Source organism: Epargyreus clarus, unplaced genomic scaffold (genome assembly GCF_041222505.1).
Source record: "Epargyreus clarus isolate Ecla_fem2 unplaced genomic scaffold, WU_Ecla_fem_2.2 ptg000007l, whole genome shotgun sequence".
Lineage (NCBI taxonomy): Eukaryota > Metazoa > Arthropoda > Insecta > Lepidoptera > Hesperiidae > Epargyreus > Epargyreus clarus.
The window spans coordinates 14,820,505-15,108,862 of NW_027332215.1; the positions used below are offsets into that span (position 1 = coordinate 14,820,505).

General features: G+C 37.6%; 10 protein-coding genes across 25 annotated transcripts; 5 read left to right on the forward strand and 5 right to left on the reverse strand.

Annotated features, from left to right (window-relative positions):
* The first annotated feature begins 2,268 nt into the window (after positions 1–2,268).
* On the forward strand, positions 2,269–9,204 carry LOC140743501 (mitogen-activated protein kinase kinase kinase 12). The gene is made up of 6 exons (XM_073074816.1): positions 2,269–2,704; positions 4,068–4,244; positions 4,469–4,670; positions 4,768–5,106; positions 5,182–5,505; positions 5,619–9,204. Exons 1-6 carry the CDS (start codon positions 2,527–2,529, stop codon positions 6,034–6,036), a joined length of 1,638 nt encoding a protein of 545 aa, XP_072930917.1. The 5' UTR covers positions 2,269–2,526; the 3' UTR covers positions 6,037–9,204.
* Positions 9,205–10,542: 1,338 nt separating this feature from the next.
* On the forward strand, positions 10,543–66,531 carry LOC140743498 (uncharacterized). 5 transcript variants are annotated; one of them, XR_012102469.1, is made up of 30 exons: positions 10,543–10,689; positions 20,805–20,919; positions 21,899–22,075; positions 24,076–24,256; positions 26,258–26,382; positions 27,643–27,821; positions 29,528–29,689; positions 30,702–30,844; positions 32,642–33,022; positions 33,238–38,874; positions 38,964–39,350; positions 40,048–40,821; positions 41,529–42,152; positions 42,801–51,299; positions 52,069–52,320; positions 52,410–52,886; positions 53,029–53,201; positions 53,288–53,381; positions 53,963–54,596; positions 55,099–55,265; positions 56,949–57,158; positions 57,664–57,955; positions 58,378–58,510; positions 59,115–59,283; positions 60,502–60,541; positions 61,475–61,607; positions 63,222–63,378; positions 64,136–64,255; positions 64,856–65,360; positions 65,634–66,531. XR_012102469.1 is itself a non-coding variant. In XM_073074812.1 (30 exons), the coding sequence occupies exons 1-30, from the start codon at positions 10,574–10,576 to the stop codon at positions 65,275–65,277; spliced, it is 20,919 nt and encodes a 6,972-aa protein (XP_072930913.1). In that variant the 5' UTR covers positions 10,543–10,573; the 3' UTR covers positions 65,278–66,531. The 5 variants fall into 5 exon arrangements, 4 of the variants coding, with proteins under 4 accessions (XP_072930913.1, XP_072930912.1, XP_072930914.1 ...); XM_073074812.1 differs by having other exon boundaries at positions 42,801–48,042; positions 48,097–51,299; positions 64,856–66,531; XM_073074811.1 differs by having other exon boundaries at positions 64,856–66,531.
* Positions 66,532–66,834: 303 nt separating this feature from the next.
* Positions 66,835–68,763, forward strand: LOC140743500 (KIF-binding protein). Its single transcript, XM_073074815.1, has one exon. The coding sequence runs from the start codon at positions 66,984–66,986 to the stop codon at positions 68,649–68,651; it is 1,668 nt and encodes a 555-aa protein (XP_072930916.1). The 5' UTR covers positions 66,835–66,983; the 3' UTR covers positions 68,652–68,763.
* Positions 68,764–69,411: 648 nt separating this feature from the next.
* On the reverse strand, positions 69,412–84,018 carry LOC140743502 (solute carrier family 35 member C2). The gene is made up of 5 exons (XM_073074817.1): positions 83,633–84,018; positions 81,994–82,281; positions 77,552–77,804; positions 74,443–74,609; positions 69,412–74,106 (listed from the first exon to the last, which is right to left on the reverse strand). Exons 1-5 carry the CDS (start codon positions 83,816–83,818, stop codon positions 73,786–73,788), a joined length of 1,215 nt encoding a protein of 404 aa, XP_072930918.1. The 5' UTR covers positions 83,819–84,018; the 3' UTR covers positions 69,412–73,785.
* A 1,127-nt stretch (positions 84,019–85,145) lies between these two features.
* On the forward strand, positions 85,146–129,911 carry Mical (Molecule interacting with CasL). Of its 5 annotated transcripts, none has more exons than XM_073074819.1 (27): positions 85,146–85,247; positions 91,820–92,004; positions 96,068–96,244; positions 96,892–97,059; positions 98,533–98,617; positions 99,274–99,461; positions 100,044–100,214; positions 100,699–100,896; positions 102,467–102,671; positions 103,526–103,702; positions 104,080–104,253; positions 105,284–105,420; positions 106,437–106,506; positions 106,677–107,956; positions 109,165–109,428; positions 109,678–109,809; positions 109,906–109,977; positions 110,644–110,798; positions 112,428–112,655; positions 113,774–113,937; positions 121,261–121,367; positions 123,650–125,845; positions 126,290–126,319; positions 127,392–127,515; positions 128,166–128,405; positions 129,380–129,464; positions 129,613–129,911. In XM_073074819.1, the coding sequence occupies exons 2-27, from the start codon at positions 91,828–91,830 to the stop codon at positions 129,641–129,643; spliced, it is 7,035 nt and encodes a 2,344-aa protein (XP_072930920.1). In that variant the 5' UTR covers positions 85,146–85,247; positions 91,820–91,827; the 3' UTR covers positions 129,644–129,911. The 5 variants fall into 5 exon arrangements, with proteins under 5 accessions (XP_072930920.1, XP_072930923.1, XP_072930922.1 ...); XM_073074822.1 differs by having other exon boundaries at positions 106,677–106,744; XM_073074820.1 differs by lacking the exon at positions 85,146–85,247 and adding an exon at positions 85,269–85,492.
* Positions 129,912–134,600: 4,689 nt separating this feature from the next.
* On the reverse strand, positions 134,601–185,756 carry LOC140743504 (CUB and sushi domain-containing protein 3). Of its 2 annotated transcripts, none has more exons than XM_073074825.1 (11): positions 185,580–185,756; positions 173,925–174,113; positions 150,228–150,440; positions 147,080–147,512; positions 142,398–142,606; positions 141,863–142,039; positions 141,350–141,529; positions 140,664–140,843; positions 140,048–140,391; positions 139,250–139,434; positions 134,601–136,520 (listed from the first exon to the last, which is right to left on the reverse strand). In XM_073074825.1, exons 1-11 carry the CDS (start codon positions 185,620–185,622, stop codon positions 136,178–136,180), a joined length of 2,496 nt encoding a protein of 831 aa, XP_072930926.1. In that variant the 5' UTR covers positions 185,623–185,756; the 3' UTR covers positions 134,601–136,177. The 2 variants fall into 2 exon arrangements, with proteins under 2 accessions (XP_072930926.1, XP_072930925.1); XM_073074824.1 differs by having other exon boundaries at positions 134,601–136,523.
* An 8,665-nt stretch (positions 185,757–194,421) lies between these two features.
* LOC140743505 (SET and MYND domain-containing protein 4) lies at positions 194,422–235,330 on the forward strand. The gene is made up of 15 exons (XM_073074826.1): positions 194,422–194,751; positions 195,601–195,859; positions 195,973–196,153; positions 197,288–197,435; positions 198,371–198,523; positions 199,544–199,681; positions 200,275–200,482; positions 201,070–201,271; positions 201,722–201,818; positions 203,278–203,464; positions 232,153–232,300; positions 232,865–233,002; positions 233,863–233,942; positions 234,586–234,662; positions 235,111–235,330. The coding sequence occupies exons 1-15, from the start codon at positions 194,606–194,608 to the stop codon at positions 235,304–235,306; spliced, it is 2,358 nt and encodes a 785-aa protein (XP_072930927.1). The 5' UTR covers positions 194,422–194,605; the 3' UTR covers positions 235,307–235,330.
* Positions 235,331–243,603: 8,273 nt separating this feature from the next.
* On the reverse strand, positions 243,604–280,513 carry LOC140743509 (uncharacterized). Of its 7 annotated transcripts, none has more exons than XM_073074837.1 (26): positions 280,373–280,513; positions 279,875–279,961; positions 276,981–277,094; positions 276,378–276,514; positions 274,417–274,566; positions 273,595–273,690; positions 273,012–273,103; positions 272,429–272,598; positions 271,670–271,806; positions 258,592–258,742; positions 257,840–258,006; positions 257,343–257,479; positions 256,684–256,924; positions 253,888–254,095; positions 253,498–253,628; positions 252,881–252,928; positions 248,448–248,492; positions 248,088–248,123; positions 247,849–247,893; positions 247,221–247,262; positions 247,051–247,104; positions 246,709–246,759; positions 246,324–246,434; positions 246,026–246,061; positions 245,807–245,906; positions 243,604–245,720 (listed from the first exon to the last, which is right to left on the reverse strand). In XM_073074837.1, the coding sequence occupies exons 3-25, from the start codon at positions 277,090–277,092 to the stop codon at positions 245,811–245,813; spliced, it is 2,493 nt and encodes an 830-aa protein (XP_072930938.1). In that variant the 5' UTR covers positions 277,093–277,094; positions 279,875–279,961; positions 280,373–280,513; the 3' UTR covers positions 243,604–245,720; positions 245,807–245,810. The 7 variants fall into 7 exon arrangements, with proteins under 7 accessions (XP_072930938.1, XP_072930936.1, XP_072930937.1 ...); XM_073074835.1 differs by having other exon boundaries at positions 274,408–274,566; XM_073074836.1 differs by lacking the exon at positions 280,373–280,513 and adding an exon at positions 280,161–280,366 and having other exon boundaries at positions 274,408–274,566.
* LOC140743169 (uncharacterized) lies at positions 259,976–263,669 on the reverse strand. Its single transcript, XM_073074223.1, has one exon. It carries the CDS (start codon positions 263,642–263,644, stop codon positions 259,976–259,978), a length of 3,669 nt encoding a protein of 1,222 aa, XP_072930324.1. The 5' UTR covers positions 263,645–263,669.
* Positions 265,344–269,037, reverse strand: LOC140743170 (uncharacterized). The gene has a single exon (XM_073074224.1). The coding sequence runs from the start codon at positions 269,010–269,012 to the stop codon at positions 265,344–265,346; it is 3,669 nt and encodes a 1,222-aa protein (XP_072930325.1). The 5' UTR covers positions 269,013–269,037.
* Positions 280,514–288,358: the final 7,845 nt, after the last annotated feature.

Genomic DNA, 288,358 nt, shown 5'->3' on the forward strand with positions numbered 1-288,358 from the left:
ACAGGTGATCCTTCAACAATTACTTTATAATTCAGCCTACACATATTTATAACTTCCCCACAACCAATTGGTACAGATATATTCGACTTAATTTCTTCAGACCATTCCGAGGGAACACCTTTAACTATGCCAACTCTCGTAACATTAAATGATGAAATAAAAGAGCTTTCAACTTGTTTTATTTTAAAAGAGGGCTCAAAACAAATTTATTAGCATCTTCATAGTTGGTAAATGCCATACTTATTCTATTGCGACCTATTCTTTAAGACTGCCATTGACAATATTTTTAATAACATTTTTTTTGAGGAAATTACCAAATGTAATAGGGTGGAGTGTGGCGCCGTCAAGACAAAGATTGTGTTAGTTTTTGGACATGTACAAGGAAGGGAGCATTATCTGTTTCAATATAATAACGAATGCGCCTGGTTGGTTATGTACTAATTGTATCCTGGGTATCAGATACTTCCAAATTTGAGGTGTTACATATATCTGCGGGTGATGATTCCAATGGAGGAGAGCTAATATCAACTTTTTGTGGGCTTTATGTTTTTATTTTCATTTCCACTGGATTCCTCACTAAAGCACATGCAGCTACGATTTGAATTATTATGGTGTTTTGATTTATCGGTCCTTTTCTTTTTATTGCAGTTTTTACAAAATTTGCGCGCAGCTTTAACACGTTTCCTTTCAGACCTGATAGAACTATCAGTGTCCATACTGGATTCGTTCTGTATTACAATATTAGCTCCGACCTAGGGAATTTCATGTCCCCCAGGATCGAAGGTACCATCCTCCGCCATAAAATAGTTAAAAAGACATATCCAAGTGAGATATTACAAAACTGTATCTAATAAGATAAACTAATAAAAATATATTTACAATACACTACTTAACTGATCTTTAAATTACTAAAAAATAAATTTAAATGAAAAGTCTCAAAAAAAGGCGCCCGCCAAGTTGAACGTTTCCCGCGCTTCGAAGTGACACTTGACTGCATATTTTAGCGCGTCGTGTCGTTCCGTTCACCGTAAAGAAATTATGTTTTTTAATTAATAAATAGCCCTTTTTTAAAAAAAATATCAATGAAAGGCATATATAATACGTATATGAAGTCATAACAGTTTCCCAAAAAGTGTCAAGTAGCCAATTTGTTGATCATATTTAGATGACTATTATTGGATTGAATAGTTCTATTGTATACAGAATATTATATATTTAGAAAACCCCTAAAAATACCCCTAGACATATAAAACCCCTAAGTTGTAGAGATGTTATATTAGGGTTATCTTAGGTAATCCTATTATTGAATATATTAGCTATATTATATTATGGTACCATACCTATTACTGGGTATTAGTCAAATATTAGTGAACCGATCATTATTATCTACTCAATGTAATATTTATACCTGCGTAGGCAATATTATCTACAATAATTAATATGAAATACAAGATCTCGAGAATATTCACGATATTAATCACGTAGGTATGCCTATTACAGAAGTAAACCGGTGAAGGTGATTAAATTTTCCTTCATGCTTCAACAGGCTTAGTTGTTTTCAGGCGCATGTTTGTGTAACCGGCCGTTTCGAACGCTTGTACCAGTTTTTGTACTGGTTCATATTTCTGCTGTGGCCGCTCGGCGAGTGAGGAGATGACCGTGGCCGGCAAATAATATTGTCATAACGAGGCGACTCGCCTGCTCGCCTCGCTATTGCGCCAGTATAACAATGCGTTCAGGGTGCTGATGAAGCTGCCCCGATTTTGTAGCGCATCAGGGATGTTCGCAGAGGCGCGAGTCGACTGCTTTTATGCGACTATGCGTAAAAGATGTGGATCCCTTGTGCGCAGGCTGCGGGGCGATACCAACAGCATCCTGAACCTGATTAAAAGCAGATTAGACTGCCGATACGTGGGTCATTGCTGTGCCATTTCTAATGGAATGGCATAGCAATGATTTACAATATGTTAAGTCATAACTTTTAGATTAAGTACTAACATAGGATAAGTCTATAATGTAATACTAACACATATGAGTCTTGTGGCTTGAAATAAAAAAGTTATTATTATTATTAAGCGTCGCTATTATTTGACTAATACCTGGTAACCTATTACTCTATATTCACCTATCCTAATATGATACATGGCTTGTACTATAATACCTGTACCTATTACTAATATATTAGTCACACCTCTACTAAGTTGGGAACCGCTGTAGGCTGCGCGGATGGTATGATTTAGTATAGTATTCTTTTTCACTCTAACATGTATATATATCCTTGTTCCTCGTCGGCCTAGATCGTGAGAAATCGGTTATTCTTCGGCCTCCTGCGGCGTCCCCGACCCCCATGCGTCCCTCCCTTACTTCATTTCCCTTCTTGCCTGGTTCGTGTTTGCGTCGCGAGCGTCAACAGCGTCGTCTAGGTTCCGTTTCTGGATGTGGAACAGGAAGAGTCCACTGCGTGAATTTTGTGAAAATATTTTGTAATGCGCTTTGTGATTATCGTGGAGTGCTAATTTGTTTACGATGTATGAAGATCAAGCTATCGAGAACGAATACGCCCGCAGCGGCATAGGAGACGCCTTTGAAGAGTATGAAGAAGAGATCGAACTGGACAAGAAGAATTTATGGATCGGTGGGGTGATGCATTGCTTTTCGATATTGTCGTCGGTCTGCGGTTGCAAGGATGGCAATAAACAAATCGGTAAGTAATCCTTTGTGTACATATTTAGGTACGAGTTGCGTCCATATTCCCGGGGGTCGATCGATCCGATGCACCACCGCCCGCATCCAAGGTCGCTGCGCTACGCATCGTCGCGACATGATAATTTATGACAAAGCGATTTAATTGCGATATTTTCAGTACTATTTCTGTTTTCATTATGATTTATTTGCTAATACCCGTGCGATTTGTTATTGGAAATGATATTTTCTCACTGGAGTATTCAATTTATGCTATGCTATGTAACCTATATAAGCTTTGCCCTATGACCTTTGCGGAGGCGGCGGGGTGGCGGTGGCTCGGAGCTAAAAATAGACATAGATTCCCGATAGTTATTGATTATCTGCAGCGTGAGATGCGGCGGGGGCGTTGCGTATGGTGCAATGTGTGGGCGTACATTGTACATGTATATTTAACCTTTACCATGCTTATTTATAACTTGTTGCTTAATTTATAACAATATTTATGAGGACATTTCAAGTAATGTAAACACAGACATAGTAGGGACAGTCAAATAGGACATAATTCACAGCTGAAGGAAAATGAATACAACATCTAAGATTTATTAGTAGGTCAAACAGTCATTTACTGGAGATGGGCTCATATATTTTATTTGAAAATATAACCACAATCAAACAATCACTTGATTTTAGATACATTACTTTTTTTGTTTTAAGTCCATTAACTACTTACAAAAAAAAATTAACTAGTAAGCTTGATGTCAGGCACAAGGTGTTATTTATAACAAACATTAAAAGCATTTTCATTGTTTTTGCAATTCATATTATGGTTATGTAGGAGAATCGGAAACGGCAAATTGGACTTTATTTCGGCAGTTTGTCAATAAAATAACCATTCCAATAAGAAATCCCTTCCATTCCAAATGAAGTTTGAACATTTAATCAGAAATATAGAAAAGCTCTTACTTGCGTCTTTGCTCCTGGTCTGCAGTTTTTATCTATCCCTCCGATCGAGAGAGTTTAGCAAACATTCAGATTTATGTCATAGTAAAGATTTGGAATAGTTCGTATAGATGAGCCGTGTCTGCATCTTTGTTTGCGTGTATTCAGATTATTAAGTTCATTAAATTATTCAGTACATTCTTTGCATGATGTGCTCATGTGATATTAGAAAAATAACTTCTCAACTTTAAAAAACCTTTCAAAATGTGTACCCAAGATATGGACTATGATTATATTATTAATGCATTGATGTGGGTTTGGGTCGCAGTCCTCCTAGCTACTTCTTTTTACAAATAAATACACAACACGAAGGTTACATTTATGATAACATTGCTGTTATTGCAAGTTATCCAAAAAAATATAAAAGTATGTCTTTCTTGCAGAGGAAAAATGGGAGGTGCCTGTTGATTCCATCAAGGATCTGGTGTACTTAGGAGCTGGAGCTCAAGGAGTAGTTTTTGGTGGGACTTTGAACGGCAGGTGGGTGGCCGTTAAGAAGCTGCGAGATAAGAGTGAAACCAACATCAAACACCTGAGGAAGCTGAATCATACCAACATAGGTATGTATTGATGCAAAAATTTTTGTACAGTATTTTGTTTGTTATGTGTAATGTTATAACTTGGTATTTCGACAAAAACACATTTATTCGCAGGATTAACAACATTTATTACGAGTGACATATTAGTACAAAAGTAAATCAATGTACCCACACTACATTAATTCATTGCTACCAACATACATAACATGTAATATTATTAAAATGATATTTTCTTAAATTTCCAGTCCGCTTCCGTGGGGTATGCACTGTCCCCCCGACATACTGCATCATAATGGAATACTGTCAGTATGGACCTCTGTTTGATTTCCTCCATAGTGGGGCTACATTTTCCACGAAACAAATATTAAAGTGGGCCAAACAAATTGCCAATGGGATGAGCTACCTCCATAGCCATAAAATTATCCACCGTGACCTAAAAAGCCCAAAGTAAGTTGTTTTATTATATTCTAATGATAGTGTGAAAACTGTCTTAAAAACATTATCCTGATTATCTTGTGTCTTAAAAACATTTTTATGCTTTTAGTGTGCTTATCTCTGATGACTTGGTGCTGAAGGTGAGCGACTTTGGAACTAGTCGCGAATGGAACGATGTCAGTGCCATAATGAGTTTTACTGGTACAGTGGCTTGGATGGCTCCTGAAGTGATCCGCCATGAACTTTGTTCAGAAAAAGTCGACGTATGGTCCTATGGAGTGGTACTATGGGAGTTACTTACTCAAGAAGTACCATACAGAACTATGGAGACTCATGCTATTATGTGGGGAGTTGGGACTGATTCCATTTCACTTCCCATTCCCAGCTCTTGCCCTGGAAGTCTTCGTGCTCTACTTACCCAATGTTGGCACAGGATTCCAAGGAACCGGTAAATAAAATTAATATATGATACAATTATTTATAAATGTTAGTTATAATACTAATTAGTAAACTTTATCTGCAGCCCTCCATTTAAAATAATTGCCGCTCATCTGGAAATAGCCGGCAATGAACTCAACGCTATCCGTGCTGATAACTTTAGCGCCACTCAAGCTCTTTGGCGTGAGGAGATCGAAACAGACATGGAGAGGATACTTAACAGAAATAATGAGTCATTGGAGGCTGTGGAGACCAACAACTGTGGAGACCAACAGCGCAACGAGGAAGTGAAAACGGCTCGCTCTGCTCGCAATGTCTATAAACAACAGTTGAAGAGAGCCAATGATCTCTACCTGGAGGTGTGCGCTGTGCGTCTACAACTGGAACAGAGGGAGAAAGCCGTTGCTGAGTTAGTGAACTTTTAAATGTCTTTCTTTCTTAATAACAATTTCTTGTTTATCTATTTTTATAAAACTTGATGACACATTGTTTATTGTTTAAAATATATTTTTAATGTTTCAGACGTGAAAAAGCTGTAGGAGAATGTCCCAGCTGCTTCCATAAGAAGATACCCTTCCACCGCCAGATATCTTCCTCATCTGATGGATTCAAAGGTACTGTGGTTATGAATTTGGCCTTGGACAATGCGTCTCGTCGTCGCAGGAAGAAAGTGGACCAAATTAAGCCTGCTAATCTGATTGTCAACTATCAGCCGAAGCGCTCTAATCCCAATAATGTCGTCACCCGCAAGGTGACCAATTGCCTTGGTACAGCTTGCACTTGCGGTAAAAAGACTGCAAAAAATAATAAAATGGAGGCCAAAAGCCTAGAAGATGGGAAAGTTGACACAGTCGTGGAGAACAATGGCAACATTGTGGTGAAGGATAAAATCTACAAGAATGATAACGAGAAATTTCTGGCTGAACTTGCTCAAGTCTAAATCTCATTCTTCTCATTTTTGATGCTATCTTTTTCGTTTTGTTTACAATTCTTCTAGTAGAATTATTGATGTTACAATGGAATTTTCAGAATGCGACCAGGATAATAAATGAATACACGTATGTGTAGGTATGTTACGTTAAGAGTATGGAAGGGAAGGATCTCATTAAAATTTTAGCTTATGTTTTGGCTATTTAGACTTTTTACTGTTACTTGTATAGATGACTATAAAATAAAGTATTATTGGCCTAAATGTCATCATTTATATCAAAAGAATATCTCATTGAAAGGAATAATAAGTGTTTACTTTATGTGTTGTATACTTAGAGGTATACAGTAGAGATTGATGTTCAAATATTAATAACATAATCTTGATCCCTTTTCATTATTATTGAATGTAGTCATATGTGTCTTAATTCACTTAATTATGATACACAGATTTAGAAAGGCGCATCAGTTAATATTTAATTGTAGGTTTAAAACAATATTTGATGTTTAGATACAGCTTTATGTCAATGTTTGTTTAGCCATAGTTGTTCTCATTATTATATTAATGTACTGACATCTCCTAACATTCCATAATTGTAAACCAAATACTTTCGTACATTTTAATTATTAAGTGAAAATGTGTCTTGTAGGACATTTTGATGTCGACGTTTTAAAGGATACAGGTACTATATTACACAGGGAATCAAAGGAATTTACGTATGTCATGTGACCGGGGAAGAAAGTATTCGGAAAGTGCATGTCTAGTATACTAATGGGTGGTCTAGTCTAATACACGACAAAAACATCAATAAAATAAGCGAACATACGAAAGGTGGTTCTAAAATCTAGTTTACAGAATAAATAAATACTTGTAGTGTATTTATCATTGCGGAATTTATAATACTTTGGTCATGTATTGAGTGGTAAAAATTATTGTTAATTGATTAAAAGATAAAATGAGCCACATCAATTGATCTTCATGGTCACATTTCTTCTAAAATTATATACTTTCGGTAAAATTATGGAACGAATTAATGAAGTCATAGTCATTTTAAAAAAAGAAAGTAATTTGATGAGGGGGTAGGGAAATATATCTGAGTTTTGACTTGCAGTAGTTATCTAACTAGCCGTATTGAAACCAGGTTATTGTGTTGGGAAATCCGGCCTAAGTACTTAATACTCAATCATTTACTAATGGGTTGTTTGATGGGAATACCTGTATCTTCTGACATTAAACGTAATTTTGGCTGCATTTCTACTTTGTACTGTATTTCGAGCTATTAAAGGCATTCACGCGTTTCTATGTGCGGTATGCATTCTTGCCACCTTCCTCGGTCTGCTACTATTACTACTGTGCTGCGGATACTCCTTCCTGTTTCTACTCATTGCAGATCTTTCGTCGGCTAAAGTTTCCAATCGAATAATCTTCACGGCGCGGTTTCCGCCAATCCGCGCAAATCTTAATTCATTCCAATCAAGGTTGTCTGTTTTGTAACTCCGTAATAATTAAATTTACAAAATATAAGTCATATTTGTTGTATATGTATTTTTATGTTAAATATCAATTTAAACTAATGCAAACTATGGGATCAACATAGATCTTTTTTATTTGAAAATTACATTTATTTATGTAGACATTATACATCACATGCTTTGGAACGAAACACATGTTGGCGTATAAACCGAATTTAAAAATTATAACATCTGTCTTTACAAGAATCCTGCAGTCCTGCTCCTTCTGCTTTAAAGAAATGATATCAATGAATTGCGGTACAACATACGTAGATGTTAGAAATAATATGGCTCGTACTTACTGCCATGCTAACTTCACTAGAAGCTCACCCGACATGTCTTTCGAAAGAAAGAGCCGAAGCACGAAGCGTAAAAATGTATAATTATTTATTTTTATTGAAATATATCCTTATAAAGGCAGTTTTATTTTGTGGAAAATGTATACTAGCAGCATTTAGTAAATTAATATTTTTATAAATATATTTTTTGCTGCTAGTTGCATGTACTTTACTAATTTACGTTTTTATGTTTTTGTTTTAATGAAGATGTGTAGCGATTGTGATATCTGAGATTAGAAATGTTCTCAATTTGGGAAAGATAATGGTGGATAGAAATCCCTTCAGGCGAAGGGAAGTAAAAGTATTGTGTAAGGTTAGGCATCTTCAAATATGTCTATATGTATAATTATTATATATTTATACTTAATTACTTTTATTTTACGTTTGTTCTGAACATTCCTAGTTACCATTTTATACTTTTATTTAATTTAATTTAATCTGCACAAATGGTGTATACGTTATGTTAACTTTTATATTAATTTATGGTATTCAATTTTTATAATTATTTTATATTTTTTACACAAATATTTAAATCTACTATTTTCAAATGTAACTATACATGTCGCTGTAATTTTTACTATTTATTTATAAGCGGTAAACTATAGACTGCACTTAGTCTAAATTTTTGATGTAATTTACTATTTCTATGAAAATTCTATCACTACCAACGTAGGTTCTTTTCCATCGTACATTTCGGACAGTGACGTTTCCTCTCTAAAGTAGGCGCAATTGGCAGTTAATGTTATTTTAATTTACTTTTAGAACATTTCTTAAATGTTGATATCAAATTATTTTCTCGGATATAATGTGTAGTATAAGCAAGTATATTTTCTTCGCGAGCCCTATAGCTTGGTGTTCCGGTTGTGGAAACGGAATCTCTTTTAAAACTTTCCCTTATATAGTTGCTATTTAATATAAGTATAAATATTGGATGTTGAAACACTCTGACGATATTGCAAAGGAAGGACGCCGAATATTAACATAACACAATTAAACGAACAGTGTAATTAGCGACTTAAACGGGAAGACGCTCAAGCGAACACATTCGGTATCCTTTCAGCATATACGTCTTAGATCTATAAGTATTTTAGATAATTTCTCGATGTCTCTTTACGAGGGCTCCATAGAATTAGTTTATAGTCCATTTATCGAGATTTAATGTTTTAAAAATATATGTCTTCGTTTCAAATAAAATGTACCTCCACCCTTTTTGGCTCCGTAATAAAATAATTATTAAGCCTAATTTATGGTCTAGTCGAAATTGAGTCCATCTGAAATGTTTCTGTAGTGTTAAACGATGTAAACTGAATAAATGAAATAAATAAAGGTAATTTCTGTTTTATTTTTATACAACTCCATCAATATTATTAGTGGTCACTGCAAAAAAAACAAATATTGTTGTTTTTTCTTATCACTATATAACAGAATAAATTCTGAGCCTGGGCATGTAGTCAAAAGTTTTATTTATGTTATGTCCACACGATTATGTAGAGGCGGTCAGTTTGTCTCATAAGTTTTACTTGACTATTTTGACATAGAAAAGTAATAAGTACATACTTACATTTTAGTAAAATTACCGTCTTTCAAAATGCTCATAATACAGATGAGTTCACATACAATTTATAATTTAATTAAAAGATAGCGGCATAGAGTACTTACCATTAATGTTTAAACTATAGCCCGGTCAAGTTAGACATAAAAATAGTGGTCAAATAGCTAAAATTCCGGGAAAGCCAAATTTTTGTAGAGACCTTGGGTTTACCATACCAAATTCAGCTTTCCCGGATTTTTTGCTATTTCAATGCCTAACTTGACCGGACTACTAGCTGAGAATCAATTGCTTCACAATAAGGTTTTCATTGGAGTATAAATATGTCCGATATTGATAATCAATGTGACATGTTAGTAATAATAGATCTATCTTTTGCCTACTAAAGACTGAAATTTGACAAGTTCTAGTAGGCAAAAGTTAAAGATAGATCTTTAGTTTGAATAAATCTTTGGTTGGCAAAAGTTGGATAGATTTATTATTACCTATTGATAACGGGCATATATCCAATATTTTTCGACACAATGAATCCAAAGATCGATATTTAACCTACCCTGGAATATATTTCATATATTCCCATACCTTTTTTTTTTTTGCCGCCGTGGGAGCGGCACGGGATTATGTGGGATTCTTACCGCACTAAAACCCCCCCGGTGGCCGTCCTCGGCGCTGCGTAGAGGACTCCGGGATCTCCAACGGAACGCAACCGGAGTCCACTTGGCGCGTTGCCCCGTCGGGCTCCGCCCAGGTGAGCTTGAAACTCACCACACCATCTGGTGTTCACGACGGTATGCGACCACACATACCGCCGTCCATCCCGGGGTTGCTGGCCAGGTATTATATACTATGAATGTAAGTAAAAGTAAAATTTATAATTTTAGAGTAAGTTGATATTATGGGGATATCGTTATATACTATACCTAAGTGATTTTTTGTTTTTGTTTATTTAAGTAAATTTACGTGAGTTGTTTGTTTAATAACCAATCAGCTGTGTAATACTGGCGACTTGGGTGATATTAGCGAAATATTCGCGTCGTACAAAAGTTGCTCCGCGCGTGTTACATTTTTTCGTATTATTTATAGAAAGTCGGCGGACGGGAGTCGGCGCGCGCACACGGTGTGGCGCGCGCGGGCCGAGAACACTGGAGCCCATGGAGCCCCCATTGTTCCCCACCACCGGCCCCCAAATCGTCAGAGCGGCCCCCGGCACCGTCGCCAGCCTTCTACTGCCTCTACCCTTCGGCTCGCCACCCTTCCTCTACAAATGGTATGTTCTATTTCTAGCTCATGCTTTCATATTCGTTAATATTCGGTAGTAGATCCAGCTTTTCGAGTCGAAGATGCATTTGTAAATATTAGTATTTTAAAACGGCAGGGAGTGCAGGGTGCATTACGTAGTCCTTTAATTAGGCTTGCTCCCGGGCAGTGTCAATCGAATGCAACATTTATTGCTAGAGACATAAAGTGCACTGTGGGACCGCCGGGCCGTCGGTTGCGTCGCGCCGGCAGCGTTGTTTGTTTTTCACGTGTCGAGTGTTAAATTCAGACCAGGAAGCAGTTCGCAGAAGACATCTGACACTAAGTACATAAATACTTGGTTTTCAGATAGCTGGCTGGTATATTATCAATTAAAAGTATATGTAATTTTTCAAAAACCTAATCGCAAGAGCACTTGTAAAAGCAATCGCCGAAAACAATTATATTTATGTCGGTCAAATTGTTGTAATCAAAAGGTTATTCTATGCACTCACAAAATTTTATTGGCATCTGGTAATAATAATATATCTGCCTACACATTTCGTGTATCCTAAATACATACCTTAGGTACATAGATATGTATTTAATACATTCATGTTATACCTAAAATTCCCATAGAGTATGGGGTAGCAAATGCGTTCGGGATTTTGTATCTACCTATGGAAAATATAAAAATCGACATGGTAATTCGTTCGGGATTTTGTATCTACCTATGGAAAATATAAAAATCGACATGGTAATTTCGTAAGAAATTATTATTATTATCGGTATTGTAATTGATAGTTGTATGATCATTATAAGTCATGTATTTCACAAACTACTTACAAGAATATAATTAACTATATATACCTATATTTCACGATTAGGTACGTTTAGAATGTTTTCAATTCATAAAGTGACTAAATACTACAAATTATTTATCTATAGAGAATTTAACTAATTTATTTTTATCTTTGTTCCCATCTTATCTTTGGGTAATAATTATATAACATAAAAAACCATATTATATCTGTAAATTTAGATAGTTTACTCACTTCGTTCTTTAAATACTACTTTTATTCAGATATAATTTGTATGAGTAATTTATTTAATAAACCATAATTATGTACATTATTTTATTTACCTTCAATTATGTACGTTCAATTTGACTTAATATTAAGTATTTCGTTTGCATATCAATCGATTATTTTGGTATGGTTTTTTCGAAAATGTATATATAGGTAGAGCCAAATAAAATTCAATAAATATATACACTAGCAGTTATAATCTATATCAAATAAAATGTAAAACAGCGCGAAATGATGTCAGACATGGTTTACCTTTTACCGACCAAAAATAAATATGAGGTTAACGAGAATGTACGTTACCATCAACGCCATCTAGTTTTGTTTACATGTAGTAACACCATTTACTAGTTAGATCATGAGTGAACTCTTGCGATCTCGTAAGCCCGGTAAATCTCTATTTCCTTTTCTTACATTCACTTGTGATTTCATTGCAATTGCTTAGAATATATTAATCTATGAAGCCTCGTAAAAATCTTACTCATTAACGTGGACAATATATTTTTACGGAATGTATTAAGTTTACATATAAATCAACCAGCTGAAGCATGAGGTAAATTAAACGGTTCCAAAATAGCTTTCGGTTTTTAGTCACATAATTATATCATCTTTGCCAATATCAATACACCAAATTAGACTAAACGCATACATATAGGAATGTTCTTGTAAAGCTTTAGACGCTTACTTATCTTTACATTATTTTCTCGGTTTTCTTTTACGAGTACATAGACAGGTCACTAGAAAAAATGTTCCGAAGATGTAAAATTGTAGGTTATAGTAATAAATTATAGTATTTGAAAATATGAACTCTATAAACCTTTGACTTACAATAGAATTGAGCCGTAAACAAATAGTGGCGCTGGCGTCGCTCTCACAAAAATATCTCGTAGTTCGCGCAGTCCGCGCCTGGCCATCGCGAACTCGATTCGAAACGAGATGCGCTCCCGCCATGGGCAGCAATTGTTGCAAAGGTGATGCAGCAGGGAGACCCGTCGTCAGGTCGAACTCCTCGATCTACACCAGGTATTTGTGGCTGGCACTCGTCATCGTGCAAGAGTTTCGCGGTGTGCCTTGGGTGCTGCGTCCGCTAGCTCCCTTTCCGTACGTAGAGTGGCAACGGTGATCAGTGCTTGGTTCTGGTGTAATGGTTCCGTAAATGTGACTCGGTAGCCAATTAGTCTAGGTGACGTATATGTGATAACCAGTGATGTAATTTCGTTGAATGTTAATACTTATATTGCCTAAGTATCTACATAGGTATATTGCTAATATTGTATCCTTAAACTTTACATACCCCTATTTATTTGACGATTTAGTGCGGGCCTTTATTATTTGAAAACAAGTCAATCATTTACATCCTGTTTCCTATATACATTTATTTAGAAGTTGAAGCTACTCAAGAATTACATTAATTAATATATGAAGTTAGCGAATAATCAAAATTAAATAAAATGCATGTTAAATAGTATTTAATTTAATCGTGAGAATATCTCAAAGTATTATATGAACAATGTTTTGACATCCCGAAGGAGGTAATTAATTTTAAAATAATTTTATTAGATAAACATTTAATTTTATAGATAACTTGTTAGGTTAGTTTTTATTAGAGAAGCGACGATATAAATAAATTGTATTGAACATTTTAAGGCAGTTAGAAATATAGTCACATTGTAGAATTTTTATAATAAATCCTAATAAGCCCTGCGGTTCTATTAATGAAACAAAAATATCTTGTCGATGGAATGTGAAGAGAGGGTAATAAGGATTAGTAGGGTACACGATTGATATTTTTTTTTATGTGAGCAAAGGAAATAAAGAAACATCATACCTACCTAGCCCAGGTAGGTATGATGTTTCTTTATTTCTATCGTAATAAGATGTGAGCATTGAACTTGTATGGTGTGACATCGTCTTTAGAAGTGAACGTAACCAAGGCGAACTTACCTGAAAAATTGTACGTTAAAACAATAATTTATTCATTCGGAATTAGAACTCAACTTATATACAAATAGTAATTAAAATTTAGACATCGTCATTTAAATCTAAAAAAGATGATACTTTATTAATACGCTTACATAGACATAAGATGGATTTTAAGGTAGCGGTGTTTTCGAACTATGAAGTACCAACTGTAGGGATTCTACCAAAAAGCTTTATTCACCATATATCATTAAATCCGAAGAAACTTTTTTTTATACTATTATTTATTTTGTCCGCAAATATTTAATCGATTTAAACCTACCGTCACTTCCTGTTATAATTGACTAGCTTTCGCTTTGTCGTATTTTTAATGTTTTGGCACCACATTGGTACAAGTACACTTTTGTGTGGCTTTGTTCATGGTAAAACTGTTTATTTACAAAAGGCACTTTTTTAACTTTAAAGCAGTGTCCGTCGGCCATAAATGACGACTTTACCAAAAATGTTCTTATCGTTTACGAACCATTGTACAACAATGAGCATTGTACAACAATCAGTTAATTTACGAATTAAACAGTTAAATTACGAATTAACAATCAGTTAATTCGTAAATTAACAATCAGTTAATTTACGAATTTAAGATTACAATTAAACAATAAAGTTTCATGTTAAACAATGCAAAATTAGACATTAGATATATGTAATCTTCACGCCAATAGGATTGATACAAATTCAAAAATATGCTTAACCCTGAAATGTATCGTATTTAGGTCAATGTGGATTTTATTTAAAAGTTTCTTCAACGGCAAGTTTCTAACTACTTATACTTGTATTTTTTTAAGTCTAACTATTAAACCAATTCTAATTAAATTTTTAATGGAAAACTAATCAAAGTTTTGTTATAATCACGTAAATACAATTAAATAAAGAGAAAGAAGATTGATTAATAAATTAATTTAGTTATTAAAGTGACAGCGCTATAAATATGTAGGTAAAATGTGTATTTGTTGTTGTAACGAAACATTTTCATAATCTTTTATGAATGATTTTGGTAGTAGCAAGTGATATGTGTGTAAAAGTAGGGAACTGATATTGTATGCAAACACAACCAGCGTGTCTGTGCTGTTTAAGATCCAAAGTATCTACACAAGTTTGGCAGCACTGACAAATTACCTAACAGTTACAATAAAATCTTTTTAAACAACGGGCTTAAAAGCAATCGTAAAACAGCGTCTGCCGAAAAACCATTAGGGCTTATGTTGAAATTTAAATGTTTTACACATACGTTTTCTTGATCATTGTTAAAATATATCTGCAATCTTCGTTATCATCACATAGTCATATATTTTTTGCTAGACGGTATAGGGGACATTTAGAAAGAAAACAAATCCATTTTCTCTGTAGACCATAACACGATTATTTTAAAATTTTGTTTCGGATTTGAAAGCGGTAAAACATACGAAGTATCACGTTTTGGTAAAGTGTGCCCGTTGAGTAGATTCCTTGGATTATCGGGAGAAAATATATAGGACACGATTTATAAAGTAGAGGCATGAATAAAAATTGTAGTTGTTCTCTGTAGATCGTGTTTGATAATACGCAACTTGGCGCATTTCCAGGCGTTTTGCGAATCTTGCGTAAGTCGCACGTACAGCCAGCTTACAAGCTTGCACTATGTACTTTGATTCATGCGTACATATACGAGTAGGTGAGTAACATTTTATTTCTCTTGTCCAAATAGTTTTTACAGTACCTATAACTATTGACGCCAGGTACTATTATAAACCGATCCAATTTTTACCTACCGATCGGTCGGTCTTTCAGAGGCTAAACATAATGGGTATCAAATACGCTGAAAGTATTTGTCATGCTCATGTGCTATTGCATCATAACATAAGTAATCGACTTTTTTCGTATATCTGCAAATGTACGGGGTATTTTTTTGTAATGGGCCAAGTGCGAGTCTGACTCGCTCATGGAGGGTTCAAAATTTTCATAAAATCTTTATTTTTAGTTTTTGTTATCATAGCAGCCATACAAGTTATTTATAGTGAAAATTTTAACTGTCTACCTATTATAGTATACCGAATAGTATAGTATACCATAACTGTTTATCGAAAATGGCAACGCCCATTTATTTATTAGGTTACTATTTATTATTATACCGGCGGCCGTTATACATTTTTTATTTTAGCGGCTACCACTATACATAATCTGGAAAACGTTTTATGTCTCTATACACAGTTTCAAGAGATAGAGGCCTGTGACAGACGAATAGACAATAGAGCTTCTTTACCCTTTGCATAAAAATAACCACATAAAAATACACCCTTTAAAGTATGCCACTATCTAATAGTGTCGCTTAAAAGCAAAATTTTGAAGAAAATAGATATTTTTTTCATACTTTGGCATAACATTCTTAAGGATTATACAAAACATATGACTTTATTTAATCCTTTAGGAATGTACATAAGTCATAACATCGAAGAATTTGTTGGTTAATCAACTAATAATTCACTCTGTATATTAAAACTTATGTTGATTAGTCGCTAAAAGGGCGTTTTTGCTGTCACGCGCGTCCCATCCGCACATACGCTACTTGCATTCTATCATTTCTATCGTCTCAAACACACACACAGGGTCGAGAAGCAACTACAGCGAGTTGATTTATATGCGTAAACGCGCGATAGGAAAAGCTCCGATAAAAGCGGTTCTGCGTATCCACCCGCTTACGCTTTCCCAGTTTCCCATCTATAGATGAAAATAAAAACATAAGACAGAGCAATGATGTATTCAGGTTTCCACTATGTAGGCTGGATCAGCTGAATTCCTGTTACATTAAACTGCGTTTTACGATCTCTTTTATTACTTGCGCAACTTCCGCAAGTCAAGCAACATGTTCAATTCTTCTCAGTTCTTAGAAACCAAAACAACTGGGTCGCACAATGCAGTCGCTTTCCTGCGGCTATCACTATTTTCGGTTATATTTATATTACGTGCTAATTAGGTATTACATTGTGAGAAATAATTAACAATCTAGTTAGGTTTAGTTAGGTTTGTGGAAGTATGCGAAACGTATAAGTAATTATATATGTTGGAGTATTAATAACAATAAGTGATTCCATGTTTGCAAGTAATCGAATATTACCTTACTGGCAAGCCGGTTAACCGCAACTAAGTTGTACTTAACTTTATTAGATTTATCGTCCTTGTAATATCAAATTTATTTTTATCACTTTTGTAATTAATCGTTTCGCTAATAATATTACTATTTTGTTATAGGAATAGCATTTTTAGGACTCTATAGTAAAATTACTCAAAATTGAATCGATATTTATTCTATATTCATCATATTTTTAATATAAAAATGTCTTGTTATATTTTTTATTTAATTTAGATGAGAACCGGATGGAGGAGTCTGACTACCGACACTAACTGTAGTATCGGGTAGTGCATGGTCATTTGGTACCACTGCACATAGAGTAGTAAAGATACTTCGCCGCCTTGAAATTGAATGAAGCCACAAACGGCTTATTTTAGTAAGTTCTTTTTTTGAATCCTTGACAAATAAAAACATTTTTAGATAAAATTTACGAATAAATAACTAATTTACGTAATAATTACGTAATTTACGTAATAAATAAATAATTATTTCAAATATTTTAGGGACATTTTAGCGCGGAGACGTGGAAAAACTTTTTACGCAACTATTTCAATTCTCAAAATTGGGTACATTTTCTTGTTAGGAGTGAGTGATCTTTACTAATCTATGCCACTGCATTATACAAAATCAGTCCATAGAAGATTCTTTATCATGAATTATGGATATTTTAAATGGTATATCAGAAAGAAAAGTATATATCATCGATGAAATTGGGCCAGGACCTAATTCGGGAAGCCAGTTGCAGCTGACATGACTAATTCGTCCGGATCATAGCGGAGACAAATTGTCAATGGAAAAATAAACAAGTTTATTTTTGGTTTCATTCTCGCCCCAAAAAACTTTTTCAGAACAGTTGGGCAAGTGTTAATAAATCTTCTTATCCCATAAATGTTCCCAATACTAACTCCAGTTCTTTGAAATCTATTCGCGGCTAGTTCGATGAACTTTTAATCCCAATAGATGACTATATTTGATGAAGCGGGATATACATTATTGATCATTAAAGCAAAATACTTCCACAGTATTTTCCTTTCAAATGTGCTTGTAATCATTTACAAGTTGTTTGAGAAAGTTATAGAGTTACCAATAACAACATTGTTGAAGAACGCTGCACGTACGGCTTTGTTTTGTTACGCGTTTTTGGAGCGAATTAACTGAAGCAGTTAGTTTAGTAATTTTGTATTTATAAGCTTTTAGAAAACAATCACTCGTGAACGTGAACAAAGTAATTGGGCTACGCGTTTGGCCGCGGCATTGGCGTCTCGCAACTCGATTATTTTTAGCCGGGGAACTTCAGGGGCCAGCGGAGTGCTGCGAAAATTTTGCAATCGGGGGACGCAAGGTCAAAGCTTTCCCTTACTCCGATACCACCCTTTCCATGTTGCAGCACTTCCATGGATGCTTGCAGAAATTCCTAATGTTTTTAAGCCCGCGCCTCTACCCAGATTTGAACATAAACATTGAAAATGTTTGAATTCGCATATTTTACGATTTGATGCTCCCATTACGATTTATTAAATTGTAAATGCTCCGTCCAGTGAATCACAAAGTTTTTCTGTAGCCTATATTTTATTTGGGTTAAGTAGTTTAAAAATCCGATAGGCTCACACATATAAATTGCTTACTATGGGACTATCACTATTCATCTAACACTTCAAGATGACCCATTAGATGCAATGTTCTGGATACGCACGCATAATATTTAAGATGGATTTAATTATATGTCTTTTATATTAATTATTGTCTTTGCTAGCAATCTAGCGACGTGTTTGTTATATGACTTCAATTAGTAATTTAATTGTATTGGGTATCGAAAATACATACAAATGTCGGTCTACATTTCAAGGGGACTTACATACAAAAACTTTTATTCCGCATCACACGAACACCTTCTAGACTGATTGGTTGAAGTAGGTAGGTATAAGACAGACCAACTTATTGGTAATAAGTCGTCGATGATACATTCCTACCCACGGTCTGCTGGTACTATGTATTTGAATTTCTTAATTTGGATTACTTATTATTTGTATAAAATGTGTAATTTGCTTTAAAAATTCTAGGCCATGGCTATTTTTATTGGTGAAAAATTTTAAAAATATGGCAATCTTGCTTTACGATTTGATTAATTGATGTACAAATAGATAATGAAATAAACTGAAATGCGGCTCATGTCAGGTTATTTCATGCGACATTATTTTTCATACCATATTATATAGGTGCTCCAATATGCTAGTAGATATAACACTTAAATATTTAACATCAAACATTAATAAAGAGTGATTGCGGAATCATAAAAGCAATCGCTCTTTATTGATGTTTTGCTTTTATGTTTCCGCAATCACCCAACGCGTATCCTAGTTAGATCTTGCAGAGTGGTCACAATAGCAGCATTAGTCTCATGCCAACTGCTTCCATTCATCACTAGTCTTTACATCATCTGTATTTAGAGTAACGATAAAACTTTGCGTAACCCGATGTCTGATCTATCGCGCTTGACTGACGAGTCAGTTGAACATGGGCCAAACGGAAAACGGAATTAACCTTCTACTCAAATTTAACTAGCGCCTTTCTAAATCACGTTAATGCTTTTATGGATCACTTTCTACTAGTTTATATCTTTATTGATTCGAATTAAAAATATTAATAAAAGTCTTTTTTATAATATAAGTACTATGATATAGTTCTTGCAGACGAGCATGCAGTCCATCTAATGGTAAGTGGCTACTGCCGCCCATGGGCATCTGTAATCAACCCAGATAGGATTAGATATTCCTACCTGAGGTCGGCCACAGCTGCGCCGCTATTCCTGAGGTATAATCTGGAATGCCTCGGAATAGTATCGGACGTGCCCTTACCACACCCTTCAACCAGAACATAGCAGCGCTTAACGCTGCTGTTATGAGGTAGAAATAGGTGTGGCGGTGGTGCCGCCGGAGTCGAAACACAAAGGGTTCTACCACCTTCAAATGATTATATTATGCTTACTGGAGAAACTTTCTCTTAGATATATCGTAGTTTCAAACATGATAGACCAGATAATATTTAGAATCCGATGGCATTTTTGTTTGCCAAAAATATGCTCTAACAGTAAACAAACAATTTATAGGAAGTGCTCTCGCGTGGGATAATATCGTGTAATATTTTTGTCTGCAATAATTTTTATTTCTTCTTTCGACGATTCAAATAATAGCTACTATTTGTATAAATGAGGCTTAAGTTAGAATACTTATTATTTTGAATTAAAAGAAAATATGCTGATTTGTATGACCGCTGGCTGATATTGTAAGAGTATATTATTTTGAAATTTGTACCTGTCTATCTGTGCCGTCTTAGCCAACGGTTGAACCATTTACACGGGGCTTCTTGGAAAAGATGTAGAGCTATCCGAAAAAACAATTATTATAGGTGATTCTGATTCGGTCCTCTACTACGTATTTATTGTCGTGCCTATCAAATTTTTTATTGGGCTTTAGGGTGCGTAAAAGTGCGGTCATAAGCTGGTTAATTTATCAGTGCACAGCACAGACAGTAATTGTTAGGTAACAGGTAGGTAGTTGTAGTGCACCGGGCGCTAGCGAGTGACCCGTGTGTAAAGTGATACGCACAACATCCATTGTCTTGGTTCGCATGCTTGCCTGCACCTCTAAGCATATGTCACTGATTCCCCTTAGTTGCTATGTACTTGGGCTAATCTTGATTGCAAAACCAACTACGCGTCAGACTTATGGCACAGCGAAATTTAAAACATTATATAAATAAATCAAAAAATATTTCGTAACGCTACTTATTTAATCTTAATCTAGCTGCTTATATCAGGTAATCTGTATTTATGATTTAAATATATTTAAATAATAATCAAGTATGTTTGCTATTTTTCAGTTTATTACAGTTAGGTGCGACGTATTTTTGTAAACCCTATTTTAATATGTAGTCAAGTCACATCAGGGCTAAGTAATTATGGTGTATGTATTGACGCAGGAGCCGCGCGGGAGCGTCACTAGATGAGCGTTTCATAGTATCGGACGATGCAGGGGGCGTTCGTCTTACAGTATCTGCTGCTCGGACCGGCGACAGCGGTGTCTACACGCTACAAGTAAGTTCTTTTTAACATACTTCTGTATATTGAAAAGAAATACTAAGGGCGCCAACTCCCACTAAACAGGTGATGCGTACATTTCACGAATGGTGCCAGAAAAGTAAACCACCGAACAGCATACATGAGTCACATAATGTATTTTATAGATATAACATATATTATGAAGGTATTTCTGTCTTATTACAGCAGTGTTAAGCGCTGCTGTGTTCGGGTTTGAAGGGGTAAGGGAGACATACTATTATTACGAGTCGTTCCAGCTTAGTCCTCAGGGGTAGCGGCGCATCTGTGGTCGATCTCAGGTAGGAATACCAAATCTTATCAGGGGTTGATTACAGATGTCCACGGGCAGCAATAGCCAGTTACCAACAGGTGGATTGCATGCTCGTCTGCTACCCCTATATTATAAAAAAAGATAAAAAACAACACATTGATTTAATGTCCGTTGTATAAAATTTACATTAAGAAAGTAATTTTACACAATGTGCCTTAAATATCAGTGTAAAGGGCTGCCGTGTTTTCGTTTGAAGGGTGTGGTAAAGATTGATTACAGAATTACTCAGTCTTCATTTAAGCTGTTTAGTTTGGATGCGTGTTTTTGGCTTATTAGTTAATTCGATAGAATTTCACGCTAATAACAAGCAGACCACAGACTGCCGCGGTCTATAGTTGTCGCAGTCAGTAGCAGTTTGAACGACGTAAATATAGGTACCTTATTTTTTTTTTTGTTTACGAGGGGGAACCTTCAAAAGGTACCCGACGACGTGGGAGCGACGCCGGGTTATGTGGGACTTTTACCGCACTAAAACCCCCCTGGTAGCCGTCCTCAGCGCTTGGCGGAGAACTCCGGGATCTCCGATGGAACACAACCGGAGTCCTCGGAGCGCGATGCCCCTATCGGGCTCTGCCCTTGGGAGAGCAGACGTAAATATACCTAGGATTATTTAAAGATGTCTAATAGAAATTCGCGTGGTTCCAGGCAAGCAATGCTGCCGGGAAGGACACGACGCGGGTGCGGTTGGAGGTGTCCCCGCCGGACGAGGCGCCGGTGGGCGACGACCCCCCGAACTTCCTCCGTCGCCTGCAGGACCTCACCGTCAAAGTTGGCACTCGAACGAGATTCTTAGTCGAAATAGTCAGCTCTACGGAGTGCAAGGTAAGTCTCTATTCTGTTGGCTGATACTCAAACATTGATTTAGTAGTTTAACGAAAACCAGTGCCGGTGTGAAAATAATATATAAAATCTACAACTGATTCAGTTTATATTACGCTGTAATGAATGGGATCAACGAAGCGCATTTGCGTGATGAAATAGGTGTAATATCTTATGAAATAGGCGCCAAGTTCTATTAAAATCGCCTCACACGCACGAAAGTAAATGAAAAAAGTCAAACTTGCAGTCGATCAACTGAAGTCTTCATTAAATAAACAACCTGGCTCAGCGATCACCGTCCGGTTTGACAATGAACACTTAAATAGTTTCAGGTTCGATCCCGGGCATGTAGATATATAAATAATCAATTTAGATGTCTACTCATCTTTGTGTGTGTTAACGATACTAACGACACGTCACGTAGACCAATTAGTGAAGAAAGCGTAATAAAAAATAATTTAAAAAACAATTCACACAAAAATATTGTTTGGCGGGTTAACAGGTTACTCGGCCATCAACGTAATAACAACCTATTCAAGGTTTCAACTCTGTCCCATTCATTAAAGCGGTCGTGATTCTGGAAGGTAAAAGAACCTTGAAACAAGAGGAATGCGTACGTCAGCCCAATGACATAATTCTTCTATTTTAAATCTGTACGTCCGCTGTCGTATTTATAACGATTTTTCGCCTGCGACTCCGTCCGCGTGTATGTCTTTTATAATAAGGTAAATTTATTGAGCCAGACAATTACTCTTACGGCTACAAATTTCTAGAAAAATCTTTGAATAATTTCGTGGTAAGGTTTAGAAGGGTATGTAGTCCCCTATAATTTCTTTGTTTCGCTGTACATATTTGTAATTTATGTAATATTAATGTAGTATAATGAATTTAGAGCACGCACATATAAGGAATAACCATAATTTTGAAGTTATACTTCATTTTTTTTTCAAAACCGATTTTGACGCTTTACCTACTGGTAAATGTTGGAAGTTTCGCATAAAAGCTACAAGTAATTTTAAATATTTTTTTTAGGCATGATATGATATGAGCTGACAAATTACGATACGTACGTCGTACATATCATTTTTGTACTTTTTGGTTTTCTAATAGTTTCCCTTCTTGGACTTTTTTAAATACGCCTAGAAAGTCTTATAAACACTTACTTTTATATAGATATAGTCTGTCTTTCGACGTAGGTCACTTGTAGTACTATGCCAAATGAACAGCTAACGCCGGCTGGTCCCGCTGTCGGGCGCACAGAGCTTCATTGGCACTCGATACCATGTCAGACATTGTAGGGACATTATTTGTACTAATAGTTATTACTAAAATTACACTTTGAGTTTATTTAGAATGGAGAATGCGTGTTGGCGCTGGCGTGTGGCCACTTAAACGTAAAAGCCACATAAAAGGGTCAGGTTCGATTTCTATGGCAGAAATATACATTCTACTTTCGCTATTCATTGGAAACTAGTTCAAGTATATGGGTTGAAATCCATTCGGCATTCAAGTTTGAAGCACGTATTTGTATCGACGTACTGGTAGGTTGTTAAATACATGGGCAAATGATTTTTATGTTCACTGTGTTCATCTATAAAACACACGAAAAGGACTACTGAGATCCCGTAGCTTCTGATGAATTACTTCCAAGGGCTTGCCATAGTATTTCTTCCGTTTGGTGTCACTAAAAGGGGCAATCCTCTCCTCACTTCTTCTAGATATGCAAACCGACCGTTCCATACACCATATTGACCGCTTGACCTGTATGTATGTATGTAACGGAATTATTAAACTCGATTTTTACCCACTTTGAACGGTCCGATTAATTTAAAATTTTGAACGCTTATAAAGAACCGATGACAATACACGATTTTAATAACTTTATCACATTCACCTCATTAGGATCGTCAGGAATCATGTTTAAAGATTTTCTTTGTGCGATTTTAGCGTGGTTTTTAGTTTTTAAACTATAAGTATTATAATTTGTTCTTCTCCGTTTCCAGGTAACATGGTACCGCAACGAGCGGCGGTTGCTGGAGACGGAGCGGGTGGCGCTGGTGCGCGACGGGAACTTCTGGTGCGCGGACGTGGCGACCGTGAGCGTGGACGACGCGGGCCGCTGGACCTGCACCGCGGAGAACGTCGGCGGACGCGCCAGCTGCTCCGCGCATCTTAATGTACTTGGTGAGTTTGGGGAAACGTTGGAATGTGTGCTGCCGAGAGATAGTTCGGAAGGTGCTGAAGAAGGGAGTCTCTCTCTTACCACAATATTTAAATCGAAACACAACACCGCCCGACATTAATGATGTACGGCGGAAATGATGGTGATGATAATGATGATGGTGGTGCTTCCGAAGTCGAACTACGAAGTTTACCACCACTTTTGAAGTTTAAAGGACTGATGAATTGAGACAATTACTTCTATACAGGGGGTCAAAAATTGGCCGAATTGCTTCGAGAAAAGAATGCTACGGCCGTGCCGCTTTTTTTGGCTCGACTTGGCGGAGGCACTGCCGTGCTTCCAGATAATGAATTGTATTTATATTACTAGTAAATGAGCATTTCGATTCTTAATTACGACGATGTACTAGATCATCAACGACATTACATTAGTAACATTGAAATTGAAGATCGGTGTGGTGTGGTAAGGGAGACATACTTTTTTAAGGCGTTCCAGCTTAGTCCATAGAGGTAGCGGCGCATCCGAGGTCGGATAGGGATCTAATCCTATCTGAGGTTGATTACAGATCACCATGGGCAGTAGCCACTTACCATCAGGTGGAGGTACAAATTTACAATTAAAGTTATTTGTTTGTCATATCATATTTTTTACGCGAGTGAAGCCGCGGGTTCTGCTAGTTACAAATAAACAAACAAAGTTTTCCTCTTTATAATATTAGTATAGATAACTACGAGTATATAGGGTATCGAATAAATAACTAACGTTTGGTTTGCCGTCAAAAAAGTCGAAACTTAGTACTGCAGTGTCTTTCGAAATTTTATATTTAGATATCATTTTCGACTTTATTATGTTTATTTTTTTAGAAGATTGAAATGGAATGTAAAGTTAATATAACAGATAGTCTAATGAAGCTAATTGATTTGAAATTTGAAATAGAGATTTGAAATTTGTTGAATGACTCTTTCATGTCGAATCTCAGTGATTTATAATAAAAATACCTATATATTAAGAATCCAGCCAAAGAAGTTAGGAAATATCAAGAGAGAACTCAATAATAATTGGTTGTTAATTTTGAATTATTAACAAAATTGGTTATTTAAAAACTGTGACCTAGACATGACCATCACAATTCAAGAATAGACCAGCCTGACAATACGACGAAGTAAACAAATGTAGTTACAGAATACAGATTTGTGTATGTTTTCTGTTAAAATTGTTAATGTGATACAGAAAATAATTAGCAGATTTAATGATTTGGTTAAGTAGGTCAATTTTAAATGAAATAAATAATTATAAGATATATAAGTCAAGATACGGTCTGCGAATATGGCAAAAGCAAGTTCGTAGTTTTGGTTTGATGCGATTTCAGATACACAGACGAACCGACACACAAAAATTTCTAAAAACGATACATATTGCCTTAAATTCTATGTACAGACACGCGAAGCTTTCTTGTTATATGTACAATTAAAAATCCAATGACCAAATATCCCTTGCTCCTGGCATCCCTTGCATATTTTGATTGTGATAACGAACTATTTTTAAACAAACGCTATGTAAAACGTACTATAAATTAAGTGAATATTTGACTAATAAAACGATGTGGTCTGAAGTACCTCCAGCTCCACATATAAAAACATTTTTTTTAAAACATGTGTGTTATTGAGTGTCTTTCGCTGCTTTTTCTTCTAACGAAACACCTTGTGAAGTGGCGGTAGGTGTCTATGACATTCAAAAAATTCTCTGTAAAGAAACTATTAGAAGAAAAAAAAAAGATTTTATTTAATTGATCAGCTTCCTCCTGAAGTATTCCCTGAGCGTTATGGCATGAGGCTCTTCAAAAAAGGTGCAAAAGAGCGCTCATCCAAAGCCGGCGATGCATTGGCAACTTCTCTAGTGTTGTAAATGTCCATAGGCGACGTTGACTACTTTTCATCAGGTCGCACGTTTGCTTAATCGTTAGGTTAATAATAAAAAAATGATTTATTCGGGAACGTTTTCAGTGCCGCGAGCGTACAAGCGGCCGGAGTTCGTGGAGGAGCTGCGCGCGTTGCTGACGGAGCAGGGCACGGTGTCGCTCGAGTGCAAGGTGGTGGGGGTGCCCACGCCCGTGCTTCGCTGGTTCAAGGTACATTACACAATTATGTATTTCCAACCCCAGTGTATGTAAATTATTCGCACAGTATATTACGATGCGGCAACAGTCTAGTGGTTTGGAACTAACTCTCCCATTCAGGAGCTCCTAGTGACTATACCAAATTCTTTATACATTATATCTGAATTTTAAATTATCTGATTATCAACTGCTTAAACAGTGACGGAAAATAGCTTGTTAAAGCCTATATACGTGACAATGTTTTAAAATATAAGTTCACAAAGTGATGAGTGTGATATTAATCTGCACTTAGCCAGTGCGGTGGATTATTGCCTAAACCCCGCTCACTCTGAGCGGAGGCCCGTGTCCAGTGAGAAAAAAATGTGTCAATAACGACGGTGATGTACATGCTATTCATATCTTCTTGATAACCAACATTAACCCTCATATTTTTCTGCTGCTTCACTAACATTAACACCCCTCTTTCTGGGTGGGATATAGACATAATAACTGACTTTTACGTACTTCCAGAATGATTCAACCAGGGAGATTTATTTTGAAAATGAGGCAGAATTTGCGTTTCGGTGAAAGGTTATGAATGCCTCCTGGCATATATATACAGAGACCATCTTAACCCTCAAGAGTGGAAATGTATCTGTGAAATGGTTCTGGTAGACTCTCTCTATACTCTTTACTAACCAACTCTTGTTCTATATGTCAACTACATATTATGTCCTTGGGCAGCAACGACTTCTTACCATCCGGTGCATTGCATGCGCGTTTTTGACCTTCAATGTTATTAAAATAATTAATTTAATTAAAATAATAATGATTACATTTTTTATATTATAACATAGACGTGCATGCAAACCACTAGATGGTAATGGCTACTGCCCCTCATGAACATCTGTAATCAACCCCAGATACTATTACGTATTCCTATCGGTGTGCAGCCATAGATACGCCGCTACACCTGAGGACTACGCTGGAATGCCTCGGTAAAGTATGTCTCCCGTACAACACCCTTCAAACCTGAACACAGCAGCGCTTAACACTGCTGTTATTTGGCAGAAATAGGTGTAGCGGTGGTGCCGCTGAAGTCGAACCACAAAGAGTTCTACAATCTTTAACAAAAAAATAGGTATGGCGGTGGAAACCAATACTACGACTGTGAAGACATGGAACCAATACTACCATTTTGATTTAATACTTGGCTGTGTGATTTCATAATATAACTTGCTAAATCCAAAGAAAAATATACTTATACTAATAAAATCCATGTACGTCCCGCAGGACAGTCGTGAGATCAAAGCCGGGGATGTGTTCGCGCTGACCGCGAACGCGGAGGACCCGACCTCGCTGGGCACGTACACGTGCGAGGCCGTCAACTGCATGGGCCGCGCGTACTCCTCCTCCAAGGTGCACGTGGTCGGCCGAGCCAGCAGGGAGGGCTCCATTCGCCCCAGCTCAGGGTAACTCATAGATTAGTAAACATTACTCACTCCTAAAATATCGTGAGGAAAACTGCATATCTGCAAATTCTTAAAAAATAATCTTTCTCATTATGAGATGAGACCCGTGCCCAGCAGTGGGACAATGATGACTCACTCCTAACAAGAAAATGTAACCAGTTTGACAATTGAAATTGTCACTGTCATCAAATTTTGTGTTTGAAAAATATTTAAAAAATGTAGTTTTTAGATCATTTACGAATGAAACGATATTACCTCGCACTTTTTCTTCGATTTCGTGTTTTTGCACCACTTACCTGCACATACCAGTAAATATAGTACGTACAGTAAATTACATCATGACAGCCATTAAATGGCTGACACACTTGTCATCGGTTTAAGTCATTTAATGGCTTCCTTCTATTACAAGGTGGTGAGATATGTATACTTATGTGCGAGGTAACTACGGGCTTAACCATACTAACTATGGGGTTGGCAATTTTATAAGCATTTGTCAACTCGTTTGGTCGACGTTTCTGGTGACCTAAGAGCAGGCATTTTGCTCAAAGAATCGCTCTGTTGCTCTGTTCAAAAACCTTGCCCAAAGACAATGATGTCAAAGATTTTTTTATGGTAGCGTTTCCGTTATTTTTCCGGAACGTACAATTTCCTTGTTGCGTTCGGTTGAATTGGGTCTTCTGATTGGAATCATTAGTCCTACCACATCTCATTACGTAGGTTATTTAATATATTATCAGGTTATTTAACATATTAGAGGGTAGGTGGCGTACCGCTAGTTAAGTACAGTATTGTCCTTTGACATTCCAATCTAAAGGGGGCTTTAAATTCCTAAAGTCATCGAGTTTTATGTAGTTACATGCGAGCATGGCGTGAAACTATTTCGCACCTGTTTATTTATTTATAATCTTTTACCTAATAGCCAGCCGTTAGCGTGGTCACGTGATATATTTCTAATATAGAGGAATTCCGAGCGACCTAGTACACATCATTAGTTGGCAAGCTGTCATGCCTGCCTGTTTGTTTTGGAACAAGCATGTATTATGTTATTTTTATTTTTACTTTGTGTAGGTCATTTTATATTAATTGAATTTGTTTACAGTTCTACTTGACTGCAATGTTAGGCCAAAGCCCGTCATATCTTTGAGCCTTTGAAATAGATTAAAAATATAATTATGCACTTTTAGAGTTATCCAAATTGGCCTCGTTACACCATTCAGAATTTTTCGCTATCTCTTAGAGTGTAGAATTTAGCCATCCACACAATCTTGAAAAAATCACTGTGTATACCGTCTATGATTGCAGTAGTAGGTATTTTGTTTTATATCTGTAATTCAATATTATTTAATAATTATACTTTACACACACAACACACACTTTATACACACATAAATAGCCAATCAAATAACGTAGTCAATAACTACCAAATAAAACAAAAAAATGTAATACTTTTGTTTTTGTCTATTTTTGTATATCTATACTAATATTATATAGAGGTAAAGTTTATACCTTTGATTATCTGTTTGTTTGCAAGGGCTAATCTTCGGAAATACCGAACCCATCATGAAAATTCTTTCACAATCAGATAGCTACACTATTCAGGAGTGCTAGAGGCTATATTTTATTATAATTGAACAAAAAGCGGCCGAATCCCCGGGTACTGCTAGTATGTAATGTAGTGATAATGATGATAAATGTTAATATTCCAGCGGTTTAACACCAGACCCGCCGCCCATCTTCACGAAGGAGCTGGAGGACCAGTTCGTGAGGATCTGCGAGCCGCTGACGCTGAGCTGCCACATCGTGGTGCCGCCCTGGCCTCGCAGCGTCGCCTGGTACAACAAGGAGGGGAAGATTGAACCCAGTGAACGGTATGATTATATTTGGAGTAAAAAATAATTTTCGTTGAAACTGCTGTCGATGTAAAACTTAAGTTGTATATTTGTTTCTGTTTAATTAATTGTGGTATAAAAGCAGTGATAGCCTAGTGGTTAAGAAACTCGCCTTCTTGATCGAGGAGTTCGAGATTCAAATCCCAGGCACCTCTGGTTTTAAAAAAGTTATTTGCGTATTAGAAATTTATTATCACTTGCTTAAACGGCGAAGGAAAACGTTCTATCGGCACAACGTAGCATATAAAACATGTTCTTTGAGTAAACCATCCACTCTATCCACTCAAATATTCTAGATGACATATGTGTCATGTACCTGCGCTCGTAGACACGCGACGAGCCTAAAGCAGAGGCTTTTGGATCAATTCTAAAAATTAACAATATGTGACATAAGCTCTACACCTCTTTGAAAATAATGGCGCAAGAAATAAATATTTCCGTCATATTGGAGTAGCAGCCGAACATGCAATCCACCGAATCTAAGTGGCTACTGCCGCCCATGGACATATGTAATCAACCCCACATAAGATTAGTTTTCAATCTGATGTCGCCCCCAGATGCGCCGCTACACCAGAGGACTAAGCTGGAACGCCTCGGAAAGGTCACCCTTACCACACCCTTCAAACCAGAATACAGCAGCGCTCTGTCGTTATTAAGCAGAAATAGGAGCAGCGGTGGTGCCGCCGGAGTCGAGGGTTTTACCACCCTGAAAATTACTTCAGAGCAGCAAAATGAAATTGCATATATCACAGCATTAATGGCTCATGTGTGGATGATATGCGTATGCGGCCCATGTTATAGAAGACCTGCGTGGCAGAGCAGTCAGCATACCGGTCTGACGCGCGGAGATCCCGGGATCGATTCGCGGACAGACACATATGTATATAAATGATGAATTTAGATTTCTGCTTTGTGTGTGTCCATGGCTGATGGCACTTACGACATGGAATCCTTGGGCTGTGAGTTTATAAAAGTTTTTTCTTTTTTACAGTTACCACGTGTTGGAGGACGGCGTGGGCGGGTACCTGGTGGAGGTGAGCTCGGCGGAGTGGGCGGACGAGGGCGAGTGGAAGTGCGCCGCCACCACGCCCGGCGGCCGCGTCGGCATGTCCGCATGCTATGTCTCCATGGATGGTAATTATAATGTATTATCATATATATAAAGGTGGTAGAACCCTTTGTGGTCGACTCCGGCGGCACCACCGCCAAACCTATTTCTACCTAATAACAGCAGTGTTAGGCGCTGCTGTGTTCCGGTTTGAAGGGTGTGGTAAGGGAGACAGACTTTTCCGAGGCGTTCCAGCTTAGACCTCAGGGGTAGCGGCGCATCTGTGGCCGACCTCAGGTAGGAATATCTAAACCTATCTGGTTGATGGCAGATGTCCATGGGCGGCAGTAGCCACTTACCATCAGGTGGAAAGCATGCTCGTCTACTACTCTTATATTATAAAAAAATCTCCTGTCACAATGTTAGTTACCGTACTCCTCCGAACCGGCTTTACCGATTTTCACATTTTCAAATTTTATATGCATATTCAGTAGGTCTGAGAATCGGCTACTATCTATTTTTCATACCCCTAAGAGATAAGGGTTATTCACCCTTAACATTTTTTATGTATATGGCAACACTACGTTTGCCGAGTCAACTGTGTGGTACAATAAGCTTTCAAATGACCAAAACCCTTCCATGGATTGGCGATCTACCAATTACCAAGGAAATCCAACTACCTCCACTCGTCCACTTTCCTGTTCCCTTTCCTCTCTTCAATTATAAAATGTTTGAATGTTATAAACTTATAATATCTTCAAAAATCGCTTCAAAAACAGTATGTTTTAAAGAACGGCTGAATTAGCAAAACGCCATCTTCACAAGTTTTCCATGTTTCTATGTTCACGTGTTAAAATATCGCTCAGTCAAGTAATTCTTGTCGTAATAACTTTTAAAATAACCGTCTAAATTATTTAGTGTAAAAGACAAAGTTTATCTACTTTAAACTCTAAAAAGTAATATAAGTATTTACTTATTTTAATAAGAGTTAATTTAATACTATAAAATAAGTAGGATAATATTCCTAATGATATGCGTGGAAAGCAACCCTTTCAATGCTGAGAGGAAATCTCTGTAAATATAATTTGAGATAGCTCTTTGATATACATGTCAAATTTCATGGAATTAAATAATTTTCGGTAAAATATTATTTCTACAAATAAGCTTTGATTGTTGAATATTTTATTATTATATGCAAAATGATATAAAGACGAAAATGAAAGTTAAAAAAGGTAAAAATTACAAAAATAAGAAGGTAAGAAAAAAACATAAATATAAATATCAAAATTATGTACAACAAATTCAGAAAAGAAAACAGGCCCGACAATAGTCAATGCTCTCGGGTGGGATCGAACCACCGCCTATCAATTTAGCAGCGAGCACGCTACCATTGCGCCACATTGAGAGCTATGATATTAGAGGGCGAAAGCCCTACAGTTAACACTCTGCAACTGTCTTTGGAAAATATTGTGTGATTCGCTGTAGTCTCGAATTTTTATGATTCGACGATGCCGGTATTATCAGTATTTAGCTTAGGTATATTGGACATTATTCAGATTAATATGGACATTTTGAAAATACGGCCAACATGCTACGGACTACTAATCTATGCTATCATCCTAATCCGATTAGCCATTTTTTCTAAACGAAACGGAAACTTTCGGCTTTGTAATATTAGTAGGATAGAATTTTATTTATTTTTAAAAGGGTTACTTACTACAATTATTTTATGTTTCAATTTATTAATACAAATCATATAATTAATGAATGAATAATAATGAAATATTATATTATGTAATTATCATGTATAAACCACAAAGTTCTAAATGTAAAGTATTTTCATCATTTGGTAAATGTTTCTTTGTGTTTTGTCCGTATTACAGTACCTAAGAACTATCGCAAGCCGCGCTTTATGGAAAATCTGCAAGCTGTGCTGACAGAAGAAGGGCTTGTCTCATTCGAGTGCAAGGTGGTCGGGTTCCCCACGCCTGTGCTCAGCTGGTTCAAGGATGGCCAGGAATTGAAGCCCGGAGACGTGTACCAACTCACCGGCACTAACTCCCTCGGCTCGTACTGTTGCATTGCGAGGAACTGCATGGGCCAGGCCAGCAGCTCCGCCGAACTTACTGTCGAAGACATACAAAATCAACTGAACGAAGAGGAAAAACACCAGTTGTTCTCCAAAAACCAAGCGCCTAAATTCCTGCAAGGATTGAAAAGTGTTGAAGCGAAAATTGATGAACCATTCCGTTTTACTATTAAAGGTAATTAATGTTTCGATTGTTTCTATAGAATTCAGATGGATTCTAAGATATACAGAAATGATACGTAGATATTTTTTGATGTATATTAGATGTATATTGATAAATAACTAAAAGTGAAAAATTACTATGTCAAAATGTATTTTTGAATAATTATAGCATTAATCAAATAATTCATAATGGCCAACATATGAATTCATTTTTCTTTGGTGTTTCAGTTGCTATTCCGCCTGAACCGTCGTTGCTGTGGTACAGAGACGACCAGCCCGTGGACGAGTCGCCCCGCTGCCATCATGGCAAGGAAGACCGTGGAGTTTTCTACTTAGATATACAAAACTTAGAATTCCTTGACCAGGCTGAGTGGAAATGTGTTGCAATTAATGACTTTGGACAAAGTGTAACTTCGTGCTTCTTAAAACTAATTATACCACGGCATTACAAAAAACCTCGATTTTTAGAGAACCTTCAAGCTATTTTGTCGGACGAGGGCGCTGTAAATCTAGAATGTAAAGTGATTGGAGTACCTCAACCTGTTCTTAAATGGTATAAGGATGGAGAAGAGCTAAAACCAGGTGATATACATAGAATAATTTCTGGACAAGATGGAACATGCTGTCTTGGAACGTACACATGTGAAGCACAAAACTGCATGGGAATTGCAGCTAGTTCCGCATCTCTTCTTGGATTTGACGATTCAATGAAAGTCAAAAGTAAAAAAAAATCAGAAGAACAAACTTTGCAGAGGAATCTTTCTCTAAGTACAATACACGAAGAACGGACGTCCCAAATGTACGATACTCCTATTGGAGACAGAACTTTGGACGACAAGGGTGAAATATCATTTTCATTTGATGGTAAAGAAGTTTCTGTCTCCTTGTATGAAACACCTGACTTGACAGAAGAAGAAGCACTACAAATTGTTGAAATGTATGCAGATCAACTATCAGAAAACGTTACTGAGCACAATGTCGTTGAACTTCCTCCTTTAAGATTTGTAAAAGAAACATCTACTTCTGGAAACCTTCTTATGGAAGCGATAATAATTGATGTTTCTCCTGAATATTTTACTTCTCCAGAAGAAGACCTTAGAACTGAAGCGGATATCGAAGATATATCAATTGCTGACGAAAACGGCCCTCCACAGTTATCTTTAGATCAAGATCAAGATATTCTTGGTGAAGATTATTTAGAGAAAACTATGGCGCTTCTGTCCGATGAAAAAGCTGATCTTCCTAAGAAAATAAGCAGAAAAAAATCTGATTCACAAAAAAGTGTCGATGATTACTTTAGTTTATCACGTGATCAGTCTCTTTCAGAAGAGAAAAAAGATGATGATACTCATGTGCCATCAGAAAGTGAGTTACAAAGTTTCGCAAGCGCGAGAAGTTCTGGTAAACCGAAATCTAAGTCGTCTAAACCTTCGCTTGAAGAGCCTATCCTCCAATCCCAAGAGTCTTCGGAGGTTACGAAAACTATGTTGTTTAAAGAGGATATCCAAACTAGTACCATCAAGCCTGACGTTGCAACCCCTAAACCAAAACGCGAACGTCGTAGTAGTCGAAGTTCAAGAAGATCTAGTTCTGGCAGTGAAAAATCTCTGGGAAAACTGAAAGACGAAATAAGTCAATTCAAAGTAGAACAACCACCTAAAAAGTTAATAGCTGATGAAGAATACAAAACGAGAATAAGCAATGTCGCTAATTCTCTTTCTAAAATTATAAATGATATACAGATTATAGAGAGGGATATCATACTGCAATCTGAACTAATGTCTTCTGCTGCGACTGCATCAAAAAGTTTGGAAATTATTAGTAGTCTTATATCGCCTATTTCAGAAATACACAGTATAGCCGAAGCAGCTAAAGAAGATGCATTTGTAAGCCCTGAAATTAATAGCGCTTTATTTAATAATCTCCCTCAACCATTTAAAGTACTTTATCAATCATTGACAATTATTGAAAAATGTATTGATGTGGAAAGTGACAGCAAAACCTTAGTTAAAAAGACATGCATATCTCTGATTGAAAAGTGTGGCAATGATATACAAAATGTTGTAACTGAAATTAACTCCTTATTAACAAAAAAGAATCTTGATGTCGAAGCCAAAATGGTTTCTGAAATCGATTCATTAAGTGCCGAAATGATTACTTTAATAAGATTCTCAGCTGATACTATAAAAGCTAGGAGTTTGTTACATGAAGCGAGAGAAATTAAGTCCGACGAGCCTTCCTTAGAATCACAACATTCAAAAGATACACAAAAGGCTATTTTTGAATTGAAAAGTCCAGTGCGATCTTTACTTCGTATTGTCGAAAGTGCGGAGAGAGACAATTCGATAGAGGCATCTAAAATAAAAAATAGCGAATTTATTTTAGATGATATGTCCGCTTCAATTCAAGATCTTCAAGAAGCTTTAGAACAAATCGAGTCTCTTTCAGTAAAGGAGTCAACTTCAACTCTGATGAAGTACAATACTGAGATTATTGAAACAGTTATGGATTCCGTATTAAAATTAAGAAGTTCCATTGAGCAACTTTCTAATGAGGGTAAAAAAGCAGAAAATGAAAATATTTTACAAGATGTTTTGTCAACAGTAAAATTAAATCTAAATGAAATATCTTCACATATTGATGAATTTGAAAATAATGTTGGGAAATTTGACGTACTACAAAGCGAGAATAAATTAGAAATTCTCCAAAAAATGGCCCAAACTCTCATTTCCTTCGAAAACAGTTTGCCAACTCTGGACGTAGTGCCTGGTGTTAAGGATCACATGGTTGCGTTCCACAAAAATTTGACTAAAGTATTGGAAAATGTGATTGAAAGCAACGATGCTACAAAATATTTTGGTTTTATGGAAATATGTGATTCTATTAGTAGAGTGAACAATTTAGTAAAAAACATTGAAACACATGATTTATTCTCTCTTACATGTTTAAGTAATACGCTTAAAATAATTCAAGATCAGTTTATTAATAACGTTTTTGAACCTGAATTAAACTGTTCTGTTTTAAATAACATCGAAGATATTCAAATAAATTTGCTTAAAAATATCAATTTGGCAGAAGAAGTTAGCATAAAAACAGATTCTGATCGCATTTATGAACTGGATGTAACAAAACACGAAGAATCTAAGCCTAATGTAGTTATAGAGAGTATAGAACAATCAATTGTTTCAATAAATAGTATAATAGCTGAAGAATGTCCCAAAGACTTCAAATCAATTTTGATGCCTATATTAGAAAACATTAAGCCCAACTTAGAAGAACTAAAACAAAATATTGCATTAATGGCTGCAGTAAATACGGAACAAGATGAGCATACTTCTGAGATATCAGAAAATTCTATTACGCAATTTCTTGCTAATCCTCTATGTAAATTGTACGAAAATGTCGTTGTTTTAAATCAAACTATTATGGAAAATGTTGATAGCTTCAAAGAAAATTCTGCTATGGCTGCTACATATGCTCAACCTCTTCATGAATTGCATACAACATTAGAAGTATTGCAACAAGAAGTTCTGTCTCAGCAAGGCGAAGATGTTTTATCTTATGAAAATGTAGAAAATATAGCAAATGTTGTACAAAACCTACAAAGCTGTATAGTACTGATTCAGGAACAATCTGCTGTTGAAACAGCAGATGAAATGTCAACGTTAGAAGATGTATCAGGTATTAAAACAACGGCTGATATTATGCCTCCAGATCATTTGGTTTTACCAACAACGGAAGTGATTGTAACTGAACAGGTCACAGGTATTCTAAAACAAATGCAACCTGATTCGACGACAGCACAAACATTACAAACATTAAACGAGCATTTAGCAGTTTTGCAAAATCCAGACATAATAGAGTTCTTAGATACTCTATCTGAAGTAAGTGATTACACTAATCTGAAATCAATCGATTATAGTTTAGGGGAGCTAAATGAAGGCATACAACAAATTTTACATCCCATATTAATAGAAAATACGAGTGAACTTCTTGACTCACTGGATATTTCGAAGTTTATAGAAATAGCAGAACCTATGCAAGATCTCCACCAGAGTTTGTCTGTTATAGACGCGAGTAACATTCCAATATATGAAAATATTCTTAAAATGCCTTCGGAAAAAATACATTCCGTTATTGAAAAACTTTCTGAATTCAAACATCAATTAGAAAAGTGTTTAAACGTTATAATACCTGCAATAGAAGCTGCTGACAATACGCTAGAAATATCTAGTAATATTAATTTACTTAAAAAGAGTTGCGTTGGTTTAAAAAATACGATTATAGATGCAGAAGATTCTACAGTTTCTACGAAACCAGAAGTTTGTGCTTTTAGTCAAACACTAAACAGGTTTCTGGAAGCAACAAATATTAAAGAGGGTATTGATGCAACTGTTGTTAAAAGTTTAACTGAAGATTTATATGAACAATTGTTGTTAGTTCAAGATGAATTAATTCAGTATACGCCACAGCCTGGCAATAAAATAGCCCAAGAAGTTAAATTAATTGAGACGGTGCACGAACTAGAGAGTAAGATTGCAGTTTTAGAACAATATAATTTCGTTGACTTATCACGTGCTTCTGATATAGATTCGCATATTTCACCACAAGTTGCGATTGAATTACAAACTGACTCGCTTGCTCAAGTAGACGATTTAGTCGATCAAGCTGTACATGTAGTTCAAGATATAAGCCATGAAACTTACACAGCGGACTTAATGATATTAGAAGACTTCTTTAAAACATGCAAACATGAATTTTCTATATTACGGTGCTTAATATCGAAACGCCCTTCACATAAAAAAATAATAAGATTGCTTCAAGAATTCAGCGTTTTGAAAAGTATTGTAAATGATTTTAAGCTGAAACGATTCGAATTGTCTTTGACTGAAGATATAAATCAACTATTAAATAATTTCATTTTAAGCCTTGATATATCTATGAAAGATATTGAGGAATCGCTGACTAGAGTAGTTGATTCACAGTCAGTATTATTATTTGAGATGCCTGTAAAAAATCTTGATTCTAACACAGATATTATAATGCATGTAACAGAAAATAATAAAACTGTTCGTTTTGAAGAGTTAGTAAGCAAATTTGCAGAACTTGTTGATAGTATTCGACCGCATTTCATAAATATAAAGTCTGACATTATGGAAGAGTTACAGTCATCTTCTACATCGTATCAATTATCAACAGAGAAAAGTATTGTTAATGAATGTATGGATTCATTTCATAATTACTTGGAGGAGCAAATGATCAATGTAATTGATGATGATCACAAACGAGCTATTGAAAGTTTATTGCATTGTTTACAAAAATATCAAGATTATAAGGATGTCGTTGGAAATAGTAAAATGTTGATGCTTCTAAAATGTTTATCAGAATGTTCAACCTCCTTAAAAGAAATGTTAACTGACGAAGTCGAGCAAAATAAACAACCTGTAATCAAATCCGAAGATATTGCTTTAAAATCTATATTGAATGCAATGGTAGAACCACTTCAAAGCCTTCGCAGCCAGTTATTATGTGTCCAAGAGCAAATTACCTCTGGCGCCGATGAGGAATCTATTTCGATTGATTTGACTTCTACCGAATCATATGTGCAAGCATTGGCAGAGATTAATGCGGACGTATTAAAAGTTTTGCAATCAGATAAAACGGTTGTTGATGAAGAGGATCTATCACTTATCGAGAGTTTAGATAAAGAAATTAATACGCTCCACGAAAATATACAAACAGTAGATAACACTGGAGTCGTTAATGTAGCTAAACAAATTGCTTTACCCCTGGAAGACTTAGAAAAATCATTACATTTAGCTAAAGGAAAAGTGAATATTGAAAATAAAACTAAAATATCAAAAGGTAAGTTTTTTAATTTTGCTATTAAGTAATTTATCTTCCCACTCTTTTATACATTATATTTGTTTACAATTTTGGCATTTTTGTTGTAGATATCAATTCCAATATTAGTTCCTTCGAATATTGTCTAAACCGTTTTATAGAACTTGAAACAGATATATTGGACATCTCCGAATTATTTGTCGACATTGATTTTAAAAAATGCTTACATGTTGCGTTTGAAATTACCACATTAATGAAGACAATGGATAATTTAGACAAAATTGATTCCGTACAAGAATTTAAAAAGGACAAAATTGAAGAACTTACATCTATGTTACTGAAATTTGATTGGCTTAATACAGATTATTTAAATGAGACCCGAGATGAGGTAGTTATAGAAAAAATGAAACGTGTTTTTTTGGCGTCTTATCAATTATTCGCAGAACTAAACCGTTTCAGTAGTAATTTTAGCGAACGTGATGAAAAAATCCCGGAAGGTAAAAGCAGTTTTATTAGCAGATATGTACAAAATTCAAAATGTGTTGGTTTATTTTTAACAATTCAATCATATTCAATTTGAAAGCATTCGTTAGACCACATCATATAAGATTATTGGAGCTCTGATAGTTGGGTATCTTATTTCGGCATACTTACATTCATAAAAGTAACAGAACCAGCACTGGTTCTACCTTTGAATATTTTCAGTAACACTTTATAAATAATATAGCCTTAACAAAGCTACGCGCACCCTTTGTAAAAATGCATCACCATTTGATATTAATTACATTATATGTAATCGTTTTATATAACATTAAACCTAAACAAAGAATTATATTAAAACATGAATATCTGTAGGTTATTAAACTTTAACGAACGAACGAACTTTTTACCATTCTATGTACCACGTACCACATAATATCATTTTTTTCATTGACATTGTAATGATTATGTATTAAACAATTATCTTCAGTATTGTATTGTACTTCAGTACATATCAATGTTTGAATTTTTTATTTAAATAACCATGTCATATTTGTGTTTTGTACTTTAACAAAAGTATTTCTAGCTTTTACAAATTTAATATATGAGTGAAAATCATTACAACAACAACATATTTACGTACCTTTAATATATATTATTGTTGGAACAAAGTCATCCTTTATAATATTATAAAAGATTTTATTATTTTTTTAGATAAAGCTGAAGCTCTGTTGCAACATATAGAACAATATATCGAATTCGTTGAGATAGTAGAAGAAGTCTCTGCAATAATTAAAGTAGAAGATTTATTAGAAACTGCAAATCTTGCCAGGGAGTTACGTGAAAGTATTGATGATGTTGATATGGAACAGAAAGAAATCAATGTTGAAATAGGCTCTGAGCAAGAATTATTGATGCAAAAGCTACAAAGAGCTTTATCTGCACTTCAAGTACAGGCATCGGACAGTGTACATGAAATTGCACCAGCATTCAATGACGATATACGACAACACGTGCTTGAAGTGGTCGCGTTATTAGAGGCAGATATAAGGGCTATTACTGGCATACAAATAGCTGTAGTAGCTCCGTCTGAAAATGGATATGAAGAAATAAAACCAACCGAAGACCTTATATCGACCACTAACATAATGGAATCTGAGAAGAAAACAATAATTATAGATGAGGAAAAAGAAGACATTAAATCTGATACATTGTTTGTCAGTGACGTATCAAATGTTGAATTAGAATCAAAATCACTACCTGAAGAGATCCAGGTGATAAAATCTCAGGAGGTACCTGAAATTTCGGGTATTGCAGATTTAGCAGAGGATTTAACTGCAACTGAAGCAATAAAATATGAAGACATTACTGCAGATGAAGAAACTTTACCATTGACTGGTAAAAGTGAACCGTCAAAAGCTGAGCAAATTGAATCCCAAGATATAATAACTTTAGATGAAGGTGGTGCTCTGAAAATTTCGACTATTGGTAACTATTTTATTACTACATCTTATCATTAAAACAAGTGTATAAACGTATATTTTTACGAATGAAACTGACATACTTCTCAGAAAATTTCAAGTGTCAGTTACAGTTATAACACTTATAATTTATTACGTGCATTCATGGAACAGAATAGTGAAGAAATCAATAAAGTTACTCATATATATTTATCATATTTTCTTTTAAAATACGTGTTATATACATTTGCCTTAACGCGTATCAATTTAATTTTATAGGTAAACAGCAAATATAAAACTTTTCGCATTTAAATGAAACGATTCTGTTACTTTGTATTTCTTATATATCATCGCTCTTATTTATCTTGTCTCTCTTGTTTGTAACCTAAGTACTATTCTCTATTGCATTAACTTACACATTGCTAGTAAAAAGGTATTTTCAAAATGTTAGAACTACCATGATTTGACCGAGGAGGTAACATAGAGTGGGAAGCAATTGTTTAAGTTGTGCCCTCGGGAGTCGTAACGTTGTAATCGATTTCAGATGAAAATGTCGTTCGATATGGAGTTCATATCCATATCCATGGGCGGTAGTGATTACATACTATCAGATGTACTGCAATGTATGATTTGTAGTATTTTTTTTATTTTTTTAAATCTAGATGAATAATGTGCGTAACATAAATTATAATTATTAGTTATTTATAGTTTTTAGTATCATTTCATATTTTTCAGGTACGTTTGTGCAACATATCGACGAATACATAAGCGAAGATGTAATCGAAACGATAAATAAGTTAGCAGAAATTGTAGGTAACAAAGAGCTTGAAACATCTGTTCAAGTGGCAAAAGAATTACGGGAGAGTATTGTTGCCTTAGAAGTATCACCTCTAGAAGCTGTTGCACTCTTGCAAAATGATGATCATAGGGAGCAACAAGGAAAGATTTTGAAGTTACAAGAAGCATTAGATATACTCAACGTGTTGACAGTACATAATGCTGAAGAATTAAAATCTTCACTTGATGAAAGATCACTTGAACGGCTTACCGAGGTTGTTAATAATCTTAACACTGACGTGGTTATCATTTCCCCTCCACCGATTTTGGAAATCAAAGAGCTAGATGAAGGTGCCCAAGATGTACAAACACAAGATTCTGCGCAGACAACGGAACAAATAGAAATTATTGAAGATTTTAAAACCGAAGTAGATACTACAACGGCAGATATGCAGGAAAGCAGAACGGAAGATTTAGAATTACATGAACGTGATGTTGGCAGACCTTCTGAAAAAGACGTTGAAGTTGCCGATGATAAAGAAATACTCGTTGAAGACGCGCTCCGTGTTGAGGAAGTAACTGGTAAGAAATTTTTGTTCCCTATATCTTATATATAAAATTCTCGTGTCACAATTTTAGTTACCGTACTCCTCCGAAACGGCTTTACCGATTTTCACCAAAATTTATATACATATTCAGTAGGTCTGAGAATCGGCTACTATCTATTTTTCATACCCCTAAGTGATAAGGGATGTTCATCCTTAACATTTTTTTATTTATATGGGAACACAACGTTTGCCGGGTCAACTAGTACATATTGCTTGCTTGGGTATTTTGTCCTGCTGCGATTTACAAATCGTATATATTTATTTTTTGTACTTTGAGACTGTTATTTATCTCTAAATTACAAGGCTGTCCCGACCAACAAACAATACAAAAAATGTGTTTTATTTTTTGTTTATTAACTCCTTGTCTTAAAACATTCAATTTATGACAATGTCTTTTAAGCTGCTTTTAATGAGTCCTCAAATTACGAAAAACCGCCCTATATTATATTTGTAGCCCAGTTTCAATATTTTCTTTTTGTATTTATGTCTAAGTAGTGACGTTAGAATCCTCTAGGATGAATCCGATGACAAAATAAGTAAACTATATGAAATATTTAAATCATTTTACTTACGAGTTTATACAAAATATAAACTTATTTCTGAAAATATGAATTTTTTTCAGATGGTGCCCTCGGTGTAGAAGATATTGACTCTATGAAAAAACTGCAAATGCTCTTAAGTGAAGTCAACAATCAAGTTGATTTAGCTTCAAGTAATGAAACGATGGATGATACAGAATTGTTAAGAAATATACTTGACGAAGTACAAACAGTTATAATAAAGTTAAAGCGTGATTTTAATGGAAGCGCTAATGACACTCTCAATGAAACTCTAGAAGATTTAGAGTGCAGTGTGAGAAGTGTTCAACTTCAAATAGATGAAAACAGTGCACCAGAGCTTTTAAAAGATGCTTGTGCTACCTTGCAGTTGTTAGTAACTAACATGACTGATATTAAAGATCATGCAGCTCACCCAGTCGTAGAAAACACTGAGAACCTTATGCAAAGATGTTCTGAAAATACAGAACTTACTATACGGTTATTAGATGATGCATCTAAAGCCGACACTGAAGGTGAGCTAAAAGATATCATATCAAAACTTAATTTTGTGAAAGATACTTTGAAAACATTATGGTCGACATTCAGAGGTGATTCACACACCTTAATAAATAATGGCATCGATGTAATTCAAAGCCTTGATCAAATGGAAGAGCAAATATTTTCTTTGGAAAAGGATATCGATTCATCGGCTTGTAAACCAGACATTAAAGACAGCATAGTTCTCGCTGTTCATACAGTTTACGAAAATATTTCAAATATGAGAAGTACGATAACGAGTATTCAGAAAGACTATATGTATGAGAATTATGGTAAACCATCAGAAAAGTTTTTACATTCTTTAAAAAACCTTACTGTTATATCCAAATGTGATAATAAAAATAATTGGAAACATTTTGGAAAAGTTCTTCGGCAGGTTCTAAACCATTTTGAAGATATCAAGTTCTACGTAAATTTTGACAAAACTGCTAGAATACCAAGTGATGCAGCATTTACTAAAATAGTTCTTAATGAACTGAGCAAAGAATTAAAAGAAGTGGTTCTAACGAATGTTCTTGAGTTATATCCAGAAATTGTCGATCAAGTGTGTAATATTTTGAAAAATTTAGAGGAAAATTATTTAAGTGTAGAGTCGCGTACTACATTAGAAGTTAAGGAAAAGATTCCAATTTTCAAAAATATTTCGGAACAAATTTTTAATTTGACCGACATTATAAGAAAACATACAAAGAACTTATCAAAGAAAGAAATAAAATTAGAAGAAAGAGATCAAGAAAACGGAGAAAAACTTCTACATAAAGAATCTTTAGCTGAGGTATTTGTGGAACAGAAGCAAGCTCTCTTAGAAGTTAAAGATGCAAATGTTCAAGAGGCTGCAACGGCTATAATTGAGGATAGCGAATCATTCGATGTACAAGACGTTAATCAAATTTTGGATGAGTCTTTAGCTTTAATTAAAAAGGAAGATGAAGGCCGTCTGGATGAAGAAATTCAATATGCGGATGCTATAGACGAAACCATCGGTGAAAAGTTGGACGTTATTCAAAGCAAACAAGAAACATTACTGGAAAGTGAAACAATGAGTGTAGAGGTGGCAAAAGAACAAAGTGAAGAAAGTAGATTACTTACTGAGAGTAGTGAGGATACGAAAGCTAGGCAGGAAGAACTTCCGAGTTGTTCCTTTAAACGTGATGAAGAGGTCACCGAGTCACATGAGGAGATACAAAAGAAAGAAGAAGATGCAAAAATTAAAGATCAAATCACTTCTGAAATGGAAATAACAGAATCTGAACGACAATACATGGAAAAGGAAGAAGAAATATCGGAAGAAAAAGATATAAAAGAAAAAGTTATAGATGAGGTATTGGAAATAGAAACGAGTAAATTAGAAAGTGAAATACATGAAAAAATGCCAAACGTGCAGCAAACAGATTTTGAAGCAGATAATAAAACACTTCAAGAAAATGTTGATATAGTAGGACAAAAAGAAGAGAAAGAGGAAGTTAAGGATATGGTGCAAGAAGCAGAAAAACAGGAAGCAGAACGGAAAGGCCAAGATGAGGAAGTAATGTTACATGAACAAAAAGATGAGGAAGAGAAAAAACAAAAAGAAGAATTTGATCGCCTTGAACAGGAGATAGAAGTTGATATTCAGCAAGCAACACAATATAAAGACGTAGAACAAAAACAAGAGGACAGAGCAGAAAAGCAACTTCAAGAAAAAGAAGATAAACTAAGTGCTGATAAGGAAAAGCAAGAAATTGAAAAAGAAGAAAAAGTAAGCTTGCCAGAGCAAGAAGAAGTAGAAGAAGATGAAGAAAAGCTTCGATTAGAAAAGGCAAAACAAGAAAGTGAAGGAAAACTTGAAGAGGAAGAAGAAAAACAGGAAATAGAGGAAGATGTAAAACACAAAGAGGCCGAAGAGAAACTTCGCGCTAAAAGCGAAAAGGAAGAAATTGAAGAAAAGCTGAAAGATGAGGAAGCAGCACTACAAACACAAAAGGATGAAGAAGAACCAAAACCTAAAGAGGAAGAACATAAGCAACTTACAGAAAAGGAAAAGCAAGAAAGTAAAAAGAAAGGCCAAGAGGAGATAGAGGACCTATTAAAAAAGAAAAAAGAGGCGGACTCAAAAGAAACAGCAGAGGAAGAGAAACTTACCACTGTCGAGGAAAAACAGGAATTCGAAAAGAAGCGACAAGATGAAGAAGCTGCATTACAAAAAGAAATAGATGAAGCAGAGTTAAAACGCGAGGAAGAGGAAGGGAAACCTTCTATCGAAAAACAAGAACAGGAAATTGAGGAACGCAAACCGGACGATGAAGTAGCATTAGAAAAGCAACAAGAAGAGGCAGAGGTTAAACGCGAAAACGAAGGACAAAAGGTCATCATGGAAATAGAAAAGCAAGTAAGTGAAAAGGGACTTCAAGAGGTGACAGATAACTTACAAAAACAGGAAAAAGAGGCAGAGATAAAACACAAAGAAAAAGAAGAACATAAAGTTCGCACTGAAAAAGGTGAACATGGAACTGAGAAAAAACAAGATGAAGACGGTGCATTGCAAAAACAAGAAGCAAAATTAAAACGCAAAGAAGAGGAAGAGATACTTCGTACAGATGAGGAAGAACAAAAAATGGAGAAAAATCTACATGACGAAGAAGCAGTGTTACAATCACAAAAAGAGGAGGAAGAGATAAAACGCAAGGATGAGGGAGAGCAACCTTACACGGAGGAAGAACAACAGGAAATAGAGAAAAAACAACAAGATGAAGAAGCAGTGTTACAAACACAAAAAAAAGGGGAAGAGTTAAAACGCAAGGAAGAACAAGAGAAACTTAGTAAGGATGAAGAAAAGGAAGAACATGAAGTGGAAAAATTGCGACAAGATAAGGAAGTAGCATTACAAACACAAAAAGATGAAGCAGAATTAAAGTGTAAGGAAGAGGAAGAGAAACTTCATGATGATAAAGAAAAACAGGATGTGGAGAAACAACGACAAGATGAAGAAGTAGTATTGCTAAGACAAAAAGAGGAATTGGAATTAAAATGTAAAGAAGAGGAAGGCAGAGTACGCGAGGATAAAGAACAAACAGAAATTGAGAAAAAGCGAAAAGATGAAGAAGTAGTATTAGAAACACAAGAAGAAGAACTAGATTCAAAACGCAAGAACCAGGATGAGGGCAGAAGTTCAGTGGTTGAACAAAAAGAAATGGAGGAAAAGCAACAAGACCAAGAAACTGCATTATGTACACAAAAAGAAGAGCCAGAAATAATACGCAAGGAAGACGAGAAACATCGTAGTGAAAAAGAAAAACAAGAAGCAGAGAAAAAGGCACAAGATGAAAAAGCAGCGCTACAAACACAGAAAGAAGACGCTGAGGGAAAAGAGGAAGAGGAACAGAAACTTCGCAAGGATAGGGAACAAGCAGTGGAGAAAAAGCTGCAGGATGAAAATACATCATTACAAGAACAAAAAGGAAAAGCAGTGTTACAAACGGAAAAAGAAGATACTGTGATAGAAACCAAGGATGAAGAAGTGAAATGTCATGCTGGAATAGAGCAAGAAGACATCGAAAAGGAGGGACAAGACCAAGAAGCTATACTACAAAAACAAATAGAAGAAGAAGATAAAGGGGTACAAAGGGAGGAAGAGAATAAGAAACGTGGCAAGGAAAAAGAACATCTTGAAGTCAAGAAAAAAGAACAAGAAGAAAAACCTGTACTGCAATCACAAAAGGAAGAGCCAAAGATACAACAAAAGGAAGAAAAAGAGGAACTTCTTACTGAAAAAGAACAAGAACCGGATAAAAAGAAAAGAGACGAGGAATCAACAGAAGAAGAAAAACATCGTACGGAAAAAGAACAACAAGAAGTGGAGAAAAAACAAGACGATGGATCAGCGTTACAACCACAAGACGAAGACAAAGAGGAACGAGAGAAACCTCACATTAAAAAAGAACAAGAGATGGAAGAAAAGTGGCAAGATCAAGAAGAAGAACAGTTAAAAGAAGAAGCAATGCTTAAACGCGAAAAAGGAGAGCAAAAGCTTCGCCTGGAAAAGGAAGCGCAAGAAAGTGATAAGAACGATAAAGAGGAAGCAGATATCTCGATAAAACAGAAAAGGGAGGCAGAAATAGAACTCAAGGAAGAAGAGAAACTACCGTCCGAAAAGGAACAAACCGACATTAAGAAAAAGCGTCAAGAAGAAGAAACTTTACTGCAACAAAAGGAAGACACAGAAATAAAATGTAAAGAAGTGGAACAAAAGCTTCTCCTTGATAAAGAACATCAAGAAAGTGAAAGAAAACGCAAAGAAGAAGAAGAGAAACTTCGATCTGAAATAGAAAAACAGGAAATTGAGAAAAAGCGACAAGATGAAGAACAAGCATTACTAAAACAAAAAGAGGAAATAGACCGTTTCCAGGAAGACGAAAACCAAGAAAGTAAAAGGAGACGCAAAGAAGAAGAGAAAAACCGCTCTGAAAAAGAAAAACAGGAAATTGAGGAAAAGCGAAAAGAAGAAGAAGAATGTGCGTTACAAAAACAAACAGAAGAAGCAGAAATAAAACGCAAAGAGGAGGAACAAGACCTTTTCCTGAAACAAGAAAATCAAGAAAGTGAAAGGAAACGGCAAGAGGAGGCAGAACGCTTACAAACACTGGAAAAAGAGGCAGAAATGAAACGCAAAGAAAAAGAAGAAGAAGAGAAACTACGCTTAGATAAAGAAAAACAGGAAATTGAGGAAAAGCGAAAAGAAGAAGAAGAGCGCTTACAGAGACTAGAAAAAGAGACAGAAATGAAACGCAAAAAAGAAGAGAAACTTCGCTCCGAAAAAGAAGAACAGGAAATTGAGAAAAAGCGAAAAGAAGAAGAAAAAATGCAAAAAGAAAAAGAAGAAGCAGATATAAAACATAAAGAAGAAGAACAAAAGCTCCTGGAACAGGAAACACAAGAAAATGAAAGGAAACGCCAAGAGGAGGCAGAGCGTTTACAAACACTGGAAAAAGAGGCAGAAATTAAACGCAAAGAAGAAGAAGAGAAACTTCGTATAGAAAAAGAAAAACAGGAAATTGAGAAAAGGCAACAACAAGAAGAAAATGCGTTACAAAAACAAAAGGAAGAAGCGGAAATTAAACGTAAAGAGGAGGAACAGGAAAAACAAGAAAATGAAAGGAAACGCCAAGAGGAGGCTGAGCGCTTACAGAAACTAGAAAAAGAAGCAGCAATGAAACGCACAGAAGAAGAAGAGAAACTTCGCTCCGAAAAAGAAGAAGCAGATATAAAACGTAAAGAGGAAGAACAAAAGCTCCTCCTGGAACAGGAAACGAAAGACAAAGAACGGAAACGCCTAGAGGAGGCAGAGCGTTTACAAAAACTGGAAATAGAGGCAGAAATGAAACGCAAAGATGAAGAAGAGAAACTTCGTTTAGAAAAAGAAAAACAGGAAATTGAGAAAAAGCGACAAGAAGAAGAAGAGCGCTTACAGAAACTGGAAGAAGAGGCAGAAATAAAACGTAAAGAAGAAGAAGAGAAACTTCGTTTAGAAAAAGAAAAACAGGAAATTGTGAAAAAGCGACAAGAAGAAGAAGAGCGCTTACAGAAACTGGAAAAAGAGGCAGAAATGAAACGTGAAGAAGAAGAAGAGAAACTTCGTTTAGAAAAAGAAAAACAGGAAATTGAGAAAAAGCGACAAGAAGAAGAAAATGCGCTACTAAAACAAAAGAAAGAAGCTGAAATAAAACGAAAAGAGGAGGAACAGGAAAAACAAGAAAGTGAAAGGAAACGCCAAGAGGAGGCAGAGCGCTTACAGAAATTGGAAAAGGAAAAGGAAATGAAACGCAAAGAAGAAGAAGAAGAGAAACTTCGCTCCGAAAAAGAAAGACAGGAAATAGAGAAAAAGCGAAAAGAAGAAGAAGCTTTACAAAAACAAAAAGAAGAGGCAGAAATAAAACGTAAAGAGGAGGAACAAAGGCTTGCCCTGGAACGGGAAAAGCAAGAAAGTGAAAGGAAAAGAGAAGAGGAAGCGGAACGCTTACAAAAACTGGAAAAAGCGGCAGAAATTAAACGCAAAGAAGAAGAAGAGAATCTTCGTTTAGAAAAAGAAAAACAGGAAATTGAGAAAAAGCGACAAGAAGAAGAAAATGCGCTACTAAAACAAAAGGAAGAAGCTGAAATAAAACGAAAAGAGGAGGAACAGGAAAAACAAGAAAGTGAAAGGAAACGCCAAGAGGAGGCAGAGCGCTTACAGAAATTGGAAAAAGAAAAGGAAAATGAAATGAAACGAAAAGAAGAAGAAGAAGAGAAACTTCGCTCCGAAAAAGAAAGACAGGAAAAAGAGAAAAAGCGAAAAGAAGAAGAAGCTTTACAAAAACAAAAAGAAGAGGCAGAAATAAAACGTAAAGAGGAGGAACAAAGGCTTGCCCTGGAACGGGAAAAGCAAGAAAGTGAAAGGAAACGAGAAGAGGAAGCGGAACGCTTACAAAAACTGGAAAAAGCGGCAGAAATTAAACGCAAAGAAGAAGAAGAGAATCTTCGTTTAGAAAAAGAAAAACAGGAAATTGACAAAAAGCGAAAAGAAGAAGAAGAGCGCTTACAAAAACTGGAAAAAGAGACAGAAATGAAACGTAAAGAAGAAGAAGAGAAACTTCGTTTAAAAAAAGAAAAACAGGAAAATGAGAAAAAGCGACAAGAAGAAGAAAATGCGCTACTAAAACAAAAGGAAGAAGCAGAAATGAAACGTAAAGAGGAGGAACAGGAAAAACAAGAAAATGAAAGGAAACGCCAAGAGGAGGCTGAGCGCCTGCAGAAATTGGAAAAAGAGAAGGAAATTATACGCAAAGAAGAGGGAGAGAAACTTCGCTCTGAACAAGAAAAACAGAAAATTGAGAAAGAACGAAAAGATGAAGAAGCAGAAATAAAACGCAAAGAGGTGGAACAAAAAATTCTAATAGAGGAGGAAAAGCAAGAAAGTGAAAGGAAACGCCAAGAGGAGGCAGAGCGCGTACAAAAATTGGAAAAAGAAGCAGAGGAGAAACTTCGCTCTGAGAAAGAAAAACAAGAAATTGAGAAAAAGCGACGAGGTGAAGAAGCACAAAAACAAGACAAAGTGGTAGAGTTAAAAGACAAGAAAGAGAAAAAGAAGCTTCGACTGGAAAAAGATAAGGAAAAAAGACGTCAACAACAGGCAGACGAAATAAAAATGCAAAAAGGTATTGAAGAAAAACTGGAACAGAAAAGCACAGGAATTGAAAAGAAATCTGAAATTATAGAAGATACTGAGATGCAGGCTTCTGATGAAGCACCCAAAGAGTCATCTAAGTTTAACGGTTCAATCGATAATTACAGGGTTGGCGAAATAGATGTCTCCTCTCTAAGTGAACGAAAGTATGAGGGTAAAGAAAAACCAGCTTTTATTAATTACAATAACAATAATGATATTGGGTTGGAAATGTATAGGCCGCCTGGATATATTGAGAAAAGAAATGACCAAAATATTCGTATTGGAGCAGTAGATCTTGAAACACCAAGCATAACTCCCATAACATATAAAGCCCAAACTTTGCTAAATCAGGCCCAATTACGATCTTCAACGCCACAGTATTACGAGATGGGTCGAAGCTCTGAGTCAATTGAAAAACGGGATGTGAGGCACATACCTAAAGTACTCAGTGAAACTAGTTTTACTAGTAGAAGTACTTTAATAGAAAAGCGTATAGCTCCACGAGATCACAAACGAAAACCTGTATTTTCGACATATTTGACGGATAGGACAGCAGTGGAAGGTTCAAGAGTAAAACTCACATGTAGTGTGTTGTCGTCAACTGATCCAACAATTACGTGGTTTAAGAATGGTGTCTTACTGGACAATAAGTTAAAATATCGAACAAAATTTGTAGATGGCCTAATTACACTTGAAGTACTCAATGCGGTTCCAAGTGATTCCGCAGAGTATACTTGTACTATAAAAAATGAGAGTGGAACAGTAAGCAGTTCAGCAAACCTAAAAGTATATCCTAGTTTTGAAGCATCACCTATACCACCAACATTTACCAGATCTATCCGAGGTTAGTATATTTGTTTATAACATAATTTTAAAGACGAAATAAACCAATAGCTGAAATTAACGTAAATTATAATAAAGAAATGTTACATTTCTATAGATACTCGTAGATTGTTGAGTTGTTAAACAAATTATAATAAATGTTATTCACACAACTGTAATTTTATAGATTCTTGTAATTTTAATAACGATAATGATATTACCAGCTGCAATTTGCCATTATAATCGAATATCTTATTGCAAAGTAATAATGACAGAATAATGAAATCACCAATAATTATTTTGCAATATCAATTTTCAAAAAGCTATCACTCTTCAAAAAGCTAACAATCCCTTTTCCTTAGTAATTTTTAAATATTTAAAATATTATTTCACTCATAGGGATTCAAAAATATATATCATAATGTAGGAAATTCGAATTTATTATTTTACATCTTTTAACTAAAATAAAATTAAAAAGTTAACCGAGTACCACGAATTATAAAACTGATTAAACACTAATGCCGTCTAGAAGTTATTTAAAAAATGTGGTGATTACATTATGCATCGTAAGTCAGTAATAATAATGACTGCAAATAGTAGAGCAAATATTTTTCAGACAGATTATATAGGAAACTAAAGTAGAAATATCAAATAAGTTTGCCTGCCGTTGTGTGGCATTTTCAGATTCCAGATTCCGGTACACGATAAAAAATTGTAATCTATTTTTTAATTACTTAATCTGTATACAGATATTTCAATAACATAATTTAACAATGTTGATCTTTTTACAGATACATATCATTTAGCTGAAAACGAACTAGTATTAGAATGTCGAATCCGTGGCCAACCATTGCCGAACATAACCTGGCTAAAAGATGATCTGCCCATTAGTTCTGATGACCGGTATCAAGCCTATTATCTCGCTGACGGTGTATGCAGATTAGCTATTAGCGCACCTACAACTGCAGACAGCGGAAAATACACATGCAAAGCAGAAAATTCCATGTGGTCAGACCAAATCACACATGTTGTCAACTTTACAGGTAAGTTATAACAACTTATTACACTTACTTAATTTTATGTTACTTTACATACTTAATTTTATGTAAAATGTACGTATTTTTTGTTGCAGGCAAAGAAAGTCGTTTAGGGCCTAATTTAGCCACTATAGAGAGGTCACGATTTAATCGACAAGTTCTAGAATCAAGGCGTCCTCACTTCACTAATGTGTTAACAGATTATAAGGTGACCAGAGGTGGTACTATTGGTTTACAAGTAGAAATTAAGGGCTCCCCTACTAGAGTTGAATGGTTGAGGGAAGGTCATTCTGTAACTGATATTTACAGAAATGCGCATACCTTTGTCGAACATGGTTTGTATACATTAGCTCTTACCGACGTGACAGAAAAAGAAACTGGACTATATACATGTAGAGCTTGGGGTGTACATGGAAATGTGGACATGAATGCAGCTATTACAGTCGTTCAGCCTAATGAATTGGGAGGAAAACCAGCTATGATCGTGAGTCGACCCGAAAAAGACGTTCTCATTTCCGTCGGCGAAGATTTGAATATATCCTTCAGAGTACAAGGGGAACCAAAACCGAAAGGTATGCCAATTAGACAAATAAAATGTGTATAATACCTGTAGATGTAGATGCGTTGAAATCTTGGAAATAACATAATTATTTTTTTAACAAGTATGTTGTTCATTAATTAGTAAAGATTTTGTATTTTATTATGTTTTTTCAGTCATTTTCATGAAAGGTATCCGAGATATTACTACTAGTCAACGTGTTTGCAAAATGACCTCAGATGATTACGTTAAATTTACATTGAAACGATCTGTAGTATCAGACGCCGGCACCTATTGTATATTGGCGAGAAATGCATACGGCTGTGACAGAGCATTTGTTACGGTTGTGGTACGTAATGATTTGGCAATATATAAACAAATACATGCTATAAATGATTTGTTATTTGTATCAATTATATAATTATCGAATTGCAGGTGAGACAGCGAGCTTCTTCCGAAAATCTTATATCTGATTGGACATATCCGCTAGACGATATAGCAGTATCCATCGCAGAGAGGAAATATAAATGTAAGTTCAAATATAAATTCAGTGAAACATAACAGTGCAAAGTGTAAAACAGAATTTCAACGTGAAGTTCAAGGGACGCTCCAACTTAGTCCTCGTAATATCGAGTAATAAAGCATTTAACGCACGCGTTTATTACAAGTGGGCTTGATTTATGCGAAGTTCGATATATTTTACGTGAAAAATCTTTACCTACTTCATTCATCTTGCATTAAATAAGATCTTCTCTACCTGAAGATACATCTGTATGAAGTGTTACCAATTAGTAACCTTGCAAAAAGTCTATGAAGACTTTTTAGTCAGTGTAATATTTGTTTACCATGGCATAGTTAATATTGCTGGTGGTATAACTACATGGCGGTTGGTTGAAAAGTCGAAACTGTTTAAATACTTGAACGTCATATAAAAATCGCTTCAAATAATATTTATGTTGTAAATCGTAGTCATTACTTTCAGATTACTCTTCTTATAGATATTTGACAAGAGGTCATTGCAAGTTGCGTTGGCTCATTGTATCTTGGCAATATATCAAACATATTTGAGGTCATAGCCGAAGCGATAACGATATTTATTTTGTTTTGTAGCTGTGCCCGACCGCATCCCGGGCGAACCGAGCGTAGTGGACGGTGGAAATAATTGGGTATCCCTCGCGTGGTCTAAACCTGATCATCAAGAATCAGCTCCAGTGTTGGCCTATAAAGTTGAAAGTTGGCTTATAGGCAAGGAGGGTGGTGCTCGTTGGGTAGAATTGGGAATAACTCCGCTCAATTCATTCGATGCCTTCAACCTAAAACAAGGCGAAGAATATCACTTTAGAGTCACACCTAGAAATAGGTACGGTTGGGGCGAAGCGGTACAAACGTCGAATGCGATCGGAATCGGCTTAGCAGGAGACAGGCCAGAGTTTACGGAAATACTACCCGGACAGTTGAAGGTACTCCTAGGACAGACTGCGAACTTAAATTGTAGTTTTAAAGGAAAACCGATCCCGGAGATCGTATGGATGAAAAATGGTCACGAAATCGAGGACAACGACGACCGTATAAAGACATTGCTGAGTGGATTTGATTGCTGCCTCACAATTAAAAATGTCCAGATAGAGGATGAAGCTCGATACAGCTGCGAAGCCTCTAACGTTCATGGTCGTGCTTCAACGTATGCGAGAATGGCTGTTATCACAGACCGACTCGTATGGGAAGCGGATGCCAAATTAAAAAGGTAATTAAATTCTACTGTATTTAACAACGTTCATAATATTATACTGTATCTAACAATACTTCATATGAGTGGTTTTTGTTTTATCAAAAATACCATAACTTACTATCGTAATGCTGGCATAAGATCTTCCTTCTTAATTTGTACCTACTTAGTACCTACAGTACTCCATATTTACTGCAGAGATCAAAACTGTTCACATGGCTTTTAAATTATTTTCGATGTTTTGTTCACTATACATATAATTACATACATATACTATACATATAATTAATTTCTAATAAATAAATTAAACGTAAAAAATAAAACCTCTTGAAAAATTAATCTGGCCATATATTTAATTTTAGTGGAATTATAGTGGGTAGTAATTTTAGTTAGATGGTACTATGTATGGAGGTCTTGCAATATACACATATATTGCAAATAACTGGCAGGATTCAACTTTGTCATTGGAGGTACCCACCCTGTTAGAGTTTTGAATAGAACAGAGGATGTGATTTTGCAGGGAGAGATCAGCGGGCGTGGAGGGCGAGTTTCCCCCGCAGTTCACGATGCGGCTGCGCGACCGCCGCGTGCAGGCCACGTACCCGGTGCGCCTCACATGCCAGGTCATCGGCAGCCCGCCGCCCCTCGTCACTTGGTTCAAGGACGGCATGGAAGTTTGTTATGATAGTGAGTTATAATTATGTTTCTTTCGTTATCTATTGTACGTCCTAATATAGTTTTAGATTTTTTTTTGTAATATAGACGTAGCAGGCAAGCATGCAGTTCGTCTGATGGTAAGTGAAAGTAAATAAAAGTAATAAATAAATAAATAAATAATAAATAAGCGGCTACTGCGGCCCATGGACATCTGTAAACAATGCCCAGATAGAATTAGATATTCCTACTGGGGTCGGCCACAGATGCGCCTCTACCCCTGAGGACTAAGCTGAAACGCCTCGAAAAAGTATGTCTGCCTTACCACAGCCTTCAAACCAGAATACAGCAGCGTTTTACACTGCTATTATGAGACAGAAATAGGTGCGGTGGTGGTTCCGTCGGAGTCGAACCTCAGAGGCTTCTACCAAAGATCCTTATGTTCCAGCGTAAAAGAAGATAAATTTATTTGTTTAAAATATAATACGTCCAGGTGTTTCTTTCGTCGCTTCTTTTCCATAAACGAATTACTTCGCGAGGAGCTGATGCAGCGTAGCAATTTGTCAGATATAAATGAGATCTTGTCGAGAAATATAAATAATCTTTAATTAATTTCATTGTCCTTATGCATATTTACTTAAATGTCAGTAATGAAAATACACGGCGCGCGGTGCCAAGACTCGCCGCAATCGATTTATATTTATCGGCATCGTGTTGCCAATTCGATACATATGGCAACAGCTGTAGTATCGAAATGAACTCTATAGTGCCTTCAACTCTAAACTTTGTTAGTGTTGTGTTGTTTGGTAAAAATGGTAAATATATACCTACTATATTATAAACAAAATTAACTTATTTAGCGACTGTAGTGTCTTCGAATAGTGGTTATATTAGAATAGGTTTCCGACTTCTTAATCGTTTTTACTCATCTGGTAAACCGTCATCTGAAGTACGCATAGCCTCGTAGCTTGTGAAGACATTGTTTTATTTATGGTGTTGTTCCAGATAGTAGACGTTAAACCTTATAGGAATCCTTATCGGGTGGTTTGTGTCACGAATTGGTCACTAACCTGTAACGACCTTCAGCATTCCATTTACTCCCACTGTTTTGGGGAGGTCAGCAAATATAAAAAGGTATAGGTACCTATCGTCTGTCGGGACCGCGGATTAATGCTATTAGCATAACCGTAGTCCCAGCAAAGGTCGCCACAGGAACATCGTGTAGTTCTAGACGGTACGCCATATCCTCTCGCTGCTTCACGGTTGACAAGAACCCATGCAGGATTTCTCCAAGCAAAAAAGGTATAGCGCTAAACTTCAAGTCCGCTCTGAAGTTAATTCGCGTAGGTGTAGTCAGAGAGCTAATGGAGTCGAACACAACTACAAGCATATAGTATCCGTAGCAACAGTAAGGGCACACTAACGCAGCTATCTACCCGCAAGCGAGAGCAGGCAGCGGACTGGTGTCAGAGGGGATCCTGCACTGTATTCCACTGTATTCCTCCCGCTAATATTACAATTTATTGTTGCGACGTGACTAGATTCTATATTCAGAGCGAACTAGAAGTTTGGTGCGGACTCTACCTAGTTTAAGCCGGTGCGGCATATAGTTTCCGCACTCGTGGTTGATAAAAATCCATGCAGAGTGTCCTCACGTAAAAAAAGATATAGTTCTAATGTGAACCTATACGTCTAATGTGAACGGTGTGTCCCCAGACCGTCGCAGCCAGTCGCAGGACGAGCACTTCCACACGCTGGAGATCGCGCCCACGTCGCTGGAGGACGGCGGCGTGTACGAGGCGATGGCGCGGAACAGCAGCGGCGCGGTCAGCTGCCGCTGCAGCCTCGTCGTCGACAAGGGCATCCGCGCGTACATCGCTCCGGAGTTCTGCTGCGGACTGGAACCCCTCTATCGGCTGTTTGAAGGTTTTTATCTTACTCAATTTTATGAATTCGTAAAACATATGAATAACTGGCAACATAATACAATATATGCAATATTTGAAAGTGTATATCCTTGGCATTTTTTACTTCTCGTGATGAGGATTTTATAATTATCAATTATTAACATTATGAAACCGGTGCTTTATGCCGTAAAAAATCAAATTTTTATCAATGTATCCTTGAAGTTTATTTTAAATTTGGAGATTCAAAATGAAAAACATCATCGTACAAAATCATATATTTAAGTAGTGTATTTGCAATTTTACAAATTCATTCCATGGTACTTGCACTTGTACGTATGTATTACAGACTATTACAAAGGGTGCATAACTGTATTCAATGCTACGTGCATTGAATAGAGTTATGACATTGATCTCAATCTTTCCCCCACCTTTACAACTTACGGTAAATGTAGCGTTACGTTAAATGCAACGATAAACAACTATACAGTAAACGTAACGACTTAATGCTGTATTTGTGTTCCCAGGCGAAGAACTGCGAATCTCAGCGATGGTGGAGGCGTATCCATCAGTGGGTGTGACGTGGTACCGCGACGGCGTGCGGCTGCGGCCGAGCCGGCGCGCCGTCATGACGCTGGACCACGACGGGCAGATCGAGCTGGCGCTGGCGGCCGTGACGTCACGCGACGCCGGCGTCTACACCTGCGCCGCCTCCAACGAGGTCGGCCGCGCCTCCACCTCGGGGAAGGTCGAGGTCGTCGGCGGAGACCATGTGGAGGAGGCCGGGATACCGCCGGTCGTCATCAGTCCGGATGTGCCGTGAGTTGATTTTTTTTTGTTAAAGTTAACTATAACGCTTTCGTTTCGCTGGCTAACATGAAACATGTTGCCTTTTCACTTAGATATTTTAATAGGTTGTCACATTTCCTGGGACTTTATGGTGTTAAGGTTGCGGACCAAATTCTTCACAGAATATACAGAATATAGATGTCCATGAAGTATGTGATATGTAGTGTAGAAGCCTCAAGAGTTTAGTATGTTTTATTATTTTGCTTAAAAAGAATTATGATATCCACACGTTAATTCAGGTTATCTAAACGTTGAATTAATGGAAGAACAGATTGTTGCAGGCAGATGCCTGGCCGAAAAATAAGCACACTCTTCAAGGTTTGAGCTGATATGTAATCAATAACATTATTGTTACTAGCACTACCTTATTTTATAAGTAACGTTTTTTACAGGTACTCCAAAGAGCCCATGTTTATAAGAAAGCCACGGTCGAGTGAAGCGCGAGAGGGCGACACTGTGATCATAGAATGCGAGGTGATCGGCGACCCCAAGCCTGACGTTTATTGGCTTAGGGATTTCTTGAAGGTAATTTAGTTATTTATACTTAAAAGTTATCATATATTTATTAATAAAATGAAATTATTGATTAAAAAGCTGATGCTTATATTTACCTAGTCGTTTGACTGATATTTCGTGGTCATAGATCAAGATGGGAATATGATCATAGTAAGATTGGTGAAGATTAAGATGTGTCCCCACAAATGGGAGACCTGTTGGACCTTAACCATGGTGTTTACACTAGGTGTAATTTTTAAGCCGCTAGTAATAGGATTTCAACAAAGTTTAAAGGCCGGAATATACCATTGAGACGCCATGCTATACGATGACGCGTGACTTGGTGTTGTGTCAAAAGGACTATATTATAATATTTTTTATGACCAAAATGATATTTTAAACATTTTAAGCTGCACACACTTAAGGCGGAAAGAACATCCCTGCCTGGCGTTTACGATCTACACAAACGATTGACAGATTTTGTAAAATAATAAAGAATTTTGTATAGTCCGCGTAAAGCAAGTCCGCTCTGAATATAGTCGCATAGCAAATTTGTATGACTACTGTACGCAACAACGTTCAGAGCGGACTAGCTTGGCGCGGACTATATTACTGTTTGTATAACGTTCGTCAGCCGGACTACTACCGCGACGCGAACCACTTCAAGCGTGTGGGCGCGGGCCCCGAGTACCGCTTCGAGATCCCGCACGCGAAGCTCGACTACACCGGCACGTACTCCGTGGTGGCTCGCAACGCGCACGGCGAGGCCAAGGCCATCATATCCCTCCAGATACTAGCCAAAGGTTACTTGTTTTTAATATCGACGTAGCAGACGAGCATGCGGTCCACCAGATGGTAAGCTACTGTCACCTGTCACCAACCCCAGATAGGATTAGATACTTATCTGAGATAAGCTACAGATGTGCCTTTACTCCTGAGGTGGAGCTGGAACGCATTTAAAAAAATGGCATTTAATTGGAATGGCATTTAAAAAAAAATTAAAAAGAGAATAATTATTTTTAAAATTAAAAAAGACAAACCCACTGAGTTTCTTACCGGATCTTCTCAGTAGAGGTCGCGTTCCGATCCGGTAGTAGTTTAAGAAAATATTGTAACTGACAATTTGTAAGTGCCGCCGTTGGCCTATACAAAATAAATATATTTCATTTCATTTCATTTCACGCCTCGGAAAAGTAAATCTCCCTTATCACACCCTTTAAACCAGAGCACAGCAGCGTTTAATACTGCTGTTATGAGGCAGCAATAGGTGTGGCGGTGGTTCCGCCGAAGTCAAACCACAAAAAAATCTAACACCTTCCAAAACTCACGTCCTACCGTACTTATGAAGGTGATAGAATCATTGGTTCGACTCCGGCAGTACCACTACTACACCTATTTCTACATCATAACAGCAGTGTTAAGCGCTGCTGTGTTCTAGTTTAAAGACAGATTTATTTTTATAATATAAGCAGACCAACTTAGTGCTCTGGAGTAGCGGCACACCTGTAGCCGACCTCAGGTAGGAATATCTAATGTTATCTGGGGTTGCTGGCAGATGTCCATGGACGGTAGTAGACACTTACCATCAGGTGGACGGCGTGCTCATCTGCTACTCCTATATTATAAAAAAAACCTAAAAAGCTTATACAATCGATATCGTAATTAAGGCTAGGTTGCACGGTTAGCCTATGTGCTTGGCTCGTGTACGTAAAAATTCTGCTTAAGGCTTTGGAACATCCGTAAAAGCAAATAGCAGGTAAGTGGGGCATTTTGAATATGATAATACTCTCTGTGGTCCGAGGTTTATAATGAGTGCAACACTAGAATTATTTTTTATGACTATGGATCATTGCTTCTGGAAAACGGTTTCTGATCTGGTTTTCAAAAAACCTTTTTAATAACAAGATGAACAGTTTGGTAATATTGAGCCGTTTTTTAATTTAAGCCATTGTTCCAAGTATAACTACATTCGTTTCCAGATATACTTACGAGTAATGATTTAATATGACTGTTTCTTACAGATATCACTGCCCCCGACGACGCTCACAATATAAGATACGGGTAAGTAACTAAGTTAAAGTTATTAAGTATTAAGTTAACGACAATTTGAGTCATCTTTAGGACATGATGACACAAAAATACATATACATATATTGTTCTTCGTAATATTTTTACAAAAATCGTCAGTATTGTATATATGTCAGCAGAAAGTCTATCCGATAACTACTTTTATAATGATAAATAAGTATGGATGTTAATAACTTTAATAATGTTATAATGAAAATTAAATATGTTTAAATTGATTTTGTCATCAACCAATTATTATTGTCCCAGTGCTGTGCACAGATCATCTTTCATACTAAGATTAGGCCATAGTCTACGGCGCTGGCAAATTGCTAGACACCATACACCTTTGTCAACTTTTTGTATTTTAAAAACCTCTTAGGCGTGTAAATTTCCCTACTAAGTTTTCCTCAACTTTCCTTTATTAAATTAATTATCACTTGCTTTGACGGTGAAGAATAACGTCGTGAGGAAGTCTGCATACCTGAGAGATTTATAAAAAAAAATCTCAAGGTGTGTAAAGATTACCAATATCACTGGCTAGCGTGTTGGACTTTCTCGTAATTTTTCTCATTCTGAGAGAAGACCCGTGCCCAGAAGTAGCATAGTAACGTGTTGACGATGACGCATATAACTTTTTAAAAGTAGCGGTAAGTGCGGGCTCGCACGTTATGAAGCCTAGTGACATCATCATCAGCATCAACCCATTACTGTCCCAATGCTGGGCACGTATCTCCTCTCAAAATGAGAAGGATTAGGCCATAGTCCACTGCGCTGGCCAAGTGTGTATTGGTAGACTTCACATACCTTTGAAAACTTTTTCCTAAGATTTCTCAGGTATGAAGGTTTCCTCACGATGTTTTCCTTCAAAGCCTAGTGACACTAATATAACTGCTTATTGATTTACGTGTTATTAACATTGTTTTTCAGACGAGTAGACGTGATCCCGCGGTTCGACAAGGAGCTGACAGACCTGCTGTGTTACGACGGGGACGCGGTGGAGTTCGAGTGCCGGGTGTCCGGCAACCCCGAGCCGTACATCAAGTGGTTGCACTATAATGAGGTATTTATCTATACTAATATTATAAAGAGGAAAACTTTGTTTGTTTGTTTGATTGTAATGAATAGGCTCAAAAACTACTGGACCAATTTTAAAAATTCTTTCATCATTGGTAAGCTACAGTATCCACGAGTAACATAGGCTATATTTTATAAGAAATATATTTGATAAATAGATTTTGAGGCGGTACAAAGTTTGCCGGGTCAGCTAGTTTATTATATAGGAGTAGCAAGCATGCAGACCACCTGATGCTAAGTGGCAACTGCCACCCATGGACATCTATAATCAACTCCAGATAAGATTAGATTCATAACTTTGGGTACGCATTCCTAGTCTTTTTTTATGAAGTTTCTTCTATTGTAATTAATTTGGACCAAAAATATTTTTCTCAGTTATTATCAGTTAATGCTAACAATATTAACTGGTATTTGCTCTTAAAGCAATGATGATAATTGACCAATTGCGAGTCAACCTCGCACACGGAGGGTTCCGTATTACCATTTTTTCAATTATTTTTTTATTTTTTGTATTCGCTATCGTAGCAGCCATAAAAGTAAATGCATTGTGAAAATTTTAACTGTACGCCTATTACGGTGACTCAACTCAAAACATACAGTGAAAAACTCCGTAAAATAGAGGTTTTGTTGTATGGGTACCCCCTTTTATATTCTACTCTTTATTATTTTTACTTAGTATTTGTTTTTATAGCGGCCACCATTGTACATACAATGTGAACATTTCGAGTGTCTGTATATTGCGGTTCAAGAGAAAGAGCCCTGTGACGTCTCAGGACTGAGTCCGTGACAGACAGCGAAGGCTTAATGATAGGGTTCCGTTTTTACAATTTGAGTACGGAAGTAAAATACGTTATTTGTGAAATTTTGCCGCTCTAAAAAGCCAGACGAGCACTCTATTAATTTGATCACCGTGCAAATAATGTATGAGATTAGATGATGGCTATTATGTTAAAACTAGTGGTGCCCGCGGCTTCGCAAGCGTTTTAAAGAAATAATATGACATACATAAAACAGAAAATTTGTACTTTCATTGGAATTACAGTGGCGCCATCTGTCGAAAATTGGTCTTACCAACTCACAAACCTTCGTGGTCTCTTGGACAACAATTTTGCTAAAGATGCATAGTTTCCAATTCTATCAAATATATATAGACAAATATTCATTTTTATATAAATAGATAGATGATCGACTAACATGGATAAGTAAAGTAACTGTAGGTAAATTATGAAAAGAACAAATTTCGATCTTCTGGGTTGAAAGATCGATTCACTGGATCGATCCATTACTGGAGATCTATTAAAATAATCGAGTTTTTGGTTCAGAAGATCGATTTCCGGTTAATCGATCTCAGATCGCTATCCCCAGTTCCCGCGGAATTTCCGGGATAAAAACTATCCTATGTCCATTCTAGGGTTAAGACCTCTAGACTATCTTTGTACAGAATTTCATTAAAATCGGTTCAGTGGTTTAAGAGAAGAAGAGACATACAGACAGACAGACAGACAGAGTTACTGTCGCATTTATAATATTAGTAAGGATTACAGATTTGCATTTAAACGTAAATGTTCATATTATTACACTTAAAAATAACACGTTACAGGTAATTCATGATTGTCCCGACTTCGAGACATCTTTCGAGGAGGGCACCGCGAGACTGAAGATCAAGCAGGTGACCGCCGAGGACGAGGGCACCTTCACCTGCGAAGCCTCCAACAGCCTCGGCAAGGCCAAGTCCAGTGCTTGTCTTGTTGTCTATCGTGAGTTCTGTCGGTTTTATTAACGTTTATTTTATTGTTATTTATGTGCCTATTGTATTTGAGGTAAAATGAAAAGCATTGTAAAGTGTTATTTTTATACAAAATTATAATTAAATATGAAATGAAATTAAGGCTACATTAAAATGACGATTAGCGTCATTAGGGCACTTTTTCTGTTTTTAAGATTTAAAATGTTTAAATGCCATTTTTTTCAAAGGTCTGCTACTCTTATATTATAAAAAAAATCAAGTTTTCTAATTTTTTTCAGAGGTTACTCATGCGTTCTAATTAATGTTCAATAAATAAATGCTAAAAGGCAGTGATAGCCTAGTGGTTAAGAAACTCGGCCTCTCGATCGAGGGGTCCGGGGTTCAAATGCCAGGCACGCACCTCTGATTTTTCAAAGTTATGTGCGTATTATAAATTAATTATCACTTGCTAAATGGTGAAGAAAAACAAGGTGAGGAAACCTGCATACCTGGGAGATTTATAAAAAAGAAAATTCTCAAAGGTATAGTCCGCGCCAAACTGGTAGTCCGCTCTGAATATAGAAATGAGTCACGTCGCCATTGTAAATTATATGACAACACCTGCTCGCAACAACTTCAGAACGGACTAGCTGTTTGGCGCGGATTATATGTGAAGTCTACTAATACGCACTTGGCCAGCGCGGTGGACTATTGTCTAATCCTTCTCATTATATGCCCAGCAGTGGGAAAGTAATGTGTCGATGACATAAATGCTAATGTGTCCACAGCGCCTGGCGAGCCGAACACGCTGAGCCAGCGCTTGCGGCGGCCCGCGCTGCTGTCGGCCGCGTCCACGCCGCGCTCCACGCCGCGCGCCACGCCCGCGCGCTCGCTCTCGCGCACGCCCGGTAACTACACAACAACACCGACAACACTGCTAGCCAGTGACGTCACAGTACAGTAACACGACTGGGAACGCCCGGTAACTACGCGCGCTCGCTCTCGCGCACGATCGGTAACTACGACACGAACAGCACTACTGGCCAGTGACGTCATTGTAGCGTCACACGACTGGGAACTACACAACCACACCAACACCTCTACTCTCTATTCCACTTTGATCACCGGGGCAATATCACCTGGGTGATTATAGGCGATCTCAAAAAAATATAATATTTTAATACCCTTTAATTACCTGCGTGGAAATCAGGATCAAAGTGGAATAGACCACCTGTGCACCACCGCATCTACACTAGGGATCCCCAAACTAGTTTCGGCAAGAGACCCTTTTCCCAAGCCTAACTGATACGCATTTTAACATCCACAAGTACGAGGAAAGGAAAGGGATAAAAGATTGTTATACTTTCAGATTACAATTTCCAAATTAATTACGTCAAATAAGTTTAAATGTATACTTAACTATATTGAATGATTATTAACATTTGCATCTCATTAAGTCTTTGGAAAATATTTTTCACATTTACTGAGTATAAATATTCCGTATATAGGTCCAGACGCGCGACGCCTCTGCAGCCCGAGCCGCGAGATCGCACCTAAGTTTTACACGTACCCCTTCAACAAAGTTGTGGAGGAAGGCGAACGTGTCGTGTTCAAATGCGCGGTGAAGGGCCTGCCCAACCCCTGGGCCACGTGGGACAAGGACGGCATCGTCATCACCCCGACCTCGCGGATAACTATAAGGGAAAAGGATGAAATACTCAGAATACTGGAGATAGAAGAAGTGACGATCGAGGACGTCGGTCTGTATCGAATAACGTTGGAGAACGATTACGGTCGAGCGGAGGCGTCGGCAAGGCTGGAGGTGATCACGCACAAGGGCAAGTTTTACGGCGGAATCCGGTCCGCCAGCGCCTCGCCCCGCAGGACGCTGTACCGGCGCCGCACGCCCTCTACATCGAGACAAGACTGATATTGATAAAGAAAGTCCGAAAACGAGTGAAGCTCGAGGCTCGTGCGCAGCCGACAGCGGCAAATATCAATCGATTCAGTAATGTGAGTAACTGTTATCATAATGTTAAGGGCAACGCGATTTGGGGTACCCGTTTCGAAATGTCGGCCGAGCGAATGTATTTTTGGCATAGCACGTTCTTTACGCTGATGTTTTGTATATTGTATCTGTCGTTAATTTTCAAAATATTTTAGGGCATTACATGATTTTATTAATTTAAATTCATTGCTTTTCCTATAATAAAAATGTTATTCAAAAATTATTTGCTACGCGAGTATACGGCAATATCTTGCTACAACTATTGTATATCTTTTCAGGTTATGTTTACAAAGACGGCAGAATTTAGAGTGAGAACAATATAGTATTTTGTTTTGTTCTACCTTAATTTATTTCTATGCATTTTGTTTATCAAGTTAGTGTCTGTAGTGGCTTGAACTCCACCATAAATGACCTTTTAATTAATTTAATTTATTTATTCCGATGTCCAAATAAACGTTAAATTATAAAATTTTAAAATATGTTACAGCCCATTAAGTTTAAATTTATTTATCGAGTTTTTTACAATCGCTTCATGTACGTAGTGTAATAGCGATATACCTCCAATATAAAATGTAAACATTTATGTCTGCATGTAACATTAGGAAGGAAAAATGTAAAAATGGACGTTTTGCAATTTTTTTTCTAGATAACTTTGATATTGTATTTAATTATATTATATTTATGCACAATTAGATAGATGTAGTAATAGGTGTTCATAATATACTGGCTGTTGACATAAGAAACTTTAAAAAGTATTTTGCCATGAACGTTAAGTTTTTGTTTGGTTGTGTTTTGAAAAGTACGTCCCAGTATTGTCTGTTTGCGCCTTATCTCTTTCGAAGTATCAATTTTCGCATTTTTATTGTTCGTCTCTGTTACCGTTAGGTTCCAGAAAACGCAAAGCATTTAAAAGCACAAATATCAAGTAACTACTACCTGTATTCTTGTTTCCTATATGTAAAATTACCATATGGCCTATGTTTGGTGTCAAAAAAGGTTGCAAATATATTACTGGGACGTGAATAGAGTGTAAACCTTATGTTTCCTAAACACTCGCCCAGAGTGTGGAGCGAAAACATCAGGTGGATGGCTACCCATAGTGTTAGATATTGTTTGTTACCGATTGTCCAAAGAAGGTTAACACCTCGGGCTAATGAAATACAGTTTATAATTATTTCTTTGCAGTTTTATTGTATTTTTTATAACTAAGAGTACAACACAAAACGTATTGGAGTATTGTTTTGTTCGTTATCTATCCAATTCGATTCTTCAAGGTACTTGAAGACAGAACACTTCAACTCTCAATTAATATACCTACTTATAATATTATGAAAATTTAGATTATCCCCCTCTAGCATAAGAAAACCAGGCAAAAGCAAATTGACGAGACGAGACGATGGCCAATGAAATTATTTATATTATATATTTTTTTAACTTATCTCCTTTTTTGGTCTATAAAATGGCCGCGTGGAACAAAATGTCAAGGATGGAACTGGCATAATTTACAATAAAGAATAATTTAAGGGATGTTTAAATTTGACAGACTAGACAAAATTGTGCAAAAGTGAAAAAATACGAACGATTGCTATTCTTTTCTAATAATATGAAAATTTTAAAGTGTTAATTGCATGATGGAAACTTTAAATCGAATAAGTAATACATTTGATAATGTTAGAAATGCCATCAAGAACAAAGAGTCGTCGGATCGACTCCACAGTTTAAAGAGAGACATCCAGACCCTGACCGCGGATCTGGCGATGCTGGGAAAGGGAAACCATGATCTGCACGTAAGGTCCGTTGCTATGGAAGGTTACTTGGCATTGTTGACTGCGAAAACGTTACCGATATCACTCTTAGAAAAAAGAAACATTCTACATGTTGCTTTTGAAAAACTTAAACCGCATGCCTTGCGTGAAGAATGTCTTTTTATATTTCTTAGAATCCAAAATCTTTTGAGCTATTACTTGATACAATTAGATGAGATCGCTCTTTCTAGAGATATTTTAGAAGCTATGGAGGAACTTTACGACAAGATAGATAAATCTCAACCAGATAAGTTTATAGATGCCGAAGATTTATTTTCATCGGAACCTATCAGTAATATCAAACGCGTGAACCCCGAAAAAATTGATAAAGTTGTCACAAACAATATTCAGATGCAAGCATTTTTGTATAACAAATTAAATCTATCCCATAAGTACAGTTTGTACAATCACACTGCATTAAGAAGACAGTTAGAAATGAAGGAAGGTACGCCGCAAGACTGGGCCATGAGGACAGCACGTTTAGGTAATTATTTTACGTATCTAAATGAACTAGGAAATGCGAGACATCACTTGTGTGCAGCGTACCATGTGCTAAGAACGTGTCATGACAACTGTAAACTCATGCCAGAAGAATTCGTTTTACAAAAAGCAGATTTTGAGATGCAATTCCTGGAATTAAGCCATCATTGGGTAAAATATGGATTGTCACTGTTAAAGTTATCAAAAAAGAAGATTTTGAACCGTTACTTTTCTCATACGCCGTCGAGACCAGACTTGTGGAAGACAGTGGACATATTAGACGACCGCATGAAAGACGCTGATAAATTAGACGAGGAAAACAATAAGGATGTTGGCGCAGAGAAAGACGGAAAAGGAGACTACTCCATGGAAAAATTGTTCACTTTTCCATCGCTAGATTTAAAGGAAATGGAAAGCAGAATTCCTTCGGAAGTGGTATGCAATGTTGAAGATGCTCGAAAATTATTCGCTTTTACCCACAAATGGTTGATGCGGGCTAAGCATTATTATGATTTCGAACACCATCCCGCACAATACATAACGTGCTCTCTACAACTGGCCGAGTTATACGAACACTTGGCGTTCTTCGAACGAAATATTGACAATCAATATAGCATACAGAAAAGAAGAGCCGACGTACTTGAAGCGCTCAATTCTCTGCTAAAGACTTGCGATAATGTGATGTCTGTCCAAATTGATGTAATAAGGGAACTGTCCCAGGTACAGTTAGAACTGATGGCATTGAATCTGCAAAAATTGTGGCGCGACGAGTCACATACCAACATATTTAATTTGGACAGTGATGCAGATTCTATTATAAATTCATTAGATTCTGAATCTAATAAAACATTGACTGAGAGGACTTTGAATACTTCTTGCAAAAACATGTTTTTAAGAAAAATGGAGGCTGCAACAACTATAAACGGAAAGCTATTTCGTTTGAGCGGCCAGCTGAGAACAAAGTCTCCTTCAGAATTAAGTATTGGAACCGGTTTATTGAGAAATAACTAAATAGCAATTCATTAACAAAGTGACATTGTGAACATAGTTTTATTCTTTCATTAAATTTTCTTTAAAATTTCCCTATTAATCCAATAAAATTCATTAAATATATAACGTTGTTTCAATTATGTATTTATTTTACAAGCTATACCTACATATAAATGTCCACACTGAAGATTATAACAGTATTAAATGCTTGTGATGGAGAATAAAATATCAGTAACCAAAGCATACTTTGTACAGTTAACTATGGGCATCTTTTAGGTAAACAACAAAGTATTACCTGGAAATGTTCTCAAATACCATTGATCACTTAAGAATGTGTAGATCTTTAAAGGTGGTAAAATCCTGTGATTCCGAAGGCACAGTTGCCACATCTATTTTTGCCATACAGCAGCGCTTAACACTGCTGTTCAACGTGAAGGGTGCGGTAAGGGAGACACTTATTTGAGGCGGTTTAGTGGCAACCTCTGGTAGTAATTCAGTGTTATCTGGGTTTGATTACAGATGTCCATGAGTGGCAGTACCCACTTACCGTCAGATGGATTACATGATCGTTAGCGACTGATATTATGAAAAAAAAGATAGTAACTACGTTAGATGCCGCTTTTAAAAAATGTTTTAAATGTGCACCACTGTATTTGATACAATGTTGTAAGAATAATAATTACTAGTTATTAAATGCATATATTCTTGTTAACACCATTAAATTTTGAGGTTATGCTTAGGAAAATCTAAATGTAACAAATATACAATGACAAGTCAGGCATAATTTTTATTTACGTTTAATATGGAAATTAGACATACAACTTTTAAGTCATGCACATGGTTGAATATTAAACAAAAGGTACTCATAATTCGAGACATAAAAAGTAAACAAATAGATGTTAAAATCATTTTTGTATGTTACTATTATGACTGTAAGGGCATGCAACCGTAACGAGACTACACGTTCGCGTGTTTCTATAGAAAATTAGTATGAATAACGCCACAAGCTCTACAGAGCGGACGCCCGTACGTTGCTCATGCGCCTCATTTTTAAAATACACCCTTAGAAACATAATTGTCTTGCAACTTTTTTTTTTACGCGCGACGATAGTCAATTAGTTTATGTGATTTGTAGTGATCGGACACGAATCTCAAGAGCTATGGTAATGATAAGCATACGAAGAGTACGGCATATCTTTCGAATATGACGGAACTTCCACGCTTCGTTTTATGCCCCGATACAAATATTTTTAAGATTAAGCCAATTTCATTCAATGCTCCAATCATTCGTCGTATCATTTTAATTTATTTTGATTCTGGTAGTCATTCTGGTGTTGTTAACATTTTATATCCCGAATTGAGTGTCAGTGTATTTTAAAAATAAATTAACTTAACCTTATTTAATTTATTATAACATACTGCTTGTACTAAAAATTTAAAAATATATAATGTCCTACATATTTTATATGCTTATATTTACATTCATTCATAGCAAAAATATATTTCACACACACCTGTCGTATTGGATTTTGCTTATAAAAATAATTAGTCTATTTCGTACTTTATATTAAACGTATAACAAATTAACAGTGTTAAATAGAAAACAATAATAATCATTCTCATTAATATATTATCTTGTGTATAAAATCCTTATAAATAAAATTAAATACAAATTCTATCGATACATTATTAATACGGGTATAAATGCTATAGGAGTTACTGTCCTATTTTGGAAGAAAAAGGCAACTATTTTAAATGTTTATGGTAGCTTGTGCCATTGTAGCTGGCCATGTATATTTTGTGAATGCACTTTTCATAAATATAGAATATTATTATTGTCTTCTTTTCATAAAAAAAATATCCCTAATTTGAAGAAAAAAAATTACACCTTAATATGCCTATTTTTAAACAAAAATGTTACTTTACGTATATCTAGTAAACGAAGATCATTTTGCAAAAAATCGCGTATTTAAGCATGTTTATCACACAATGTCTGACTATTTCTCAAAAAAGGTAAAATGTTTATTATTGGTATATTAATAACTGTAACTTTGTTGTAATTTGTTTCGAAAATAATACACGTAAAGTAAAACGTACGTGTAAAAAAAATGAATCCATCGTTAAGTGTTAAAAGTACACAATCATGGGGAAATCACAGTCACACCTTGTTTTTATTAATTCTGTTATACATTATCTTATTACTTATGTAATTTAATGAGTCAATTTTTTTTCATATGTTCATGTTCAACAAATGGATACTATTTTTGAATGAGAACATGACTGACGAATGCATAAAAGTTTATAATTTATATAACAAGTCATAAAACATATTCTTAATCTCTAAGACACAATGTCCTTCCCATAAAGTATTATCTTGCCTGTAACTAACACTGTAATCTTTGATTATGAATTAAAAAGAGAGATGTAATTTTTTGTACTCAATGTCATTTAAGTAGATTTTCATATTAGTAGTGAATCATCAAGAAATATGGATTTCAGAGTTAAAAATATATGCTGCTAAGATTTTGAACAAGTAGGATGTCTCAAACATTTTTTATAAACAAGATCTACAAATTACACAATATTAAGGAATCGTAACGAATCTATTCACAGTGGAGCTACAATACGCGTATTTTCATACAATTTTCGTTTAATGTAATGCAGTTAGTAATATGATTCGCTTATAAATCACTGGGAATTATGTAGATGCGCATTGTTGTTAAGAATTTAAAACAATTTGTGAACAACCATTATACTTGCTAGCAGTAAATATTGCATTAATATGACAAACTTTGAAACGACAAGCTTGGTCAGTCTACCTGGTCTTTTTACGTCCGTCGGTATAAATTATGTAAAATACATTTTTGAATTACTTCAATTTCTTCCTAAAGATTTACGAGTAGAAGCGTAAAAACATACACGTTGTACGCAGTTCGTCACCAAATCGTAGAGGGTGAAAATATATTTCGGAAAAAGATACTATATCTAATTAAGTACATATCATAAAGAAAAAATAAATATCCCTACTATCTATTTAGAAATCCCGAAAAAAAACGCAAGAAATGAAATAGGAAACAAAAGGAAAAACATAATCCAATGGTAGCATTTATAGTACGGGATTTTAGTAATATCCCTTTGAATATTTTATACTAGCAGTATTCAGTAAAATTACGATTGTAGAGTACACACACGCACGCTAAAAACAAGGTAGACTTAACGTAAGCTTGGAGATGTAATGAAAAATGATTCTTGAATTTCAAAAAAATATATCTAATACATAGTTCTGGTTTTAGTTTGTTCCTATCCATATAATCTCATAAACATCAATAATTATATAAATAAAATATAAATTACAAATGAAATCAGATATAACAATTCTATATTTCCAAATAATTTTTTTTAGCTAATGACACGTATGTAAATTCATGGTACTCATATAAGCGCCTCTTGTTCATTAAAATTTTCTGCCATGTTCACAAGTTTTCCCGAGAAACTCGAAGAGCAAACTAGCTGCCGTAAGTAATATGCAACCTAATCAGAAGACATTTTTATTTTTGTAATAATGTTTTATTCTTTTAGCCATCTTATTCTTGCACTCGCGTTGTTGGTTAGGTTGCTTAGTAAATAAATATGTGTATTATGAAACCTGGCCAATTAATGATTCCCATATAGATATTTTTAAAAAAATCAATAGCTTAGTGGTTAGAAACTCGGCCTCTCGATCGAGACCATCTCCGGCATACGCTTGGCCGGCGAGGTAAACTTAGGTGTCTTAAACGAGGTGCCTTTAACGCCACACACTCGGCAAGAAAACCAGTGTCCAGAAGGAGAACAGTATGTTAGAAAGAGACAGACGATGAAAATAGAGTGTACATTTTTTAATTCGTAACAAGGTTTTTATAACATTATAATATACGCCTTTTACGATATTGATGCACCGGCAGCTAGCGTGCTCCCCGGCTTTACCGGATCACTCGTTTATAATTAAATATGTATAGCAATACAAATATATCACATGCTTATTTTACTTTAATATTAATAACATTGTACAATTGTATAATTCAAAAGTTTCATTTCCCACGTTAGTGATAAAATTTTTACGAAATTACTTTATAATCTGTTTTTGAAAAGCTGTTCTTCATTGCTTGCTTCATAATATTTCCTATTTTATGTTAAAGCCAGTATGTAAAGCTGTTTATGATTCGTGTGACAACAAAAATATGACTTGTTTGGGTGAAAATGGTTCTACATTTCGTATGAGCCTGTTAAGTGATACATATATACCTATTTAATTTATTTATAACTATTGAAAAATGCATGTAATTTAATAACACCTACAAATAACTTCTTTGGTTTAATATTAACAAGTAGTTAATGCCCTACTATATAAGAGCCATAATAATTAATCTTTCATTCACTCATTGTCGCGTAAAAAAGTCTACCTTATATAAAATGTTTTGGTCCAATATTTTCTCTATATGTTTCCTTACATTTAAATGCTTTTGAATATAAACGTTTCCTTACATGCAATTGATATTTAAGGATTATATAAAGAATACATGAAGTTATTTTCTAGAATGTGAGGACTAATACAACAAGGTTTTTAAAGAAGGTATACTGTAGTCTGTAATAGTTAACATAAAGTGTTTTAAAAACATCTAAAACATGACATGAAAAATTGGAAGTACTCGTAAATTATTGGTTTTCGAAATATGACTATGTTTTTCAAACGTTATTTCTCTACTTATATACATTTCAGATAAATTTTTAATAGATATAATAAATGGAATGTTAATATAATCACTAAAAGTAGGTATAAATTTGAGAAGCACAGTATACGGTAGTACGGTACCGATATATTACTAAGGATAATATGAACTTTCCTTCTCGTTGCCAAAATATTCCCAAATTCGTCCCGGCTCTTCTTTGTCTTACATAAATAGTCAAATATTTTTAAACAACATCAAGCGATAATCAGTAGCTAGCCTATAAATGAAAAAGATCACGTTATAAATGCTTAAATTCGAAGCATATAGACACACAAAAACAGATACACTTATAATAAAGAAAACATAACTCCTGTAATAAGAACGCGAGGAACGAATGTCACTAAAATAAAGGAATTACTTTAACAAAGGAAGACAACTGCGATCATTTATCGGGTCTCCCCCCTCCTCTGCAGCACTTCGAAGAGGATGACGCTGGTGTCCACATCGCTCTCCTCGCTCTGCCACTTCTGTTCCTCGAGGAGCGGCTCGTCCGACTCCCCCTTCTGCTTCGGGGTGCGTTTGATAGGGATACTATCGAACCCTTCCGACTCGAGCGCCCGAACGGAGCCCACGACCGCCTTGATCACCAACACCTTGTGCACGATGTGCCCGATGATGCCCAGCAGGCACAGCACCAGGCCGGCCACGTTGATCGGGCTCAGCTGGTCGCCGCTCACCTCCACTGCTAACACTAGGATACACATTTCCTGGAAACATGTTAAGACAACTTATTTAATAACAGATAACTACAATATTCTCGCTCACATATCATGTTATTGAAAAATAAAGAAAAAAGTTTAATAAATGTAATTCATTCATCAATAAATGAAACAGCTATAAAACCGAATACATGTATCATATGGTATTAATTTATATAATATTAATTTCAAAATATAGTGCTGCACGTGGTAATTTACGAGTATCACCTAACCACAGTACAAATATAACTTTTATGACATGAGTATTCTCAATTGAAATATGGTTCTATCATATTAATTATATATACAAAATTATATTATAAAATAACATTATAAGAAACCAACCTTGAATATACCCGCTATGGATAAAGTGAGACTAGATGTGTATGTGACGACTAGGAACTCGCTGATCTCCATGGCGAAGGCGATGGTGGCGCCCACCGACACCTTCAGCAGCGTCGGCAGCAGCGCCTCGCGCGGCAGCGACTGCAGGTACTCGAAACAATCCGTACCTGAAATGTTATTTCAAATTCATTACCATATTCATCTGAACCATCACTAGAACTAACTATGAAGGTGATAGAACCCTATGTGGTTCGACTCCGGCGGCAACACTGGAACACTTATTTTTGCCTCATAACAGAAGCGTTAAGCGCTGCTGTGTTCTGGTTTGAAGGGTGTGGTAAGGAAGACATACTTTACCGAGGCGTTACACCTTCGTCCTCAGAGGGTAGCGGTGCATCTATGGCCGACCTCAGGTAGGAATACCTAAACCTATCTAGGGTTGATTACAGATGTCCATGGGCGGCAGTTGTCACTTAATATTAGGTGGACTGCCTGCTCGTCTGCTACTCTCATATTATATAAAAAATAATAAATCTCAAAATGTACTAATACATACTATATTTTCACCTTAAAAGAAAATCACAATATTTTTTATTTACTCTTTTATTTTAATTGAGTCTATAAACCAGCCTACTAGGATACAGTGATAACGAATAGTCTAATAGAACCGACATTATTTTGATAGATATCCTAAAGAGAAAAAAATTATCGCGAAGAAACCTACACGCCTGGGTTATTTAAAATAAAGCTTGTCAAAGGTGTGTGAAGGGTAATCCAATCTAACGCGCACTAGGCCAGAATATTAGATTGTGGCCTAAACGAAGAGAACAACCTTGGAGGCCCAGCTGTAGGACAGCAATGAAGTGACGCCAGATTTAATATTTTAGGAACCATAATTTTTACTAAAGTCTATATGATATAACTACATGATTTTGACGTGCCAGCTTAACGTAGGTAACCCTACATCTGTCCCTGTAGTTCCGGGACTAGAATAGGGCTACGGCATCCCCTGCCTGTCGTAAGAGGCGACAAAAAGGGGGCTTCCGGGGTTGCGGGCGGCAAGAGTGGGGGCTTGAACCGTCCAGTAAGCGACGGGAAGGACGGCGGTATGTGTGGTCGCATACCGTCGTGAACACCAGATGGTGTGGGAGGAGCGAAAACTGCTCTGCCAGGGCAGAAATCGGGGTATCGCGCTTGGAGGACTCCGGTTGCGTTCCGTCGGAGATCCCGGAGTTCTCCAACAAGCGTTGAGGACGGCCACGGGGGGGGGGGGGTTTAGTGCGGTAAAAATCCCACATAACCCGGCGTAGCTCCCACGTCGTCGTCCCTTTTGAAGGTTTCCCCCTCGTTAAGAAAAAAAAAGGTAACCCTACATCAGGTAAAACTAGATAAGATCCGGTAGCTGAATATGTGGTAACTTGTACATGTAAATGTACAGTAATGTGCTTGAATTTTACCTAACCTAACAACCTAATGTATTAAATAGGATTCATAAGTATCATATCATTATTCATCACTTCATTTATCACGGTTCAGTGCAGTTTCAAGTTATTTTATTCTCAAAGTATCTTATTGAATTTTCATGGGGATATCATGTTCAATATATCAGTCTAAATTGTTTCCAATTCAATTCACATGGTTGTGATAAATAAACATGATATGTCTTTTCATGTTACCTTCATGTGTTCATAGCGTTGACGAAAATAACATTAATATCCAGACGCTATTATTGATGTCGAAAACAATAGAAAATCGATGGTTACCATGACTATGCACTCATCCGTCCTCTACAGTCTAGACGTAACACGAGAAGTGGTCTAGGTGTATAAATAGAAATTGAAGCGTGGGACGACAAGATAACACCCATTCTCTAAATTATTTGTAATGTTTGTTCAAACATAGGTAGTAAAATATAAATAGTATAGTATACAAGTAATATATAATTAGCAGACGAGCATACAGTCTACCTGATGTTAAGTAGTTACTGTCGTCCATGGACTTTTTCAACCAACCCCAGACAAGACCAGATTCCACCCAAACACAGCAGGGCTTAAAGTGTTAAGCCGCTGCAACTATTTCTGACTAATAACAGCAGTGCCTATCATCGGACAGAAATAGGTGTAGTCGTGCTACCGCCGGAGTCGAACCGCAGAGGTTTCTATCACATTTAGATATTTGTTTTAATTTGTGTGGACTTACAAATAAACTACATTTAAATAAATATACGAGGTTTCGTATTACGTAAGCACGCGTATTTACAACATACGTATTCCTTGACAGTAACGGCGTATAAAGAGCCATTGAAGAGAGCATACAAGGGAATAAATTACTGTATGTGATTATGAGATCAAATTATTAGTTATCTTTATATTTCAACTAAATGGTACTTTGTCTCGCACCACAGATTTGCACAAACATTTATATAAACTCATATTTTAAATATTAGCTTACGTATAAGTTACATTGAAAAATAATAATATTCTGAAAATCGGCAAACTGAAAATACCAAGCACGTATGTACGTTAATTTTTTGGAAGCTTTGTATTTATTTGAAGTATTTTCAGTTGACTTAACCGTGAAGGAACACATCGCGAGGCAACACACACCCCTGAGAGGTTTGTTAAAGTCTCAATTGTGTGTGAAGTCTATCGATCACACTTAACCAGTTAGACCGAATGAAATCTTAACATTCCAAGAGGTACCACGTGCGCAGTAGGACAAGAATGTATTGAAGATAAGATACCAAATGCATCACATACGTGCAATGTGCATGTATGCGTATGCAGATGGGTGGCGTGCTGAGTGTGGTCCGCCTTGGGTGGCACCGTTTGAAGATTAGCAAAATCAGCATTTTTATATTTACAATGTATATTTTATACATAGAGCTTTAAAATTTGCATCTCTGGGATAGGATAGGGATAGGATTTTTTTATTGAACATCTCAGTGGTCCCGTACAAAATTCAGAGACGGTGTAGTCCTGAAAACTTTTTTCTTCAGTCACCTATTATTTAATACGGGACGGTAAACAATACCACGCTACGTGGCAATCTATATCGTATACAAATAAAGTCTATTTAAACATGTGAATAACGCAAATCAAACACAAACCTTCAAACATGATAACGAAGGGGAGCAGCGAGAGGAACATCCAGGGTTGCACGTGGAACACCATATCGATGGGGTTGTGGAGCCCCAGCTTGGACTTCTGCATGAGCAGCTGCGCGAAGGTCCAGCGCACGCCCGCCGCGAACGACGCCAGCAGCAGGAAGTTGAACCCGAGGAAGTTGAACTGCGTCGCCTTGTACGTGAACATTATCAGCCCGGCCGCTATCATTATCACGATGCCGACCAGCGACCACGACTGAAAACACCGTATCATTAGCGATCTGTACGTACATATTTAGTTATGCTATATGATATTTTGTATGCTTCTAAATACGAAAGTTTAAAGGAGGTATACCCTCTGTGAATCGACACCGGTGGCATTACCGCCTCACCTATTTCTGCCTAATAACAGCAGTTTCAATACCTCAGACAGGAATCTTATCTCATTTGGGGTGTAACCCACCCCAATGATGTCCATGGGTGACAGCAGCTAGTTATAACCAGGTGGACTGTATGGTCGTCTGCTATTTCTATTTTAATAGTATTGTCTAGAAAGGAACTAATGACATCAGTGGCCACGGGGTGATGTTTTTATTTTTTATGTATCATTTACAAATGAGGCAACAATAAAACTGGGATCCGGCACTAAAATTAATCGCGGTGACGAGTTATAATAAATAATATACCTAAATTAATTATGTATTAAGATTATACGACTATAAAACCTTACAACTACGTAAACATTTTTTTTTTCGAAAATTAGCATTTTGAACACGTAGGTCCATGTTTCCTGAATGCTAACTTTTTCAATTTACGTCTGTATAGAGATCATGTAGGGGTCGAGCCCGTATATTGTATAATATTTTGAAGATATTATGCGCATATATCATTTTTAGGTAGATCTACGGAGCAGGCAGCATAACAATTTATTGCAAGCAAAGCCACAGCGAGCCGTAAAGACTGAATAAAACATTTAAATTCATTATAAAATACTTATAACCTATATTTCTAGAAAAACTCGTCAATGTAAGCATATCAAGATGACCGAACGAACAGCCACCTAACGGTTCCAAAAATACCGTTAGTATAAACCGTCAATAATTCTACAAAAACTATGTTTCCTTAACAAAATTATTTTAATATTCGCTTTTGATTCCAATAGTCGAATTTCATAAGGTACAGTCAGATATAAAAGTAGAACTGATCCAAATATCTAAACTACCTATAGGTATATCATTAATAATTATAGAAAAATATTCAGAAAATAAGTGATGGTTACTGCGACATAGAAATCAATAACCTCCTCGAACATGGTTATCTGTACTGAGATAGCATATTATAAACTAAGTTGCAATAATATATCTGCACCATTACTTATGTGTTGATATGTACAAACCAGCGCAAGCTTCGCTTCTATCGCCCGTAAAGTTTATACGAAGATCTGCCCACGTATAGTGTAAGCTGATATTAGACCAATGCAATAAGCACATCCATATAGAAAGATAATTCGCCACTGCCATGGAGGTCGGAACCAAGATATAAGCATAATAACCATAAACACAATATCAAATACTCATTCAGCAATGCGATAATACATAAAGTGATACCGTGAAGGCAAGGAGGATTGCACAACAAAATGTTTTAGATACTTTATACCGCGCAGCACTACTGTAGTATTTTATTTGAAGGCCGAAGATTTTGCTGATGATATAAAATTAATGGTAGCAATGACACATACTGGAAAGATTTTAAAACTCCGGTGATGGTAGATCTTATAATATATATAAAAGTGGTACTCTTATCCAGAAGAGGTCCTAAATTAGTCTTTATTTGTAAAATATCTTTATACATATTGTAGATGTCCATAAATTGCACTTAAGATAAATATAAGATGTTAGGTAGCAGTTGGCAGGTGATATGTTTATAAAAAGACTGCTAAAAACACAAATGTACGTGGAAAGATCATAAATTTACATAGAAAAACGCAAAACAAAATACGTATGCAATAGCAGTATAGACATTATAGCTATAAGCAAAATGCTTCGTGAACAAAACAATCGCCTTAATATGTTTTCGTTGCGGATATTTCATGATAAAGAGATCCCATGAGAAGTGTGAAAATTTTACTTAAATGTTTCTCAATTGTCTATTTGTAATGCAGATATGTAAATCCATTGTTTTTTTAAGACTTCAAAAAATCAGGGTCCGTATTCCACCGCTATCCATGTATGTACTCGTATGTAAGTTTGTAGTTTGTACGTCCGCGACTTTATCAAAAACTATTAACCTCATTTAGATAGGGTTGTGGTAATTCTAGAAAAATCAAATATAACAGAAAGGTACATTGCTATTGGTAACCACGAGTAATTCATTTTCTATGTTTAATGACAATTCCGATCCTTAAATTATTTGATTTTGTATTGAAATGATTATTAGCACCGTCATTTTATCACATTTTTATGATAATTTGCTTGAAAGGAGCAATTATCTCAGCTCAAGGTAATCGAACAGTATTTCTCTTTCAAGTAGAGTGACCTACGGTTGAATAGTGTTCCTTCTGTGTATACTTTAGTATAATAAATTATATTTTATTTGAGAATGATACCGCTGAAATAAAATTACTTCGCTGTTAAGAAAATGATAGCAGAATTAATACCTATATAGATTACGCAATGGCAATAAAGATAACCACGCCTACACCATTCGAAAAGTAATACAATTATGGTATTGGGTGTTATATACACCCGTTATTCTTATTCAATGGGTTCAATTTTTTCCAAAGATCGAAATTTGACAATTTCTGCCTGCTAGAAATAGTTAGCGTAATTAAAAATTTAAGTCCCTAGTAGTGATTCCAATATATGATTTGTGATGTTAGTAATTAATCATCATGAAGTACTGACACATTTCGGAAAATGCGTTAACATTCAGAATATATTTGAACATGGACCTCTCAAGAAAGGTCTGAAATACTATCATATACTAATATTCGAAAAATCGCGCCAGTGACCGCCATAGCCAGTCGCTGACGACCGTCGCCGCAAGTCGTCAGTGACCGACGACACGATCGCCGACGACGGTTCGCAACACAGCAACTATATTCGTCTAGCGGTGTTTATAGTATGCTAGTATGTAGTAGCACTAGCATGATAGCATCCAATCTTCCTCTTGGGTAGATTCAGTGAATTTCCTTGTAAACGACAACGATGCCGTGAAGCGTGAAATTAGAAGTCATTTGTTCTGATAAACAGCGGCCTATCTTGTTAACGGAAGTGGTGTAACGTTACAAGATCGAAACTGTCATGTGTTCCGAATCCGACTGTTGGTAAATGTCGATAAGCGTCGAATTTGAATGGGTACTTGAGTACCATGAGTTTTGTGAACAGAAGAGAAGTAAAGAAAAGAGGAGAAGTCGTTTGAATTAAAATTACTCCTTGATTTGTATAAAGTTGAACTGAAATTCACTTAAGCGAATTCATATATTAAATAGATGATAACGCTAGATGCGCTTTTTGTCCTATTACTACTTTCCAGTAGTTTTCAAGTACTATTTGATATTTTAAGCAGTTAAGTACGAATATTCAACCTATTAAATATAATTACGATAGCAGCCTCTTAAATATATTACAAAAGCAACATCTATTAAAGCACTTTCAGCTTTGATAGCAGAAGAAACTTATTTATTTTCGCTTCACAATATACAATGTATGTATATTATGTAAGTATGTAATCAATAATAATAATATATACTTTATTGTACCCATAATATGAAATAATAAAGAAAACATACAAATATTAAACAATACAATAGGCGGCAATACAATAATCAATGTATATTGATAAATCGCAGCTTATCCCCTCTGCGCATATCCTGTCGCGTTACACCACTTTGTATGTATATTGGACGTGCAGCAATTTATCTCATTGCCACTTGCATCCGTATCAGTACACCTTACATTACTTCCGTCATATTCAACTACACATCAAATTTGTTCAGACTAATTGACCCTTATCTTTACACTCTATCTTTATATAATGGTTTTGGCTATAAGAATACTAATGTATAACAGATATTTAAAATATCAATCACTTGAAAATATGAAAACAACCATTATAATACTAGTTTAATTCAAATATTTTAGTAATTTGCTCCTAAAATTCTTGCAATGGGATTGCCCATGTCTCCATCTTAGCTAATTTTTAAGGCATGTTTACATACATGTCTATGATAGTGATATTAAGCCCTTTTAAAACGAACTTTGCATATGAGTCTTGCAAGAAAGTGTCTTTTGAGAATGTCAATTTCCAAGATGTTCCATTGTTCCCTTATTTTCCAGTACAACCCACTGCAAGTCTCAAACCATCTTACCAACTCCAAATACCTGTGGATTCACGGCTATATACCAAGTACACTAAAAGGTAAAATAAAAAAATATTCCACTCACCTTTTTCTCCAGTCCAAGAAGAATAGCAAATCCAAGTATAAAGATAATAGTGGTGGATTTAGTCATAGTATACAGAGATATTGTGACAAGTTCAAGGCCCCAGTTAGAGAATCCCACATCAATGCCACTCGCTATGCCAGTGGGTCCCACTGAGCGCAGGCATGTGAAGAATGGCAGCACTAACTGTGGTGTTCCCGTGATGAGGTACAGCACTAAACGCACCAGCACTGATAGTAACCACTTTACTATCAAGTGATAAATCACCACAGTCAATGGATAGTGGAAATCCTGAAAGAGTGTTACTAGTGAGTGTGAAAAATAATTATAGTTTAAAAACTAAAAACCACGCTAAAATCGCACAAGGAAAATCGTTATTCCTGATGAGGAGAATGGGATAAAATTATTAAAATTGTGTATTGTCATGGGTTCATGATAATTGTTCATAATTTTAAATGAGTTGAACCGTTCAAAGTGCGTAAAAATAGAGTTCAAAGCTTCCATTACAGACCTAAATACATACATAAATACAAGCCTAACTAATAAAAGTGTAGTAATGAAGTTTATTGTAATTTATGGAAGTAGAAGTCCATGGTCTTCTCCAGTAGTATAATATAATATATGTGTAACTATATAGCTTATTTGCCCTAACAATACTGCACAATGTAATTCACACTGCCAGAGGAGTGAACTACATTCTAAACCCCTAACCCTTAAAGAGGAGACCCATACTTTGAAGTTGCCAAGCTTTGGAGGATTTCGTAAATCTTAGTATTATGAGGAATTTTAAGTATTGTCATCAGGTGAATCACTGCCTTGAAATTAAGTAGCATAATGTTATAATTGGCCATAGGTTGTACATTAAATTTTGTAATGTTTCCCATGTGGTCTGATTATATTGGAACAAATAAATTAAACTCCACAGTTTGTATCAAAGATGGAAGATCTATACAAATATAGAATGTATAAACGGACAGTAATTTTAAATTATAAGGTCATCTTTTACTTTTTATTTCCAGTAAAATCCTCACAAATTTGCTTCACAATACTGTAGAAACAATGATTATTTTAATTGTTCTTAATGTACTGTGGAAATTACTAAAGCAAGGTCAAGCTATATTTCTGGTTCTAATCAAACATTTCTAAGTTTTTATATAATTTCAAAAAAAGTTTTTTTTAACAATACTGTTGATACTTAATGTAGCCTGGTTATAGTTTTTTACCAGTCCAAAAATATTCTTAAATGCAGAACCATTATCAGTATTAAGTGTGTATATACATTTTCTAAGATAAGCAGTTTATCTGTATCATAATGAAATCATGAATTATTTTGTTTAAAATTTACAATGCATATTATATTTTTGCAAGTGAGATCCACATGCACCATACACTATAATATGACGATATTATTTTCCCCCTTAGAGAGGGTCCTCTCTATGATAATGTTGATTAATGTTGAATAATGTTGCACTAGCATGATAGGTATGAATATCATTTGAAAATTATGATATAATTAAAATTATCGTGATGTACGGAAATTAATATTTAAACATGGGGAAATCCTGTGTAACGTAACAAGTAGTTCAAAACAATAAATAGTAGATAAATCCTAAAAGATAACCAGTGCAACAAAATTCCTTACCGTTAAAAGCCATCTCTGGTAAAACGTTAGGCCTATAGATAACGAAAAGTAGAGCAATATTAAGCCAAGGGATACGAGGCCTTTTTGGAAACATATGTCAGTTAATTTTCCCTTCGGTTTGCTTGTAAACACATCCTCTTCGGCGTCAGCTTTAGCAGACAGCTGTTCATATTTTGCGCCTGGCATGTCGAACACGATGTGACCGTTTATCTCTTAAAGCCTCACTCTGTAGCATAGCAGCTAGAAAATATCACCGCACTTGTTCTACAAATATTAAATAAATAAATTTTACAAAACAGCCGACCTAATACTAACACCTCACTAATGAACCTTCGCACAACCAAAGAGATTGAAGTAAAATGAAACATTTGTCAAGACGTCAGCTTCACTCGCTGGATAACAGACGTACAATATTATTGACATGTAACTTGTACTGACAGTATTATTGATGAGTACGATTTATTAAAAAAAAAGTTAAGTATAGATAAAGTATATACAATATATAAACATATAATATGAAAGAACCTACTTATTTTATTGTATTACGAATTCATAATTATTCTGTCAGAATTCATAATGCTTCTTATTCTATACGTATTAATGGAAACAACGCGTCTGATATAGTTATTTTAATGTTCACAATAAGGTTTGACGAAATGTGAACAAAATCCGTTCTTGTGACTTCGTGTGAACAAAAATTTAAGTCTGTCAGTCGTCGATCAGTAAAACTGCCGGTGAGAGCCGGCCTAAATGGAAACTGGCGCTGACAATATTTATATTGTCTGTGAAAGTGTGAACGTCTGCGATCAGGTTGTATACTGACACATTAGCGTAGTATTATTGCCATGCAATGAATTTCTTTTGCAATTCACCTGCGAAATATTATTGTTTCATACACATACTCTCAGAGTAATTAAGGACACATGTAGGAGTATGAAAGAATTTTAAATGATTTGCATTTATATCAAACTTCATGAATATTATGTTCATGAACTACAACGTTATGGACTCCTTAGTTCTCAAGGATACTAAATCATCTCCCATTTACTAAATTTTATTTTTCCTTTGACAGTAATTTTATTTTTATTGGATAAGGACCACTTAATGTCAAATTACTTCATTTCACAAAATATTAAATGGTACCTAAGTGTCACCACAGTATCCTGGAACTTGTATTGATATCCTGCAAAAAATGCACTAGCAACTAAATGACTGGTTTTAAAATATATTCCGGATAATGTGCAAATTGGATTAATTGGCAACATTAAAAGTATGTTGTATACCAATTTGTTGTTAAAATTACAACGCCATATATTCTATAAAATTATTGCCAATTTTATCTTTTCGAAATAAAACTTGTTATATTGGAAATTTTAAGCTTGTTTTGTGTACTCAGAAGCGTTTAAAGGAGTAATTAAAATTATAACGATTTTGTTATTTAAAGTATGTTCTATAATCTGTACCAAGATTAGGTTGACATTTTCGATTTCTGACAATCTTTAATTATCTGTGATGTCAAATAGCAACCGACAAGACAACCGATCATTGGTAAGCAAATGGCAATGGTTAATAAAGGAAGGGGAGTGTTGATATAGAATTTCCTTTGAGTTTTCAGGTCAGTATTTAATAAGTGTTTATATTATTTCGAAAATTAATTTGTTTTCATATTTTTTTTTATAAAAGAGGCGATTTTTTCAAACCAAGTTAAACTAAGCTGACACGTATCTACGTATAGTGAAATCACAATTGCGTTTTGTACAACAATACCAATGAAAAGAGAATAAAACTTAAATAGAGGAAATCCTCACTGTAATAAAGTGCTATAATCCCTGAAAGAACATTTGAAAAGCTCGGTGGGAGGTACGTGACTTCTTTGTTATAATTGTATCGTTAGAAAATTTTCTAAATATATATCCAGTACGTTCACCTATTTGTGTGTAACACTTATATTATGAGCGGGCTGAATACGGGCTAAATCAAAAGTGAGTGTTCTATTTATTACGTGCTGAACGAAATATGGGTGATTTTTAAAGTTGCTGTATAATTATATGTGTTAGACTGTAATATCAGGTAATGTTTTTTTAAAGGTAAATAACGTCAAACTGTGATGCTTCCGTTTTTATCTAACAGATCGTTTTTACATTAACCAAATCGTTTTACATGTTAATAATAATAAGTACAGTATCTAAATTAGTATAAAAAAATATTTTAATATTTAACTTTAGTGGTTACAAATTTGACAAAGTTGTAACCAATCACAGAATTTGCAGTTTTTTAATATAAAGCAACAACTGTGCTACAGGAGTGTGTATACAATGTTTTGTATATAAATATAACACACATGCAGGTGAAGTCCAGTTGGCAGTCAGCCAAAATTGTTTGTGGGCTGTAGGTATCTGTTCACTAGAACTCATTACTCAACGGTGTGAATTGGGAGGAGTGGAATAAAATTATTTTGTGCACAAATTATAGCCCACTGCAATAACAGTGCCACTCTAGCTTTTTATTGAAAAAGTCACATTTCATATTAATATAAGGACAACCAATATTTACATTGGAACTTGATATTTTACATTGAAGTAGATAAAGAAAGGAATTTCTATCCTTATCATATACTTATTAAGTGTATTATCTTCTAAGGTGGATGATTGTAATGTAAAAGTAAAAACAGTTTTTTAAAATGGTTTCCACTTTGTCCCTACAACCTTGAAATCCATGTAGGCCAGTAGTGCATCAACACAAATAAAACCAACATAATTATCCAAATGCCCTTAATTTATTTTACTCACTTATCTTGCCCCAGTTCTAGTTTCAATGAATATTTTTAATTGCATATCCTCATAGTTAAAGTTTTAGTTATTTGTATTTTACTTGTATGTATTGGTAAACTAAGTGTTAGAGTTTACAGGTATGTAGTTTAAAACCTCAACACAATACTACTATAGGGTCTATAAAAGACCAAGCAGGACCCTGCTTAATGTTTTTACTCTAAAGATGAACAACATTACATTAAACATTTAATTCAAATATACATACAAGTATATTTAAAAAAGTATTTCAATAATGCATAAATTTTGAAATGTGAAATGTGATTGTTTTTTTTAAATCATTCATTGTTTTTTGTACTTTGGAAATTGGTGATTAAAATCTAAAAACATAAAAAAGAGCCAGAAGTGGTTTCTGTGGCACCTTTCCCCCTAAGTTAATCATGCCCATTCACAGAATGTTTTTATAACATTTTGATATTCCATTTGTGATAGGATTTTCCAAATTCCTTACTTTAATTTAAAACTTTCTTTTTTACTGTTACTGAAGTTGATTTGCACTGTCATTACAATTTTTCTATTTATATATGTTTGTTTATTTCACTTCTTCACATATGCTATGCATATATTTCTTGTAAAATATCTTAATTGTCTCCTAATAATACATTTTAGTTAGTAGATAAAGTTCGTAATTTAGTACAAAGAATATTGTTTAGGTATTCTTTTACAGGTGTAACCCTTGCGAGATTGTTTGTTTTATTGCTCCCAGTAGGTCATTCTACAATCATTATTAGGTTAGTAGAATACTCGTAACATGCAACTGTTTTTCAGTTATTTCGGTCAGATTCAATGTGTTTTCTTTCGATCAAAGTTTATAGTTCAAAGGTCTTTTTACACCAAAAGTAAAAACTTGTGACCACAGCTACCGAACTTTTAAATACTTTTTGGTTGATCTTATGTATCTCTATATAGCTGGTTTCATGTATTATATATTGTAAATATTTTGCAAAGTTATGCTGTATTAGAGGGTCATTTTTGTTGGATGATATGTAGTGGAAGATTGAAAGATAAATAATTGATCTTAGTGATTACTACATTAATAACATGGTTGAATCTTTCCATGTGTGTGTGTGTCAAGCAATTTTGAATATCAGCTAGCCAGATTGGTTTCTAGTCTGTCTATATCTTAGCTCCTTTTTAATAGTGAAATATCAATGTTATTAGTGGACTTATTCAAATACTTTTATAAACTCCAATATTAATATTCTACAAACTCAATAGAAATTTATCTTTTTCACGACAGCGGAGGGTAATGTTTTCCGAGCGTATGTATGTGCGCACGTATGTCTCATTCTTTGGCACGCCCTGTAGACGAAATGGCATGACAGATTTAAATTTATGAGGTATCGTTGGATTCGTCTAAATTGTGGGAGAAACGTACCTAGGCTTTATTATTAAGCAGTCGGGTTTTTATTTTTATACTAATTCTCTAGTTGGTTTTGATATATTCGATTTCAGCTAGCTTATGACAAAGAGTGATGTTCGTCTTTTTATAAATATCGTAATATTAATTATAATTTTATTTCTAGTACTTCAAGTCCTAAATGTGTTTCCCCGCCGTTTATAATCTGCCGGCATTGGCGTGTCTACAAATTTGTCGCCCAGAAAATAGGTGGACGACAGAAAAAGAAAAGGTCTTCCAAATAAGAAGTTTTGCCGCCCACTAACATGTGCCGCGGGACAGATTTTAAGCCAACGACAGTCGTATCAGGCCCACGGAACCGACGATTTTAATACGGTGTAGATCGTAACTGATCAATGAGTTTAAGTAGCGTTGGAGCATCGGACGCGGTCGGTAGCATGGGTCACTGCTATTGTCTAAACTTCATGCGTGCTTCTGTGTATTCGAAGGCTTGTTCAGTCATCGTTTCCAGGTCATATGGGCAGTGTAAGATCATCTAGCAAGGATTGGCCGCTAACCCTTTCCTTATTAATAACGTCACCAATTTCCACTGGAGAGTGGTGGTTATGGCGACCATTCTAAATTGTAGGAAAAAGTCGCTTCTTTTTGCTACAATTTAGGTTGGTCGTGGCCAGGACGTTTGGCAATGGACTTAAAAACCGTTGTAACCTTTTATACGTGCTTAGTGTTTTTCATTTAACATTATAAAAAAATATATAAAATGGCCTGATCATAATATGTATAAGTTGCATTGCACTTCATTAAGTTGTTTGGGCTTTCTTATAATGTATAAGGCATTCTTATCTTTGTTATTCAAACCGGTTTTCTAGCAGGAATGTCTGTTACGCAGAGACCTCCTTTTAAGGGCTCAACGATTTGTATTGAATTCCTTACTGTTAACGATTTTCTATTATAGGTTATATTTATTGCCGTATTTAAACAAATGGAAGTTGTTTTTTATTGAACAAGCTCATAATACGATTAAGGTATAATAATTGCGATGGATACGAGAAGTTCCATTATGTGTAACATGTCCAGTATAGCGATATCATCATATTGTGAACGATACATTTTAATAATTTATTTATGTGTTACATGTCAACATTTTTGTCGAAGACGTTTATTTTATTTTTGCGAGGTTGTCATTTCATATCTCTTTATAGGCATAAGACACTAGAAATTTGAAGAATTCAATTTAGTTATAGTTAGGCGTAGAACTGAATGTGTTTAGCAGGTTGCGCAATTTACCAGTCTATAAGCTCGGCGTTCCGCATCACGCTCGAAGGAATGCATCGAAATGCCGGGGCAATTTCCGTCCCAGTAATAACCCTCTCCTTACAAACACCGGTAAACGAAATATTATGTTACAGAGATCTCGTTTCAGTTTGGTAAACATACTCGTTATGACACAAAATGTATTTCGCTTAACTACCTTATTTGGCTCTAAATTTAGCCGTAAACGTGACTAAAAGTTAGTTTGTAAGATGACGGCGTACCACCCATGCACGGGAAGTATGGTACGAAATGTTCAAAGTTCTATAAAGAAAAGTTCATTAAAATATTTTCTTCGGTGCTTTAAATTCCACAAAATGATGATAGTGTAAATGGTCCCTATTAAATTGCCCCTATACACGGTAAGAAAATAGCGGGTCAAAAGGAGGAGAGAGGATTTTGTTTCAAATTGTTTTATATGATAAATCGAAACCAGTAGCTTAGCCAATTACTTGGCTTATCGGATCAATTTAGTCATTCTCTATATCATTTTTTTTTGAGATCTTTAATAATTGGGCAAGTGCGAGTCAAACTCGCACACTGAGGATTCTGTACCACCAAATTTTCATTTATTTTTTATTTTAATACTTGTTGCTTTAGCAGCCATAGAAGCAAATGCATTGTGAAAATTTAAACTATTACGGTTCTAAAAGGAAAAGCGAAAAATAGCGACGCCTATTTATTTTCAAGCTTTATTTATTTTTAGTTTTTGTTGTTCGTGCGACCACTGCTATACATGCTCTGTAAACATTTAAAAGCATACTACTAAGTATATTACGACTTAAGAGATAGAGTTCTGTGATATACGGACAGGGTTTCGTTTTAATTCTTCGGGTATGTACCGTTAAACCTAGAAATACTAATATGGATTACTAGATACTTTATAATAGACCAATTAAATGTGTTATAATAATTGGAACCAATTAATGTTCATGTTACGTCTCTATTTATTTATCACAATTAAGAACTTTCAATTCACTTTTCGAACGTAAAGAAATTTAGTTAGTAACTTTCTCTTAATTATGAATTTAATCCGTAGAGTGCGCGTATTAATTTTTATCCATTTGAAATGAGACCTAGGTATGTACATAAGGAGTTATGTCCCTGTAGTTCTGGGATCAGAATAGGGCTACGGTATCCCCTGCCTGTCGTAAGAGGCGACTGAAAGGGAGCTTCCGGGGTTGCGGGCGGCAAGAGTGGGAGCTCGAACCGTCCGGCCAGCGACCCCAGGAATGAATGCGGTATGTGTGGTCGCATACCGTTGTGTATACCAGATGATGCGGGGAGCGGCAAACACCTTGGCGGAGCCCGACAGGGCAACGCGCTAAGAGGACTCCGGTTGCGATTCTTTTGAGATCCCGGAGTCCTTTTTGCAGCGCCGAGGTCGGCCACCTGGGGGTTTTAGTGCGATAATAATCCCATATAACTCTTGTGTCGCTCCCACGGCACCAGGTACCTTTGGATGTTCTCCCTTCGGTAACAAAAAAAAGTATATAAGGAGTTACTGTCCTGTTACTATCTTTAGATAATCTAAAATACTCTACTGATAAATCGTAAAGTAGTGCCTAATCTTGTGAATAACATGTGTTATCTGTATTAAATTAGCTTAGACTACAATGGTGGCTAAATTCGTTTTGTCGGAACGTCTAGGTACACGGCACGTCTGCCAGGCCTAGTTTCGAAGTAACTGGCAGACACGCTTCGTATTTACATCAAGCATTTTATTATACACCTTTTCCTATAGGGTCCTTTGATTTATGAATATTGAGTTAAGCCTAGTCCTTATATGAAGGCAGTTACAAAATTGATTGTTAATTATAAATTGTATTTTTTAATAAGTGTTGATGTTTAAGAGCACACTTTTTGTTTCATAAAAATACATTATAGCATTGATACAGATACGATATTTTAAGGTAAAGCATTAGTTCCACATTTAACGCGTGTAGAAATACACGATAATCCATAAAAACAGATGCATGCATGAACACAATAATGATTCATGTCCTTAAATTAAAACGCCATCTCACTGTTATTACTTAGATTGCTATACTTTGCGATTATATATTATTATTCTCTGTTCGTAATGAATTAAAATTTTGACCTCAGGTGTATGAATCATGCGATAATTTTTGTAATAGTTTTTAATAAAGGTATATTCATCGTTTCCCACGCTGCGAGTTGCTTGGACTCCGCGATACGCGCACTGTACCACCCAGTATATGCGTCAGCGGTCATTGCAAACACTCGTATTGTTTCAATTAAGGCTTCCGGAGCTCTTGTGACATGACTGAGATCATTACAGTCGTCGCCATCGCTGCATGTCACTTCAAATAATGCTATTCTCACTATTACCAACGTTTACAGCTATCGGTGTACCGTTTTGAAAACAGTGTACCGTGATACTTTTATGTTCAATTACATTTTGTTACGAGCTACAAAGTTTACTAACTTTTGAGACTTAAAATACTCATGTACCACTTGCCAATTAGACTATATACGTTTCTAGACCTGCCCGCCGGGTCTCTTTCGGAGATCGTTTGAAAGTGAACGTTTCACGGTCAGTAATAAAGCGCGTGCTCGTATAATTCGCATTAGTAAAAGATACTAATTCGCGCACACTTTCTGAATACTAACGGCTAAGTTAGTATAGCGAGAGAGGTGTTTTATTATATTTAATATTTGTTTCAGCCTCCAAAATGAATCGAGGTGGGCGCGTGGAGGCTACTCCTCCGGAGTGCGCGCTCGCTGCCGAAATGTTCGACCACTTCTGCTCGGCGGGAACTATGAAACAGATCCTGGCGCTTCATCGTGAGATATGCAACACACTTACACTGAGGCCAAATAGACTGCCCGATTTCTATCCCAAATTAAAGGTATGCAGCCATAACAAATAACACTAATAATATATTTAATTTTATAAATAGCTTCCACCTGCGTGTAGCCGATCCATTTAGTCATTTGGAAAAAAAGCACCCATGGTACGCTAAGAAATTTATGACTCGCAAAGAAATTTCATTTTAATAAACATTTCGACTATATTGTTAATCAAAAGAAACTGCCAAAAAATAATACACTTCCGTACGGAATCCAATAGAAACACGCTCATAATTTAAAAATGCTAGCCTTACTTTACTTTTGAACGACTAAAATAAAATTGTACCAATTTTCAAACGGATGCAGATAACAGTTACTTATTTAAATGTGACAAAATTATGTGTTTCTTAGTAGTGTATCTTAGAAACGGGCGTTTATTGTAACATGTATAATTGTATATAATTTTCTTTGTTTGCGTACAATAAAGTGTATTACTATTATAACGTAAGAATTTGACATATACTTTAACTTGTAATTGAAAACGAACGCTTGGATCCTGATGCATTAGTCGCACATACATATATAGCTACTTTATGTGTGTACACTCTTAGCCATCGTCTGACTGCAATGCATGCTATGTGTGGATTGATGATGATAATTTTAGATTAATAAATCATCCTATTTATTTAAATGTGTTTGTATCTTGCGTCCATTGCCGATTCAGGCGGTAGATATCTGAATTGATTAAATCAATGCCTCGTTCTAAAATAGAAAGTTTCGCAGCATTGTGAGTGAAAAATACAGCGATCGGTCTGCACACACGTCCGGCTATGCGTAAACAACTTCTTAAAAAATCTATTTGATTTGCATTCATTTGGCAAATTGCCATTGGGAACTAGGAGGATATTTCATGAATTCAAGCTATGGGCACTATTAGCGCTAGGCGCTTGAAAGATGGGATGACTCTGGATATTAATTCCGGCTTTGCAGTGACTGATTTCATAGGCTAGCGTTACAAAATTACTTGTTGCCGTGCGTGATTAAAAATACGAAGCATTTAGTAGATGACAGCGAAAGTTAATATTAAATGGCTCTTCAATAATACATACATTGATTACAAGTATCGATACCATTAATACCTGACCGTTCTTAACTCCGCATACCTGCATATGTAATCGTCGTAATGTGCTTTCGCATTGCTTCACTTATTCCTATTATTATCTATCGTATCTTATTATTATCCTATCATCTATTATAGTTGCAACTGTATACCTATATGCAATCTTGAATGAGTACACTTTTGGCTGTGCGTTAGAATGCATTTTTACTTTCATATAATATCTTCATTAGTAAAGTCCGAATAGATGAAGAGTTTAACAATCAGCACGTAGTTTAATTAAACCGAACAGGCAGGTAGGCATAAATAAAGATCTATTGCCTATTGAATTATTTAACTACACCTAAATTTAATTGAATTAAAATAGTATGTATTGTACAAATAATTAAGAAAATTAATTGATTGTCGTTTAAAAATGAATAATAATTATTATTTCTGTTTTCTGGTTTGAAAGATGTAGTAAGTTAGTAACTCTTACACTAGACATGTCAATAACCATGCTTATGTGGCCATAAAACTGCACTCCTGTTTGAGTCAATTTGAGATATTACTGATATTAGACTATGTTCGTTAGACTTTTCTATACTAATATACTAATATTATATTATTACAAAGAGGAAAACTTTGTTTGTTTGTTTGATTGTAATGAATAGGCTCAAAAACTACTGGACAGATTTTACAAATTTTTTCACCATTCGAAAGCTACATTATCCACGAGTAACATTGGCTATATGTTATATGATATGAAATATATTTGATAAATAGATTTTGAGGCGGTACAAAGTTTGCCGGGTCAGCTAGTCTTAAATAAATGAGAAAATATATTTCATTATTAATAATACTTCAACATTTTGCAAGTGCTCTCTACAGACTGGATGCTGCTATTGGCATTAGGTCTATTTTAATTACAATAATGTGTTGCTTTTGGCTATGTGATTCCCCTATGTTTAGAGTAGGTTCCTTTCATCAGTATTTATGAGAAATTAATTATATAATATTAAAATAGATTCGTACAGATAATTTTAATAAATATCTCGCGTGAAAAAAATTCAGAAAAAAGGTGGGCGTAGAAATCACGTGCTTGTATTTCGTACTATTACTCTATATGTAGGTGCTCGTACGTAATTGAAATGTTATCGTAATCGGTGCAGGCTTATCATAATCAGCAATATACGATTCTCTTTACTGCTTGTAATGAGTGCTTTTACGTAATTATTTCGTCGAAAGTTTGCACACACTTAGATGACATGAACAATGCAACAATATTTTAACTTTACATTTTGTATAGTTCGTAAAACTGCTAGTCCGCTCTGAATATAGAAATGAATCGCGTCGCCATAGCAAATTGTATGACTACACCTGTTCGCAACAGCTTCAGAGCGGACTAGCAGTTTGGCGCGGCCTATACGAATGTAAAAAGATTTTCGTTGAAGTATAGCAAAATAATTAAAACTTACGTATATCCGTATTTATACTGTTTTGAGGATTCTGACGTAACCTGCACAATATCAATTCAATTATCAATTGTCAATTTATCAATGCATTTAATAGTGGATGTCGCGACGCAATGCGACCTATTAAGTAAAACTTAAAACTAAATGCTATAAATTGTGCTGTTTTGCGACTGCAGTAGTTCATATCTAATACAACAAAGTACAAGTAACTTTCATTAGTTATTACTAAAAAAAAATATTATAAATCAGGGAGAAGGAACTAAATAAATATATACAGTGATGTACATTTGTATAGATGGAATATTATTTTATTTTCAAAGCTATATGCCGATATTAGACAACGGTCTTGTATCCCTATTAATGTGACTCCTTGATTTTTTTTATTACTCGTATAATACAGGAGTACCAAAACGAGTATGCAATCCAACTGACAGTGATAGGTATCTACTGCCTCCAATGGATATCTGTAATCAACCCCAGATAAGATTAGAGCCATACCTGGGGTCGGCCACAGATGTGTTGCTACCCTAGAGGAATAAGTTGGAATACCTCGGACAAGCATATCTCCCTTACTGTAACCTTCAAACCGGAACACAGCAATACTGAACACTTATTAGCAAAGATGTAGCCGTAGTACCTCCGGAGTCAAACCACAAAGTATTAATGCTAGATTATATTGTTTCGGAAATGTAATCTTAGAAGGCGAGATGGTCCTGTGTCGCGTTTCTGCGCGGGCTGGTTTATGCGACTGTATTTATTTTGCACTGTGTCGCTTCATGTCGCAATACATCGCGTTGATTTATCGCTCACCTAGGACGATGCCTTAGGGATGAGATGAAAGTGCTTGGCAATGCTATTTTGCGATTGGTGACTCATTGAACATTACCAATTATCGTGTGAATATTTTATGTGTATTGCGAAGTTTAGAAATGAAATTTTCATCACTTTATGGACTATAATGGGTCATAATTATTTTAGTGTAATGTAAACTCAAATATCTTGATTAAATTTTAAGACGATTTCATCCAGATTTAGTTATCAGGTAAAACATAGTGAGTTGTATGGTAATGATTTCAAAAACTGTTAACTTGAAGGTGTTTACACGACTACACATTCATACGTTGTAAGAAAAGAGAAATAACCGAAGAGGTGTTACGAAAAATTAAGGAACAAGTATTAAATTACTAAACTATAATATAAACAAAACTTTATCCACATGCCATAAAAACATCAATATAATAATGTTATTCGTGTGGCACTAATTTGAAGTCAAAATTGTTATATGAACTACAAGTACATAATTGTTATAAATATTGTAAACAAACTGTTCCTGTAAGCGATAAATTCATCTAAGCTCTCGTGTGTAAATAAAATTCAGTTTAATTTCTAGCAAAGAAACTTTTGGCTTCGGCTAAAATTTCGGTCCATTATGACTAAAGCCGAAGGTGTTTTTTTGGCTGAAGGTGCTTAAAGTAGAGCTTTGGTTGGACACAAAAAATGTACTACATTTTTATTTATATCCGTATAAACGCACATTTTTTTTGTTTCCAGGCGAAATTGGCGAGCTCATGGAAGGCTCAGGCACTGTTCAAGAAGTTCGACGCGCGAGCGAACCACAAGGTGTACGGCAAGGGGCGCGCGTGTGCGCAGAACAAGGTGCTCATCATAGGGGCGGGGCCGTGCGGCATGCGCGCTGCCATCGAGTGCCAGCTCTTAGGTGCTAAAGTGGTAAGCAAATGTACTTTATTCTTTTCTTCTTTTTTATAATACAGAAGTCGCTAACGAGCATCCACTACAGGTAAATATCTACTGCCATCCAACTGCTACTGCTACTGTATATCTGTAGTCCACCCCATATACTCGTAAGATTAGTCTTAACTAAGATGGAACGTCTCGTATTATCGTCGTTACCACACTCTTAAAATAAAGCACACTAACGCTTAACGATAGCTAATGTTATTACACGGAAAAGATGTTGCGTTTGTTGTAAAGTCAACCTACAAAGAGTTCCACCTCTTTCTAAATACAGAAATAGCAAACGAGCATTTGGACCACCTGCAGGGATGCACCGTTGATGGGGATCTGTAATCAATCCCGTGTAATGTTTCAGTTCTGCTGGAGGTGTCGATATCCGCAGCAGTCCAACTCCGAATTTTTCTATAACCTTCTTAAAATACTAAGAATAATAATTAATACCCGTAGCTGCATAAAACGCAGATAAAAGAGTTTCAGTAATATATTGCTCTAATATGTTTTATAACATGTATCCGATGATTAACATGCCTATCAGCTGTATGATATTTCAAATAGTATTAAGTGTATATCAGTATATGTGGTAATTGCATTTAGAAGCATATTTTATGTTTCTCTGACAGGTGGTGGTCGAGAAACGTGATCGAATGTCTCGTAACAATGTACTACACCTGTGGCCTTTCGTCATCCAAGATTTAAGAGCGCTCGGTGCAAAGAAGTTCTTTGGGAAATTTTGTGCCGGCTCCATCGACCATATCAGTATAAGGCAGTTGCAGTGCATCCTTCTGAAGGTAAATTTCTTTTAAGTCAAAATTAATAAGAATGATATCCGGCTCCAAGGACCATAAAGATGTCACCTTTTGATAGTTATGATTATATACTTTATTGTGTTCTATGAATGTTTGAATGATAGAATGAGTACACTCGCGAAATTGTCTGGTTTTGTACGACTCACTTAGTACACTGAATGCTTTTGCGATTGGCGTAAATGCGTGGTCAGCTATGTGTGGTCAAAGACCATGCATAATTAATGAAAAATTTTCCCAACTTTTTCTGTAAAATAGACAAATTTAGCTAACAGTAAAAAAGTGAAAGCGACGTCAATAATAATATTTTTTAAAGAAATCTTTCAACTCCAAATTCCTAAAATGAGTAAATTAATTAACGAGCCGTGGTGTTATGCTTCTTGCCGACATGCTCATTAAACATTGTTATCCCAACACGCAAGAGGTTAAAAAATTAACAATCGTAATTCTCCTCATTTGAATAACTTATGCATGCCTATTAATTTTATATTTTATAGCATCATTATATTACGGATAATTAGATTATGTTGTAGATATTGAGTTTTACGTGTAATAAATAGTAACTATTAGTATTAATGTGCACGAAGTCGCAGTTATTTCAAGACGGAAATAATAACATAGGAACAGACCGTTTGTTCGAAACTACCACGTATACATTGTTTTACGTTGAAGTGTTAAATTATTCAGTGATGTTAGGAACTAGGACAAATACTGTATTGATTTTAGCTATAACTGACGTCTTGTACTACATGAATAGTGTAAATACAAAATAGATGTTGTTTACTAAAATTTAAATAAAGCATGATACGAACAGCCGAAACCGAACAGAAACACGGGCCGTACCAGGCAAAATAATATTCTATACATTGCGTATATTCTAAACTGCCAGTCCGCTCTGAAGTTGTTACGAGCAGATTCATTTCTATATTCAGAGCGGACATGCAGTTTTACGCGGACTATATCAATGTACGTATTTATATTTTCGGTGACAAGTTCAATACATTATGTACTAGCTGTGAACGCGGTTTCACCCGTGTTAAATAAAAGCAACGTAAAAAGGAATCCAAATTATTAGTAAATTATGATTAACTATTTTAACTATAATGGCTACCACGTAAGAGATAGAGCTCCAAACAACCAGACAAATCCTTTTTTGTAACTCTAGCGATGTAGGCAGCGTGCGCCCAGACGGCTCTCAGAAGGCGAAGAATTTCTGCGACTAATTTCATACTTATCGATAGCCAAACCACGCAATATCTTTGCAAACTTTAGTCTATATGTTATTCTGATGTACAAAGTGTATTGATTGATTGGAAAGTTTCATTCAAATCCGTTTTGCAGTTTTTTTCCAAGAAGCCACAAACATCCATCCATCCATCCTCACAAACTTTCGCCTTTATAATATTAGTAGGTTTTAGAAGTGGAGTCTTAATGTTGTAATTTCTATTGCTTTTACAGGTAGCGCTTCTCCTTGGCGTTGAATTTCACGAAGGTGTCAGTTTCGAGGAGCTGTTAGAGCCAACAGTAACCGTAAATTCCGAAAGTAAGTAAAACATTTCCATGCACATATACTTATTTTATTTATCTTAAAAAAAACGACGTATACCAATTTTAAATCATATCAGACCAAAAATCTATCTTTTTAATATTTAGTTTGGCAACTTTATCAATATTTATGTTTGCAAAAATCACTGTCATCTTTATCTCAAAATATTTTATGAGCATACCGAAAAATATTTTTTCTACAAAGCTTTCAATATTTACAATGCCAACTTCATGCAAGTCGAACTCGCACACGGAGTGTTCCGTACTACCAACATTTTATTTTTTTTTATTTTTAGTATTTGTTATTATAGAAGCTTCTGAAATAAATACATTGTGCACATTTGAACTGTCTACCTAATACGGTTCAATAGATAAAGCGAAAAACGTCGAGAAATAGTGGTTTCTTGTATGGCGAACCCTTATTTATTTTCAACTTTTTTATGTGTAGTATTTGTCGTTATATTGTCCACCTTTATACAGTCTCCGTAAAAATTTCAAGTGTCCATTTATTACGGTTCAGGAGATAGGGCCCTGTGAAAGATGGACAGACGGACGGATAGCGGAGTCTTAGTAATAGGATTCCGTTTTTATCCTTTCGGTATGGAACCCTAAAAAGTATAACTTCATAAATAGTAATGAGACGTGTGTGTTTAGCGTTGGGGTGGCGCGCGCGCGTGACGCCGCCGGAGCACCCGGTGGCGCAGTACGAGTTCGACGCGCTGGTGGGCGCGGACGGCAAGCGGAACACGCTGCACGGCTTCAAGCGCAAGGAGTTCCGCGGGAAGCTCGCCATGGCCATCACCGCCAACTTCATCAACAGACACACCGAACAGGAGGCGTCGGTGAGTACAACCCGCCCCAAACTTCTTGTCCGCTCTGAAGTTGTTGCACGCAGGTGTAGTAACACAACTACAAGTATATTCTCCATGGCAACAGTAAGGGCACACTAACGCAGCTATGTATAACCCGTGGGTGGGCGAGAGCGGGCAGCGGACGGGTGCCGGGGGAGTCCCGCGCTGTCTTCGTCCCGCTCATACCTACAATTTGCTGTTGCGACGCGACTCATTTCTATATTCAGAGCGGACTAGAAGTTTGGCGCGGACTCTACCAGCGGAAACAGTCGCCTACGTTATCTTTGTGAACATTCGATTTATTTGTTTTATAGCAGTTTATTGATCAGGGGTTGTCAAGTGGGGCATGTAGGTTTCACTTTGTTTTAAGCAGAAATCCAGAAAAACATACAAAAATTGATACTTCTATTATTATATTCTCTGTTTATTCAAAGAAAATAATTGAAAATGTTTAGCTTCATGCAATCTTTTAATAGAAGTACAAACTAAATTAGTCAATATGTAAAATATGCAAATATTTAATGCCTTATCATTTATTACATGTACATAATGCAAGTTCTTTTTGTACTTCAGGTACCAGAGATAAGCGGAGTGGCGTTTATATTTAATCAAAAGTTCTTCAAAGAACTATACGAAGTAACTGGAATCGATCTCGAAAATATTGTTTATTACAAAGATGACACACACTACTTTGTAATGACAGCGAAAAAACATAGCCTTTTGGACAAAGGAGTGTTGTTAAATGTAAGTTACCTTTGTGTATTTATAAGAACTACTAATATGATTAATACAACTGCATCGCGGAACAAAGATTTAGTTTTCTTTAATATAAGATCACATAAATTTTATAAAAATATCACAATTCTTGTTACGTTATATTGTGATTGACGTGTCTAAAGCCTAAAAATCATGTTTTATTAATACACTCATTATTATATGAGATATTTTAGTCCTTATTTTGTGACCCCTCTCTTCTTTTTCGTACACTACAATAGTTACTGCACATTTTTCTTCTCTAAAAGTGTTCCACTGTCGGTGCATCTAGGACTACAGCATTTCTTTGTGTTTGTAGACCCCACTCTATATCATCATGTAAGATAAGTGAAACATAGATCAAAATTATGTTTTTCTACAATATCAATATTGTTCCCATTTGTATCAAGCTATGGCACAATGAGTGCACCAGCTTCTTATCCCATTATACAATTCGCACTCTGTTCTCCGGCAGGACTACGCGGAGGTGTCCCGGCTGCTGAGCGTGGAGAACGTGGACCGCGCGGCGCTGATGCGGTACGCGCAGGAGGCGGCGCGCTTCTCCACCGACGGCCGCCTGCCGCTGCGCGACTTCGCGCTCAACCACTACGGCGAGCCCGATGTCGCGCTCTTCGACTTCACCTCTATGTACGCCGCAGAGAACGCTAGCATGGTACGCCCCTTTTTGGAATTTATTGTAGATAAAGTGTTGTGTTTATACTTGTTATAGTCCGCGCCAAACTGTTAGTCTGCTCTGAACATAGAAACGAGTCGCGTCAAATAGCAAATTGTAGATATTAGCGGGACGAAAACAGCGCGGGAGCCCTCCAGGCACCAGTCCGCTGCCCGCTCTCGCCCACGGGTATATAGCTGATTTAGTGTGCCCTTACGTTGCAACGGAATATATTATGATTGTAGTTGCGCGCAACAACTTCACAGCGGACTAGCAGTTTGGCGCGGACTATACCTTGTAACGAAACGTAGTTCAACGCAGCGCACAAAATATTATCTGTGTGATTTCGTTACAACCTGTGAACAATAGCGCTTCACCTATGCAACTGTTTCTTTAGTCCGAAATGTGTTTTGGTGAGTGTTGATAAGCAAACCGCTTTTGACACCTGCCAGCATCATCGCTATCAATTCCAAATAGAAAAAAAATATATTATGTGCATAAAAAACTTTTTTTTTTGGAAATAAAAGTCATATAACAACATTATAGGAAGAGTTTTCAAAATCCGTCCTCATACCCATTACTTGTTTATGATTTTGCATTTCAACAGAACATAAGTTATAGATGTCTATCAGCTTTGTATAATCGTTAGCCTTAAAGATACAGTTTGACTCATACTCAAATGATGTATAGTACCAACTCCATATAGATTTTATGGCTTCATGATTCAATCACAGATGCGTTATAATAATGAAGGGCTTTGTTTGTGTGCATTGTATACTAATTTATATTGTTATTTAAATACGTCAGCAACATACATAATTTGTATGATCCACTTCATATGCATATAATATTTAAAGACAAACAATTGACACATTTGACACACACAAATATTGCTTTGTTTCTGACAGTCAATGTTTTTTTCCTGCCATTTAAAAATCATGATGATATATATTATTAATTTGATCTACTTCCATCTGTGAAGATCAATGCTCTTTCTTTAAATCTTAATCAAGTACATGATATGATGTGTACTTATTTTCGAGGAAATTCATTGTAAAAAATGCGTCTATTTTTAAATTAAGATGGCACTGGTACGGTGAGAAACGTGCTATAATTATATTCTGATGGTTACTCTGTCAGTTGGTAGAAGATATTAATTGTAAGAAAGGAAAAAATGTTCGCTTTTGAATTTTTAAATAAGGTGTCATTTTGTATTAAATTAAGATGCCACTAATATATTTATACTCGCGCTAGGTATTCGAACGACATGGGCTGCCAACTAGTGGAAAAATCATAATAAAGAAAGGAAAAGAATGCACCCTGTTTTGAATTTTCAGATAAGGTGTCTTTGTATTAAATTAAGATGCTTATGTTATGTTTATACTCGCGCCAGGTATATGAACGCCACGGGCGACAGTTGCTATACCAATTGGTGGAAGAAATTCATAATAAGAAAGAATAAAAATGCCCTTTTTTGAATTTTTGATCTGACTTTTGAATTTTTATTAAGGTGTAATTTTGTATTAAATTTTGTAGTTAATTAAAATGCTTATGTTATATTTATTGCTAGGTATACGAACGTCACGGTCGGCGGTTGCTCTGTCAGCTGGTGGGCGACAGCCTGCTGGAGCCGTTCTGGCCGACGGGCTCGGGCTGCGCGCGCGGCTTCCTCTCCGCGCTCGACGCCGCGTGGGTGGTGCGCGCCTGGGGACACAGCCCCGCGCCGCACCCGCTGGAGGTCATCGCGGAACGGGAGTCCATATATCGGCTGTTGGGTAAATGTTTATTATTTGTGTTTAATTTCGTAGGGGGTGCACAAATAATCAAAATAAAAAAAATGTTAATTTTAGTTTTTCTACTGTAATATCTCTTATTTACCAAATTGCCTGCGAAAGATCGATATTTGACAAATTCTGTGTACTATAAAATGTAAATTTTTGATTTGTGACACTCATAAATTGATTGATTATTAATAATGGACATGTATGATTCACTTTAGATATTCAAAATTCTTTAATAAACGGTATGTTTTTTAACACTAATAGCTATAAATTACACTAATAGCTATTAAAAGTGTAAGAATTATACAGCAATAAATTTGCCCATATTTTACAAAGATGCACAAAAGGGATGCAATATGTAAAAAGTATATTAAAAAAATTAAACACACCTGTTAACAAGCTGACATTAAGACGGGATAACGATTACAAAATCAGTGTTCTTATAAAGTTTTAATCATATATAAATATAGATAACTATATTTATATATGTTTAAAACTTTATACTTTATATTTTATATTATATGATATACTTTATATTATATGATTAAACATTTATTACCGCCTTGTAATTGAAGGCATAAACGGCTTACTGACCATTCTGTCAGCCATTTAATGGCTGTCATGGCGCAATTACGCAGAACAATACCGACATGCGTAGTTAAGACACAAAATCGAAGAAAAAGTGCGGAGACATATCGTACATGATCTAAAAACTACATTTTTTTTAATATTTTTCAAACACGAAAATAGACGACAGTGACAGTTTCAATTGTCAAAACTTGTTACATTTTCTTGTAACGAGTGAGTAATCTACTAATCTTACTAATCTATGGTTATAATGTGTATAGCTCAAACAACGCCCGAGAACTTGCACCGTGATTTCGGCGCGTACACCCTGGACCCCGGCACGCGGTACCCCAACCTGAACCGCACGGCGGTCTCGCCGCACCGCGTCACCTCCTTCTACGACTCCGATGAGCCGCTGCCACTCGACGCTCCTACCACGGCTAAGAAACGACGTAGAGGTAATGTTGTTGGTTTATTTTTGAGAATGGGTATGCTTAGAGAACATCTGTAATCAATCCCAGATAAGAATAGATTTCTACCTGAGATCGCCACAGATGCGCTTCTACCCCTCAGGACTAAACTGAAATGCCTTAACACTGCTGTTATTATGCAGAAATATGTGTATTTTTTATTTTACTCTTGCTACAACAATGTATTTTAAAAAGAGTGACGGAGAAATATCGTTTCATTCGTAAATGCTGTAAAAACGACATTTTATTAATATTATTCAAACACGAAAATGAATGACTGGGACAATTTCAATTGTAGAAACTGTTTACATTATCTTCTTAGAAGTGAGTAATGTTTACCAATGTATGTCCGGTTATGTGTGCAGAGCCGGAGGTGTCTGAGGAGGCGCTGGTGGCGTGGGCGGGCGGCGCGGAGGGCGGCGTGCGCGCGGCGGCGGACGCGCCCGCGCTGGCCGCGCTGCTGCGCCGCTACCGCCCCGACCTGCTGCCGCCGGCCGCGCCGCCGCGCGCCGTCTACCACGTGCTGCAACATGAGTTCGGTCAGTGTACTACTATGTTGCTACTTCTTAAACGTTTACGGTTCCACGCCTAAGTGGTACAAAACGGAACCCTATTACATAGGGGTGTGCGAATATCGTTCAAATCGAATCGAATATTAATATTTGAGTCGAAATTCGACGAATAATTCGAAAAAAAATGATTAATTCAAACATATTTGAATAATTTGAAAAGAAATATCTCATAATAATAACAATTCTTGAAATACCATGTTATTACAATTTTCCGAATGATTCGATTCAAATCCCGAATCAAATATTAATATTCGATGTGAATATTAATATTCAATTTAGTTTGATTAAGTTCAAATTATTCGCACACCCCTACTATTACTAAGCATCCGGCTATCTGTCCGTTCCATCACAAGTCTCTTATTTCTCGAACTGTAATAGATACACTTGATTTTTATAGAATATGCAATACTGTAGCCGTTATAACTACAGATGCACTTTGGGTGCAAGTTCAAGCAAAGTGCAAGCAAGTGATACAAGTTGGGTGCTATTATAATAAATATTAAAAAATTAAAATATTTATCTATTTATTCATTCGCAACTTATATCTAACTTTGCATATTAATCTACTGTGTTACTGTGTACCTTAAGAAATAATCAAGCAAACATAATTAATTACCCCTATACACAAAAAGCAGTGATAGCCTAGTAGTTAAGAAACTCGACCTAGATCGAGGGGTCCGAGGTTCAAATCCCAGGCACACGCACCTATGATTTTTCAAAATGTGCGTATTACAAATTAATTATCACTTGCTTAAAAACGGTGAAGGAAAGCGTCGTGAGGAAACCTGCATACCTGAGAGATTTATAAATAAACTAAAAGGTATCTGAAGTCTACCAATACGCACTTGGCCAGCGCGGTGGACCTATGGCTTAACCCTTCTCATTCTGAGAGGATACCCGTGTCAAAAGCGGGACAATAATGGGTTGATGATAATACACATACGGTACACATATGAATATCACTGGCTAATGACATAAATATGTTAATGTTAAACAGGCATAGCTCCGTTCTCAACAAGCGGGTCGTTGCGCGACGTGCCCGACGCGAAGCTGCGCTCGTACTTGGCGCGCGTGTACAGCGCGTTCAAGGGAGAGGTGCCGCATGTACACCACCAGAGCGACATGTTTGACCAGGTATCACGTCCTACGTTATAGTCAAACTTTTAGTCCGTTCTGAAGTTGTTGCACGCAGGGGTAGTCTGTGATCCAGTGCAGTGGAACACAACCACAAGCATATACTCTGTAGCAACGTAAGGGTATACTAATTGAGTTATGTACCCGCTGGCACGAGCGAGCAGCGGACGGGTTCTGCTAATATCTACAATTTGCTACTGCGACACGACTCGCTTTAATATTCTGAGCAGACTAGAAGTTTGGCGCGGACTCTACATTATTTAATATTGCATGTAGGAGACTCCTTTTATTAGCCATCTGGTAAAATTGAAACAACGTTTGTCAGATTGTGGACATTTTCGTAGATAAATAAAGGAAAATTAAAGCTTCTTATTAATTAAACCTAACCTTAATTAGCCTAGTGGTTAAGAAACTCTGCCTCTCGATCGAGGGATCCGAGGTTCAAATCCCAGGCACGTACCTCCGATTTTTCAAAGTTATGTGCGTATTAGAAATTAATCATCACTTGCCAAACGATGAAGGAAAACATCGTGAGGAAACCTGCATATCTGAGAGATTTTATAAAAAAAATATCAAAGGCATGTGAAGTCTAGCAATACGCGCTTGGCCAGTGCGGTGGGCTATGGCCTAATACTTCTCATTACAGTAATGGGTTGTTGTTGATGATGATGATGATGATAAATTAAACATCTATATTGTTATCTGCTTTACGGTCATAAAAATAAAAATGATCCTATTGGAACTTGTAAGGTGGTAGAGTTGTGAGTGCACTTACTTTTTGCTTAATAACAACAGCGCTAAGAACTGCTGTGTTCTACTTTAAAACGTGTGTCATGGAACATACGCTGCTCTGACGCCACTTTAGTCCTCCCACGTAGAGACGCATCAAGTAGAACTCCGACTCTATGGGGGAATGATTATGGTTTGGATGTTCATGGATAGCATACTCAACTTGGAAAATTAGCAAATGCATGGTTTTATAAATACAATATATACTTTGTAACAAATATTTACAGATCAAACAAAACCAGCAAAAGGAGAAACATTTGCGAAATATGCCAGAGCATTCAGTTTCTGCTTACTCAAGTAAGTAATTTACTAGTATCAGTGTTGTTTGTTTCAATTTAATGTTGTTATTAACATATTTATAGACTATATTTATTATTTAATTCGAAAGTTATAATAGCTTTAGTCCTTTTCGTCAGTAATACTGGTATAAATTACTTAGTTTCATTATTTTAAATTTTCTTTCTTAGATGCCGCAGATACGGACAAGTCTCACTCGAGCTTCAAAAAGAAAAGGAGATCTGTGCGCACTCCACAAGTAAGTAATGACCCAGCTGAGTATATTAGAAAAAAAATTGGAAAACTAGATCTTAATGATATTACACAATTAGCAAGGCTCATCGAAGGTCATGATGCTATTTCAAATGATGAGAAACATAACGACAAGCAGAAAGAGTTGCAGGAACAAATATTAGCTCTGATAGATCCTGAAGATGCACCTGATCCTAAAATGGTAAGGAACTCTTTAGCTCAACTACTGCAAGGTACCACAAAGTCAAAAGCCAAGCCCAAGGAAACAAAGCAACGGACAAACTTGGCACATTTCTTCCAGGATGTTAAGACTAATGAAAAACCTGTTAAACCACCGCGTCGCCTGAAAGGTCTGGACCCTGAGACCATTAAAGTACCAGATTTTTCTGATATTTTTCAAGATGATTCAGCCGATACTGATGCCACATTAATTGGGGGTATCGAGCCAACTGAAAAAGAAAACACTCGGTCATCCACAGAATTATTGAAAAGAACAGAGTTCAAACGGTCTCCATCCATTGAAGGTCCCATACCTCAGACGAGAAGATTGTCAGAAGTTATAGCCAACCATAGACTAAGACATTCGCATAGTCCTGAGTTGCCGTCGCATCGTTCCAATTCTATAGGATCGGCAGAAATGACCCACAACACCAGACGAATTGCACAAATTTTCGAGGGACAGAAGAGAAGACATACGCCTAGTCCAGAAAGTCGGTCAACCCGATCAGGATCAATAGGAACACCAGAAATGGCACTACGCCGACAGCGAATGGCGGAAATAATTGAAGGCAAACGTCGTGACACACCTAGTCCTGATAGATCCAAACGGTTGGAATCGATCGGTAATCCTGAGATGGCCCTGCGGAAACAAAGGGTAGTGGACCTCATCCAGGGGAACAAGCCACAACAGAGTCCGGAGCCTTCGACGCAGAGGAGAAACTCGGGAGAAATGGCTTTCAGGATGCAAAGGGTGTCAGATATGATACAAAAGAAAAGCGTTGAGGCGAAACGGCCCAAGAGTGGCGGTAGGAGGAAAGCGGCTCGGGAAATAATGCGGCAACGGTTCGAGAAGAGCCTGCAGATGTTGGCGACTGAGCCTCGCATGGATTTTTCGACCACCACCGACTTGGAGAACGACTATGGTCTGCAGCAGTACAGGGCGAGCGCGCCACAGTTTGACGAGCGAGTGAAGAAACTGGAAAAGAAGTTGCAACACTATGTGAGATGCGTGTGGCGTTGTGTGTTGCATGGTGAGACTAACGCTCTCAATACTTTCCGGACAGGGTTTCATTGTTGCCAACCTTGCATTTTTTACGTTATATACATCTGCCACTCTTATTTATATTGAATAGTTTAAAATCAATATATAGTTCTATTAAAACTAAAGGTGTACATACTATAAATATAATCGCAAACATTACAAAAAAATAAGTAAAAGAGATTTTTCTTAAGCATGTTTAAATACTCAAAGGAATATACCTTTAATAGGAATATTATAAACTAATCGAAGCCGTCAAGCGTATTATTACGAATACCATATTGTTCACTATTAATAAGTGAATGTAGATACATAATAAGATTATTAAATGATATATTAAAAATCTCTTTAAATTGATAAATAATAATTAAACAATTACAAATGTTCATATCAAAAAAATAACTTAATAGAAGATTTCCATATAATAATGGATATTTTAAATATGCTCTTTTAATATATAAATTTTGTAAAAACTGGGCAACATTTTCCTGAGGCCTGCGTACTAAATTCTAAATAATTTAGTAAAAAGCATTTAGTTTACTGATCTGCATCTATCGGCCTATAATGTGTTTGTGTGTGCATGATTTAACTCACCTGTTTGGACGGAATTCTGTATCTTAATATTCTATACGTTTCCGTAGTGCCAAAAAACACTTAATGGAGAAAAAGAATTCGGCCATACCTATACCATTTATATAAGTACACTATACTAATATTGTCACCATTTGATTTATTAAATATTAATACTTTGCTCAACTGTATAGAAAATTAGAAACATCATTATAATAATTTACTGTCGAAACGTGCATTCCAGGTAGTAGTCGTATAAATATTGACCTGATAGTAATGAAACAACTTTTTTTGGGCCTAAAATGTGAAATATGCAATAAGTTTTATTACACACCAATTTATAATTATTATTCTTGATATAATAGAGCGTTGCGTATATTTATTCGGTTAAGGATAAACTTGCGTGCGTATTATAATAATAATAGACATTTACGCCCAACAGTGGACTTACCGGTTTTCTGTTTGTATAGCACGTTTGACACACGTTGGTGCAAATATTCGTGTAATTTTAAAATTTAAACTACCTGACGGTTTGTCACAAGATTACGACCGGATGCATGCGTTTGTTACTTGCGTTGACTAACTGTGTGTGATTGTAGGAGGAAGGTCGGTCAGTGGGCGGCGGGAGTCGCGCGGTGGGTGGGGGCGCCCGCGTGGCGCGCCTGGCCGCCGAGCTCGCCAACAACAACACCGCGGCCGCCGCCCCGCGCGCCTGCAAGCCCAAGGACCTCATGCGCTCCGTCGGCAAGATCGAGAGGGACGACTGGAACGTCAAGGAGATCGAGCGCAAGATCATGGAGAACAGACTCGGCAGGCCCGAGCCTAAGACTGCTGAAAAAGTACCCAAGTGGGATAGGGAACAGGTAAGAGCAACTTGTTAATTATGGCAAACGATTTTCATGTATTTGTTTATCTACTTGCTTGTATTTATAGGAAGTTAGAAGTAATGGTCATGTTGTACCAATCAGTTTATTTCATACGAAAATAGAATATTGTGGAATTGAATACCGGAAGATAAAGGTAAATAATAATAAAAGATTAAACCTAAAAATGTATTGTGATATAAGTTAAAAAATACTATCGTGACAGTAAAAATGTTTTTTTTTTTATAGTTTCTCGGCCGCCAAAGAAAACTAAAAGAAGGTGAAGGAACTGAAGAAAAATGGGGTGAGATTGACGAAACGCTTCACAAGCTGGATCAGAAGCTGAGGGACTCGGGCAGGCCAGATCACGGCACTAAAAAGGTAGCAATATAGTTTTTTGGCATGAGACACAAATACCAGCTTTCCTATTTACACCGGATTATAACACAGATTATCTTAAATCACGTGTATTTACAGGTTGCCGACTTAGCGACGAAATTCGTTAAAAAGGAAGAACCTGAACCTATCAAAGTTCAACCGAAAGAAGAGGTAAGATTAGATTTGTCTTTTTTTCTCAGATACGTAAGTTACTCTCAGATTTAGGCTTAAATATTTCGAAATTATAAATAGACAGACTTTGATTAATAACTTTGAGATTATTAAACAGAGACCCGAAGTTATGACACTGTATAAAGTACCGATTGAGTAATAAAGTACATTTTATTAATTACAATCTAGCTTCAAATAAGACTAATGAGTAATTCTACGGTGCCTTAAACTGCTAAATAATCATATATTGAAGGTGGAGTCCTCTGACACTGCACTTTGTTTTATCACATATAACACATTAATCACATATAAGTATAGATATCTTACCGCCTTGTAATTGAAGGATGCCATTAAATGGTTTAAACGGCTGACAATTCTGTCAGCCATTTAATGCCTGTCATGGTGTAATTTACGCGGAACAATACCGACATGCGCAGTAGTGTTGCAAAAACACGGAATCGAGGAAAAAATGTGCGGAGAAATATCGTTTCATTCGTAAATGATCTAAAAACTATATTTTTTAAATTTAATATATTTTTCAAACCCGAAAATAAATGACAGTGACAATTGAAATTGTCAAAACTGGTTACATTTTGTTGTTAGGAGTGAGTTATGTTTACTAATCTATGAAGGTAAGGTAATAATAATATGATGTGTTGTTGACAGTACAAGCGGGGTTGGCGCGGCCCGGCGACGACGGGCATGCAGTGCGCGGCGTGCGGCACGCGCGTGTTCGCGGCGGAGGGCGTCACGGCCGACGGCCTGCATCTGCACCGCGCCTGCTTCCGCTGTGCGGTGTGCAAGGCGGTGTTGCGCCCCGGGTCAGTGCTCAGCTTTTTTATGTTGCTATATCGCGTCTGAGATAGTGCTGCAGCCCGTAATACGAAATGTTTATTATTAAACTAGTGGCGCTCGCGGCTTCGCCCGCATTTTAAAGAAATATGACATACATAAAACGTAAAATTTGTACCTGCATTGGAATGACAGTGGTGCCATCTGTCGAAAATTGGTCTTACCAACTCCCAAACCCTTGGACAACAACTTTGCTAAAGATCATCACTGGATCAAATGCATAGTTTCCGATTCTATAACTACTTACGAATTAAAAATTAATTAAAAAACCTTTTCCCACGGACTAAATTGTGAATCTAAACCATTCTCAAGTCCCCTTGAACACACACAACAAATTTCATCAAAATCAGTGCAGTCGTTTAGGAGGAGTTCAGTGACATACACACGCACATAAGAAATATATATAGATTAAAGATTAACTACCGAAGTTCTATGTTAGGAGCTGTTTCCCCTGCTTTTACACGTATGAATACTCTGGAAATTTCATGTGTTTTAATTTTTTGAACTCTACATATAATATCAGTTAACTGCCAGAGTAAGTCCCATCAAAACCATTTCGAAAATTAACCCTAACAATCAGACAGACAAACGATCGGACAGATAAGCTTAAAATTTAAAAAAAATATACGACTTTGTTATAAATTACATAAAAATAAATTCTATACAGAAAGCCGAATACAAAATTTTCGTAATGATTATCTGAATAAAAGACGGATTCTCAAACTTTCAACCCTTATTTTATTCCCTTAGGAGTGATATTTCCAAAAACTTACGCCATATAAAGGACATATGCATTTTTGGAGTTTACTCCTTAAGAAACGATTTGAGTTATAAGGCCCGGTACGGAAATTTTATGAGGAGTAAAATCAAGTGTAACACGAAAAGTTGAGGCGTAACGTAGAAAGAGACAAACATATATATCTGTAGGATTAAACGTGTAAAAGAATGAGATGGAATACATTACACAGCGTATCTCATTCTCGGGGTCTCCTCTTTGCGCGATACTTCGTAGTCTCACTGTATAGTTCACTACCTCCAGTCTGAGAGTTGAATGTGTGAGTGTGTTTGTACGTGTGTGTTGCGCGCTAGATATGGTACAACTATTGATGCGGTGTTTTCACGATTCATAACTCATGTAACTTCCGAAGTTCACGTATCGTATTTCAGTTACCACAAACCTATAATTACAGTATTTAAGAATGATATTATAATTCAAAGTGAAAGAAATCAATCATCCTAAAATTGGATTTGTATAAATTGAACGCAATTATTATTATTATTATTATTTATATTATTTTGTAACATACTTTACGTAATACGCATTATTGAAGTAATATAAATAATCCGAATAATTACAGATATATGTTTGTTTCTCTTATCATTTTAGCAGATGCGTTCATTTACCCTTTTTTTCTATTCGATATATATCATAATTATCGTTCGTAAGGAGTAAACTCCAATCGTGCGTCGTAGCTGACACACACACACTTTTTTTTTAATTGCGATGTTTTTGTTATTATTTGAACGTATAGATTTTGATTAGAAAAGATTACATCATTTATTTTAATAATGACGTGATGTATGTGTGAATCTTCCAGCAACTACACGATGGAGCGTTACGGCAGCCGACTCGTGTGCTTACGTCACTCGGGCGTGGCGCGCGACGTGCAGGACGCGGCGGCGGCGGCGGGCCGCGCGGAGCCCACGCCGCCCACGCCGGAGCGCATCAGCCTCGAGCTCTCCGACGGCGCGCGCGAGATCGACGAGGACGAGTGGACCGATAGGAACTTCCTCGCGTCGGAGACCTCCGCGGCGGGCGGGCTCAGGTAACGCGTTTTATTGCACTTTTATTGTTCGAACGTTGATAAGTATAGATATCTCACCGCCTTGTAATTGATGGAAGGAATTAAATTACTTAAACGGCTGACTAATTATGCGGACAATGCCGACATGCGCAGTTAAGACTCAAGATCGAAAAAAAGTGCGGAGAAATATTGTTTCATTCGTAAATGAACTAGAATATGTTTTTTTTTTAATATTTATAATAGCGATTTTTCTTGTGGAAAAAAAGAACGTTGTTGTTCTGTATAAATAGAGATTTTATTCTGTTAATAATATGCTATGTACAATAATAAAACTAAAATGATATAAATGAATAAATAAATAAACAAACCTGTAAATAGAGAAACGACATTTAACGTTTTTTATTCCACTAAAATATTTTTATATTTAAATTTATGTGACATTGAATTAAACGTCACAAATAAATAAACAACAGTAAAATTATTCATAGATAATCTTATCCATAGGCGGCAGAAGCCACATACCTGAAGGTGCACTGCAAAATAAGTTACATTAAAAAAAACACAAACTACACCTTTATCGTTAATTAAACTAAAAAAGTAATCATTGTTGCCATCTAGTAACTTTGCCATGTTCAAATAATCAACGCCTTCTACCGATTCGGTGGTGAACTTTGCAGATCGATAACAGCATCACTTGGCTAATAAATTAGTTATGATTTATATATAGCCGTGGCGCCACCTACCCCGAACAGCGCTGCGAAAATCATTAATCCTTATGATCCTGAAAAATGGATGGGACAAAATTATTAAAATCGTGTCGAAATTGTCGTCGCTTCTTGATAATTGTCGTAAATTTTGATTTAAACGGACCGTTCAAAGTGGATAAAAATCGAGTTCAAAGATTCCGTTACTTACATACATACCTAACCTAGATACATACTTCTGTACTGAAAGTACAGAAGTATGTGAATATCTTAAATCAGTATTGTATCGCCGGGTACTAATTGACATATGTAACCAAGATATTAATTGTACGTTAGTTAATCATCTTTAGTTCAATCTTAATATCGCCATAAAATAAAATAAGACATAATTAATTAAAGAACAGTATGTGTATATTGTTTTTTTTTAATTTACAGTGACGAGGAAGAATCGAGCTCCGACGAATATACGGACGCGGGTGACAGCGAAAACGAAGCGGAACAATCCCCCGAGCCGGTGGGGATAGCGGCGCCGCGCCCCACTCATTCACACTTATATTTTTCGGACGATTCATTTGGCTATGATGATTATTCAGATGATGGTCAGTATCGAATTTATATCTTACTATGAAAAATATAATTCAAATGACAACTGATTCTTAACTATTACCTCCAATGATAGTACATTTACTCATTTTAAAAAGATTCAAACTTCTAGACCGCTCTGAAGTTGTTGCGCGCAGGTGTAGTCAGAGTCAATGAGGTCGAACACAACTACAAGCATATATACTCAAGCAAGCAAAGCGGTCGTTCTATGCCGCGGCGTGACTTCGCCGCATGGCGCAGGGTCTACGGGCCTCGAGGCATCCCTCCTTACCCGGGCAATCTCCTCAGTGGGTACACTGCCCAACGGTGTTGTGAGCTGCCGTGAGGCAGCGGTGCATCAATCGGTCCTCTATGTGACCTGTGACAGGCTGCGTGTGCAGATTTTCAGTCCTCCAGGTGGTCGGAGGACACCTGACCCTCGAGTTCACGAGGGAGCGGGCGACCGTCGGGGGGTCGAGCGTGGAGGGGCGTGAAACCTCTCAGATGGGCATGTGGCCCATTGTCGGCGCATGCGTTCATACTGTCCAAGGTCGGAACCTTGAGGTCGCGTTCCAACACGTCGTTCCTAACATAGCGGGCCGCCCCCACGATCGTCCATAGGGCCTGGCTCTGCACTGCACGGAGACGATTACGATTGGATTCTGACACCAGAGCATACCATGCCGGTGCCGCGTAGGTTAGGCGTGAGCGGACGTACATCTTGTACACCCTTAGTTTGGTGCGGGTCGGTAGATGAGATGCCAGCACTGGTCGGAGCATCGCTCGTGCAGCACGGGCCAGTCGGATCGCGTGATCCACCTGAGGCCCCATGTGCAACGAGCGATCAATGTGACATCCCAAGTACCTAACTGTGGGCTGCCAAGCTACCTCCCGATCACGGAAACGTAGCGGCGGCGGCATGGTACGCCTGCGGCTTAAAAGTGTCGCGACCGTCTTACCGACGTTGACGGCCATACGCCACTTGTCCAGCCACTCTGGGAGCATATCCAACAAGCGTTGCATCCTGCGTGTTGCTAGCGCAGGATCACGAGAGGACGCGAAGTACGCGCTGTCGTCTGCGAACAACGCGAGTTCCACGTCCCGTTCCCATTCCTCGAGGTGACCTTCGAGGGTGGGAATGTCGTTCATGTAGAGCGCGTAGAGTAGTGGCAAGAGGAAGCTGCCTTGCGGCACGCCCGCACGTATTGGGCGGGGGTCTGAGGTGGCGTTCTCGACCGATACTATGAACTGCCGCCCATCTAGAAACGACGCTATTAACCGCACCAGCAAAGCCGGCACGGGCGATTCCAACAGCTTAAAAACGAGGCCAGGATGCCATACGCGGTCGAACGCCTTCTCGATATCGAGAAAGACGCCGACCGTGTGTCGTCTGTAGTTGGTCTCGCTTGTAAGATGGTGGATCACCCGTGTGAGCTGAAGCGTTGTCGAGTGACCGGCGCGGAAGTCGAACTGCTCGTCCCTTAAAGTAAGTGACGGATGCAGTCGCTTCAGCGCCAGCCTCTCAAACAGCTTCGCTATAGTGGGCAATAGCGTGATGGGACGGTAGCTAGCCGGGAGACGACGGTCTTTCCCCGGCTTCGGGTGAACTATCACCTTCCCCAACTTCCAGATGGAAGGGAAGTAGCCCGTGCGGAGTATGCTGTTGAAGAGCCTAGTCATAGTGACTATGGCTCCTCTTGGCAGCATTGCCAGCGCCATGTTCGGCACACCGTCGGGGCCTGGCGCCTTGCGCTTCGGTAGGCGCAAGGCAACCTTCCGCGCCTCCGAGGGGAAGATGAACTCCAAGCTCTGGGGGGCGGTGTCGGACGCCCGAGGAAGTCCTCTACCCAGGCCTCTACGATCTCGTGGTGTTCGGTGACGGCGGCGGATGCGGGATGAGGAGAGAATTGTTCTTCCAAGCGCTCCGCATGGATCTCCGCCCTGTCCTTGGGTGCATAGCACCGCCTGCCCGCCCCATTTAGAAGTGGGCAGGCGGGTGCTTTGGCTCGGGTGAGCTGCCTGCTGAGATGAAAGAGTGAGGTCGTGTTCGCCAGCCTGGTCGACTCGCTTCCCAGGTGGCTCCACGGTACTCCGCCATCTCAGCAGTCAACTCCTCCGCCAATGCATTGAGGTCACGCTTTACCCGAGGGCAGCGGGTGCGCGCCCATAAACAGCGTAAAAGGCGTTTTTTGGCCAGTTTTCTCTCCAGGTGGGCCGGGAGCCGTGCGTGTTTGTACGTCTTCGGTGTAAGGGTGGTTGCTGCGACCAGCGCCTCCCGGACTGAAGCCGACAAGGCGTTGGCCGCCGCTTCCACCCCCTCCGGCGTGTTTAGCGGATGGGTGAGTTTTACGCCACCCATGGTGGCTTGAAAAGCTCCCCAATCCACCTTTGAGTTTGGCGCGGGAAGTCCACTGAATTGGCCCCTAGGCCAAGCGTGATGAGTATGGGGAGGTACTGAGTGTCCAGATCATACAGCACCTCCACATGGACGGGACAACGGAGACCCCTATGGAGCACTATGTCCAGGACATCGGGGCGACGGGACTCGTCTGAGGGAATGTGCGTAGGCGATTCTGGCCCAATCACCTCGTAGCATATCTCCTCAGAGTCAGCGTACAGCTTGCGTCCCACCTGGTTGGCGATTCTGGATACCCAAGCCTGATGTTTGGCATTGAGGTCGCCTGTCAGTAAGGTTGCAGCACCGCCGTCCAAGATGGTATGGATGTCCTGCGGGTCAAAGAGGGGTCCAGGTGGTCTATAGGCTTCAAACACCACCGCACTCACCACCGCCCCTATGGAACGTGTGTGAACGGCGGGAGCGGTAGTACATCGTGTACCACATCGCGACGAACCGCTATGGCGGTGCTTCGGTAGGCCATGCCCGCCGGCGATACTTCGTCGCGGCGGTATACTAAGTAGTTGGGCAACCGGAAGTCTTGGGCTGGGCGCAGCTTCGTCTCGCCCAGGAGCACCATGTGAACGTCCTGCTCCTGGACGAGATGCCTGAGCCCGTGTTGGGGGACGATGCCTCCCGGGTTCCAATACAGCAGTCTAAGTTGTACTGCCATATTGGAACCCGAGAGTGTTCGAGATAACATTTTTAATCGCTCTTACAAGCTCTGGGTACCGCGCAATAGCCTCACTGATAGCTGCAATAGCCTCCACCAGTTCATCGGCCGGCGTGTTGATCCCCAGAGCCTGTAGGGGGCGAGGAGCGGGAGTCGGTAGGTATACCGTCCGTGGGCACACGGTGGGACTCGGTGGGGCCGTGGGGACTTCCGGTTCCCGCTGCGACTTCTTGCCTTTGCCCTTCCCCTTTCCCTTATGGGAGGAGGAGGCCGCCTGTGCAGCAACCGGGGCTGGAGTCGATGCTGGAGGAGGTGGCCCATGTACTGCCGGAGTCGGTGCCGGTGTGGCAGCTGACTGAGCGCTGTCCACCAGAGGGCGCGGCTGGGATGCCGCTTTCGGTATTTTCAGCGGAGGCCGCGCAGCCTGTGTTTCCACCTGTTGCTCGGACCTCTGCTGGTGCCTTTTGGCCTTCCTCCTGCTGCCCTGCGCCCTCGTGCCGCGCGAAGCAGGGACGTTGGCCGGCGATAAGCGACGCGCCCTCGGTGGGCGCGAAGTCCTCCACGACTCGCTGGGGTACAGGCTCCCTGGTGGCGGTGTCGGATGGCTTGCGTGCAGATGTTATTGCTTGCGGGGGGGTGTTCATTCCCCTGACGCGCGCCATCTTTTTCAGGTACGCACACGACCTGTTATTGGACGTGTGCGCCCCGCGGCAGTTGGCGCACTTAGGGGTCGCGTCCCTCGGTTCAGGGCAGTCCCCGACTACCCCGCGCAGCGGACGCATCTGGCCGACCGGTGGCAGTTCACCGTGGAGTGCCCCACCGCCTGGCAGCTATGACACAGGGGGGGGGGGTGCCGAAACGACTCCACGCCTCGATGACTACTCCCGGCATGAACAGGAGCTCGCTTACCCCATAGAGGCGCGCGAGCTGTGCTTCGGCCATCCGGTCCAGCTGCACGTAGTACACGCAGCCGGGCTTGCCCCTCCTTGGTGGTATGTGACGGGAGAAGCGCGCCGGGAATCCAAGCCTTTTTAGGGCTTCGGTGACTGCATCCGGGTCTGTCATACTAGGCAGGCCCTTGATTGCCACCTTTGTGGGGTGGTCGTCCTGCATGGTATAACAGAACCAGGAGAGTCCTGGTTCCATGGCGGACAGGTCCGTCAGGTACCGTTGGATTACCCGGTACTCCTCTGCCGCCGTTGGCATTCGCTCCACCACCAGCGGGGGGGGGGGGAGAAAGCACAGGCGCAGTCAGCACTGCGGCATTGGACGTCTCTGGCTGCGGGTCCGCACACGACCCCAGCCTCGATGTCTCAGCTACGGGGGATGCAGGAGCGAGGGGCGTGGGTTGACGGATTGGTGGGGTCGCGGCCCTGGGCGGCGGCGACGGCGTCGATGCCAATGCGACGTACGACGTCGAGTCCAGCCCGGCGTCCATGGCCGCGGTCCCTGTGGACGGAGATGGGGGGGTAGGGGAACGCGGGGGGGATCTAAAAGTGCGTTCGCGTCTCACCACAAACACAGCAGCAGCCGCCTCCGCGCCAGCGCCCTCCTCCTTACTATCTTCGTAGTCTGAAGATGGAGTGGATGGTGTTACTGAGCTATCTTCGTCATCCGCGGTCTGCACTCGCATGGCCTTTGCCGGGAGTTGTTGCGTTTCCGGCGATGACGAAGCTTGCCTCGGCTTCTTTGGGGATCTTGCGGTTGCGCCGACTTTCCCTGTCATGTATTTGGCCGGTGAACTTCAACGGCCGCCCTGAACCTTTCCTTACTACGATCTCATCGAGCTGCTCCCCCAGGGGCTTCGAAACCGGTACATGGACGTGAGTGAAAATATCACGCACCACGATTTTCCTGGGGGGCAGTCGCGACGGCTTCGCGGCTATTCCGCTCTTCTTATCGCTGTCTCCCTCTTCTGAAGCTGGAATGCGGGTAGGGCGAGAACGCATCTCTCCATCTCGCTCATCTCCGCTGTCTCCTTCTTCTGCCTCCATTTGGAGGTAGATGCAGATTGTTTTGCCACCGCCAATTTGCCAAGCTTATCTCCTTGCGCGATCTTCCCAACACCGGGCCTTTGCCATGAAAGGATGGGTGTTGGGGCGGACTAAGCCGTGCGGCGTCGACGTCGCACTCGCGTGGGGGTTTGTAGTGTACACGGATTCCTCGAGGACGTGCCGAACGCAGTCGCAGTGCATATATACTCCGTAGCAACAGTAAGGTCACATAAACACAGCTGCGTACCCGCGGGCGATGGCGGGTAGCGGACGAGTGCCCGGCTGTCTTCGTCCCGCTAATATCTACAATTAGCTGTTGTGACGCGACTCGTTTATATATTCAGAGCGGACTAGAAGTTTCGCGCGGACTCTACGTCAATTTCGCTTGTAATTGAATGATTTTTTCTTATCTTCAGGATACCCCCCTTGCAATATTTTTCTTATACTACACACGCACACACACGATATACGCATGTTATTAGTATGTTTTTACCAACCTAATTTTTACCCGTTAACTATCAAAATTTGACAATGTCTAGCATGAAACAAATATCAAATGTGGTACTCTGGTGGCGAAACATTGGATAGATTGATTTTATTAACAACGGGCAACCTTGTAATTGAAGGAAGCCATTAAATAGCTTAAACGGCTGACAATTCTGTCAGCCATTGCAGTTAAGTGGTGCAAAAAGACGAAAACAAAGAAAAAGTACGGAGAAATATCGTTTCATCGGTAAATGCTCTAAAAACTACTTTTTTTAAATATTTCTCAAACACGAAAATAGACAGTGACATATGACAGTGACAATTACAATAGGGAATATGCATGTGATTTAGATTTGCTTGTTATTTTTTTCCTCGGTACATTACGGTCCTGAAATTACATCTAAACCATTATTTTTTCTTTATTTCGTGTTAAATTGTTTAAAACTTTATTCAAAAATCGTAAATTATGCGCGCGAAATTCAAATTTGCAGAACGCATTCCCATTGGTCGAATCGAAAAATGACGTCACTTAGCGTGTTAGGTTGTTTATCGGCGTCGATATTCAAACTGTTTGAGAGAAAAATTGTTTTTGTCTATATTCCTACAGTGTTATTTATTACCTAGTGCGATTTTTCTAGATAGTATTGTTAGGAATAATCAAGAACAATGATTGAAAGTAGTTTTGTCAAAGCACAATCGGACTATTTACGTAAAATATGCAAAATGAATAAACTGTTTTTTATGCATAGGTCAATTCGGAAATATTTAACTGATCATAACTTATTATGTTAATATTCTTTTTTTTTCTTTTTTTTATAATATAGCAGACGAGCATACAGTCCGCCCATGGACATCTGTAATCAACCCCAGATACGATTAGATATTCCCACCTAAGGTCGGCCACAGATGCGCCTCTACCCCTGAGGACTAAGCTGGAACACCTCGGAAAAGTCTGTCTCCTACCACACCCTTCAATCTGAAACACAGCATCACCTAACACTGCTGTTATTAGGTAGAAATAGGTGTGGCGGTGGTGCCTCCGGAGTCGAACCACAAAGGGTTCTACCACCTTCAACCTATCACCTATCTTCACCTATCTTTATAATATTATAATAGATTATAATGCATTTTGTGTGTTTCAAATGATAGTGTTTGTTGTAGAAGTCGATAAGTACCTAACGAAGTAGATGATCAATGATTGCATTGCATTTTAAAATCATTTACCTAAAATTATTGTTTGTTACAGTAAATACAAATGTTAATGCGATTTTGGAGATACTATATCTGTTTCCTATAATCTTGCACCACATTTTTCGTATTTTCGCATCTTTTGCAAAAGAAAAAACACTCTATAATGTATTTATAGTACTGGTTTTGCACAATAACTCTAGGAAATATTTATAAAGTGGTTATTTAGCCTTTCCCATGATGTAAATAGCGATGAAACCTGAAAACGTTTAATAATACCTTTATGTGCATACAGTTATCATCAATATTAATACAAATCACGCTACGTGACGTCATTCAAAGAGCGCGTAAAATGGCGGCGTTCAAATGTGTCAAATTTTATTGATACTTTAAATAATTTTTAAAAAAATATTTCAAACACTAATAAAATTGTTTATATTTTTTACTATGTTAAAACGATGTGATAAGTGGTTTAAAATAATAAAATAAAAATGTGCATATTCCCTATTGTCAAAACTGGTTACATTTTCTTGTTAGGAGTGAGTTATCTTTACTAATCTATGACAACGGGTGAAAATGTGTGATTATTGTGCTTTGTTTCCAGGCGCGGAGTCGTCTGGCAACGAGTCGTGTTCGCGGATGCGCGCGGCGCGGGAGGCGCGGCGGCGCGAGGTGCCGGCCGACGCGCGCCCGCCCACCGACAGCAGCGAGGTATCGCGCTGCTCCATCGTCTAGCACCGCCCCGCCGTCGCCACGCCACCGCCACGACACCGCCACGACACCGCCACGACACCACCACGACACCGCCACGACGCCGCGACAGGGAGGTGCGCCGAACGCCTCCTGCACGCTCCGCCGCCCCACACGTACCGTTGTGTATCATCCTCGCTTACGAACTCGTATCATTTTACACTACTTGCGCTGATAAGTAAATCCTTAATACGAAAGATTCCGGTAGATATTCTGATCCTTTTACAGTTTTTATATCACTATTCTCTCTTATTCTAATATACCGACGCGTAAATTATAAGTTAAGCTATATGTTTAACTTTGATAATTAAAATCGATTTGCTATACATACACGTGGCTTAAAGTTTAAAAGACATGTAAGCAGATACTTTGATCAAGTATGTTATGTTCTTTTACGTATCTATTAAAAGTAAAATACGCACGATATGTAATATGAACAAAACAAATTATTAATTACGAAAATATTAAAAGAAAACTATAAGGAAACTTTTTTGAAACTTGTGTTCGAAAACGTTCAAATCCACTGTAAATGTCATTGGTTTATCAATGTTATAACTTCATAATTCGCATGCGTTGACATCATCGCGTGACTTACCGTGGGGCGGCGGCCTGAGGCGTGGTAAGAGTGTATTCGCCCACACTAACTTCTGTCTCCAACAACTTATTGTTTTATTTATGCATCTCCTTCACCCTTATATTATGTACCCAAGATTTTTGTGTCATTTTATCATTATGTAGAAAAAATATCTATATATATTATGTTGATATTTGACCATATTTAAATTAGTAAAGGTTTCTTACTACTAAATTGAACGATACTTTAAAAATTTCACATCACTTTCAATTTACACGGCGTTAATAATTTTTTTTATGTGTTCATGTAAACTTGAAGGGACAGTTACGGAATAAAACAGTAAGCTAAACTAATAAATTGATGGCGCTTCGATTGAAATTAATGTCGTATTTGTTTTAAAAACTTTGCTATTATTACACTTTTAACTATAAGCTCTGTCGCTACACTAAAATGGAAACTGCAAAGTTAGTGTTGAACTTGTCGAATTGAGAACCCCTTTCTTTGCAAAGTCTCATATCCACACGATATTTGGTATTAGTATAAGGTAGTAGCCATTATTTTATACTTGAGGATTCAAGAAACAAATAAGTCGAGGCTTAAGGCACAAACGTTGAATTAAAATGTGTCTCTATACACTATTTGTTTCTAAAATATTTTATTATGTTGAAGTACTTTATGTTTCATATAACTTTATCTAAATAATTGAACATAAAGTCTGTTTTTACTTGTAATAAAGGTCAAAGTATATAACGCATATTAAGTAAATAATATGTAAGTTTATTATTTCTTCTTATTAGTTAGTCTTTTAGTAAATTATCTAGCTAAAATGACTACGAGATCTTACTAGTCAGTAGCTTTATAATCAACCGACCTTATTTTAATTGATATCCAATTCTTTAAATAACTAGTATTGTGCCCGTTATATTTCAATGAAGTAAAACAAATTACAACAATGTTTTATGTCTCATTAGGTTGCTCTTTGTCAAAACAGCGTGGAACAAATAAGAACATTCGATTTAACTTTTTCATTTGCATGAACATTACGTGTTTTGCCCATATTGTCATAATTCTATTCAAACTATTCAGTTTGGCTTCATTTACACTAACTATTTATAGTGTACAGCCACACCATTTTGTTGTCTTAAAATGTATTTTATTTATATCTATATGTTGTATTTCATATATATTTATTTATAATATATCAATAAAACCCATACTCGCGGTTTCTTATAATTCTTATTCCATAAAACCAATTTACTGGGCTGATCTTAGCAGAACAGCTTTAATATATAATCAATTTAGATTATATATGTATAATAAAATGTATGTATGTATATATTTCTATTTTATGTAGATACACAAAGAAATGTTTATTTATTTCACAATAATATCAGTCATCTAATCATGTAAGACGGTAAGTTAGTGTGGATGTTGAAATATGCAAGGCACCACTTTACACTGGTGTATAGTCTTGGCTTTGGCGTGGTGACCTGTGTACTTTCTATACTTACTGTGTATGAAATATTTTTTTTTTACAGGCATAATGCACTTTTGCACAGTTTTAATTTCGAACTATAGAATGGAGATTAATGATTATTTTAACTAAATTTTTGTAATTTTTATATGTGAGTGAGAATTTAAACATTGACTGTAAATGGATTGTAAACAGGTGGAGTCTGAAGAAGAAAGTGAATCGAGCGACGAAGAGGTATCATCAGCGACAGAGGTGTCTACGGATAGTGAATTCGCTCGAGAAGAATGCGCACCAGCGCCTTCTCCACCAGCCATCTTGGTCACGGAAGCCACCCCGCCCGCGCCGCCGCCCCCGCAAGACTATCCCCTCAGTAGGACGCGGTCGGCTGGTGGATTAGCTACTAAACGTGCCCTTGAGTTAAAGAGAAAATATTTGCTAGGAGAACCATCTCCGCCAGCCGTTAGGAAATCAGACTCCACATCGCAACTAGATACTAAACTTGAAGCATTCCGCTCCACAATAACGGAATTCCAAAAAATGTTACATCCTGCGCCGTCGCCGACCAACGTTCCGGTCCATAAACCAATGGTCACCTTTCAATTTTCTACCGAAGACAGGAAGTTCCAACCGATGCCAGATATAATAAAGAATTTGTGCAGCGACGCTCCAGTTGATCTTTTGACGCAAGGCGATTCTCCGCTTTGTAAGAAAGAGTGGGAGGAGCCGCCTCCAGAGGAAAAGAAGGAGCCAGAAATAGAATCAGATTCACTTTCAGAAGAAGACTCGTCTCATACGGAAACTGGTCCAAATAAGCCCGTGCCCAGAGTTGAGGTCCATGACGAAGGCGGTGAACTAATACAGCTAGATAGTCTCATGTTAATAAATAGTGGTGCAGAAGATAATGATGAAAAGGCATCAGGTACTGCGACGGCGACAGGGCCCACTGTTGTGGGAGCCGAATCGGAATCGTCAGAATCGTGCCGCGACGCGACCACATTGGCATTAACCGAAACTGAATTGTCTGACTGGGCAGCTGAAAGTGCTGTTTTAGATGATTGTAATTTTGACGAAAAAGAAGAAAAAAATACGACTAATAATCCGAGAACTCTAAGAGGTCCCAAGCTTGTCCACGATGCAAAGAATATAACGGCCATATCATCCCACGTTTGTGGGAGGATGAGTCCCACCGAGCCGGTGTTGTACTGCAACGCCGCTGATCACTTTGAATTTGCTGATGAGGGCGACCAGGATCCTTCAATAGAAACACCGACTACACCTCGCAATGAGGGATATATGGAATTAGTAGATGATGACTATGATCCGTACTGTCACACTAATGACAGATCGATGAACTTTATTGAGAGAAGTTTCTCTGAAACTGTATTTAAACCTCCAGCTATAACCGCCGACTTCAGTAGAGAAGACACTAGAAATGATTTGTCTGACGTGATAGAATATATTGATAAGCAAGATTCAAAATCAGAAAGTGATTCGAAAGTAGATAATTCCCTAAATTCACCAAATATACCCACCGATGATAAAGCTATCGAGGAGAAGCCTAACGAAGTGGATAATAAAATAGATGAGGTGTTAAAGCAAACAGACGAGACTAGTAGTAGCAGCAGCCCCGGCCTTAGCAGTAAAAATGAAGTGTATTCCATGCAGGCCATGTTAGAGTCTGTTAGTTTATCGGAGATATCTCCTCCACTAGAAAAGGAAGTCGTAAAAATCATTAAAAATAATTCCGAAGAAGGAGAACCTAAAAGTGAAGCGTCCATGGATGTATCGCCCCCGTTAGCATCTGAAACTTCCAAGTCTCGAGATAGCATTTCGTACAACAGTCCCAATAAGTACCCATTTTCCGGTCCTTGCTCAATGAGACTTTACTCGCCGGCAATATGTCGTTCCGCGAGCGAAACTTTCAATAGATCAAATTCCCGGAATACGGATTCGCCAACGCGCAGCATCGAGATATCGATGTCGAACAACTTCAGCCCGGAGTCAATGTCACCGATGAGCCCGTCGCCGCCGCGCGACACGACCGACAAGGTGCAAGAGTTGAAGAGGGAAAGGGAGGAGCAGACGGAGGTGGTGCGGCGCTTGGTGCTGGAGCGGCTGGGCAGCGGGCCGCGCGCGGGCCGGAAGTCGTCGCGGCGGTCGCGCGTGCCGGCGGCGAGCGCGGTGCCGCCGCCCGTGCCGCCGCCGCCCGCGCTGCCCGCGCCGCCCGCACCGCCGCCGCCGCCGCCGCCGCCGCGCCCCGCTCCGCCGCTCATGTCGCTCCCCGTCACGCCCTCCTTCTCCGACCCGGAGCTGGCGCGGGAGCGGAGGCGGAAAGGTATAATGCGGAGCATATCGAATTATTTTAACAGACGCCTCGGACCTCGACAAAAGGTAATTGAATTTTTCAAATACTACATTCATTACTATGTAAGCTAACGAATCCAAATATACTTGTATACACGTTTGAATATATTATCATTCATTTCTTACACTGGTCACATACAAGTATTCTCATCGTGAGCACGCGTTATTCATTATTATAATATGCAAATGTCATTATTAACGTGTCACTATTAAAGTTGCGAACCTCATTACCGACTTGTGTGACCTAGCTATACCATGCCAACACTGAACAATCAATATTGTGAATAATGTACATAAAATTAAAGTAGAATAATTTAAACCGGGTTGGTGGTTGTTTAGAAAGGTTAATTGGGTGTCGACGATTTGGACTAAATTCGGGAAAAGGACGTAATAATTGGCACTGGATATTTTCGTGACAAAATTGACGTTTGACGGACACCCGGAGTAGACTAACACTAGTTGAATTTTCAGTGGGTCTCGGAGCCGAGCCTGTCGACGCACGTAAGCAAAGCATATCAAATACAGTATCGTGAACTCGTGAGTCGCATGCTGTGTCCATATCTCTCGCACCAATCATCTGCTAACTGTACGTTGTCTTGTCTCGCTCAGTCACCGGTTGCGTTTGCTTGTATCGCATTTCGTATCGTTTCTTGTTGAATTTGGATCACGGTCAAATAAATATTTCTGCTACTATTAAAAACATAAGTATTATGTCATTTGTTTCGTTTATTTTACAACAAAATTTACGGAACATGGTAAATTTAAACAATAAATCTTATGTTTTTATAAAAAAAAAAAAAACAAATCTATGTTTCTATTATGCCAATTAACTAAAACTATTAATTGTTTTAACTCATTTATTATCGCATTTACGCTACTCGTATTTTTCTATACTTCTCTATTTGTAAATTTATTAATTATTTGGCACTTCGTAGTTTTAGTATGATCCAAAATCAATTTCGTTATTTTCGTCCATATCACATTCCTTTTTTTGTAATAAAGTTGTTCGAGCTAGCTATTTTCTATTGGCTGCTATATAATCATTCCGTTTCAATTCTAAGTTCTCGTATGAAAGCTCATTTTTGTGTATGCATGTGTGAATGGCTTTAGCATCGAAAGAACTTTTCGCTTGCCATAAAAGTTTAAAGTTTTATAATGGTCCGTGGATCCTGTGCTTCAACGGTGACAATTGGTATAATTTAATAAGTATATTTTTTAAAGACTTTTTATGCCGGCGGGTTAACGTAATATACCTTTTTTATACAAATACTTAGCATACATATTTATTACTCTCTATTTGTTGTGCTATTTTTGTGGTTTATTCTTTATGCTTGGATTTATGTCTAGTAAATAGAACTTTATAAATTAGGTTTGACATGGAATGTTTAGTGTATCGCTGCGATACATAAAAGCGAGTGCGAGCGGATCTAGAACGTTTGTGTAGGCTACAGTGAGTTCTAGACTCACTTGCATGTAAGGTCGGGAAGAGCGTGTACTGCGCATGTTGGAGGTGTATTTCGGGATTTTGCGAGTGTAAGTGTTTGATTGATTGATGGGTTTATTATGTGTGTAGGAGAGCGGCGAGCGGCGCGAGGCGCACAAGTCTACGGGCGCACTGCAAGAGCCGCCGCCGGTGCCGCCGCCGCCCGCCGCGTACTACCCACCCATAGACACTGCCGACCACCACACGATCTCAGGTAAACCATTCTAAGTATACAGTAAATGTTTGACAAGTGCCCGTTGTGCTTTATAATCTGTATTTATAGATATATCGATATTCATTGTAATGCCTTATCATTAGGTTTATAAGACAGTAAAATTTTCGCTTTCATTTACTAGATCAATGCTTTTTTAAATCATCAGACCGATTGTGACGTTAATTTAACTAATTATTTTAATGTTGTTTACAATGCCTGTTGCTATTATTTAATTTATAATAAGCATTTCATAAGTCTCATTTCAATCACGTTCGTGCTTTTTAACTTTTAATTTTGAATTATATTTTCATTATACATTTTTGTTGCCTAATCATTTAAACATTCGGTTATACAGTCAACATGATATTGTACAAAGGATTATATAAAGTATTATATTTCGGTCATAAATACTAAATTAAAAAAATTAAGTGGTATCTCCAGTATTGCAACAAAATAGGTTAACTTTCTTATTTTTGAAAATTTTCAATCGTTTTTTTAATATAATTTATTATGGTTTCGTCACATTATCAATGAATTAAAAACGAAATCGATACATAGAATGATTTGCACGGTCGATAGCATTGTCAAGTTACTGTATTGGCGATGTGTGTGTAGTGTGTAACAATGTTGACTGTATTGCCGTTGGGAAGCATCATCCATTGTCGCGTCGGAGCGCGCGGGGTGTGTCCGCGGGGCGGTGGCGGGGGCCGGTGCGGCGGGGGGCGGTGCGGCGGGGGGTGGTGCGGAGGAGCGCGACGCGATGCAGCTGTGGTTCGAGGCGCGGTGGGCGCGGCTGGTGGCGCAGCGGCGCGCGCGCGACGAGCCCCGCGACGAGCCCGCCGCGCGCCGCCTCGCGCGACTACACCGACGACTCACCAGATCACTCTCCGGTACATCACCCCTGTCTACATAGATTTGTATAGATATCTCGCCGCCTTGCAATTGAAGGTATAAATGGCAAAATGGCTGACAAACACTCAGCCATTTTGCCATTACGTCTGCGACTGGCATGGCGTAATTTACGCGGAACAATGCCGACATGTGCATTTAAGTGATGCAAAAACAACACTAAATCGAAGAAAAAGTACGGAGAAATGTCGTTTCATTCGTAAATGCTCTAAAAACTACATTTTTTTAATATTTTTCAAACACGGAAATAACTGACAGTGACAATTTCAATTGTCAAAACTGGTTACATTTTCTTGTTAGGGGTGAGTAATCTTTACTAATACTACTAATCTATGACTGTCTATATCACCTTTGTTACGTGTTATGCTATTCACGACATTGTTAATAATACATCTATCCAATGTTAAATATCATCCAATATAAAATAAAGTCCGCGCCAAACTGGTAATCCGCTCCGAATATAGAAACGAGCCGCGTCTCAATAGCATATTGTAAATATTAGTGGGACGAAGACAGCGCGGAACCCCCCCGGCACCCGTCCGCTGCCCGCTCTCGCCCACGGTTACATAGCTGCATTAGTGTACCCTTACGTTGCTACGGAATATATGCTTTTAATTGTGTTCGACCGCATTGGCTCTCTGACTGACATCTGCGCGCATTAACTTCAGAGCGAACTCGAAGTTTAGCGCGGGCTATGCCTTCTAGGACTCCTAAGCATCCTTAATAAATGTTTAAGTATTCCTAAGGACGACATTGGAATTTATAATACCTATAAAATGATCCTCGAAATCTGCTTTCGTTTATGTGGACCGCTGGGAAACCGACTTCGACCCCAAGGGATCGATATCGATCATTTTGGGAATCACTGCATTACATTATATTTACGTGATATCTTTTAGTCAGTATCTGAGTTTGTTGTATACTTTATTCTAACGAAATATAATCAAAATTTCAGCGGAACAGCAAGCCGCCGCCGTGGCCGAGTTGGTACAGGTGTCCGCGCAACGCGACGCTCACCAAGCTTTAATGGCAGCTGACAGGTACAACATTCATTCAATACAATCATTCATTCGCTATAAATATCGTTGTAATAATAGGAACTTTGAATGTATGAATCATAGTCAAATTGTTATTTACCTTTACAATTCTATAACTTTTTTTTTTAATTCTGTACATGTTGTTAAACAGGAGGCGAAATGGTGGTAGCGTTGGTGATTAAACTTAGTAAGGCTCTAAAAATGACACTTTTTGAAATCCTCGGCGCAACTTGACACCGATCGACGATCGACTTTGTTCCAGTCACCTCGATGTTCACCTAATACTCATATCCGTAGAATTTAGTGACATAAAGTTATTATGGATACCTACGGTCATTGTATTAAACATGACAATCATGCGTTCAAGCATTTATAGTATGTATTTATGCAGAGATGACGGCGTGACCAGTATTAGAGCGTATCATGACCACTGAAAAATTCTGATACATATTTGTATTGGCAGCGGTAATATATGATTATTATGTAAAAGACAAATTGAAATGTCTCATAATTTGAAACAAAACAAATCATACTATGTTAAACCATGGTGAAATTGTGGTTCATATACATTAAATGTCCCAGTTATGATTCACTATGATTATTCAGTAGTTCAGATCTCTTGTTATACGTGTTCTATAAATCTTTAATCATGGATAAAATATGTCTAGAACGTAAATATGTTTGTGCGTCGGGGCTATCCTAAAATAGTGCTTTGTTGTAAGCTATACGTGTTATACTTTATCCTCTTTGTTGTATAATGTTCGCACAATACTGTTACTGCTTTAAGTGGGAGAGTTGGTGGTGTTGGCGCGAGGGCAGCTTTCATAGTATCTAAATTTAATAGCACTGTCGTTAATCAGAAATAGAATCCTACATAGGTACACGAGACGTGAACTAGTTAAGATTTCTATTCGTCTTAAGGTTCGGTCTAAAAATTTGATATATGTGGCTATGTCTTTATACTTCATGTAGTGAAATATTTGTATTGTACTATATATATTTCACATTTTTTGGTTGAAATAAATGCCCATTTTTTATTATTTATGCCTCAAAACATATATTAAATTGGCATGTGATGTACAAACTGGGTATAGTTGGCGTTCACTACTAGTCTGCGGTATTTTGGTTGTTTGTTTTTACATGCGGACTTTTAGGTCTGAGCTTAGAACGATTAGTCTGACGTGCAAAAATAAAAGTCATAAAAGCCCGTATAGCCGTCTACGTTTGTGCTCTACCACGCCCATGCCTAAGTGTGATATAATCTTTCCAGTCGCACAGATCGTCAATGTATTGTAGAATGAGTTTAGTGAAATAAACACTCAGTATCTCCCAGTTCCGATGTTAATCGATTTAGTGTCTCGAACTACTTGCTAGTAATAAATGCTTCTAGATACTTGTATTGTTAGCTTTATTTAGAACAAATTGTTGTTACTGCATTGTAAGTTACTATAAAATCGACTTTAATTATATATCTGAGTTGATAACAGTTTATTTTTGAAGCTGTGTTAACGAGATAAGACTTATTGGTCACTGTAGGAGACGATGTATTCTCACACAAGCGTTACGCTTTTAACGTGCTTAAAGAACTACATTTTGATAGTAATTTAGGCTTAAATACATTTCATCTATACTATCCCAATTTTATACGAGAATCCTCTTTCAGGATACTTTCTATGAATTCGGTATCATAATCTGTAAAATTAAAACTGTTAGTCCGATTGTGCAGAGTTTAATTAAAGAAAACTGTTATAATAAATTAAAACTTTAAATATTTTAATATTAATAACACATTCAATTCACCACACTAGTAAATATTACTATGCGTTACAAAAGCTTTACATTTTAATAATATAATCAATCTTATTACTTATCAGAGGTCTGGTTTCGTATAGGAATTAGGAGGCGGTAGTTAGGTATTGAAAGTGATTGTCACAAAATGCAAATTGTGCCCCCGATTGGGCCTTAACGGTGTGCTAGATATGCCAAATGAGTTTACAATTAAATATTTATAAATTATATGTAGGTAAAAGTAGTAGTAAAATTGAGATGAGGTATGCTAAAATGCTTCTTTTAAGCTTTAAGTGAATACTATTCAATTATAACAATGAGCAATACACAATTCTATCAAAACAAGGCACTGTTCCACCTATGTACCGACTACCTGCGTGGTTGGGGTACTATAGTACTTTATTATAGCTCTTTATAATTCTTTAACCGTATTCTTTTGATAGATTGTTATAAACGTGTTTTCTGTGTAGTTATCGGCGTGAATATTGAACGCATATTTTTATAGTAGTGTTAACGCTTGCGGCAACGCTTTCTGTCTAAAACTTGTATATTATGCACTAGTTGTAAGAGAGTGAATGTATATTTCCCTATATTTTTATATGGAATGGTGGTGATATAATATAAAAAAGATTAATACTTCGTGCGTTGAATACGCAATATATCAAACTGACAATTCTGCCTCTTTTTTCAATCTTAAAATTCTAAATTATTTTAAGTAATCGTTAAACCTAATATTTTTTTATTAAACATGATTGTTTTTCATAGGTACACTACATATACTTTATTAACATAAAAAAAAACATTTTAATAAGAATAAAATTAGTATATATAATACATTAACATGTAACGTAATCAAGGTATAAGTTTGTAGTGTATCTTTTGTTTATTTTTAAAATATTGAATCGAAAATCAATCAATCAATTTTAATCCATGGTTGGGAGAAGACTTATTCGACGTTTTCGATGATTTCAAATTCAATACATGACAATGCATGTATAAATAATGTGAAGGCCTAAATACCCCACAAATATTTTGTAATATTTTTGGAAAATACAAAGTTTTTTATGTATAATGTATAATATAATGTGAGTCTGAATTGTCAGTCTGATGTGTTGTTTTATCTGGGAGGAGTTGTTTGCGAGAGCTTTTATTGTTTATTTGAAATTAACCTATTTGACAATTAAGTTCAATTTACAAGCGAAATGTTGGATCATGATGGTTAGTGTCACTAAGCTAATTTTAATTATAAGTTTAATAGTATAATATTAATATTATAATATATTTTTGTATTTCTTTTCTGAATTTTCGTTCGGTGACTTGAATTTCACAATACACATTTAATTAGCTCAACATACCTCACGTGCTGCGAAGTTATTTTCTAAATTTAGTAATTATTTATTATTTATCAGGACGCCCACATTTTACACAGAATTTGAAGTTGCAACATAATACAAGGTGGCTTATTTTTCACAATGTTTTACGATGAGATCAAATGACAAGTTATTTATATTTATGATAGTCACATTGTAGATATCAAAGTATAGTAGCTATAGTTTGTCAACTATACTATATTCATATTTTGATCCAGGGTATAGCAATCAGAAAATATAATTTATACAACAAACATTGTTATTGAAAATTATACAGACAATACAAAAATTATAAACATATTCACTTTTAAATGGAAATGAAATAAAACTACAACGCTAATTATGAGTCGAGAACCGTTAAATATTGGTGCTTTATATTTTTTAATGATAATGATGATGGTGCCCGAAAGGAGAATTGTTAGATTTTTGTGACCTTGTAAGGGCATTTTTTAATTATTTCATGTTATCGACAATAGTAAATTGGCAATAAAACATAAATTTTACAAATTTTATTTTAACAAAAAGAAGCAATAAATATTCGCCTTGTAACTTTTAATGAATAAATTAATTACGTTAACGTTTAAAAATGTAGTAATAACTTTTAATAGATGTTCACTATTTCAATTGATTTTATTATGGAAAAGAAAGGTTTGAGTAAAATATAATTGGCTGTCGCCATCGACATGTTGTGTTGTGCACAATGTTACAATGTTCGTGACTTGTTAATAAATGTTGCATGTATGAGAATGTAATACTTCGATGTATGCAACAATTCATTGGTTTATTTCACTCGTGTTCTGTAAGTTATTATTATAATTATGTACAAATTGTTTTGTGTGTTCAATGTCGTGGACAAGCATTTTTTCTTTAGCAAGTGTTTCGTAATATCATGAGAGGAGTATTTTTTATCATGTTCTATCGTGTTTTTCGTTACGTTCATGATCAGGCCTCTGTGAACTTTATAGTATTGATGTTATTAAGTATTTTTATAATAAGTGTAAAATCGATGTTCACCTTGTTTTAAACTGGTTCTCTTTATATTTATATTCTTCATTATAGCTAAAATGTTATCGTCGCGAATCCAGCTTGTAAATGTTCGATGTAATAATGAAGTTTATCACTTTCGTGTATTTGGTCACTTGTAAAGTTTAAGATTACCCATTACTTTATACATACCTGTTCAAGTATTATAAGTACACGATGTAAGTAGACTTCTTTTGAACACATAGATTTATAATTATGGTGAAAAACATTTATGTTATATTAGTATTTGGAATGGCGTTTCTGCTGCAAATTTATTTTAAAATTAGATTAGATTCGATTCGATGTCTTAATTTAAAATTGCATAATTTTTCTAAGTGTATACAGCGGTTTATTTGCCACTTCGCACTTATTGTTACCAAAATAGTCCATCCTAAAATAGTTTTAATTAGTTTGCATGATAAACTATTCAGTTTTTAATCAAATCAGATTAGGCGTCAATCAAATCATTCAGTTTTCGGAAGTGGTCTTTTTACATCGTGTACAAAAGTTTAAAAGTCTAAATGTATTCTGTTATAAGAAATTTAACCAACCTTTGAGATTACACCTAATGCAATAATCTACACAAAGCAATGTACCTCCTTTTGTATGCATAGATAAATAGAAAAAACGAATACAGAGATAATATATGACAACTGTCTTTTATTTGTGTTATGGTATCCCAGGTATTAAACATTACTGCGTATGTGACATTGTGTCGCGCAGTTTATTGCAAAAATATGATGTAGTTCATTGAAATAATAAATAATTGATCCTTAGCACGCAAAAGTCAGAGCACACAATTTTACTTTGTGAAGTAAACCTAAATATGTCCAAAATTGACCTTTGGCCAAAATTAATCAAATGAAGACAAAAGTTGTAGTTAATTTAGTTTGAAGCCCCTCCCTGGGCATCCAAGAAAAAATTGCGTACCCGATATCATAAGATAGAAAAAAATGCATTCAATTATATTATATCTTTATTTGATTCATTTTCTCTTATCTGACACGAGGAAATTGTTAGAAATAATTTCTTCAGACGTTGAAACATTATTTCCAAAGTTAAAAGTATTCTAATAAAATATATTTAAGTACAATTTCACTAATCAATATCGCCTCAACATTAGCTCATATTCCCCTAAACAGATTCGATGTCTTTGACATACTGTAACAGAATCGGTTAACGCAGATTTCTAACAATTTCCTTTTTCCAAAACAAAATTATTTACAAAATAACAAAACATAAAATCTAAGATTGTCTGAGTTTCCTACATGTAGGTGCTATGTCTGCCTCGCTAATGGCACATTTTCATACAATTGTCCAAAACCTATTTCAGTTATGAATCGGGAAATAGCCATAATGTGTTGTACAACTATGTTTCTAGATGCCTGTGAAAAAAAATTATTATTATTTTGTACCATTTAAAGATGATAGTAGAAAGAGGCCGCTATTTTAGTTAGTATTTCTTAATAGTTTCTTTGCATATGAGTAAATATAGTAAAGGTAAATAGTACGCCTCACAAAATATGAAAGTGAAAATGAAATTCAATAATTGATGCTTACTAAATTAAAATATTTTTATATCTTTGTTTAAGTAATAGGTACAAAGTATAATACGCAACGGTAAGCTGCGCCACGCGGTTTTTTGCAAACTGCGTTAAAGAAAGGTTCAGAACCGTTTTTGCTAACTGTACATTGAATATATTATAATTAATAACACTAATAATGTGCTTTATTCTAAATCTTATTCTATTCTAGATATAAAGTTATACATTTTCATAGAAATATTAATTGGGTAGGAATGTTAGAGCAATGAACAATGATTAACTTCAATCTAATCTTATAACCTATCAAATTAGATATTATGTACAAAAACTAGCATAATGTAAAGTAAATCTAATAGGTATACATTAAAAAACATAATTTATATAATATGTTATACATAAGAAAAGATCAAGGTAATCATAGTTATAAAGCGAAAAAGAATAGGTAAAGAGTAAAGTACCAAGAACGTTTAAATATGTATAATGTACTATCTAACCGGACTTTCTACACTGGTCACTTTTACAAACGTGGTTAGGTTAAGCACATTTCAAAGTTATCATGTATAAATTAAAACATTTTTTAGAATTATATCACATTTTTAAAAAGGGTTTGATATTAAATCACGTAAATTATAATTTACATGAGAAAATTATAACTTAATTTATTTAAAACCAATGGTACGATGTATAACTGTTCTAAAATTAATTTGTTAAAATTCGTTATACATATAGGTATGCTTGCATAAATTTATCTGTCTATTACAATTGTGATTTAAATTGCGTAACGGAAACTCAAAATCGTGGGATTTATCTTAAGAAACTTCAGTCCAAATACCTACTTCAATACGAATACCGTAACGGTTTCTATAATAAACTAATTACAAATCCATCATGTATAGAGTGCAAATAAATAGAAAAATGGTGTTCATGACTCGCACGATGCATAATTTCTAGAAATAATTTATGTTTAGTAACGAGTGAGAAAGACTTAGGTCTAATATCTAGGTTTGTGATTATGGTGGGGACGGTGCGAGGGTTGCCAGTCGGGGTGGCGCGGCTCGCGGTGGTGGTGGTGGTGATGGTGGCGGCGCTTGTCGCGCGCGTTCTGCGCGGGGTACACGTCGGACACCACCAGCTCGGAGCCGTCCTTGGGGGCCTCCCTCTCGTGCCGCCTATGGCCATGGTTGGTGCCGGCCGCCTCGTGGAGCTCCTCCCACGCCTGCCGGTAGTACCTGTTGAGGCCGCTCCGCGACTCGGACGAAGACGAGTCCAGCGACGCGACCGTGTTGCAGTCGGGGGACACGTGGTGCCGGTACCGTTTGCCGTCGTGATGTTTCCTGCTAACATTTAAAATATTTAAATGATGTGCGCCATTACATTCTTGTATCCACCGAAATCCAGGCGTGGTCTTCTTCACATTGCTTTGCTGAAAGTCTCCCCGCGTAAGTGGTGCTAGACATTTTTTTATTTCAAAGACGAAGCCGCAGAGCTCAGGCTAATAGAAATAGGTGTATAAAATTGCAGTGCGTTGAGTGCTGTTTTTTTATTATTTACAACAAAAATAAACTAGCTAGATATAGGTATGTAATATTTTAATTATAAGAAATTATTTGATACTTACGCAATAAACATTAATACAAAATGATTCGGAAGAATATATATTTTATTTCTATATTTATTAAATTGTGATTTAACATTGAGATTATAATAAAGTTTTATTTAGTTTATGCTGCTTTTGTGCATCGGCGTGTGCTAATTGTGCGTTGAAATGCAAATATGAAAATGAATGTAAATATCGAGATTAAAAATAGCAATAAATTCTTGTTGGATTATATCGATATTTTAGTGAGTAGGAATAAGAAATATTGTAGGTATATGCGAAACTTGATGGTGTCCAGTGCGCGTGAGGTGCGATGCGGTGTGACACGGTGGCTGTCGGTGGTGTACCAACCTATAGTATAGGACATAGGTATTGGTACGATTATTTATTTGATATAATATCTATGTCGACATCGTAATGGATCACACATAGTATTTTTTAAGGAATACTTGTTGCGAACATAGTTTAAACGAACGAGTACAAAGCATGTTAACATTCATAGTGTGACCTTATGATGCACTATTTATACTTATGTAATAACTATAATAACATTTAAGTTACATTTATGATTAATTTATATAGTATGTTTAGATAGAAGTTTTTCATTTGTTAAGTTACTAAGTATATTCGTCTATTCTATCTCAAGCATCATTTATTATAAGTATATAGAAAATCTTTAATTCCTTGGAAACCTTAAACACAAACAAAATTTCAACTATTTTATTTTTAAAAATGACTACCAGAAGTGAAGTAAGACCTACAGCTATTCTGTTAAAGTTAAGTTACGTTTACATAAATGTAAATCTCTAAATCATATAATTAAGGCGTACAAACAAAGTCTCTCGTATGGTACTGCGATGATCGCATCAGCCACCATGTCAGCCGCGTAAGGTACCTTAAAATATAAACGCACGCTATAACGGGTTGGAGAAATGTCCGGCGCGGTGTGTGAGGCGGTGTGCGCGCGCGAACTCGCGGCGGCCGACCTGCTGGTCCGGGAAGGGCAAGGCCAGCAGCGTGTACCAGCGCGAGGGCAGCTCGCGCGCCGCCGCCGCGGGCCGCTTGCGACCGCCGCTATCGTTCATACTACCTTTACTAATGCCATCTCCGTTTATCGTCCGTTCACTTCACAGACTTAGATATTTTACTACGGTCCTGTTATTGCCTTTCGGTTTAGCTGTGGTCGCGTGGATTGCTGTACTGATATTGCTGTAGTGGTGTACTGGCCGTTACTGGTTCTCAGGATGGCGAGCTTGAGGAGCTCCGCCTCAATACATATTAAATGAAGAGGGAGTGATTCAGAGTGTTCGCTATAAGTGTGGCACGAGGTCACATTCGTTTCCTAAAATGGATGTCCAAAAATTCCTCACCTATTTGATACGGACGTCATTTTTTATACCAAAGTTTGAGAAACCAATAATAGGCCATTATTTTCAAGTAATCTAAACCATCGCCAATGTCTAACACGGCTAGGATTTCGTATTAGGGGCCAAATCGAAGTTGATTGTGAACTCTTTAAATCTTTCGCTCTACTGTTCGAGCAGGTTTTCGTGACGAAAAAAAGAATGCACATACCTGCAGCACAAATGTCATTTAATTATCAGGTAAATTCAATATAAATATGCTTCACCGAGATCTACCAATGCTTAATAGAACGTAGAAATAAATAGGTACTAAATTAATTGTTGATACTAAAGCAAAATTACTGAAAAATATGTATAGTGTAGCATATCTAGATGTACATATAACATTAACACTTAGAAAAGCATTTATATTTTAAGGTACCTACTTTCATGGTCTCCGGAAGACGAGTGAGACATGAAAGAATCCTGAGCTACTTAATATTAACATAGACAATATTTTTCGTATGTGTAATAATTTTTGTGGACTATGGACTTAAGTCTATAGTAATCTATAAATAAGCCTCATGTTTCTTTATTTCATGGTAGATGACAAAATACACCTTATGAATGGCGAAATATATTTTGACGTAATATTTAATTACTCGTAGAATTCAATGCAATTCAAAATATTATATTGATGCAGCTTGCCATGAAGCTATTCGGCCTCATATTATTTTTATGTACCTAATTGTTTAAAAACTATCTATAAAATAATATTTTAAATCTTTTTTTACAATCTTGTCTTTTGCATAAAATATAAAAAGTGTTATGAATTATAGCTAAAATAATGATTTTTAAAAATCTTTACACTTTGTATGGTTTAAAATCGTGATCTTGTACCTATTATACTTTATTATGTTACTTTTTTAACTTAATTGGCTTGCGTTTGGCTGCAACATTAGCTGATGTTAAGTGAGATAAAATCACGCTTGCCTAGAAGTAGCATTCACCCTTGATTTGAACAATCCCAGGTCGTATGTTCAATGAAACAATCATTTAACCAGAGCGACTGCCTACGAGAACAATATATTAAGTGTTAAGATGTACGTCTGTAGATGCTTACCTCCTGACGAGTATGACGATGGTGGTGACGATCGCGATGAGGAAGACGAGCGCGCCGAACGCGCCGAGCGCGACCACCGCGCCGAGGTTGAGCCGCGCGCCCTCGCGCCGCTCGCCGTCCACCGGCTGCGGCACGTTCACGCGCGGCGTCTGCTCCGCGCGGATGTTGTTGCCGCTGCCGATTATCTGAACACATTCTGTTTGTTAGTCAATGTGACATACACAATGTGCTCTAAACACTGTGTTTCTTAGTCGACGAGACTGTACACAGTGTGTCTGGTAGTTTCTGCATTTTTTATAGTATAGTAGCAAACAAGAGGCGAGTATATTGGAATGCCTTGGAAGTTTATCTCCTTTACTCTTCAAACCAGACACTAGCAACGCATAGCACTGCTGCTACTAGGCAGAAATAAATATGGCACTGGTGCATCTGGAGTCTAACCACAAAGGGTTTTGCCATCTTCAAGTAACCGTTCTATAATTATGTTTAAATATTTTTAGCTTCGTGGTATTCGTAATCTTAGATCGTAAACAAATTTATTTACTTTTATTATTATTCGTGTACTTAAACTGACTAACATTGTCTGTTACAACTGAATAGCAATCGTTAGAATAGCAATAGGAAACCTTAAATGGTTTGACAAATATTCGACACGGGTTAGCTATTAATCAATTTCTTCTTACTTCATTCTAAATTGGAGTAATGTGATGATTTATTTTCCACTTCTCCTGCTCTGTAGCAAGAACCCCATACCCAGCAGTGGAGCATCACAAGTGTTGCAGTGGTAGTGTTATTTACCTGATTTTCCCTCGGATGATTCGCCACAATAATGTGCGGAACGTGACTGGTAGGCGATTCTTGCGTATCAGCTACAGTCGACTTCCTCTGCGGCGGTTTCTCGTAGGACCTCGTGGTGGGTCGTTCCGTGGTGGTCACTCGGGGTCGTGGTCGCCGCGTGGGCTCCGCGGGCGCGAACGGCGTGGGGGACGAGGCGGGGCGCGGGCGCGGCCGCGTCGGCAGCACCAGGCGCGGCGTGGTCGGCGACGCCGTCGTCACGAATACAGTTGTTGGTGCGGGCGTGGTCGTGGTCGTCGTTGTCGTGGTCGTCGTCGTTGTCGTGGTTGTTGTTGAACGTTCCTCGGCTGTAAAATTAGAAGTGTAAAAGGCGTTACAACGTTATTGAACGATACATTATAATAATCGTACAGACATTTCGTCAACATTGAATATATAGAACAAATTATAATGATCATATCCCTTCCTCATTTTTATAACCCAGCTAATATACTATTTTTAAAGTTTCTTACGCTCTTTCCGTAGGTAATAAGTTAATTTTCGTTTATTACTACAGCTACATTATGTTTTAATATGTTTCTTTATGTTATGTTACATAATATTTAGAACCAATACTTACGGTGACAATGAGGAACAGAGTTTTCCCACAGACCACTGTCGAGGCAGAGTATTTTCCGATTGCCGTGCAATTTGAATCCCTTAGCGCAGCCGTACTCCGCCACTGATCCGAATACGGAGGCATTGTTGGCGACCGACACCTTACCGTTCGGGATCTGGGGTGGGTCTTCACATCGGACCACTGTCAACAATATAATTCAAAATTGAAATAAATAATATAATCACAAGGTTTTCTTTTGACAATAAAGTCATTGAAGAATAAGACTGTTTATTCATTAGCTGCTATCATTATATCGTCACTGCCACATCGGACTGCACCTCTATCTATCTTGAAGGCTTTTTTTCGTTTAATGACACTTTCACATTTTTTTTATAATATAGGAGAAGTAGCAGAAGAGCATGCAGTCCACCTGATGGTAAAAGGCTACTGCTGCGCATGGACCTCTGTAATCAAACCCGAATAGGATTAGATATTCCTTCCTGAGCTCGACCACAGATGCGCCACTACTCCTGAGGAATAATCTGGAACGCCTCAGAAAAGTATGTCTTCCTTACCACACCCTTCAAACCAGAACACAGCAGCGCTTAACGCTGCCCTTATGAGGCAGAAATTGTTGTGGCGGTGGTGCTGCCGGATTCGAACCAGAAAGAGCTTTATCTTCAATTATTTCGGGCTGAGAGTCTCACCGTCACACCGCGGCGGTGGTCCATTCCAGCGCTCGTCGATGTCGCAGACGAGCCGCGAACGCCCCACCATCTCGTAGCCGGGCTCGCAGGAGTACTGCACGTGCGACAGGTACGACACCGACCCGTTGATCAGCTCGTAGCCACCGTGCTGTATCTCCGCCGGGTAACCGCATTCGATACCTATCAACATGACGTGGTAAGAACATGTCACACTTAATTGCATTCAAGCAACTTGCCCTACCCATGCGATATATTCAGTGGTACTTTAGTAAGAAGGGTGTTAAAGTTATGAAAGTTATTTGACGGTCGTGATACAGGATAGGAGGAGGCGTCACTTGCCGGTAACCCAGTCTTGGGCAGCTGACGTATGCATATGAAGGGAGTAGCTACAATTAGTAATCGGGCGTGTAAGAATTCCTTTAATTTCTAAGGGGAGAGGATCAGCGGTCCTTTTCCCCCTCTTTGTGACGGCTTCGTATCTATTACCTTTGAATTGATTATTCGATAACTTACGTTTACATACTGGAGGGAACTCGTCATAAAATCCAGTATCAAGACAAGTCCTAACAGTGGGACCGACGAGCAGGTGTCCTTCATCACAAGAATATTCCACAGTCGCTCCTACTTCAAAACTCTCCGTGGTCATTGTAGAGTTTGGCGGCTGCTCCGGTCTACCACATGCCTTGGGTTCTGCGAAGTTAACAATGTAAAAAGTTTAGTGGTGGCCGAATTACAGGAAAACACAAAATTCAATTGAATAACATTCGGGTATCTTTCGCGAAAGTGCAAACCATGTATAAACATAAAACAATCGCAAGCGCTTAATAATGATCACGTCATGATAACATTAACATTCGCAATACACATTCGCGCTGCAAAAAATACTTAATCAATACTAAGTTTACATTAATAATTGACCTTACGAGTAGAAACGACACTTCCGAAAAAAATAACGCAACACTTCACAGACAATTTTAATGTTTTTTGTCTTCAGATAAATATAACAAGTGTCGCCTCTACTCCCATTTTAATCTATGTTAGGACTTACGATGTTGACAGATATAGTTCAGGCGCGCCTGGCAGTCGGTGTCGGCCCACAGCCAGCCCTTGCTGCCGTCGAACCTGGCGCAGCCCTCGCCGCCGCCCGGCGCGTTCCAGAACGATACGGTCACATCGCTGCCGGTCACCCACTTCCAGTTGTTCGGGTCCTGGGGATCCCGGACAGCGCCCATCCAATACTGGCTGCTGCTGTCGCTTCTGCCAAATATATTCTTACGTCAGTTTACTTCAACTAACTACCCTATTCAAGTTAAAACTCAATTTGGTTCAAAGTAGCTTTACACATAGTTATTCGTTAATATAAATATTTTTCATACGTATTCTATTAAACAAAATGAAATAAATAAATCAAAGTGGCTTCGTTGTAGTGTATGTAGGTTGTAAGTAAACATTAAATGACAGATCTTGCAATTTGCAGAGAACACCAGTGGAGCACACCATATGTGTATGTGTTGAACGGTATTTGTATAACTGTTGTGTGTACGTTTTGTGACTACAATCAATACTGCACGACACATGTGGCTCACTGGCCTTATTCGAGATGTGTTGGGTGCATGAGAATATCGCGAACAGTTATGTTTCCATCACAAATACATAACTGAGACCGTATGTAAGTTTTTTTCGGGAACAACGGGGTTTAAAATCAATCGTTAATATGAATTATTTACTATAATTATTGTGATCATTAAAATACACGAATTTTATTGATTTGGAGAAGTGCCTTACATAATAGTACCTTGATATTGTGTTTTCCGATTATGTCACATACCCGATATCAATAGTTCGATATCCTTGATAATTTTCTCAAGACACAATTATGGGACAATTCTCAATAGCAATGTGCTTTTGTTTGTCTGTAGGTGATTGTCATACATCATGACAATGTGTTTAATTGTTATGAGATAATTCAGGTAACAACATCGTGTAACGTTATAGGAGAACGATTTAAATACTAAACAACGCAGATGTACAACGTAATCAAAATCGCCAAGCAAACAGAATGGTTGCATGTGTCGTAGGTAGGTACTATACTTTTATGTGTTATGTTTGAATCATATCTACTCGTAAGTACATACAAGATGAACGTCTCTGATCATCTCTAGGTATAAGTACGATATAGGCTTTCTTATTAATTAATTTTAATACAAAATTATGAAAAAATGAAGAAAAACGGTAGGAAAATGGAGAACGAACAATCGAACATAGTTAATAGTTCCGAACGTTATATTTTTTATGAAATATCCAAAAGTGAATCTGCTTCGTCTTGACTTTTCGGTATTTTTATATGGCAAATATATTAAACTACGCGCATTTTTATATATGTTGTTTTTACTTTTACATGAATTATTATGTAAGTACATAATTACCTACTTAAGACTTGTGTCTTATTTTACTTCTACTGCTTCTGTATATCTATTTCTGTTTTAGTATTTTAAAATAAACATTAGTAAGTATGTATTATGATACCGTTGAGAAAATGTGTTCACTGTTCAGTGTTCAATCACAGGTAACGGAGTAGTAGTAATGGAATGGATATGCGGGACTCTGCAAACTCGACTGAATCACATCATCGGCTGCGCGTAGCGGATCAGTAATAGACCATTCCACTAAATAGACACGATAGAACGTACGCTCAATTCTTTACTGTACCTCCACCGTTACTGTATAAGTGCAGCTCTAAGTGAACTATATCTGGCACTAGACTACTATTTAATATTATTAACTTGAAATTATTGACGAAGATTTCGCGTAAGTAACATACTATCTTGGGCATACATATTTTAGTTACTAATTTGAAGTAAAAAGGAAGATAAATATATATATATATACTCGGAAAGCGCGGACACTGAACATCCGTAGATTATATCGACCCATGACAAAACTATCAGTGGCTACCAAAAATAGTTTTAATATGGCTATCAACATTTATAATAAACTTCCGGATGAGCTTAAAGGCCACAACTATATAACATTCAGGAATTTAGTCAAAAATTGGCTAGCTAAAAATGCTTCTATACGATTAAAGAGTACTTTGATGGTAAAAATTGGCATAATTTTCCTATTATTATAATAATGACTTGATTAATATTAATATAATTGTTAAATTTGACATGATTGCATCCGTCTTAATCTTAATATCATTTACCTTTAATACTTTTATTGTTAATTCTAAGATTTTAACTATGCTTTGACATGTGTAACACCTGTAAAGTTAGCATTTAATTTGGACTTTATGTATCGTTATTGACCTATTATATTAGTATATATGCTTTACACAATAAAATAAATAAAATAAATATACCTAGGTGAAGTAAAAAGTGAATATATAATATATAATATGTGAGATAGTGAAGTATCTGTAATTAATTTCCGTTAGAATTGTTGTGCTATTTGGTGTTGGTTAGAAATATCCGCTGGTGGTAGAGGCTATCACCTGCATACCCTACTTCTTTTACGTAGAATGTATAACTTTAGGTTCTTTGTTCGTGACGCCATCAATCATTGTCACAGCATTACGCAAACTTGAGACAATTCGCAATGTTCGCACTTAACATTAAATCTTCCGTACGCTTGGACATCAATTTCGCATCAGCCAAGTTATGTGTAGACGTTATTTCATTTTTACAACATAAAGTTACAAATAGGTAGGTACACTTATTACTTATTTGGAAATATATGGATAGCAAAAACCGATGTCATTTGGCAAAATAATGATTTTATAGGAACTTATATTTTGTGTACAACACATTAATTACACATTCTGTTTTAAGTTAATCATCGAACTAATAACGTACAATTAATGTAATGTACATCAATAGACACTTGGGTCACTTCCTGGGTAATTATCAATTATAAGGTAAAGTCACCTAATGCCGAGGGGTTCTGAAATTGGCACTATATTCCGTGGTATTTACAAAAACGGCTTTTATAAACTATTTACCAACTCATTTTTAATATAAGGTTATTTAATAGATAATTTATCACTCTTTTGTCATATGGCTATCGTAATAGTATTATGTGTATGGTTTTTTAAAAATCGCATAGTTTTGCATTAGTGCCTCCATCAAACGTATGCTCCATACATTTTGGGCCTTTAGCACGTGAATGTCACGATTTCTCAAATAGTGATTTTTTCAATAAATTTGCATGTGTGTGATAGTGTTTCGATGAAAACATTATATTGATTATATATAGAATCGATAACATCCAAATATTGTGCTTATTTCTTAACAGATAAGAGTAGAAATAAGTTTAAAAATACAGCGGCATTAGGTGCCAAATATTTTGGGCTGTCCCTAAAACCGAGGTATACCACGGAATAGCAATTTCATAGACTTGTTTTTTATTTCAATTTTTGTAGTTGTTGTGTTGAATAAGCACGTCTTGCTTCGATTTTGACAAGTTTAATACTCAATTAATATTGAAATCATTTTCCGTGGTACTGCATTGTACTGCATTACCTAATTATATAGTATCAAAGATGACCTATCTATGTACTTTCCTCATTTCTTCTATGGGACAACTAAGGAGAGAAAATGAAGTTCATCCAGATATGGATGTAATATTGAACAAGTATTGTATATTACTATGTACATATTTTCATAAAGCATCTTTCTGCCTCTAAATTGTGTAAAAGTCTTTTATTATTTAATAATCGGAATTTGGAAACGTGATTTTTAGTTATGAAACGCTATTCCGATGTATATAATTCGGAATTAGGTTATATGGGCACATTAATCCGCGGCATAACCGCAAAATACTATACAGGGTGTTTAAAGTTTTCATCGGTTTTTAAGAACATTTCTATTGTTTGTATCAGTAATTCGCTAAACCTAATTAACGAAGAACTAACATTGTTATACGATTTTTATGGATATTTAAATAAGAACTAGAACATTTTACGACGTTTTCATTTGATTAAATTATTCAAAATGAAATAATTCTATAAACCTCATGACGGCATTCCATAATATTTATAGTGTACGATAATAAACCTTGGTAAAGTACACGAAGAAAATATCCAAAATTGTATTGCAGATACACGAATTGAATGCAGTTTAAAAAAAAAACATGATATACATTAGTAAAATTAACCAATCAATAAACTATACCATAAAAAAGTTTTATTTCGGCAGCTTCCCTTTAATTATAGCTAAGAACACTTTGGATAAAGCTACTCTTTAAGTAATAAACAAAAATTAAATCGAAATTGAAACTAAATTCAATAAATAACATTTATTTTTATACACCATGTAGCAGTCGTTCTATCTCTTTCACTCCCTTATTTTGTATACTCGGAATTAGGAACCAAATACATCGGAATAAGGATTTTTACATCGGAATTAGGGTTTTCTGACTTGGTTCATATTTATTTAAAATACACATTTAAATCAATATTTAATCGTAAAATGTCGAGTCTATTTCAGGAGTACAGATAACAAAGCTTCTGATAAAATTATCTAATTCCTTATTAAGCCGTAGCAAATGCTTAATATCTGACGCTCTTTCTAGTTTTGGTGAAAATACCGCGGAAATAGGTGACTTTACCTTATTACAATTATAATCTGAAACCAAAATATCTACACTGCTCACGTAGGTATGTGACATAAAAATTCCAGAACAACCATAATTCTCTAGCGCTAGCAACACAGTATATTCGTTACTACTTACCGATGCCTCCGCCACAACTCCCAGCTGATGAATCCTTGTAATGCCGGATTGCTCTCATCGACGAGGCTGCCACCTCGCGAACGGCAAAAAGCTAGTGAATCTCTAAAGTTAGCAGGTTGCCGGTCGTAGAATATGTAGCATTTTCCGTTGTAAGTGGCGGTGCTGCCTGGTGGTTGATCTCGAAATTGGGGGCATCTCTCGATTGGCAGCGCCTGGTCTGTGTAGACGAACGCCTCGCAAATTGACAGTTGACTTGGATTCGTGGCCTCTAAGTGAACGCTGACAAATGCACCGGACATTGGAGGGTTGCAGGGCAAGAAGAGCGGTTGTCCCTCCTCAAGAAAACCAGTGAAGCGATTGCAGATTGGATTGGTACCCAAATCAGGCCGATTGTTGCCGACTCTGACGACAATTACGGCTGGCTTGTTTGCACCTGAAACAGTTTTCATTATTTATTTCTTTGTGGTGTAATGAGATCTTGGAATGTACGCGACGCCATGCAATTGGCTTATTATAAGACGGAGTAGATATTATAACGTACTTTATTCGGAACACACACCGTAGGTATACACCGTCATATACCTACTCATTTACTTTGGCTCATCTCAATATCCCCGCGCCCCGCAACTTTACGGCCATAATTATGATTTATAAACAGGCATTATGCTCCAAATATGTATACAATAGGCAGGAGGTTTATGTCATCTACGCGCTATTCTTTTGTATGATTTAATAAGCCAGTTCCAGACGTATTCAAAAGTCGTGAGTCGTACTGTAATAGATCCCTATTGCAATACATTGAAACTCTCTGACAATGAGAAGTACTTACTACCAAGATAATTCACACGTTCGTATTACTTTCGTTACGTCCTGAGATGCTCAGACTGTCTCAGAACTTTCACTCTAAGGTAATCATTTGTAATCACTGAAGCTTATCCACAAAACATCCATTATAATCTTTAAGTATTACTTTGTATATTTCTGTTTGCGCTGAGTTTCCTACTTTTACCTATATAATAAAAATATTGTTGAGATATTATCATCGATTACCGCTGTACAGGCACATGTGCCTACTTTGAAATGCTCTTTAAGCTTAGTCTATATTAAATATCTACGTTTTAAAGATACCGCCTGCCAGTAAATTTTGTCAACATATCGTTAAAATACAAGATATTTCCAATACGAAAGTATATTTTCTAATATGCGATATACGAAGATATACTACACTACTACAGTTTTACTACTATGTATTATGCATTATGTATGAAAAATTCAATTAATTCTCCCTTTGTGAGGAGATTGCGACATATTATTTTTAACTTTCATTTATCTAGGAGTCGCGGGGCAAATCGGTAGTTTAATATAGTAATGTGCATTCCGAGAGTTTAGACCTTTAGATTAGATTGTAGAAAGTTGCATCGCCTCACCGCATTCCCATCACTTGTGGAACTTGTGGAATTTACAGTACTTACATTTACAGATAAAGTTGTTTTGTTTTATAAGCGTTTAAACAACGTAGGTACTCGTAAAACTGAATTGTCTTTTGATTTATTAATTATCATGAAGCCCAGTCTCAACCAAATAAAGTTTATGAAATGATGTTAGCCTGATTTACTTACCTTGCCGATGCCATTATTAAAATTGTGTAAATAAGCAATTTGTCTGTAATTATTAGTAACGGTCTATCTGTTTAAGTTATTGTAGGTACGTTTCTATAGTGCATACGCATACATTTTTGAAATTGTAATTACAATAGTAGGTATTCGTTAATAAGTCATAAGCAAAGGAAGTAAGGCTATGACAGACGCTTACAAGAGGTGAAGCCTAGAGGACTTGTACTTTATTGCATTAGGGATTTTTATATAACGTTATTATCGTGTTTATTTGTGTTAAGAATGAAGATTTTTAGTCGGCTCCTCCAAAATCAATTATTGAGCAAAGTATCATAGAGATAGTTGGCAAATGGTCGATGCGTGGCAAGGCTAATTAGTAAGTTAACACCTGACGATTGAGTGCGGGCTTCACTGCACATATAGGTCGAGAGGACCGGCTCATCTTGATAACGAGCCACATGCGAATTGCGTGCTTGCTCGAATAACACTATGAATTTGCTCACTCATACGCTAATTATCTGATACACGATCGAGGTCAAAGTTTAAGTCTATTTATTTCCAGGCTAGTAAAATTATTGCTTAATTATAGCCGTGTAACGAACTTTGTATTACTAACGAATGCTAACACAAATATGTAGTGTTCGTACGTTGAATGTGTAAATTAAGCTATAAGGGTATTTTATTTCTTTAAATTATCATATTAGTATAAAGTATATCTCCATCAGCCAATGATGTTTTTATTAAAATGAATTGAATCACAGTAGGGATTTTTTACATTGTTTTTCACTGGTACATTGACAGAAGTGTTGCACATTATTTTCAAAAGTGGGTCGACCAGAGCGACTAAAGACCGCAATTGGATACCAGACTTTCCTAACATATATAGGCTAGCAATCTATGTATATATAAAAAACTTTTGAAAAGATATGTACGATAGGTTATAATGTCATATATGTCCAACAAAACACCTAACATGCAAGATCTTGAGAACGTGAATCGTCGCCGCACTGCGATTTGATACGTTGCGACTTCACGCGTCTCATATCTGTATTAGGTAAATTGAATAGATAGTATAGGATTACAGAGGTCCCATAAATGTATATTATGTATACAGGATAACAGAAGTTCTACAAATGTATATTACAAATTAACCATGTCAATGATATCAATAAAATAATTAAGAGAACATGTACCATCGCACCGCGATTTGATACGGTGCGATTCGAAGGGGCGTACGTCGGGGCCTCACGGCGTTACCAGCCATTGTTAGATATTTTGAACTTTTCAAAGAGCAAGCTTTCAAAGAGCGAAGGTTGAGCCGTTGTCCACTATGTTATTTTGTACTAGACAGGTTAGGTTATGGAATATTGCAATATAATTATGTAATGATTTCCATATTACCTATCATATTTTTTCAGCATCAATATAAATTTGAAACAGACTGAGCGTACGTTAATCCGACTTTAATTTTAATTTTTTAGTAAGGAGAAATTAATATAAAGACTTAAATTTAAAGAAACTAATTAAAAACTCACCACAGCAAGGTTTCCCAAAGTCCAGTCGGACTAGTTGTACCATGTATGGCTCCAATAAGTTCACGTACCACCACGGCACTCTTTCGGATTTCGTCAATGTGCATGTTTCGGCGCTGAAAACTGAAGAAGTGCTGCCATCTAAAGCTTTCTGGGGTACTCCTCCATCCTCAGTGGAGGCCTGCATGGGCGCTTTGCCTGCGGCGACATTTAACACTGGAAAAAAAAATTCGTTGATGTGATTTTAACACTTGTATCAAACATGTTGATCATTTCTTTAGTTTTATTTTTGTTGAAAGCCATAATATATATTATTTATTAAGTAGGTTTATTATAAGTTCCTGTTCTTATATATTATCGAATGCCACATGAATTTCCCAATCCGACGCTATAATGTTTTGGTGATGGTGGTTGGGTTCGCAAAATATACAAGCTTAGCAACATAAATTAGTAATCTATGCTTAGCAGTATCAAAGTCAGTAAATTGTCTTATTTTTCTCACGGTGTAAGCTTTGTTGTATTTGTCTTTGTTCAAAATACATATAATAAATATATGCGATCGATATCATTGCTTATTTGGTTACAACTCTACAACGCACTGTCAACGACAAATTATAATAACAAAATTCTCTTGGCATACGTCAGTGGGATATTATATCTATGCTTGGCATCGTGGCGGAGGTACAATTATATACTTACCTACATAAATGTATATTTTTAATTTATAGTCGAATGAATATGAATCGCTACGCTATATACCTATAGTCGTCACAATTTAATAGACCCGTTTTGTACATGCCATTCTAATGTCATAACATTTTTGAACTAACTTTGTATGAACGTATAACACGTAATTAGAAAGTCAAATACTTCTAAACATACAATTACGAAATAATTTATTAACAAGAATAATTAGTAAAATTTATAAATTGTATTACACATTTTATTTCAATTAAAATGTGTACAAAAACAAATTTATCCTACATCAAAAAGTATTATAGGCAATGTTATAGTCAATGTTGCGGTCGGGTAATTTAGCAGCTTATGACAAATTACGGCTACAGCTTGCGGCTACAAACCATTCGGAAGAAACCATAATCGATTAACTTTCAAATAATTGAAACTTAGAATTACTAATAATTATTTTTTATCGTTTTTTCATCATAACAACAATAAAATAATCGAGACTTTGTCCCTTAGTGAATGTTAAAATGAAAATAATAAATACAGGTTATGATAGCAACGACATGGTTTATTTAATCTTCGGAAAATGGTTACATTTTTAATTTACGAAATAATTTATTTTCTTTTCTCTATTTTATGAAATCTTAAGATGATTTAGAACAATACTAAACACTTATTCTGTTTACAAAATATTTAGTAATCTATACAGTGCGATATGAAGTTGTAATCGATTTGTAGTAAAAATCGGTTTCTGTGGTTATCGATTTGTGTGGCACATGCTTAGTGCCGTAGCGATGGCATGTGTCAAAATGGGCCTATTAAATTGTGACGACTATACATATTTGCCCGCGACTTCGTATGTGTACTTAAATTAATTCTAAATCAGCATAAGTTAATTCCTATTAATTCTCTTGACGTGCCTAAGCTAACTAAGCGGAGGGAAGACAGAGTATTCGAAATTAATAGTCAAAACAACATTTGCTAAGAGGTTTCCTCATTTTCTAGGTAGTCTTATCTATAACAAACTTTCCAAAATCAGTAAAATCAATAACTTAAATCTATTTGGCCTTAAGAAAGAAATCACCAAAATTCTTTATAACTTTACTTATGATGACACCGAAAATCTTCTCTCAGTTCTAAAATGACACGTATAATTTGTTTACTTACCTTACATCCTCACTTCATCACACTGCGTAAACACATCTCACACACACATAAACACACACGCACACACATACACACACACGCGCACACACACACACGCACACACACACACACGCACACACACGATACTCATACGCAAACTCACACGCACGCACACATACATTCACACATAAAAACACTAATTCACTAATATTATAGTTCTTATTAGTGATCGAAGATATTATACAATAAAAGAACGTTACTATATATATTGCCATTATGTTTAAGATTACTTGCACTGTTTCTGTAACTGTACATAGAGTTCCTTAGTCTATTATAGTATGCTAGACTCACACCGGGAGAGATCGGTTGCCTATATTACAGGTTCACGCCCAGTTTAGGCAACTGAAGATAAATGTTATGTCCAATCTTACTATAATGTTACCCTGCACCTAATAACATTGTGCGTAACCTAATAAATTGCGTTATTTTATGAAATAAAGATTTTATTTTTATTATTATTATTATAATAATGTGTAATTTATAAATGACATAATGAAAACTTTCACCAATCTTATACTGTCCTGTTAGGGGTGGGTTTTCAAAAACTATTAAACGCATGAATTGTATTTCTATCTAAGTCTTTGTATAACTTTCTAACTCACGAATTTCCATAGAGTGTTTTGATTATTTTTATTATAGAAATCAATGGATATGGAGTATTATAAATACTAAGAAGTGATTGACTGCACTTAATATTTGTTTCAATTGCGTAATTAATGAGTTCTCGCTAAATTCCGACAACGTGACAAGAACGCCTCTTTAACATAAAGCGCCTCTGTAGCGTAGCTTCTAACGACATCTACCAGACCAATAAATACATGTCCTCAATGTAGCTGGTGTCGCTTTCGTTTTATCACAAACGAACAGAGGGCAGTGTTCAAAACTGTGAAACGCGGTGGTGAGGTTACGACGGCGTTGGTATATAAATAAAGGACGGCAAGTCGCGAATTAGTTGTGGAATATTTAAGTACCAATAGATACCTATTTTTGGGTTCTTAGATATTCCACAATCCAAATAAAAACCCCAGAGTCTTAGAAATAGAACTAGTATTTGCGCCGGCAAAGTTCTATTTCTAGAAGTCTATTTCGTGAAGTCGCCGGACTTCATGTGTAAATTATAAAATGATGTAATAAACTTACACCAAACACCATTACCAACCCTCGTTAGTCATTTTAGCTCATATTTGGGCTGGAATTTCCAAATACGTTTAAACACATCAATTTTGTACCATCAATGGGTTTACGATTTAAAAAAAAATGTAGACAATTAACGTCAAATTTTGAACGATTGTTTAAGATTATTAATTTACTATGATGGGGCGTTGTAAGTAAGGATATTTAACTTTTTGTGAAAGGATTGAACAAAACAAATCAATTTTATTTCAAACCAAAGTCGGTCACATGTACCTATAACTTTATATACTCACGGATTTTCGTAAAAACGTTTTACCCTTATGTTATTCCATGATGGATGAAATTTGCAAATTTTTATCAGTACTTGCCTACGTCATGTAGGTAAATAACCTATGTGTAAAATTTTACGTTTATACGAGTAGATCAAACGGTTTCCTACACACGACCCCTAAATCGCTGGATCACGACTTAACCTGAGTTTGTTTATTTATTTATTTTATTGCTCACCAACGTAATGTAGGTACACGACATAGATTGATAAATCTATCTGTCACACGACAAATAGAGAAAAAGTGTTTAACTATGTTTAACTTACTTGTCATACATTATTTACCGTAGAGCCACATAATAAAAAGGTGTATTATTCTATTGTAGAACGAAGCGTAAAGGAACGACATCTTCGCCAAAATGTAAGACTAATGATGCCACATATATCTGGGTAATAACAATTTATCATTTTCATCAATTTCCAAGTCAGAACAAATTCCAAATCAGTTTCAGCGCTTAATGTGCTTAACGCTGCTGTTATTAGGCAGAAATAGGTTCTACCACCTTGGATTACTTTTAACTACAGTGATACCTATCTACTGCCGCTACGTTTATTTTTGTTTTGCACAACCAATATGGTGTTGCTTTGCCACTAAGAATGTTTTTACAAAAATTCTTTTACAAAAATATGTAGGTACGTATTGCCCACAAAATTCCAACTTACTTTTAATATTTTGATTTAAGCCTAATCGCGGCGAGGTACAAATTAATAATAAAGTTAAATCGTAGTTACAATAGCGGCATATAAAGTATGCTTAATTCGACCACAGTTGTGAAGCTCCTGTGGCGCATTGGTAGGCGCACTTGGTTATGGACTGAGAGGTCGGTGGTTCGATTCCTCCCGGGAGCATTTATAGTTTGCATTGCCATATTTTTTCTTTAGTCTACTTTTTACTATTGTTTTTTATTTTCCTATTTTAGGTTTTACTTTTTTCAGCATAGTGCCTTTTTACTTTCCCTTCTTAGATTTTTCTTTTTTGAAGTCTTATTACTTCGTATTTTTTGATATGTTCCTTCTAAAAATTTTGTTAACAAAATTTATAACCGACTTCTATGTCACTACAATGTAAAAAATATTTATTATAAATGTTGGTTTAGTACACAGTTATGAAGTTAGCGCTAAATATATTTTGTCACAGGATCACGTCGTAAATAATATAAGTAAGCTATGCACAATGCACATGCTATGTACTTAAGTTTTATTTATTTCTCATGGGAAAACTAAATATGTATTAATATTCCATCTGTAAATCTTTAGGAGTCAAGTCGAGGATATACTTAGCGAGGATATACTTATAGCTTCATGAACCATTACATTTTTATATTATTGTCATGTTTCGTAATTTTAAAGTAATTAACGAGGTATTTATTTAATTTAAAATTTATTAAGAAGATAACTTTGTCACTGAAACCGTATTCAATTTCTACAGTAATCTTCCGATTACGTCTGAATTTTAGGGCTGTACAATTTAACCGGCCAAGCCGGCTAAAAAAGTTAGCTAAATTAATTAGCTAGCTAACCGATAGGCTTAGCTAATTTAACCGGTTAACTTAATTAGCTCAGCTAATTAGCTAACGGCTAACCGGCTAACCGGCTAATTTTTTTTTCAGCTATTCACTGATTCCTTTTCTATAGAAAGGTTCAAAAAATAATATTAAGGCTCTTTTTTTTTGTTTAAAGAAACGATAGTCGCGAAATTTACTTATTTAATATTTTATCAATAATTTAAATTATTATGTTGAATTGTGATTTTCAGTTGTATGAGATATATATCTTCAATTGTATGAGAAATATCAAAAATATGAAATTTGTGTCACATTTTTTTTTTTTTTTTTTTATATTTAACCTAACGATAAGGCAGACGGGCTACCTGATGGAAAGCAGTCACCGTCGCCTATGGACATTTGCAACACCAGAGGAGTCGCCAATGCATCGCCGGCTTTGGAATATCACATATGATAACTACTAGAAAATTATAACAGCGCACCAAAAAACATCGGCTAAAAAACAAACTACTGTACAAATTAACGTCACCATTAAAAAAAAATAAAAAAACGCGCGCAATTTAAATCTTGTATTAAAACAAATTTTATGGTAATAATTTGCTGTAGTATTTATCAAAGACTATCATTTTCAATTATATTATTTTCTAAAAACTATTATTTATACTCACATAATTATTTTTAGTAAACATAATTATTTAAATTATTGATAAAATATTAAATAAGTAAATTTCGCGACTATCGTTTCTTTAAACAAAAAAAAAGAGCCTTAATATTATTTTTTGAACCTTTCTATAGAAAAGGAATCAGTGAATAGCTGAAAAAAAATTAGCCGGTTAGCCGTTAGCTAATTAGCTGAGCTAATTAAGTTAACCGGTTAAATTAGCTAAGCCTATCGGTTAGCTAGCTAATTAATTTAGCTAACTTTTTTAGCCGGCTTGGCCGGTTAAATTGTACAGCCCTACTGAATTTCAATTATAGGGTGAGACCGGTGAGAGCGCTTCATAGGTAGTCTGGATATATGAATCTGAAAAGCTGAGTTAAGCCATATTATAATGCAAACCAAATAATAAATCTATTTATGGACATAAACTAGGAACTTTGGAGGAGAGTCATAGTTTGCCGAAACGCCAGATGCATCTTGCCTATTGGTAATTCCTCGCTATTGTTTATCACTATAACATCAGTTTATTGCAAGATCTCATTAAGTGACAAAGCCAAAGTTTATAGTTAACAATTATCCGTGTTGATTGGTTCATTGGTTTGTGTTAAATCAAATATAAAGGTTGAATATTTTATTATAGAAATCAATGGAAATGGGAAAGGAAATGGAGCATCATAAATACTAAGAAGCGATTAACTGCACTTAATATTATTTTCAATTAACGAGTTTTTGAAATTAGCCCACAACGTGACAAGAACGCCGCCCTAGCATAAAGCGCTTCCGTAGCGTAGCTTCTAACGACATCTACTAGATCATTAAACTATGATATATGTCCTTCAATGTCGCTGGTGTCGCTTTCGTTTTATTACAAACGCACAGAGGGCGCGATCAGTCCTCTGAAACGCGGTGATAAGGTTACGACGGAGCTGGTATATAAAGGACGGCGAGTTGAGAAAGAGTTGAACATAGTTCCATTCCAATTCTTTTATATTTTTGGGAAGACGCTGGCGTAAAAAACCAGAGTCTTAGAAATATTTGAAAGTGGTAGAACCCTTTGTGGTTCGACTCCGGCGGCACCACCGCCACACCTTCTGCCTCATAACAGCGGTGACAGCTAGCGCTGCTGTGTTTTGGTTTGAAGGATGTGGTAAGGGAGACATACTTTTCTGAGGCGTTCCAACTTAGACCTCAGGGGTAGCGGCGCAACTTTAACCGATCTTAGATAGGAATATCTTATCGTATCTGGGGTTGATTCCGGATGTCCATGGGCGGCAGTAGCCACTTACCATCAGGTGGACTGCGTGCTTGTCTGCTACTCCTATATTATAAAAAAATATCTATATAGAAATGGCAATTGCCCGCGGGCGCGACTTCGTACGTGTAAATTATAAAATGAAATAATAATAACACTTTCACCAACCCTCAGTTTAGCTCGTTAGGGGTAAATTCCAAAATACGATCAAACACATGAATTTTATTTCTAACCAAAACGTTCTGTATGTTCTGTACGTTCCGTATGTTATTCTATGATAGGTGAAATCTTTACAGTGCTTGCCTACGTTATATAGATAAATAACCTGGGGTCTACCACCAGCTTTTAAAAACCATCATAGTCCAGGAAAGATTTACTTCAATATTGCATCAACATTATTTTGTTTCGTACCACGATCTCCTTAAAAAAAGTTTTGTTTTATTCCTGCCGAGTGATGTAAAATTATGAGTAATTTGTCTATTCCTTGTCCAAGAGGAAACGAAACATAGAAACTAGTGTCATCTCTTTCGCACCACGACATACGCAGTTCAACAAATTTAAACTTATATTCAATTTTCGCTTATCCATTGTATAAAACCAACTGAAATTGACATATTTTGCTTAAAAAGTTACATTTCCTGCAAAAAAGAACGAATGAATTCGACCGACGTAATACAAAACTGCATATTGTAATATTATAAAAATAATCTTACTTTAAAGAGGTCATGGTATGAAATTTCAATGTATGATTAAAATAATATTATTTTAAGTATTGTATGTTTATAGATCAAAATGTTTCATCTGTGTGTTGATATTGAGCAATGAAAAATCTTTATTAAACAAATAAAATGAGTGACAACAAGCACTCAAACAGAGAGACAAATATTCTCAAGTCAAAACTATATTGTGACCCCTTTGGCACTAATAAAAATCCCCATATTATTTTATGTCCTATAATAATAATAATAATAATAAAATTCCTTTATTTCAGGCAACTAAAGACCCATATAATGTGTGTTCGTAACAGATTACTTATATGCTATGTAGTACCTATTATAATTCACAATTTATTACCATTTATTACATTTTTTATATTATACTAGCTGACCCGGCAAACGTTGTGTTGCCATATAAAAAATATGTTAAGGGTGAACAACCCTTATCACTTACGGGTTTGAAAAATAGATAGAATATTTGAAACTGCGATGGTAGCGAAGCCTATCGAATCCAATGTGAAACATTCCAAAATCATAAGTAGTTGTTGAATTAAAAATTAATTGAAAAACCTTTTCTCACGGACTAAATTGTGAATCTAAATCATTCTCATGTCCCCTTGAACACACACAACAAATTTCATCAAAATCAGTCCAGTCGTTTAGGAGGAGTTCAGTGACATACACACGCACATAAGAAATTCATATATAAAGATATACATCTTTGATTATTGTTAAAATGTTGTACATGTACATAAAATTACGCATTTTCATATTAGGAAATTTGCGTCCACATAGTGACGTTGTGGTGTAGTTGTGCCACGTATGAATAGACACTAAATATCTAAAATTTCAATAACCGAAACTTATTATAATTTCCTTAGAGGAATTTCAAAATATACGTAGGTATGCATATTAAGAAATATTTCATCATCAAATGTCTGAAAGCTAATATTCTATAGTCCAGCGGTCGGCAACCCGCTACCCGCGGGCCGCTTGTTGTCCGCGACCCTCTGCTTACAAGACGCAGTCGTGTTACTTAAAAAGTTGCCGACCACCGTTCTGCTGTGGTTTTATGATTTAGAGAAAATCATGCACATTGGTTTATAAATAAATGCAATTAGGATGCACCCGAATCGTACTTTTTTCATTTTTATTGATATCTCAATAGTTACCAAACCAAATAGAGGAAAGAAAATCGGCGAAAAAGAGCTCATCAGGTCGACGGCAGGTCGCCAAAATTGAATATGTGTCATTTTTAGTGGGCAACTCTACCGATTTCGTTTCGTTTCGTGGGAGACTACTGCCGCCAGAATACCATACACCTTTGGACCCTATACACTATCGGCCTTACTAAATGTGGATTAGATCAAGCGTAACTTTAAAACTAGTAGTTATGAAAGTTTATCTAAATTCAGTATTAATAAACACTTTGTAGGGAGGGAGTAAGCTATTCCGAGTTTAATCTTGTCCTAAAAGTTAGTCCGTGTCACTACCTATAATAAGGATGGAATAAGCGTAGATCAATGATAATTGACATGACATTTGTCATAGTAATATATATTTTTTATATTAATTTGCATTCAAGTTGATAAAAAGACACCTTTTGAGGACTTCTTCTCATGCTTCCCTTATTTTCTATTATTTCCGCATATTCTTTTAGCACAGAACGAAATAATTGCTGAAAGAATAAATAAATTTTTCATAAAGATCACGACATTAACAAATAAGGTCCACGAAATAACTATCGATACGAATTACCCATTCTTCTTCATCCCAGTTAATTGAGCGAGTTCGTTTTTGGTTCATTTTCCTTCCAGTTGGTTTAAAATTTTATGTATTTCAAATACAAACATAAACCGCTAGTATCGAGTTTAGACATTTGATTATTTTGAACTCTTGAAAACTGTCGAGTTTGAATTTGTCAATCTCAAAATATACGCTGTCACTGTCATTTTTGTACATGAATTCATTCTTTTTACTTTTAAAATTTGAGTGTTGCTATATTTTATTCGATAAACCTGGGGCGGCAATCTCGACATTTGTAACAAATCTGACGTTAACTATCGATCGCTAAATCTTAACGAAAAATATTGCTTGCAGAAATCTGCTTTAGGGCTCGAACACAAAACTGCGATGCGACGCGATGCGAATTCGCAACGCAGAAAATTGCGATGCGAATTGCTGCGATGCGATATCGTGCGGCGTAGCGTCTCTCAGGGTGACCAACAACAACAACCACTGCGATGCGAATCAATTCGCAAGTTCTTGCGATGCGTCGAGAGAGCTCGCAGATTTTTGCGATGCGACGTCGCATCGCAGTTTTGTGTACGAACCCTTACGACAAATGCAAGTCTCGACTACGCAAAGTCGGTACTTGAGACGTCGGTACGATAGCGAAATCCGTATTCATAACAGTGACAATATATTTCAAGAAATGTTGCACCTTAAAAAATGTAAGGCAGAATTGGTGAAGTTAATTTAATAAAAATAATTATTTCATTTTGGCAATTACTAAAAAAGTATGTGAAATATTCTTAGTAAATATGTTTTTATAAATCTATTTCATTTTAGTGATATAGTTTTAATATATCGAGAATTGTAATAAAATCAGTGGACATTATAATGTATATTACTGCAACACTAGCCAATTTGACGTCTGCTATTTGAATCTGTTTGAAAGCTTATGGAGACAATGTCAACATTGTAAATTGATTATACGTCAACAAAAAAGTGGTTCAGAGTTTTGGAGTCTTTTAGTATTGTTATATTGTTAAGTTAAATGGGTGATGCTGACGGCAACAGTGTGTTGCAACGGCCGGGGTATGTTCGCAAATGACACCTACGTCGAATTCCAAAAAGTAAGTAGAAAGTATTATACTTTTTATCATATTAATCTTTTAATATAGTTAAAATTTTGTATGTGATTACCTAAAGTTTGTCAACTATCCACAGGCGGAGCCCTCCAAAATGTACGTACGCTCAAGCAGATAAGGTGCAAGCAGAAGCTACAATGCTTTTGGCAGAGGCATTGAATAAAATGGGAATGTCTCAAAAATAAGAAGGTTAAGAAGAAAAACAATAATGTTTTTTTAATGTGTCTATATTTTGAGAATAAACATTTATTACGCTCAAGAAAATATGTTGATTTTTTTATGGGTGTCATCACCTAAGACTCTAAAGGGTACCCATCAGCACCTAACATATTATAAATGAATTAATGAATACAGTACAAATATGCTTTATTGTAAACCAAAAGAACATGATAGCCTCAGAAACTCATGTTCATCCAAATTTTGTTCATTACGTCGATTTCTCATGATACGTCGCCGCTTTACCTTTTTGCGACGATGCTCAAGCTCAAAAATGTTATAAGCTAAACATGCCTAAGTTAAAAATGTCATTTTTTGGAAATAATTGTAGTTTAAATACCTTAACGATCGTAACTAACACTTATCGGGCTGTCCAATTTACACGATAAATGTTTTTCGAAAAACGTAAAGTTGACAAATGAATTCGATATGATTGCGATGACAGTCGGTAGTTTTCGTAGTCGAGACTCGAGACTACCAAAAATCGTTAAATTACGATCCGTAAGACTTATCAACCGAATTCGCTAAGCGATCGCTATCTATGTCGAGACTGCCGCCGCTTTTTAAACTTTTAAATCTCACCAATCAATAAGCTTGGGCTTTAGAAGTTACTTTAAACATTAACTGTTATTTAAATTAAAATAATTGAAATGAATATTTATCATAGTAAACATATTTAGGTGCGACTACGATATTCTACTCAAGGATAACATTGTGTCCGGTAACATTGGAATAACTCCAAAGTTTTCAAGTGATAATGTTCATGTTCTTTTAGTTCAGTACGATAAGCGTAATTTAAGACTCCATTGGATTGGAGGAAATTAGTCGTAACGACGAAATTAGTTAAATGACTGAGTGTCTACTTGAAGTTAGGGAAGTAATATATGTGCGGCAGTAAGATAATACACGAGCGACTGCTCGAGCTGACTGTTTCCGGCTGTTGTTAGCAGTCATTTTTTTTTATAATATAAGAGTAGCAGACGAGCATGCAGTGCACCTGATGGTAAGTGGCTACTGCCGCCCATGTACATCTGTAACCAACCCCAGATAGGATTAGATATTTCTACCCGAGGTCGGCCACAGATGCGCCGCTACCCCTGAGGACTAAGCTGGAACGCCTCGGAAAAGTCTGTCTCCCTTACCACACCCTTCAAACCGGAACACAGCAGCGCCTAACACTGCTGTTATTAGGTAGAAATAGGTGTGGCGGTGGTGCCGCCGGAGTCGAACCACAAAGGGTTCTACCGCCTTTAAAGTCATTAACGACGGGCAGCGACGGTCGGCGTCAGATGTCGACGGTCGCTGACAAGCGCCGGAAATGTCGTCAGCAGTCGTCAACGACAGCTGGCGAAGGCTGTCAGATAATATTTAGAGATTCCGTATGAAAATATGTAATCATGTGCCAGGTTTTCATCATCCATTTATGTCCGACTGCTGGGCACAGGTCCATCGCACTGACCAAGTAAGAATTAGTCATAGATATATTATCCTATATCTATGGAATTAGTAGACTTCACACACCTTTGAAAACTTTTTTTTAAGATTTCTCAGTTATGCAGGTTTTCTCACGATGTTTTCCTTCACCGTTTAAACAAGTGATAGTTAATTTCTAATACGCACATAACATTGAAAAATAAGAGGCGTGTCTGAGATTTGAATTTCGGATCCCCCGATCTAGAGGCCGGGTGTCTTAACCACTAGGCTTTCACACTGCGAGGCTTTGCTTGGGGGGAAAGGTGTGTGGATACATAAAAATATTCACGGTGAGTGAAATAAATCCTCGTAACGAGATGTCGCGTTGTTTCCGCTCCAGATGCGAGCCGCCGCGACAACGCGCTAAGTGGGCGGCGCGGTCGCGGTCGCGCCACGTTTAACTACCCCCCGATAAACGCTGAGATGTTGAGATTGCTCCGTATTTTATTAGCTAGTTATTATGTTCAATACGTATGAAACGCCGACGCTCCATCTTTACGATCACATTGTGGAATCAGCTACGCCGCTAACAAGTTTTACCATAAGTAAGATAGTTAGCATCATAGATATAGGATGTCAAAGATACACAATGTCAGTTTAAACGCATTACCAAAATTGATATGTGTATGTGTGCGTAATAGTGTTGTTACCTTCATACTTTTTATCGATTGACATCCAGTATTAATTTGATGAGCCTGCCGTGGCAACGTAGCTTTCGTATCCAAATTATTACACAAATTAATACGACGACTTCCTTGGTATAAGCTATTTTTCCTCAAAATGTTTGTTACATATTACCGATGATTTAATAGGAGTCCATTCAGGCCGATTTTTTATTCTTATCCACTTTTCACGTACCACAATTGATCGACTTGGTATCCTTGAAAAGATATAGGTGATACAATAAATATTATTCGAGTTATAATAACATAAAATTCAGAATATGTAAATTCCGTTACAATACGTCAACAAAGTTTATTTTTTATACTACTTTTGTAACGCATGAAATGATCTTTATTATATTATTGACGCATTATCGATATAATATGACCATTTTGTCAAGCCCTAGCGTAAATAAATAATTTAATTCTTGTATATATTTTGGTAACTTTTCATCTATGAAATATATGTATTTATAACAAGACTAGCAAAGCCGGCGAAGTCCGTTTCGCCACCAGATGGCCTCGTTTTTTGTAATATTTCGTTTGGGAATTAAAAGATGAAGAAAAAATATTTTTTTTGTTTTATATTTGAAAAGGAAAAAAAGTATTTTATTTCACAACAGTAATTAATTCATTTCGATTACAAAAATGAAGTGTAATTTAGTTGAATTTTATTTGCCCTTGCCAATAAATGATTGGATATTGTAACACATCGTACAAACGATGTGTCTCGTTTACACGATGCATGATATTGCTTCTTCGCTGAACGACAATGTCTCGTGATGTAGTTGGATCGCCAACAATAATTGCAGCAACATCATCAACGATGGGTGCATTGAATCTTCGCACATGTTCACCTGTTGGGGTACGATCCGCTCTTATGACAAATTTGTGCGTATCCTATGGCATTCGTTCCAATGCTGTTTTGAACATATTAACCACAGCGTTATTAGCGTGAAAAAATGCTTGCAACTGTTCAATAATTCGTCTCTTTAACTGTTGTGTTCCCTATATATTGCACCGCACATTCAGCTGATCCACCATCGACGAAATGAAATATATTTGCATAAATTGATGCGGTTCATCTGGTGTTGGCACCATCGAACCATGCAAATGGTATATTTGTCCTTGTATCTGTGATGGCAAACAATTCAGATAGAATAATTAATTAATTTATTTTTGAAGAATACGGTGTGACTTCTGATCGTGTGATGGTGTAGTGTGTGGTGTATGTGTAGTTGTTATGTGTTGCAATTGATTGTGTTGATGTGATTGATTGGTGTGAGTCATTGCTTGTGTGTGTTGTATCTTTTACCTTGCAAGTCGGCATGAAGCCGACTTCTCGAATGACATTAGCTCCAAAGGCAGTCATGCGAAAGCAGTTATTGTATTCAGGGATGCGTTGAAGAAAATGGTTGGAATCGGGATCAGTTCCATCGAACAATGGTTTCAGTGGCTGTGGTGGTGCAAGTAATGGATCCAGTTTGACTTTTCCACTTGCGCAGCACAATCCAGCCGTTTCTCCTTTGAACTTCAATGCATTGCAATATCGGCATACAGTCGTCATTGGTCCAATATCTAAATTGTCATCATCACTGTAGTTCGCAGTGGGATCATATTGGAATGCCAAGCGATTGTATGATGCCAATGATCTTCTTGTGCTCACGCGTTGTCTCAATCGGGTATTTTCTTTTTCTTCGCTTAAGTTCTGTAAATACACTTGTTGCAGGCTTGCATGTCTTGGGCGGCGGCCGATGTTTTCACGTCGTCCTCTCGGCATTTTTGACTATGGACAGACTGGTGAATTTAACCTCAAATGCACGATCCACATAATTTACACAGTACAACTTACCACCTTAAGGACAAATGCCTGCTGTTGAAGTTGAATAAAAATTTGCACAATATGCGTGATTGATTTGATGGTTTCCAATTGAACTCTTAGCGTTTGAAAGAACGTGCGCATAATAATAAATGTCACATGAAATAAACTGAGAAAAGTGCAATGAGTAGCTGTCAAACAATGTATCACGCACCGGCGCCATCTACTTAAAATGAAACGTACTTATTTTCGTGAGGGATACTCACACACCACGTACTGGCGCCGTTGTAGTACATGCTATGTATCAGAGATGGCGCTGTATGTGAAAAATTATTTCCCTGTTTTCCTGCTTTTCTCTTGAAATTTTTTCCTGATTTTTTTTGCTATAAACCTCACGGAGCCCAAGACCTTTCCAACGAATGCTAAACCGTGGAAATCGGTTCGTGCGTTCTGGAGTTATATCGTCAGGAAGGAAAACCCGACTTATTTTTATATAATAGATAAATGAATATAAAATTGTAACAACTATGTATGAAACCAATTAATATGAAATTTGACCAAATATTGCTTAAAAACCTGGGATAGAAAAATCGCATTTACCTGTGAAACGTATACTTCCGTGGATTATTTTTCCTTGTAACGGTACACTTGACAATAGAGCAAGACACCCTTGTAACAAAAACTCAGCAATATATTAATACTATTTTATTTTTGGTAAAATAATAAAACGCGCCGTAGTCGGGGGAGCTTAAGACCGCTTATTCGAAGAGAAATTGACACGCCGTCACTTTTCTTGGCATCTCTTTCTCTCTAGTGAATATATATGAGTTGACATATGTCTTTCTCATACTTTGTTGGTTTTTAGCGTAGCGAAAAAATTCTAAGTCTATGGTTAGCATGTACAATTTTATTCAATTTTAAAAATATAATACTAAAATATTTATATGCCATGTCAGCTACTTAATTATTATTACTTAATAATTATTTACTTAATAATTATTTTAAACCGCACGTTTCATCGTAACCCGTAGTTTACAAACTGTTAAATCGTACCAATCTTACAAGGGAAATCAGTTGACGGGCGCATTTCGCCGATCCAAAAAAAATAGTATGAAATCGTTATTAATTAGTACAATGTGTCAAAAAAATAAGATTGTCAACTACTACTAATCAAAATATTAGTATAATTAAGTCGATTAGTATAATTTTCTGTTTCTTTAAAATAGGTTTTTGCTTCGTGGCCGGTTTTCTAATATCAATTTATTATTAATGGAATATCTATCGGCTTGGATATATATATATTTTTTTGTTAACGAGCCTCCCCTGGTGGCCGTCCTCGGCGCTGCGTAGAGGACTCCGAGATATCCAACGGAACGCAACCGGAGTCCTCTTAGCTCGGTGGCCCGTCGGGCTCCGCCCAGGTGAGCTTGACGCTCGCCACACTATCTGGTGTGCACGACGGTATGCTACCACACATACCACCGTCCTTCCCGGGGTCTCTGGCCGGGTGGTTTAAGCTTCCACTCTTGCCCTCCGCAACCCCGAAAGCGCCCTTTTTGTCGCCACTTACTACAGGCAGAGGATACCGTATCCCTATTCTGGTCCCGGAACTACAGGGACAAGGGCTTGGATACTATAATTATCTTTAAGCTATATCATCAAAAGCTGAAAGTAATTTCAACACAAAATGCTAATCGAGACCAATGTAGCGATTATCAAATCCACTATAGGTTTTGGCCAGTAAGGTGAAAAAAATACTGCTCACCTAATACAAAAAATATGCCTTCATTTTCATTGAATTAAATATCTTAAGAATTTACATGACACCGAATAAGAGAACTTGAATCATGTTAACATACAAGAATGGAGAAAAAAATCTAAGAATCATTCATTATACCGACTGGTCTCGTGCCGTTAGCTTGCTGGCCGCGGCGTCTAAATTTGCATGCAATTATCGACATATTATTATCGGTCGCATCACTAGAACTGCTACACTAGGGCGTGTGGCGAGAACCGTTATGAATGTGGCCATTTTTTATATTTATAATGTATTCGGGTTAGTCGACGGAGTTTGGGTAGATTTACAAATTATGCATAGAATTTACACAAATAAATTAAAAAGTTATTAAGATTTCTAAGTGATTTAACGTAATATATTTTCTTTGTATAAATGACTTATTACAATATAAACATTGCCCGAGCTTCGAAGTTACCGAGAAAGTTGCTAAAATAAGAACCACGTAGGCACGAATTATAGGTAAGTAGGTAGGTGCCTATAACATTTTAGTAGTTTATCAAAAACGACGCGAATATTGTTCAAATATGAGCGTAATCGATTGAAATTCTACAAAATTAATTTCATTTCAATTGTTTTCAACAATATATAGCATATTTTAAGCAATTGGTATAATTTCGACGCGGAACTTTTTTCATATGAAAATAAATAATGTGATGTCAAATGCGTTACGAAAGATGTATGGCAGTAGGACAAAGATAAAAGCTGCCGAATATGATCGAGATGGAAAGTACGCGCGCCGGAGCGGAACCGCCGGAAAACGTTCGCGACCAAAATTGCCTTATTATTTTTTATTTTATTCCGGCGTTACTTCTTATGAAGGAATTTTTAACTGATTTTGTTACAGAAAACTATAACTAACTATTTATCATAATACGTACCTCTATGTATACAATTATAAAAATATAATAAGTCTGACTATCGTATTAATTAAAACTACGACTTCGTTTGTAGGATAAAATTTAAATTAAGATTATAACAAACTTTTTACATAAAACATACAAAAAGCTTCAAAAACTTTAGGTTTAGTTAAAAAATATCCAAAATGGATAACCCTATTCGTGTTTTTCTATTGTATTGCGAGTATAATTAGTATTAGTATAATTTGTATTACGAGCAGTTACGAGGACACATACACAGCGGAATTCTTCACGTATTGAAGACCGATATTTAATATGGTTTGTAGAAAAGTAGTAAACAACACAACTAAAATAAGTAATTGCTTTACAAAAATAACTAACTAAGGCATAATAGGTATTCGTATAAATTGAATGTACTGACAAATTGTAGTTATTTTATTAACTTTGTATATCTAGTAGCGGCTACATTACCATTGGAATAAAGGCGAGACAATAGAATAGTGTGTCGTCGAAAGCTAACGTAAAGAGCAAGTTACTTAAAGCAAGAAAACAAAACGAGAAGTGACAAATCAAAGCGGAGTAATTAAGTAGACTCTTAATCCAAATTTGATGATTTACTTTTTGGCAATAAGTTTTTTTGGCATATCAGTCAAAATAATTGGCCAAGTGCTTACCACAGGCAGTAATAGATCGACACTTAAAATTCACAGAGTACGTATATCGCTATAACAACAAATACTAAAAATTAAAATAGCTTGAAAATAAATGGGGGACGATTTTAGCTTTATCTATTGACCCTAATACAACAACAATTACAAATACAATTACTTAAAAATAAAATATAATAAATATTTCGGTGTTACGGGACCCTCCGTGTGCGAGTCCGACTGTCACTGGCCAACTATTGGCCACTTGGACTCTATTTGGTTACTTGGTGTGTAGCTAAAGCTCATTGACGTGAACCGTTTGTAGTAAACAATCCGGTCGGCTTGCGCCCTCTAGCGGTAGGGCTGCTACTTTACATATTCTTGTAATGTAGAGCTTCGATATGTAGAGCGAGTATCCGTGTTTGCATCGAAATCTATTTGTACACTGTACAATGTAAAAGTACATTACATCCTACTATACATATCAATTTAATTACCTTTAGTGGGTTAATACATAGACATCCTAATATCTATAAAATGTCATTATTAATTTAAACAAATTAAAGCATTATGATATACTTAATTGTGGCAAACTCGTGTTTTTACATTTTATTTAAAGGAGCGAGTTAGAGAAGCAAATGTATAATAATATTTATAGTCTGTTTTCGAAATCTTAAAAACATCGACCGTGATTTTTATACCAGTATTTCATTGCAACGATTTGATGAGCGTATTTTATTTACTTTCAACTTTAAGTCAATCTCCTCTAATGTTTACGCAATATCGCTCAGTAAGTTTTGTCTTTGAAATGTCGGAACGGTACCATTAGAATCGTGTACCAGCCCTCAATGATATAATAACTGAAGATACGTTACTAACAGGCAAAACTTGAAACATAATTAAGCTATAATTGTAGTGTCTTGACTTAGTCGCTCTCGCGCGGCGTAATAATTGATACGTATTGTCACTGTACATACTAAACGTATTTATTTTAGTTTATAAGCCTCAAAATGCGAGGGCATTTATACATTTATGCGCAAAAAAACAAGCTTCAAGAAATCCTATATCACAAGTGTAAATGGCGAGAAATAATTATATTTTGTTTATTTTTAGTGTTTGGTCCGCCATGATTATATAACGGACAAGAAAGAGACAACATATTCCTTCTACAACTAAAGTGATAAAGACGTAAAATTTACATCAATGTTTACGTAGGAATGTCAAACACAGTACTTGTCTTTCTTACCATATTATTCCAATAGCTCTGTCCCTTAAAGAATATATGTGTATATGTAGTAAAATGTGAGTAAAATGAAAAAAATGCACGTGTACTGTCAATGCGCTCGCGTTTCGTTCTCTTTTTGAGTTATTAAGTAGGCATGTAACTTATCTATAGTTTTTTTTTATATCATTGGCAGCCCTGCGCTTAACGGCCGCGTCGTAAGTGTGCCACTTGCCGGTACCGGTGCGGTGACGCCGCGCCCTCGCAGTGTCATCGACTCTTGATATCATCTCGCTTCCGATTACAAACATTATAATACACGCTCCGAACACTATCTCCGTAACATCCTTTAACGTTAAGTGCGTATCAAGAATTTTAGATGCCACTTAGAATACTTGATTTTTATCGCTCTACCGAAAATAAATATTTTATAATTACTCAATGTTGTGGTTTTGTGTATGAATCCGATCATCTCATCACGATCATCTCATCTTAACACGATATTGTTTATTTGTTTAATAATTTTCCACATCTATATCTATCTATTCTATACCCATATAATGATAAGAATGTACCTACGTTTCGCGTTTCTGTACATCGGATATATTTGCAATAAAGTAGTTTGGAAAATTGAGAATAAGTACTTTATTATAATTTTTGCCTGATTGTCTTTATGTTCGAAATTGCATCATACCAAAACTACTAAATTGAATTCAATTGATACAATATATTTGTAGTTCATATCTTGATTTAACATTTAGTATTTATTTCATTCAATTCGATCTACGCTATTTAAAAGTTGTTTCACTTCATAGTCAACAAAATATTTTTCTTCTATGGCAGACGTGTATGCAGAGCGGAGAATTTCAGTTTACCGATATTTTCTATGAGCTTGATAGATGCCATTATACATATAAATGACGTTATTATTTCAATCTAGGCGAGCGAAGTGGCAGGCATAGCTTGTAAATATTGTTTCAGAAATTGAAATAACATTTGTTAAACAATCTAAAAGATACATAATGTGTTTTAATCCATTGAAGGGCTAATTTGGTACACGGAATTTAATAATCCATCAGGAATCCTTTTACGAGATGATAAAAGTATGTTCATTCACTGGCCGGTATTACGAGAGGCATCATAACCGCGTCTCGCACGTCGCGGCAACTGCACGAAAACGTCGCTTCTGCTGACCCACTTTTACTTTCTTCGTCGAGAAATCACTTCACATGAGTCGTGAATGGAGTCGAAAAAGCGGAAGACTCATTGTAGATCACTCCCACGGCTCTCTCCGCGCGGAAAGTTGTGCTTAGACTTATGCCCTTTCTTGCTATTGCGTCGTTTTCTATTAATTCAGATCTCAATGTCACAGCTGATGACTCAACGTTGAAGAGTACTGTAATTCTCGTGACATAAAGCTTTGAAGCAGCGTAAATGTGTGAATAGCGGTTGTGCATGAATACAGCTTGATTATCCTTTATTGATATGTCACTTTATTGTTATTGTTCTAAAATTTAAAAATAAATAATGCAATTCAAGTTAAGAGCTCACGAAACTGCGATTATTAAATTATTTCTAAAATACCTACATCAAAGAGATATTTTCGAAGGGCACATGCAATCGGTGCCCCTTGGTTCCGAGAAGTTCTTCTTGGGAAACCAATAACGATGTATTGTTATGACTTGCTGGAATCGGTACACTTTAGTAAAACAAAACGAAGACACCTATGGTTCTGTCAAACTAATATTTTCTAATTAATTATTCGTTATTTATGATTTATCAACATCAAAACTTTTGTTTAACGAAAATTTTCATAATTGTACTTCTATGTACTTACGAACTTAGGGCACTTTACTAAACCCTTAACCCGATTTATTTTATATCTCATTTTCAAATAAAGGAATATGCGCCTTATGACTGTGATATATCGCTTGATTAAATTTAACGAACCGTTCAGTATACATGAAGCGTATCCGATTATCTACACACATCATTGATGATATAATTCCCTTTAGTAAACGACAATTACGTAATTTAAAATTTAATAATAGTTCAATGTTTACAATTATATACATTTATTGTAACTGATTTTTAACAGCATGGCAGCACGGCAGTACGTTGGAAAATTTTTAACTGTACCAACTATGCGCTGCGCCTCTGATCTTCAAAATTCCATTTAGTGGACCTCTAGTCGAAAGACGCTAGAAGCGACTAATGCCTGTAATACATAAAAAATATGGTCAAGAATACCGGTCTGGATCGTACCAGTCCGGAATAAAGTCACTGAAAGACGAGGAAAGAAAAAAGGATCTCCTATTTGAATTGTGTTACATCGCTTATACCAAGGCATAGTTCCGATGTCCTAAACATCTCCTATAAAATCTAAAGTGAATCTGCTACAATTCCGACGCTAAATACGCTATCTACGTCGCTAGTCGCTCGTGACACGCGCCCGCGTGGAAGTAACGGTACTTATTGTCGAGCGCTGTATCGCCTGTACTATTATTTAATTATTCTGTTATTACAATATCACGTTGTAGCAGGTGGCCAGTACAGGTGGCTTTGTGCTCGCGATTAAGTAGGGCATAAATCAAATTTATAGGAACCATCGTGCCAACGACCGTGACTGCGATTGATTGATACGACTTAGCGTTTTATTCATTGTTATGATGTACCATTTGAATATAATGACGATAGATTTTAATAGACAAGTAAAATATGCTGAGTTATTAGTATACACTTTTACGTTTAATGAATTTATTTATTTTACTAGCTGACCCAGCAAACGTTGTATTGCCATATAGATAAAAAAATCTTAAGGGTGAACAACCCTTATCACTTAGGGGGATGAAAAATAGATGTTGGCCGATTCTCATAGATACCGGATAAGCACAAAAAATTTCATCAAAATCGGTCAAGCCGTTTCGGAGGAGTATGCCAACGAAAACTGTGACACAAGAATTTTATATATTAGATTTTATATGGTACAAAACCAATTACATTAAATTAAAGATAACTTAGCCATACAACTCGCTCACATTATCTCATGCACACTGACAATAATTTCGTCCATTCATTCGCAAACCAATATATTAAGTATACATGATTTACAATATATTTATTGTAAATCATTATAATAATTTTAATTTTTAATATTTACATGATATTTTTGTAAGAAAGTTATTTATATTCTATATAAAATGATTTTGCGAAAAAATTACAAAAGCTCGTACATATTTTAATAGCAGCTACCGTTGCAATACGTTAACACGATATCACTATAATATTCTAATAAAAAATATCCATTACAATTATAATACTGCTAATGCTGGGCTTGAAATAAACCTAGATGACACATTCAAAGAGAAATCCGGTGTTTTCGTATTCATTGAGATTAAAATGGAAAAGTCCTTGCTTGGCTTGTAGATTATGGAGCTCGTGGTTAAGGGGTCTGTGGGTCAACATGACAGTACAACTTACTCATACACGTATTGAATATAAAATTTATCTACGCTTGAATCTCGAGACAAATGACCGCTATGATTACAGTGATAGGATTACAAATCAAGTTACTTTAAGCTTATTTTATTAATGCGAACATTTTCGTGAAGACAAATAAATTAATTTAAGATTTCATTAGTGTATTTATGATCAACAATAAGAAATTATTATAGTTAATAACAATAATTATAACGAAGTATTGTACTAAATCATTATTAATGCCCCTTTTATTTATCACTTATCATAAGGTAATGCCTTGGTATAACGGTGTATGGTAATATTTTCTGCACACGCATGGATTGAAAAAGTGTGTGAATTGAATGATTACACTGATAGGATTGCAAATCAAGTAACTTAAAGATTTTTTTTTAAATACTTAAATAAATTTAAGATCTCATTAGGGTATTTATGAACGATGATTAGAAATAATTATAATTAATAATAATAAAACAACGAAGAATTTTACTAAATCATTATGTTTCTCTTATTGTTCGTTCATTATCTACCTATATAACGGTGTACTGCAATTATTTTCAGCACGCGCACGGCTTGAAAAAGTGTATGAGTTGAATGTATGGTATAGAGAACTTTGTAATTCTTTGTTAGTTACAACTTTTAGTAAAACTTACTTTACACCTTTGTAGCACGTTAATTCACGTGTATGTTTAAGACAAGCTACGAATGGCAAAATTACGAATATTCATATAGCATAATAGGTTTTCATAATAAATAATATACTTATGTAACATGTATTCGATTTTTAAATAAACATTAAACGTCAACTTAATTACACTGTCAATACTTGAATAATATAATTTAAAATTTAATTCTTATTGAATGTCTTAACAATTAATATTACTTAATTGTCACGCTCTCATGATTTATAGAATAAACGAATGTATAAACCAATTAGCAAATGCCTTAATGGTAAAAGAAAATATCGTGAAGAAACCTTGCCTGAGGGTTTTATAAAAAAGTTCTGTAATATAATGATGAAAATATATGTTAAGTCTATCAAATCGTTCTGGGCAAGTATGATGGACTATTGTTTAAACCCTTCCCTCTTTCAAAGGAGACCAATGCCCAGCATGGCTCAAAAAGGATAAATATGACGATGTTGGCATCGATATTAACGATCCTACTTACCGCAGAAAGGTATTCCGTCTGGCACCCAACGTCCGTTGTGACCGCAGATGCGTCTCGAAGGTCCGAGCAGCTCGAAGCCCCTCTCGCAGTAGTACGTGACCACGGTGCCTTCGGATAATTTCTCGTCGGAGAAGACCACTTCGGAGTGCGCTGGTGCACCCGGAAAACCACACGTTGCCGCTGCATACCCTGCCACAAAAATTGTATGTTTAAACAAATGAATGCACATTTTAACGTAAACTTGAAGCGCGTAGCCTCAGATGTACAAAGTTAGGCAACGTCGTGTGCAATCACCAATCCGATGGGTGATCGTTATTGCCTAAATTTTATGCACGTTTCCGTGCTTTAGAGGACAAGTAAAGCAATCGGTCCGGACTGTTTGCATTGGCGTTTGAAACAATCTGAAACAATTGGCTACTCAGCGATACCTGTATATTTTAAAAATACTATATAATACTATACTATATACTAATATAAAATAGCAAAATTAAATTAAATTATAAACCACATACATTATAAGTACATTAACTGACCCGGCAAACGTTGTGTTGCCATATAATTAAAAAAATGTTAAGGGTGAACAACCCTTATCACTTAGGGGTATGAAAAATAGATAGTAGCCGATTCTCAGACCTACTGATTATGCATATAAAATTTGGTGAAAATCGGTAAAGCCGTTTCGAGGAGTACGGTAACTAACATTGTGACACGAGAATTGGCTACTTGACACTTTTTGGGAAACTGTTTTAATGAATTCATATACGTATTATATATGCCTTTCATTGATCATTTTTTCGAAAAAGGGCTATTTATTAATAAAAAACATATTTTTATTACGGTAAACGGAACGTTACGCCAAAACAGGCGGTCAAGTGTCATTTCGTAGCGTGACGTCAACACATTGAAAATATAGAAATAAACTTCGACGTTACACATACTTCAGGTTTCGATGTGATCGACAGGTTTCGATGTAGTGACGTCACATGACATTTGAGGCAGCACTGTCGCCGTTTTGGGATTTAAAATCCACAGATAAATAATCGAAAATTTCTTTTTAAAAATTAAAATACTTAGAACATATTAAAAAATAAACGAAATACTGCATAATTTATGTTTACTTATAAGCTATCATATCCAACATATTTCATATTTTATTGTTATAACTGTCAAGTACCCAATTTTATATATAAGAAGATATACAAATATCTGTGAATGAAACACTAGAACTGGGTATTATAACATAGTTATGAGAATACTACAGGTCTGTGGTGATGAATTATATTGACAGATGTCAATTGGGTACTTATAATATCAGTTGAAGACCATCAGTTACTATTATAAATGAACGTAGTGGAGATTCGTAAGTTCCTATATAAGTGTTGGTGTTTACATCAATGTCGAAATATAACGCTAAAATGAAATGGAGTGACAATTTCAAGCGTATTGGGGAGAGCGCGATGTTTGCCACAGGAGATTCTCGGGTGCCTCTCCTGGCGCTCCGCTTGGCTTCGCTTGTGATCATGGTGGCCTTACTGACGATGCATCTGCGATCCTTGCGTGTGTTCCGCTGGGAACACTCAGTGACCGGAGGTGTCGTTGTGACATATTTTGTAGCTACATTGGGGCTGACAATGTGTGCTGGCACGCAGCGTTGTGGGGCTCCAGCATTTCAGGTTATATTTTATATATATATATATTTCTTATATTTTAGTATTAATACGTGAGTTAAAATCTTAAAAGTAAATATTTCAATTAGGGTATACATGACATGTATATTCAACATATAAACATTTTTTTACAGTTTTCTTATATGTAAATATGTGTATCTAAGTATTAATGGTGTTACATCGCTACTAATATACTTATATACTTAATTTTTGTATGAAAAGATTCAATGTGGTATGATATCTATTTGTTATGGAAAGATTGATATATATTTATGTCTTGTAGGCCTACTTGAGTGGCACTGGAGCAGCACTGATGGCGTTGAATGCGGCTGCAATATGGCGACGGTGGAAGCGAGCGGGGGAGCTTACGCGAGTGGTGGCTGAGCTGCTGGCCGCGCTCGGAGTTCAACTCCGGAGACAAGTCCGAATTAAAATACTACTCAGCGTTGCCGCTTCGATCACCATGCTTATAGATTTTATTTTCTACCCTGTCCTGCTACAACAACCTTCGACATCCACCAAATCATTGGCAGTCCACCGTTCTAATCAAGATATTATTAATAGCAATATTGAAAGCTTTGATATAATATGACTCGATCAGTGTTTCTAAGAACAGCTTTAAAAGAATTAGAGTTTTAAACTTGTTTTTATTTTCGCTTTTCTCAGTTTTCCTCTTGTGGAACATGAGCTGATGAGTCTCAGCGAAAACGTGCAAAACACGAGTTCGTATGAATATTAACTGTATATAAATTTCGTGACTCAGGATTTCTAACGGTAGGAAATAAGATTCTACGTATTTAGACGACCAAGCTTTACCTCTGACGTACTAACTTGTGAGTTCGTGTATTAATATATACCTATAATTATGTATTCTCGACGCCCTTTATTGACTACTTATTATTAGGTAGAAGTTTTTTACACAAAAATCGTGACTGAAGGAAGAATTGCATGACGAAGTATTTAACGCATCATCGCTACTCAGATCGCCGTGAAACGTTCAACTTCCAAATCGAAATGATCTATGACCAAAACGACCGTAGCCGCCGGCGTAGGCGAAAGCGCGGATAGAAGTAATCGCACGCCTCTGGTTGGTTAGCGATAATTTTACAGCTACGAATGCTACTAAATATTAAAATGATTTGATTTTGAATGAGTATAGCGGTGATAGCCTAGTGATTAGTCTCTCAATCGCGGGCTCTGAGATCCGTGGATATTTTTAACTCATGTGCGTATTAAAAAATCATTATCACTTATAAAAGGAGAGTAATACTTTAAAAAAGTCTACCAAATCACACTTGGCCAGCGCGGTGGATGCTATGACCTAAACCCCTGCTAAACATGTTCTTGGAGAGCCATGAACATGTTTAGTACGGATACTCCTGTAATTATGGTTAACGATGATTTCATTATAATATTTTTACCAACACATATTTAGGTACGTATTGTAGCAAACGTAAATGAACTTACAGGAATAACTCGCAGTAATGAACAAAATTTACGAAAATGTATTGACGTTTATGTGGCTTATAAGTGATTCTCACATCAGTTTGGGAGTTATCGACATAAGTGACCTTTGCTTAACAGTAGAACATTAAAAAAATGTAGCTATATAAGTAATAGTACAAATTTAGATCTTGACACGAATTGAAACCGAGTAATCGAACCCTCCTTTCAGATAATCGAGGTCCAAAACGTCCACAACTGTGGGTTTTAAGGTTTTGTATTTCTTTTATTCATTGCAAACAAAACATTGATGTTGAATGACTGTGGAAATAGACACGGCGGCAACAACAATGAGAATAGTTTGAAGTCATGGTGTCATGACAGTTTGAGGCAGGCAGTAAGTGTATTACTATATAACAGTGACCGTTGACCCTGCGTCAGGCGAGTGAAAGTTATAACAATAAGCACACGTGACTAAGCAACCTTATCACTGTACACAAAATTTATTAAGCGCACATTAATATTAGAAAAGATTGGTCGATGAAAACTAAACTATGAGATTGATTAAGATTGTACATCTAGAGCCGGTCCTAGACTGTCTGGGTAGATCAAAATTGTTTTTCAGTGTCCTTTGGTCGCTCTCACTCGAAGGACTTTTTTCAGACACATTATTGGGATTTTTTTTCACCAACACAAGGACGCATTTTGCATTTGGACATCCAGCTGACATTTTGGCCAGCTGATTCTTAAAGCGACAGACTCTACATAACCTAGGGTCGGCGCTGTAATTACATTGCTAGTAAATGTAGAGAGCATTAGATAAAAATATGGATTATAAACATTTCCATGGACACATGCTGTATTGTCTTAAAAGGTTAATTGAAAAGATAATACTTAAAGTAAACAAAAGGCTATTAAAAAAGAGGGAATCAGAATTCACAAACTAAAAAACATTAGTTACATTACAAAATTCTTACAAACAAAATTGCGTGGGGAACTTAATAACATGAACTTAAGCTATATACCTATAGTTTTTGGAACATTGACACGGCTATTGCTCATAATAGCACTTATTGAAGGTGATGAAAATGATATGAAATCGACACAAAATAGCGCCATAATGACTGCACTTAGTTGCAGCCGTTTCGTGGTAAACAGAGAGGGGCGATTACTTAGACTAAGAAAGCGTGGTGACCTCGACAATGGTGCGGTCCTCATTTCGCGAGAACATAACTACAAACTTAATTTTACCGCCACTGATTTCAATTTTCTAACTTCAGCTCTAGTAACATAAGGAGAAGCGCACGTTTGCGACGCAGCGCCTACGCAGCAAAGCTCGGTCAAGGTGTTTCCTCACCATGCCGCGAAGATAGTCGGAAGTGAAATATTTCACGCCACTCCTTCCTATCGTAACGAAGTTTATGAACATAATATTCAGCATACTCCACAACGCTGGTTTCATACACAATACATTTTACCTTAATTTTATCCATTCATAACTTTAAAAATCTTATATTTTTGATTAATTTTATTAACGATGAAAAAAGACTATCTGGCATGAAATAAAAATCAAAAACTTTCTTTAAAAAACATCACTAAATAACTTTCTAGCCCCGGGGCAAAGTATGGTGTTGTAAGGTTTAAGTACAGCCGGCCCGTAATGGAAACGTATAGTAGGTCATTCTTTACGTGTCTTTCTTATCAATGATGAGTAATTATAGGTATCCACTTTAGATATTAAAATATACGGAAAATGAGTGTCAATAATATAATATTTTATGTTTAATTTTAAATTGCTGTTCTCTATACATTTTAAACTATTTTACGAAAAGGTCATTATTTTGAAATTCAGCTATTAATATATATTTAATATGATTTATTTGTTCTTCATTTTAAACTAATATGGAACTTTGCCTGAATTTTATAATAGTCACTTCGAAGACGCTTTTGATATACATAGATTTTTTGTTTATGCGCGCTCCTACAGAAACTTTTTTGAAAAATAGTTGTAAATATAACTTAGTTTTATAATAAAATATCTTACGCTTTTAATCAGACGATCAAATTCCTGTTATAATATATGTGTATCGTGCACTCGTACAACGGTGTTAACAAGTGTGACGGTCAGCCGGGTCAAACACTGACCTCCTTATGTTACTTGGATTTGGATTAATTTACATAAGAAAACTAGATCCAAGAAACGAATGACTGAGATAAAATATTCTAGATTATGTCCGTGACAATCTAAAGATATGTTTTTGGATACATTAATATGAATACATTAAATATAATCCCATTAAGTACCTAATGGTACAAAGCTTACCTATTTTGGGATGTAACCATTTTATTCATTTAAATAAAGATTTTAAAATAGCCATGAATGCTTTCGATCATAATTATTCATGTAGGTAAATGAAGAACATTAGAATATTATTAACGCGAGGTTCGCGCATTTTCGTCCTCAATTACCTGCCATCGGGGTGAAATTTAGAATGACGCGTTTAAACATTTATTGACGCGTTTATACCTCTCATAAGGTTTAACCCATTTAATATTTGCTAGACGAATAGCGGCTCTGCGATCTCTGCGGTTAAGCCTACAAGGCGCAGTGCACACGTTTTTGCGTCATCGAGAAAGCGCTTTCACGGATCACGTCGACTCACCGGCGGCGTTGCGTCAGTTTCGCATCTGCTGATTCAATCAGACATTACTTACTTATAGTGGCTCATGAAAGTCCACAGAACTGTTACAATATCCGCAATTAATCTCGCGGTCCGTATATTATAGTACTTTGAGGATATTTTATGTAAAATAGAAAGAAATGCCGGAAAATCGTTGTTTACGGGTCTCTCATTCGTAGTTCAGTTAGAGATGCTACGGTCAGATTGTGGAAACCGTTTATTGTTTCCGTTTTCACGATTGTAAGTAGTTATCTCTTTATGTCCACTTATTAAAATAGTGTGCATATTAGTGAGCGTTAATGTTACCGTTTAGTATGTAGTAAAAAGATACCATTAAGAGTTTTAATGTGCTAGTCTGCTCTTAAATTTGCAGTCAAGCCAATACTTAAGATTACCATATTATCATTTCATTAGAGAATTTAAATAAAATTTATGTAAATCTTGTGTTCTATATCTGGGAAATACCTAGCAATAGCGGCGATGTTGACTAGGTAGCACGACCACATTCTTGTACCGTTACAACGTCCAATACGCAGTTAGTTTACGCATAATCAGGTCGCCGACCAACTCACTGGGCGATGTAAATTGTGGTATGCGACAGGTACGGTTGAACAATCACTTTGAATGTCAAGTTCCATTAGACCAGCTTACCGAGTACTTGCTAATAGTCGATGCAATTACAGGATTGTAGAATTCTAAGTTACATATTGCTATGCATAGCATTTTCATACAATCTAAGATAGAAATTGCCTCATTTTCAGAAACTTATTTTTTTTACGTTGATAGACATTTTATAATCATTAGTTCAATTTAAACAATTGGTATTCCATATTTAATTGTTTCTGTTAAAGCGATTTTTCATTAACTACAACTTAATAGATACAATACAAATATGATTCGTATTACATTTTAGGTAAAACCTACCAAAAATACCGTACATTTAGACAATTAACGGTTGGAGCAAAAATATAATTCTAGTATTACAAAATCTTGAATAACTTCTCTTAATTAGCGTTGGTCGGCGAATTAAGAAGCACTTTCTCCGCGAACCTGGACGAATTTTACTTTTACCAATCAAACTTAGTACTGTTGTTTGTTTCTCAATTTCATCGGTAACAATATTATTACATTACAAATAATTATAGGGTTAACAGGCTTATAACAAAATTTAAACAAGGTAATCATCATGTAATGAAATTTAATTATGTTGAACATAAGATTTATATCATCATCATATTCTATTACTTGAATAAATATTTAAATACTTAAATCCAAACATATTTCATATAAAATACCTATGTTGCTCGTGGATATGTAGCTTACTAATGGTGAAAGAATTTTTAACAACAATTTTTGTTACAACTAAACAAACAAACAGAGTTTTCCTCTTTATAATATTAGTGTAGATATGTTGATACCGGATGTCATCTTGACTTTTGCAGTTTGTTTTGCCGTCTTACGAATTTTCGATCAGGACACGTGATCCTGACGTGATTTTAACATTTTTTACTTATCACAAAAAGTCTACAACGTCGCTAAAGAAGATTTCACTTCAAACATCGTCGATAAAAATACAATGAATGTTGCTAGCGTAAGTTACTTTGTAACTTATGATACGAAACATGAAACAGGGGCGTTACATGATATTGAGTCGACAAACGGTTACATTGTCAATGACCCAAAAACAAAACTGAAGCAACTTCCCTTAGAAATCAGCGACGGCGTGAACGGCCTCTACGATGTTAAGAAATGAATGCAACCTGATTGTTTCATATAGATACATACCCAATTTGCAACTTGATATAATCAGTAATGTACAAGTAGTGAATAGTGTTACGTCATAAGGTCATACTATTTGGACGATCTATAAAACATCGAACGTTTACATTAAAGTTTATGTTACTCTATAGTAGAGACGCCATGTTAATTATTTTCAATTTATTGTTTATTAGTATTTTGTAATCGAAGTAATTTATTATTTTTAGTAGATTTTGACTTGGACACAACCTAATGTCTTAATTGTAACGTCTTCGTGTACATACTTATCAACAATCCTCATTCTATATAATACCTAATTAATATTAGTATTGTAGGTTTAAAGTATTAAACTAAGAATTTAATATTAAGTCTATCTTTTTACTACTTCTTTTTACTTTTTACTTCTTTTTACACTTTCCTTACTACATCTTTTTTACTTCAGGTATGTTAAGTTAGCCTCTGGGTAAGTAATTGATTTATTAAAAAACATAAAGTTGTACCGTAAACACTTGCAAAGAGCTAAGACAATCGCGTACCTTAACGACAACAGAAAAAGTTAACTACGTGCAGTTAATAAATAGTAAACGGTATGTAGTTGCCACAAGCAGAGCAAATAAATGGTGTTTGAAATAGAAAAAAATGTATAATGCGTTGATGTAGTTGCCTTTAAATATCGATAGCATGGTATTCCACATTATATCAAAGAGATGCCACTAATCCAAGATGACTAACGGTTATCGGTTAATAACGTTTTCTTACACGTTAGTGGTAAAAAGTTATTAACTAAGCTAGCTAAATACCAGCTGTGGGACAATTTTATTCATTGTTAATATAAACGGAATGAAAAAATACTGAGGAGTTATAAATGCTAATTTACGTACTTATAATCCCTAAATTAATTAATCAAAGATAATCTGTTGTTTGATAACATAGATTAGTAAAGATACTTCGCCGCCTTGAAATTGAATGAAGCCACAAACGGCTTATTTTAGTAAGTTCTTTTTTTGAATCCTTGACAAATAAAAACATTTTTAGAGAAAATTTACGAATAAATAACTAATTTACGTAATAATTACGTAATTTACGTAATAAATAAATTATTATTTCAAATATTTTAGGGTCATTTTAGCACGGAGACGTGGCAAAACCTTTTTACGCAACTATTTCAATTCTCAAAACTGGGTACATTTTATTGTTAGGAGTGAGTAATCTTTACTAATCTATGTTTGATAAACGCAATTACAAATGAAATCAAATAATATGAAAAATGGATCGAAAGGCAAGACGTCAAGGTCATTATTAAAAAAAAGAAAGACACAAAGAATGAAAATAGCGAGCGAAAATAATTTAGCGGGTTTATTGGCAAGTAGTGCCAAGTGTTGACCTGGGCTGCGTGACAAAATGCAACCTCGTAGTGAAACAAACTTTCACTGAATGACTTAATTAATTTTTTTTTTGTAAAAAAGTCCCTTGCCTCCAAATAGGCGTGTGAAATGGAAAACTTAAGTGTTTTTTATTATTTTACGAATAAAACCATAGATTAGTAAAGATTACTCACTCTTAACAAGAAAATGTACCCAGTTTTGAGAATTGAAATAGTTGCGTAAAATAGTTTTGCCACGTCTCCGTACTCAAATGTCCTAAAATATTTGAAATAATTATTTATTTATTATGTAAATTACGCAGTATTAGTTATTTATTCGCAAATTTTCTCTACAATGTTTTTATTTGTCAAGAATTCAAAAAAAGAACTTACTAATAAGCCGTTTGTGGCTTCATTCAATTTCAAGGCGGCGAAGTATCTTTACCAATCTATGAATAAAACCGTTATTTATTCACAAAGTAGTTAGTATGCGTATTAATAATACATTAAAAATAACGTTTAATGTTTTACTTTTTAATGTAAACGTGTGCATATATATGAATATCCAAACGTATTTCACTGATGTTTTTTGAGGTCATCAGTTACTTTTATAAAATAAAAACTAAGTATCTCATTTATAGGTAGGTGCTTAACTTTTTTCAAATACAATAAGCTTTATGCACATTCCTACCGGCATTAGAGTTTTTGTTCACATTAGCGCCTGGAAGACGTTCGGGCCTCGGGCGACCATGTTTTTGTAGCCTGCGCTAGGAACACATTCTTTGAACCCCTACACACTACAGTGATGACCGCAACGCCCTTTGTAAAATGTTTTTAAGTTCAATGATCAAACTTTTTCTATTTGATATAATACATGAACCAAATTACGCCATATTTTACAAGCTTTTATTTAGTCAGTAATTTCTTTGCAAGCATATTGGCCTAAGCCAAATGAACCAAGTAGTACATAGTTGAATCTCTATTATTAAATGCCGTTTTACCACTGTAAGACATACTTATACTTGAATTTTAAATAACGAAATAATTTGTCACATCAGGTTTAAGGTATTTGGTGGTGAGTTGGTGACTCACTCCGGATGTCGGGGAAATTGAAGACTTCCGGTAAACACGAGGGGGGCCACAGCTGTCACTCTTTAACGTAGGTAATCCTCAAAAACACCGTTACTAAAAGTACAAGTAATTTGTTGATACAGAAGTGACATTATTTTAAAATGTTTATTAGATAAATATTACAAATGATTCAAGAGTAACTGAGTACCGAGTTAAATACTCTTATTATTATATCGACGAAACTGTTTAAAAAACTTAATGCATAAGCAAGCTAACAGAGGAGGAGGTGTTAAGCCGGTATTAAACTTAATGTAACTAATATTTGCTTAGTGTTTGTTAGTGTTTTTTTTTTAATTCTAGTAGAGCCGACGCAACGCTGTAACGTTATAACAACCGGCTTGTTTCAAGTGCAAGAGTAACGTCCGCGCCGTCAATCGTCCGGGCAGCGCTCGCACGCGTCACGCGTCACACGCGCTGCCCAAGTTTTTTAACGGTTTCCAACAAGTGTTAAGGTATAAGCTTATAGCAATAAACAAGCTAGGTATTTATGTTCTGGTAAAATCTTGCAAGTTAATTCCTTCCTGCTATTCCATTGAATTTAATTTTAGCGTGAAGATGTAGATCACTGAGGCCTACCAGAAATGGCACGACTTTCAGCAATAAAGAAAACGACGAAGAAAAAAGAGGTAGATAAGATGACAATGCAATTTTATTATGATTTACAGCTAGTGTGATGATGTAGCCGGAAGATTGTCGGAACTGCTGTTATAAAATAATGTAAGCCTATCGAGTTTAAGTTCGTTTCATTCGTTTTGACAAGTTCCTAGATGATATCCAGGGTCTGATGTTAAAGTCGGAACGTGGCGATGGGATCTTTGTAATTAATAAAACGTTACCCTGTCGAGCTTGGGTTCGTTTTGTTTTGCTAAGTTATGTCCAGGACCTGATAATGGTGCTGGAAGGTGGGCATGGTGACTATATAATTTAGCGACATAAACTCATGTGTGAGGCAGGAGCCACGATATAACGGGTAGAAACGTCCATTGTCATTGGATTAGACGATACTATGTGTGTTTTAAGTAATGTGTGTTTCTATGAGGTGTCTAAGAGGAATGTGTCAGTAAACTAGGTCTAACAGAAATGTCTTGATATATCATCCAAGTCGTCATGACAACTTGGATGATGGTGTGTGTAGCATTTGGAAAGCTGTGGTAATCACAGCTTATAAGACTAAATGTTTAGGTACTTTGAAAGATAACATTATAATAACCCTTGACCTATTTTATATTCAGATGAAATAACTTTTATATTAATTCACCTTATAGAGACGATATTCATAGGAATGATAAATATATTAAACCTGATTAGTCCTTTTAACTAGGTAACTATGTGTTTCACTCAAATTTGTTACAGAGTCAGCAAATGTGCTGATAGCATCTTATTGAGGAAGAAAGTTCATATAATTGAATTAATGTTTATGTGTAAATAAAATTATGTTATATATAACACGTGCAGACAAATCAACATCAATAGGAAAGACTTAAAACATAACCTTTGAAGAGAAATCTTGGCAAATCGACAGAAGATCAATACGAAAGTGGTACATCTTCTGCGAGCGAGACCATTTCACCTACTTTTACTTAAAATCATATTACAAGTGTCAGACACCAACCTTGCAGCAGAGCGAAGATGACACTCAAATATATCACATCCATAGTAATGTTTACACAAAACGTTTCGTTACGACACTCGCGGCGGTTTTCTTTGAGTGATCGCGGTCATGGCGCGTGGTGCACAAGTGACGGTCGATAATCGACTGAGCCGGTGGCGCTGCGACAGGTGCGCGGGCGCATCGCAGGTAGACGCCGCAACCGCAGACGCAGGCGCTACTATCCCTCCCGCGATGGCCGCGGTGCTCTCCCCTCGGAGCTTTCGCGCGCCGAATAACAATTTCTCGAGCTCCAGGGTACGAAACCTACTTTACGTGTTGTGATTTAAAATGCAATATCTACCTGTAGTTATAAATTTAACCTACTCTGGTAACACGTAGGTGTCTAGTGGTCACGTATGAGCAAGTGGTTTAGATAAGATTGCCTGCAATCTCCATTAGAATATGATTTTCTGAGTATTTAATGACGTTTTACGACAAATATCATCCCCATTATAACGCGCAGTTAAACGTATAATAAAATCTAAAGAATTAATCAATTCAAAGTAAAGAAAGTCAGGCTAATAATTTTCTACTTATGTATTTTGATTTTATTAATGTTTATATTTACCTACGATAAATTTTATTAGAACATTTCTAAAAGCATAATTAAGTTTCACTTTTTTCGACGTTCCATTACTTCTGTTAATTCTAAATCTATTATAAACGCTGTTTTAAAAACGATGAAGATTGATTTATTTTTTCTGTTCTCTTTTAATAACTATTACTATACTTAAATCAGATAATATTTATATTAGTGATCTTAGAAGATATTTTAGAGAGCACTAGACACTTAAAAACCCTGGCTATAGAAGGGAAAGTCAACTTTTATGCTCATTTTATATTTATGATTGTGAATGTATTTATTATATTAATGTATTCATGCAACGAAAATGAATCAGAAACGAATTGTATAGGACAATATTTTTCTTGTAACATAAAAATAAAATCGTCATCACTTTATAAATTCACATAACGAAATTTTTGTTACATTTTAGCTCCTAATAGACGCAGATTTTTCTGTAATGTTTATTGGAGCGCACAAGTGTTTCCGTTATAATAATAAATATAGTTTAAAAAACTAAAAAACACGCTTTTATGTTAAAATCAACTAAAAAGCAAAAAATAATCTTCAATCTAGGAATCAATTAAGGAACAGTAAATAGTATCATTGTGGAAAAAGTGTGGGGTGCTCCATTTATCAGGTTCGAAAAGCGCCCCACACTTTTTCCACAATTATACTATTTACTGTTCCTTAATTGATTCCTAGATTGAAGATTATTTTTTGCTTTTTAGTTGATTTTAACATAAAAGCGTGTTTTTTAGTTTTTTAAACTATATTTATTTTATTATTTTTAGTATTTGTTGTTATAGCGACCACCATCATGCATCGTTTGTAAAAAAATCAAGTGTCTATCTATTACGGTTTAAGAGATAAAGCCCTGTGACTCAAGAACAGACAGCGGAGGGTTTCGTTTTATCCTTTGAGTACGGAATCCTAAAAATCATTCTACAAGATGGCATTATAGATATGTTTCAGTACATTTGAGTTATAGGGAAATAATATTATTATTTTCCAAAGCTAAAAATCAATCTAGTAACTTTGCCTGAACGCTCCATAAGGCGCTTTCTCTCGCCTCGAAAATCGTTAATCCTGAGGATATTGATAAGGACAATGGTACAAAATTATTAAAATCGTGTATTTTCATCGGTCCTCAATAAATCTACAAAGTTTGAACGAAATCTGGCCGTTTAAAGTGGGTCAAAATCGCGCCCAAAGAAGTCGGTTACAAACATACAAACAAACATACAAACAAACATACAAACATACAGGTGAAGCTAATAAAAAGCGTGTAAAAATACCAAATTTCATAGACAAAATTAAAATTATTTCGCTCACTTTCTCGTCGTAATTGATTCGTCGCGTGTCGTTCTTATGTAACTTGTGGTTGGTCATTTCAACCCGCTTACCATTTGTATGCTATCTGCGCTTTAGCACAATGAACGCTCTACTTTTGGAGACTCCTATATTGCAGTAATGGGTAGATACTGGCAATCAATTCGCAAAACTTTATGCAACTTAAAATTATGTCGCTCTTGGTTATTGGTTTCAATGAGTGTGCCTATAAGCACTTTACTATCCAGTTGTTGTCAAATCCAGGCTGTAAAATGTTAGAAGTATGCTTTTATAACTTATTTCTTGTGCTTTCAAGTTTATATCGTCTTACCCATGTGTAACTGCCCCCTTTAGAGCGGTATATAGTTTCCCTCATCCGCAATGAATACCTTCACATGATTACCTGCTTGCCCATCGTCGCATGACCGTAAGTTGATATCAGAAAATCTAATACCTTATAATAAATTAGTGTACCATGAACTAATTCCTAAGTCAATGATCTACGAGTATGCTGATACACTTAAATAACCCAACTCATTATGTTTAATGATTTATAAGAAGTATGTAAGTATTTTTTCTTTGGGAATATCTATGCAAGAAGAAGGCATCTAGAAGAACATATAATATGCATTAGGCTCATTGAAAGCGTGTATACCTACCTCTGCGGTTTCCGTAATTCGTAACTGACCTACAAAGTTGAACATCGTTGGATGTGTTCGGGAGTTGAATAAGTGACCGCTAATGGATAAATTTCCGGCTTCCGTGGTATAGAGAGTACGTTAAGACGATTTAAATATATCAATTAGCATTTTGGCGTATGCTCCAGGGATCTAGGACTCTAACACTGAGAGACCTGTGGACAGTAATGCGTTATTAAAAGTATTGCAGCCCATCCGAATTTTACTTTTTATTACGAGTAATTCAGTAATAACATTTTTCTGCATTGAGACAATAAGTATGGCAAACGAAGGCGGAGCAGGTGAAAGAAAGATCGCTTCTACAGAGGTAATCAATGGGGTTGTTGCACCGAATTTGGAGTAGGTAGCTTTGCGATGAATTATTAGTAGTGTATAGAAAATATTAGTTAATTGCCTACTTCTTATAGGTATTTACTACAACTTATAGCACAAAATAAAAACGAACAGAAGGTAATCTCATGTATGTACTTCATTTCTTATACCTTTTTTTTTACGCCCGCACACTAGCTCGCATAGCAGAAAACGTATTCTACAATATTAAAACTTAGCAATTATAATAGTTTTACAATACAAGTAGTTTTCACAACAAAAACAAAACACACAAATTTGTACATTTTACAATGTACACAATGGAAAATACCTAGTAACTTTTAAACGAATTACCCTAACTACACAATTCCTTTTGCCCTATTCGTTTTAGACCTAAACCTACCAAATGACATTAAAGACAACACAATATCTACTCAAACAAAAAATCATGTTTTCAACTTACGTAATTTTTGGTGGCGTGAATAGGGAATATGCACATTTTTATTTTATTATTTTAAACCACTTATCACATCGTTTTAACATAGTAAAAAATATAAACAATTTTATTAGTGATTGAAATATTTTTTTAAAAATTATTTAAAGTATCAATAAAATTTGACACATTTGAACGCCGCCATTTTACGCGCTCTTTGAATGACGTCACGTAGCGTGATTTGTATTAATATTGGTGATAACTGTATGCACATAAAGGTATTATTAAACATGTTCAGGTTTCATCGCTATTTACATCATGGGAAAGGCTAAATAACCACTTTATAAATATTTCCTAGACTTATTGTGCAAAACCAGTACTATAAACTATAAATACATTATATAGTGTTTTTTCTTTTGCAAAAGATGCGAAAATACGAAAAATGTGGTGCAAGATTATAGGAAACAGATATAGTATCTCCAAAATCGCATTAATATTTGTATTTACTGTAACAAACAATAATTTTAGGTAAATGATTTTAAAATATTGCATTGATCATCTACTTCGTTAGGTACTTATCGACTTCTACAACAAATACTATCATTTGAAACACACAAAATGCATTATAATCTATTATAATATTATAAAGATAGATGAAGATAGGTGATTGGTTGAAGGTGGTAGAACCCTTTGTGTGTGGTTCGACTCCGGAGGCACTACCGCCACACCTATTTCTACCTAATAACAGCAGTGTTAGGTGATGCTGTGTTCCGGTTTGAAGGGTGTGGTAGGAGACAGACTTTTCCGAGGCGTTCCAGCTTAGTTCTCAGGGGTAGCGGCGCATCTGTGGCCGACCTTAGGTGGGAATATCTAATCCTATCTGGGGTTGATTACATATGTCCATGGGCGGACTGTATGCTCGTCTGCTACTCCTATATTATAAAAAAAAAGAATATTAACATAATAAGTTATGATCAGTTAAATATTTCCAAATTGACCTATGTATAAAAACCAGTTTATTCATTTTGCTTATTTTAGGTAAATAGTCCGATTGTGCTTTGACAAAACTACTTTCAATCATTGTTCTTGATTATTCCTAATAATACTATGTAGAAAAATCGCACTAGGTAATAAATAACACTGTAGGAATATAGACAAAAACATTTTTTTTCTCAAACAGTTTGAATATCGACGCCGATAAACATCGTAACACGCTATGTGACGTCATTTTTCGATTCGACCAATGGGAATGCGTTTTGCAAATTTGAATTTCGCGCGCATAATTTACGATTTTTGATTAAAGTTTTAAACAATTTAACACGAAATAAAGAAAAAATAATGGTTTAGATGTAATTTCAGGACCGTAATGTACCGAGGAAAAAAATAACAAGCAAATCTAAATCACATGCATATTCCCTATTAACCTTACAAAGATGTAGTTAGGTTCGTTTATACTAATTAAAATTATTAAACTGTTCGAGCTTAGATAACCACTTTAAAATATATTCTTGTCATGATCACCAAAAATATCAAGTCCTAGTGGCTCGGTTCAACAGAAAATACCGACTTATCTCTCTAAAAATTAGTAGATCAAAAAAAGGAAAATTCACAGTTTAACGTTAAATTGCACCGTGCACTGCACAGTTATGGTACTTCTTTTGTTGCTCCATTTCTTGCACAAAACAATTCCTAACGTGTGTCAGAAGCGGACTGATAGTCGCGCATGTACGCGCCCGAGTCCCCTCGAGATAAGGTGTCGGTGAGCATTGTCTATGTGTGCGTTGCTCGAGGCCGCTTTGTATGAAGAATGCCTTCTGTTAGTTTTTATTTTGTGCTTATAAGTACTGTATCTTCGAGTATCCGTTTTAGGGATTCACATAGGTTTAAACAAAAACGAAAAGGAAAACATGTTAATATTTTATAATAATATCTCTTCAATGGATTCAAGCTATTTTATGTATCCACAGTCCTAATAATGAGTCGTCCTCAATTTCAGTAGTGTACCAAATGACGACACCCGTCCGTTTTGCTCGGCTCGTCGTGTAATGCAAATGTAATGTGGGCGCAAATTGCACATTGGATTGTTTCCAAAAGTATTTCTAACAGAGCCTTATTCAGGTACTTTATAGCTCTTCACTAAAACAATAGAGAAATATAACGTTTATTTATTGTAGAGTGATAAATTGAATACTAATTGGTGTTACATTGACCCCGTGATTCAAAGGCTGGTGAAAACTTTGTACAAAAATAATTTATTTTAAATATAGACACGTACCTGCCCTTTAGACCGAATAAGATCTTTAAAATTTATTTGCTCAGTGCTCATAAAGATAAAATTTACCGTTAAAATAATCTACATCTCGACTATCTTCAATAATCGCTTAGGTATAATAAATTATCATCATCAACCCATTACTGTCCCACTGCTGGGCACGGATCTCCTCTCAAAATGAGAAAAGGCCATAGTCCACTGCGCTGGCCAAGTGCGTATTGGTAGAAATCACATACCTTTGAAAAAAATTTTCTTTGGAAGATTTCTCAGGTATGCGGTTTCCTTACGATATTTTCCTTCTCCGTTTAGGCAAGAGATAATTAATCTTTAATAAGCGTACGATATTGACATACGAATATAAATACTATTGGATACCTAGGAGTTGATACTTATGATTTAAATTTATGTCTTTTTCGTGAGCATAATTTGTATGAAGTAAAAGTTAATCAATAGCTTTCCTTTTCGACACATGACCGTAATTCGATTTCCGGCCCTTTTAGAGGTAGGTCGCCAGTACGTTTCATATTGTTCTATACTACAGAGTAAGTAACTAACATAGAGCCATTGTTGTTTCTAATGATGTACCTATGTTTTTATGTATAGTTTTGAGCAAAACTGACTCAAGACGGGACAACGAAGTGCAACACAATACAACATAACATTCATAACAGACTATTTCTAAGGATAAATAGCAGTTAAGTAGCTACCACGCAGTTCATTAACTACGTCTACGTACCTATAACTAATCATATTCAAATAAAACGAGTAACAGGGGTAAGGATTAATGTTTTTCGTATTATTTCAAACGAAAAAGCATGTACTATACATGCTTTTTCGTAGACCGCGGTTGAATCTATCGTTCTTAACTTCTTTATTCTACCATATGTTAAGCTGCACAAGGATATATATTATCTTACCACGGCCACTAAAAGGGATTGTAGATCAGTTCATAATATGCGTTAGAGCGTTTCATGAATTATTTTGGTACACACAGAAAAATACATGTTATTTAAATGTTAAACACACTTTTTGGATCGGAATTTATCAGCGCGAGCACATTTAGATATTATTGTAGGCTCAGTTTTACGTCCACAAAAGATAATAATTTACCAGTACTAAAGGTTAGCTTGGACTTCCACAATAACTTACTTTTATAATTTTTTAATTTTGTAACTATAAATTGCTTGTTTTAAAAGTTCGTTTTTATTGCCTTTTAAGTTTGTAGCTATTCTATGACTTCAATAAAAAACTCCTTATTTAAAAATAAATAATCTAAATCGTACCTACGCACTATACGATCGTGCGCACATAAAAATACCGTCACGTTCGCTATTTTGTGAAAGGATCGACAGTTTGTCAGGCTGTTTGTTCCTTTCCATAATGTATCCCTAAAAGGAACGTCACGGATAATCTCTTATGGTGTAACCTATTTCTATTAGGTCAACATTAAGGACTCTATTACCAATACGTAGAGAATAAATTTCTACTCGCTTGTAGATACGAGGTTGTCTTCTAATAGGTGACTATCACGACATAGTTTTAGTTGTTTTGGAATGCGGGAACCACTTTCCTTTATCCTTACTTTAAAAGCGGCGATGGTAAACATAACTCGTTGGAGAGTATTTTTATCGCTTTGTTTGTTCTTTGCCGTTACTTTTTTCATTCGTTTATTGCGTTGATGCATCATAAAAAGATATGTACCTACATAGGTAATTAATTTGATTTAAGTACCAAATTGCTGCATTGTGTTTGCTCTTGTATCTAGGTAGATACCTACTTACTTTTTTATACAAGATTGAATTAGCCAATGAGCTTGCAACTCCCTCGATGGTATATGATCACGAGTCCATATTGAATGTGGCTCTATGTGAACGTACATTTCATAATTTATGAATAATCAAAATATATTATGTTATTACTTAAGTACAAATAATTGTCGATACAAATGCAAAAATAAATTGTTTGGCATTTAACGTTGCTCATGTCGAAATTTTGATATATTTTATATAATAATATAATAATTCCAAATTGTTGTTCTTTGGAAGAGTCCACAAAATGCTGGCGACATTACCTCGTTGAATAGCTAACTTTGCTTTGCTCGAGGTAAGGGCTCGAACACAAAACTGCCATGCGACGCGATGCGAATTCGCAACGCAGAAAATTGCGATGCGAATTACTGCGATGCGATATCGTGCGGCGTAGCGTGTCTCAGGGTGACCAACAACAACAACCACTGTGCGATGCGAATCAATTCGCAAGTTCTTGCGATGCGTCGAGGAAGCTCGCAGATTTTTGCGATGCGACGTCGCATCGCAGTTTTGTGTACGAACCCTAAGCGCTAGCCCTTTGGTCGTGGGTGCACTCGATCAGACGCCTTGACAGGTGTTTAAAAAAAGATTGAGCGTCAGAACCCCACGACCCATCGTTTCTACGCCAATCATCGTCAATGTTTGCAGAAATATATAGTCGCGACTGAGAATAGCAAATTTCTGCAGTTTGCGTGTTTCCGCGTAGGTGGCTACAACATCAGCCGCCCTTGATGAAAGATGAAGATAGGAAGGTGCCATTGTGTCGACTCACGTTGTATCCCAAGCGAGACATCTCCCATTCTTCCAAGGAATTAAAGTCATGTCAAGTCATTGATTATGTTATTTTATTACCTAAATATTTACCCTAGTTCTTTTAAGATTTAATTTCAGGCAGCAGGCTAGAGCTTAAGTATTTACAGTGGGGCTGAAGGCAATAGCCCTTACATTGAAATCATCATTATGAAAAATCTATTTATGAGACCTGATCTTTTACACATATGGTTCTTTTTATAAGTTTTCTCTATATACATATTATAGTCTGCGCCAAACTGCTAGTCCACTCTTAAGTTGTTGCGAGCAGGTGTAGTCATACAGTTTGCTATGGCGATGCGATTGATTTCTATATTCAGAGCGGAGTTTTACACGGACTATACCAATAAGTTAGTACTTTAGTCAATGATTAAGTTCGATTTAATTTTGTGAGATGTAAATACATAAGTGTTTAATTCAGTTTTATTATGCTCTTAGATTGTATACACACGTTAAGTCAATATTAGGGAATTTAAGCTAGAATGACAAAAAAATATATATCTGCTATTTTTTTTATCCTGGCAGCCTTGGCAACGGATGTCACAAACTTTATTTTGACATATTATTATTATGTGATAATGTGACAATGACAGTTGCGATAGTTTTGTGGATTAATTGCAACTTGAAAAGAGTCAGTTGATTTGTTTTGGGTCGAGTTTCGTTAAAAGATTTATATATGAAAGATATTCTTTTACAAACAATTTAAAAAGCGTTTTGTTTTGTTTATAATCGTATTATTCAATTTCAAATATTTTAAGACACTATGGACAACAATGTTATGCCTGAAGATTGCTCGAGGCAATGGGAGATGCTACTGTTGTTGTTGTCGTCGGAAGAGAAAAAAATCGATAGAACAAACGAGAGCGAAGTGGACACCATGACCTACTTCTCCAGCAACGAAGGAGTCAGGTGGTGACTTATTCTCACGTATAGTTTAAATAGCGAAACATGTTAGAATATTTGTAAGACAAGACGTAAACAATAACACACGCAATGCAAATTTTACATTTTAACTTATTTTGTTGTTGGGGTCATTATCCTGCTTCCTCCTCGTGGTTACCACTGCTGATGTACATGCCTTGCACTGACTACTTGACTGGTTTTAGCTTGGATAACATAAGTAAATAACTGGAGAACCATTTAAAAAAAATATACCGTATTGCTACGATATATCGCTTATGTTACCTCCTCCTGTTAGTATTCATCTAGCCATTTAGACACAAGGACATCCTAAATAATAAAATATATGTACATGCATACACTCTAAATAGTGTTGTCAGATAATAATTTATTGAAATGTTAAAAGTACAGTTGGGACGTAGTACCTAGTTAGTTTAGTTTAGTTAGTAGGTTAAGTAGGTACGTAGGTATCTGGAGCTCATTTATATGGAATTGTGATTATTCAGACTTCCAACCATGTTCAAGTATACTCCGTGCCAAACTGCTAATCCGCTCTGAAGTTGTAGCAAGCAGGTGTAGTCATACAATTTACTATGGCGATGCGATTCATTTCGATATTCAGAGTATAACTGTTATTTATGGCTCTTGCAGACTAGTGACGTTTAGCATTGCGATTTGTGTAATAGCGAGTGAATCTATGCTGCATCATGCTTTGGCGACTTGCTGCGTGCAATTAGTGTTATTGAAAAATACATTTATGTATTGCAATGATGACACATCAATTGCTTGTGTGAACATCACAAGATGTTGGAGCCAAAAAGTTCTAAGGTTATTTATGAAATTTTACAATGGTTTCAGAAAAATCCTGTTGCAATGGTTGCGGCAAATGAAAGCTACATATGCAAAAAGAACATGTGAATCCGACACAGCGCTGAAGAGTGATGAAATGTCACTGCTCTGGAGACAGCGAGGCAATGACAAGTTCCGAGCTAACTTGGTGGAGGACAGCTACAAGTGCTACTCCAAGAGTGTGGTGTATGCTGACCAGAAGGGCCCCATGTATCCATTAGCCCTCGCCAATAGATCTGCTGCTCTATTAAGAATGAAGAAATTTAAGGTATGCATTTCATTATCTTACCTACAATTTTATATGTTTTAAAAAACAACTTTTGACTTAAGAAAATCATTTTTGGAGCAAATCAAATGTTTCAACTTTTCTGTCACATCCAGGAATGCTTAGCAGATGTGGCCCTGGCGATAGATAGCGGATACCCAATGGAACAACGTCACAAGCTGCTGCTACGAAGAGCGGACTGTTATATTGAGTTGGTGCAACATGCTGATGCTCAGGCTGGTCTTGCTGCTGCTTCCCAACATGCTAAGACCCTTAATCTGTCTGCTACACAAACATGTAAGATATTTTTTATGTTGAAGTTTAGTACAAAACAAATAATGTTCAACCATCCTATAATCCCTCAATCTCCGACTTCTTCCTGAAACACTAGATTGAATAGGTGATATGGTGTATTTACATTTCATAGCAATTTTGTACTTTAATTTCTTAAATATGTTATAAACGCGAATTTCAGTTTGTAAATTTTGTTTTTATATTAAGAAACCCGAAACAGTCAAAATTTTGTATGCTGGCGAAGTTAGTCATAAAAAATACCTTAAATCCAAATATGTATTAGAAAATGATGTAAATTATTTTGTTGATTAACATATAATGTCTCTTTAATAAATTACTGTTACCATCCTATTGCTGGGCACAGCCATTTGAATAAGGAAGGTTTAGGTCATAATCTATTACACTTGACAATTGTCCATTGGCAGACTTCAAATGTCTTTGATATAATTTTTAAAGAAATCATAATTTTCTACAGTCATTTTTTTTTATATAATATAGGAGTAGCAGACGAGCATGCAGTCCACCTGATGGTAAGTGGCTACTGCCGCCCATGGACATCTGTAATCAACTCCAGATAGGATTAGATATTCCTACCTGAGGTCGGCCACAGATGCGCCGCTACCCCTGAGGACTAAGCTGGAACGCCTCGGAAAAGTCTGTCTCCCTTACCACACCCTTCAAACCGGAACACAGCAGCGCCTAACACTGCTGTTATTAGGTAGAAATAGGTTTGGAGGTAGAAATCATTTACAAAAGCTTGGCAAAAATCATATGACATTTCATGACTTCAAGCAAAAGTGCATATTCCATAAGTAGAAAAAGTATTTAAGTGACGTAAATTATCAACAACCAGCAATTATTTGATCTCATGCGATCATCAGTGTAATGTCATCAGTATCATAGTCATCAGTGTAGTCACCAGTAAACTATTTGGCCATTTAATAAAATGATAATTAATTTCTAATATGCTCAATGCTCATTTCTTATATAATAATTTAGTGATTAGTAGATACATTATATGATATTAAGTTTACTGTACTCTGTTGCTTATGATATTATGCTCCGATATTGCTATTAAGAAACTTTATTGAAAATGTTTATTACTTTCCATTTATGTACACAATTATAATGTTACAGTGGAATTTGAGAAGCATGTTAAGATTTTGGAGATGAAACTAGCCCATTTGAAAAATGACACAGATAGAGAAGAGGATCCAGTACCACCGGACTGTTACAAGGGCAGAAACCCTAACTTCAACGCAGCATCTAAGGCTATTGAGCTTCGGTAAGTTTTATAAAAACAAATTTTAGGTTCTATAGCCACTGTCCCTGTAGTTTCGGGACCAGAATAGGGCTACGGTATCCCTTGCATGTCGTAAGGGGCGACTAAAAGGGGGCTTTCGGGGTTGCGGGTGTCAAGAGTGGGAACTCGGACCGCTCAGCCAGCGACCCCGTGAAGTACGGCGGTATGTGTGGTCGCGTACCGTCGTATACACCAGGCGATATAGCGAGCGTAATGCTCACCTAAGCGGAGCCCGACGGGGCAACGCGCTAAAAGGACTCCGGTTGCGTTCCTTTGAAAATTCCGGACTCCTTTACGCAGCGCTGAGGACGGCAACTGGTGGGGCTTTAGTGCGGTAAGAACTCCACATAACTCTGTGTCGCTCCCACGGCACCGGGTACCTTTTGAAGGTTTCCCCCTCGATAACAAGAAAAACACGCTTAAAGAAAAAGTTTTTGGTATTGAAGTATAATTCGAGACTAGTATTGAATGCATTTTTATTGAGTTATGCCATGTTGTATAGACATTGAGTATATATAAATATTACCAGTTTGTCACAAGGCTCTATCTCTTGAACTGTAGCAGATAGACATTGGAATTTTTTACAGATAATGTATAACGGTGGCCGCTATAACGATAAATACTAAAAATAAAAAAGGTCGGAAATAAATGGGGGTCGCCATACAAGAAACCACTATTATTCGACATTTTTAGCTTTATCTATTGAACTTTAATAGATACACAGTACTAACTTTCACAATGCATTTACTTCGATGGATAGTATTTAATATATTTATTATTAACTAACAAAATACATATTTATTATTAAAATGTTGGTGGTACGAAACCCAACATCTGCGAGTTGGAGTTCAACACGCACGTGGTTAATTATTTAGTAATAACAACAATAGCTTAATGTTCGCCGGTTACGGTTACAGTCGCAGCGACGTGGCGGGCAGGTTCGTGGTCGCGAAGGAGCTGATGAAGCGCGGCGACGTGCTGTTCGCGGAGGAGCCGTACGCGTGGGTGACGCTGCCGTGCGAGGACGCGGTCTGCGAGATGTGCTGCCAGGCGGACGTCAACCCTGTGCCGTGAGTTGCTCACTTTTAGGGTTCCGCACCCAAAGGGTAAAAACGGAACCCTATTACTATATTCGCTTTTATTTATTTACTTTTTTATTTTATTCATAATCAAATTCAAATTTCATTTATTCAAATTTGATACATATAGATTTTTTTTCGAACATCAACAAACTACTACCGCTTTGGAAAGTGGTTCGTTATGGAGGAGAAGTGGCGAAAGAAACTCCGTATATGCGCAATTTAAAATCTTTTAAAAGTAAATACTCGTGTCATACAATGTTATGGGATGAATATATTACTAGGATGATGTGTTCGCCCAGCGAAAAAAACCCACTTAAAAATTAATAATAATAAATACATGCTATATTCGTTGTTTGTCTCCGTCTGTATATCTGTCACAGAGCACTATCTCTGTAACCGTAATAGATAGACACCAGATTTTTGTCCAGAAAATGTATAACGGTGGCCGCTATAACAACAAGTTGCTCATTAGTTGCGTCTGTATTCTTGCCCGTCGTTTATATACTCCTCATTGTTGCGGAACTTATTCAGCAGGTAGTACGTTGATACATAATACAGCGAGTGACGTTAATGTGTTGTGAGCTAGTAACGTTCATCTGTCGTCGTATAATAAAGCAAGTGACGTTCATGTGTCGTCAGCTAGTAACGTTCATGTGTCGTCGTATAATACAGCGAGTGACGTTGAGGTGTCGTCAGCGTGTAACGTTCATGTGTCGTTATATAATACAGCGAGTGACGTTCATGTGTCGTCGTATAATACAGCGGGTGACGTTGAGGTGTCGTCAGCGAGTAACGTTCATGTATCGTGGTATAGTACAGCGAGTAACGGTCATGTATCGTGGTATAATACAGCGAGTGACGTTCATGTGTCATTGTATAATACAGCGAGTGACGTTCATGTGTCATTGTATAATACAGCGAGTGACGTTCATGTGTCATTGTATAATACAGCGCGTGACGTTCATGTGTCATTGTATAATACAGCGAGTTACGTTGATGTGTCGCCAGCTGCGCGGTGTGTTCCCGCAGCGTGTACTGCGGGCAGGCGTGCCGCGCGCGCGCCGGCCCCGCCTTCCACCGCTGGGAGTGCGTCGGTGCGCAGAGCGACCTCTTCCCGACCATCGGTATCGCGCATTTGGCTCTCAGGTATATAATACACTTTGTTATGTGTTAGGTATATCGTCCGCGCCATACTGCTAGTCCACTCTGAAGTTGTTGCGCACAACTACGAACATATTTTCCGTAGCCAACATAAGGGCACACTAATGCAGCCATGTATCGTGTAATACAGCGAGTAATGTATCCGTGGGCGAGAGGGGGCAGCGGACGGGTGCCGGGGGAACCCCGCGCTGTCTTCGTCCCGCTAATATCTACAATTTGCTTTCGACTCTACTCGTATCTGTATTCAGAGCGGACTAGCAGTTTAGCGCGGACTATACTTTGGAATTGTATTACTGCGGAATTTATTACCGTTACTGTACCACTGCAGGCACCGGTCTCCTCTCGTAATGAGAAGGATTAGGCCATAGTCGCGCTGGGCAAGTGTTCTGGTTTGAAGGGTGTGGTAAGCTTAGGCCTCAGGGGTAGCGATGAAACTCTAGCCGACTTCAAGTAGGCATCTCATCTGATGGGGTTGCTTACAGATGTCAAAGGGGAGCAATAGCCACTTATCATGAGGTGGACGGCATGCCCGCCAGCGAATCCTATGTTATAATATGTTTTTGCATAATATGTTACAGGGTGCTGTTATTAACTGCCAACGAAGGCTTCCCGGCCTTGCCCTGCCCCGTGTCGAACCCTGCGACGGCGGCCGACGTATTCGTGAGCTATTCTTCTGTAGACAATGTACACATATATAAAACGGATGCGCCTCCCTTCTACAGAATGTTCAACCTCGTAACCAATTTCGATAAAATGAACAACACGGACTACACACAATATGCTTTGGTAAGTTATCGAAATCACAATAAAGAGTTTTAAGGTTTAAATACGAATCAAGTAAATCTATCAAGTAATCGACCTCAGGTAGGAATATTTAATCCTGTTCGGGGTTGATTACAGATGTCCACGGGCGGCAGTAGCCACTTACCATCAGGTGGACTGCAAGCTCGTCTGTTACTCCAATATAATAAAAAAGTGTAATTCTGTTGGTAGTTAATAAATATAAATAAGAATAACTTTATTCATAACAAATTACACTTACAAAACTTTGTAATGCAAAAACTTAATTAATAGTAAGTACAAGTAAATATAGTGTTGCAACTAGTGCCTACGCTAGGTTAGACCTGTGTTGTAGTCACCAGCACCCCATCCTTAGAATTATAAACACACAAATAAGTATAAGCATACATTATACTATCGGTAAGTTTTTAAGTTATTAAGATTTATAGTATTGTTAGTACTTGAAAAATGTCTGTATGTGCGTGCGCGCGTGTGTGTGTGTGTGGATCAGTTATATGTGGCATAATATAATATACAAGGAGTTGATATATTTTTTTTCTGTTTCATCATATGGAAATGAATAAAACTTCCAGACGGCGACAATGCTGACGTTGTACTTGGAGAAGTTCACGTCGTTCTTTGAGTTTCTGCCGACACGGCTGCCCTTCACGCTCGCGGACCGCCAGCTGCGCTTGTTCGCAGCGGCGCTGATGCTGCGCAGCCTCGGGCAGCTCGTCTGCAACGGACACGCCACTATGAGCCTCTGTACTGTCGAGCAGGATGACGGGAGAAACGGTTAGTGTAACTTTTTTTTTATAATATAGGAGTAACAGGCGAGCATGTAGTCCACTTGATGGTAAGTGTAATCTGTTATCAACCCCGGATAAGATTGGATATTCCTAACTAAGGTCGGCCATAGATACTCGTACGCAGCTTCTCTTGAGGACTAAGCTGGAACGCCTCGGAAAATATAATTCCCTTACCACACCCTTCGAACCAGAACAGCAGCGCTTAACACTGCTGTTATTAGGCAGAAATAGGTGTGGCGTTGGTGCCGCTGGAGGCGAACCATAAACGTCGAACCATTATACCACCTATAAACTTTCACTTCTTTCAGTGAAAACTCCTTTAGGTGTGTTAGGCGACTTTTGCTATTGAAACTATCATACAGGTTTGAGTCACAGAAATTCAAATAGTATAGAAATTTGAATTATACAATCAATAAATGAAAACATTTGTTAACAGGACGTACGTTAACTGAGAAAGAAGTTCGCAGGGCGACCGCGATATATCCATCGGCGGCCATGATGAACCACTCGTGCGAGCCGAACATTATCAATACGTAAGCCATTTTAGTAATTTTACTTTAGTAGCCCCTTTTACTGTGAAATAGGGTACTTGATAGTTTTTAGGACAGTGTTCTTTTATTTTTAACCAACTTCAAAAAAGGAGGAGGTTACTCAATTCTACCCTATGTATGTTTTTTATTGTATGTATATTAAACCCCTCTCATTGTTTTTAAAACAAGGGTTATTTATTAGTAAAGAATCTTATATTATGTTAAAAGGAACGTCGCAGGTGAACAGTTGGTCACGTGACAAGAGTCGTATCATGGCATGTGACGTCACGATAAATTTAACAAAGTTAACTGCGAAGCTTCGATAGCGATACGCATTGTTCACAGAATACACATTGAAAGTTATTTAGCCTTTATCATGTTTTGACAAATATACATTTATTAACATGAAAAAATAAACACTGAGGCATCAAACAAACGTTCGGCTGATATTTACTGTTTACTGGCAGATGACGTCCCTTCAGCTTCGGCCGATCTCGAGGGTTTTCATTCAAGTGGTCGAACATGAATTTACTTATTTTATTGTCGATGTATTGAAAAGATGACAAATACTTTACTTTTTTTTATTAAATATTTAATTTTAAGCTAACAACAGTTTGATTGATCGATATTTTCATTATAGTCAAATACCCTATTGAAGCAACCATCGAACATGTCGTTTAAGGACATCTGTAACCAAAAAGGATACGAGTCTTACTTCACAGTTTTTTTTGGTTAAATATGCATGATCCTTAATGATATCGACCGTTTGTAATGATGAATCTTAACCATTATTTGTCTATAGTTCAAATTTGACTACACGTGTACGTACGCCGTCCTCCGCACGTGTATAACCCTGCCGCGCACTCATGCGCCTATGGAGCTGCTCATACTATATTTTAATACAAAAAAGGAACACACTAACCTAACCTAACCTAACCTACCTTTCGAGTCACAATACAGCACCGCTTAGTACTGCTGCTATTGGGTTACCCAATTTGGGTAGAAATAGGTTTGACGCGTATTAAGCTGCCTGCACAAACGCAAAATCAATTTTGCGCTTCTGCAGGTATCTCAAAAAAATTTTTTTTGATGCTATTGGATACGATATCGGTATGAAATTACACATTTAATTAACTAAGCCACAACGATATCATAATATACAAAGATACAAAAAATCAGGTAAGATTATTTTCTGTCTCAATGTTACCTTAAACTTATGTTACCCTGTGATTTAGAGATGTGTCAAAAATATGAAGATAAATTGCCATATATGTATTTAGATACGGCTTATTAACTTAAAATATTGAACAGTCATTATATGCCTTTCACATAAATAAGTAAACAAAACATGATTTTATTAAACATTAAAAACTTATGGGATAAATTAAGAATAAAATAACTTTTACAAAACCTCAATTTTCTCTGTACGTCTGAGGGCAATAAAATTGTATACGATTTTCAGTTTCTACAAGAGCCGCTTGATAATTCGTTGCGCGAGCGAGCTGCCCATCGGCTCGGAGGTGTCCAACTGCTACGGGCCGCACCGCGCGCGCGAGCCCGCCGCGCAGCGCCGCGCGCGCCTCCGCCAGCAGTACATGTTCACGTGCGCGTGCGACGCCTGCACCGACTGCGACCGCCGCGACTCCGTGGTGAGTGCCACGTGTACGTTCACACGAGGCTATTGTTAATACGGTGCGCGAGTGAGCTGTCCACTGCGGCGAAGGTAACTGCCGCCGGTACATGGTCACCGCCTGTACCGAATGCGACCCCGTGGTAATTGTGACGTTGGATACACAGCATTTTTGCGAAACTTTCGATAAGCCGAAGCACACCTGAGTTGATCAAAACGCCGAAGTGCCCACCTTCAGTATATGTCGACGCCCTTGTTTGCCGACTGTACTGAATGCGACCACTGCATCTCGCGGTAAACGTGACGTAGAATACACAGCTTTTTTGGGAAATTTTTGATAAACAGATGCACACCGAAGTTGATCGAAATGGCGAAGTGCCTACTTTCAGTACATTTCGACGACCTTGTTTGCCGACTGTTCTGAATGCGACCACTGCAACCTCGAGGTAAGTACGACGTTGGATACACATCATTTTTGCGAAATTTTCGATAAACAGATGCACACCTGAGTTGATCAAAACACCGAAGTGCCCACCTTCAGTATATGTCGACGCCCTTGTTTGCTGACTGTACTGAATACCATTTCTGCAACCTAGCGGTAAGTGTGACGTAGGATACACAGCTTTTTTGCGAAATTTTTGATAAACAGATGCACACCTGAGCTGATCAAAACGCCGAAGTGCCCACCTTCAGTACATGTCGATGTCCTTGTTTGCTGACTGTACTGAATGCGACCACTGCAACCTCGCGGTATGTTCGACGTTGAATACACAGCATTTTTGCGAAATTTTTGGTAAACAGATGCACACCTGAGCTGATCAAAACGCCGAAGTGCCCACCTTCAGTACATGTCGATGTGCTTGTTTGCTGACTGTACTGAATACCATTTCTGCAACCTAGCGGTAAGTGTGACGTAGGATACACAGCTTTTTTGCGAAATTTTTGGTAAACAGATGCACACCTGAGCTGATCAAAACGCCGAAGTGCCCACCTTCAGTACATGTCGATGTGCTTGTTTGCTGACTGTACTGAATGCGACCACTGCAACCTCGCGGTAAGTGCGACGTTGGATACACAGCATTTTTGCGAAACTTTCGATAAGCCGAAGCACACCTGAGTTGATCAAAACGCCGAAGTGCCCACCTTCAGTATATGTCGACGCCCTTGTTTGCCGACTGTACTGAATACCATTTCTGCAACCTAGCGGTAAGTGTGACGTAGGATACACAGCTTTTTTGCGAAATTTTTGGTAAACCGATGCACACCTGAGTTGATCAAAACGCCAAAGTGCCCACATTCAGTACATGTCGATGTCCTTGTTTGCTGACTGTACTGAATACCATTTCTGCAACCTAGCGGTAAGTGTGACGTAGCATAATGCACACCTGAGTTGATCAAAACGCCGAAGTGCCCACCTTCAGTACATGTCGATGTCCTTGTTTGCCGACTGTACTGAATACCATTTCTGCAACCTAGCGGTAAGTGTGACGTAGGATACACAGCTTTTTTGCGAAATTTTTGGTAAACAGATGCACACCTGAGCTGATCAAAACGCCGAAGTGCCCACCTTCAGTATTTGTCGACGCCCTTGTTTGCTGACTGTACTGAATACCATTTCTGCAACCTAGCGGTAAGTGTGACGTAGGATAATGCACACCTGAGTTGATCAAAACGCCGAAGTGCCCACCTTCAGTACATGTCGATGTCCTTGTTTGCTGACTGTACTGAATACCATTTCTGCAACCTAGCGGTAAGTGTGACGTAGCATAATGCACACCTGAGTTGATCAAAACGCCGAAGTGCCCACCTTCAGTACATGTCGATGTCCTTGTTTGCCGACTGTACTGAATACCATTTCTGCAACCTAGCGGTAAGTGTGACGTAGGATACACAGCTTTTTTGCGAAATTTTTGGTAAACAGATGCACACCTGAGCTGATCAAAACGCCGAAGTGCCCACCTTCAGTATTTGTCGACGCCCTTGTTTGCTGACTGTACTGAATACCATTTCTGCAACCTAGCGGTAAGTGTGACGTAGGATAAGGCACACCTGAGTTGATCAAAACGCCGAAGTGCCCACCTTCAGTACATGTCGATGTCCTTGTTTGCCGACTGTACTGAATACCATTTCTGCAACCTAGCGGTAAGTGTGACGTAGGATACACAGCTTTTTTGTGAAATTTTTGGTAAACAGATGCACACCTGAGCTGATCAAAACGCCGAAGTGCCCACCTTCAGTACATGTCGATGTCCTTGTTTGCTGACTGTACTGAATGCGACCACTGCAACCTCGCGGTAAGTTCGACGTTGAATACACAGCATTTTTGCGAAACTTTCGATAAGCCGAAGCACACCTGAGTTGATCAAAACGCCGAAGTGCCCACTTTCAGTATATGTCGACGCCCTTGTTTGCTGACTGTACTGAATACCATTTTTGCAACCTAGCAGTAAGTGTGACGTAGGATACACAGCTTTTTTGCGAAATTTTTGGTAATCAGATGCACACCTGAGCTGATCAAAACGCCGAAGTGCCCACCTTCAGTATTTGTCGACGCCCTTGTTTGCTGACTGTACTGAATACCATTTCTGCAACCTAGCGGTAAGTGTGACGTAGGATACACAGCTTTTTTTGTGAAATTTTTGGTAAACAGATGCACACCTGAGCTGATCAAAACGCCGAAGTGCCCACCTTCAGTACATGTCGATGTCCTTGTTTGCTGACTGTACTGAATGCGAATACTGCAACCTCGCGGTGAGTTCGACGTTGAATACACAGCATTTTTGCGAAACTTTCGATAAGCCGAAGCACACCTGAGTTGATCAAAACGCCGAAGTGCCGACCTTCAGTATATGTCGACGCCCTTATTTGCTGACTGTACTGAATACCATTTCTGCAACCTAGCGGTAAGTGTGACGTAGGATAATGCACACCTGAGTTGATCAAAACGCCGAAGTGCCCACCTTCAGTACATGTCGATGTCCTTGTTTGCCGACTGTACTGAATACCATTTCTGCAACCTAGCGGTAAGTGTGACGTAGGATACACAGCTTTTTTGCGAAATTTTTGGTAAACAGATGCACACCTGAGCTGATCAAAACGCCGAAGTGCCCACCTTCAGTATTTGTCGACGCCCTTGTTTGCTGACTGTACTGAATACCATTTCTGCAACCTAGCGGTAAGTGTGACGTTGGATACACAGCTTTTTTGTGAAATTTTTGGTAAACAGATGCACACCTGAGCTGATCAAAACGCCGAAGTGCCCACCTTCAGTACATGTCGATGTCCTTGTTTGCTGACTGTACTGAATGCGACTACTGCAACCTCGCGGTGAGTTCGACGTTGAATACACAGCATTTTTGCGAAACTTTCGATAAGCCGAAGCACACCTGAGTTGATCAAAACGCCGAAGTGCCCACTTTCAGTATATGTCGACGCCCTTGTTTGCTGACTGTACTGAATACCATTTTTGCAACCTAGCAGTAAGTGTGACGTAGGATACACAGCTTTTTTGCGAAATTTTTGGTAATCAGATGCACACCTGAGCTGATCAAAACGCCGAAGTGCCCACCTTCAGTATTTGTCGACGCCCTTGTTTGCTGACTGTACTGAATACCATTTCTGCAACCTAGCGGTAAGTGTGACGTAGGATAATGCACACCTGAGTTGATCAAAACGCCGAAGTGCCCACCTTCAGTACATGTCGATGTCCTTGTTTGCCGACTGTACTGAATACCATTTCTGCAACCTAGCGGTAAGTGTGACGTAGGATACACAGCTTTTTTGCGAAATTTTTGGTAAACAGATGCACACCTGAGCTGATCAAAACGCCGAAGTGCCCACCTTCAGTACATGTCGATGTCCTTGTTTGCTGACTGTGCTGAATGCGACCACTGCAACCTAGCGGTAAGTTCGACATTGAATACACAGCATTTTTGCGAAACTTTCGATAAGCCGAAGCACACCTGAGTTGATCAAAACGCCGAAGTGCCCACCTTCAGTATATGTCGACGCCCTTGTTTGCTGACTGTACTGAATACCATTTCTGAAACCTAGCGGTAAGTGTGACGTAGGATACACAGCTTTTTTGCGAAATTTTTGGTAAACAGATGCACACCTGAGCTGATCAAAACGCCGAAGTGCCCACCTTCAGTATTTGTCGACGCCCTTGTTTGCTGACTGTACTGAATACCATTTCTGCAACCTGGCGGTAAGTGTGACGTAGGATACACAGCTCTTTTCGAAATTTTTGGTAAACAGATGCACACCTGAGCTGATCAAAGCGCCGAAGTGCCCACCTTCAGTATTTGTCGACGCCCTTGTTTGCTGACTGTACTGAATACCATTTCTGCAACCTAGCGGTAAGTGTGACGTAGGATACACAGCTCTTTTCGAAATTTTTGGTAAACAGATGCACACCTGAGCTGATCAAAACGCCGAAGTGCCCACCTTCAGTATTTGTCGACGCCCTTGTTTATTGACTGTACTGAATACCATTTCTGCAACCTAGCGGTAAGTGTGACGTAGGATAATGCACACCTGAGTTGATCAAAACGCCGAAGTGCCCACCTTCAGTACATGTCGATGTCCTTGTTTGCCGACTGTACTGCATACCATTTCTGCAACCTAGCGGTAAGTGTGACGTAGGATACACAGTTTTTTTTGCGAAATTTTTGGTAAACAGATGCACACCTGAGCTGATCAAAACGCCGAAGTGCCCACCTTCAGTACATGTCGATGTCCTTGTTTGCTGACTGTACTGAATGCGACCACTGCAACCTCGCGGTAAGTTCGAAGTTGAATACACAGCATTTTTGCGAAACTTTCGATAAGCCGAAGCACACCTGAGTTGATCAAAACGCCGAAGTGCCCACCTTCAGTATATGTCGACGCCCTTATTTGCTGACTGTACTGAATACCATTTCTGCAACCTAGCGGTAAGTGTGACGTAGGATACACAGCTTTTTTGCGAAATTTTTGGTAAACAGATGCACACCTGAGCTGATCAAAACGCCGAAGTGCCCACCTTCAGTACATGTCGATGTCCTTGTTTGCTGACTGTACTGAATGCGACCACTGCAACCTCGCGGTAAGTTCGACGTTGAATACACAGCATTTTTGCGAAACTTTCGATAAGCCGAAGCACACCTGAGTTGATCAAAACGCCGAAGTGCCCACTTTCAGTATATGTCGACGCCCTTGTTTGCTGACTGTACTGAATACCATTTCTGCAACCTAGCGGTAAGTGTGACGTAGGATACACAGCTTATTTGCGAAATTTTTGGTAAACAGATGCACACCTGAGCTGATCAAAACGCCGAAGTGCCCACCTTCAGTATTTGTCGACGCCCTTGTTTGCTGACTGTACTGAATACAATTTCTGCAACCTAGCGGTAAGTGTGACGTAGGATACACAGCTTTTTTGTGAAATTTTTGGTAAACAGATGCACACCTGAGCTGATCAAAACGCCGAAGTGCCCACCTTCAGTATTTGTCGACGCCCTTGTTTGCTGACTGTACTGAATACCATTTCTGCAACCTAGCGGTAAGTGTGACGTAGGATACACAGCTTTTTTGCGAATTTTTTGGTAAACAGATGCACACCTGAGCTGATCAAAACGCCGAAGTGCCCACCTTCAGTATATGTCGACGCCCTTGTTTGCTGACTGTACTGAATACCATTTCTGCAACCTAGCGGTAAGTGTGACGTAGCATAATGCACACCTGAGTTGATCAAAACGCCGAAGTGCCCACCTTCAGTACATGTCGATGTACTTGTTTGCTGACTGTACTGAATACCATTTCTGCAACCTAGCGGTAAGTGTGACGTAGCATAATGCACACCTGAGTTGATCAAAACGCCGAAGTGCCCACCTTCAGTACATGTCGATGTCCTTGTTTGCCGACTGTACTGAATACCATTTCTGCAACCTAGCGGTAAGTGTGACGTAGGATAATGCACACCTGAGTTGATCAAAACGCCGAAGTGCCCACCTTCAGTATTTGTCGACGCCCTTGTTTGCTGACTGTACTGAATACCATTTCTGCAACCTAGCGGTAAGTGTGACGTAGGATACACAGCTTTTTTGCGAAATTTTTGGTAAACAGATGCACACCTGAGCTGATCAAAACGCCGAAGTGCCCACCTTCAGTATTTGTCGACGCCCTTGTTTGCTGACTGTACTGAATACCATTTCTGCAACCTAGCGGTAAGTGTGACGTAGGATACACAGCTTTTTTGCGAAATTTTTGGTAAACAGATGCACACCTGAGCTGATCAAAACGCCGAAGTGCCCACCTTCAGTATTTGTCGACGCCCTTGTTTGCTGACTGTACTGAATACCATTTCTGCAACCTAGCGGTAAGTGTGACGTAGGATACACAGCTTTTTTGTGAAATTTTTGGTAAACAGATGCACACCTGAGCTGATCAAAACGCCGAAGTGCCCACCTTCAGTATTTGTCGACGCCCTTGTTTGCTGACTGTACTGAATACCATTTCTGCAACCTAGCGGTAAGTGTGACGTAGGATACACAGCTTTTTTGCGAATTTTTTGGTAAACAGATGCACACCTGAGCTGATCAAAACGCCGAAGTGCCCACCTTCAGTATATGTCGACGCCCTTGTTTGCTGACTGTACTGAATACCATTTCTGCAACCTAGCGGTAAGTGTGACGTAGCATAATGCACACCTGAGTTGATCAAAACGCCGAAGTGCCCACCTTCAGTACATGTCGATGTACTTGTTTGCTGACTGTACTGAATACCATTTCTGCAACCTAGCGGTAAGTGTGACGTAGCATAATGCACACCTGAGTTGATCAAAACGCCGAAGTGCCCACCTTCAGTACATGTCGATGTCCTTGTTTGCCGACTGTACTGAATACCATTTCTGCAACCTAGCGGTAAGTGTGACGTAGCATAATGCACACCTGAGTTGATCAAAACGCCGAAGTGCCCACCTTCAGTACATGTCGATGTCCTTGTTTGCTGACTGTACTGAATACCATTTCTGCAACCTAGCGGTAAGTGTGACGTAGCATAATGCACACCTGAGTTGATCAAAACGCCGAAGTGCCCACCTTCAGTACATGTCGATGTCCTTGTTTGCCGACTGTACTGAATACCATTTCTGCAACCTAGCGGTAAGTGTGACGTAGGATAATGCACACCTGAGTTGATCAAAACGCCGAAGTGCCCACCTTCAGTATTTGTCGACGCCCTTGTTTGCTGACTGTACTGAATACCATTTCTGCAACCTAGCGGTAAGTGTGACGTAGGATAATGCACACCTGAGTTGATCAAAACGCCGAAGTGCCCACCTTCAGTATTTGTCGACGCCCTTGTTTGCCGACTGTACTGAATACCATTTCTGCAACCTAGCGGTAAGTGTGACGTAGGATACACAGCTTTTTTGCGAAATTTTTGGTAAACAGATGCACACCTGAGCTGATCAAAACGCCGAAGTGCCCACCTTCAGTATTTGTCGACGCCCTTGTTTGCTGACTGTACTGAATACCATTTCTGCAACCTAGCGGTAAGTGTGACGTAGCATAATGCACACCTGAGTTGATCAAAACGCCGAAGTTCCCACCTTCAGTACATGTCGATGTACTTGTTTGCTGACTGTACTGAATACCATTTCTGCAACCTAGCGGTAAGTGTGACGTAGCATAATGCACACCTGAGTTGATCAAAACGCCGAAGTTCCCACCTTCAGTACATGTCGATGTACTTGTTTGCTGACTGTACTGAATACCATTTCTGCAACCTAGCGGTAAGTGCGACGTAGGATAATGCACACCTGAGTTGATCAAAACGCCGAAGTGCCCACCTTCAGTATTTGTCGACGCCCTTGTTTGCTGACTGTACTGAATACCATTTCTGCAACCTAGCGGTAAGTGTGACGTAGGATAATGCACACCTGAGTTGATCAAAACGCCGAAGTGCCCACCTTCAGTATTTGTCGACGCCCTTGTTTGCTGACTGTACTGAATACCATTTCTGCAACCTAGCGGTAAGTGTGACGTAGCATAATGCACACCTGAGTTGATCAAAACGCCGAAGTGCCCACCTTCAGTACATGTCGATGTCCTTGTTTGCCGACTGTACTGAATACCATTTCTGCAACCTAGCGGTAAGTGTGACGTAGGATAATGCACACCTGAGTTGATCAAAACGCCGAAGTGCCCACCTTCAGTATTTGTCGACGCCCTTGTTTGCTGACTGTACTGAATACCATTTCTGCAACCTAGCGGTAAGTGTGACGTAGCATAATGCACACCTGAGTTGATCAAAACGCCGAAGTGCCCACCTTCAGTACATGTCGATGTCCTTGTTTGCCGACTGTACTGAATACCATTTCTGCAACCTAGCGGTAAGTGTGACGTAGGATAATGCACACCTGAGTTGATCAAAACGCCGAAGTGCCCACCTTCAGTATTTGTCGACGCCCTTGTTTGCCGACTGTACTGAATACCATTTCTGCAACCTAGCGGTAAGTGTGACGTAGGATACACAGCTTTTTTGCGAAATTTTTGGTAAACAGATGCACACCTGAGCTGATCAAAACGCCGAAGTGCCCACCTTCAGTATTTGTCGACGCCCTTGTTTGCTGACTGTACTGAATACCATTTCTGCAACCTAGCGGTAAGTGTGACGTAGGATAATGCACACCTGAGTTGATCAAAACGCCGAAGTGCCCACCTTCAGTATTTGTCGACGCCCTTGTTTGCCGACTGTACTGAATACCATTTCTGCAACCTAGCGGTAAGTGTGACGTAGGATACACAGCTTTTTTGCGAAATTTTTGGTAAACAGATGCACACCTGAGCTGATCAAAACGCCGAAGTGCCCACCTTCAGTATTTGTCGACGCCCTTGTTTGCTGACTGTACTGAATACCATTTCTGCAACCTAGCGGTAAGTGTGACGTAGGATACACAGCTTTTTTGCGAAATTTTTGGTAAACAGATGCACACCTGAGCTGATCAAAACGCCGAAGTGCCCACCTTCAGTATTTGTCGACGCCCTTGTTTGCTGACTGTACTGAATACCATTTCTGCAACCTAGCGGTAAGTGTGACGTAGGATACACAGCTTTTTTGTGAAATTTTTGGTAAACAGATGCACACCTGAGCTGATCAAAACGCCGAAGTGCCCACCTTCAGTATTTGTCGACGCCCTTGTTTGCTGACTGTACTGAATACCATTTCTGCAACCTAGCGGTAAGTGTGACGTAGGATACACAGCTTTTTTGCGAATTTTTTGGTAAACAGATGCACACCTGAGCTGATCAAAACGCCGAAGTGCCCACCTTCAGTATATGTCGACGCCCTTGTTTGCTGACTGTACTGAATACCATTTCTGCAACCTAGCGGTAAGTGTGACGTAGCATAATGCACACCTGAGTTGATCAAAACGCCGAAGTGCCCACCTTCAGTACATGTCGATGTACTTGTTTGCTGACTGTACTGAATACCATTTCTGCAACCTAGCGGTAAGTGTGACGTAGCATAATGCACACCTGAGTTGATCAAAACGCCGAAGTGCCCACCTTCAGTACATGTCGATGTCCTTGTTTGCCGACTGTACTGAATACCATTTCTGCAACCTAGCGGTAAGTGTGACGTAGGATAATGCACACCTGAGTTGATCAAAACGCCGAAGTGCCCACCTTCAGTATTTGTCGACGCCCTTGTTTGCTGACTGTACTGAATACCATTTCTGCAACCTAGCGGTAAGTGTGACGTAGGATACACAGCTTTTTTGCGAAATTTTTGGTAAACAGATGCACACCTGAGCTGATCAAAACGCCGAAGTGCCCACCTTCAGTATTTGTCGACGCCCTTGTTTGCTGACTGTACTGAATACCATTTCTGCAACCTAGCGGTAAGTGTGACGTAGGATACACAGCTTTTTTGCGAAATTTTTGGTAAACAGATGCACACCTGAGCTGATCAAAACGCCGAAGTGCCCACCTTCAGTATTTGTCGACGCCCTTGTTTGCTGACTGTACTGAATACCATTTCTGCAACCTAGCGGTAAGTGTGACGTAGGATACACAGCTTTTTTGTGAAATTTTTGGTAAACAGATGCACACCTGAGCTGATCAAAACGCCGAAGTGCCCACCTTCAGTATTTGTCGACGCCCTTGTTTGCTGACTGTACTGAATACCATTTCTGCAACCTAGCGGTAAGTGTGACGTAGGATACACAGCTTTTTTGCGAATTTTTTGGTAAACAGATGCACACCTGAGCTGATCAAAACGCCGAAGTGCCCACCTTCAGTATATGTCGACGCCCTTGTTTGCTGACTGTACTGAATACCATTTCTGCAACCTAGCGGTAAGTGTGACGTAGCATAATGCACACCTGAGTTGATCAAAACGCCGAAGTGCCCACCTTCAGTACATGTCGATGTACTTGTTTGCTGACTGTACTGAATACCATTTCTGCAACCTAGCGGTAAGTGTGACGTAGCATAATGCACACCTGAGTTGATCAAAACGCCGAAGTGCCCACCTTCAGTACATGTCGATGTCCTTGTTTGCCGACTGTACTGAATACCATTTCTGCAACCTAGCGGTAAGTGTGACGTAGGATAATGCACACCTGAGTTGATCAAAACGCCGAAGTGCCCACCTTCAGTATTTGTCGACGCCCTTGTTTGCTGACTGTACTGAATACCATTTCTGCAACCTAGCGGTAAGTGTGACGTAGGATAATGCACACCTGAGTTGATCAAAACGCCGAAGTGCCCACCTTCAGTATTTGTCGACGCCCTTGTTTGCCGACTGTACTGAATACCATTTCTGCAACCTAGCGGTAAGTGTGACGTAGGATACACAGCTTTTTTGCGAAATTTTTGGTAAACAGATGCACACCTGAGCTGATCAAAACGCCGAAGTGCCCACCTTCAGTATTTGTCGACGCCCTTGTTTGCTGACTGTACTGAATACCATTTCTGCAACCTAGCGGTAAGTGTGACGTAGCATAATGCACACCTGAGTTGATCAAAACGCCGAAGTGCCCACCTTCAGTACATGTCGATGTACTTGTTTGCTGACTGTACTGAATACCATTTCTGCAACCTAGCGGTAAGTGTGACGTAGCATAATGCACACCTGAGTTGATCAAAACGCCGAAGTGCCCACCTTCAGTACATGTCGATGTCCTTGTTTGCCGACTGTACTGAATACCATTTCTGCAACCTAGCGGTAAGTGTGACGTAGGATAATGCACACCTGAGTTGATCAAAACGCCGAAGTGCCCACCTTCAGTATTTGTCGACGCCCTTGTTTGCTGACTGTACTGAATACCATTTCTGCAACCTAGCGGTAAGTGTGACGTAGGATAATGCACACCTGAGTTGATCAAAACGCCGAAGTGCCCACCTTCAGTATTTGTCGACGCCCTTGTTTGCTGACTGTACTGAATACCATTTCTGCAACCTAGCGGTAAGTGTGACGTAGCATAATGCACACCTGAGTTGATCAAAACGCCGAAGTGCCCACCTTCAGTACATGTCGATGTCCTTGTTTGCCGACTGTACTGAATACCATTTCTGCAACCTAGCGGTAAGTGTGACGTAGGATAATGCACACCTGAGTTGATCAAAACGCCGAAGTGCCCACCTTCAGTATTTGTCGACGCCCTTGTTTGCTGACTGTACTGAATACCATTTCTGCAACCTAGCGGTAAGTGTGACGTAGCATAATGCACACCTGAGTTGATCAAAACGCCGAAGTGCCCACCTTCAGTACATGTCGATGTCCTTGTTTGCCGACTGTACTGAATACCATTTCTGCAACCTAGCGGTAAGTGTGACGTAGGATAATGCACACCTGAGTTGATCAAAACGCCGAAGTGCCCACCTTCAGTATTTGTCGACGCCCTTGTTTGCCGACTGTACTGAATACCATTTCTGCAACCTAGCGGTAAGTGTGACGTAGGATACACAGCTTTTTTGCGAAATTTTTGGTAAACAGATGCACACCTGAGCTGATCAAAACGCCGAAGTGCCCACCTTCAGTATTTGTCGACGCCCTTGTTTGCTGACTGTACTGAATACCATTTCTGCAACCTAGCGGTAAGTGTGACGTAGGATAATGCACACCTGAGTTGATCAAAACGCCGAAGTGCCCACCTTCAGTATTTGTCGACGCCCTTGTTTGCCGACTGTACTGAATACCATTTCTGCAACCTAGCGGTAAGTGTGACGTAGGATACACAGCTTTTTTGCGAAATTTTTGGTAAACAGATGCACACCTGAGCTGATCAAAACGCCGAAGTGCCCACCTTCAGTATTTGTCGACGCCCTTGTTTGCTGACTGTACTGAATACCATTTCTGCAACCTAGCGGTAAGTGTGACGTAGGATACACAGCTTTTTTGCGAAATTTTTGGTAAACAGATGCACACCTGAGCTGATCAAAACGCCGAAGTGCCCACCTTCAGTATTTGTCGACGCCCTTGTTTGCTGACTGTACTGAATACCATTTCTGCAACCTAGCGGTAAGTGTGACGTAGGATACACAGCTTTTTTGTGAAATTTTTGGTAAACAGATGCACACCTGAGCTGATCAAAACGCCGAAGTGCCCACCTTCAGTATTTGTCGACGCCCTTGTTTGCTGACTGTACTGAATACCATTTCTGCAACCTAGCGGTAAGTGTGACGTAGGATACACAGCTTTTTTGCGAATTTTTTGGTAAACAGATGCACACCTGAGCTGATCAAAACGCCGAAGTGCCCACCTTCAGTATATGTCGACGCCCTTGTTTGCTGACTGTACTGAATACCATTTCTGCAACCTAGCGGTAAGTGTGACGTAGCATAATGCACACCTGAGTTGATCAAAACGCCGAAGTGCCCACCTTCAGTACATGTCGATGTACTTGTTTGCTGACTGTACTGAATACCATTTCTGCAACCTAGCGGTAAGTGTGACGTAGCATAATGCACACCTGAGTTGATCAAAACGCCGAAGTGCCCACCTTCAGTACATGTCGATGTCCTTGTTTGCCGACTGTACTGAATACCATTTCTGCAACCTAGCGGTAAGTGTGACGTAGGATAATGCACACCTGAGTTGATCAAAACGCCGAAGTGCCCACCTTCAGTATTTGTCGACGCCCTTGTTTGCTGACTGTACTGAATACCATTTCTGCAACCTAGCGGTAAGTGTGACGTAGGATACACAGCTTTTTTGCGAAATTTTTGGTAAACAGATGCACACCTGAGCTGATCAAAACGCCGAAGTGCCCACCTTCAGTATTTGTCGACGCCCTTGTTTGCTGACTGTACTGAATACCATTTCTGCAACCTAGCGGTAAGTGTGACGTAGGATACACAGCTTTTTTGCGAAATTTTTGGTAAACAGATGCACACCTGAGCTGATCAAAACGCCGAAGTGCCCACCTTCAGTATTTGTCGACGCCCTTGTTTGCTGACTGTACTGAATACCATTTCTGCAACCTAGCGGTAAGTGTGACGTAGGATACACAGCTTTTTTGTGAAATTTTTGGTAAACAGATGCACACCTGAGCTGATCAAAACGCCGAAGTGCCCACCTTCAGTATTTGTCGACGCCCTTGTTTGCTGACTGTACTGAATACCATTTCTGCAACCTAGCGGTAAGTGTGACGTAGGATACACAGCTTTTTTGCGAATTTTTTGGTAAACAGATGCACACCTGAGCTGATCAAAACGCCGAAGTGCCCACCTTCAGTATATGTCGACGCCCTTGTTTGCTGACTGTACTGAATACCATTTCTGCAACCTAGCGGTAAGTGTGACGTAGCATAATGCACACCTGAGTTGATCAAAACGCCGAAGTGCCCACCTTCAGTACATGTCGATGTACTTGTTTGCTGACTGTACTGAATACCATTTCTGCAACCTAGCGGTAAGTGTGACGTAGCATAATGCACACCTGAGTTGATCAAAACGCCGAAGTGCCCACCTTCAGTACATGTCGATGTCCTTGTTTGCCGACTGTACTGAATACCATTTCTGCAACCTAGCGGTAAGTGTGACGTAGGATAATGCACACCTGAGTTGATCAAAACGCCGAAGTGCCCACCTTCAGTATTTGTCGACGCCCTTGTTTGCTGACTGTACTGAATACCATTTCTGCAACCTAGCGGTAAGTGTGACGTAGGATAATGCACACCTGAGTTGATCAAAACGCCGAAGTGCCCACCTTCAGTATTTGTCGACGCCCTTGTTTGCCGACTGTACTGAATACCATTTCTGCAACCTAGCGGTAAGTGTGACGTAGGATACACAGCTTTTTTGCGAAATTTTTGGTAAACAGATGCACACCTGAGCTGATCAAAACGCCGAAGTGCCCACCTTCAGTATTTGTCGACGCCCTTGTTTGCTGACTGTACTGAATACCATTTCTGCAACCTAGCGGTAAGTGTGACGTAGCATAATGCACACCTGAGTTGATCAAAACGCCGAAGTGCCCACCTTCAGTACATGTCGATGTACTTGTTTGCTGACTGTACTGAATACCATTTCTGCAACCTAGCGGTAAGTGTGACGTAGCATAATGCACACCTGAGTTGATCAAAACGCCGAAGTGCCCACCTTCAGTACATGTCGATGTCCTTGTTTGCCGACTGTACTGAATACCATTTCTGCAACCTAGCGGTAAGTGTGACGTAGGATAATGCACACCTGAGTTGATCAAAACGCCGAAGTGCCCACCTTCAGTATTTGTCGACGCCCTTGTTTGCTGACTGTACTGAATACCATTTCTGCAACCTAGCGGTAAGTGTGACGTAGGATAATGCACACCTGAGTTGATCAAAACGCCGAAGTGCCCACCTTCAGTATTTGTCGACGCCCTTGTTTGCTGACTGTACTGAATACCATTTCTGCAACCTAGCGGTAAGTGTGACGTAGCATAATGCACACCTGAGTTGATCAAAACGCCGAAGTGCCCACCTTCAGTACATGTCGATGTCCTTGTTTGCCGACTGTACTGAATACCATTTCTGCAACCTAGCGGTAAGTGTGACGTAGGATAATGCACACCTGAGTTGATCAAAACGCCGAAGTGCCCACCTTCAGTATTTGTCGACGCCCTTGTTTGCTGACTGTACTGAATACCATTTCTGCAACCTAGCGGTAAGTGTGACGTAGCATAATGCACACCTGAGTTGATCAAAACGCCGAAGTGCCCACCTTCAGTACATGTCGATGTCCTTGTTTGCCGACTGTACTGAATACCATTTCTGCAACCTAGCGGTAAGTGTGACGTAGGATAATGCACACCTGAGTTGATCAAAACGCCGAAGTGCCCACCTTCAGTATTTGTCGACGCCCTTGTTTGCCGACTGTACTGAATACCATTTCTGCAACCTAGCGGTAAGTGTGACGTAGGATACACAGCTTTTTTGCGAAATTTTTGGTAAACAGATGCACACCTGAGCTGATCAAAACGCCGAAGTGCCCACCTTCAGTATTTGTCGACGCCCTTGTTTGCTGACTGTACTGAATACCATTTCTGCAACCTAGCGGTAAGTGTGACGTAGGATAATGCACACCTGAGTTGATCAAAACGCCGAAGTGCCCACCTTCAGTATTTGTCGACGCCCTTGTTTGCCGACTGTACTGAATACCATTTCTGCAACCTAGCGGTAAGTGTGACGTAGGATACACAGCTTTTTTGCGAAATTTTTGGTAAACAGATGCACACCTGAGCTGATCAAAACGCCGAAGTGCCCACCTTCAGTATTTGTCGACGCCCTTGTTTGCTGACTGTACTGAATACCATTTCTGCAACCTAGCGGTAAGTGTGACGTAGGATACACAGCTTTTTTGCGAAATTTTTGGTAAACAGATGCACACCTGAGCTGATCAAAACGCCGAAGTGCCCACCTTCAGTATTTGTCGACGCCCTTGTTTGCTGACTGTACTGAATACCATTTCTGCAACCTAGCGGTAAGTGTGACGTAGGATACACAGCTTTTTTGTGAAATTTTTGGTAAACAGATGCACACCTGAGCTGATCAAAACGCCGAAGTGCCCACCTTCAGTATTTGTCGACGCCCTTGTTTGCTGACTGTACTGAATACCATTTCTGCAACCTAGCGGTAAGTGTGACGTAGGATACACAGCTTTTTTGCGAATTTTTTGGTAAACAGATGCACACCTGAGCTGATCAAAACGCCGAAGTGCCCACCTTCAGTATATGTCGACGCCCTTGTTTGCTGACTGTACTGAATACCATTTCTGCAACCTAGCGGTAAGTGTGACGTAGCATAATGCACACCTGAGTTGATCAAAACGCCGAAGTGCCCACCTTCAGTACATGTCGATGTACTTGTTTGCTGACTGTACTGAATACCATTTCTGCAACCTAGCGGTAAGTGTGACGTAGCATAATGCACACCTGAGTTGATCAAAACGCCGAAGTGCCCACCTTCAGTACATGTCGATGTCCTTGTTTGCCGACTGTACTGAATACCATTTCTGCAACCTAGCGGTAAGTGTGACGTAGGATAATGCACACCTGAGTTGATCAAAACGCCGAAGTGCCCACCTTCAGTATTTGTCGACGCCCTTGTTTGCTGACTGTACTGAATACCATTTCTGCAACCTGGCGGTAAGTGTGACGTAGGATACACAGCTCTTTTCGAAATTTTTGGTAAACAGATGCACACCTGAGCTGATCAAAGCGCCGAAGTGCCCACCTTCAGTATTTGTCGACGCCCTTGTTTGCTGACTGTACTGAATACCATTTCTGCAACCTAGCGGTAAGTGTGACGTAGGATACACAGCTTTTTTGTGAAATTTTTGGTAAACAGATGCACACCTGAGCTGATCAAAACGCCGAAGTGCCCACCTTCAGTATTTGTCGACGCCCTTGTTTGCTGACTGTACTGAATACCATTTCTGCAACCTAGCGGTAAGTGTGACGTAGGATACACAGCTTTTTTGCGAAATTTTTGGTAAACAGATGCACACCTGAGCTGATCAAAACGCCGAAGTGCCCACCTTCAGTACATGTCGATGTCCTTGTTTGCTGACTGTACTGAATGCGACCACTGCAACCTCGCGGTAAGTTCGACGTTGAATACACAGCATTTTTGCGAAACTTTCGATAAGCCGAAGCACACCTGAGTTGATCAAAACGCCGAAGTGCCCACTTTCAGTATATGTCGACGCCCTTGTTTGCTGACTGTACTGAATACCATTTCTGCAACCTAGCGGTAAGTGTGACGTAGGATACACAGCTTTTTTGCGAAATTTTTGGTAAACAGATGCACACCTGAGCTGATCAAAACGCCGAAGTGCCCACCTTCAGTATTTGTCGACGCCCTTGTTTGCTGACTGTACTGAATACCATTTCTGCAACCTAGCGGTAAGTGTGACGTAGGATACACAGCTTTTTTGTGAAATTTTTGGTAAACAGATGCACACCTGAGCTGATCAAAACGCCGAAGTGCCCACCTTCAGTATTTGTCGACGCCCTTGTTTGCTGACTGTACTGAATACCATTTCTGCAACCTAGCGGTAAGTGTGACGTAGCATAATGCACACCTGAGTTGATCAAAACGCCGAAGTGCCCACCTTCAGTACATGTCGATGTCCTTGTTTGCCGACTGTACTGAATACCATTTCTGCAACCTAGCGGTAAGTGTGACGTAGCATAATGCACACCTGAGTTGATCAAAACGCCGAAGTGCCCACCTTCAGTACATGTCGATGTACTTGTTTGCTGACTGTACTGAATACCATTTCTGCAACCTAGCGGTAAGTGTGACGTAGCATAATGCACACCTGAGCTGATCAAAACGCCGAAGTGCCCACCTTCAGTACATGTCGATGTCCTTGTTTGCTGACTGTACTGAATGCGACCATTGCAACCTCGCGGTAAGTTCGAAGTTGAATACACAGCATTTTTGCGAAACTTTCGATAAGCCGAAGCACACCTGAGTTGATCAAAACGCCGAAGTGCCCACCTTCAGTACATGTCGATGTACTTGTTTGCTGACTGTACTGAATACCATTTCTGCAACCTAGCGGTAAGTGTGACGTAGCATAATGCACACCTGAGTTGATCAAAACGCCGAAGTGCCCACCTTCAGTACATGTCGATGTACTTGTTTGCTGACTGTACTGAATACCATTTCTGCAACCTAGCGGTAAGTGTGACGTACCATAATGCACACCTGAGTTGATCAAAACGCCGAAGTGCCCACCTTCAGTACATGTCGATGTACTTGTTTGCTGACTGTACTGAATACCATTTCTGCAACCTAGCGGTAAGTGTGACGTAGCATAATGCACACCTGAGCTGATCAAAACGCCGAAGTGCCCACCTTCAGTACATGTCGATGTCCTTGTTTGCTGACTGTACTGAATGCGACCACTGCAACCTCGCGGTAAGTTCGAAGTTGAATACACAGCATTTTTGCGAAACTTTCGATAAGCCGAAGCACACCTGAGTTGATCAAAACGCCGAAGTGCCCACCTTCAGTATATGTCGACGCCCTTATTTGCTGACTGTACTGAATACCATTTCTGCAACCTAGCGGTAAGTGTGACGTAGGATACACAGCTTTTTTGCGAAATTTTTGGTAAACAGATGCACACCTGAGCTGATCAAAACGCCGAAGTGCCCACCTTCAGTACATGTCGATGTCCTTGTTTGCTGACTGTACTGAATGCGACCACTGCAACCTCGCGGTAAGTTCGACGTTGAATACACAGCATTTTTGCGAAACTTTCGATAAGCCGAAGCACACCTGAGTTGATCAAAACGCCGAAGTGCCCACTTTCAGTATATGTCGACGCCCTTGTTTGCTGACTGTACTGAATACCATTTCTGCAACCTAGCGGTAAGTGTGACGTAGGATACACAGCTTTTTTGCGAAATTTTTGGTAAACAGATGCACACCTGAGCTGATCAAAACGCCGAAGTGCCCACCTTCAGTATTTGTCGACGCCCTTGTTTGCTGACTGTACTGAATACCATTTCTGCAACCTAGCGGTAAGTGTGACGTATGATACACAGCTTTTTTGTGAAATTTTTGGTAAACAGATGCACACCTGAGCTGATCAAAACGCCGAAGTGCCCACCTTCAGTATTTGTCGACGCCCTTGTTTGCTGACTGTACTGAATACCATTTCTGCAACCTAGCGGTAAGTGTGACGTAGGATACACAGCTTTTTTGCGAATTTTTTGGTAAACAGATGCACACCTGAGCTGATCAAAACGCCGAAGTGCCCACCTTCAGTATATGTCGACGCCCTTGTTTGCTGACTGTACTGAATACCATTTCTGCAACCTAGCGGTAAGTGTGACGTAGCATAATGCACACCTGAGTTGATCAAAACGCCGAAGTGCCCACCTTCAGTACATGTCGATGTACTTGTTTGCTGACTGTACTGAATACCATTTCTGCAACCTAGCGGTAAGTGTGACGTAGCATAATGCACACCTGAGTTGATCAAAACGCCGAAGTGCCCACCTTCAGTACATGTCGATGTCCTTGTTTGCCGACTGTACTGAATACCATTTCTGCAACCTAGCGGTAAGTGTGACGTAGGATAATGCACACCTGAGTTGATCAAAACGCCGAAGTGCCCACCTTCAGTATTTGTCGATGTCCTTGTTTGCCGACTGTACTGAATACCATTTCTGCAACCTAGCGGTAAGTGTGACGTAGGATACACAGCTTTTTTGCGAAATTTTTGGTAAACAGATGCACACCTGAGCTGATCAAAACGCCGAAGTGCCCACCTTCAGTACATGTCGACGCCCTTGTTTGCTGACTGTACTGAATACCATTTCTGCAACCTAGCGGTAAGTGTGACGTAGGATACACAGCTTTTTTGCGAAATTTTTGGTAAACAGATGCACACCTGAGCTGATCAAAACGCCGAAGTGCCCACCTTCAGTACATGTCGATGTCCTTGTTTGCTGACTGTACTGAATGCGACCACTGCAACCTCGCGGTAAGTTCGACGTTGAATACACAGCATTTTTGCGAAACTTTCGATAAGCCGAAGCACACCTGAGTTGATCAAAACGCCGAAGTGCCCACTTTCAGTATATGTCGACGCCCTTGTTTGCTGACTGTACTGAATACCATTTCTGCAACCTAGCGGTAAGTGTGACGTAGGATAATGCACACCTGAGTTGATCAAAACGCCGAAGTGCCCACCTTCAGTATTTGTCGATGTCCTTGTTTGCCGACTGTACTGAATACCATTTCTGCAACCTAGCGGTAAGTGTGACGTAGGATACACAGCTTTTTTGCGAAATTTTTGGTAAACAGATGCACACCTGAGCTGATCAAAACGCCGAAGTGCCCACCTTCAGTATTTGTCGACGCCCTTGTTTGCTGACTGTACTGAATACCATTTCTGCAACCTAGCGGTAAGTGTGACGTAGGATAAGGCACACCTGAGTTGATCAAAACGCCGAAGTGCCCACCTTCAGTATTTGTCGATGTCCTTGTTTGCCGACTGTACTGAATACCATTTCTGCAACCTAGCGGTAAGTGTGACGTAGGATACACAGCTTTTTTGCGAAATTTTTGGTAAACAGATGCACACCTGAGCTGATCAAAACGCCGAAGTGCCCACCTTCAGTATTTGTCGACGCCCTTGTTTGCTGACTGTACTGAATACCATTTCTGCAACCTAGCGGTAAGTGTGACGTAGGATAATGCACACCTGAGTTGATCAAAACGCCGAATTGCCCACCTTCAGTACATGTCGATGTCCTTGTTTGCTGACTGTACTGAATACCATTTCTGCAACCTAGCGGTAAGTGTGACGTAGCATAATGCACACCTGAGTTGATCAAAACGCCGAAGTGCCCACCTTCAGTACATGTCGATGTCCTTGTTTGCCGACTGTACTGAATACCATTTCTGCAACCTAGCGGTAAGTGTGACGTAGGATAATGCACACCTGAGTTGATCAAAACGCCGAAGTGCCCACCTTCAGTATTTGTCGATGTCCTTGTTTGCCGACTGTACTGAATACCATTTCTGCAACCTAGCGGTAAGTGTGACGTAGGATACACAGCTTTTTTGCGAAATTTTTGGTAAACAGATGCACACCTGAGCTGATCAAAACGCCGAAGTGCCCACCTTCAGTATTTGTCGACGCCCTTGTTTGCTGACTGTACTGAATACCATTTCTGCAACCTAGCGGTAAGTGTGACGTAGGATAAGGCACACCTGAGTTGATCAAAACGCCGAAGTGCCCACCTTCAGTATTTGTCGATGTCCTTGTTTGCCGACTGTACTGAATACCATTTCTGCAACCTAGCGGTAAGTGTGACGTAGGATACACAGCTTTTTTGCGAAATTTTTGGTAAACAGATGCACACCTGAGCTGATCAAAACGCCGAAGTGCCCACCTTCAGTATTTGTCGACGCCCTTGTTTGCTGACTGTACTGAATACCATTTCTGCAACCTAGCGGTAAGTGTGACGTAGGATAATGCACACCTGAGTTGATCAAAACGCCGAAGTGCCCACCTTCAGTACATGTCGATGTCCTTGTTTGCTGACTGTACTGAATACCATTTCTGCAACCTAGCGGTAAGTGTGACGTAGCATAATGCACACCTGAGTTGATCAAAACGCCGAAGTGCCCACCTTCAGTACATGTCGATGTCCTTGTTTGCCGACTGTACTGAATACCATTTCTGCAACCTAGCGGTAAGTGTGCCGTAGGATACACAGCTTTTTTGCGAAATTTTTGGTAAACAGATGCACACCTGAGCTGATCAAAACGCCGAAGTGCCCACCTTCAGTACATGTCGACGCCCTTGTTTGCTGACTGTACTGAATACCATTTCTGCAACCTAGCGGTAAGTGTGACGTAGGATAATGCACACCTGAGTTGATCAAAACGCCGAAGTGCCCACCTTCAGTATTTGTCGACGCCCTTGTTTGCTGACTGTACTGAATACCATTTCTGCAACCTAGCGGTAAGTGTGACGTAGGATAATGCACACCTGAGTTGATCAAAACGCCGAAGTGCCCACCTTCAGTATTTGTCGACGCCCTTGTTTGCTGACTGTACTGAATACCATTTCTGCAACCTAGCGGTAAGTGTGACGTAGCATAATGCACACCTGAGTTGATCAAAACGCCGAAGTGCCCACCTTCAGTACATGTCGATGTCCTTGTTTGCCGACTGTACTGAATACCATTTCTGCAACCTAGCGGTAAGTGTGACGTAGGATAATGCACACCTGAGTTGATCAAAACGCCGAAGTGCCCACCTTCAGTATTTGTCGACGCCCTTGTTTGCTGACTGTACTGAATACCATTTCTGCAACCTAGCGGTAAGTGTGACGTAGCATAATGCACACCTGAGTTGATCAAAACGCCGAAGTGCCCACCTTCAGTACATGTCGATGTCCTTGTTTGCCGACTGTACTGAATACCATTTCTGCAACCTAGCGGTAAGTGTGACGTAGGATAATGCACACCTGAGTTGATCAAAACGCCGAAGTGCCCACCTTCAGTATTTGTCGACGCCCTTGTTTGCCGACTGTACTGAATACCATTTCTGCAACCTAGCGGTAAGTGTGACGTAGGATACACAGCTTTTTTGCGAAATTTTTGGTAAACAGATGCACACCTGAGCTGATCAAAACGCCGAAGTGCCCACCTTCAGTATTTGTCGACGCCCTTGTTTGCTGACTGTACTGAATACCATTTCTGCAACCTAGCGGTAAGTGTGACGTAGGATACACAGCTTTTTTGCGAAATTTTTGGTAAACAGATGCACACCTGAGCTGATCAAAACGCCGAAGTGCCCACCTTCAGTATTTGTCGACGCCCTTGTTTGCTGACTGTACTGAATACCATTTCTGCAACCTAGCGGTAAGTGTGACGTAGGATACACAGCTTTTTTGCGAAATTTTTGGTAAACAGATGCACACCTGAGCTGATCAAAACGCCGAAGTGCCCACCTTCAGTATTTGTCGACGCCCTTGTTTGCTGACTGTACTGAATACCATTTCTGCAACCTAGCGGTAAGTGTGACGTATGATACACAGCTTTTTTGTGAAATTTTTGGTAAACAGATGCACACCTGAGCTGATCAAAACGCCGAAGTGCCCACCTTCAGTATTTGTCGACGCCCTTGTTTGCTGACTGTACTGAATACCATTTCTGCAACCTAGCGGTAAGTGTGACGTAGGATACACAGCTTTTTTGCGAATTTTTTGGTAAACAGATGCACACCTGAGCTGATCAAAACGCCGAAGTGCCCACCTTCAGTATATGTCGACGCCCTTGTTTGCTGACTGTACTGAATACCATTTCTGCAACCTAGCGGTAAGTGTGACGTAGCATAATGCACACCTGAGTTGATCAAAACGCCGAAGTGCCCACCTTCAGTACATGTCGATGTACTTGTTTGCTGACTGTACTGAATACCATTTCTGCAACCTAGCGGTAAGTGTGACGTAGCATAATGCACACCTGAGTTGATCAAAACGCCGAAGTGCCCACCTTCAGTACATGTCGATGTCCTTGTTTGCCGACTGTACTGAATACCATTTCTGCAACCTAGCGGTAAGTGTGACGTAGGATAATGCACACCTGAGTAGATCAAAACGCCGAAGTGCCCACCTTCAGTATTTGTCGATGTCCTTGTTTGCCGACTGTACTGAATACCATTTCTGCAACCTAGCGGTAAGTGTGACGTAGGATACACAGCTTTTTTGCGAAATTTTTGGTAAACAGATGCACACCTGAGCTGATCAAAACGCCGAAGTGCCCACCTTCAGTACATGTCGACGCCCTTGTTTGCTGACTGTACTGAATACCATTTCTGCAACCTAGCGGTAAGTGTGACGTAGGATACACAGCTTTTTTGCGAAATTTTTGGTAAACAGATGCACACCTGAGCTGATCAAAACGCCGAAGTGCCCACCTTCAGTACATGTCGATGTCCTTGTTTGCTGACTGTACTGAATGCGACCACTGCAACCTCGCGGTAAGTTCGACGTTGAATACACAGCATTTTTGCGAAACTTTCGATAAGCCGAAGCACACCTGAGTTGATCAAAACGCCGAAGTGCCCACTTTCAGTATATGTCGACGCCCTTGTTTGCTGACTGTACTGAATACCATTTCTGCAACCTAGCGGTAAGTGTGACGTAGGATAATGCACACCTGAGTTGATCAAAACGCCGAAGTGCCCACCTTCAGTATTTGTCGATGTCCTTGTTTGCCGACTGTACTGAATACCATTTCTGCAACCTAGCGGTAAGTGTGACGTAGGATACACAGCTTTTTTGCGAAATTTTTGGTAAACAGATGCACACCTGAGCTGATCAAAACGCCGAAGTGCCCACCTTCAGTATTTGTCGACGCCCTTGTTTGCTGACTGTACTGAATACCATTTCTGCAACCTAGCGGTAAGTGTGACGTAGGATAAGGCACACCTGAGTTGATCAAAACGCCGAAGTGCCCACCTTCAGTATTTGTCGATGTCCTTGTTTGCCGACTGTACTGAATACCATTTCTGCAACCTAGCGGTAAGTGTGACGTAGGATACACAGCTTTTTTGCGAAATTTTTGGTAAACAGATGCACACCTGAGCTGATCAAAACGCCGAAGTGCCCACCTTCAGTATTTGTCGACGCCCTTGTTTGCTGACTGTACTGAATACCATTTCTGCAACCTAGCGGTAAGTGTGACGTAGGATAATGCACACCTGAGTTGATCAAAACGCCGAATTGCCCACCTTCAGTACATGTCGATGTCCTTGTTTGCTGACTGTACTGAATACCATTTCTGCAACCTAGCGGTAAGTGTGACGTAGCATAATGCACACCTGAGTTGATCAAAACGCCGAAGTGCCCACCTTCAGTACATGTCGATGTCCTTGTTTGCCGACTGTACTGAATACCATTTCTGCAACCTAGCGGTAAGTGTGACGTAGGATAATGCACACCTGAGTTGATCAAAACGCCGAAGTGCCCACCTTCAGTATTTGTCGATGTCCTTGTTTGCCGACTGTACTGAATACCATTTCTGCAACCTAGCGGTAAGTGTGACGTAGGATACACAGCTTTTTTGCGAAATTTTTGGTAAACAGATGCACACCTGAGCTGATCAAAACGCCGAAGTGCCCACCTTCAGTATTTGTCGACGCCCTTGTTTGCTGACTGTACTGAATACCATTTCTGCAACCTAGCGGTAAGTGTGACGTAGGATAAGGCACACCTGAGTTGATCAAAACGCCGAAGTGCCCACCTTCAGTATTTGTCGATGTCCTTGTTTGCCGACTGTACTGAATACCATTTCTGCAACCTAGCGGTAAGTGTGACGTAGGATACACAGCTTTTTTGCGAAATTTTTGGTAAACAGATGCACACCTGAGCTGATCAAAACGCCGAAGTGCCCACCTTCAGTATTTGTCGACGCCCTTGTTTGCTGACTGTACTGAATACCATTTCTGCAACCTAGCGGTAAGTGTGACGTAGGATAATGCACACCTGAGTTGATCAAAACGCCGAAGTGCCCACCTTCAGTACATGTCGATGTCCTTGTTTGCTGACTGTACTGAATACCATTTCTGCAACCTAGCGGTAAGTGTGACGTAGCATAATGCACACCTGAGTTGATCAAAACGCCGAAGTGCCCACCTTCAGTACATGTCGATGTCCTTGTTTGCCGACTGTACTGAATACCATTTCTGCAACCTAGCGGTAAGTGTGCCGTAGGATACACAGCTTTTTTGCGAAATTTTTGGTAAACAGATGCACACCTGAGCTGATCAAAACGCCGAAGTGCCCACCTTCAGTACATGTCGACGCCCTTGTTTGCTGACTGTACTGAATACCATTTCTGCAACCTAGCGGTAAGTGTGACGTAGGATACACAGCTTTTTTGCGAAATTTTTGGTAAACAGATGCACACCTGAGCTGATCAAAACGCCGAAGTGCCCACCTTCAGTACATGTCGATGTCCTTGTTTGCTGACTGTACTGAATGCCACCACTGCAACCTCGCGGTAAGTTCGACGTTGAATACACAGCATTTTTGCGAAACTTTCGATAAGCCGAAGCACACCTGAGTTGATCAAAACGCCGAAGTGCCCACTTTCAGTATATGTCGACGCCCTTGTTTGCTGACTGTACTGAATACCATTTCTGCAACCTAGCGGTAAGTGTGACGTAGGATACACAGCTTTTTTGCGAAATTTTTGGTAAACAGATGCACACCTGAGCTGATCAAAACGCCGAAGTGCCCACCTTCAGTATTTGTCGACGCCCTTGTTTGCTGACTGTACTGAATACCATTTCTGCAACCTAGCGGTAAGTGTGACGTAGGATAATGCACACCTGAGTTGATCAAAACGCCGAAGTGCCCACCTTCAGTATATGTCGACGCCCTTGTTTGCTGACTGTACTGAATACCATTTTTGCAACCTAGCGGTAAGTGTGACGTAGGATACACAGCTTTTTTGCAAAATTTTTGGTAAACAGATGCACACCTGAGCTGATCAAAACGCCGAAGTGCCCACCTTCAGTATTTGTCGACGCCCTTGTTTGCTGACTGTACTGAATACCATTTCTGCAACCTAGCGGTAAGTGTGACGTAGGATACACAGCTTTTTTGCGAAATTTTTGGTAAACAGATGCACACCTGAGCTGATCAAAACGCCGAAGTGCCCACCTTCAGTATTTGTCGACGCCCTTGTTTGCTGACTGTACTGAATACCATTTCTGCAACCTAGCGGTAAGTGTGACGTAGGATAATGCACACCTGAGCTGATCAAAACGCCGAAGTGCCCACCTTCAGTATTTGTCGACGCCCTTGTTTGCTGACTGTACTGAATACCATTTCTGCATTCTAGCGGTAAGTGTGACGTAGGATAATGCACACCTGAGTTGATCAAAACGCCGAAGTGCCCACCTTCAGTACATGTCGATGTCCTTGTTTGCCGACTGTACTGAATACCATTTCTGCAACCTAGCGGTAAGTGTGACGTAGGATACACAGCTTTTTTGCGAAATTTTTGGTAAACAGATGCACACCTGAGCTGATCAAAACGCCGAAGTGCCCACCTTCAGTACATGTCGACGCCCTTGTTTGCTGACTGTACTGAATACCATTTCTGCAACCTAGCGGTAAGTGTGACATAGGATACACAGCTTTTTTGCGAAATTTTTGGTAAACAGATGCACACCTGAGCTGATCAAAACGCCGAAGTGCCCACCTTCAGTACATGTCGATGTCCTTGTTTGCTGACTGTGCTGAATGCGACCACTGCAACCTAGCGGTAAGTTCGACGTTGAATACACAGCATTTTTGCGAAACTTTCGATAAGCCGAAGCACACCTGAGTTGATCAAAACGCCGAAGTGCCCACCTTCAGTATATGTCGACGCCCTTATTTGCTGACTGTACTGAATACCATTTCTGCAACCTAGCGGTAAGTGTGACGTAGGATACACAGCTTTTTTGCGAAATTTTTGGTAAACAGATGCACACCTGAGCTGATCAAAACGCCGAAGTGCCCACCTTCAGTATTTGTCGACGCCCTTGTTTGCTGACTGTACTGAATACCATTTCTGCAACCTAGCGGTAAGTGTGACGTAGGATACACAGCTTTTTTGCGAAATTTTTGGTAAACAGATGCACACCTGAGCTGATCAAAACGCCGAAGTGCCCACCTTCAGTATTTGTCGACGCCCTTGTTTGCTGACTGTACTGAATACCATTTCTGCAACCTAGCGGTAAGTGTGACGTAGGATACACAGCTTTTTTGCGAATTTTTTGGTAAACAGATGCACACCTGAGCTGATCAAAACGCCGAAGTGCCCACCTTCAGTATTTGTCGACGCCCTTGTTTGCTGACTGTACTGAATACTATTTCTGCAACCTACCGGTAAGTGTGACGTAGGATAATGCACACCTGAGTTGATCAAAACGCCGAAGTGCCCACCTTCAGTACATGTCGATGTCCTTGTTTGCCGACTGTACTGAATACCATTTCTGCAACCTAGCGGTAAGTGTGACGTAGGATACACAGCTTTTTTGCGAAATTTTTGGTAAACAGATGCACACCTGAGCTGATCAAAACGCCGGAGTGCCCACCTTCAGTACATGTCGATGTCCTTGTTTGCTGACTGTACTGAATGCGACCACTGCAACCTCGCGGTAAGTTCGACGTTGGATACACAGCATTTTTGCGAAACTTTCGATAAGCTGAAGCACACCTGAGTTGATCAAAACGCCGAAGTGCCCACCTTCAGTTCATGTCGATGTCCTTGTTTGCTGACTGTACTGAATACCATTTCTGCAACCTAGCGGTAAGTGTGACGTAGGATACACAGCTTTTTTGCGAAATTTTTGGTAAACAGATGCACACCTGAGCTGATCAAAACGCCAAAGTGCCCATCTTCAGTGCATGTCGATGTCCTTGTTTGCTGACTGTACTGAATACCATTTCTGCAACCTAGCGGTAAGTGTGACGTAGGATACACAGCTTTTTTGCGAAATTTTTGGTAAACAGATGCACACCTGAGTTGATCAAAACGGCGAAGTGCCCACCTTCAGTGTATGTCGATGTGCTTATGCGCCTACTGTACCGCCGCGACCCTGTGATTAGCATAACGTTGTAAACATAACTTCTTCACAAGCTTCTTGAGATATACTATATATATATAAAATTAACAAGTTATCATTTATTCCGAACCCAGTTGCTGTTCACCGCGTACGCGTGCCAAACGTGCAAGGGGCCGGTGTTGTGGCACGGCAAGCGCTTGCAGTGCCAGCAGTGCCCGGCGGAGTTCCACCTGGAGCGCACGCTCTCGGCCATCGACGGTGCTGACGACCTGGTGCAGGAGGGTTAGTGATACCCACGAGATTTTTTACCTTTTCCTACGAAAAATGGTTTTTTATGGTGTAAAACCCTTTGTGGTTCGACTCCGGCGGCACTACCACGACACCTATTTCTACCTCATAACAGCAGTGTTAAACGTACTGTGTTCATTATTGTGTCCTTACTTTTGCTACGGAGTATATGCTTGCAATTGTGACCCATTGGATCTTTAACTACAGCGCGCAACAACTTCAGAGCGGACTAGAAGTTTGACGCGGACTATAATTTACGTAACATTGTCGCCGTCGTTAATGGAATGCTAATATTTTACAACACTAGAGGAGTTGCTTATGCGTTGTCTCTTTTTGAACCTACTTGAAGTCCAATGTCAGTTCTGAAAAAAAGGTATTTTTTTCAGTTACTACTCTGACCACGGGTCTCTTTTAAAAATAAGCAGGAGTCTCTTCAACATCGCCCTTCTCAGTGTACGCATAAGCGAGGATAAACTATTATTATTAAAATTACCTTACCTTTAACTACATAGAAAACAAAAAATTATTTGTATTAATTAAAACATGTAACATTGACAGCGGAGCGCGCGGCCACCTTAGAGGAGAAGTGCGAGAAGATGTTCACCGCGTACAAAGTGAAGCAGCTGGTGTTGCACCGGCACCACTCCTCCCTGCGCGTCGCCGCCGACCGCCTCGCGCGCCTCTACGCGGACCTCGGTATATATGTGGTCGTCTTTTGACAATCTTCCAATTAGAAGTAATCAATTTTCGATCTTTGTTCTATTAAAATTAGGTAGATCGATTATTAATAACAATCGGTGTCCTCGGGGGTAGGAATACATCTGTGGCCAACCTCAGGTAAGAATCATTTAATGATTCATTTAAAGATATTCGTATATTGTTTATAATCCCTGTAAATGTGATCTTTTTGTTATTTAATAGAAGTGTATTCCACTATCTGATAATGTTGGTTGTAAGGACCAAAATCTGGGAAGTAATAATAAATGACAAACTAAAGGAAAAGCCTGAATTTTTAGAAAATACATATTTTTTCATATTAATTTGGCAATTAAGTTCATTAATTTAAGCCTTTCGCGTATTAACATTTTTTTTGTCTCAATGTTGTTCTCTTAAAAAAAATCCTTTTCCTTTAATTTGTCACATAACATTACTTGTCAGAATTTGATTCTTATAAGCGACACCATCAGATAGTGGAATAATATAGAGGGTGTATTTTTTTTCAATATAAACTCGTTCGATTCCCGGCTAAGGAAAATTATATTAAAAAAAACTAATGATGCAGTTTTAGTTTTTATCAAAATCGGCCTCGTAACTCCTTTCAGCATTTTTAGCTAATCCTTATAGTTTCGGATTTGGCCCTGAAGGCCCGTTTGAAAAATTCACCCTGTATATTAAAAACTTTACTAGTAAATATATGCCGTACTGTACACCTGCGCGAAGCTAGTTCAGAGTGGACTAGCGATTTGGCGAGAACTAAACATATGTATTCAACTCCAAATAGGTCTAAAATAATATTGCTCAAATTTTTCCTTATATTAAGTATTTCTTTTTGACAGGTGAATTCAGCAAAAGTGTAGAGCTAATAAAACAGAATATCCAGAGCCTCGAATATCAGTTTGGTTCATTTAGTGTCGAGGTATGTATATTATAAATATTTATAATAAAAGAGTATTTGACTATATTGAAAATATCAATCAAACTATTGGTAGCTTAAAAATAAATATTTTTATAATCACGTAACCCCTCATTCTTTAAAGTATTTGTGATATTTTTAATAAATCAATAATACAATAATAATCTCCATATTCGATCACTTCATTGATAACGCACGGAATTGGCTGAAGGTGAAGTGACGTCACCTGCCAATAAACAGTAAATGTCAGACGAACTTTTATTATTCGATTTTAATCATTTTATATATGTCAAGAGGATATAAAAGCCGACAAACTTTCAATGTTTATCCTCTGAAGAATGCGTATCGCTATAGTAGCTTTATTGTTAACTTTATTGAATATACCGTGATATCATGTACACTGATACAAGGCTGCTGCATGATCGACTGTTTTCGTGCGACGTTCCGTTTAATATAGTAAAATATGTTTTTACTAATAAATAACCCTTATTTCGAAAAAAGAACAATTATAGGGGTTTATGATACACATAATTAGATAATAAGACACTTTTCCAAACACTGTCAAGTACCCTACTGTATACATGAACATTTATTTGTGATGTTGTACATCGTAAGAGTATTATAAATTATATTTGAATACTTCCAGGTCGCTCACGAGATGAGGAAGCTATCCGATGTAATGCTCGAGAGGATTATAAGTTCACCTCAGAATCCAGACTATAGGTACTTTATGGATTTTTTATTTATACATACGAGTAATAATAATAATTAATAATCTTTGAGTAAATGTTGTTAGGAGAAAATTATAATTGAAATATTTTAATCGGTTAAGATGTGAATTGTCACTGTTACCTTTAAAGTAGTCCATTTGAAGAGAGAAACTGTCATCGAGTTTGAGTATTGTGTAAATAAGCAATCAATACTATTTTCTACGTATAAAAAAGATAAAGATACTAAAACTTAGCAAATGTATTAAAAATTGTAGTTGGCTGTTTTAGTATAGTCTGCGCCGAACTTCTAGTCCGCTCTGAAGTTGTGGAGGGAGGGGGGGGGGTTCTGCGCTGTATTCGTCCCGCTAATACCTACAATTTGCTGTTGCGCCGCGACTCTATATTCAGAGCGGACTAGAAGTTTGGCGCGGTTTCTAACGAAGACTCCGTTCCATTCCAAGGGATTGGTGCCTGGAAGCGCACAAGATAGTGAAGAAGGCGGTGCAGCTGATGGAGCTGAACTACGGGTGCTGGGAGCCGCTGGTGCGGCGGCTGCGCGAGCACGAGGCGCTGGTGGCCGCCGCGCTCGCGCACAGCCGCACGCCCGACGCCGCCGACTGCGTGCACCACAACCTGCACTACAACCTCAAGATATAAACACAACGTCGTTCACAACTTACAACTATAGTCTGATTCATAATTAGGTGTCCAAAATGTAAACAAACAAATGTCACTGTCAAAATTAACAAAAAACAAAAACCAACAAACTCAACAAAAAACGAAAATTTAACAAATATACACAATTTAACAAACGCGTTATGTAAACGAGAAAACATTAAAGTTCGATCACAATCACGAAAATTAATAATATCAGTTACGAAACTTAAAAATGACAGCACAAGAAATGTCTTGGATTTCGGTTGTGTTACCATTATCACATTTTAATTTTCTACCATAAACTTTGTTTTTTATTATTATTACTGTATGGATCGAAATTGAGGTCATATAAATATTAGAAAATGTGAATTAATCTTAATTTATTTAGATTATTGTTTTATTATTGTTGTATTACTTTTACATCGACAAAAATAAGAAACTACAATTTCTAACGTATTTTCTTGATAGGTCAACACCTTTGTTTACATTTTGGGCACCTAATTATGAATCAGACTATATAACAAGTGACGTGACAAGTGACGATCACACATTTGCTTACGAGAGGTCTCCCAGCGGCCTAGGTGATCGTACCTGGGTAGCGGCCGTGCTCTGGTTGTCTATAAACTAATTTCCCAACTTACAATAACATACCTCCTCTCCTCCTCAACCTCCTTTCATCATCAACAAGTGAAGATCAGCCATTAGGTCACGAGAGGTCTCCCAGCGGGCTAGTTGATCATAGGGCTAGCGGCCGTGCTCTGCTTGTCTCAGTTCGGATATAAACTGGAACCATAGATAAGTATAGATATCTCACCTTGTAATTGAAGAAGGCCATTAAATGCGTTAAACGGCTGACAATTCTGTCCATTTAATGACTGTCATGGTTTAATTTACGCGGAACAATGCCGACATGCGCAGTTAAGTGGTGCAAAAATACAAAATCGAAGAAAAAGTGCGGAGAAATATCGTTTCATTCATAAATGATCTAAAAACTATTTTTTTTTTAATATTTTACAAACACGAAAATAGATGACAGTGACAATTTCAATTGTCAAAACTGGTTACATATCCTTGTTAGGAGTGAGTACTCTTTACTAATCTATGACTGGCACTTACAAAGAAATACACGGTGAGATTTTCAAATAGACCTTTAGGGCCGAATACGAAACTATAAGGATTAGCGAAAAAGCAGAGTATAACGAAGAGAAGAGATTTTTTTCAAAATGAACTCGTTCGGTTCGCGGCTAGGGAAAACGATTTTTTAAATAACTAATGACGCAGTTTTACTTTTTGTCAAAATCAGCCTTGTAACTCCTTTCAGCATTTTTCGCTACTGCTTATAGTTTCGGATTAGAAAAATTTACCCCTGCATACATATACACCACCATAAACACCTAATAAGTGATGATTAATTATTTGGTAAAGGGAGATCTCCCGGCGATGATCACACGAGGTTAGCGGCCGTTATCCGGTAGTATCAATTCGAGGCTTGTATATCAGCGATATGAAAAACCGCACAACTCAAAAAAGATCATTTTTCAAGAGAGCCAGTTGCTACAACACGCACAACTCAAAAAAGAACATTTTCCAGGAAAGTTAGTTTAAAATTAAACAACGTTTTTGTTTCGACATCTTTTTAATAAATTATGTTAAAATAATGAAAAAATATAACCACATTATAGTTACCCATATAGCCACTTTAAAATAGGAACTATTTTGGATTGAACTGTACCTTTAACAAAATATAGTACATTACGATACGCGTGGCCAAAGTAGCCTATTTTTGCACGGCGTGAAGTTAGCGCCCGAGCGCAGCGAGGGTGCTAAACGCCGTGCAAATAATAGGCTACTTTTGTCACAAGTATCGTATACTATTTTATAGCTCGTGTGACATAAACCCGCTTATACTTGTGAAAAAATATGATAATTATTTTGAAACTTATAAATGATTGAAACTAAAAATTATGAATTAAAAAGCAATAAAAATGTGACACAACCAAATCCATTGAAATTTAGAAAATTTAGTAATTATTCTGCTCTTGTGATAAAGACAAATCTAACACCACACATACGTCGAAATCTATCAAACCATTTAGGCGTCTAGACCAATGATTTATAATGGGAACTCCACCTTAACGTATTAAAGAAACATATGATAAGCAATCACATAATGTACTAATACATAACTAATACTAGTGAAACAGTAGAAAATCGATTATGCGGACCTCAGTTATAAATATTCGCATTTATTCGGATTGTGAAACGTGAACAAGTAACTTTGTAATAACCCTTACAGATCAGCCACATTTTGTGTGACATGTGCATTTAAATTCCGGAAAGTCGCCAAATCGCAACAAAATAGTTACTATAAAAAACAAAAACCCTATTGCTAAAAATATAACCTATGTTATCGCCACAATTTAGACGAATCCAACGACACATCATGTATCAAAATTAATGAAGTCGTTTGAGTTTGCCAAAGAATGAAAAATACATACGTAACAAACATATAGTCGAAAAACATCACCTTCCTAAATCGGTTTAAATAGCTTTTCTTCGTAAACTCAATTATCCAAATTTTCGATAATCCGAATGCCACAAATACGACAACAAATAGGTCGCTTAGTCAAGATTCTACTGGAGTAGTATTATGGCTAATTTTGATAATAATAATAATAATAAAATAATAATAATAAACGTTTATTGCCATAATAACACAGTTACAGAAAGAATAAATGTACATTTTACAGTAATATTAATATGACAAAAGGAATTCGGCTCAGCATTGCTGTCTCAGAATCAGGGATTCGAGTAGCGCATTATTTATTTCATTTCGAGTTCATTATTTATTCGGATAATGATTCCTAATTTAAATATCTCCTACTATGGTGTGTAGCGAAAATACACAATCAAAACAAACAATACAATTCGATAAAGCCCAATAGTTAGTCTTATAGTGATGCTATTGCTTAGTATGTACACAATGGCAAAAACATTTATAAATACGTCCAAAATAAAATATTAAAATAATTATAGCTTTAAACAAAATACTCATTACTCACTTTTAATTTTTAAATGGCATTTAAAAGTATGAAACGTTCATAGCTATGTTTATTTTTTACAACTGTGAGGGGAGTGTATTAATATTCGTACGGTGTAAAAATCGGCTACTTTGGACACAGAAATGCGTGGCTAAAATGCGGGTTTAGGTCACAGAGTGCTATAAATAAATTTTGAATTGTGCGGTTATTCGTGCAAAGCAGCGATATGTAACTTACAACGAAATATACATTCATACACCACCATACATACCACCAAACAAATGATTAGTCATTTGGTAACGAGAGATCTTCCGGTGGGCTAGGTGATCATACTCCGTTCGGATATGAAAGATGTTGAGAAAACTTCGTCTCTTGACGAGTAGCGGGAAGCCGCCACAGTCATTAATTATTATTTGATTCTACGTTGAAATGAAATGTCCTGAGAAATCTACACACTTGTGAAATCTTAAAAAAAATCTTAACGGTATATGAAGTCTACTAAACAGCACTTGTCCAGAGCCGACAGCCTAAACCTCTCTTACTATAGGAGAGCTGTGGAAAATTGGGGCGTTAATAGGCTAACGACACTAGGTACATACCGCTATCTGTACGTATAGTCGTATATATAAAGGTACTGTCGCCGAACTTTATGATCTCTATGACCTCCTTTCATGATCAACTCATTACTGTCCCACTGCTGGGCACGGGTCTCCTCTCATAATGAGAAGGATTAGGCCATAGTCCACCGCGCTGGCCAAGTGCGTATTGGTAGACTTTACATACATTTGAGATTGTTTTTTTTATAAATCTCAGGTATGCAGGTTTCCTCACGATGCTTTCCTTCACCGATTAGCAAGTGATAATTAATTTCTAATACGCAAATAACTTTAAAAAATCAGCGTGCCTGGGATTTGAACCTCGGATCCCTCGATCGAGAGGCCGAGTTTCTTAACCATTAGGCTATCGGACAACGAAGTATCATCAAAGGTATTTTATAACCTCATGCTCTGTTTTGAAGCGAAGTAAGTATGGTGGTAGTCTTTTATGGTGGTGTATATTGCTGGAAGGGAGGGTTGTGTACACAACAAGGTTTAGAATATATACCATACGTTAGTAGCAGACTTCTGCAAAGTAGTTTTTATTCGAACTTTATCAGATGGATAGAATAGACTATCAACTTCACTCATAACGTATTTCTGCCTTACTAGTTTTCGCGTAGTGGTCTAAGTTCGTTAAGGGTTTCTTTTTCATTAATAACACTAATGCGACATTTAGGTACTCACCGAACATAGTCGAATAGGTAGTTGTAAATACATACTTGGGGAAGACGTTTGTCAGGTCTCCGTGAAAAAAGAACTTTTCGTGGGCGGCGTTCTCGTTTTTGTTCGTTACTGTCGTCGGATTGTCCGCGAATACCAAAATGTTGCATAATCATTTCATATCTCGAACGCCCAGTTTCTAGTAGATGATGACAATATGTCAACATGAATTTAGTAAAAAATATGGATATGTTACATTAAACAACGAAAAATATTAATTTTCGAACGCGTGGTACTCAGATCTTCATCTGACGAATACTACTTTTTGTCAAATATTTCTCTCTTTCTCTCTAAGTATCTTTGGAATTTCACCCCAACTTCCCCTACATTTATTTAATCGTTTTTCTTAAAGACACGTATCATCACGTTGCGTTGTCGACATTAAAATCTGTTAATTGCCTTTTACAGAACGATTTGATGTTAATCTCACAATAAAATTCCCTGTATCGTGTTTACCATTCACATACAGAGGTTCATTATTCAGACGCATGTCAAATTAATATGACGATAGTTCCGCCATAATAATCGAAAAACATAGTTCAATAAGTTCACGAATATTAAAACATAATACAACATGTGAACACTTTATTACGTGTGTGATTCATACGTGTGAATCCTAATGGTTTTTTTTAATTGTGTGATAATTATTATAGACCATTTATAATAGAAACAATATCTATAATATGAGTAATAGTTAGATTTAGAACTAACATAGTAGAGAACAATTACAATTGTTATATGAGAACACACGGATATTTTAATTGTGTGAGTATAATTAAATAAGAACAATGTTTTTAAATGTTAGAGCAACTTCATTGCATTATATTACGTAGGTATTATAAAAATGGGTAGGTTAGGTTAGGTTCGTGCAGTAGTAGTTTGAACAACGAATGTGTTTTTATAGATTTACATATTTTGAATTCTTACCAGTCTCAAGCACCGACACAACGTATATTATTTTATTTGTATGATATTGTCAGATTAATATTGTTACTTTTGTTCCTTATATAAGAAACCGTAAATAGTAATACAATGATAATAATTTAGGAACAACGAATTACTGTAAAGATTTTAAAGGTATGTATATTTTATAAGTATAAAGTTTTGTTACATTATGATTTAAAGGTATCTTAAAATACAGATACAATTTTCCATTTTTATAACAGTATATACATATTATTTGTATGTAATTAAATACGTGTTTGCGATTCATTTCATGATTCTGTTATAGTATATGCTAGAAGTTATACTTCTTTATATCAAACTTTTTTATTGATACTAAAGTTAAACATATAGTCACTTTAAAGTCCATTAATTTATTTGATGTAATTTAGTGTTCTCGTTATATAATATCTAACATCTTATTATATATTTATAGGTCTCATTAAATTGGCGATAATGGGTTGAAAACGAAACCAAAAATTTAAAACACTTTATAGACGGTTATTACTAATCTATTGCATTATCTTCACATGGCACCCAGAGAAGTATAACTTCTAAAATGTTTCCTTCAATAAGTTGGACTACCTAAATTCAATAGAATAATAAGTTACTCAGGTCAATAAAAATTAAAACTATGATTGTGTATCTTATGTTTAAAGTTAAGATAATTTAGACTTACTTAGGTATTTTAATAAACATTAGGTACCTAAGCTAGACCACAACGAATTTACAATAAAATATGTCATGTTCATTTTTTTCATGCACTAAGTTTAAGAACATCCCAAAAGCATAAATTTAAAATACGCTGATGATATTCTGAAGAACCTAATTTTGCAAATAAGTTATTGCAATGCAACATTTTGAAATCACTTTAATATGACACTACAATCAAATAATTGCCTCTTATTCGCCCTTTTCACATAACTCGGTGATTTACAATTCTGTGTTGAAAGAAGATGTAAAACGAATATACTAGTTATATTGGTATAAAACCATTGGAAATTTATGGAAGGTGTAAATTAAGCGTGCGAATGAGACTGAAATTGTTTTAAAAATATTTTGATAAATTTGTTTCCAGCGCACAATTCATTCGTTATCAATAAATGAATAACCTTTAACCGTGTTTTATTTGACTTAAATGTGTAAAACGACAAATATAATTATTTATATATTATTTCTTATTAATATTTTATTAAACAAGATATCATTTAAGATATATTCAAAAAAGTTGGAATAATGAATGTATCAAGGGTATGTGGCATTATAAATAAAACAGTTTATTCAAGAATTCCTTTATTGAATTTTCTTTGTCGACAACATATACTATATTAAGATACATAATTTATCATCTAAAAATAAATAGAACATAAATTAACAATACTTGATTAAGATTCATAGGTAATTTTTCACCAAATTTATAATTACGGTAAAATGTGTAGGGACACATGTAGTTATAATATATTATACTCCCAAACCAGAGCTAATTTTCTTATAAAATACACTCATGATAGTTCTGTACAATGTACGACCTATACCTAGATGTAGCGTAAAACATCTAAATCGTAAATGTCTTATCTGACGCAGTAATAGCCTGTAGGTTTAAAATTTGGCCTCCGACCAATTTATAGGTTTTGTACGTGTTTAAAATTGCTCTAACGGTAAAGAAAAACATCGCGAGGGTAACTCGATCGATTTCTATTGTTTTTCTTGTAATGTTAATCCGCGAAATTACAATTACTCATAATATATTATATCTACATGTGTGTTATATTTAAGTGATAATCGTATTCTATAGACGACAAGTGATAGTATTATATTGTATTGTACTTACGACTAGAGTAAATCCAAATACCTGACCGTTAACTAATCCTCACATTGGAGATCCGAGCTACTGTGACATTATAAGGTAATTTCATGACTAATGCAATATGGTGAAGATACATTCCTTTCTGTATTAGGATACCAATGTTAAAAGACTATAATTTTAATCCGGCACCAATCCCAACGGTTGACTATTCACATAATTAAGAAAAACATGACAAAACATAGACAATAAAATAAAATAAGTAAAGAAGTAACTAATAACATTAAAAATGGCTGAAGTACGGTGTAATTAGAAAATCATGAAATAAAAGTATTAATAAAGTCTATGAAGACTACTAGTCTATAATGTCAGCAATCTATGATCGAATAATCAAAGTTTGTAAGACTAATAAATTAACTAAATATCGCGTATTGAATACATAACGAAAATAAATCAACAAAATTTAAAACGTGATGTAGTAAGTGACTTCATTAATGATAACGCTACTATTTCCTTTGTATTCAGAATTTTAAAATCAAATGTCTATTTAGAACATAAGGTTTAATAAACGTATAATAAACTTTTGTTCGTTGTTGACATAAAATGATTAACTTATTAAACTATTATTTTTAAACGACTTTGATGAAGTAGAAACATAATGAGTATTTGATATTGAATATGAGGAATTCCATTGAGATTTTTTTGCTAAATTGTACAGCGAACGTACCTACATACATTGACGATAAAAGTGTGTACCTGTAAACCTTTACAGATCGGCCATAAAAACTTTTAGTTACTTACATAATAATAATTATAATTAAGTTGTCTGGTGGCTACATAATGGAATATTAAATGGAATATTTTTACTATTCGGAGGTATATATATTTACAATAAGACGAATAAAACGGCTTAACACTATCTTCTTAACTGTTAATCCACTATCGTGGGAAAACTGACGAAAAACTGAGAGTTCAATGTGGGCGTATTATGGCCTATTATCCCATTTGCGATCACAGTTACTGACGTCCATTATTAATATAATCAATCTGTCCAATATTTGCATTACTTTTTAGTGTGCAGAAATACTATGGAAGGTGGTAGAACCCTTTGTGGTTCGACTCCGGCGGCACCACCGCCGCACCTATTTCTAAATTTCTACCTAATAACAGCAGTTAGGCGCTGCTGTGTTCCGGTTTGAAGGGTGAGGTAAGGGAGACAGACTTTTCCGAGGCGTTCCAGCTTAGTCCTCAGGGGTAGCGGCGCATCTGTGGCCGACCTCAGGTAGGAATATCTAATCCTATTTGGGGTTGATTACAGATGTCCATGGGCGGCAGTAGCCACTTACCATCAGGTGGACTGCATGCTCGTCTGCTATCCTTATATTATAAAAAAAAAAAAAAAAAACTTAATTTTCAATCTTTGGTAGGCAAAACATTGGATAAAGTTACTATTAATAGTGGACGTTATCGTATATTCTTTTAGACACTCTTATTGATAATTTTGCACAGATATACGTAATAACTTGCGTACAAGTAGAAGTACCAAGTACGAAAACTTTTTTAGAGATTTGTTACAAGGAAGTCACGATTGACTACACAGCTGAAATGAATGTAGAAATATCCTCTAATTTACCCCCTTTTCTATACGAATTATAGTTATTTAACAATATAGTTAAAAAATATCGACATTACTCGAATTTGAGAGAAGATAAGATTATCTAGTATTCTAGAAAGAACACAGTAACATAACTTCCTTAGAACAACTCCCTAAAACGTTAAACACCTATTACGTACAATTTTTTAACGTTGATACATTGAAATTCACAATAATTATTTCTCCTTCACCCTGTTTAATTTAAATACGTTACACATCAATTACTTAAGTACTTTAGTACCAGAATTCATCTGTAATTTTTTTTTATCGCAAACACCAATATTATCGATAAATTATAGTAAAATTTTACTTAACTACAAAGTTTTATAGCTACCAATTTCTCCAACATAACGTGCCATAATTTAGATAATTATATTTTGAATCAATTTACAAATAATTGTTAAGTTTTAAGTTTTGTTAAAGTGAAATGCATGTTCTGGCATTTCCTTAAATCTATTTCCAGGAAGCGATGTCTGCTCAATAGCTGAGGAACGGTCTAGACTCTAGAACAGTGCTGCTATAATACGATGACAGATTTAACGCACAATAAAAGTTGTGTTGCAATAGCACGATTTCCCACAAATAAATATACAGAGGTGTGACTTCAAAAATATGAATAAATTATTGTAAATGTAACATTAACAAATGTTAAGGTATTCTCTGTTACAATTTTGTACAGTGTATTGTATTTTGTAATTTTGTGTATTATTGTGTATTTTTATGTATTTAGCCCCAATGGGTTATAAGCGCAGAAGTGATGTTAATTCTGATTTGTTATCTGTGGTCCATTGCTGCGAAACACTATTCCAACCGCCCTGTTTTCAAAATGGCCGAAGACAGTTACTCTAAAATACTACGGTAAGGTGCTCTTAATAATAATGCAAACCAACTGACAACAGATTGTTTAAATTTTCTAAATGTCGAATAGCTGATTCTTATGACATATCAACTGGTAATAACCAGTATTAACTATGATCGTGCTTTGAATTATCCAAATATTATTTGCATGTATAGGGATAAAGATGGTATTTACCAGATTTTATACATTGAAAATACTCTCTACTTAAAGATACAATCTATTATAAGGTATTAATAAGGTAGCCAGTATTTAATATATTATACTCGACGAAAAAAATACAGACATCTTGCTGCCTTGAATTTTCTCTATGGATAAAATACAAGTTACACCTATGAATATGAATAAATATGAATGACTAAGTACAGTAAACAGACATCAATTATAACGGCTTAGCGTTTTAAAAAGTACGTACCTTAAGAACGTCGTGCAATAATACTCAATAATAATTGTATAAATAAACGTAACATTCTATATATGCATAGAACATACATATATAGTAATCATAATCAACCTACGTGAGGTGCACATTTTTCTCAATCCAATACAATAAAATGCCAAAGAAAACACATTTTAGCTTTTGCCAGAATAAGGCATACTCGTAACATAACGTAATAGGAAATACGTGTTTCTTTCCCGATCCTATAAATAAAATACGGCTTCGGTCGCCACATAAATTGCTATGAAATAGAATAGCATTGTTCGCTTATACGATTTTAAATTAAGTAGTTGATTGCTGTTAAAAGACATTTTCTCCATATAATCTCCGACATCCTCACCAAAGCTGTTCCCTGGACTCTGAAAAAGATAATTAATATGTGAGTATATATATTTCTTAATGTGTAGTATATATTTCTTAATTTTTATAGAACTTATGGTTTTACCCGTTTAAAAATCGCATTGTTTAAACGCCGTAGAAGGTTGCACCTTGTCCATATATGTAATATTTTCTCCTTCATCCGGGATAATTGGTATTTCATTATCCTGAAAAAAATGCATTTTGTAATTGTTTAACCAATCAATTAATTAAACAAAAACACGTCAGGTAATAAATAAATCCTCATAATATCCTCACAATCATAAATACAAAATACAAATAGTACCTTGTCATAAGCGAGAGCGCTAGCAGCTTCTTCATCCTAAAAGAAAAAATATGAGTCAAAAACAAGTACACTCTAGTCACCGTGACCGTAAGTTGTAAAACATATTTTATAGTGTGTTGGTTATTGTATAAAAATATTTTTACATAAATAATAAGTATACCTAACAAGATTTTTTCAACTCTATTATTCGCAGGGCAAATTTGGAAATATTTAGGCCCCGGGGCAGTAGCCGGCCTAAATCCGGCCCTGCCCATATTTCATAATATGCGAAAAATATGAATACATACTTTATGCTTACCGTTATGATTGTAACCAAAGTCAACAGGCTATCGCTGGGCAAGTCGGCTATGGCCTCCAATGTAGGCGCATATAACTTCTCATTGACGAGGTCATCGGCGTCATCAATTGCCTGCAAAAAAACATAGAGATGTTTTTTACGGCCATCTTAAGAGTAAGACATATACTGTGATACATTTGGCACGTAGATAGATCGAATATTGCTAATATGATATGGTATTATAGATGTTGGCGGTGGTTGACTGCGGAATAAATTTATTTCAGAAATATTTTACACCAACTTTTGTTTATTGAGTATAGTAGAGAATGTATTAAATTTCCAATTGATCAAGCATATTAAGAATGTGTGGAATACTAAGAATAATAATATATATAATTGTTATTACCGTGTCTTCATACAGAATAGGCAATGTATCATTGTCAGTAGTCTCTTGGTCCTGAAATAATATTTTGGGCTGTAGATTAACTGAGCAATACAAACATATTAAATTTACAACTACAAATGCATCGATATTAATATTACCATATTGTATGTGTTACATACATACCGATACAATGAGTCATCATTATTTTGAGGTAAATATACATAGGACATTATAAATAACGAAGTAAACTACAGAAGAATATCTCTGACACGGGGAGATCGGCACTAAGCCAAATTATTATCAGATACTATTCATTTATTACACTTAGAATACTATAACACATCCCGATAAGCCTATTATTACCTTATCATATGTGATGGTCATTGTGTTTGTTATAGGGACTTCATGTATAGGGTCCTGAAAAACATTTTAGACTATTTTATTTTGGCAAACAAAAAATACTGTTAAAATTATTTAACTACGTTTAATGTGTCTACCTGATTGTGTAAAATATAATAGAAAACTGAGGATACCTTGTCATATGTTATATCCAATTCAACATGGGTTTCTGGTACCTGCAAAATAAAATTATTTGGTTGTTTATAACAAATATTTTTAACATATGTAAGGACTTACTCTGTAATGATATATAGTTGAATTTAGTCACATTCTTAAATATTTATGGTACACTTTAGTAAAAACGCAGAAGTGCAGCGTTTTGAGAAAGAACAGTCAATATTCTATGTTCTGAACATTTACTTGTAATATTATAGACACAAAAACGTGCATGAAGCGTAGTTAAGATAGAATCGGCGTAGGACGCAAGTGATGCGTTAATTTCAGATAGGTATTTATATGCAAATAATAAAAAGCAGTCTAGAAAAATAAAATACAAGGGCGTTAAATTGTGTTGATCGAACATTTATGCAGCAGTCCGCATCAAATTGCTTATGGTCTTATATGCACATTTGATATAAAATAACAATATATTGCTTAATAAGAAAAGCTGAATTAAATTAAATTGTTCGTCATATAATTCGCACACAATAGTGGATTTGTTTTCATGCTTGGAAAGATACCATTACTTTACATGCTCATCCATTCGATGTATCAACAAATAACATTTCTGATCATAACAAAATATAATAAAACAGTCAATACCTGTTCATCATATATCACAGGCAATATAAAAGAGTCATTGTCTTTCTGTGAAATGAAATATACACATCGTTAGCAGATATAACGTTATTAAGCAAAAACTGGTAATATTTAATTCCATAATAACTTCCTCGTAAAACTTAACCCTTCCCTTAAACATATGACTCCTGATGAATATAAAATACTAAGTGTAATAAAATAAAATATTAATTAAAAATAATAATATCAACTGTAATACTCACCTTCGTGTATTGATTAAGAATCCTGGGAGGGTTAATCTGAAAATATGATTACTATTTTAAGACTTTATATACTAGGACATAAAACATAATTAATACAGAAATATACATATACGCGTATTTTCATGTATGTTTTCTATCTGTCTCTCAATGGGGTTGTGTCTGTCTATATAGTTAATTATCGTCTAAATAATGGTTTCGAATAAACTTTTAATAACCAGGGAAAGAATAGATGCACTTAATGATACATAGTTTGCTGTCAATATTATGCAGTATGATAACAATTATGTGATCAATGTTTTTAAAATAAGTATAATTCATAACGCGTGCATAACATACACATACACAACAATCTGGTAATACCTTTTTGAAAAGGTCATCATCGTCCACTGGGTTCATCTTCGAAACCTGTGAAACAATATTTTGGCATGTTATAGTAAAACTTATTAAAATTATATAGTATGTAATGTCACGGGCTGTACTCTCAATTAATATGAGTTTGTGTATATCAGATTTAGGAGAAAAGTAATAGTAAATTGCACAACTGCAATATATAAAAAAAAAATATATTAAACACCAGTATTTAGATAGGTGGAACATTGAAAAAATACTAACTCATACATTCTTTCGGCGAACAAGCGAACTATTATTGATATTTTCGGATTGTGAAAAGATGAAAGCGGCGTACAAGTCAAGCGATGTATTAAAATACGAGTATTATGCTATTTTGTTGTTTTTTAAGTGTAACTTATTCATAAAACCCTTAATAAATAAAATCTCTAAACCGAAATGAATTTTGTGTAAAATCATTTAAATAGACATAGCTCTTTTAGATGCACTCGTAAACTTGTGAGATAGAAATAAGACTGAAAAACTCTTCAATCATTGGTATTGTTGATCGAAGGAAAATTGTTTTTTTTTTTAAGAAAAAAAGAGAAGATTTTTAAGAGAAAAAATGAATTAAAAATGTTAAATCTTATGTCTACTGTAAATAGTATGAATTTGTAAACTGTGTAATAACTATAATTAAAAAAGACCAGTTTAGTTAATTAATTTACATTATTTTGTTGCAAATAATAATATTTATTTAAAGGATAAGTATACATGCAAATCTCATGTCTATTTAGGTAAATATTAAATATAAAAATAAAGTGACCATGAAAATATTCCTGTAAATAAAATAAATTGTAGTGTCAAAGAAAAAAAAAGCATTATAACATTTCACGAACTGATTTATTAAGGTTTTTGAAATGACAACGAACACCTTTTCCATTACGCAAGTACTTGGCCTTAACACCAATTGATTAAGCAAGTGTCTTGCATGCAGGAACGCAAAATAAACATTTGTATGTAAGCCATCATGTATTTGGATTAGGTCAACAGGCTAGGTATTTAAATGGGTATTATCACGAGCTTACGTAACGTCATTACTCATTAGATTACATTGATTGACATAAATATAATATGTTTTTCATACATAAATAAAAATGAACTGTAAGTACTTATAAAATATACGGTTTCCTTCATGTAATCAAATATCACATTGGTACAGTATTTTGTGTGGCGCATTATGAGCCAATAGCCATTTAAACGGAAGTATGCAATATCTTCAATTTTAAAGGTTAAATAATATACAAACTAATTTAACTACATACAAGTGTGTTAAAGCAATCTGAATTGAATTTATTTACGCATTATTTAATTCTAATTGTGAATCGTCTTGGCATGTATTTTCGTCATTTGATATATACGTCATGTTTGTGTAGTTTCACGGCTCTTCATAATCTATAATTTCAATACTTTGAGATCACTCACACACATATCTAATCAATCGTGAATTCTTAATTGCAGCGATTATATTTTTAAGCAACTTGTAGACGTTGCTTACATATACATAATAATATACTATAGCGTATATTGTAGGCGTGTACAATGTACATACAAAAAACATACTTCACACAATAGAGAATATGCAAGTGTTTTAAATATTTTAAATTTAATCGATATTTTCTTTTCAAAATAATTCAATCACTTTCAGAAGTATTTATATTTTTTTGTATTGTAATAAATCAATATAAAAGTGAATTAAACAAATAAAAAATATATATTATATATAATGTGGTATAATATACCTATTATACGATAAGATCAAAAAAAGTGTTTAATGGTCAGTTTAACGACTTCCTTAATTTTATATTTAGTTATCAATATTAACTTTATTTTCATACAAATAAATCAGAAAACATACAATAGCAGCGTGAGATAATACCCATACAAAATAAATACAGCTTTCAGCACACTCACAAATTGCTACGAAACATAAAATAATAAACAATTAATACGTTTATCTCTGTTTGTAGTTATATTTTTTTACGATAAAGCTATTTTTATCTTCAATTTTGCAAATACGTACATTAAACCTTTTTGCACAGGTTGGCCTCGATTATAATAAACTGTAATTTAAAATATTTTAACGGGAGATTATATTTGGGACGTACACAAAATACTAAACGCCCAAATACTTGCATGCAAGATTTTCTACAGCGGGTACCTAACGCACACTCATAGCATATAACATACCTGCATACAAGAATTTGCTCATTGGAATTTCGTCTCAAGCTAAAACTTCTAAAAAATATACATTAAATCTAACTATACAAAATCAACTTGGCAAAAAAAATGAAAATTAACCATTCGCACAAATCTACTAAAACAATAGATAGTAAAAATGAAACATTTTAATTTTCAATTATGCCCTTAAAATTATATCCATATCATTATATATTAAGTGAAATCCTAAGCGTATCAAAGACACGAATCAAATTGATACATACAATCTTCATTTTCATGAAATTTAGTACTAGCCTGTAAATTTATCTTGTAATACGTATTTTATGAATACACAAATTTAACATAAAATTGTGGGCTGTCCGAATTAAAACGTTATTAATAATTATGACGTTTACTCAAAACTGATGCAATACATCCTCTTCCAGTTTTATAGCTATACAATAATATTTATCTTGTTATTTCGTATCCTTAAAAAGAAGTAAGTAAATTAAGTAATTGATATAAAGTATCACAACTATCGCCGATATATTAATTAGACCTCGAGGTCATAATATAGCATGGATGAATGCCAAACATAATATTATCTTATTAAATTAGATTTGCATATTACATTTCCTTGTTAGTAGTCTGTTTCGTAATGACACTGTCATATTCGAATAAAGTAAATAAAATTGATAAACAAACGTAGGTAGACTGAGGCGAATGGGTTATAGGTATTTGATGATATAAAATGTATCTATTAATCAAATTTTTACAACATTAAATAAATAACAATAATATATCATTTTTATACGATCTCGATTGTATTTTTATATGATCTCTATATTCATAGGATCATAACGATGATGTCTATCTTAATAGGATGTAAACTTTTACTTAATTTAGTTTTAGTGAAAATAAATCATTAATTGGAAAAATGGTTTAAGATTATAACTTTACATTTACAACATAGTTATGAAGACTAAGCAACTGACTTTTAAAGGGTATTTACATATTCATCGACATATATTGTTGTATTCATGATTCATGGATAAATTGAAAATTATTTGTACAAAAAGCTGTACATTCTATAATGTATATTAAATAACTAGAATCTAGAATTGAATTAACTTTACTGTATACAATATTTAATATTTTTTATCATACTTATGGACTATTTTGTAATTCAAATCACCCCAAATTAAAAAATCTTACAACATACATATGTTTACTATAAATTCTCTACATATATAACTAAATCATCGCACTGATTACTCTGGACTTGTGAATAAGTTTCCCAAACTCAAAGAGAATCATCCCACTCATGACCAATCGCCAAGATTGGCAGGCTGCAAAAATAGAATTCAAAATATGGATATTACCACTATAAAAACTTGATATATTGTAAGTTATTTAATCTATTTTATCAACTCATCCTGCAATTCCTATTCACCTCCGTCTACCGTGATGGTCCACAAAAGAACAAGAACAAGTCAATCTTATAAAATTTACCTCATCAAGTTTTCAGTAACTGTAGTTTTCAATGTTCAACGAACATCAACAATAAAATGGCTAATGTGTATATTTTAATAAAACAATACTACAAACATATGACTGATCTCAGTGCTAGACACTGAACTGTACACCGTGTGTATATGGTTTTTCCTTCATATATATGTAATATGTGAAAAGTCCTAAGATACAAGTTACAATTAACAAACATGTGTTTTCAAAAGCAGAGGCAAAGTAAACAAAGTACCACAAAGAAAAAAAGTTCTTTTATTCTCAGATTTCTGATTTTCATCACATTGTAGCACGTTTTCTCAATTTTGCTACAACTACAACTTAAAATAATAATTTAAAAATACAGACATTTTTTAATTTATTATTAGTGTAAAAATTGACGTACAGTTTAATCGTAATAGTTGAAAAACGATAAACACGCGATGTATAGTATATATAACAATAAATTAAAGTATAGAAAAAGCAAACCAAAATAATGAAGGCTGCATTGCGAGATTTCTAAGAAAGAACAGCGTCTCATACAATTGATAACAATAACGGAGCACTTACACATGGAATAGAAGCGTGCAAACAGAATATTTAAAAAACTTTTACCCTATTGTTTGCGCAACTACAGAAAAACTAAATAATGATGACTCATTTTTTTTCTGTACACACACTGTACATAACACAAAAAATATCTTCATGCATAAACTAACTATCTATGCTAGACGTAATACGACCTTATCATTGTATGCAATATCTTCTTCATCCTCAGCATCATCATCATCCTGGAGAAAAAAAATATCTTTATTTTTCTATAATTAAAGTAAAGTGAGATAGGAAGAGAAAACTTGTATACATTACAGTTAACGAGACACAAGTTTATGCATGTAGTTTATTTATTAGTATGATATGAAATAAATAACATACAGGTACAGAGTTAAAGACTTCTATACTGATGGAATACAAAAAAATATACGCGAATCTCATAACATTAAATCCTATTCTGAAAAATATATCATTACTTCAGTTTGTATATTATAGGTGTACTAGCTGACACGGCAAAAGTTGTGTTGCCATATAAACAAAAAAATGTTAAGGGTGAACAACCCTTATTACTTAAGGGTATAAAAAAGAGATAGTAGCCGATTCTCAGAGCTACTGAATATGTACATAATATTTGGTAAAAATCGGGTAAGCCGTTTTGGAGGAGTACGGTAACTAACATTGTGACACGAGAATTTTATGTATAAGATTAGAATACAGATTTATTTATTACTATAAGCAGATTCCAGCAACTATTTTTTTGAAAGAATATATTGTTCCATTGCTAAGGATATAAATAGTAATTACTTACATCAAATCCGAAACAAGAATCAACCTCCTTCTCCAACTTGATACATCTTCCCACCCTGTTCTGAACACCGGCCGACCTGTTCAGTATTATGGGCTCCTTCTTGTCATCATATATTTCATATGATTCTTCCTCTGAAATTATACATTATTATTATTAAGAACATATTTTTTAAATATCATACATTTAACTTAACATTATGGTCACCACACATTATTTCACCATGTAGTACTCCTATCCTATTGTAAAATAAATAATAATAAATAGTATCAACAAAATATATTGTATATAGTATCTATACATGATACGGAATGGAAAATCTTAAAAAAAAATGTTTGTAACAAATGCCACTGCCAGAAGTACTACGTCTTGTTAACAATATTCGCCACATACCCTGTTCCTCCTCTTCAGTATACTGCGGTGCAACGACGGCAATCTGTTGCTCGGTGCCGTCTTCCAGCTGGATGACCTCGAGGACCACGTACTGTTGGTCGCCACTATCGCCCACTGTCACCAGCTCCCCGCGTTTCAGATCACTCTCAGTTTCCTCATCCAACTTTAAATCACCATCTTCGTCCTCGCTATCATCCTCGTTGGAATCCTGCCGTCGAATATTGTCAAGTTTTAATCTATCTACAAATGCCGTGTATTGTTCATCGTATGCGTCGGTCTCATAGAAATTGTTTGACGTGTTTCATATGATTAAAACATTAAGATGAAATCATACTAACAGCACGACAATAAAATTGTTTTGTCATGCTCTTAGACATCATAAATGTATAATAATACAATTGTGTCCCTTTTGTCATGGATAAAATTATCATAGCACAGCAACGTTTAAGTTTTATTTGAAAATATATTTTCATAATACACAATGACAATTTGTTTGTATTGTTATGCAACTGTTTCTCGTGGAGGTGAGGACACATACAAAAATGTCACACACACATGTAAACATATTTAAACTCGCTATTACACAATAAAATTGGATGATGATATCACTTCTTAAGGTATCAACAGTTCTACTGAGCCGTTTAACATTCTTCCGATTACAGTTTCATACAAAATAGAGACAAATAAAACAACAAAACATATATATTAATACTATTGCAATTATTAATGGATTCAATGTTCTCAATATGGACTACATATTTAATGTCATTTAGAATCTGAACACATCAAAGCATCTTGCAAGCATTATGCCAGAAAAACTGAACTGAAGGTCACAGAAGTGAGAGGGAAGTCATTTATAACTAACATATAACAAGGCACTAAGCTCAATGATTCGCAGATGTTTTTATATTGCACACAATAGCACACAACAATCTCAGAGACTTTTATAAAATTTCAGAAAATATACATCGAATTTATGACAGGCTGGAGAATAACATTAGCCAAATGTTTGAAAAACGATTGATCTGCCATTCTGTGGTGAAGATGTGAGCTAAACTGAAAATCTCGGTATAATTAATTGAAACGGTAAACAAGTAATGTGGCATATATGTATGAGCATGAGAATTAAATCGCATAAAACGTCTTCGCAAAGCAAATTTACACTGATCCGGTTCACAGTATATAATGGCAACATTATTGCCATATGCATTTATTACGTAGCAGAATGTACCTTCATCAGATGATAAAGATCTTCGCACCTAAGGCCAAACCTTCATAACAGCAGTATAACCTATGTAACACTACAAACTCGGCTGTGGTCGACCTAAGGAAGATTATTCCACACTTTGTGTGGGCAACGAACACCACTCTCAATTAGGCAAGTTGTATATACTTCATAAAAGGAACGCCAGCTTTCCGATATAATTCAATGTAACTGACATCCCATTAGAAATATAAAAAAGTGCAAATGAACCATAATGTAAGCAAAATTAAAAAAAAAACTGCTTTAGACAAAATAATTTCACCAGCTTTCAGGCAGCTTTTATTTTTATTTCTACCTAATAACAGCAGTGTTAGGCGCTGCTGTGTTCCGTTTTGATGGGTGTGGTAAGGGAGACAGACTTTTCCGAGGCGTTCCAGCTTAGTCCTCAGGGGTAGCGGCGCATCTGTGCCCGACCTCAAGTAGGAATATCTAATCCTATCTGGGGTTGATTACAGATATCCATGGGCGGCAGTAGCCACTTACCATCAGGTGGACTGCATGTTCTTCTGCTACTCCTATATTATAAAAAAAAGGCATCATTCAGTGATGGGCAATGATCGCAACGGTCTGTGATTGCAACTCAAAGTTTAGACTTTTTGTTTCAGCGTTTGCGACTGCTTTTATATTTATTAGTGTTTTGAAATTTTGATTCATTTACCATTTTTTAGCATAGTAAATATTAGTGTAGTAGACGCTAACCACTATCCACGTGTTTATATTAAAAAATATAAAAGAGTAGAAAAACATCGCATGTTAATCCTTCGCTTCGACTTATAAAAGAATTGTGTTTAACGCTTTTCGCTAATAAACTTGCAAATCGCTTTTTTCGCTACTTATTTTTAGAATTGCTTTTTACGCTTTAGAATGAAGTTGGCAGATTGACACCAGCCCTGCTTGGTATTAGTAAAAGGCGTCGGAGATTACTAAGTATGGGATGTCGTCATGAAAGTCAGTTAAGTAAGGCAAATAAACGAAAAGCTGAATTTACGTAAAAATATATATGTATTTTATGCTTCTCCTTTGCTTTTTAGATATGTTCAGTACCTACGCACCAGCTGCAACTATTCGCTATAGCATGTGAAGTGTTACGTTATAAAAAATTCATTCTCGCTAACTGCAGTCTAAAAATATGGCGTCACATGTACTATAGATTACATCACAAGAAAGGTCCTTTATAACAATTTATTGAACAATTTTGTAGGCACTGCACGCAGCTTCAATATAAAATAGATAGCCAATATAAAATCGGTCGCGTTCCGAACCGGAAGTAGTTTAAGAAAAATATTGTACCTGACAATTTGTAAGTGCCGTCGTTGGCCTATACAAAATAAATATATTTCATTTCATTTCAAAAAATTATCAATTTCATTAGTAACAATTAAAGCGAAATAAAATAAAATTGATAATTCATAATGAATGTAATTGACATCATGTGAATGATTGTAGCCGCTATTTAGGACATTTACAAATTGTTTTCAATTTGATTCTTTGGGACCAACTATTCGATAATCTTTACACAAATTTGCACCTACCTTCGACATTTCATCAATTCTATCTGGTACGATCATCTTCTGCCTGCCAAGCTTCAGAGCTAACGATCGCTCGTGATGGCCAGACTCCGGGTCGTGCACCGCGAGATGGCGAATCAGATTGCCCTTGTGGGCGAAAGTGCGCTTGCACTCGTGGCATGTGTGCGTCTTCTCCTTGGGCGGCTTGGGCACATAGTCCGGATTGTGGTAAAGATTCTGATGGCGTCGGAGCAACTGGATTTGTCTGTGTACATGAAAAAATCATTATTATTATTTCATTTGTACACTATAACTAGTAATTATAATAAAAACAAAAATCTGACTGCTTATTGTAAATATAATTAAGTGAAAGGAGTGGTGAATATAATTAAGTGAGAGTCCTAAAACTTGGAGTAATTATATCACTCCTAGGACTTATTAATTATATTACTCCTACAATTGAGAGGAATTCAAGAGCACCTCATATGGTAAAAACTGTAAAAGTCGATGAGCTGTACGGGGTGCACAAGAATCAGACATCTTACCTATAGGTACTAGAAAAACACGAGCTTCCATAGCCGGGTATAAAAGCAATAACAAATTGTAATACTACTACAACTTTCTTGATATTGTATTTTACATTAGTATACTTTGATTATGATAATATAAATTTAGTTCTATACCTGAACGACTGGTCGCACTGATCGCAGGAGAACGGTTTTTCTCCGGTATGTTTAAGCATGTGCGACTTGAGATGACGGAACGTCGTCGATGCGTAGGGGCACACCTCGCATTTAAAACACTTCTCACCTTCGTGGGTCTGCACAGAATGAATTATGTATATAATTTTCTATTTGTAAATGTACAAACCCAACACAGGGCTGGACTTGAATGTCTGAGGGTCCTAGGGCAACAAGGAGAGGCCCCCAATTGTTTTCCCATTAAAAGGAACATTGTTTTCCATCAATTCTTTGAAAAAAATAATGCCAACAAACAACATTATTTCAACAACGATTGAAGTAATTAGTAAAATACAAGTATTGTAAAAATATGAAAAAACATTGTTTGTTATTGTGAGGCCTCTTTTGTGAAGGCATCGGACCAATAGCCCCGCCTGCCCTATTCCAAACCCGGCCCAGGCTCAACAAACTGCATTCATAAAAGAAAGTTGACATCCTACCTTATTGTGCATCTTGCAAGAATACCGATCGGGGAATGTTTTCCCGCAACGCTTGCATTTCAGAGGTTTTTCTGAAGTGTGCAGTTTCTGAACGTGAATTCGCAAATCGGTTTTACGGCCGCACTTAGCGGGGCACAGCTCGCAAGAATACACCGGCTTCTCCGCCACTGGAAATGCAACCATACATTTAACTACCGATTATTATTGAAATGAAGCACACATCAAGAGCGCACGCAAATTGGAAGTGAATGACAGCTATTTCAGTATAAAGAATAACTTAATATATAATAATAACACAATCTACTTATTATTTCTCAGGTAGGTAAGTATAATATCCTAATAAAAAAATAGCATGCTAATTATCCATAAATAAATATTGCTAACTGGGAAAGAGAAAAAGTTTTATGAATATTTACTTTATGCCAACATTTTTCCTTAATAATTTGTTACTATTCTAGGAATCCATCTAGCTATTACAGACAGTTTCATTCCATACATACTTTGATTTAATTAAATTCTATACAACTTGTGTGTGTGTGTGTTGTTTCGAGAATATGACATACAAGTATAGTCCTCGTAAAACTGCTAGTCCGCTCTGAATGTAGAAATGAATCGCGTCGCCATAGCAAATTGTATGACTACACCTGCTCGCAACAACTTCAGTGCGGACTAGCAGTTTGGCGCGAACTATACTTGTGTACTTATTCAACGTGCTCAATACATGCAAACAATCATACAAACATATAACATACCGTTATGTATCAGTTTGTGGGCCTTGAGGGAGTTGGATTGCGTGAAGCACATGTTGCAGTGATCACACTTGTACGGCTTCTCGCCCGTGTGCGTGCGGAGGTGACGCTTCAACTTGAAAGTGTCCGGCGACGCGTACGTGCAATGCTGGCACTGTTGAAATCGGTACGTTTTATTAATTTATAACATTTCACTACTTCAATTAAAAACTACCACAAATAAAAAGAACACTTATTACAGGAGAGCTAATTTAAAAAAAAAAAAGTACTCTTTGCCTTTATAAAATTAATGTATAACACAGATTCGTTTTCTAGATGTGGCACTTTTGTACAAAAGAGATGTTGTCGCGGGGCGCTGTGTGTTCGGCGGTGTGGTGGTATGCCACGCCGCCACCTAACCTGCGACCGTATAGGGGTGCGGGCGTGATGTTGTACGGACGGCCTTCTTCCGTCCGGCGCCGGAAGCCCGCTCGTGGTGATAGTCGTCGCGTCGGGGAGTTGCGCCTGTCCCGTGCCGTAGAGAGGGTAGGTGCGGGGAAGGGGTGACGTGCAATAGAAACAATAATTGACGTGCAATAGAAACAAGAGTGTAGGCCAGCCAAAGCCTCTTCCCTATCCCGACCTAACCCCTACTTCCTCTTCTTGAACAGGAACGCTTCCGTCTTCAGATTTTCCTTCTTCCCCAGGAGTCTTCTTCTTCCCAGGAGTCTTCTTCTTCTTCAGGAGTCTTCTTCTTCTTCAGGAGTCTTCTTGGTATTCTTCTCTGCTGAGACCATGCTTAGGCCGGAAAACTGGTTTTCTGAGCTACCCCAGAGCAATACCGTAAAGAGAGCCGCGCTTTTTTAGGCCCATTTTCGTGTCATTTTCACTTTGGCTGACCTAGTTTTCACCCTTTCTTTATTAATTTCCCAAAATTTACACATATGTATTATACATCGTTGGAATCCTCATAATTAGCCCTATCTAGCTACATATGTTACATTATCATACCTAAATTAGTTACAAAGTTATTCGTGAAAATATTCCAAAAATGTACATCTTACGTAATTTTACATGTCAATAATCCTAATTATCTCGAAATTATCACATTTGATTCTAACTATTCTTACATCAATATGAAGCTAGAAACATATTCTAGGAGATAACATAAACATTAGAAATATAAAACATGTATAAAACTCAAAAACTTAACCTATAATACCATTTTCATAAAAATACGTAAAAACTCTAATAAAATACAACAAATGCGAGACCGATAGCGCCATCTACCGTGTCTTATCCCTAAACTTAAAACTTACGTAATATAATTTTCTTATTTAACTTATAAAACATATTCAGACAGACATAAAACACAAGTTAATTACAATTATTCGTAAAATATCGTTAGTCAGTCGCCGACATCCTCCCCCTCGTGCGTAGCACCAACTCCTGGCCCGGCGACTCCATGCTCGTGGCTCGACGTGACGACTACCTCCCCGCAGTCTGGCTCGCTGGTCGATGCTCCACCGCCTGTGTCGTCGACCGCTTGCTCTTCATTACGTCGTGCTGGTACCAGTAGCACCAACTTAGAGCTGGGACGTTTCAATACGCCCCCCGTAGTGCGCACCTCCAGTACCCTGGTGTGACCGTCGGGCCCAGGGAAGGTTCGGACCACCTCACCCCTCGGCCAGGCTCCTCGTGGCAGCGTGGAGTCCACTATTAGGACAGTGTCTCCACACTGCAAGTCCCTTGTGGCAGCTCTCGCGTCGACTCTTCTCGGGATCAGAGTTGGAAGATACTCTTTCACCCATCTGCTCCAGAAGTGGTCGGCTAGTCGCTGCGCAGTCCTCCATGTGCGCCGGCCGGTGAGGTCTTCGTCGGTGAATGTTCCCAATCTTGTGCCGCAGGATCTCCCAATTAAGAAGTGATTGGGAGTGAGGGCACCTTCTTCATTGTCTTCGTCGGCTTCGATAAGAGGTCTTGAGTTCACCAGGTGCTCCGCCTCCAATAGCAGAGTGTGCAGGACTTCTTCCTTGGGATGCCTTTCCTTGAGGGTGACCGCCAAGGCCGTTTTGATGGAACGGACCAGGCGCTCCCATGCCCCGCCCATGTTCGGAGCCCCAGGTGGTATGAATTTCCACCTGATGCTCATCCGCTCGGCTGTGGTGATGAGGTCTTCTTTGTTGAGGCTGGCGAGGGCTTCTTGAAGTTTCTTATTGGCCCCCACGAAGTTGGTGCCGTTGTCGCTGAAGATCGTCTTCGGCATCCCCCTTCTTGCTGCCATTCTTCGTAGCGCCAGGATCATGGAGTCCGTTGACAGAGATGCTGCCAGTTCCACGTGGACGGCTCTGGTTGTGAGGCACGTAAATAGAGCGCCCCACCTCTTCTCATGACGCCGACCCACCGTGATGCTCATGGGCCCGAAGTAGTCCACGGCGGTGCATGTGAACGGCGGTTCCCCATGTCGTAACCGTTCCAGCGGGAGATTCCCCATCGGCTGGAGTCGTGGCGTGCCGCGGTACACCTTGCACCACTGACACCGATGAACCGTCGCTCTCACCGTAGACCGTAGTCCCAGTATCCAATAGCGCTGCCTCAACTCGTTGATCACCGTCGCGTGGTTACCATGGTTGAATTCTTCATGGTAGTACGCGATGAGCAGTCTGGTGATGTGGTGCTTGCTGTCTAACACCACAGGTTTCTTATCTTGCCGAGTGTGTCTTGCCGCGTCGATTCTTCCTCGGAGTCGTAGTAATCCATCTTCCATGACGACATCCAATTTCTTAAGCCTGCTATTCTTCTCGAACGGCTTCATCTTCTTGACGCAGCGTACTTCGTCTTGGAAGCTCTCTTCTTGGCTTCTTCGTAATAGGATGTTTTCGGCTTCTCTTATTTGGTCGGGTTCGAGGGGAATGAATCTTCTTTCTTGGGTGTTCTTGTTCACGGGCTTCATTGCTACCTTGGCTTTCTTCTTATTTCTTTTCCATGTAGGATCTTGACGCTCAGACTTGCGGGACACGTTCACTGCGTGTTTCTTCTTCCGGCACAGGCCGACGAACTGTAGTACCCTCGCGGTCGCTCTTACTAGTCGAGTCCAACTTGAGAACTTGACTGGGTTCGGAGTCGGATGTCGATCAACGGGCTTCGTTGCCCCCACAGTTGACCTCTCCTCTTTTCCCGTGGACTCCGCCTTGAAGGTACGTGGTTTCGGCCATTTTTCCTTCTCTTGTGCCAGGAATGAAGGTCCGTTGAACCATCTGTGTCCGCTCCCGAAGTCCTTGGGCACGTCCCTCGTTGCGTCGTTACTATCGAGATTCTTTACCCGACTTTCATACTCCTGCTTCAGTGCCGGATCCCCATCCAGTTTCTTCTCGATGTTCCTTAACCGGTTTTCCGCTTGCTTGTAATTGTACGGCATTTTCCCTTCCTTGTTTTTCCATAGCAAGCCGGTCTCGAAGCGCCCATTGTCTAGTCTCTTTGTAGTTTCTTCTAAAATTGCCAGAGCCCTTTCTTCTATGTCTGTGGTCGGTCGACGTGGCTGGATCCCCAACGATTCCACGGCGAAATGTTCCTTGATGACCTTTTCCAAATCCTCTTCTTTAGAAGACACGTGCGCGCAGGTTACGAAGTTCACAGGTCTTGATGCTGCTCCATCGGACCCGTGTAGCACCCACCCTAGGTAGGTCAATGATGCTACGGGTTGACTTCTTTTCCCCTTGCGTGTGGCTCTGGACACGATGAGCTCCCAATTGTCTTGTCCGATTAACAACTTGGGTGACTCTTCTTCATAATACAATTGTTTCGACATTGGCTTGAGATGAGCGCATTCTTCGATCCTTCTTATTTCCAATCTCTGAGGCGTCAGGTTGATGTCATCTATCGTACGGGCCCCAGTGATGGTTCTCTTCTTGGTCTGGTGCATTCCCTTCAATCTGACGTTGACCTTCATTGAGTCTTGCTTGGAGATGGTCTTCCCACCTACGGTCTCCAAGGTGAGTGCTTCCACGGGTCCTTTGAGGCCGATTTGTCTTGCAACCGCAGAGTCGAGAAGCGTGACAGTTGACCCCTCATCCAGTAACGCCAGGATCCGGGCAGCTCCCTTCGGTCCATATAGCTCAACAGGAACCATCTTCAAATATGCCCTCGCTGTCCTTGCAGTGTTCACCGGGAGCATGACGTTGTTCGCTATTTCTTTCTTCTCTTCGGGCTTCGGGTGATCCCATCGTTCTTCATGAAGCACGAAGTGATGCCACCGCTTACATGTCTTGCACGGTGGACGCCGACATGTTTCCTTCCGATGTCGTCCTTGAAGACACTTGAAACACATCTTCGACTTGGTAGCGACGTCCCACCGTTCCTTCATTGGCAGCTGTAGAAATTTGCGACATTCGAAGAGGTGATGCTCGTACTGGCAATGTGGACAGGTCTTCTTTTCTTCCAGTTGTTCGGACGTGGTGTTCGTGAATTGACGTCTGGGAGGCTGGCGCGGCTGCTGCGTAGTCTCCTGCGTCGCGTATGGTCCACACCGGTCCGCTTCCCTGTTGAGGAACTTCATCAAATGCACCAGGTCTGGATCTTGATCTTCTGCGTCGGCGGCGAAGTCATACCACCGATACTGCAATACCGCCGGCATCTTACCCACGATAATCCTTATCATTTCCGGTGAGTGTAGATACTGCGGTCTTCTTAGCCCCCGTATTGTCGCGACGGTGTTGTTCACTCGACTGGCGAACACGCAGATGTCGCGCGCATTTTCGTTGATCCTAGGAAGATTCTTTACCTTTTCCAGTTCCATCAGGATCAGGGCTTCTGGTCTTCCAAACCTTCGACGAAGAGCTTCTATTACTTCTTCAGGAGGGCACTCTGAATATAATAGGCTCTTGATAGCCTCCCTTGCCGTGCCCTTAATTGACCGCCGCAGCCGCGCCATATTCTGTGCATCCGTAAACAGCGGTGCGGTGTCCTCATATACCGTCCTGAAGGCGATCCATTCTTCGCTTCTTCCATCGAAGTCGGGTAATTCATGTACGTAATTAGGTTGCGATGCATTCCTCGGAGCAACACTAATGGCCTTCATGATGGCCTCAGCCAATTCCTTGGTCCCGTTGCTTGCTTGGTCTTCAGGCTTGACGATAGTGACTGGAGGTTGACTGGCTCGCCCCTCCCCGGACGCCCCCAGTCGGTGCCCCTCCCCGGACACCTCCCCCTGATGCCCCTCCCCGGACATCCTCTCCACCGTCGACTGCACCCATATGTGGATGTTCGCGTTATGCGACCAGTCTTCATCCTCGACCTCGGACTCTTCTATCTCCACCTGGACCAGCTCCCACTGCGCCTTGGCGAGTTCTGCAGCTGCCTTTGCTTCTTCCAGCTGTCGGCGCGCCAATTCCAGCTTGGCTTCCATCTCCCGACGTTTCGTCGACTTCACCGAGCGCGTTTTCCGGGTTCCAGCTGTTGCAGCAGTTGGAGCAGCTGGAACACCTGGAGCAGCTGGAACAGTCACCAAGGTGCCTGAAGTGACTCTAGACTCATATGTTGTAAGCGTACCCTCAGTTGCGGTGCCCGATGTCCCCGAACAGTCAGTTGTCCCCTGCGCGCTTTCCGTGGCGCGGGGCGCAGTCGACTGGTTCGGCGGCGAGGTTCCCCTCTGGCTCCGTGTGATTGGCATGGCGGCGTCAGTAACCCGACGATATGACGACTAGCACGATAATCCGGCTCGAAGGACCAGCTGTTGTCGCGGGGCGCTGTGTGTTCGGCGGTGTGGTGGTATGCCACGCCGCCACCTAACCTGCGACCGTATAGGGGTGCGGGCGTGATGTTGTACGGACGGCCTTCTTCCGTCCGGCGCCGGAAGCCCGCTCGTGGTGATAGTCGTCGCGTCGGGGAGTTGCGCCTGTCCCGTGCCGTAGAGAGGGTAGGTGCGGGGAAGGGGTGACGTGCAATAGAAACAATAATTGACGTGCAATAGAAACAAGAGTGTAGGCCAGCCAAAGCCTCTTCCCTATCCCGACCTAACCCCTACTTCCTCTTCTTGAACAGGAACGCTTCCGTCTTCAGATTTTCCTTCTTCCCCAGGAGTCTTCTTCTTCCCAGGAGTCTTCTTCTTCTTCAGGAGTCTTCTTCTTCTTCAGGAGTCTTCTTGGTATTCTTCTCTGCTGAGACCATGCTTAGGCCGGAAAACTGGTTTTCTGAGCTACCCCAGAGCAATACCGTAAAGAGAGCCGCGCTTTTTTAGGCCCATTTTCGTGTCATTTTCACTTTGGCTGACCTAGTTTTCACCCTTTCTTTATTAATTTCCCAAAATTTACACATATGTATTATACATCGTTGGAATCCTCATAATTAGCCCTATCTAGCTACATATGTTACATTATCATACCTAAATTAGTTACAAAGTTATTCGTGAAAATATTCCAAAAATGTACATCTTACGTAATTTTACATGTCAATAATCCTAATTATCTCGAAATTATCACATTTGATTCTAACTATTCTTACATCAATATGAAGCTAGAAACATATTCTAGGAGATAACATAAACATTAGAAATATAAAACATGTATAAAACTCAAAAACTTAACCTATAATACCATTTTCATAAAAATACGTAAAAACTCTAATAAAATACAACAAATGCGAGACCGATAGCGCCATCTACCGTGTCTTATCCCTAAACTTAAAACTTACGTAATATAATTTTCTTATTTAACTTATAAAACATATTCAGACAGACATAAAACACAAGTTAATTACAATTATTCGTAAAATATCGTTAGTCAGTCGCCGACATCCTCCCCCTCGTGCGTAGCACCAACTCCTGGCCCGGCGACTCCATGCTCGTGGCTCGACGTGACGACTACCTCCCCGCAGTCTGGCTCGCTGGTCGATGCTCCACCGCCTGTGTCGTCGACCGCTTGCTCTTCATTACGTCGTGCTGGTACCAGTAGCACCAACTTAGAGCTGGGACGTTTCAATACGCCCCCCGTAGTGCGCACCTCCAGTACCCTGGTGTGACCGTCGGGCCCAGGGAAGGTTCGGACCACCTCACCCCTCGGCCAGGCTCCTCGTGGCAGCGTGGAGTCCACTATTAGGACAGTGTCTCCACACTGCAAGTCCCTTGTGGCAGCTCTCGCGTCGACTCTTCTCGGGATCAGAGTTGGAAGATACTCTTTCACCCATCTGCTCCAGAAGTGGTCGGCTAGTCGCTGCGCAGTCCTCCATGTGCGCCGGCCGGTGAGGTCTTCGTCGGTGAATGTTCCCAATCTTGTGCCGCAGGATCTCCCAATTAAGAAGTGATTGGGAGTGAGGGCACCTTCTTCATTGTCTTCGTCGGCTTCGATAAGAGGTCTTGAGTTCACCAGGTGCTCCGCCTCCAATAGCAGAGTGTGCAGGACTTCTTCCTTGGGATGCCTTTCCTTGAGGGTGACCGCCAAGGCCGTTTTGATGGAACGGACCAGGCGCTCCCATGCCCCGCCCATGTTCGGAGCCCCAGGTGGTATGAATTTCCACCTGATGCTCATCCGCTCGGCTGTGGTGATGAGGTCTTCTTTGTTGAGGCTGGCGAGGGCTTCTTGAAGTTTCTTATTGGCCCCCACGAAGTTGGTGCCGTTGTCGCTGAAGATCGTCTTCGGCATCCCCCTTCTTGCTGCCATTCTTCGTAGCGCCAGGATCATGGAGTCCGTTGACAGAGATGCTGCCAGTTCCACGTGGACGGCTCTGGTTGTGAGGCACGTAAATAGAGCGCCCCACCTCTTCTCATGACGCCGACCCACCGTGATGCTCATGGGCCCGAAGTAGTCCACGGCGGTGCATGTGAACGGCGGTTCCCCATGTCGTAACCGTTCCAGCGGGAGATTCCCCATCGGCTGGAGTCGTGGCGTGCCGCGGTACACCTTGCACCACTGACACCGATGAACCGTCGCTCTCACCGTAGACCGTAGTCCCAGTATCCAATAGCGCTGCCTCAACTCGTTGATCACCGTCGCGTGGTTACCATGGTTGAATTCTTCATGGTAGTACGCGATGAGCAGTCTGGTGATGTGGTGCTTGCTGTCTAACACCACAGGTTTCTTATCTTGCCGAGTGTGTCTTGCCGCGTCGATTCTTCCTCGGAGTCGTAGTAATCCATCTTCCATGACGACATCCAATTTCTTAAGCCTGCTATTCTTCTCGAACGGCTTCATCTTCTTGACGCAGCGTACTTCGTCTTGGAAGCTCTCTTCTTGGCTTCTTCGTAATAGGATGTTTTCGGCTTCTCTTATTTGGTCGGGTTCGAGGGGAATGAATCTTCTTTCTTGGGTGTTCTTGTTCACGGGCTTCATTGCTACCTTGGCTTTCTTCTTATTTCTTTTCCATGTAGGATCTTGACGCTCAGACTTGCGGGACACGTTCACTGCGTGTTTCTTCTTCCGGCACAGGCCGACGAACTGTAGTACCCTCGCGGTCGCTCTTACTAGTCGAGTCCAACTTGAGAACTTGACTGGGTTCGGAGTCGGATGTCGATCAACGGGCTTCGTTGCCCCCACAGTTGACCTCTCCTCTTTTCCCGTGGACTCCGCCTTGAAGGTACGTGGTTTCGGCCATTTTTCCTTCTCTTGTGCCAGGAATGAAGGTCCGTTGAACCATCTGTGTCCGCTCCCGAAGTCCTTGGGCACGTCCCTCGTTGCGTCGTTACTATCGAGATTCTTTACCCGACTTTCATACTCCTGCTTCAGTGCCGGATCCCCATCCAGTTTCTTCTCGATGTTCCTTAACCGGTTTTCCGCTTGCTTGTAATTGTACGGCATTTTCCCTTCCTTGTTTTTCCATAGCAAGCCGGTCTCGAAGCGCCCATTGTCTAGTCTCTTTGTAGTTTCTTCTAAAATTGCCAGAGCCCTTTCTTCTATGTCTGTGGTCGGTCGACGTGGCTGGATCCCCAACGATTCCACGGCGAAATGTTCCTTGATGACCTTTTCCAAATCCTCTTCTTTAGAAGACACGTGCGCGCAGGTTACGAAGTTCACAGGTCTTGATGCTGCTCCATCGGACCCGTGTAGCACCCACCCTAGGTAGGTCAATGATGCTACGGGTTGACTTCTTTTCCCCTTGCGTGTGGCTCTGGACACGATGAGCTCCCAATTGTCTTGTCCGATTAACAACTTGGGTGACTCTTCTTCATAATACAATTGTTTCGACATTGGCTTGAGATGAGCGCATTCTTCGATCCTTCTTATTTCCAATCTCTGAGGCGTCAGGTTGATGTCATCTATCGTACGGGCCCCAGTGATGGTTCTCTTCTTGGTCTGGTGCATTCCCTTCAATCTGACGTTGACCTTCATTGAGTCTTGCTTGGAGATGGTCTTCCCACCTACGGTCTCCAAGGTGAGTGCTTCCACGGGTCCTTTGAGGCCGATTTGTCTTGCAACCGCAGAGTCGAGAAGCGTGACAGTTGACCCCTCATCCAGTAACGCCAGGATCCGGGCAGCTCCCTTCGGTCCATATAGCTCAACAGGAACCATCTTCAAATATGCCCTCGCTGTCCTTGCAGTGTTCACCGGGAGCATGACGTTGTTCGCTATTTCTTTCTTCTCTTCGGGCTTCGGGTGATCCCATCGTTCTTCATGAAGCACGAAGTGATGCCACCGCTTACATGTCTTGCACGGTGGACGCCGACATGTTTCCTTCCGATGTCGTCCTTGAAGACACTTGAAACACATCTTCGACTTGGTAGCGACGTCCCACCGTTCCTTCATTGGCAGCTGTAGAAATTTGCGACATTCGAAGAGGTGATGCTCGTACTGGCAATGTGGACAGGTCTTCTTTTCTTCCAGTTGTTCGGACGTGGTGTTCGTGAATTGACGTCTGGGAGGCTGGCGCGGCTGCTGCGTAGTCTCCTGCGTCGCGTATGGTCCACACCGGTCCGCTTCCCTGTTGAGGAACTTCATCAAATGCACCAGGTCTGGATCTTGATCTTCTGCGTCGGCGGCGAAGTCATACCACCGATACTGCAATACCGCCGGCATCTTACCCACGATAATCCTTATCATTTCCGGTGAGTGTAGATACTGCGGTCTTCTTAGCCCCCGTATTGTCGCGACGGTGTTGTTCACTCGACTGGCGAACACGCAGATGTCGCGCGCATTTTCGTTGATCCTAGGAAGATTCTTTACCTTTTCCAGTTCCATCAGGATCAGGGCTTCTGGTCTTCCAAACCTTCGACGAAGAGCTTCTATTACTTCTTCAGGAGGGCACTCTGAATATAATAGGCTCTTGATAGCCTCCCTTGCCGTGCCCTTAATTGACCGCCGCAGCCGCGCCATATTCTGTGCATCCGTAAACAGCGGTGCGGTGTCCTCATATACCGTCCTGAAGGCGATCCATTCTTCGCTTCTTCCATCGAAGTCGGGTAATTCATGTACGTAATTAGGTTGCGATGCATTCCTCGGAGCAACACTAATGGCCTTCATGATGGCCTCAGCCAATTCCTTGGTCCCGTTGCTTGCTTGGTCTTCAGGCTTGACGATAGTGACTGGAGGTTGACTGGCTCGCCCCTCCCCGGACGCCCCCAGTCGGTGCCCCTCCCCGGACACCTCCCCCTGATGCCCCTCCCCGGACATCCTCTCCACCGTCGACTGCACCCATATGTGGATGTTCGCGTTATGCGACCAGTCTTCATCCTCGACCTCGGACTCTTCTATCTCCACCTGGACCAGCTCCCACTGCGCCTTGGCGAGTTCTGCAGCTGCCTTTGCTTCTTCCAGCTGTCGGCGCGCCAATTCCAGCTTGGCTTCCATCTCCCGACGTTTCGTCGACTTCACCGAGCGCGTTTTCCGGGTTCCAGCTGTTGCAGCAGTTGGAGCAGCTGGAACACCTGGAGCAGCTGGAACAGTCACCAAGGTGCCTGAAGTGACTCTAGACTCATATGTTGTAAGCGTACCCTCAGTTGCGGTGCCCGATGTCCCCGAACAGTCAGTTGTCCCCTGCGCGCTTTCCGTGGCGCGGGGCGCAGTCGACTGGTTCGGCGGCGAGGTTCCCCTCTGGCTCCGTGTGATTGGCATGGCGGCGTCAGTAACCCGACGATATGACGACTAGCACGATAATCCGGCTCGAAGGACCAGCTGTTGTCGCGGGGCGCTGTGTGTTCGGCGGTGTGGTGGTATGCCACGCCGCCACCTAACCTGCGACCGTATAGGGGTGCGGGCGTGATGTTGTACGGACGGCCTTCTTCCGTCCGGCGCCGGAAGCCCGCTCGTGGTGATAGTCGTCGCGTCGGGGAGTTGCGCCTGTCCCGTGCCGTAGAGAGGGTAGGTGCGGGGAAGGGGTGACGTGCAATAGAAACAATAATTGACGTGCAATAGAAACAAGAGTGTAGGCCAGCCAAAGCCTCTTCCCTATCCCGACCTAACCCCTACTTCCTCTTCTTGAACAGGAACGCTTCCGTCTTCAGATTTTCCTTCTTCCCCAGGAGTCTTCTTCTTCCCAGGAGTCTTCTTCTTCTTCAGGAGTCTTCTTCTTCTTCAGGAGTCTTCTTGGTATTCTTCTCTGCTGAGACCATGCTTAGGCCGGAAAACTGGTTTTCTGAGCTACCCCAGAGCAATACCGTAAAGAGAGCCGCGCTTTTTTAGGCCCATTTTCGTGTCATTTTCACTTTGGCTGACCTAGTTTTCACCCTTTCTTTATTAATTTCCCAAAATTTACACATATGTATTATACATCGTTGGAATCCTCATAATTAGCCCTATCTAGCTACATATGTTACATTATCATACCTAAATTAGTTACAAAGTTATTCGTGAAAATATTCCAAAAATGTACATCTTACGTAATTTTACATGTCAATAATCCTAATTATCTCGAAATTATCACATTTGATTCTAACTATTCTTACATCAATATGAAGCTAGAAACATATTCTAGGAGATAACATAAACATTAGAAATATAAAACATGTATAAAACTCAAAAACTTAACCTATAATACCATTTTCATAAAAATACGTAAAAACTCTAATAAAATACAACAAATGCGAGACCGATAGCGCCATCTACCGTGTCTTATCCCTAAACTTAAAACTTACGTAATATAATTTTCTTATTTAACTTATAAAACATATTCAGACAGACATAAAACACAAGTTAATTACAATTATTCGTAAAATATCGTTAGTCAGTCGCCGACAAGAGACGTGCTTTGAGCTCGTTTGTCGACGCGCAACTAACATTATGACGGTTTATATTATATTTCGCGCGTTGAAAACGAAAATTCAAAAGTAACGGTTGCGTGGGTTTTGTATCTTAGAATGCAAAATCAATGGGAGTATTTTTCAAATATAAAAATATAAAGGCTTACAATTGCATTTTTGCGATGAAAACATTTTCGATATTTTTTTATTTGTGGTACTTTTGAATTGAATCAGCGATTTATATACTAAACATACATTAAATATCTAATGCGCTTGAACAATCTGCTACCGACAATATGAGTTACTAGCTGACCCGGCAAACTATGTATCGCCTCAAAAGATTTATCAAATATATTTCAAATAAAAGATAGCCTATGTTACTCGTAGATAATGTAGCTTTCGAATGGTGAAAGATTTTTTTAAAATCGGCACAGTATTTTTGGAGCCTATTCATTACAACCAAACAAACAAAGTTTGTTAAGCAGGGGCGTAGCTCGCCGTATTAGTTTCACAATTAACAATTCAACTTAAACACTTAGGATAATTAATAGGCCTAGTGTAAGTGGAACTCGCACACGGTGGTACCAATATTTCCATATTTATTTTTAGTACTTGTTACCATAGCAGCCATTGAAGTAAATGCATTGTGAAAATTCGCACCGTCTGCCTATTACGGTTTAATAGATACGGTAATAAACGTCGAAAAATAGTGGTGTTAGTATTTGTTGTTAAAGCGGATATCCTCTATAAAGAAACTAAGTGTCTATCAGCTATTACAGTTAAAAAGATAGAGCCCTATGACAGACGGACAGACAACGGAGACTTAGCAACGGGGTTCCGTTACATTACAAACGAGACATTAATTAGGTGGTCCCAAATGAATTTTGACACAGAACTCATCTAAGGAAACTACGCCACTGATTCAACACAAGTCTATGTTACCTGATACGGACGCTCCCCAGTGTGGCAGCGCACGTGGCGCCGCAGCTTGGACAACTCCACCGATGCGTAGTCGCACTCGCTACACTTGTGGGGCTTCTCGTGTGTGTGCTTGTAGCGCACGTGTCTCACCAGTTCACCTGTTAATCAACATAGTTTGTGTAATTTAAAAAAAAAAAAAAATTTCTGCTTTTTTTATAATATTAGAGTAGCAGACCACCTGATAGTAAGTGGCTACTGACGCCCATGGACATCTGTAATCAACCACAGATAGGATTAGGTATTCCTACCTGAGGTCAGCCACAGATGAGTCGCTGCCACTGAGGACTAAGCTTGAATGCCTTGTAAAGTATATCTCTCTTACCACACCCTTCAAACCGAAACACACCAGCGATTAAAACTGCTGTTATGAGGCAGAAATAGGTGTGGCAGTGGTACTGCCCTAGTCAAACCACAAAGGGTTGTACCACCTTCCAAAAGATCCACATTTTCTCGGCCCCTTCATATCTCTTACCTGCTTCAAATTGGATTTACAGACAGTGTTTATATTTTGAATCATGAATTTCAACGTACAGTAAGTGCAAAGGCAGCTCTTTACAGTGAGTTTATTTGTTATTTTCAAGGGACCCACCAACGGGATGGTTTGATCAGTCAAAACTTTACATTACTTGTCAAGGAATTACATAGTAGCCCGGGACATAGTGAGACCATGTACATTGAGGTAGTTATTATTTCTAATACATTAATATTAGCAGTATTTACCTGAAGTGGTGAACGGAATGTTGCAATACTTGCAACAGTATGGTTTGACACCATTGTGCATATTCATATGGTTCTGCAATGAAGCAATAGTTTTGAAACCACGGTCACACACACTGCACCTGTGCGGCCTCTCGTCCGAATGGGACTTCATGTGTCGCAAGAGGAGGTATCTGGAAGTAAATTGATTCATGAATCAACCCATGGGTTTGACACAGAAATAAAATATATACAAAGTACACAGGGTTGATGTTATTTGCAGAATAACATGTTGTATTTATTAACCGGTAATTGATACAGTAAGATATCCAGAAAAGCGAGAATCTAGACAACCTAATAAGCTATTTTTTTAATAATCTTTATATATGTTTACCTATTGGATGTATAACATATTTTTACTCTATGTTTGAACTGATAAAATAGCACTAGCATTGTTAAGTAAAAAAAATGAAAGCTTTACTTTATAACTTTAAGCCTGCAACAATCACTTTAGTTTTTATGATTGTGTTACTATTTTAACATAAGGAATATTTATAAATATTATATAAAGGGAAGGAGTATAAATTTATAAAGGGAATATTCTTACCGTCGATGACTTGCGTAAGTACACAAGTTGCAGGAAAACTTGGACCGCATTCCAAATTTACCAGCGTTTTTCGCTAATTCATGACTGGTGCCCTGAATCAAACAAAATACTTAACATAACATGTGAACTACGAATGAGATTTTAAGTCATGGGCTTCTACATAGGCTAAAAATATTTGGGTAGACTTCACGAATTTAGATAAGACTACAGAGTCATATATGGTGTGACTGTCTTACAGAGTTTTACCATGTTCTTACTTTTACTTAATTTATTGTTTAGACTTACATAACAGAAATCTTAAGATTAATAATAAGTAAGTTATTAATTAAAAATAAATAAGTTACACAAATTTTAATAAGTATGAACCACAGTCTGACTATATTTCGATATTGTAAGTCTTATTAAGTATTACCAAGAAATCTGTAATTGACAATACCTTACACAGATTTTCTATGACACATACAGTAATATCACTTAGTATGGGTGGTGTATAAGATGCTTTACGAATTTCGTAAATAAAACTATTTATATTTCTGTGGCAGGTTGGGTTTATAACAAGGACATACAAGAAACATTATATCACCTTTTTAGTTTTACGACGGGGTTCCGTCCCGCCCTCAGTGGCGCCCTTGCCTTCCTCTTCGTCGTTAAATGTATACACATCATTCCCCTTCTCCTGCTGTTAGTTAAACAATACAACATACATAATTAAACAATAATAACATTTACAATAATTATGAGCAATGAGGTGAATGTTGGTATATATTGTTACGTTATAGTTAACTGAATTATTAAAAAAAAATATATATTTTTATAAAAACCTACTATTAAACAATCTGGCTGAATCTTTTGAAACATAATAAGTGTAAGTAGTTATAGGAAATTTCCAAATAAATGTTATTATGGCATGTGTTCTATCAAAAAATTCTATTAAAAACGAGTGTCCTGTATGAGTGAACTATGAAAATTATGATTTGTTCTCTTTGTATCCCATACAAATATAATTACAAGTATGATCATTTCACTAATAATTACAACAGATAGATGAATGAAAAAGCACTTTATGACAAATGGCAAAATGATTTTAGTAGTGAAACAGAATACTGTAATATCGTATGGAGATGAAAAAGTAGGAGGTTGGAACCCATTGCCAAAATCATAGGTAATTGTTGACTTAGCCATAATCATATTTATCTATTCGAGACACCAAAAAGGAAAAATCTAAAGATTCTGGCTATATTAATACCACATGTTAAAAACCTGAGAAATTTATGGACCTCCTACATTATTTCAAGTCCATGAAGAAACACTAGAAGCAATAAAATATCAGCAAGCATTAAACAAAAGGGTTAGTATGATAGATGATATGAGACATTAGTAATAAGTAAATAATTACCTCATCTACCTTTATATCAAGATTAACAACTGGTTTTGTTTCCTCCTGCACTACGAGGACATAGCTTACTTCACCTGTACTTGTTTCAGACGGAACCAAAGTAACTGTTTGGAATCCATCTCCATCAACTAGCATTTGCGTGTCATTTTGTTCCATTGCCTAAAATTATCCAATATTCAGTTACTAAATTGAAATGGCACAAATATATTGTATTAAGACAAAATAGACTTGGTGGATTTGACCCTATCAGGATTTTGTGATGAAAAATATGTAGTTTTACTGAGGTATATACAGGGTGAATTTTTAAAACGGGCCTTCAGGGCCAAATCCGTAACTATAAGCATTAGCGAAAAATGCTGAAAGGAGTTACGAGGCCGATTTTGATAAAAACTAAAACTGCATTATTACTTTTTTAAAATAACTTTTTCCTTAGCCGGGAATCGAACGAGTTCATTTTGAACAAAATACACCCTCTATATTATTCCACTATCGGATAGTGCTGCTTATAAAGATCAAATTCTGGGAAGTAATGATAAATGACAAAATAAAGGAAAAGTCTCAATTTTAAGAAAATACATATTTTTTCATATTAACTTGGCAGTTCATTAATTTAAACATTTCGCGTATTAACAATTGTTTTGGCCAAATGTTTCAAATCATTCGAAAACGGACTTTTTGTTCTCCAAGAATTTATATTTTTATGTTCGACTTAGTTAAGGTTATTTTTAGGACCATTATAATAGATTTTCAACTTGTTACGCGCGGAGTTTCGTTTAATACAGATTTAAAGTTGACAATTTGCGTGAATGACTTTTTTGAGACTTCTTTCGAGTACTTAGCATGAGTTACTTAACATAGAGATATATAAAATCATACATAACGTTAAAACGAAGTTTTAAACAACAAATAATTAGAATTTACTGATTAATCAGTTATCTATTTTTGTTTAAAAAATAAATTCTAAAAACGGCGGGATCTTAGTTGCCAATCTGTTACTTTCTCATACGGAGCCGTATGTCATGGTCATAACATCGAAGAATTAATTGATTAACCAACAAATTCTTAAATATTATGACTTATGTATAGTCCTAAAAAATTATACATAAGTCAAATGTTATGTATAATCCTTAAGGATTAGTATGCCAAAGTATGGAAAAATATGTATTTTCTTCAAAATTTTCCTTTTCCTTTAATTTTTCAGATAACAATACTTCCCAATTTTATCCTTATAAGCGACACTATCAGATAGTAGACTAATATAGAAGGAGTATTTTTTTTTCAAAATGAACTCGTTCGATTCGCGGCTAAGGAAAATATATTTTAAAAAACTAATGATGCAGTTTTAGTTTTTATCAAAATCGGCCTCGTAACTCCTTTCAGCATTTTTATCTAATCCTTATACTTTCGGATTTGGCCCTGAAGGCCCGTTTGAAAAATTCACCCTGTATATGTAAATTTTTAATGGTTGAACTTTTCAACTAGGCGTGGATAGTGAAGTATAGTCCGCGCCAAACTGCTAGTCCGCTCTGAAGTTTTTGTAAGCAGGTGTAGTCAAACAATTTGCTATGGTGACGCGATTTCTATATTCAGAGTGGACTAGCAGTTTGGCGCGGACTATACCAAAGTATAAGAATTTTGCTATTTCTCATGATTTCAGATTTGTTCATCCACACCCAGGTGATAGACACTATGTACATATAAGCTGCTGGCTATACATCATCTTCATTAGCTTCACATATAGGTTATAGAGTGTGGTGACAATAGGTGACATCAAATACCAAAGGATTTCCTACATATAACAAATTGAAATATTAAAAAAAAAACAATTTCTATACTATAACAAGTAAAATAAGACCTTTTCATATTTTGAAAAATTCAAGCCTAATAACTTTCCTGTGGAGGTTCACTCATTTACGAGACCATAAAAGGACCAGTGTCTTAGACAATCAATTAATCTATAACTTTCTTACCTCTGCGTTCGCTGTGGCACCAGCCAATGATATAACATTCTGGGTTTCTCCTGCTGGCTGGTAATAGTAACGCCCCTCATCATCAACAAAGTATGTGATACCTCCAGTTTCTTCATCTTCTGCTATTCCTCCATTCACTGAAAAAATCAGAAAATTCGCTACGTTCATGTTGAACAATTTTTATTTGCATGAATTAAATATATGCATATTAAGAAATAACCTATTATTATAAAATCCATATTATTTTTGAATTATAATGGTTGCTGTATATTGTGTACTTTCAAAACAATTTTTGAATTACAACTTTACAGTCTCAGGTGGTATGTAGGAATGAAGGGTAAAACTGTCTTATTTATCCCATAAAAATTTAGAACACTAACAGAATAATGAATTATTCAAGGAGGCAACACATCTGCTCAAGGTCGCATATAGAATCGAGCGAGCTGAGTGCAGGATTAGATTATATCACACAAGTCTGAAACCTATCTGATGTTGAATGTATAAAAAATAAGAAAAACAAAATACAACTGAATAAAACAGTGTCTTGTATTGCATGCATACAATGTAGGCCAAACAATTGTTATTCAGAAAAAAAAGCCTTGCCTTCCATGTTAGTTGTCTCCGCCTCGTCCACTATATTATTCTTGAAGGTATTCAAATATGTTTGAATGACAGCCTTGTTCTTGTCTGGGGTTTTTTTCTTATCTGGAGCCATTTCTAAAGCAAAATCAAAAATAGTTAAAGACTGTCTTACAGTCCAACTATCACTAGACAAATCTACCTTTCTCTAATATCAGTGTTAACATTAAGGGTGCTTTCCACCAATGGTTAAGTTAAGAAGTGCAAGGTTGGTAAGCCATCAATGTACAACATGTCAAATCAACAAACAGGATTGCTTAATTGTTATTCTATGAAATTAGTTCTATAGTCATCAATCCATTACTGTCCCATAACTGGGCCCACCATCTCATAATGAATGAATTAGGCCCGCATTTCCCAACCTGTGGTCCATGGACCCCTGGGGGTCTGCGAGTATATGTATGGGGGTCCACGGTGTCATCTCTGGACCATACATAAATCGCTCATTAAATGCAGAAGGGCCACTTTACTGCTTCTTTCAACCACATAACTATGTGAAAAGGCATTATCTACTCTTGTTTATATAAAAAATAAAATACAGAAACAGAATACAAGTAGAATCTGATTTGAGATTACAGCTTAGTAGCAACATCAACCCGAATATCCCTGATTTAGTTGCAAAAAGCAACACCAACCTTCACATTAATTTTTTTTCATATTTTTCATATTAAACAGTCATAATTACATTCTGTATTTTTTTTTGTATTTGTAATCACTAAAATAAATACCAATCCGTTTTTTTGCTGTTTATTTTATTAAGGGGGACCGTGAAAACTGTGTTTGATTTCCTAAGGGTTCGTGGACTGAAAAGGCTGGGAGATGCTGAATTAGGCCATAGTCTACCATGCCAGCCAAGTGTGAATTGTGCACAGACACCTTTGAGAACATTTTGTATGAACACTAAGGCTTGCAGAGTTTTCTTTTCATTCACAGTTATAGCAAGTGATAATTCATTTCTAATATGAGTACATAACTTGGAAAAATCTGTGGTACATGTCAAGGATTTGTACCTCAGACCCTCCAATAGTGAAGCTAAGTTTCTATCAGAATAAAGCAATCCTATTGGGGTATTAGACACACATTTTAGATATCTCTTGCATCTCTGGTAGAAAGACACCTCTATTATGAACACTGTCCTGATACTGTTTTTATGGGCAAATTATATTTAAGGTCTACAAAAGGAGAAAAAGACATCTGTAATCAGCTTCAATTTTCTGTCCTGATCAAACTTTACTCACTAATTAAGATAAGGGTTGTTAGCCCAAAATTTTTAAGAGTTATAAACCGATATTGCATTCAGCATACCAATCTATATCAAATGGTAAACTTACTAAGCAATATAGAAAAAAAATTACAGGAGAGTGATTTGAAACTTTATTGTAGTAACTTGGAATATTATAAAAAAAAACATACATACACAAAATTGTATTATTGAAAATATTTCTGCATGTTAAATTCATTTCAATCCAAAAATTAGGTTACTTCATGTATTTTTTTATTTTTTAAAATTCAAATTTACTCTTCCATAAAGTTTATGCAAAGTTGCTTAATAAGTCTTGCTTTTCAACTATCCATATGTTTGTAAGTTTTTTTTTTATTTAAAAAATATAATTCATACAAAACATTCACTTGAATGCTTTTCCCTTATCAAAATGTATGTATGGTGCATTGATAGAACAACAACTAGATATTGTAATGCTGTTCATACATAGCTCTAAATGAATGATAACCAAGCATGAGTGAAGTGGGTTTCTATAGAAACACTAATTCTAGTTCACACTTCTGAAATCTTTATAGTAAGAATTATTATGTATGTTAAATATAATAGTTGGCCCGTATAATAATGAACTCTGCACTGTTCTAGACCACCAAATTTTCTTTTGCTTTTTATTTGTTAGTGTTTATTATTATTGCAGCCATAGAAGTAAATACATTGTGAAAATTTGAACTATGTACCCTATTACTGTTCAATAGATAAAGGGGAAAATAACCCCTGTTTATTTTCAAGCTTCCTTTACTTTGTTTTAATAGTTATGATAGTGGTCGTTGTTTATACATTATTGTATGAAATTTTTACAATATATATATATATATAAGATAAAACCCTGTGATAGACCAACGATAGCAGAGGCTGAGGCCCTAATGATTGGTTTTTTTTAAACCGAATGTTACCGTTTTCTGTTATAAGGTAATGTTATAATATAAGGTAGAATTATCAATAAAGGGCCCTGAATCCCCTTATATCATTAACACATTCCCCGGAGCCTACTGCTTTGGGTAACTCTCTTATTCTCTCTACAAAGGCATAGCTATGCCTAGAATCTGCAGGATGCAGTTCTCCATTCTTTATTACTGGACAACGGCAAATTATAAACTTCTTTTATGTAATATAATATAAACTGTTAGCAAAATACAATAATACAAACCTGGGGCACGCTAAGTATACCGTAGTTCAAAGTGCAAGCAAGAAACAAAAAACAGGTCGTTAATACTACATGATAATGGGAGAAATGTGTATTTATCACATTTAAATACACATTTACATATATGCAACTAGTAATTAAAATTGACATTGTATTTATTTCATTATTAAAATAAAAAAATATACAGGCATACTGGATTGAATAAAATGAAATGGTTGATGATTGCAGCTGACATTTGGCTTATGAACTGATGTACACTACATAATATGAAATTTATTCTTATTTGTACAATATTGCTCTAAATCAACAGGCTATTTATACCAAAATAATGATATTAGTACACCCCGGAAGAACCCTCCTAACTTAAGGAATTAAAAGAGGTAATGGAAAGTTTACATCTAATGAACAAAAAGGTAAAACCGTATATACACATACCTTGACTGCCGCAGGGCGCACTCTTTTTTTGGTATTAGTGCCGTAGTTACGGCGGGTGTGGCGCATTAGGCTAGAATTCTATCCTACCTGCAAATAAATATACTGTGACAGATTTCACTTCGGAAACAAATTTAACACAACACTTAATTTAATACACGGTTACTGTCTACAATATGTCCGCCATTTTATGAATGGTACATCGCACAGTATTTATTCGAGTCGACACATGGATTTCTTAACAAATACAATATAAGAATTAGTAAATACTAAATAATCAACAAATTACCGCCACTTGGAAATGAAAACTAGCAAAATAGTTCACAGGCGGCGCTGTTGTCAATCCCAATTCGCTAGTTACAAAGAATATTTCGCATTTCGTTGATAATTTTTCCACATACACGTTCAGTTTATTTTCAAAGTCACATACTTTACTTTGCCGTCATAGTAAAGTGAACTGAAATATATCGCAAGAAAGTAAATTAGGTCTTAAAATGATACCTGGAGTTCATATAGAAAGCTTCTAATTTTTCTCAACGAGGGCGTTTCGATCAATTTTAGGCGACTGTGACGCCAAAATGGCGGACAAGAGAACTAAGAAAATTGTTAGCTTGCTCAATGTGACCAATAGCAACTTCGTTGACTACCACAGACTAAACATCATAATAACTTGTCACTTCATTATGTTATTAAGTTGGTAGTATTGTGTATTATATTGCCAGTTGTAATTTCAATATAAATAGATTTACTTTATTTATTGTTAACTTAGAACAAAAATATAATGCTTTTTAGACAATCCCATGGCGAACGGCGCCGTACTTTAAATTATTTTCGCCGCCGTGAATTACTGTGTCGACGAGCAACTGAGACAAATAATAGTGTGAACAAGTTATGTTGAGTGTAAAGAGCAAAGAGTATAGTAGCCGATATATAAAGAGTGGTAATACTTTGTTAACTTTGGTGTTATACATCGGTATCGTATAAATAGTATAACGAGGAATGTTTGATTATAATGTATGGTGCGTCCACACCATGCTCCTCACACTGGTTTCCATATTGCCGCGTTATTTCCGTTGTGGCACACGCTGCTCTACCCGCGTCGGTAGGGCTGCCACTTTTTTTTGAAGAAATAGTATTTCTTCCAAAAATTTAGTAAGTACTTTAGGAAAAAATATAGTAGGTTCACGTTTAGTTTTCGCCTATTAACTTTAATGTTATTATGAGTACATACATTTTTCTGATGCCGTCTCTTTAAAAACATTATCATGAAATGTATTTAGGGGATGACTAAGACATCTTGATTATTGATGATACTAGAGTATCTTTGGTACGAAATGATTTATGGTATAATTATTTCTCTACAACATACAATTACTTAACTAAAATATAATACAATACTATATATTTTCAAACTAGTGGCAACCCTAAAATTCCGACAAAATTTGATAAAGGACAGGCAGGACGAGTGGCACGACTAGTGTCTGGCCACCCGACGTATTTGCTCACAGTGTAGCCAACCCTACAGATTTAACTGTACATCTACAGTTCTTTTAAGATTCTCTGTTTTTAGTTTAGGCCTCGAGATCTACAGTTTGTTTTTCTTCGCTAAGAAGTCCATACCCTATCGAACGTATCGAACTGCTAGTCCGCTCTGAATATAGAAATGAATCGCGTCGCCATAGCAAATTGTATGACTACACCTGCGCGCAACAACTTCAGAGCAGACTAACACTTTGGCGCGGACTATAATAGTTAACCAATTTAATAGATGGCGTTAATGGTGGACCATTTCGATCTCCGGTTGTCGACCGGCGGTCGATGTCTGTTTTTGCCTAACTTCTGCAGTGGATTAGCATTTACATACTTGTTTTTAAATATTATATTGCTAATTTGATTTGACATAGTGTTTAAGATTTACGGTATTTAATTTGATTAAAACTTTACAATGACATGATTTTTTACCACGCTTTCATTAGCTTGATCTGTATGTATGTATGTATCTAACGGAATCTTTGAACTCGATTTTTACTCACTTTGAACTGTCCGATTAATTTAAAATTTTGAGCAATTATCAAGAACCAATATACGATTTTAATAATTTTATCCCATTCTTCTCATCAGGATTGTCAGGAATCAGGATTAACGATTTTCCTTGTGCGATTTTCGCGTGGTCTTAAGTTCTTAAACTATAATTACATATATTGTTTTTAATTATCTCCCTATAATGTATTCTATTTATGACTATATTTATCTTTATCTTTTTATTATTTTGTATTATTTAAACAAAATAATAAAAAGATAAAGATGTAGCTTAACTATTTTTTAATTCGATTTTTACAGTTTTTTTCAACCATATCTACAGCTTTGCCCTATGCTGGGGTTGGCAACCCTGCTTGCCCTTTTCCATTGTTATTTTCCTCGCCACCCGACGTGTGTGGCCGTGTGGTTAAATTCAAAACATTACTTAAATAAACTGAAAAATAGCAGCTAAACTAAATCGAACCTAATTAAGACAAAGTCTTATTATCTTAAAAATATTTATTATTGTTTATGAAACACAAACATATTTAATATTAAAAGATTAACAAACAATATACGGGGGATATTTTTGGAGGCTTATTCATGTGTAGTGACAAAAACTAACAAAAAATGTGACATTTTTTGCCACTTTACTTGACTTTACAGTTACAGACTACGGTCCGACAAACTTTTCTGTGCGTGTGGCCGTACCACCACAGAAAAGCACCACCTGGCGCCACAGAACAATTGTAAAGATTCTGCATATTATTACAAATCTCCAATAAAAGTAACAATTATTCATTTTATTGACAAATAATAGAAGTTCTAGTTTTTTAGGTAAGTTTTAGGTCCCCTTCAAGTTGGAGTGCGCCTTGTCGTGGTAGGGGGGGGGGGGGCTCAGTAGCCCGTTGCAATCCAGCAGCGGGTGAAGCTAAAGCGCTCCAGTGGTGGCTGGGATGCACTGCGTCTGTCCCGTATGGGGCGGCAGTTGCGTCTCATCGGTACGCTGCGTCTGTCCCGTATCGGGTGGCAGTAGTAACACCCCCCATAACGGAGGCATGGCGTACGACACGGGGGTGTCTTATGTCATAAATTGGCCTCGAAGTGGCACGCGCGTTGTTCCCGCGCGCACCTCAAAGATGAGCGGGTGGAGTAAACTCCAACTCCATCCCAAACGGAGGCGGGACCTGCTGTGGGCAAACGCCGCCGGGACCGCGGAAGAATGCCCCCTCCTCTCCTCTCCTCTCAGCTACCCCCGCGGCAGAGAGGCACCCATGAGGGTTTCCCCACGTAAAAAAATAAATAAAGGTTAGGTTTCGGTCCTATGTATATATATATATATATATATACACGAGGATATATTAAATTAATTGTCATAAGAAACTAAAAATTGTTTACCTGAGGAAACTTAGACCAATAAGATAGAATCTAATCAATTTTAAAATATTTTAAATCTATTTTAATTATAAAAGTGGGGAAATTACAAAATTCCTTACGAAGCTTTCAACACATGGCCATAGACATAGCATACATGAACATATCTATTTCCGAAAACCGCCAAAACAGAAAAGTTTGACAGACTATATTTAATTATTAATATTTATTTATTCAACACGCTCTATGTATTTAAAATGGATGATTTTTACAAGTGTAGTCTAGGCAAGTGCCATTGTGCCAAACACACATAAATATAAAATATAATATTATCAGAATTACACATTATTACCCCAATATAGAAGAAATCGATTTTGGTGAATTCGAATTTATTTATTTTACGCTTCTTACTACTAACTTAAAACTTGTTACTTACTTATAAATTATAAGACATTTTCGTCATATGTTCCGTGCACGAAAACATGGGTATCACGTAGATAGGTCTATATTTTTCCCTTAAATCGTGCATCCACGACCTTGGCACCATAATTAAAATGGCAACAAACACGGAAACCTGTGACCGCGTCGCACTTGCAGCAAACTTTTGATTTTGTTATAAAACCTACATTCCATTAGATGGATTGCAATTGTTTTGTACATAAACCCAGTCAAATGCTCTATCTGCACTTTTGTCACGGTTTGTCGAGGTTTGGCAAGCCTACGAACGCGGATTTCGAAAAAAGATATATGCGTACAACTGGGATTCCTATTATGGAGGGTAAAGGTTAGGAGATCTATCTTATATGGGGATTTGTTTAAAGAGGTGTGTACCTGGAAGCTCTCGACGGACACTTTTAGATAAATAAACATCGTACTACTTATTTCTACACTGATTAGTCTAGACATGCGGGAGCGTGTCAGCCAAGTTCTCAAAAAACGAACTGGCGATACAGCATCCTGTGTGACAAGAACGATTTGGAATTATATGGATCCCTTAATAAATCAAAAACTATTTCAGCTTAATTACCTTCATATGTTTTATAGTGTTTTTAATCTGTCGATAAATGCAAGAAACCTTTTTAGGTAGGATGTCGATATTCCGATACCAACATGGATAATATCGATATAGTATCATATAATCCAACTTATGATAAACTACCATAACTAAAATAGGCAGATCAGAATGGTATTATCGAATATCGATAAAAGAAATATAACTTAAACATATTTTTATTTCTAATGAATATCTGCGCCACCCGCGATATCTAAATATATATAGGTAAGATAGATTTCTTTACATAAGTTATTCAGGGCCTTTGGCTGGAGATTTCACTTCCGACTTTTGTTATTTCAGATACAGATTATTGTTATAGGAAATTATTTGCTCTTTTGACCATTAAGCTTTTTAGCACCCCTCTCCACCCGGCTCTACCCAGAGTAGAGTGTGAGAAGCGCCAGCTCTAAAGCCAGGGCCGGATTTAAGGGAGGGCAACTGGGGCGGCAGCCCCGGGGCCTCCACAAAAGAGGGGCCCCCACAATAGAGACGTCGGATTTTTTTTTAATTCCGACTAGTATAAACACTAGTAAAAAAAATATCGTTTCATTTGATATTTTTTTGCGTTGTTTTACCTTTATCTACAGTACTTTGTACAAACATGAATACTAGAAGAATCTACCTGCGTTTCACAATAAAATATTTATGGTAAAACTCAACTGAAAAAATAGTTCATTCTATTCGGAAAATAATTTGGGGCCAGGGGGCCTCCACTCCTTTGTTGCCCCAAGGCCTCTAGACCTCTAAATCCGGCCCTGTCTAAAACTGGCGTTGATGTTATTTCTAGCTAGCTATAACTACACAGTGAAGTCTATAGGTAGTTGTGACTACTCACAAAAAGGATTAAAATTATTACTTATCTTTTATAAAATTAATGAATAATTATATTGTATAATCTGTAGCACTAGTAGTTGAAGTTCGACCTTTCAGCGTAGGGGTAGCGGTTATAATTTAGAATTCCAGGAGCTCATCCATGATGTTTGTAAGTTGCGTTTCTAATATAAATTAATTATCAGGTGATAATTAGATTATGTATTTTAATGGCGAAGAAAAACATCCTGAGGACACTGTCAGGTCCAAGAGTTATCTCAGAACAAGAATTCTTAATAGTTGTACAAAAAGGAACAATAATTAAAAATGAAAAATAATATGTAACTATATTAATATTAAAATATTAATCATTAACATCAACGATGGCCTAACTCGTGCTATTTATTTGTACTATTTTCGCATCTTTGTTCCTCAGTGCACGGTACTACGAAAGATTTGAAATAACTTTGACCCCTTCTTTGACCCTTGAAAAGCTATTTGCGCATAACAAGCATACGTTCTTACTTAGATTTTTTTCGCTATGAATGAATGTTTTGCTTCTCTTCAATAAAACACCGGAGAGTAATAGGAAAAAGGAATAAAAGTAAACTTCATAGATTGTAAACATTAGCGTTTTGCATATCGCGCACTAAAAATCAGACGTTTTTGGTATCTTCACGGACATTGATCTATAACTTTATACTGTCATTGTTCACGGACGGATTTATAAGTAGAGGACTGCAGTTGGGATGCTAAAAAAACAAGGTATTTCGCGCACAATAACTTTATTCATAAAGACCATAAATATTAATTATTATTGTCCAAACACAGAAACTATTATAAAAAACCCAAAATAAAAGAAAAACTTTATCACAGCTTTCAAAAACTTAATACTTAAATAATTCTCATTAAAAACAAAGCATTAAATCCGATATTGAGACCAATAAATGAATGAATCAAATTGTTAGTGTATTCCGGGAATCATAAAAGAGTCAACAAAGGATACGAAATTAATGTATGATGTATTTTATATCACATTGTTAGTATGAAATTTCCTTTAGCGGGAATATTGTTAATAATTTTACACAAAAGATTTTACAGAAAAAAGGCGTATTTTCGATTCGGGTTTGGTTTCTATCATGGTGGTTGACAAGATCGATATCGGCTGTTTTGTCTCAGACTTGTAATAAGTCTAATTATAACTCTAGTTTGATCGAAATGAATTTTTGTTCCATTACTTTTTTCTAATCAGCCCGTTGCTTTTCCACCAAATACGATAATACTGTTTGGTACGGGCTTCACTAGATTAGCATTAGAATTAGATTTATGCTACAGTCCACCACGCTGGCCAAGTGAGGATTAGTAGATCCCGAATAAAATTTTATGAGGAATTTCAAGCACAAAGGCTTTTTAAAGATTTGTTACCGCTAAATACCTGTTTTATTTATAACTTGACTTACAGTTAACTTGTAAAATTCATTGCATTGCATACATTGCATTTCTAAGAAAGATATTCTGCTGAGATCTCCATAGCTTCGAGTCACTATATTTCTTAGAAATGGAATTTGAAAAGCTGATACAAGATAAAGGAGGTTTATTAAGGAATGTAAAGTTTTTCTAATTGGTGGTCGCGAAGGTGTTTTTTCATTTATTGGGCTCATTATCGTTAGTAGTAAAATCGTTAGTGCTTAATAACGTACGTAACACTTAAAACACCTATATCCTCATTGGTCTACCGGAAATTCGAATCCCATATATACTGGATCCAATGACAATTATTCAAAGTACACATTCAAATACCTTAATATATTATCTAACATGAATATAATAGCAATAGTATAAATAGGTTATAACATTAATAAATGATTTCTTAAGTGAATGAATATGCTTGCCAATTTCAGCACATTGTAACAAGTTGAGTAATTTAACCGATAAATATAACATTTTACGAAATAACAGAATAATACACTGTAATAAATGTATAGTAATGTTCTATGTAAGTGTTGTTTAGCGTAGTATTAGGCAGTGATTTCATATACTTATTCTTAGTGAGTAGGTATAGTCCGCGCCAAACGGCTAGTCCGCTTTGAAGTTGCGAGCAAGTGTAGACATACAATTTGCTATGGCGACGCGATTCATGTCTATATTCAGAGCGGACTAGCAGTTTTACGAGGACTATACCTACCTACCATATTTATTTTGGCAGTAGGTACCTATTTCACTTTACTTTAGCAATAATGAAGATGGCAGTTTAGGATGACGAAGAAACATTAAAACATCAAAAAAATGAATTCTTCAGTTATAATTAAAACACCTATTGAAGCCATAGATTAGTAAAGATACTTCGCCGCCTTGAAATTGAATGAAGCCGCAAATGGCTTATTAGAGTAAGTTCTTTTTTTGAATTCTTGACAAATAAAAACATTTCTAGAGAAAATTTACGAATAAATAACTAATACTGCGTAATTTTCATGATAATTAAATAATTTAAAATAATAATTTCAAATATTTTAGGGACATTTTAGCACGGAGATGTGGCAAATAGTACATTACAATACGAGGACGAAAAATTTTTTTCTGACAAGTGTGAGTTTGCAGGCCGAGCCGCAGGCGAGGACTGCAATCACACGAGTCAGAAAAACATTTTTCGTCCGCGTGTTGTATAAAATTTTATATTACGGGGTCGGAAATGGGGGTTTTGCGCACGCGAAGCGTGCGTAAAACGTCAATTTACGCACGCCGTGATATAAAAATTTTTACGCAACTGTTTCAATTCTCAAAACTGGGTACATTTTCTTGTTAGGAGTGAGTAATCTTTACTAATCTATGATTGAAGCTTTAGATCGAGTAACTTACTTAGCCTGCCTCAAACATTTAAAAACAGTAACTTGTGACTTAGTACAACTTTTTATATCAGATATGAATTGTGAGAAACAATGCTAGAGAAGTAATGATGGATCGAGACATTTTATTATCATCATATTCATTAACCAACTATGTTAAAGGGGGTTTGATCAGATTGATCAAATGCTTCTAACAGTTTTCTTCACTACTCTAATAAGCTATATCCTATTATATATATATAAGGTCTGCCACTCCCACTGTAATAATCTCTTAGGTATATGACTTTCCCAAAGAGGCGTCGAAAAAGAAGACATGTTGTGTGTATAGTGTCTGTGCCTACCTGGGTGTCATATATGTACCATATGTTTCTTTCAAAAGCTGGTGGA

Bases quoted from the DNA above. Each gene is read 5' to 3' on its own strand.
- LOC140743501 (XM_073074816.1), top strand. From the start codon at position 2,527: ATGTATGAAGATCAAGCTATCGAGAACGAATACGCCCGCAGCGGCATA. The intron at 4,671-4,767 runs GTAAGTTGTTTT...TTATGCTTTTAG, and splicing joins CGTGACCTAAAAAGCCCAAA to TGTGCTTATCTCTGATGACT. The intron at 5,107-5,181 runs GTAAATAAAATT...CTTTATCTGCAG, and splicing joins CACAGGATTCCAAGGAACCG to CCCTCCATTTAAAATAATTG.
- LOC140743498 (XM_073074811.1), top strand. From the start codon at position 10,574: ATGGAGCCCCCATTGTTCCCCACCACCGGCCCCCAAATCGTCAGAGCG. The intron at 29,690-30,701 runs GTATGATTATAT...TCTTTTTTACAG, and splicing joins AAGATTGAACCCAGTGAACG to TTACCACGTGTTGGAGGACG. The intron at 40,822-41,528 runs GTAACTATTTTA...CATATTTTTCAG, and splicing joins TCTGAAAATTTCGACTATTG to GTACGTTTGTGCAACATATC.
- LOC140743500 (XM_073074815.1), top strand. From the start codon at position 66,984: ATGATGGAAACTTTAAATCGAATAAGTAATACATTTGATAATGTTAGA.
- LOC140743502 (XM_073074817.1), bottom strand. From the start codon at position 83,818: ATGCCAGGCGCAAAATATGAACAGCTGTCTGCTAAAGCTGACGCCGAA. The intron at 82,282-83,632 runs GTAAGGAATTTT...ACACTCTTTCAG, and splicing joins ACCAGAGATGGCTTTTAACG to GATTTCCACTATCCATTGAC. The intron at 74,107-74,442 runs GTTGGTTTCTTA...ACATGTTTCCAG, and splicing joins CCATAGCGGGTATATTCAAG to GAAATGTGTATCCTAGTGTT.
- Mical (XM_073074819.1), top strand. From the start codon at position 91,828: ATGAATCGAGGTGGGCGCGTGGAGGCTACTCCTCCGGAGTGCGCGCTC. The intron at 98,618-99,273 runs GTAAGTAAAACA...GTGTGTGTTTAG, and splicing joins AGTAACCGTAAATTCCGAAA to CGTTGGGGTGGCGCGCGCGC. The intron at 104,254-105,283 runs GTCAGTGTACTA...AATGTTAAACAG, and splicing joins CGTGCTGCAACATGAGTTCG to GCATAGCTCCGTTCTCAACA.
- LOC140743504 (XM_073074824.1), bottom strand. From the start codon at position 185,622: ATGGATGTGATATATTTGAGTGTCATCTTCGCTCTGCTGCAAG. The intron at 174,114-185,579 runs GTTGGTGTCTGA...TTTTTGTGGCAG, and splicing joins CATCTTCGCTCTGCTGCAAG to GGTATGCAGCGGCAACGTGT. The intron at 139,435-140,047 runs GTAAATAACACT...GAATGTGTTCAG, and splicing joins ATCATCCGAGGGAAAATCAG to ATAATCGGCAGCGGCAACAA.
- LOC140743505 (XM_073074826.1), top strand. From the start codon at position 194,606: ATGGACAACAATGTTATGCCTGAAGATTGCTCGAGGCAATGGGAGATG. The intron at 200,483-201,069 runs GTAAGTTATCGA...TAAAACTTCCAG, and splicing joins ACTACACACAATATGCTTTG to ACGGCGACAATGCTGACGTT. The intron at 201,272-201,721 runs GTTAGTGTAACT...ATTTGTTAACAG, and splicing joins GCAGGATGACGGGAGAAACG to GACGTACGTTAACTGAGAAA.
- LOC140743169 (XM_073074223.1), bottom strand. From the start codon at position 263,644: ATGAAGGCCATTAGTGTTGCTCCGAGGAATGCATCGCAACCTAATTAC.
- LOC140743170 (XM_073074224.1), bottom strand. From the start codon at position 269,012: ATGAAGGCCATTAGTGTTGCTCCGAGGAATGCATCGCAACCTAATTAC.
- LOC140743509 (XM_073074835.1), bottom strand. From the start codon at position 277,092: ATGGCTCCAGATAAGAAAAAAACCCCAGACAAGAACAAGGCTGTCATT. The intron at 271,807-272,428 runs GTAAATACTGCT...GTTGATTAACAG, and splicing joins CATTCCGTTCACCACTTCAG to GTGAACTGGTGAGACACGTG. The intron at 245,907-246,025 runs GTACTATTTGTA...CATTTTTTTCAG, and splicing joins GCGCTCTCGCTTATGACAAG to GATAATGAAATACCAATTAT.